Here is a 284,852-nt window from a genome sequence, read left to right as displayed (position 1 = left end):
TTTTATTATAGTTATACAACAGTAATTATAACTGTCGTATGATGTGAATGACTACTCGTTTGTTTTGTTATTTTGGAAGCATGACATGACTACACTCACACGCGTTAGAATGAGATAGTCTTCCACTCCATCAATCTGAAATGCGACTTCTTGTTGAAGTAAGTACCCGTCACTTCTCCTTGAGTTAGGTGACCGAATCACGAGTCAATACAAATTTTAAATAAATAAATTTTATATAATTCTTTTATAAAAAAATGAATTTTATTAATATTTTTTTTTTATATTTTAAAATTAAAATTTATTTTTTTATAATAATTTATATAAAATTTATCTATTTAAAATTTACACAAATTCATTTCGAAGTTACCAGGAAACCAGCCACCTCATTTACCGACGCTCTACTTCTCACGCTCTTTTAAGTCTCACGCGGTCCTCTCGCAATCCTTTTCTTTCTGAAATTGTAACGCAACCGCCAACGCGGCTTTTGAAAACCCCATCTATATAAATGCCGTATCTACCTTTCTACATTAGCCATATTAAGATATTCCACCTTTCTTTAATTTGCTTCTTTTTTTCATCGCAAGCAGCTTTCTTTTTTCTCTCATCCGTTACGCCATGGGATCAAAAACTGGGTGCGGCTGTTGCAGCTGCCTCTGCGGGTGCCTATTCAGTTGCCTTCTCAGCCTTATTTTCCAGATCTTGTTCACGTTGCTCATCATCGTCGCCCTCGCTGGGTTCATCTTCTGGCTCATCTTCCGCCCCAACGAGGTCAAGTTCCACGTGACCGACGCCTCTCTCACCCAGTTCAGTTTCACCACCGGCGACAACAACCTTCACTACAACCTGGCCCTCAACGTCTCCGTCAGGAACCCCAACAAGAGGATCGGTATTTATTACGACCGCATTGAGGCCAACGCCTACTACCAAGGCCAGCGCTTTGACACCGAGACTTTGACGCCGTTTTACCAGGGACACAAGAATACGACCGTTCTCAGCCCAGTGTTTGAAGGCCAGCAATTGCTTACGCTCGGCAGCGGCGAGGTCTCCAAGTTCGATTCGGAAAATACTGATGGGACTTTCGGTATCTCTTTAAGGCTAAATCTTCGGATTAGAGCCAAGCTGGGTTGGATCAAGATTGGGCACTTCAAGCCCAAGATCAAGTGTGGCTTGAAGGTTCCTCTCAAGTCTAATGGGACATTATCAGCGGCTGCTTTTGAGACGACGAAATGCGACTTCGATCTCTGATCGTGTTTGCAGCAGATCTTGTTTCTTTGATCGCGCGAGGCGTCAGTTATTTCATCTTTTCCCCATTCTTTCATTGTTTTGTTTTTTCCAAGCCTTCTTATCTAGCTAGCAGTTGGTTATAATAATAGCTTGTTTCGATGATATTGTAGATTTGATTTTCCATTGTTTTTCTTTTAATTTCGTACATAAATAAGCCATCGAGTTTTTGTGATTGTTAAGATGGGATATTGGATTTGGTGTTTTGTGGATTAATAGGTCATTGATTCAAGCTTTCTTGCTTTCATTTTGTTCTTAATAATTTTATGCCGCGAAGATAGGATTGAAAGGTAGATATACCCAACCAAACTGATTGCCATTGGGCACAGGCGTCATGTCATGTGCATAAGTACCACGATATGAACGTGTGCTACGTTATGCCGAGGAAAGAGGATAGCCTGTGATATTCACCCGAATAAAATAATTGGAATTTCCAAACAGTATTTGTGTGACCATCCCCCAAAGTCCAGAGTTTCATACTCTCTCTCTCTCTTGTTATATTTTCACGTGAATGACTTTATACCAAAAAAGAAGATTTTTTTTTTTAAGTTTCTCAAGTCACTTGTGTATCTGGAAATTACACATTTTATATTGATTAAATTATTAGATTAATTAATCGCTTTACTATTTTATCAGTTTTAACTAAATAATAATTTATTTGTAAGCCGCACCAAACACCAAAAAGAGTGCAACACCAACGGCAACCAGTATAAAAAAGTATTTGTTCTTTTCAAAAAAAGAAAAAAAAAATATTTGTTATTATTAATATTTTTTTTATAGTTATAAGGAGTGATTTAACAACCGACTTTTGAGCAACAGCTTGTATTGTTTACTTTTAAAAAAAGTCCTTGTCGATTGTACGGCGCCAGGTGGGCCTCGGCCCAAGAAACTCGGCCCCAAGGGATTCCCTGTCCAAGCAAGAAATAGAACGTCAGCGAGGGAGTGATACTGTACAATCGCCAAGAGAGATTAATCTGACATATTGCGACCGCTTTAGAGAATGGAATATGCACAGAACGCACGAAAAATATGGAAGATTCTTGATTTATTGATATTAGGTCATTTATGACTCATATAAGTTAGAGCAGGGGTTACGGAACCCCTCCGCATTAATAATGCTGCTAATTTACACGTCACATTTATGAAATTAGTGCAGAGCCACACTGCATTAAAGAAAGTTTGACAACAAGCACAAAAAGAGAAGTATGAACTTTATGAAAAAAGACTATATATATCCTCCGAGATGCGGTATAAATAATAAATATTTGATATCTAGACTTTCTTACTTATTAACTACACTCTAAAAATATTTACTAATTTTGGCATTGAAGGTTCTCCAACCCCAAGGCCGTCTTCTCAAAGTCGCAGTATTTTCTACGTTATGCAAGACCCATTTTCAAAAATTTGAGTTGTCAAAACTTAGTCAAAGTGTGCAAAACACGACGTTAACACTCATATTTGATGATTATGCAAGAAGTTTAATTATATAACAAACTAGGATAAAGGTTGAAATACAATGTATACGTGCTGATATTGATGGAATGACTTGTTTGTCCAATAAAGTTGTGTCAATTTTAAATGTTCAAAGTTCAAATCTTAATACAATCTCAATATTAGAAATGGTGTGCATGGCCTTTCGTTTTGGCCGTTAATCACAGGCATGCATTTGCTTTGTGTACAGACATGGAGCTAGCACCACAAATCAACACTCCTTATTTTGTATTTATAATAATTATGGGATATTTGACACAAATTTAATGGATAACTGAAGCTGGATCCAAGCTAGTTCTTCGTGAACTAATAAGAATATCCCATAATTATTAATTTAAAAGAATTGGGTCCAGTTTCAGTTATCCATTAATTTTAATGTATTATACAAAATAATAATATATTTGAGAATCTCATTAGTCTATTAAAAAAGTCCTGTCATTCTCACATTAATTCAAAATAAAGTAATTTGTGCATGTGCTAGATAAATGTTTTGGAAAAAAAATCGAGATCTATTAAAGAAAAACTTTTTTTTTATAGGTCTTATTTATTTCAAACAGTTTTTAAACTCATACTTATATATAGCATGAGTAATGATAGTGTGAGTGATAATTTGTATAAATTCCAAATAGAAAAAACTCACACAATTTCTTTATAAGAAGTAGATCTTACCATGAAAAAGTCAAAAAAAAAAAAAAAAATCTACTATTTTTAATAAAATCCAGTTTTTTTTTTTATAAAATGTCTGTACAGACTTTCTATATTTTAAACTTGTACAAGACTAACATGTAAAGTATCTGAATTGTGTACACGACATACTCGATGCGTGGCGTATGAAACCATGCGTAGTTCAAAGGCTTTGGAATTGGAAGCTATTGATTCACACGGAAGACGCGCAAATTCGATGGAGTTTCCTACAAAGCAAACGCGTCGATCTAAGACCTGCTTCACACACCGTGGCTTACTATACATGGCTATATAATTTAAACCCCCGGCCTCCTCATTCTATATCAAATATTTGTGTTTTTGCTCTGTTTCTCACCTCTGATCAGCCATGGCAGAAAGTCAGACTCACCTGAACGGTGCCTATTACGGCCCCTCAATCCCACCTCGACGCAAAGACTACCACCGCCCCGGCCGCGGCAGTGGTGGCTGCGGATGCTGTGGCTGCCTTTTCGGCTGCCTCTGCAACTGCATTTTGAGCCTCATTTTCAAAATCGTCTTCGCTGTCATCGTCATGATTGGCCTCGCCGCCCTCGTCATCTGGCTCATCCTCCGCCCCAACAACCTCAAGTTCCACGTCACCGACGCCGCTCTGACGCAGTTCAATTTGAGCACCACCAACAACATGCTGCAATACAATCTGGCCCTGAACGTCACCGTCAGAAATCCCAACAAGAGGATTGGCATATATTACGACACCATCCAGGCCAATGCTTACTATGAAGATCAGAGATTTGATTCAGAGTCTTTGACTCGATTTTACCAAGGACACAAGAACACGACCGTCTTGAGCCCGGTGTTTGTTGGACAGCAATTGGTGTCGCTGGGGACAAGTGAGTTATCCAAGTTCAACTCAGAGAAGAGTAATGGGATCTATAGTATTGATTTGAAGCTGAGACTTAGAATTAGGGTCAAGGTGGGTTGGATCAAGTTTGGGCACTTCAAGCCCAAGATCAACTGCGACTTGAAGGTTCCTTTGAGTTCTAATGGATCGTCAGCAAGTAGCTTTGAGACTACCAAGTGCAGTTATGACCTCTGATTGATGGTCTTGTACATCTTTGATCGGGGCTTTGATTTCAGTTTCGTATGACATTACCATACTTAATGTTTTTCTTTGGTTTTGGTCATTTGTAGATGACCCTCTAGCTAGGATATTTCTTAATTGATTTCTTTTTCCGGTATAGATGATTTTGTTGAAATTGCACTTTATGTTGTTTTTGTCATTGAGTTTTACTTATGATCACAGATCACATTCATTAGTAAATTAATAAAATATTGATTATGGTGACTTTTTCTTGTTTCTGAAAACGTTTATGTGTTGGTGATTGGTGTTTCTGTTAGTTTCCATGAACTTCTTCCTTGAAATTCGAAAACAAAAACGCAAACTAAACCAATAGTAGTCGATGCCCATTTCGTTTTCTTTGAATATTGAGCGTACGCTTTAATAATTCCGGTAGTAGGTGGGAGTGGGAATATGCATGCAGGTGAACAAATCAACTCATGACCATCGACGTGTTCAGAATTTTGTTCTAATCTTTTGCCCAATCAAACTTCTTGTGAACATGACAACATTCAGCCGCACTCTGTTAAATACGGAATAAACTTAAATGCACCATTTGTCTCTTAACTTCGTTTGTTGTCTCGAGGATGAGTCCGAGGATGGATCCGTTTTTTTTTTTTAGTGATTATAAAAATATTTTTTAATGGTATTGCAATTTTTTTTTTTAAATATTTAATAGTATAAAAAAATAAACATATAAAAAACAAAATAGCTTTATCCGAACCCATCTCATAGACTTGAGTGTAACATAACTCTTTTAAATAATATTTTTTTGATCTCAACCATGAGTACGCTTCCAAGACGGTGAAATATGAATTAATGTTTTAAATTCTGTTTGGGAGATTATTCTATTTAAATATTAGAATGAAATATTTTAATACTTATATGTTATGGTGTATTGTTTTGAAATTAGCTATATACATAAACTGATAATTAATAAAAGAAATATACACATATATATAAAATTGAAGATTTCTAAAATGAACATGGATAAAAACATTACAAAAAGTAGAGATATTAGTGTCAAAATATAATTTAAAAAAATCAAGTTGAGACACAAAAAAAGATTTGAGAAATTATTAAAAATAATGAGATTTAAAAAAAGAATGATGGGTATTGAAGCACTCGATTCAACTGCTGCTATAAGTCCAACAGAAAGTATCCATGCGCACAAGGACTCAATGGACTGCCTAACAAACTCTAGCATAGCTGTCAAGAATAAACCAACTATGCCATCTGTCTCACTCTAGAATATTCTCTTGTAACTGACTATATGATTGTACACCGTCTGATCATTCTATGATTAAATCATTTGTCCTGTTATGAGTGTATAAATATGGACTATGGCTGGAATAAATTTGTAAGAAAGATCTTCAGAACAGTAAGTCTTCTAAGGCATTTTCTCGAATAGCTTGTGTGCTGTTTTCCTATCATCTTCTTTGATTTTACATGGTATCTAGAGCCATCCATGGACTAACGTCCTCTTAGTTTACAACCATGACCACTTCAGAAAACATCTCTGCAACTCCTACCTCCTCCCCGCCACCTTCCATTGGTCCTACAATCATTCATTCGTCCACTCATTTTATCACCATAAAACTTACACATGAGAACTACTTACTCTGGAAGGCACAGATGGTGCCGTTCCTCAAAGGCCATCATCTATTTGGCTTCGTTGATGGTTCTCATTCTCCACCTCCCTCAGTGGTCAACAATCTATCCAATCCGGATCACCATACCTGGATCTTGCAAGATCAATTGATCATCTCCACTATCAATGCTTCTCTCTCAGATAACATTCTTGCATAGGTCTTAAACTGCAGTACTTCTCGCGAGGTTTGGCACACACTTGAAACTATGTTCTCGGCACAATCTTCTGCACACATTATGCAGACCAAATTTCAATTAGCTACACTTAAGAAGGGGTCTGATTCCATTACAACCTATTTTAACAAAGCTACGGCTCTTGCATCCACCTTAGGTGCTGCTGGTCATCCCCTTTCGAGCTCTGACTTTGTTACTTACCTACTAGCTGGCATTTGCAGTGATTTCGAATCCTTAGTCACTTCCCTCACCACACGTCCAGAGCCTTTATCTACTCCTCAAGTGTTTAGCTATCTATTGAATCACGAATCTCGCATCACACATCAGACTAATTCTCTTCTTTCAGGCACTTCCATTGCAGCAAATGCCACTATTCGCAACACAAATTCTGGTTCATCTGGTGGTCGTGGCAGGAGTAATTTTTTCCGAGGCAGGGGACGCGGACGTAATTTTCGTGGTGGACGTCCTCCTCAATTTGTGAATAGAGCCTCTAATGGTCCTGTGTGCCAAGTTTGTCAAAAGCCTGGACACTCTGCGCTGAACTGCTACCATCGATTTAATCACTCCTTCCAGGCCTCTCCTCCTCAATCCATTGCTGCCAATTTTAGTTCTGCACCGTCCACGGCCTCATCCTCTGATACCTGGTTCCTTGACACTGCAGCGACGAATCATTTTACATCAGACTTTGCTAACCTCAACTTGGATGCTGCATCATACAGTGGTTCCGACCAAGTCAGCCTCGGCGATGGCAGTTCTCTTCCTATCCAGAACACTGGTTCCGCTCATCTTACTTCCTCTTCTGGCACTTTCTTACTTCATAAACTGCTGCATGTCCCTTTGATCACAAAAAATCTACTGTCAGTTCGTCAATTCTGTCTTGATAACTCAGTATTTTTTGAATTTCACTCTGAATTTTTTCTTGTGAAGGATTTGCGCACCCAGGCTCCACTTCTCCAGGGACATGTTAGGAATGGTTTGTATGAACTGCCAACTGGTGTGTCCACTTCATCCCTCTCCGTTTCTCCACAGACTATGCTCGGAGAGAGAACTTCCTCATTCAACTGGCATGATCGTTTGGGTCATCCAACCTCACGCATCACCAATTTTACTATTAAGCATTTTAATCTTCCAGTCAGTAGTTCTAGTTCGTCAGCCTTATGTTCGGCCTGTCCCTTAGCTAAATCTCATTCACTTCCTCATCCGCCCACCTCTACTCGATCATCTAGGCCATTTTATCTTCTATTTTTAGATATCTGGGGACCTGCCCCTGCATTGTCAACTAATGGCTCTCGGTTCTATCTCTCTATAGTTGATGATTATTCAAAATATATTTGGATATTTCCTTTACAATCCAAGTCTACTGTTTCTCAAATATTTGTTGCATTTCTTCAATTTGTACGCAATTTCTTTTCTTCCAATATTGCTTCTGTACAAACTGATTGGGGTGGTGAGTTTAGACCATTACAAAAAATTTGTCAAACAAATGGAATTTTGCACGTGTGACATGTCCGTATTCTCATGCTCAAAATGGCACTGTAGAACGTCGACATCGTCACATTGTGGAAACCGGGCTTGCTCTTATGGCTCATGCGTCAGTCCCACAAAAATATTGGGCCAATGCCTTTTCCACAGCTGTGTTCTTGATCAACCGTTTGCCTACTCCTGTTCTTCAGAATAAATCTCCGTATCAACTTCTCTTTCTTCGAGATCCTGATTATAAATTTTTATGTGTCTTTGGGTGTCAATGTTGGCCTAACTTGCGTCCTTTCACTCGCCACAAAATGGATTTCAGATCCAAACCGTGTGTTTTTATGGGCTACAGTTCAGACCACAAAGGATATTTGTGTCTTCATCCACCTACGGGCCGTGTCTATGTTTCTCGGGATGTACAGTTTCATGAGACTTTATTTCCGTTTGCTCAAAATACATCTTTGAACCAGTCGGCTCCTGCTTCTTCTTCAGGCCCAAAGTATATAAGCTCCTTGGCCCTTCCTTTCTCTCATCCTATACCCACAGATACACCTCGGCCCACTGTCACTCTCTCTCCCGATCCTTCTTCTCACTCAGATTGTGTTTCTCACATTAACTCTTCGGCCCATTTACTTAGTCCGACTTCCTCAAGCCCATCCCCTTCCTCTCTCATTAGGGCATCTTCTTCTATCCCCTTATCTCCTTCCAGTTCTCCCTCAGCGCCGTCTCCCAAGTCATCCTCTATACAACCTTGTCATCCGATGGTTACCCGGTCTCAGAATCAAATCTATCGACCACTTCTTCGCACAGATGGTACTCTATCTTGGCCCATGCCCAAATCGACTTCCAATCCCTCCCTACAGCTCACTGTCTCCACTCTGTCCCCTATTCCAGAAGAACCTTCGTGTTTCATTGAAGCCTCCAAATACCCAGAGTGGAGTGCGGCCATGGCATCTGAGTTTGATGCACTCATTTCCACCCAAACATGGGACTTAGTTCCTCCATCCCCCTCTCTCAATGTCCTCGGGTGCAAGTGGGTTCTGAAAACTAAACGACATGCTGATGGAACTCTTGAACGTCGCAAAGCACGTCTAGTTGCGAAGGGTTTTCATCAGCAAGTTGGGATAGATTTTTCGGAAACCTACAGCCCGGTGATTAAACCTGTCACGGTTCGGCTTCTCTTATCCCTTGCTGTGTCCTCATCTTGGCCATTACACCAGTTGGACGTTCAGAATGCCTTTCTCCATGGTGATCTGGAGGAGGATGTCTACATGCATCAGCCGCCGGGGTTCGCGAATCCAGATCATCCATCGCATGTCTGCAAGCTTCGTAAGTCCATCTATGGCCTTAAACAAGCCCCTCGGGCTTGGTTCTCTAAGTTGAGTTCCAAATTGCTTTCTATTGGTTTTGTTGCTTCCATCTCTGACTCTTCCCTGTTTATTTTTCGTAATTCCATTGATACCATTTACATGTTAATTTACGTTGATGACATTATTATCACTGGTTCCAGTCAAACTCTCATTTCTAAGATAATTGCTTCTCTGCGTGTTGCCTTTCCAGTCAAAGAATTAGGGCCTTTGCACTATTTCTTAGGAATTGAAGTTTCTAGATCAGCTGATAGTCTTTTTTTGTCTCAAACGAAATACATCACTGATCTCCTCAAACGTACAAATATGCTTCACGCTAAGCCTATTTCCACACCCATGTGCACCTCTGCAAAGCTCACGGCTTTAGAAGGATCTTCATTTGAGGATCCTCAACTCTACCGTAGCATTGTAGGGAGTTTGCAGTACCTCTCCTTCACTGGTCCAGATCTTTCCTTTTCTGTCAATAAGGTCTGTCAGTACATGCATTGCCCTAGGATTCCACACTGGCAAGCAGTCAAACGGATTCTCCGTTACTTACGTCTCACATCTCATTTTGGTTTACATTTTTCTACTTCTTCTGCATTGACTCTTACTGCTTTCTCTGATGCTGATTGGGCCGGGTGCCCTGATGATCGCAAATCCACTGGTGGCTTCTGTGTCTACTTTGGTTCTCACTTGATATCTTGGGGTTCTAAGAAACAACCAACGATTGCCAGATCGTCTACTGAAGCTGAGTACAAGTCGGTTGCAAATACTACCTGTGAACTTCTATGGCTGCAATCTCTCCTTGGTGAACTTGGCATTTTTTTGTCTGATCCACCAACACTTTGGTGTGACAATCTTGGTGCCACCTACATTTCCATGAATCCAGTTCTTCATTCTCGAACCAAACATGTCGAACTTGACTACCACTTTGTCCGAGAAAGAGTTGCTGCAAAAACACTCAAGGTTTCCTTTGTTTCCAGCAAAGACCAAATTGCTGACATCTTCACAAAGCCTCTCTCTACTGTCCGATTTAATTTGCTACGATCAAGCCTCACCATCTCTCTGGTGTCGCTTGAATCGCGGGGGGCTATTGAAGCACTCGATTCAACTGCTGCTATAAGTCCAACAGAAAGTATCCATGCGCACAAGGACTCAATGGACTGCCTAACAAACTCTAGCATAGCTGTCAAGAATAAACCAACTATGCCATCTGTCTCACTCTAGAATATTCTCTTGTAACTGACTATATGATTGTACACCGTCTGATCATTCTATGATTAAATCATTTGTCCTGTTATGAGTGTATAAATATGGACTATGGCTGGAATAAATTTGTAAGAAAGATCTTCAGAACATTAAGCCTTCTAAGGCATTTTCTCGAATAGCTTGTGTGCTGTTTTCCTATCATCTTCTTTGATTTTACAATGGGACATATTTAAAGATACAAAAAAAAACTTAAATTATACATGTGTTTTAGATTTTGAAATTATATAAATACCATCTAGATTTAAAACTCATAAAATGCCATTTAAACTAAAAAAAAATTAAAAAATCACCATTAAAACAGCTCGAATGTAGTAATTTAGAATGGACCGAAATTTTAAATGAAATGGAATATGAATATATAGTGTACCGATTAATATATATACTGGAATGAAAAATTTTGATCGGAGCAGAACAAAACGGAATTAACTCTGAAGTGGACGAGACCCGCACAAAACGTTGAATCGTTGGTGGTTATTACCAAAAAGAATTGGTACCATAAGCATTAATTTCTAGTTTTTGGCTTTGGCGGGGAAATTGTGAAGGATCGATGGCAACATTAATGCATTTAGGTTTTTCATTGATAATCGAGAAAGGCTGTCAACAAGGCCTCTTGGATATAGACTCAGCAAAAACAGGCCGTAAATGAGATTTTGTTGGATAGATAGATAGATAGATAGATAGATAGGAGTAAAAAATGATCATGAATTGGAGTAAATTATTTATAAGTTTGTTTATTGACACATTAAATACATCAATAATTTAATAGTTTACGATGTTAGTCCGCATAAGAAAAATATTTGTGTGTTGATCCTTAGTATATAAATATATAATAGCTCTACTTGAATATGATATACTTGTTAGTAGGAGTTTTTTAAGCTGATGAAAGCTGCCCGGTACGTAGGACATGGAGCTGCATGGAAGCTCATCATGGAGAATATGAGTTGTTTTAATTATCTTAGTTGTCGATGTAATTATTTAAAAACACCAATGACTTCACGATTTGTACGTATTAGATTGATATTTTTGTGTTTGAGATGATCTTTATTTCGAGTCATGTGATGGGATTGGTTGAATGGGCAACTGACCAATTGGGCGCATATATGAAGTCATGATCAGAGGCCGCCACCATCGACCAATTGGCCGGCCTTTGAACTCATAAAGTCGTGCACACTGTCGGTCCCCTACCAACGCCAATTGGAAATTATTTTCTTAATTTGAAAAAGAAGTTTGTTTATTGATTGATAGCATCTTGATGGTTGATTTTATTTGTTCTTAACTTGGAAGCAATGACTCATCATGTGATAATATTGGAATTATGCACATGATCCAATTAACGTCAGTGCCGTGCATGATGATCAACAAATAATTATACTATTCATTTAATTTCTAATTAAATAAATATATGAATTCCGTTGTCGGTGCGATATACATAATAAGTAAGTAATTAACAGGTTGGATTTTAAGGGTTAATTAACGAATTTCAGATAAAAATAAAATAACAACTCCTCTTCCTCACGTACAAGAAAGAAAAAAAACGAGGACATAATTTCGATTTTAACATGTTTGTGGCGACGGAGTAGTTTTTATCAACAGTTTTTTATCCACAGTAAGGAGGTTTTCCTATAAACTTCTTTTCAATTAAACACATAACAACAAGAATTGAACATGATGTATAGTTTGCCAACTCATACAAACGAACAAATTAGATCCCTTGGATTATGTGTGAAAACGACTGCAAGAAAAGGAATAGTCAAAGTTGACCTGGTCCCATATATAGTATCAGACTACGCGTACAACGCATCAAAATGAGTTTCCAAACATGTACAAAGTTTCACACAAAGAAGCTACGTGGGAAGCGAACAAGAAACCTCGTCATCGATCTGTGCTCGATCTTCAAAAGCAAGCGCGTTGGTTTCGAACCAAACGCCAGCCTCTCATGCAGCCGTGCCGCAATTACACAAAAAAACAACGTTCCGCGGCTTTGGCAAATGCCACCCGGCTTTCTGGCCAACTCCATTCTCCACGCTATATATACACCCACATTATAGTTACATCTTATACACCCTCACCTTCATATCTTTCACTTGCAAAATCTTCTTGTAGCATTCCTCATTTATAGAACCGTCTCACTTAATCGCTTTGTTGCGCTTAAACCATGTCTTCAGAGAAACAAGCCCAATTGAATGGGGCATACTACGGCCCCTCAGTCCCACCACCACGCCAATCCCACCACCCTGGCCGCCGTGGCCGCGGCTGCGGCTGCTGTGGCTGCCTGTTTAGATTCCTTTTGGGTGTCATAGTCTCTGTAGTTGTCACCCTTGGCCTTGCTATCCTCATCCTTTGGCTCATCTTTCGACCCAATAACATCAAGTTCCATGTCACGGACGCCTCGCTTACCCAGTTCAATTTAACCGCCACCAACAATCTCCAATACAACCTTGCGCTCAACATCACCGCCAGAAACCCCAATAAGAAGATTGGAGTCTACTACGAACTCATCTCGGCCAGGGCATACTACGAGGACCAGCGTTTAGGTTCAAGTGATTTGGAGCCGTTTTACCAAGGGCACAAGAATACGAGTGTTTTGAGCCCGGTGTTTGTAGGCCAGCATTTGTTGGTGCTTGGGGCCGATGAGCTTTCGGAGTTCAATGTAGAAAAGAATGCTGGGGTTTACAACATTGACGTGAAGCTCTATCTCCGGATTAAGTTCAAGGTAGGAAAGGTCAAGACATGGCGTTTCAAGCCCAAGGTCAAATGCGAATTGAAACTTCCTTTGAGTGCCAAAGGGACTTCAGCAGGTGGTTTTAAGATTACCAAGTGCGACATCGATTACTGATCGACCCGGCCACCTTTTCTTCTTGTTTGATCGATCAGTCTTTTATTTATTCATTTAAGTTTAGGTGATATCAGACCTCACGACTAGTATATGTTTGTTTATGAGAGACTATATGATGTAGTAGATTATATTGTGTTGTTATATTTGACTGTTGGATTTATCATATTTTAGTAATTTGTTGCTTTCGTTGTGCATGTAAATAAATAAATCGTTAATATAGTCGCCATTCTTGAGTTTGTTTATGCGTTCATATATTTGACTTTGGCTAGTTTACGTCTTCAATATAATTAAGCTAAAAATAATGACGGGTAATACATTGTTTCTTTGGGAAAATGTATTGGTTTCTACAAGGCACTGTGTGCAAAGTGAAAACATGCATATTCGATTTTCGAATCACCAATTTTCCAACTCGATCAGTCTAATGAAATTTCGCTCGCACCACCAATTTTTTCTAATATTATTCGTTATCTTTTCATCCTTTCTCGATGTTATATATAGCATATAAGTGGAAAAATAACAAATATAATTATTTGATATCACATCAAAGTTTAGTGAAAAGGAATAATGGTTATTAGGATGACAAATAGAATTTTTTTTAAACTACTTGCAAATAAATAGGTGCATCAACAAGTAAATGAGAAAAAAATTTACGTGAAAATATAAAATCATATTATTTAAAGAGAAAGTTTTGGTTGATAAAAAAATAGAGAAATGCTAAGTGAACCAATGGTTTGACCGATTGTGTTTTTTTTTGTTTAATTTATTAATAATTAAGTAAGTGATTATTAATGAATTTGTGTTTTTTTCTTTTTTTTTTAAAAAAATATTTTTAAATATTTAAAAAATAGATAAAACAAAAACAAAAATGTACTTATCGGTCCTGCTGTTGGTATCGATTATCGATACTAGTTGTTATGCAAAACACACACACCAACAATGACAAACAAAGTAAACAAGTATGATCAAACACACGACACACAATATACGTGGTTTGACAACTTGCCTACGTCCACAGAGCTGCATAAATCTTATTAATTCAGAAGAGATTACAATCACTTACTCACTATCTCTAGCGCTTTTTTCTCTTTCATACAATATGCACTCATTTGACAATTTTTCTCACTCAAAATATACTGAAAATCGTACAAAACAAGTAAAATATGGCATATCTATAGTAAACGGTATTGGAAGCTCTAATCAAGCAAAAAATATGTTCTTAACTCGAGTGGCATGTCGAGCGCGCTTCGAGTGAACAACTAATGCTCGAGCGGAATGTCGAGCGTAGCTCGAGTGAATACTAGGGCTTGTGTCTCGCTCGAGCTCACTTTTCGCTCGAGACTTGAGCGAACTCACAGATTGAGTTTCACTCGAGTCCACTATCAAGCACAACTCGAGCGAACTCACGGATTGAGTTTTGTCGAGCGACATCGAGTGAATTCTTTATTTCTCGATTTTCTGCTCACAAATCAGTCTCTACATGCAATTCAATACTAGTAGTAGGACTCATATTTTTTTTATAAAAATAAACTTATAAACTGATGTATCTTAATATAATATATTAAATTATAAATACTTTTTATTATAAAATAAATTGAATGATCACATGAGTTTGGTTATAAGATTGTTTTTTTTTTTTTTTTTTTTGTAATCTATCAGTTCTTGAAAGTTACCATGCAAGTACGTACCAACTAACAAAGGAAAGAGAAATTGCATTTTTTATTTTCCCATATCGGGCCCAATACGTTTTCCATAGAATTGGATAACTATTTATAGGCAGATGTCGCCATGCCGGTATAAGTTATAGCACGTCCTGGCAAGCCCACTCTAACACGTTCCCTTGAAAAAGGAAACACGAAGCAATGTGTGGGGTACGTACTCTGTACTCTGTACTCTGTACTCTGTACCATATTAATTTATTAAACGTTTAAAATTTCCATTTACTGTTAATTTGTTCACACGGCTAAATTCTAATTATATATGCAATTTTTCGTACTTGATTAATTATTGTAAAGGACATTGCTTATAGCAAGCCATTTTAATTTCCGAGTAGATACCATCTTTAAGTTTCGTCACAGTCCCTAGTGTAATAGATTGGCCTAACTACTTATTTATTTTTGTAGATGATATGAGTTGAGATAAAAGTTGAAAGTTGAATAAAATATTATTAAAATATATATTTTTAATATTATTTTTATTTTAAAATTTAAAAAAGTTGAATTATTTATTTTATTTTATATAAAAATTTAAAAAAATTATGATGATCAGATGATTATATATATCCCCATAAACTCATCGAGGCGTAAATAATTTAAGTCTCCTATATACGTACGTACATATATGCAGGACGAAGCTAGCGCTCATGTCTTTCTCAACTGGTCATCGATGCAATTATGTTGTTAAAGGCTCTTGTATTGCTGAAAATACTTGGATAAGCATACAAATTTATTTTAAACTCCGGACATCTTCGTCAAATCGAAGCTGAGGAAGCTACCAGGAACCACCCCCCCCCCATTCCCATAACCCAAGCATAACCGCTTTTACACGCAAGATCCATGTTTAGAACTTAGAACGCGTACCGCCGCTTACTCACCAACTTCTCACACAATCCTATATATACAAGCACCCGCCCCTCTTCTACGTCATGGTAATTCTCTCCAATTCCCCCCCTTTAACCTTTCCTTGACAAAGTCTCTTAATTTGTATATTTTTCCATTTTTTCCGTTGAGATGGCAGAGAAACCATCCAACTTGAATGGAGCATACTACGGCCCCTCAGTTCCACCACCCAAGCGATACTATCGCCACAAAGGTAGCGACGACGAAGGGTGCGGCTGCCTTTTGAGTTTCCTTTTTAACCTCATTCTAGTTTCAGCCCTTGCCGTCCTCGTCTTCTGGCTCATATTTCACCCCAACAAGGTCAAGTTTCATGTCACCGATGCCTCTCTTACTCAGTTCAACTTAAACACCAACAACAGTACTACGCTACTCTACTATAATCTTTCCGTCAACATTACCATCAGAAACCCCAACGAAAAGATTGGCATATACTACGATAGCATTGAAGCTAAGGCTTACTTCGAGGACCAGAGGTTTGGTTCGGCGACGCTTACCCCTTTTTACCAAGGCCATAAGAATACAACTGTTTTGAGTCCGGTGTTCAAAGGGCAGCAAGTGGTTGTGTTGGGAGCCGATGAGCTTTCAAAGCTGAATTCGGAGAAGAGTGCTGCAGGGGTTTTTGACATTGAAGTTAAGCTCTATCTTGGAATTAGGTTTAAGGTGGGTACGGTCAACACTTGGCGGGTTAAGCCGAAGATCAGGTGCGAGTTAAAAGTTCCTTTGAGTTCGAATGGAACATCACCAGTTGGCTTTGACACAACCGAGTGCCACATCGATTTTGACTTTTGAGTCTTGTTCATGTTTGAGATTGACAGTCGTAATTTGTTTTTGTTTTTATTTTGCTATTACGATATTGTATTTCTTAATTTTAAGCAGACATACCCGATGGACGATGGTTTGTTTCTAATTTCCTGGAAAGCGAGGTGATCATACGCTCTCATTTCATAGTCTATCATACATATATATATGTATATACATATATATCTTACTTTTTCTTTTTAATCTGTTTCTCACTTTTGTCTAAATAAATAAAGAATTAAATGATTGTTCCTTCCTACATATATATATCATACGCTCTCTTCCTATTGGACGTTTTAATAGCTTATAACAAGTAACACGGCCTTGAGTGTAACGTCTAATATATATGTAACATCATTAAAGTCACATGCATGTATTGATGACGCATAAGTCACGCTGTTGTTTCTTATATGGTCCATAATAGATCAATTATCGATGCTCAAAACATTTATAGATGATGTTGTTTCTTGCGGGGTCAATAATATTAGAGCAGTACTGTCAAGATATGAGTACCATCATGATGCTTCAAATCATAAGTACTATTTTTGTACGTTTCGATGATGTTTTCGAAACATAATTGTACGTTTTTTCCCTCAATAATTTCAATCTAATTTATTTTCTTGGTTAAATGGTTTTGAAATTCAATTTTTTTTCTTAACAAATTGGTAATATTGTTGCAACTAGGTAAACAACACGTTTAAGAGTTTGCTCGAGAGTTTCTTCTATTTTTCCCATTATTTGACAATTTTCGTAATCAACAATAAATGGACGTGTCACTTTTAATGTCTTGTAGCAATTAGTAAATCAAGTGGTTCAAGAAAACTTTATTGATGTTATTAGTGTGTGGGAGTCGGTCTGTTTATTTAATTTGTCACGTACTATATATCTTATTTGAAAGAATATAGTTATCCGTGTCTTTATTGTCGACACACTTTATATATACATATACATCACTACTGTCGAAGTATTATACATTATTAATCAGGCCAAGAGTCTGATAGCTTGTTGGCATATGATTTGCTTTTTCAAATAAAAAATTTGGATTCAAAACCTCCGCCCTTTTATATAAGAAAAATGTTTGAGTATTACACATAATCTTTAATATAAAAATTATTGGTGTTTTCTATATCCTAAAATGACTATAATGGAAGTTATTAACTTGCACATAGACTTGTAGTATAACTTATCTTAATTCTCTCAATATTAAAGGAAAAGGAAAATGATTATATAATTCTAGAATATGTAAATTCTTTATAATCTATTTGAAAAAGGTAAAAAAATCTGCAAAATTTGTACACTATAAAACTATATCTAGTATATATTACTCTAAAAGAAAAATCATATTTCCTTTCGGTCTTTCTTTTTTGATCGAAATAAATCAAGGCTGTCAATTTTTTTTTTTTTTTTTTTTTTTACATAGAAAGAGTAAAATGCCAGGTCTATATGAAAGCTAGAAGCCCAGCCCATGGTTGTAGTCATGCCTATTTCGGTCATGCTTTCTACATCATTCATTGGGCTCGACGATTTCATTGCACAACAAAAGCAAGTCCAATCCTACAACTGTTGAACTTATAAACTGGCCATTTCATGGGCTTAGAAAAATGGACCAAAAATATGGCAGCAATAAGTGTAAACGCTCATTATCTCTACACTATATATTTATTTATTTTTTTTATCATTTTTTTTAATAAGTGTATGATATAAGTATGATAAATAGAAGAACTCTTATATAAACATAATTATGTTGATGATTGAAATCTTAATATGAAGTTGACAATCATGCAAGAGGAGTAGATTAAAATGAAGAAAGAAATTGAGTTTTTTTTTGTTGTCATTGGTGCCACCTCATTAATTTTTAGATAATACTTTATCCACCGACAAAAGTCATTGATGGTGGCTACCGATTGATTTTTTTTTATTTAATGATTAATAATATCTTTTTAATGATGTTGTGAATTTTTTTTTTTTTTTAAAATAATATTTAAGAGTATAAAAAAATTTAAAAAAAAAAGGTCATTTGGCTAATTTTTTAACAAACTCAAAACTAGCTTGGAAACATATAACGTTAGTAATTGTTTTGTACATTAATTGCATGTGTTTTTCAGCACGCACAAACACAAATAAGGTTTAAAGGTCAGGTTGTAGTGAAATAAATACAAGTACTCAAAATCCAAGACTCCATCCAATGCCCTTGAGAGTTGGCGCTCTGATCTCTTTCTGAAATCTGCTCACTAAAATATATGCTTTAGGAAAACGACCCAACAATCATCAAAAGCTCGAAAATGCAATGATCATTCGGACACTCATTCTCTGGCTTATTCGCGTGAGCGTTCCTTCTCTTTTGACCAAAACAAAATCCTTTATACCAAAGACCACAGCCCCACACGACCATACACAAAAACCAAAACGAACATCGTGGCCATCAATGCTACCTCCCTCTCTTCCCAATAACTGAAACAGCAGCGGCACATGAAAGTACTCTCTTCCTCCTTGGATCCCTCAATCTCATCACTTTCAAATGATAAATTCATAAAAAAGCATAGGAGAGATATAGAGAGGGATGAAACTAGCTATCACTGGGGAATATCTATCCATAGATATATTGTAAGACTTTTTGATCTGAGATTTCCCTTACTTTTATGCAAAAGAAGGAAAAAAAAAAAACAAAACGAAATAATAAAAAACAAGTCACTTATAAGAGAAAGCAGAGATGAAGGAATAGACAGTGACCTTGTGCAAAAGAGCCATTTGTTAGCTCCCCTTTTCTTAAAGTCTGCAAAAGTCTCAAGGAGTGTGGAAACTTTGTCTTACTCGTTGTCTTTTTCTAGATGCTAACAATTAATCCTCCTTTGCTGGTGGGTCTCAATTGACAGTTTCTGTGATGGGTTTCGGAAGCTTGTCTTTGTTTGTTTAAAATCAAAACTTGGTATTCGGTGCAAGCAAAGGGGTGTAGTCGGAATCTGTCTGCTCAAAGCACCAATACCGGTAGATTGATCTGGCCGGGGTTCTTTCATAAATTTTATTTTGTATATATATGTATGCATGTATTTTAAGGAGAAACACTCTTTTGGTTGTTTGGTCTTAGTTTGTTTGTGTAATGTTATGGTTTTAATACCTGGGTTGGAATTTTATGATTATTTGTAACTCTCAAGTATTTTTGGTTGTAATCGTAGTATTTCTTCGTCATAAATAATGGCTATTAATAAAATTGAAGTGATATTTTATATATATATATAAAAATATGGATGGGGTTAGTAGGATTATGAGATATTCTATAATTTAGCCAAAGAAAAGGAAAAAGATCTTACCTGGATTTGCTCAATGCCTTTGGCTGGCTCGAGTTAGAAAAAGCTTGAGTTCCGCCCAAGCTTTTATTTGCAAATCCTATTTGAATAATCAAAGGCAACTTGTGAAAGCAATATGCTTCATGTGTATGTGTGTGTGTGTTTTTTTTAATATTATTATAGTAACTTTAGGAAGAAAGGAAGGGCTAAGATATATCTGATAAAGAGCCACCCATTATTTAAACCACGAAAAGAAGATGAAACCCATTATATCTTGAGAAAGATTATATGATTATATTTCCAAAAAGTTAATTAGGTATTCATTTTGTGGTGATTTGGAAAGGTCATGATGTCCAAAGCAAGGGAAACACATATAATTTGGCTCTTAAAAGATTATGGGAAAGGAATAATAATATAAAAAGGATGTGTGTGTGTGTGTGACAATAAGCTCATTGGCTGCAACAAAAGCATACAAGTTTAATGCCCTAATGAGTATGTCCCCCGCCCTATTCCTTACAGCTTAAGAGTGAATTCTGGCCATGTGTAGGCCCGCTTGTGATGTATCTACTCCTTTCTTTATCACCCCCCCTCCCCTCATTCAGACATTAATGTTTGGGGAGTTGTCCTTGTGCTGCAAGGCTCCACCAAGCACTACTATACCTTCATTTTTATGGGCCACTATCATACTTTAGTTGTTCTAACTCATGTCAGGTGATGGAAAAGTAAATTCCCTTTGAAATTGTTTCCCAGTTCTTTTTTGGAATTCAATATATATATTTAAAAAAAAAAAAAAAACTGCATCACAAATTTACTTTTTTTATTCTTTCTATTTATTTTGAGGTTACCCTTTTCGTTTACAGAATTATGTTCGGCGGAGATTATAAATAAAATTATGGAGAATAAGTTTGGGCTCAGTCCTGACTACCTCAACCCAACCCAACAAAGCTTTAATTATGCTTTTGGGCCATTCTACTAACCTTTTCTATTTTCCATGTGTTGACAACTGGGCCAACGTTAATTTTGTCTACAAAACGGGTGTCATGGACCAGCCCATCTATCTGACACCTCCTCCTAGATAGGTGAGTCGCACTCCCATGATGTAAAATTACTCGAGCAAACAGGGATTCTTGAAATAACAATTGTCTAAAAAACCATGGTTTGTTTCACATTCATGAAATTTATTTTGAGCACTCTACGTGTTTGATTTTATTGTCCGAAAAAAGGTGTAGTGAGTCAGTCAGTCAACACATGACGCACAAATTGGCCTACTTTTTGGCGTGAGGGACGACTAGACACTATGGGTTAAATAATAATAAAGCTCAATATGCGTTCCATGTGTCTTTCGGTGGCATGATGCATCGATCAAATCGGTCGATTTTGGAACCCTTATCACCCTTTTTTCCACCACCCATATATTTTTGTACATTAAGCTACCAGAACACTTTTATTTATTTATTTTTGTTTTTACAACTAAACCTTCTAAAAACAAAAAAGTGAACCATCTGAATGTATAAAAAGAAGCATGTTTCAGTGTTAAATCCCCTGTAAGAAGGGGTTAAATATCAACCATAAAGAGTGAAAAAGAGATAAACTTTTACACTGAAAGAGCCACCCACTTTCTAGGATTAATTAGGATTTATGCCTTTATTTTTTTCTTTTTCTGATGAAGGCATTACTTTTCTCTCTATTCTTGCTTTTGAGGAAAAATTAGATTCTTATGCTATTCAAATCTAATTAAAGTAATTAGTGTTTCCTGACAGGGATATCGAACAGATAATCACAAAAATATTTCACATTAACAAACTTAAGTAAAAAACGAAAATAAAAAAGATTTGAACAACGCACCTAGGGAATCTATATAGTTGGAGGTGATTTATCGTTGGTTGCCTTGCCCCTCTTTTCAAATCTCTCCTTCTTTTCCCCAATAGTGACTGCTAGAAAGGGAAAAAATAGAGCTGAATAAGCAGTGAGAGCTGCGTTTAAAACTTCAAATTCAAATTGGAGTGAGCAAATTAAACTATATGTCTTGGTGGCTTAGGACCCACTTTAATTGGTTTTACAAAGAGGGAAGATCTACAAGAAAAGAACCACCCAGCGCGCTTTAAGTGATAACAAATAGGGTATACGTGATATTTCTAATTGGCTCAGTTCCTTCCTTGTCTATGAGTGTAATCGCACATAAATAATTAATTAAGTCTAAAAGTTTGAATGAGTGGTTTCAATTATGGCTGCTTCTGACTCAGAACATTACGTATTCCCCAACTTATTCGATCCTCTTTTGATGTCCTTGCTAGCTATTAGTGAACCATTAGGAGAACATTAGTTTTTCAATTAATAGAGAACAGAATATTTGTGCAAGTACAATGTAAGACTACTCGATACTTTAAACTCAAGAGGAATAATGGTTGGTAATTAATATTCATAAGCCATATATATTGAATGTGATGCATGGAGTACTTCACAATAACATATAAATATATATATATATATATTTATATTTGCTTCCATTTGGTATAAATATACACCGTTTGGAAAAAGTTGGAAACTTAGAAGAATCCCACCAAAACTTCTGAAAGCTAGCCAATAGTATGATACCAACTCAGCAAGCGAAGATCAGGAAGAAGTTTTAAAAGAAAGAAAAGAGAAATATTTCCCAGTAAATAAATGAAAAAGATAGAAAAAAAAGGGGGAAAATCTTGTAAAATGAAAGAAAAAGCGGTCTAAGATAGAGGCTGGCTAGCTAGCTTCTTCATAGATGGGAGAAAAGTTATAAAAGAGATAAGTGATCAAAAGTAGAAGAGAATATAACACTATAGATTAGGGATTTAGTTTGTGCTTGAGAGAGAGAGAGAGAGAGTGATCAAAACCCACCTTTGTCCTCCACATAATGCGTTAATACCACAAACTCATAATCTTTTGAAAAGCCACAAGCGACAAATTCCCTACTTATGCTTTAAGGGTTTTAATTTAAAGTAGAGAAGATAATGATCTTTTGGTGATTCTAAAGTAGCAACATCTTTAAGGTTTAAAGAAGAGATGCTCATCTATGCTTTTCTTAATCCTGCTGTTTGTTTTTTTTTTTTTTTTTTCCTTTTTAACTTTAACTTATTTATTTTGTACCCTCATACCACAACTTTACAATGCTTTCCAAAGAAGAGAATGTTGGGGCTACGAAAATCAAAGAAGGAAAAGTTATTCTTTTACAAAACGCTTCACAAAGCATGAAAAGTAGTGCTCTTTTGATATTTCTTAGGGAAGATTTTGCTTTTTCCTTCTAAAGCAAAAGGTTGCTTCTCCTTTGCACAACCCTTACGTTATGGATCATGCCTTAATGTTATTTTGCATTCCCAACATGTATTCCTTTTCAAATATTATAAGGAGCATTTATATGCAACTATTTATTTTTTAGATTTTTTTTTTTTTTTTAATTTATGGTCCAACCTATAAAGCTTTAAGTATTTTATTACCAGAGGCATAGTCCAATACAGAGACATAAGTACACAACTATATATGATACACGTGTATATATAAATATATATACAGAAAACATATGCACTAGCACAACTGTATCTGTACTCTTTTATGTTAACAAGCTTGAGCAACATTAATAGGTGTATTAAGTTATATTCTCTTTCTTTCAAAATAGATGACATGTTGAAAGGAAAAGAAAAAACGCGAGATGCTTTCTTTTTGAACTATCCCATAGATTTTGGGAGTTTCTAAAAATTAAAGGAAAGCACATCATGATCAGTTCCCTCTTGGGCTATTTTACAAAATTATTATATTTACTTATTTTTGCTGAATTTACAAAATTATTATATATACCTATGAGTATTAAAAGACCCGCCATAATTTCAAGTCAACTCTTATTGTTTTAAGAGGAGGGAATAGATCATTTTTCTAAACGGCCTTAAGCTTGATCCCACACTGTTCTGACGTTATAGGAAGTATCCAGCCATTCAAAGTATATAGTCTTCTTGACAGTTCCGAGCCAAACTTGCTTCATCTTGAAGTAAACATGCATAAAGGTCACTAATATTTGTAATCATCTATGGAAGAATTCCATCAATGAGAGTTAAAAAGAAACAACGATCCTAATTACCATATATCCTAAACAATAAAAACTTAAAAACGGATGCAACAGCTGGAAAATTGATACCGGCCGCATACATGTAGTGAGTTTAAGTTTTGCTTTGTTGCGAGAAAGGAACAAGTGGAATAAAGTTGAAAGTATGCATGTTGGATCAGCGCTTTATAATTCACGTTACTCATGTTTCAGAAAGATCGAGCTGCAGGTACGTACGTAGATGCGATCCATGATCCATATAAGATGATAATGGCTAATTCCATCATGAAGATCATGTTATCTTCATAGATGGATCAGTTATCCGCATGCATGAATATTGTGTAAACTAGACGCTTTATTGTGTTCTCTCGAAGTTGATCCATACTGCATGGAATCCGCTTTTAAGTTTTAAGTAACGTCGTTAACAAAACTTATGCTAGTCACAAATTCAACCAGTCCAACCGCGTAGATATTGCATATGTATATATATATATATATGCTATTTTATAAAAATCGGTAAACATGAACTTTAGTATATATATAGTACTTGAACGAAGCAATTGGCCATCTGCATGCCCAAGAACGTACGGCATTTTCACCGCTGTCTAAATCAAATTAAGTCATCACGGTTGTGCTTCCATCTTTGGTTGGCTTTCCTTGTCAAATCCACCCAGTTTTTTTTTTTTTTCTTCTAAATCCTAGTTGGTATAATTCATTGATCAATTAGATATATAAGCCGATCAACTTCGGCTAGCAATATGTTCATGCCCGTTCTATGGCAAAAAGCTGATGGGAATTAGGTATTGGGAAACTTAACTTAGGGTTAAAACGGGGCCAAAAGTTCTAGATTACGTGGTAGTACTATGTAATCGACATCATGATCAGTGGCCTGCTGGATGAGAGATATCACAGTACTCGTGGACGGGATCATCATGAGGATAATTATAAATTAATAAGAATATATATAGATTGAGAGGAGCAGGTACAAGAACTGAGGAGTAATATACATTAATTCAATTTATATATTCGATTTGGAGATTTTGTGTATATGATCATAATTCTCGTTTTGTATGTTGCGGGAGTGAGAGCTATAAGTTTTCACATTGTCCGAGTCCTCCAATTTTCACATGGAAGAAATTAATGATTTCTATATATATGATATTCCTTAGTTGTCAAGAATTTCAAACAACTAGCTAGGAAGTTTTAATTTGTGCTACTCCTTTTTATTTTATTTTTTTAAGATGAGTATTATATTTCAATTTTGTTAATATACTTCAAAAAAAAAAAGTTTTCAAAAATTCTAAATCAAAACGAGAATTAAAAGATTTCCCGTACAATTTATAGATAGAAACAACATCGACATAGGGCCACATCCATATAAAGGGGGTCCATCCCATAAAAGCCGAAGAAGATCCAAATAGAAAAGTTGTGATACCTGATTATCTACAAACGTACGTGCAAATAACATGTCTCATGATGCAAGTAGAAGCCACCAGTAGTACGTACTCATGATAATTATAAACTTTTAATAAATAGATATATAATGAGTACTTCCGGGATAATCTGCCAGCCATCATTATTAGTAATTAAGCTTCCCCTTAGTACCCTTATTGCCATAGAGATTGAGTTCCCCCCACCCCTTCTCTCATTGCAAGAATTTAAAAAGTCATTAAGTGATCTCCACCTGCTGATCATCATGTGATGATCAGGGTGAATCTCGATCGGCCGTCAGCTTGTTACATCCTCGGGTTTCAATTTTCTTAATTTTATCGTGCTCAACTTGGCAATTGAACATCTTTAGCCTAGCCATTGAGATATGTGGGATTTATTAAAAAAAAAAAAATTATTTGCAATCAAAGTAATCATTAATATTTTATATTGTCTGGAAAATTTCAAAAAAAATGGACACCGACATGAGTGCATGAAACAGCTTGATCGCAGGCTCTTTTTATTGGTTTGGCCGCTCAATATTATAATGTAAGCAAGTAAAAGATCAAAAGCTAGCATAGCGAGAGTACGTAAAGAGACCGCTGCTTGGTGAAAGATACAGTACTACTAGTACACTAGTACTGATTAAATTGTGCGGTAATTCATTTGGGGGTAGAGATCACTAGAGAGACATCATGATTCCATGCACGAACTGAGTATATTATCCCATGAATTAATCCACGTAAGTAGCTTGGTGCAGCATGAATGAACTATCTATGAGTACTAGTGTTGGACTTGACTCCACGCATAAATGAAATGGAAGAAAGCTTGATCACGATCTAATTATATCTACATTAAAAGAATCGATCAAAAAGGATAAAGAAATTCAACCGCTATATATATAGATAAAAACTAGGAAAATTGGCCAGTATAAACTATAAACTGCTAGCTCTGCTAGCTAGAGATCCTCGACTTATGAGAAATATTGATATAGTGTTTTACAACCTGAGCAACACCACAAATTGAGTCGATCTATCCTTGCAAAAATAGGAACTGAGGGCTCAAGGTGGTTGGGGATACCACTGATGCCTAATTCAGTTTGGGTTCTGAGTTTGTGATCTGTGGGAGCTTCTAATTAAAGTTTGTGTAGGGTATTTTTTTGCCCCCGAGGGGGGGATATATATACCTGGTAGGGGTGATCCCTTAACAAGTTGATCATGTCGCTCCATACCCAGGTTGTGTCCTCTGCCAACTCCTTACTATGCGACAGGTAGCCCATGCCTAATCGTGGTGACCGCTGATAGTCCTGGGTCTACATTCCAGGCCTGTCCAACCATCAGTGCCTAAGGGCCAGGGTTGTCCTTGACCCTGTACGTGCAGATTGTCGACCAATAGAAGTGTCAGCCCTTCTGACTCAGTCTCATGCTCCGTGCGTGCTACCTTGCTGCTTCTTTATGGGCTTCCTGGGCTGACTTTGCCCTTCTTGACCTGACGATTTTGCTTACCTAGCCATCCTTAGACCCATCGATGCCTCGTGGGCTGGGCTCGTGTGATCTAGCCCAACCCTGGAAACAGCCCCCCTCACAAGAAGGATCAAGATTATATGAAAAGAAAAAATACAACTCATGATGATCATGTTCTTTTATCATTCACTACAAGAAAACAGCTTATTTCTTGTTAAAAAGATTATTTTCTGTTAAAATGAGTCTATTTCTGTCCCAAATAGTCATTCTCGTCACAAATAATTTGTCTCAAATGCCCTATTTTTTTGTAGTGATTTCTTGATGTAATGACAAATGCTTAAGAAATTATTTGCTATTTTTTCTTTATCAGATCATAATGACAAAAGGATGATCGAAATAATAATGAATAACTTCATTGAAAAGGCGTATAAAACATGGAGAAAGCAATTAACTGAAATGTTATTGAATCTCCGAAGTGAAAATAAAAACCTCAAATTAAATGAAGTGAGAAAACTGACGGAAATTAATACGCCAACCATTAATAGAAGTAAATGCACGGATTAATATACATGGAGTTTTACATAATTTTCGACAGTCGGAAATAATCACTGAGAATGATCTAATAAAACACGTTAAACTGAGATATAACCCAAAAAACAAAAAGAATGAAAATAGCTAGAAGAAGAAACTGGCCACCTAACATAAATGTTCTTCCAGAGGTTTTCCTTTTCCTTCTTTTCTTCTTTTCACAATTCCTGAATCTTGAAAATAATTAGTTTATCAACAGTATCAAGGAGCCCAATGTCATCGATCGACTGATCAACAGCGTTATCGTCATCAAAGGAAATGTTCAAATCCAGAGAGAAACAAGGGCTTGTCTCCTCCAGTACTATTGCAGCAGTACCCTTCTCTTCACACCCTTCTGATTTTTGCCTAGTAGGGGGGGAGCAGGCTCTGGATCTTGAGCTGAAGCTTTCACAACTCAAAATGATGATAGCATCACTAAGGCCAACTTCTTCACAATCAGAAGTGGTAATTCTTCCTCTTTCGATAGCTCTCTTAAAACCCATTTGAGAGCGATAGTCGGCTTGCTCCACGTCTTCGACTAGAAAAACCCTATGGGGATTAGTGGACACTGCCTCGGCGAACCTTTCAATATAACTGCAACTTTGTTCTTCTCTGGATCTTTTATTTTTGCAATCCTCGGTCGAATCTGCTCTTGTGGATGAAAATGTGCTCAGGGAAATTGAAATGAGGCTGCTCTGAGAGCCAAAAACAAGCTTAGCCAATTCCCTAGCAATCTTTTCTTTTGCTTCCACATCTACACCTTGAAAGAACAACCACGTTTCCTCTTTGGCCTCATTGTTTCTCACCTCCCCTTTTCTTCTTACCAAGCCGGACCTGCACTGTAAAATTGTGTTTGCAATTTCGGGGATGATATCTTTCTGCCATGGAACCTTTTTCTCCAATGCGCTGCATAGGATGTTTAGGTTTTCTACATTAAGTACCTTGAACCTGTTGGTGTACTCCGTCTCCATGAGATCACTGGAAGAAGGCGAATTAGGGGCTGAATTCTGATTTGATGGTTCCTGAGTATCCTTTTTCTCAGGGATGTACATTCTCAATCTTGGTTGATCAACGCTCATGTTATAATTTTCAGAAACCCAGTAATGATGATGCCTCCAAGACTGCTTGGGTTCAGCCACCGGCCACTCATGGTGGATCTGGTTCAAGTAATTAGGGTACGTCTGGTCATGTGAAAAACCTGAAGTGGATGAAGAAGGAGATAGGGAGGAGAATGTGAGGGTCTTCGCAGAAGAATAGGTTTGATTGTGGATTGAACTGCAAATTGAGTTCCACTTTTTGCAAAGGTCTCTGACTGGGACACAGTTCTGGTAGAAAGAGACACGATAATTGCAAAAGCAAAAGTTAGTTTTCAACTTTTATAAATGCATTAATGGTGAACCATATGGGTATCAACGAAGTTTAGGAGGTTGAGAAGTGATTAAAACCTGATCATTAGAGCCAAGTCCATTTTTCTCATTTTTATACTGTTGGAGCCATGCAGGAAGGCTTGAAGTAGTGGAGACGCTGTTACAAGTGCTGCTTTGCAAGCTTCGAGCTTCCATGTCAAACTTTGCTGAGCAATCTGTGCAGCAGGCAAGCTGCTGCTGCTCCTCGTCCCCTTCAAGCAGTAGCCAGCTATTTTCTTTTTCAGCTTTTTTGCTCGTGGACTGACTTTGTAGGTCACTGTAGACAAATTAGTGGATTTAATTTGAGAAAAAAATAATATTCAGTGACTTGGGGATCAATAGATAGATTTCACTACTAATTAATAATTATAAGTCCGCGAATTTGCATCAATTATAATTTGAAGGAAAAAATATAAAAAATGAATCTTGAAATGATTATATATAACTTCTTTTTTTTTTTTTTTTGCATATATATAATATTGCAATGTCACAGATACATGTATCAACTCATAAACAAAGGGAATTAAAAGGGAACTTTTTTTTAAATCTTTTACAATTTCCTTTCAATTCAACATGAACATTTTTTTTTTCTCTAAAGAAAATGACTATCCAGTCTATCCTTCATTAAGGCGATTCACGAGGAAACCTAATTATTTTAGAAAGCGAATATGGAGCTTGAAATAAAGTTTACAATTATGTCCAACATTTCCAACTGTTTTACCTGTCAGTGATGAGACTCAAGCGCAAGCTGCCTGCAGGGATTGTAAGAGGATGAAGATCCCAAACAGTCTCCAGTGATGGATGACCTGATGATTTACATCTCATGTAAGTTTGGAAAGTGGCAATTCCCATGAGCCAGAACCTCCCAGTCTCTCCAATATTCCCACAAACCAATTTTCCAAGCTCCATGATCATGTGCTCCACCGGACAGTAATAACCCCTCCCTTGCTCTCTCGAAGTTGCCCTATAATCAGTAGCCCAATTAAGGTCTCCCACAAACAAAACAACTCCTTTGCTCAAACAGCTCTTCACAAGATTCTTAAGCTCTCCAAGTTTCTGTTCCACATCTAATCTAGAAAGATCCCCAAAAGAGGATAGAGTAACGGGTATAAATTTTACCTCTCTCAAGACTTCAGGAACGTCTCCCTTGTCAACCTTGTCCATCACTCCTCTAACTGTGTTCTCAAGATTTGCAAGACACTCTCCTACAATCACTGTACTTCTCCTTCTTTTGTTCATCATATTGTCTATGACACTTCTAACGTCGTCATTCCTAATTGGATCAGATGCCACTGGTTTGTCTACTTTTGTTCCACTTTGACCAATAGGTTGAGACTGGCGGAGGTCTAATTGATTGCTATTCTTAGACTTGCTACTTAGGGAAGGAGTCTGAGAACATATTTCTAGCGACACAGCTTGTTCTACATTGCTTTTCACCTGGGTACTAGAGAAACCAGCCTCTCTCATGACTCTACTAACACTAGGATCATCTAAGATGGATATTATGAGTTGCTCTAATTCTATTTTTACTGCTAAGAGGGGTTGCTGCTGGCTTTCAATGGACCCACGTCGCTGGTGAGCCTGAGCTCGTTTAAAGGCGGCAACCAAGGCGTTAGAGATGGAAGGATGTTGGGAGTGAGCGCCCAGCATGGGGCTAGCATTGGAGGCTGGGAGGCGGTTAAGCGCAACGTTGAAGCAGAGCTCTAGGGCTTTGCACTGGAGGGGGTGAGAGTGGGATTGAAGGCAAGCCGTTCTAAATAGGCCAGTGGAAGCTGCAAGCAAGGTGTTTGCCACATGGAGGGGAGTCACTTGGGCATGGCCGCGACGCCTAGCAAGGGTTACGGCTTGGTTAACCACTCTCGCGGCGTCTGCGGTTAGAGTTTGTTGAAGGGTGTATCCTCCTGTTCTCATCTTTCAACTCCCTCTAACACTCGGAACTACAACAGCAGTGACAAGAGACTTAAAAATGTATAAAGGAAGAATTTGTGCAGATTATAGCTTTCATGGGTTTATCTGGATTTGAAGATACGGAAACGATGCGTGTTTATGGCTGGGAAAGCAAGGAAAAGATCACATAGGCTTAGGGAACTTTAGGGTGAGAGGGCCGGGAGCGGAGGTTGTGTTATTGAAATCGGTTGTTGGTAGGTTTCAATCCGCCTAAAGCTTGTCTATATTCTACAGAGAAGTTCCATGAAGCTTGTTTGTTATGTAGCTTGTCTAGATTTGGTTTTGATTACCATTTGGCTGGAGAGAGAGAGAGAGATAGAGATGATCAGAATAAGGTTTGAAATTTATGGGAGGTGGGCTGTGCTTTTCTTGTAGGTGAGGTAAAATTTGGGGTCCAATGTCGATTTTGTAGTGGAAAGTGGAATGCATGTGCTGACAAGCAGGACGAATGCACCAGTATCAAAGGCAACTTAGCTTTGCACTTTCTCTGATCTACATCAAATTAATTTCATAAAATTAATTAAGATATTGTATTTGTAAGTGGGTCTCTCTCTTTTATGCAAAGTTTAGGATACATTAATACTAGACTGATCAAAAACAGTACACCCCCAATCTTATCAAAGAATACATCAAATCTTGGTATAATTTAATAATCCTGAACTTTTATCTTATTGAAACCCATCCAGTCCTGAGATTGTCAAGAACCGCAATAAGGCACATATATAGGAGAAATAATAGCACTGATCTACCTAGCCACCTAGGTGCTTCAATGATCGATGAGATCAAGCATATCAAATTTGAACAGACAATCTCACCCTTCTTTACAACGTCTTGATCCATTTCAATAAAGGGCAATCTTGAACTTTCATTAGCCAAAACATTGAGGTATCTCACGTAGAGAGAGAGAGAAGGGGTGAAATCTTTTTCAGCGTCCGCAAAAACCGAGGACCTGAAAAGAGAATGGGGACTATATGTCTGAAGGAATCGGGAACAGTGTACGATTTTCTTCCGGACTCGAAGACAAAGGAATAAAGCGTTCGCATTCATTCAACCTTTATGGATAACAAAGTTACAAAACTAACTCGACGCTTTGAATGCACATATTGCATGGGGACTAAGACCAGCATACAAACATTCCCTCCTACCTAGTTAGCTCGTATGACATGATCTCTCTCATTATTTCATAAAGTACTTGGAGCTTTTGCACCCTCGTTAAATTCATCCAAAATAATAATGAGTAAGCAAATCACAAAGTGAAAAAAACAAAATTATCACAAACTCGTAAGGATGTACATGACTTTGAGATGGGCCCGATCTTTTTGATCCGTTGGTACTGTACCTCTTCAGCTAGAACAATATGGCCTCCAATTGCACCGATGCCGGCCGCGTCAAAGCATGAAGGATCTGCCTTCATTGTAATTTCATCATGATTGATCTTATTATATATTATTTGTATGATATATATTAATGATGATCAACAATAAGAAATATGGGGTAACAAAGCATGATCATAATAACAGCAGCTATATATATAGTGCCTTTTCTTTTTCGATGAGATAAAGGCCGCTGGCCTTCCTCCATTAGTACTCCTTGCTTTATTAATGTGCATATAATATATATATATATATATATGTATATATATGTTGAAGCGAGACCGATCAACTATATATTGTCGCATAAATTGATCGAGAAATTGGCCGGCAAAAAGAGGGGCAGATTAACATTTTGCTTAATTCAAGGCCGGATCATAACAATAGATTGAATATTAATTAATAAGGCTCCTTTTTTTTTTTTTTAATCGGGTTATAGTTTACGTTATAGTTAGGGGTTTATTTACTGTTTCTGAATTAATACTGCATACAATATAAGAATTATTGGGTCCCATGCATAATATTGTACGTAGGTGCTATCTCGTACGTACGTATAGATAGTCAATTAATTCATGATATTGTGTGCGGAACTTTCTGATCAACTTTTCTTGTATAGAGTTTTTTTTTTTTGAAACAGCACAACTTTCATTCACAAGAGTTACTCAATACAATGTTTTTCAGCTAGTAACTTACTAGTAATCATAGCAGGCCCTTCCTCAATCCATTAACATTGCATTTCCTCTAGAGACTAAGCCAATTTTGCTAAAATATGTGCTACCTCGTTTCCAGTTCTTCTTACAAAATTGATCTTCCAATATATACAAATCTTTCAAACTCTCTTTAAATGACATCTTGAATAATCTACTCATATGTTGTCTAACATGTATCTGAATTAACCGCAGCCTCTAAGATAGATAACTTTTGCATCTCCTTTTATAATCACCTTTCTAAATCCCATGTTTAAGCATAACTCAATTGTTTTTCTCATAGCTGCTGCTTCTGCTATTAATGGTTGAGACAACAAGCATTATGATTCACTGCAAGCTGCCATTCATTCTCCATTATGATCCTTGATTATAATCCCAACACCTACTTTCTGATTTTTTGAATTTGTAGCAGCATCAAAATTAACTTTAAGCCAACCTTCATCAGGTTTTCTCCATATAGCCCTCTCTAGTGATGGATGTTTCGCAGTGTTTCCCATTACCTTCTTCTGTTGAGCATCTTTGAACTCTTTTAATGACAATAGTACAAATTGAACAATCTGTTTTGGGCCATCAAAGAGATTCTCAAAAACTAATCTATTTCTCCTATGCCATATACCTCTTAACATAACTGCTACTTCTTATTTCTCTTGAGACAACCTTAGATGCATCTTACCCCATAGCTCCATAAAATCTCCAGCCATAACAGTCAACTTCTGTAAAGCACTTCCCTTTTCTACCCATATATCACTCACAGCAAGACATTGCCATAGAGCATGTAAAAACAATCTCCCTTTCATATTTCCAAAGTTTGCATAATTCATCTTTAACCACCTTTTTCTGCATAAGTGCAACCTTGGTAGGAAGAACATTCGAGCCAGCCCTCCACAAAAAGTGTTTAGTTGTAACAGGTATCTGTAGTTTCCACATTGATTTCCACAACCTCTCTACATGCCCCCCTTTTGATGATTCCCCTTCCCTTCTTAGGCTTAACTGCTTTGCTACATAATAGCCACTTTTGAATAAACTGTTTTAGTCATATATATATATATATATCTATATATAAAATCCAGGCACCGAATGATCTTGATTTTCATAAATGACTACTTGGGAAACTCAGAAAATATAACCCAAATTAAGAATGTAAAATCATATCTCCAAGGTCGACTAATCAGGATGGTTAACGATATATAGAACATAATACGATTATTAATTATCTTGTCTGAATAAGGTACATGACAAATATATATAGAGCAATGCTAAGTACAATCCCTAAATGGGGACTGCAATACAAGCCTAGACAATTTTATCTTTAAACTTTTTTAAAATTACAAAATTATTTCTCTTAAAATGATATTTTTTCTCATTTAATAAAATACATGTACATACAGTTCCTAAGTGGGGACTACAAATAGAATTTCTCATATATATATATATATATATATATATATACTACAAGAAAACTATTTATTTGTGACCAACTATTTCCTACGAAAATGATTATTTCCTGCTAAAATGAATCTGTTTTCGTCGTAAATAGTCATTATCCTCACAAATAATCTGTTAGAAATGCTCATTTTTCTCGTACTAGCTAGTGATATATATAGCTTGCCTTTGGGACATGGATCGATTCCTTCCACAAGTAGAGGTTCTAAGACTTGACCATTTAAGATTGGAGAATATTTGTGGAGTTAGGGATTGTTTTACTTTCTTAATCTTTTTAGTTAGTTTGATTAAAGAACAGTAAACTTAATTTGACCAATTTAATTATTTGTAATAGAATTGGACCACTACCCTAAATTCCATATCACCCTTAGATCATTGGAATGATAATCATGCCATTACGTAGTGTTTGGAGAAGATATTGTTTAGATGGGGCCACAATGATTCCTTATTATTCTATTCCTTCCGACAAGATTATAAGCCTATCCGCCGGATAATCTAAAGGTATGAAGCAACTAACAATATTTAGGTACGAGGAATTAATTATTGAAGATAATACGCCTTAGCTTAAAGTCGAGGATCCCCTGGAAAATTACAGAAATCAACTAGAAAGGTTCTGAGGGCCATAATAAGCATGGGTCTTAATTAATAATAAGCATCCGGCCTCCTCGGATGAATATCTGGGTGATCATGTTTTAATTAAGAAAAACTTTAAATATAAACTCTACATCATGCATACTGCTTAAAAATATATGATTTTTTTATCAATATATTTTATATTGAATTGTAATATATTTTATATCGAATTGAAATATAAAATAAAAAAATAAAAAAATAAAATTATATATTTTTAAGTAGTGCATAAAAACGTTAAACTAGCCCAAGTCTTTAATTAATTTTGCGGTTTATTTTAGGTTGCAGGTCCTATTCCTCAACGACGATCCTCAGCGTGCCTTTGCATAGAAAGGAGAGCTAGCTCGAGACCACGACCCAGTACTACTACTTACCCCGCGCGCATCTGGGTCTTCGAATGAATGAAAATACCACGTACGAAAATATTACATAAACAAATGCGAAGCTATTTTCCAAACACAACAAACGAGAGATCTCATTTCATTCATCAAATCATCTTCAACTTTAAGTTGTTCGTACAAACACCTAAAGGTCTGCGACAAATCAATGTTTACTGATTATACTTTCAGTCTCACTTGTTTACTTCAAAGTGAAGTAGTTCCCAGAAAAAAGGAAAAAATAGATGAGAAGAAAGAGAAAACAGAATGATCATCTAGCAATCATGCATAGACGAAAGCTAGCTAGTGATGAAACAAAGCTGGTTCATGAATCATGGCGCCATCCATGGAGAACAAGTACGTACAGTACTCGAAGCCGCTCAAACCATAATGTTTTCTTCATAAGAGCATTGGCAATGGCCTAGCTATTGTCAAGTCTAAATTTTAGCTAAAAGTACAAGTTTTGACTATAACTTTAACTTTTGGCTAGGTATGTTCACATTGGACTAGCCATCTTAAAGTCAAATTAATAATATTATATTATATTATTTAATAATATTTTATATATTTTTTTTATATTTTACAAATACACTTCATATATTAATTAATAATTTACATTTTACTTAATTAACATTTCATACTAATATTAACCGAATAATTTACATTTTACTTAATTAACATTTAATTAATAATTCGTTTCCTCAACCTAATATTAATTAACATTTCATACTAATATTAACCGAATTTTTTTAACCACATCCATTATAATATCACTTCCAATAAAATTGCAAGTGTAATCAAATCTCACAATGAATCATGCGGACATCAAAATTGTGTGAGAGAGAGATAGAGACCTGATGAACAAAAGCATTCAAAATTTAGCAACACAGTCCCATAAATAGTCCACCAACACAGTCTCATATCCATATCCATAAATTAGAACCAAAACTGTCCACAAATTACCAACAAAGATAATATCCACAGTCCACGAATTTAGTTGCTACCTAGCCACATATTTATCCAGCCCACATGTGGCTGGGCAGCCACTAATTCTCAAAAAAATTAGTTCTATAAATATTACAAGTTAGATATCTACATAGTAAGGTGTCGAAGGAGAGTTAGATCTACCTCCGGAATGAGACTTCGAATTCTCAAAAATTGCAACTTGAATATTATGAAAATATTCTTGTTTCATGGCATTCATGCCACGTAGATCTAGCATCATCATCTTGCTTTCAAATTTCTTCTTCTCTAGTTCAAACTTCTTCTTCTTTAGTTCAAATATTTTCTCACTTTTTTCGTCTGCCTTGAGTTGAGCATTTCTCCGCTCTTTCATGGTCGTGGCTCTATCCTCGGTCATTTTAGCTAAGGAAATGCTGATCTCAGACTCTTTGCCTTCCATCGACTTCTGCTTCCTCTCCATTTCTTTCTCAGTTTTTTTGCCTAGAGGTCTCTCAGCAAAGACCTCTATGTTCTCATCCACCGTGTCAAGAGCAGCTTCACCTTGTGGCCTTCTCCTCGTCCCAAGGGTGGAGATGTGTTGTTGCCATTTCTGTTGGTGTCTCAGAAGACACCAACAGTGCTCCATTGTGAAGTTACTCTTCTCTATCTCTTTATACATAATTTTTGCCTTCTCAATCTACAAATACATAGGAATATTGTTAGTTCATAAATCAGTCCTACATGTTTGTGAAAATTAAAGGAAAATGTTACATACCTTATCTTGCTCCGTTGCACCACTCGGATGCAATGACTCTACTTGTGCTAAAAATACACAAAACTTATTTGTGCATTTCTGAATCGAGGACCACCGATTCATCAAAGAAACTACAGAACGGTTCACATTGTTCTGTTTTTTATATTCATGATAAAATTCTGAAATTCTTTCCCACATTTGAGTGGACTTTTGATCAGTACCCTTTATTGCATCGATACTAATGTTGAGCCAAGCTGAGACGAGGAGGTTATCCTCCTCTGCAGTGAAAGATGCACCCCTTTGAACTTTTTTTGGAGGTTGCCTCTTTTCACCGTCATTGAATGTTGCTTGGAGCACAATATTAGAAGGTTGCGTTGGGGTGCTATTACAACCCTCTCCTCCACTTTGTAATAGAGTGGTGAAGAAGGGATCATCATCAATTTGTGTGCCCATCCTTAAAAAATATTACATTTTCAAGGAGTTAGAAATATGTAGAAAAATATTACATCATCAATTTGTTTGGATAAGCTGGTTTGGAAAGAAATATGTAGAGAAATCAACTTCTTGTTCTGTTTTGCAAAGAAAAACAGTAACTTTGCAAAACAGAACAATGCAAAACAGCAACAAAAATTGAGTCTCTTGTTCTATTTTGCAAAGAAAAACAGCAACTTTGCATTAAAAAAAAAACTCTGTTTTTGGTTGTGGAGTCAGAAAAAACACTTAATTTTGATAATCAATAATATATGTGGTGTTTTTCGAGATCAAATGGCATTGAAAGAAACCATCAATCGGGATAGCCACACACGTTATATGTAGCGTCCAAGCCATTACCCACAAACATATCCTACTACATAGACACATAAATACACATAGACACAGCAAAGCGATAGAAAACAATAACAGAAAAATAAATTAATTCATGTAAGCATTGGGATCATTTGAAAACAGTTCTCCTACTGATTCATGACCACACTAATCGTGTGCCACAGCAAGCCATGTAACTCCATGACCACACTAATCGTGTGCCACAGCAAGCCATGTAACTCCAGGTCTAAAATTCTGATACAATGTGCATGCTCTTTGCAAATGTTTTGTTTCCCTTTTAAGATTACAATTAGTGTTGTTAAAAGGGAGAGATGTGTGCTGAGATTTTGAGGCGTAATACAGAGGTTTTCTCTTCTCTTAATTTTGGCCAAGGGGCTGATTTATTATCCAATAGCAAGCCATGTTACGGATGCCATGACTTTGTCCTTTGATGTACTAAGTATATTTCAATCTAGGCCTCAGTTTTTTGGTTGTTTTTTACTTGAAAAATGGATGATGGGACTCAAGAGCAGATTTTCACTTTCTTTTCCAATGTAAATCTCATTAGTTCTATGTAAGATACATTATGTAAAGTAGGAGCTGCTGGCCACTGATTCTGTGGGAGGCATTTCCCATGAAGTGTCTATCATGAGTACTTGTTGAATCTAGAATCCCTCAGGAAGGTTGGTTTTTGTATGTGATAGTTGGACATCTGGATTCATATTGGTACTGTTATGTAAAATTTATCACAGTTAGAAATTTGCACCAATTGCAAAGCTGATTTTCCCGAATGAAGTCTGGACTGTGTTGACTCAAATGCACCCTCATAAGTTCCCTAGGACCACATGGTATGTTTCCTTTTTTCTTTCAACAATATTCCTTTGTGTTGACTCAAATGCACCCTCATCTAGTGGGTGGAGTTATTGCTGATGTTTTACATAGTTTGAATTATGGACAATTACCTAATGATTTAAATCATACATTTATTATTTTGGTTCCTAAATTGAAGAATCCAAAGAAGGTTGGAGATTATAGGCTTATAAGTTTGTGTAACATGATACCCATTTCAGCAAAAGAAGGCAAAAATGATGCTTGTTTATGGGGGGATCCAGTTGTGTAGGGGTTTCCCACTTCTCAATAATCTTTTCTTTGTTGATGATTGTATTTTATTTTGTCGAGCTACACGTTAAGATAATATTCAGATTCAAAATTTATTGCAGCAGTATGAGGAGGCCTCTGGACAGCAAGTTAATAAGGAAAAAACTTCAATTTGTTTTAGCCAAAAGCCTCTGGACAGAGTGCTTGTAATGATGCATGTATCCATATATGTTCTTGTTTTGGTAGGTCTTCACTAGTGAAAAAAAATTATCAAGTATGACACGACTTCCAAATTTAGCTGGCAAGGAGACAATAACAGCCCAATTGAACACCCCTATTGAGATAATCCTTTTTATGTTAATATTATTGCCTCCCTATCACTCTGTCACAACAAGGTCATCAACATCTAGTGCAACAACAGACAGAAATTTAGAATGATTAATTCCATATAGGTACTTTATCTTGCCGAAGAGGTTTGATTAAAGAGCACATACTTCAGGATTTTGTAGTAAGCGAAAGTTCAGTGACATCGAGCAAAGCAAGGTAGTTGCTTCAAGCAGCTAAAAGTTGTATATAAAGAACTGTGGACAATAATGCCAGGTAGTCTGACCAAAAAGAAATTTACAGAGTTCCTCTTCAACTCCTCTCTTCACAATTCGGTCATATGTCAATGATAAAAATACTGGAGTCATCACATAAAACTTCAATTTGGCTTATGATGCAAACGTGAGTGAATTAATTAATTAATATGAAAGTACTTCAATGGGATAAAGTAAAACTATCCAAGAATTTCTTGATGAGGGTGAGAGTATTGTTTGGAAATGAGTTCAGGAGGTATGGTTACAGAGGCACTCTTTGTTGACTTCCATTCCTATCCAGATGTTGGTGTTTTTATTTGCAATTTGCTGATGAATGTAGTAGCAAGTCTAGATTTTCGAATGAAAATCTCACTTCATGTGTCTTAATTAACAAGTTGCAAATTTAGCTAACAGAAAACCCTTAATTAACACAAAAACAATAACAGCAAAAAATACAAAACCAAGTTGCAAATTTAGCTAACAGAGAAAAAAAATAACCGAAAAAAAAATACAAGCTCATGGGGTATTGGTTGGCTGGACGCGATACCCATTTCAGCAACACAAATTTCAGAAAAATCAACAACACTAATTGCACAAACTTCAGAAAAATCAGCAATTGTGTATAACCAGCTTACCCAAACAAATCCATACCCATTTCAGAAATTCACAAATTCATACTCAAATCAATACAAAGCTTACCCAAATAAAGTTTCAGTAGTTTTACCAACCCAAACCGAGAGAGAGTGCTGCTACGTTGTTGAGCCAAGCCGATAGAGAGAGATGAAATTGCACAACCGTGAAGATCGACCCAGGAACGAAGATAAAATCGATTGAGAAGAGGGAGAGACGAGCGACGGAGCGAGCGAGAGAAGAGGAAGAAGGGTTTCAGAAAAAAAAAAAAAAAAACCGTGGACTGAGAGAAGAGGGAGAGACGAGCGACGGAGCGAGGGAGAGAAGATGAAGAAAGGTTTCAGAAAAAAAAATGGTGGACTGAGAGAAGAGGGAGAGATGAGCTACGGAGCGAGGGAGAGAAGAGGGGCGACGCAGAAAAAAAATTGCGAGAGAAAGAGGGAAAGACGAGAGATGAGGGACGAGGAAAACACGAGGGAAATGGAAAACGAGGAAAAAAGAAAGGGGCAGTTGGGCGGAAAACATTAAAATACTCTTTTGATCTTGCTACAGAAGCTCGCCAACATTGGCGAGAGACTTAAAATTATTGTAGCATAAATTAAAAAATAATGCCTTTGCCGAGTCCAATGCTAGGGATTTTATCTCAAAATCTGACATCCTGACAAGATGATTGGATCGTCAAGTTGGGAATGTTACAAATTAATTTTCCATTGCCTTTATTTGTAGTACGCGTGCAGCTACGTACAAGCTATATTTTTAGTGTCTTATGAGATCAAACGTCGTCGTCTCCTGCATGCAAGCAACCAGCTTGCTTGCTCGCTCGCTCGCTCAATTCTGGTTAATTTGCAGTAGTGATAACTACCATTTCTAACGAGCCTCGATCTAATATTTCATTCACGTTATTTATGTAGTGCGGGTGCATAGTGGGTGCGTGCATGGTTGTAGCGCGTATTGGGTACGCGACTTAAGCAAATTATAGTACTAGGTCATGACGAACAGTCCTTGTATAATTAATATCCGAATTAACCGTTTATTCTTGAGTTCTGAGTCCGCAGTCAAAAAGCTTCTTCTATCTTTGTTGGCCTAAAAAGACATACATTAAAGGGCACCATATAATTTGAACACAAAAGCACTCAGCATTGCTAGAAAAAGGAGTGCTGTCTGAATGAAAGTGAGGAAGATATTGCACATTACACTTACTAAGGATATTACACCCCCAATCCATCCTTCCCCATCTCTCTCTCTCTCTCTCTCTCTCTCTTTCTCTCTCCCATGAGATAGCTATAGAAAAAAACCATCTCTCACTGTTAATTAGTTGCTAAATCTGGGTTTTAACTTTTCACAACATGAGATTCATGTCAAAGTGAGTAATTTTATCTTTTGATCTCTAGTCTGGCTATCAGGCCCTTATATAATTTCTAAAAAATTCACATATGTGATGACTAGATTAATTGACATTAACGTACAGTATATATATTAAACTGATGGTATAGACGAAACTAATGTCCATATTATATATAGAAAAATGCAAGTAACATTATACTACTATATCTCTATATATCCGCCCTTTTGCTCAAAGTAAAGCACTCTCTCATAAAGCAACATTAAAAGTAAAATATGGCGTTATCTACTCAAAAGGGCTGCTCATTTCATGCTTTTATTCTTCAACTAAGCATCTTCGGCCTATACGTGGTGGCCATGTGGGTGAAGGCAATTATAAATATTCAAGAGAGCCTAGCTAGCTAGGGAACAAATCTCAGAGAGAGAGGGAGAGAGGGAGAGAGCTTAGTTATAAATAGCATTGTGCTGGCCGGTCAGGCTTTGAACTTTAAAGGCTAGAATGGAGGAAAAAGTAGGTCTAATTTTGACAGGGCAGCCTTGTTAACGTAAAGGCTATGGAATTACGTACCGGTACCACACTCCTTTTCCTAAAAGTTTTCATTATTTTATGCTAATTAATTAATAATACCTACTATACATGTATCAAACCAAATTAAATTAAGTTTAATTCAAACACGTACAATAGCCGGCATCATGAGAATACGATGGTCATGTTTCGATCTATTTAATTTGTATCACCTATTATTCTGATCAACACTAAATTAATAATACTGTTATAATTATTTTATAATCAGATGTTGAAAAGAGTTGCGTAAAAGATCATATGTGGTGAAACTTATGATACTCGCCCCTCCCCCGTCATTTCCACACACGAAAAAAAAAACATCGGCGACGCACCGATTGCAAGACGTTGCTACATGTTGTGGGCTCGGAGCGAGTAAGTTGGGCCGTGGGAAGTTGACCGGAATCAACCCAATCGCACTCATATTGTAGGGATCGATGAGCTTTGTAGGAGTTTACGACAGGGCCCAGCTTGTACACTACAGGCCTCGATATCTGAAACTTTATCTGATTGGGCTCTCTGATGATGAGACTTAATAGTTCCTTCGTTGAAATGCTAGGCCCGAAAGTTTAAACAAACGCCCATTTCTATTAATTGAAAATGGTTGCTTTTTTTCCAAAGGAAAATGGTTTTAAATTAGGATGTAAATAAAAACAAAGGTTGAGTTGGCAAGTGAATTCTAGCCTTTCCACCCAACACCTTAAGGCCTTTCAAGCTACAGTTGCTTAGGCTTTTTGGATATCAACTGCTTCATGCATCTTCAAAACATGCTTTGGCCTCCAACTACACACTAAACCGGGTTAATACACAGATGACACTTTAGCTACTATATTTCTCTGTCCAAATAGATAATAAAATCTAATGTGCAAAAATAATATTTCTCTTTGGTTAATCTAAGAAATTGTTTTGAGTTTCTTGCATGCTGATTGCATGAGCAGAGTTATAAAACTAATTTGCAAAGGGAAATGTATACACTATACATGAGCCGAGTTGAGCATATATATATATATATATATATATATGGTGAGGTCAGCTTGACGATTGCCTGCCAAAGATAGTTGAACAAGCTTGAGACGAAAGAAAGGGGAAAGATAGAAAAGCACATATTCTGGTTGTGTCGGGTGATTTTTGTGTGTGTGAGAGGGGAGAGCATCATTTCCATGGAAATTGGAGAATCCATAAGGCAATAAGTGGCGACGTGTACCACCGACAATATTCATGCATACATTTTCAAAAGATAAATCATATATACAATTACAAAAAAAAAAAAAAAAATTATATAAAAAAAAATTTATAAATTAGTTTAATTTGATATGATACGTTAGATTGTAAATTTATTTTTATTATAAAGTAGATCTAACGACGTCTACTATCTAATCATATCAATTTTTAAATTTATTTTTATTTGTGATTAAGATATTTTATTTTTTCAAATAAATATGATAATAAAAGAGTTTGCATTGCTGAGTTGGATCCAGTACCGTGCTCAAACTCCATCGGGCTATAGCTAGAGAAAGCAATTCGAGCTTCACGTACGTTTCGTTGAGTTCAAGTAAAAATATTTGGTCCAAAACGTCGCGCGCATATCTCAAAATTTAGGAAAAGTTGCTTTTTAATCATAATTAATTAGAATATGCAATCACATCATCGTTTTTTTATTCATCTAAGCGTCACAATTTGATGAATAAAAAATTATAAACTTGCTTTTTAAATTTTGGTGTAAATTTTCAAATTTCATACCTAATTAAATCTGACCAAATTACAAAAAACAGTGAGGGTTTAAGAAATTAATTTAACATATTTGTTGTGTGAACGCAATTTTGGGATATATATCCTCAATTAACATTTGCACATCAACTATCTCTCTTAATTCCAAATTGTAAGAGCACGATTAGCGAGGTTAGTTAAATTGAGATGATTTAGGATTTGAACTTAAAAAAGATTGCTTAATTTCTAGATCATGTACTTAAATCTTTACGTTATAGAGAAGTGGTCAAATATAGAAGTCGCACTGACATGATCTTCAGTACATACATGTCAGCGTGCATGGAGATCTGAATTACTTCACACGTTAGTGATCACCGGGATATAATTGGATCATTGTTCTGACAAGCTCTAATTATTTGGTAATTCCATACCTCAATCATTTGCAATTTAACAAACGCAATGAGCACTATACAAAAAGTAACACAGACAAATGCCACCCCACGACCCAGCTACTACATGCATTCAAAAGCAAAGGCACCACTTAGCACCCATGCCACCCACGACCTTTTTTAGTCTTTATGCCGAGCGATGAGTGGACATTATAAAACCGATTCAAAACCTTCCCATTTTTACTTTTAGTTCTACAACCATGTACAGTGACTGATCATTTCTTCATTCATTTTTTTTCTTTTAATTGACATTGGATGTTCGAAAACATCGTCCCACTAATCTCAAGATATACAAGTTCTTGGCAAAGAGTTTTCTACAGAAAATTCAAGAAAAAAAAATTTCTATTCTAATGATCTTTTAAAGATTATTTGCATTTAATAAATTTCAAATTTTAGATTTTAGATAAGAGTAGTAATATTAGAAAGAAGTCACTATAGCAATGTACACTTTACACTTATTGCGTGACTGCTTCTAATTAATTATTCTCAACACTTATTTGAAGAGATATGTGGTCTAGATGATACTATATCATGTATATAAAATAGATACTCCTAATAATAATTTATATCTATATTTGTTCTTTAGATATAGCGTACCATCAAAACAACTTTACACCGACGCCTTTTTATTTTCTTCTAATAAATGAAACCCTCTCTTTTAAGTTACCTATTTTACTTTCCTTACTTGCTTTCGAGTGCAAAAGTTGTTGAAAAGTCACAAAATCCCACGTTAACACGATTTCTTTCTTCTCATGCAACTGACGCATCGGTTAAAAGCTCACATCAGGTTTTAGAATGATTTTAAAAAGTAATTATAAAAAAGCAAATTTAAAAGAATTGGAGGTGACCGCACTGACCAGTTACTTGTACTGGGAATATCACTCCTTCGGGGTGTGTGTTCATCCTCACGGCCACACGAATAACTTTTATTAGCCTCACATGAATCATATAATTGGCTTCAGCCTCTGAGCGAATACCCTGGCCTCAATCGATCGTCCACTTTTTAATTTGTTGTGTTTTAGCAAAGTTTTTATTTACTTTTTTTTTCAATTTTTTTTTATAAGAAAAGTAGAAGATCATTTCAAACTCATATTTTTCAATTGAAGAATCAGACTATATGTCATCTTGCCATCAGATTTTAATTGGCTATTTTTTTTCAAAATTGACACTATAACATTAATGTTATGTTATTAGTTAATATAGTAGACGCGGTAAGTTTTATAAAAACCTTGACAATAAATTAATGTTGTAATATGTCCAACATTACTTGTTTTTTTCTTTGTCCACTTTTCTGTAAAATTGCTTGACAAATGGTGGTTTTGTCTAGAGAAGTGGTCCTATTTTGCTTTTAATTTTTAAAAAGTTTGGAGTGGAGTGGCCCCGGGGGATTTTGTTCGTTCCTAGCTAGGTCGTCTTAAACAAAGGCGATGGGATAAGGTTTTGCCCACTCCTCGACGCCTTCTCATGCCTCATCTAGTGGTATATAGGATAAGGGAAATGCTTCTCCTCCCGATAATGGGTCCGATGATGGGTACTCTCAATTTCACTTTTTTTCTTTTTTACTTAATGATTAAATAAGTGTTTTTAAATGATGTTATAAAATTTCTAAAAAATTATTTAACAAGATTAACAAAAATATATGAAGATAAAAGTAAAAAAAGATATAAAATAACTTTATTTGTGGGTAGTGTCAGGACCCACTATCGGTGACCTCTTATACATAATAATGTTTCATTGTCTCAGAATAAGCATATATATATATATATATATTGCTGATTTTGTGAGTAGACAGGCATAGCGATCCAAGGAAAAAAAAAAAAAAAAAAGAAGGATCGATTAAAAAGCTTACCTATGAAGACAAAGAAAAAGTGATATACTGTAGCAAAAAACTTATGCTTGGAAGTTAGAAAGCAAACAGGACATGATCCACGGAAAGGAAAGGCATAAAGTGGAACGGTAGCCCCAAAATCAGCGTCAATTAACACAACAGGTATTAGAGTCAGAACATAACGGCTAGTGTGATGATCTGATCTACACCACATTGTTTAATCTTATATCTAAATTTCACAACAGCTTTAAAATATGCCATAATTTTGAAAACACAACTATTATTTCAATTATCGCGATGATAGCCTTCTACTTTAAAAATTATTCTAGTACTATTTAGACGATAAATTAAGAAGATGAAATCGGTGAAGTCTTTATTTCACTGCGCACCATCCACCATCAATCCCGAGTACTCCGGCTACGAGCTTTTACGCTTCACCGTAAGGTCGCCGCCGCCACCCACCATGCATCTTCACTTCACCTCATCGTGTATGTACGCACTGAACGTGTCCCATCCAACAATTAATGCAAGTCCTCTTGATACTGTTATTAACTTATTATTGTCCTACCGTCTACGCCAGCTCATTTCTTGCAATTTTGTTGCCGGAAGCCAAGCCTCTCGTTTTCCAAGTCGTATTCCACGTAGAAATTCTGCTGCTGGAAATTACCAAATATTATGGCCGGCCCACCCGTCGAGCCCAAACCGGAAGAATTGTCGGTGACAATGGTCAGGCACACGACACTTAAATTACCGGCTAACGCAAAATAATTCACAGCGGGCAAGATCAACTTTGCACCACCTTTAAATTGGAAGGTTAATTCCGGAAGGTTGACCGTTTTCTGATTGAAAATATTGAAACACGGCTCTAGGCCGGACCTGGCTTCAATGTCAACAGCTCTAGAATAGTTGGCCATCTGAATCTCAAACTCTTTCGCCACGGCTTCGAAGACCGGCCTTTCCATGAAGGTGAAGGTCGTCCCAGAGTCCACTATGGTCCCACCGTGACCGTCAGTCCCGGGCACCAAATATTTATACGGGATCTTTGCGGTCTTATCTCCCACCATGACTTTACGAAGGGTTACGTAATAGAATTCGCGGTATGCAGTGTTATTGGTAACGGGATTTTTTCGGAACGGCGTGTAGCTAAGGCCCGCGGTCTTGGCGGAACTGGACCCACTGTACAAAACAAGGTCACTGCTCTCCGTGGTATCGTCGAAACGACGGGACAGTAGACAGTAGGAGAATTTGCTGACACCCAATTGTGAGGGCAAAGATTCGGGACCGCGACCAAACCCGGCAATGCCGGCAGGTTGATGGGTCGAGAAAATGGAGCACCCGACAAGAAAATCGGGGAAAGTTTTCTTGGAGAAATCCAGGGTCTCGGAGAGTAATAATCCGACGGTTGACCCTGAACCGTATTGAATTATGTACGGAGGGCAACTCTGCGAGCAATTCTGTGAAGCTGGGTTGCAGTCTTGGCACCTAGACTGGACATCCGAGCCAGCAATCCACGTACATTTGGGGTTTTTGCAACCCAGAATCTTCGAAGAAGATGATAATTTTGGAATGAATTTTGGGATTTTTTCTGGGTATTCGTTAGGGAAGTTGCAATTGGAGCAGAGATAGCGGGAGGTGCAGGGGAACCAGACGAGGCTACTGCCAGTGTCCAAAACAAAAGTAATGGTTTGCGGGGGTGTGCCAAAGCTGAGGGAGATGGAGTAGCCTCCGTAGCTGTGAGGTAAGACGTGGGTTTTGGCAAGAGGAGTATCGGGTTTCGGGCGCTTGAGATGGCGAGCTCTGCTTAGAGAAGCAGAGGCGAGGGAATTGAGGGTCTTGATCGGATCTGAGGATGGATTTTTGGAGGAAAAGGGTGAGAGAGGAATGGTGAGGGTGGTGGTTTCGGGACTGGGAGCTACAGAGGATGAAGATGAAGCTGAGAAGGAAAGAGAGAAGACAAAGATGAGAGAGAGAAGAGACGAAGCCGCCATGGGCGAGTTTGGTGGTTTCTCCCTTGTGGGCAGCGAGTGTGAGGGTGGAGTTCTGTGAATGCGTGGGGCAGACTTGAGGATGGACTTGGAGCTGTTCGGTGTCGTTTATAGACTTTTTGGAGAAGGGAGGGGGTGGACATCAACGGTCGGCAGTAGAATCAAGTTCGATTTAGGCGATATAACTACCATTGAAGTGAGCGGAATTAACCAAACATGCCAATGCGAATAAGGATAGATTTGGGATGTGAGATGTGAATTTTGTGTTTTATTTTAAAGTTTAAAATATTAAGTTTTAATATTATTATTGTTTTGAAATTTAAAAAATGTGTATTAGGATTTGAAAAAGTTGAATTGTTTATTATATTTTGTACAAATATTTAAAAAATGTATAATGATAAGATGAGATGAAATGAGAATTTTGTATTTTATTTTATGCTCCAAACCTACCCTAAGTCAACTTTCTTTTGTTCTTTTTCACTCTAGAGAAAAAAAAAAAAAAAACAAACAAACAAAAATACACCAACATTTTCATCTTATCTTTTTCTTTGTAAAATTAGTGATTAGTGTAATAGAAAGTTAGAAACTACGGTTCCATACAATTCAATAATTCTTGAGCTCGTAAAATTCCAATTATGTTGACATGAAGTTATTCATCATCAATTCTTAAATTTATTAAATTAAAAATAAGTTTTGATGCATACTTATACTCACTTCTCTAAGAAAACATAGTGAAAAATACTTCCAACACAGCTTTTTAAATTGTTTCACAAGTTTATCCAATCTAACAAATTCCAAGCGTCTCCTTTTGATTGCGAAATGTATTACGTAGTATAAACTAGAGTAGTATTCAACAAATCTACAATCTAAATATTATTTTAAGAGAGAACAAAAAGAAAGATAACTTTATATTTTAAATGATATAAAAAACCAACTGAAGGGACTATATATAATCCATCCTACACAGCTAGACCAACCTTCAATCTACCATTTCAATGGCAATAACACATGACTTTATAAACAATTTTAAACGCGTTACAATGCAAGAGAAGATTAGAGGAGGGGGTCAACCTCACGTGGACGATGCTCCATCTAACAACTTCATTATAGAAAACGAGAATATAATGTAACTGAATTTAAAAATTATTTTGTTCTATTATTATTTTTCTAAATAAAATTATTTTTGCTCCAATATTTTATGGCAATAATGGCGTGACAGCTACAGAAAACAAACCAAAGACAATCAGGCCTGCCCTGATCAATACTTGAAAGCAGACATGCTTTTCCATGCGACCATGCTTCATACTGTCATACTCAACGGATTGTTTATCATAACGGAAATCGCGCACTCCAGTCCTGACTGGGGAATACTTTTGTGTTGCTGATTCCATTAGTATTGATATTCGGCTCATCAGTTCAATCTTCAAAATTTTATAAATTTATATTTTAAATTATTATATTAGATTCACCAAATATTAAAATTTAAAATTTTGAATTACAATGCATTTTAATTTATTTTTAAATTTAAAGATTTACTATTCATATTCTATAACTATTATTTTATTTACTTAAATTATTATTTCTCAATTTTGAGCCACAATATATTTAAATTAGAAAATAATAATTTAAGTATCAAATTAAATTATTAATTAACATATAATTATTGTAATTGTAAAATATGAAAAAAATAATATTATATTATTATTTTGATGAATCTAATAGTTAATCTAATGTGAGATTATAGATAGTGAGGTTTTGAATTTATATAAAACATGTATTTTTCATCAAATTTTAAAGATGAAAATGATGAATCAAATACTAATACTCTAAGGGCTCTAACTCGTGGTGAAGCATGGATCACAGCCTAGATCGATCAAGATATATGGGCTTAATCCTTCTTTAATTAATCAGATATTAGTCATCGGCATCAATGGAAAGTGGACCAACTTAGGCTACGCTAGGCAACCCACCTTGTGTAGCCTTTAGAAAAATATCATAACAATTCTTCTATATATAGTTGTTGTGTGCAGTTGTTGACGCCACGTCAAATTTAAAATAAAAAAAAAAAACATATGGGATGCCTTTCAAATGCTTTGTGAACTTTCTGTAGCAACCCAAAATATTTCTTCAAGGCATAAAAGCTTTCTCCTCTCTGCTAAATACTCAACAAAAAGACTAAGCAACTCATTAAGAAATGCCATCACCCGCTTCGCCACTATATCACTATTCGGGTCCAAATGAGAATAATCCTCGTAAGGTGAAATATAAGAAAGAAATTCTTTCAACAACCTTCAATCTTCCTCCTCAACCTCAAACCCTTTGAAGGGAAAAGTGGAAACTCGATTGCTTCCATTGGCTCCCCAAAATAAACCCCTCTCTTAGAGCACTCTCATTGGAATAGCTAAATTAAAGTACATTTTTTATGAATGTAAGATGAATTTAACTTTTAGCTATTCCATTTATATAAATCTCTACATTGGAATAGCCATTTTTTCATTATATGACAATAAAATAATATAAGATGAATTTAATTTTGACTATTCACATCAAATCTCCAAATTGAATTATCTATTTATTCATTATATAGTAATGAGTAATTAATAATTTTGAAAATTTTTTAATTTTTTTAATTATGAATTTATTTTATTTTTTCATATTTTACTATTTATAATATTATATATTAATTTGTAATTGTATTCTAATTATATTTTTTCAATTGTCATTTAAAATGGAGAGAGAAATAATTAATATTAAAAGGAAAGAGAAAGAAATAATATAAAAATGATTTGATGAATGAATAGTGTCTTCCAAATTTAGAAATTAATTTGAATATTACTGTAGCTATATTTATTTGGAATATAGCTAATTCAATGTGAGCAATTTATCCACCTAATAGCTAAATTCTCATTGGATTTAGCTTTTAGCTAATCCAATGAGAATGCTCTTAATAGCATTACTCTGGACCACAAACTATACATTTTCCTCGCTCTCAACCGTCAAACACTTCAACCCGTCTTCCATCTCCACAAACCTAAAAAACCCATAAAGATTCATTTACAAGCACCTTAAAAAATCCTCATGCAAGCCTAAATACCACTGCGTTCCCTGGATAATCTTTAAAGGCAAAAGTTTCCCGTTACTCATCGGAATCAACCTCTTCAACCTATCCTTAAAATCATCCATGCATTCCTCAGATACCATTTTCTTCTTTTTATCAATCTTGATAGCTTCTAGGTCAGCCGGAACCAAGGTAAGTTATATTGGGGACCCGTATACTCCTAAAAAAATGTTGGGTATTGTCTCAAGAAGCTTGCAACCTTCATGGGAACACCTAACTGTAGTCACCTCTTGGAGACTTGAGAGATTGGGATGCACCCATTAGGGTCTTCGGCTATGTAGTTCCTCAAGGAAACGATGGGCTTGATTTGTATGGACTAATGGATGTGCTCAATTGAGTCATTGTACGAGTCTTTCTTCCACTTCATGTACACATCTACATAGTAGGATTTCTGGGTACGAGTATAAGGAGGGTTTAGGGGCTGGTGTAGGAAAAAAAAGTTATGTTTTTTTTACAGGAGGAGGGCAGCTTTTTAAGGATGAAGGGAGATGAAGGGAAATTGGCTGGGTTAGGATTATTTTTCTTCCATTTCATCTTCGAGGAAGAGAAACACAGAGATGGAGGGAAATGGAGAGAGGTCTCGACAGAATGGAAGGGTTTCGTCTTCAAGGGAGAGAAACACCGAGGGGGAAGGAAAGGAAAGGAAATCAATTTTTTGAGGGAGAGAAACACAAAGGGGAGGGAAATGAAAAAAGAGAGAGTTATATATGGGAATATGCAGAGATAAAGGAAACGGTGTCGTTTTAATTTCTCCACGTCAGACTTGCTCCTCACTTGCACCAGGCGACTGCCTATGGCTTTTTTCATATCCTAAATCATATCTCAATCCACAAAATCAACTCACACTGTTTAATCATGTTCCTATCCAACAGTCCAACTCGCAATGCGTTGGGGAACATTGGAACTAGCTAGCCACCAACCCTAGGCGGCAAAGAGAAAACAGATCGAGCCTGCATCAATGTTAATTAGGAATTCAAGAGGACGTGCGTAGGTGCATATAATAGAGAAGTTCTATATACATAAAGAGTGGAGATAAAAATAAATCCACAAATTGATGTAGTTTAGTGTAATCCATTAGATTTACTTTATAATCAAAATAACTTTACAATCTGATATACTGCATCAAACACATCGATTTATTTTTATATAATTTATTTATGACTAAAGTATTTATATATATATATATATATATATATATAACTCCATTTGAAAAAGCCTTGGCCCATGTTGTGCCTTGAACCTCATTATTGGCATGACGCTCTAACCAGCTGAGCTAAGAGCATTCCCAAGTCTAAATTTTGACTATAATTTGAGATTTTGGTTATAGTTAAAATTTTTGAACAAGTTAATGTATATTGGGTTAGCCATCTTAAAATTAAAATAGTAATATAATATTATATATTGTAATAATATTTAAAAAAGTTCATATTTTTTAAATACACTTGTATTAATATTAAATTTTAATATTCGTAAATACATTTGTATTTAATATTTAATATTTTGTATTAATATTAAAAGAGATAGGTAGTTGGATAAGAAAATTATAAAATATTAATTTGGTCATTCTACAATGACTTTCTAAATATGATGACTAGGAATTCTAAATTACAATAACTCAAAATTACATAAATATCTCTTTAGTTAGTTTAATGCAAGAGTTTTAATTAAAAAAAAAATTAAAATCTGGACTTGGACTTGGACATGGCAATGCGCCATTGCCAATGCTTTAGGCCCATTTCGAACGTGTCATCTACACCATGCATTGCATAATGTGGCAAAAGATGATTGTTATTTATAAGGTTTTAAGAAATGCCTAGATGTAAAATAAATTATCAAAACTTATTTATCATAGACTATTTTGAGGTTTTGACACAGTATCTAAGTGAATATCAAAATATTAATGATTAAAATGCTTAGAAAAATAACATTTTTAAATTTTATCTAGATACAAGATGAGTATAAAAGTATCGAACTTATCGTTTCCAGTTCTTAGTATAGTAATTATTATTTTAATATTCGTTTGTATCAAAAAATTCAAATGAAGAACATTTTAAAATATGTAGTTTCAATTGGATGATAAATTGGGAAGATATACATTTCGTGTGGGAAAAGAAAATAATAGACATATATATTATAATTTTTTACCTAATTAGATTTTAAAAGAAAATTAATTTTATAAAATAATTAATAAAAGTAACATCAACTCCAATCGCTCCAAATCATTGTGGTATAATAAGCTTCATCTTTATATGTTACATAAAGTGTTTAAAATATTTTAATATAAGAAAAATGTTATTCTTCATTTTTACTGTTCTATTTTAGTTTTATGATTTTTATTTTTTATTTAATAATTAAAAAATATTTTAATAATATTATAATATTTTTATTTTTTCAAACAATATTAAAAATATATAAAATAAATAAAAATAAATTTCCTTAACGATAGCCCCCACGAAAACTGAGAGCTGTGGATGTAGCACGTCCGTATAATACTTCTATGTCAACAACAAAATTAAGTGTAGTCTAGAGACAATTGAAAATATCGAGGCATTGCCTGAGAACTTCGACAGTGACATACGAATGATAACTTGAGGCAGAAGGTGAATGATCTCCTTTTCTTCATTGAAATCCGGCCATGCCCGTGGCGAACAAAAACATCAAATCCAACTCTCTGTCGTTCTGCCGTTGGTCACAGCCTAACCGTCGGTTCTTCGCCGCCGGCTTGTCTCACGTGCCTCCACCTTCTGCAACTCCCGCAATGCCAGAGGAGGAACGCCCAACGGTGAGATTTGGATCCACGTGGGCCAGAATGAATTTCTAAGCAATTTTCAATTCCTTTTGGGCATTAGCTTCATAATAGAATTGGCAATGATTTAACTATTATTAAGTTTAAAATTTAGTTAGAATGTTCTCTTTTGATTATAATATGAATTATTAGACTAGTCATTATAAAGTCTAAATAATAATAAAATATTATATTTTTTAATATTTTGTAAGCACACATTTAATCTCCACAAAAAGTTTACCACAAATCAACTTCAGCAACATTTCCACTAACATTTAATCCAAAACTCTTTAAAACTGTGAGGAACTGCCAAGAGATGGTCCAGATGAGTCATTACACGGCCAGATGACTCACTACCATTCTCAATCTACTTTTAAGTAGCTATTACTGAAAGCACTAGCCTCAATATAACCTCTTTGAATAGAAATCTCAATCCAAATCCAATTCTCGTAGAAAATCAATGTCAACCTCTTGCCTAATTTCCTAAATCTTGCATATAAAAAACATATAATTGTGCCTAGTTTCGCAAAATGTCATTGTAATTCCTTACAACGAACCAAATGCATAGTATGAGAATAATTGCAAATCAAGAAATAAATGCATAGCAAAAAAAGAGTTCCAACAGAGTTCCAAGCAAGAAACAAATGCATAGCAAACAAATCCATAGCAAAATACATAGCAAAAAACAGAAATACCCAAAATGCTTCCCGATAACACATTACGCATGACCACAGAGAAATACCCAAATCACAAATCAAAATACCGAAATCACAAATCAATTACACGGAAATATCCAAATCGCGATTTTCAAATTTAGTTTGTGGAGGACGACGATTCACCGGCAAGGCAACCTTGTGACAAAGTGGTCCTTGCAAACCCTAACACAGAAAAATCACTTGATGAAATGGGAGAAAATAGAAAGAGAAGAGGGAGAGGAAATCTAAGCAGAGAAGAGGGAGAGAGGAGCGAGCAAGAGAAATTACCTTTTGGGTTGGAAGATGACGGCTACGTGGACTCACGACGGAGAGAAGACATCTTGAGGTTGAAGAAGACGCAGGAACAATGGGTGCTTGTGGTTGAAGAAGATGAAGGACTTAAAACAGGGTGTTCGCACGTTGCGGATGAAGAAAGGAAAAGGCCGAAGAAGAGAATAAGAGAATAGAGTTTCTGGAGAGAAAGAAAAGAGCGAACTTTCGGAAGAAAGAAAGATAACGGCGAATAAGAAAATAAGAGAAGGAGTTTCGGGAGAAAGAAATAAAAAGAAAGAAGAAATAGAGGGTTTTGACATTAAAACAGAGGAAAACCAAGGGAAAGACTGAGCGGGAGCCACAAAATAATAAAATAAAATTTGGTCTGTATACAGTAGCTCGCCAGACTTGGCGAGTAGCTAAGAATTACTGTAGAATAAATGTTAAACTTTGGATGTTTAGCTAGGCCAATGTAGATATTTTTTTTCACATTTACTTTCAATTTGGACTTGCATTGGCAAATGGCTAGTCCATTGCCAATGCTCGTCATCCCTAAAATTTAACTACAAATACATGTTTTTCATAAATTCAAAATCATTAAAGTTAAAATATTAAATTAATTAATCAAAAAAATAATATATTATTATCTTTTTATTAATAATATTTATAATTTTTTTTATATTTTGCAACTACACTAACCATATGCTAATTAATAATTTATTTTTTTTTTAAATTATTATGTCTCAACTAATTTTTTTCCTCAACCTATTTTACAAAACCAACTTATTCTTGAAGACTGATATGTGAACTTGATATGTGGCTGGTTTGGTTACACAAAATCAAACAATCTCATCTCATCTTATATAATCATTAAAATTTTTTAAAATTTTCACACAAAATATAATAAACAATTCAAATTTCTCAAACCTTAAAACAAAAATTATATTAAAAAATTACATTATAACAATATTTTATTCAACTTTCAACAAAACATCTCATCTCATCTCATTTCATCAGAACTACGTAACCAAACGAGGTCTCAATACCAAGTATAATAAGGAAGCAAATCTTGATATATTGAAGCAGTAATGAGCAGTTGGGTCTGATATTTTAAAATAAAATATCACTTTTGAAGATGAACAGTATATCTTCAAATATGAAGAAAGCCTTAGAAATACTGTAACTCATATTTAAAGCCACTAGTATTTGACTACTCCAATACAGATGATTTCATCTCTATTTCTTCAAATTTTAAAGATGAATTAACATTTGGCTAAACCAATATCAATGCTCTTAAGCAAAAAATATTATTAGTTTATACAAATTAAGGTCGCGTTTAAATACGTAGTTGATCTCATTTAATATCATTTTAATATTTTAATATTATTTAAATACAAACATTTTTTAATTTTCTTTTCATACATTTTTATCTAATTATTATTAATTATTATAACTTTTTCAAACTTTCATATAAAACAAAAAAAAAATTTAAAATTTTTCAAATTCTAAAATAAAAAGAATATTTTATGATAATATTTTAATTTTATAATATTTTATTCAACTTTTTTTTTATCATTTTTCAAAATTTAATAAAAATTTTAATTCAAATTATTTAATTTTAATTTATATATTTTTCATCTCACCTAACTATCCAAATTCCAACGTGTGATTTCGATTTTACTTCATACCTAAAATGCAAAAATAGAGTACTGCAACTCCTGTAATTTTAACGTAATCAGTATCAAAAAAATATTTTTTTCATCATTGTTGAACTTATACCGTTGACCACGTGTTTCAATTAAAGTATAAATGTATTTTTTTAAAATAGTTATTTTAAATTTATGTAATAATAATTACGGTATCATTTTTTTTACCGAAAATATATCTTCAAATTGCACAATCACGCATTTGCTTTCAAAATGTTTATTATGAGTTAACTTTTTTTATTCAATTAATCGTTTTGACCGGTCAAAAAAGATGTCGGTCAAAATATTATTCTTATTTTGTAATTAAAAAAATTAAATTATTTATTTTACTTCGTATAAAAATTTAATAAAATTAAAATAATTAAATAAGATCAAATAAATAACCCGAGGCATGTTTAGAGCTTTAGATGAAATATAAAATTCTCATTTCATCTCATCTTATCTTATTTCTAAACATAATTTAAATACAAAATTTTCAAACTAATCATTATAATTTTTTCAAACTTTCAAATAAAAAATAAAAATAATTTTAATTTTTTCAAATTTTCAAACAAAAATAATATTGTAAAACTATATTATCATAATATTTTAAATTTATAATATTTTTTATTCAATTTTTTTTTCTTATTTTCAAAATTTTTAAAAATATTCAATTGAAACTATCTCACTATTATTTATAAATTATCTTATTACTATTTACAAAATTATTTTCTCATCTCACTCGCGAATCAAGCTCTTAATATCAAGAGCGGTGCTACTCTGCCATTCAGAATAATCCACTGCAACTTATCGCTAAACTAAAATTATCTTTTTATTTTTTTCATATTTTTTCATTATTTTAAAACATTTTTTAAAAAATATAAAAATATATTAATACATTAATAATTATTTTTTTACTATTAAGTGAATAAAAAAATTAAAATATATTATGTTAAAATAAGTGACAAATTGAGTAGATAAAATAGTATTATTTTAATATCAAATCATTTTTTGGGCATGTGTGACTTGAATGTTATTTCTAAAACAATTCTAAATACAAATTAATACAGATGTGATGTGAGAGGAAGATGCATTCACTCATAACTGACGCACAACAGTCTATGCTAATTGCTACCCACGTTCGGAGTTGTAGCCACTAGCCCTAGCAAATTCAGTCGGCCCACCGATCGAAAATCTCTTCCAGTGAGCTGTAGGTAGGTTTGAGGTGGGAAGACACAAAATTTTTTATCATATCATATTATTTTAATTTTTATATAAAATATAATAAATAATTTAATTTTTTTAAATATTAATTTATATTTTTTAAATTTCAAACAATAATAATATTAAAATATAATATTTTAAATTCTCGAACAAAATATAAAATTTTTATCTCACCTCCTAAACTTACTATAATTAGCTATCTGTCACAGTCTAAAAAAGTGTACAAGGACCAATAACATTGTTAGAACTGATATGTTTGTTGGGCCATAAACAATCTTATACTTAGATAGTTATTTTCATTATTTGTTAGGCTCTCAACGTTATTTTAAATGAATTTTAGTGGTAGTAGGTTAATGGGCTTAGATCTTTTAGGGTAGATCTAATTTCAATGGTTATTTTAGTATACTTTTAGTTTAGGCCCATATGTGGGTCAATCTTGTTGAAGTCTTCATACTATATGTAAAGAGCTAGGGACTCTACGAAGATTATTCTGGAATGATATAGAAACTTCTTATTTTTCTTTCATTTTCTCTCTCATTTTCTTGAGGAGCTTCCCTCAAAGAGAGCAAATCAGTGTTGTGTTATTTTAATCCTTGATGTGTGTTACAAATTAGTATAAGAGAGATACCGATCTCTGTGTTATCAATCATGGAATTAATTTTTCAATTATAACGAAGTTGTGAAATGTATCAACAGCAGCTAGAAAGATTTGGAGATAAGATTGCTACCATGAAAGAGATTTCTATAGCAATCGAAAATATTATTCAAGAATCAACTAAGGTTGAAATGAGTTTTACGCCATCTACCGCGGTTACAGTTGCAAGCGAAAATGAGACAAAGGAACCTGTGGGATTCTCTTCAATATCTATGTTTGCGGATTCTAATCACAATCAAGAAACTTCAGAAGGATTTTTTTATAGCTATAGATCTGGCTTGTTCGACTTCATCGGAATCTCTGTTTGCTTCCAACCTTGCTATACCTTCCATAGTCACAACTGAAACGGATGAACTAGGGCACTAGTATGGAACCTTCGATTCAGGTGGTGGGTCAAGAAAGCGAATGGGGGTTTTGGAAGAAAATAAGGACCACGACCACTAACTTGAGTGCGTCAATGTCTACTATAACAGGTCCTGTTATGACCACCTTGATGAGGTCAACCAGATCCTAAGCCTAATCATCGAGACCTTTTATAGCAACAAGGAGATTTTCCTTCGCGAGTGTGTACGCAATTCCTTTAATGCTTTGGATAAGATCCAGTTCGAGGGTCTCACAGATAAGAAGGAGCTAGTTGTTCAACCATAGCTCTTCATTAGGGTCATCTTTAACAAGGTCAACAATACCTCTCTATCATTCACAGAGGCATCGGCATGACCAAAGCATATTTGGGGACCAAAGATTTCATGGAGGTGGAGGGGATGTGAGCATGATTGGTTGATTCGGTGGAGGTATTCACATGATTGAATACCTCACGGTTCCCCTATGCATTGTGTGTTCCCCGCCAGTTACCTTATCAACCATTGATCCACATGATCTAGATGACTACGTCATATCATAAACATATTCTTTTAAGGCAGTTCACTTATTTCGCCTTCACCATATTGCACCCATTAGCTTTAGGTGTAACATTGCTCTAATATCCCTTCATAAGAACCATTCGAGACCCATCGATTGTACTTCGTCGACCCAGGGGTCTCTACTCGACTTTAAACACTCCAAAATGGATAAGGAGTTCTATTAGGGCATTTCTTAGTCCTAGCATTTGAGGTCGTGATAAAACATACGTTGACTATTTCTTTTGAAAATATAGACACAAATACATGAGACATGGACGTATGATGAAGCACTTATCATATTCATGAACCTTGGAAAAGCCGAACCATGTAATCCAAACAACAACATGCATCGTGCATCATAGTTTAAAAATATTAGAATACGCGATCAATGGCAAATACATGTAAACGTATTCAATTCACACTTGGTAACATCAAAACTAATTTTTAAAACCCTAATATGGTCTTGGGCGATTCATCCAAACCTTCCAAAGCATGAATTTTCGTCATCACAACTCATAAATTCATGATTCGACACAATTTTATGTCAAAACAAACATGCTTAACACATATACAATGTAAAACCAAAACCCTTGCATGGCATATTCGAAATTTTCTTTAATCAAAGAATCACAAAACATGGCATTTCATTACTTTAACCAAAATCGAATACATTTGCATCAAGATAATAAGATTCAAGTAATAAAATACATACAAGAGTTCACACAATATATATGAATCGAGTATATGCATACAATAAGATGACAAATTCAAGCAATGAAATACAGGAAAGAGTTTAAACAATATATACAAGTGTTATCAAGAGAGGAAGTTGGAATTTTACTTACAAAAGTCCAATAAATAAACTAGCAAGAATCTGAAAAGTATAGTGTGGCATATTAGAAAACATCAAACAAAATCCTAATCTCAAAATATGAGTGGGTGTGAGTGTCTAAGAATTTCAAAATATTTTTTTCATGCCAAAAACCCTAGAGCCGAAACCTTTGGAGGTTCAAACCCTAGTTTTCATTTTAAGCCAAAATTGAACCTTACACTACCCTAGATCACGTGTTCATGTGTTCAAAACATCAAGAACATCTTGGGTTCCATCTTCCATGAAATGAAAACCCTAAAATCGAAAATGACTATATGAGTTATTCACTTGGCCGTGTGTGTGCATCAAGAAAAAAAGTGAAATGATTCTTACCTTCGGTGTTAAGCTCCTACTCGAAATATGGAAGGTAAAAATCTTGATAATATTCGAGAATGAAGGCGTTTGGCTAGAGAGAAAGTGTGAGAAAGTGAAAACTTGAGAGAGAAAAGGTGGTGGCGAAAACTTCAAGGAAAAGCAAGAGAACTTTTTTAGCAAAAAGCCCTCCCAATTTCGGCTACGCATTTATATAGTGCTCCTATTTACTTTTCACCAACTAATGCATGAAGGACATTTGGCAAAACTTTATTTCCTTTTCCCCCAAGATGGGACTTGCATGGGGACGACCAAATGTTGAATACTGTCGAGTGCCCTTCTTCCGCTCATCCAAAAACATCTTTGTTCCATTTCCCAACATGTCCTTCCACTCATGTCTAGGTTTAATGCACCAAAAGGTCAAAAGGTAATTTATTCAAAATCCTAATCTTCTAAAACACTCTTCTAGTGTGCATGGTTGACATGTGGCGTGAGGGTGTCTGGGTTCTCGAGCTTGCTGAAATCACCATGTCACTTGAGGTGACTTTTCTATCATTCCTTAGGTTACTTTTTGGATCTCTTTTCCTCCCCTTGTTTCCGTCGGTCATAGGCTTCATGTCCCTTACGAAAAGTCTTCTAGAACATATTTTTTGTCTTCCCAAGTATGATACATCTTGGGACTCTAAAAGTCACTTTTTATCTTAAACTTGACATATTTCCATTTAGAGACTTATGCCTTGTAAAAGTGGTGCCTAGCCCTTCAAAAAACTGAAACTCTATGTCTTTTTGCTTCTTCTACTTTTTATTCTAGAAATCATGCTTGACAAGTGTCATCCTTGCCTTTTCCCAAAGTTTCAAATGAGAATTTTTTTCCTAAAATGACCAAAAACTCCTTCTGAAGCCAAGTGGCGCCTCCTCTTTATCCAATGGCTTAACTTAGGCTTTTTAAGGCCAAAATTCTTACTGGGCTGAATTCCTATGGGCCTATTTATTCTATTTTCCTCTTGTGGGCATTTCTAACTTAAAACTCCAATATTCATTCTAAAAAGATAAATAATATCCACAAGAATTACAAATGGAATCTTTGCAAAAAATTCGAGGTGTCACATGTTGTGGCCGACCTTCAGCCTATGGATGTGGTGGTCTCTCATGTTAATCAAATATTCTTACTGGAAACCAACTATGTTCCCATTACACGAGGCAACAGAGTGGTGCTCATGATCAATGGATTAGGAGCCACCCTTATAATGGGATTAATGATTGCATAAGAAAGAACGGTGCTAAAATTACAGATTAAACATGGCAGGCTGGAAGTTGGCAATAATAACAAATGCAATAAAATGGTGCATTCATTGCAGTTGGCTATTGTGAGGCTGCTCTTTGATGAAATGTCTGAGAGTGCTTTGGTCTCTTGAAATGTTAGGAGAACAAAATATGTGAAGCAATGGGAGATGGAGGGCATTAGGAAATTCTTTAACGAGATTCCGTAAAAAGCTGTGGTGACTTGGAATGCAATGGAAAGTACGGTGAATGCTAGTTATGGGGTAATTGGGTAAAACATTGCGTTGATGAGTAATGAGTGGCAAAGACTCTACATGGTCTCATTGAGGCCAAATTGTCTTCACCCGATTAATTCTTATCTACCTTGCTCATTTGACTGCATTTTAAAATTTTTCTCCCCCTTTCGTCGCAGAGTCGTACAATTTTTTTTTTTTTTTTTTTTTTGTGTTCATCAAGATTTTAAGCAATATATGGCTTAATGACATTGCAAAGTTTAGTTCTGTTGCAATAGGGAGATTTGGACCTTCAAGAAAGGAACCTATAAGCCTAAGTGAGACGTCAAGCCCACAAGATGCAGTTCGTACAGAAAGATTAGCAAGCTTGGGAGGGGTTATGCTTGGAATAGGACAACAAATTGTTAAAATTTGTGAGTTGCATTATCATGCCTCACAGCACTCGACTCTAGTGCAATCAAGAGAGATTGAACATAGCAAGAGATAAATTCAAAAAGATCTTAAAGAACTTGTTGCAAGGAACCTCAAAAGCAATAATTCAATCTACTCCAAAGACTATCAATTCAATTCAAGGATGAGTGCTTCTGTTAAAGTGTATGAGAATTTCATGCAAAACGAGCCTACATTTCAGACCCTACCTATTGCTGCAGTAGCGTTCAACAATCTTGTTTTTGGGGAGGCTGTTGTACAAGATTACATATTCTATAGCGACCATTACCCATCAGAGTTCTACGATTTAGCAAGAATAAGGGGTGAAGTGCAAGACTTACGCCTACTTTTCCAGTTGAATGTAATGCACACTCTAAACTTTCATGAGATTCCCCCAGTGTTGCTTGCTGAAAAGGCAACGACAATCGTATCAATTCATTTCATATTTCAATTCACCTGCATATTGTGGGTAAGGTGCTTTGAAGTGGGATTTGTCATAGTCCAAGAAAGTGTGCAAGGACCCAATAACATAGTTAGAGCTGATATCGTTTTAAGTGGATTTTAGTGGTAGTGGATTAATGGGCTTGGGGCCTTTTAGAGTACGTCTCATTTCAATGGTTATTTTAGTATGCTTTTAGTCTAGGCCCATATGTGGGTTAACCTTGTTGAAGTCTGCATACTATATGTAAGGAGCTAGGGGATCTATGAAGAATATTCTGAAATGTTATAGAAACTTCTTATTTTTTTTTTTATTTTCTCTCAGTTTTTTAGAAGAGCTTCTCTCGAAAAGAGCAAATATGTGTTATCTTATTGTAATTCTTGAGGTGTGTTACACTATCTCCTTTCTTCAATTTATTTTATGTACTATCTTTTCTGAGAAAAAAAAAAAAAGACCCAGAAAAATCGTTGCCTAATCACAAGGATGGGCAACTTTCACATGAGCCGTGATATATGGACGAAAAGGGACATATTTAGTCAAAAAGAAGAAGAAGAAAAAGAAATTGACGTTTGACTCAGTTTCCCTACAAAAATATTATATTATACTCGTTAGTTTCGATCAAATTAGAAAATACTTTTATGAGTAGCATATGATCCTCTTGTGTATATCTGTTCTTTTTTGTAGACTATTAGATGCTAGCAATTAAGTAGGAATAATTTTCATCTAAAAATATAATAACTTATTCTACCTCTAACTAATTCTTAGCGTTCTCATAAATATTATTCGTTCATTTTTTCTGAAATCTTTTATTATGATGTTCTTATTTACGTAGAAAATATAAGAATTTCACGGAAAAAATAAGGTAGAATATATAAGAAGTCCACAATATTAATTAATTGATGACTTTATATTTTTATGGACGATATTTAATACTATGAAATTTACATACATATATATATATATCAGTCTCTCTGTATTTAAAACAAAAAAATATATAATTTTATTTTTATTCTATCTTAAAATTAACGGCCAGTTTCATGTTCAAGCTTTCGAGTGGCCGGCATTCTCTCTCTCTTTATTATTATTATTATTTTATTTTTCTGGGGGTTTACACGTGATCCTGCATTTGGGGGGTGGGGAGGTTGTGTTTACACGTGATTCTGCATGTCCAACAAAGAAGACAAAATGGTTATTGAAAAGACAAGAGAAAAACTATGTTATTAGTTTGTTTTTTAACGACATAGCTATTAGGTGGTGTATATGAATTGGATAATTTAGACGTGACAATGGGAAAAAGGTTACCTCCTACGTACGTACTGATCTAGAAACAGTGGGAAAAAGGTTACGATGAGGACCTACTACTACTTACCGATCTAGTACTTATTCTAAAGCTAGCTATTGATCGATCCTGCTACGTACCTACCCCCACTGAAATAAACTTGATCATGAGCGATACGTTCCAAATCACGGAGGCAGGATTAAACCCGAAACCTTCTTTGTAGCAATTGGAATCTTATCAAAACCTAATTAATTTTGATAGCTATATAGCTAGACTACTTAGCTATTATATAAATCAAAATCTCCAACAATTTATTTCTCTGTTTTGTGCCTAGCTTGTTTCTGGAATGTACCATGATCGATCGGCGTATAAGTGTTTTAAAGATGGCCGTATTATATTAATTATACGGTACAGCTTCTTGTTGCTACGTACTATATAATCAATTTAACGAAAATTAATGATAGATCCCGTTATAAATTCCAAAATGGATAGATCTTTGAACCTAGCTAGTCAATAAATAATAGTGAAAAAGAGCATTTCAGATCATTTCTGAATAATAATAAATAATTTATAAATAATAATATTAAAATAATTTATAAATATCTAAAAATAATTATGTTCGCAGCAGCAAAGCTTTAAATGTAAGTAAAACTTAATATTTTTTTAAAGACTTTTGTGGTTTTTTCTCATAAATGTAATATATAAATGAATGTAAGGATTTTAAAAATGTCAAGTTAAAAGACAGGCTGTAGTGTGAGGCCATGCAGAGTAGTTAATTAAGCAATCTCTTCGTTTGCATTAAAAATCACTTTTACCTTTTCTCTTTTTATTATTATAATTTTTTTAAATTTTTATATAAAATATAATAAATAATTTAATTTTTTTAAATTTAAAATAATAATAATATTAATTAATAATATTTTATTCAATTCATCTAAAACTATCTCATTTTATTTTATCTCATCTCATTATTCAAACGAATCTAAGAGCCTTAGACTTTATATTAATATCACGGCTGGATAGTATTTCGATCCCAGAATTTTCGTTTTTTTCTTTTTTCCTTTTCACTCATGTATGATCATGTACCGTTGGTCGTCGGCCAGTGAAAAGGTAAAACGGCAACCGAACTAGAAGTCTGGATCGGAAGAGTATATCCAAGGTAAATGATCATGATATTCCCATCTCTACTGCATGCTAACTATCATGCGAAGCAGGGTATCTCTACCCTATCACATAATTAAATGTCAAGCAGGTTGGGAACAAACTTTTCTAATTTTATTGAAACGACCTTCCATCGCATACCTCTTGTTATAATATCATCATGTCTTATTTATAGCTTCCATAATCTAAATAAATAAATACACGCCAAGTGTATTATATTATGTTTCTTGGCCAAGGAGTTAACTAGTACTGATTGTGGGTTTGCAAGGATTTTTATATTTAAGCAGATATTCACTCCCTTCTCATTCTCACCTCTTCTCCCTCGACAGATTATTATTCCCACACAGAGAGAGAGAGAGAGAGAGAGATGGAAGAGGCAAAGTCGAGATTCAAAAGGATTTGTGTGTTCTGTGGGAGCAGTTCAGGGAAGAAAGCCAGTTATCAAGAAGCTGCTGTTGAACTTGGGAAGGAACTGGTACTGTCACAGTTCCCCTACCCCCTTCCTCTTTTGCCCTTCTCATAAACTTTTCATTCTCTCTAAACCATACTAGGCGTTTTCCGGGAAGAATATTTCATGGAATTAAGTTTATGACTATTTGCATGTTCAACACATTCTCAATTTCTATCCTTTTCAGCTGGTCCTTTTTTTTTTTTTTTTTTCCTTTTTTGTCGTCTTGGAACTTTTCCAACATCGATTCGGAATGCCACTCCGGGTTTCTGTCTATGTCTTGATCTTTCCAATTGTTTTCATAAACTACGATGAGATGTCACCCTTAATGGTGCAATCTCTTATGGAAATAAAATAGTCTTCTTTCTTACTCGAAAGATGGCCAATTATATTTCACGAGAAGTATCATCAGATTATTATTATTTTTTGAATGCATTTCTTTCTCCACTGGTTTAGTGTTTTCCGCATTCTTTCTTTCTTTCGATCAAGTGGGTGTGGTGGTGTGTTACAAAATACAAGCTTCAAACGTGGGCTTATGATTGTTGAGGAATTAGGGGAAGGTTTAGGGTTTATGTTTGGCATGAGAAAGAGAGAGCGCGCTAGCTGTAACCTGCCTGTCAGTTTTGCAGCCTTCTTGCATGATCTTTCTCTGTTTTGGTTTTTTAAACCCTGTTAAATAATAATCTCCTGCTTTTTCCGGGGGAACAAACGTGCTTCCTTGGTATCATGACTCTTTTAAGCATGTTCCAACAATGGGCACCTTCACAAGCTTCCATGACCAAACCTCCTTGATTTTTGTTATTGGGGTTCCTTGAAATATATTTATTTCGATCAGCAGGCCGTATAGGGGCTTTTATTCTCCCCAGGATTAGTTTTATTATTATTATCGTCGTCATCATCGTCTCATGGTTAGTGAATTATTTTTTTGTTTTTGTTTTTTGTGACACGCATTAATGGGTATAGTTATTCGATGTGTTTTGCAGGTAGAGAGAAGGATTGATTTGGTCTATGGAGGTGGGAGCGTGGGATTGATGGGTATTGTTTCTCAGGCGGTTCATGATGGTGGGCGCCATGTTCTAGGGTTTGCTTCTCTCTATCTCTCTCTCTCTCTCTCTCATATGTCGTTCTTGATGTTCCAATGTCAAGTAGAAAGATTAGCGAGGGGTTCAAAAGACAGGCATCATTGTATTTGTCTCCCCATAATTACTTTTCTTGGTCTTCTTTGAAAATGGTTTGAACTTTGCTCTCTTTCTTCACTTCTTAAATCAGGCATGTTTTCCCAATTTTCTATGAAATGGGTTCTCAAACCACTGAAAGGCAGGCATAATGGGATCAAATGCCGAGCCAGATGAAAGGGATTTCAATATGCATTTTTCCATTTTTTCCTTTAAGCATAAATGTCATCATGTTTTGGCGGATTGCGAACATGGTTCTAATAATGTACAAATTGCTAGCTAATTATCTTGTCTAAATCAGTAGAAAGTAAAAGAGTGTTTTAGTAATATTTATGGGGCTTTCAAGCTTGCTTGGGAAAAAAGTGGCTTTTTGAGCTTTCTTTTATCCCCTTTCTTTGGCGAGCCTTTTTGAGCTCCGGGATTAAGGACTCGTTTGTTTTGGAAAAACATCTCATTTCATCTCATCTCATCATTACAATTTTTTCAACTTCTAATACAAAATAAAATAAATAATTTAACTTTTTTAAATTCTAAAATAAAAATAATATTAAAAAATATACTTTAATAATATTTTATTCAACCTTTTAACTTTAAGATTTTCAGTAAGAAGGAGATGAAAAAGCATGGTAGAAAGTTTGAAACCTTTTGGAATTTGATATAGCTGCTTTTTCTTTGTTTTCAATTCTTTAATGAAAGAAGGAACAAGTTGTCTTTCAACGGACCGTACGTGCTGCCCATGTCAGGATTATTGGCCTGTTGTTCACAGCGCTGGCCGATTAGCCTAGTTGCTCTAATTTCTTTGTAGTTGTTTTTCCACAATCCAAAAGAACTTTGGGTAACCTTTTTTAATTAGACAAATAACTATGTGAAATACGATGTAGCCTGCAGAAACGTTAACTGCGTAAGAAATCATAATTATACAGGAATGGTACTTATCCATCTTGTTCGCTTTTTGTTTCGCAGAGTCATTCCAAGGAGTCTAATGCCGAGAGAGGTAGTTTCATAAACTCCAGAGCAATTACACGTTTTTACTTGTTAATTACTTTGGTGGCTACTGCAGGTTTTTGCATTTACTGCACGCAAGTGATATTTACAATCTTAAAAATGGCTAGTCGATTACATATATAATTTATTGGCAGGCTATTTCATTGTGGAATGTATTCAAATTGGTGTCTTTGTTTAGAATTCAGATACATTTATTGGTGTTCAGCATTTTAAGTCCGAAATGAATAACAACTATGCCAGAATTCATTTACAACTAAGTATTAAATAATTATTTTTTTCTTGTACTTTAAACTGTTGCTAGGACAATAATTAATTTTGAATTAAAGTGAAAAGAAATAATCTTTTAGTTCTGTTTGGATACAGTGATGAATTGAGATAATTTTAAATGAATTGAATAAAATTTTATTAGAATATTATTCTTAATATTATTATTAATTTAAAATTTAAAAAAATTAAATTATTTATTATATTTTACGTGAGAATTTAAAAAAATTATAATAATGAGATAGAATGAATTAAGTTCAAGAGTTTTGAATCAGTGATTAATGTAAAGTTGTAGAATAGTTGATGTACGTTGTATTAATATATATTGTCTTTTTAAGTTTAAATTAGATATGATATATTCATGCATGACGTATGTGTTGCATGCAGATAACTGGGGAAACAGTCGGAGAAGTGAGAGTTGTATCTGATATGCACCAGCGGAAAGCTGAAATGGCTCGTCAAGCCGATGCCTTTATTGCCCTCCCTGGTACGAATTATGATCCGGTCCCGAAATCAGATCAGTTTCAGCCAATTTGGATTTTATTTTCTTTAGCTTGATGCATCGATCTTCTCTGATCTTGGAAAATTTGGAATTATATTGTGTAATATCAGGCGGATACGGCACTATGGAAGAACTGCTAGAAGTCATTACGTGGGCTCAACTTGGAATTCACCGCAAACCCGTAAGAATTTATTCTCTTTTCTTCTTTTTCTTGATATTGGAAAATAATATTGTTCCAAAAAACAATGACAACAAATTCTCTAGATTAATTATAAATATTAGTAATAACAATTGTGTTTTAGCAAGTCGTCTGGAGCAGGATTGTAGTTGGGCTAAAATCGAAAGAAAATTATGACTACTTTTATGTTAAAATATTTCCTCTTGCTTGCTTTGAAAAATTCTGACAATCTCTTCTCTTGCCTTTACATGATAACATGCATGCATGCTTTATGTGGAAGAACTTGAATTAATATTTTCTAATTCACATCCATATATAATACTTTTCACTTGTCTCCACGTTTTATGGTCCCACGCTATGCGGAATGATTTGTCATATTTCTTCGAGTACACGGCTGTTTTTTGTGGAGGGATGGATATACAGATTAGCTAGCTAGCATACAGATTATATATATAGTCAGGTAGAATCAATGCATGTGGTGCTTAATTTGGATTCACATGGAAAGATAGCATGCATGAGATTTTCCCTTTTAAACAGGGTCATGCTACATGATTTTGGGGGGTTTGATTGGGAGAGGATCTCCGTTTGAATGGGAAAAAAGGTTCTCATACATGACAGACAATAAGAAGGACAAAACATTAAATAAAAAATTAGAGTTGTTGGTCAAAAGAAAATTGTTTCCATTGTATATGTTTTTGGTCAAATAAAGATTATGTTAGATGTCCGGGTTGTGTTCGGATATCATAATCTATCAATAAATCAAGTGATTAACTTTCGCAGGTGGGGCTCTTGAATGTTGATGGGTTCTATAATTCCCTATTGTCTTTCATTGATAAGGCCGTTGATGAAGGCTTTATCTCACCAATCGCCCGTCGCATTATCATGTCTGCACCAACTGCCAAACAGTTGTTCAGACATCTTGAGGTAAGTACTTATATACTATAATATATAATTCTAAAGGTTGAACAAGTTGGCTGCATGGCCTCATCATGTGTGTGAATTGAATGCCTTGAAGATTTGTTCGATCTTATGTACGTACCTTGTGATTGTCAATGATCAAAAGTACCCAAGTTCTGATCTACCTAGCTAATCTTGATCTGGAAAAAAAAGTTTATCGCGAGTAATTTTTCAGATTTTGTTTTTTGTTTTCTTGGATATCTCAATATATATATATATTCTCTTTAAATTTGTACCAGGAATATGTTCCGGAGTACGACGAGATAACATCCAAGCTGGTTTGGGAAGAGGTGGAAAGACTGAATTATACACCGGCCTGAATCGGGGGTTGCTACGTGATCATGAGTACTGTTGACGTTGCATGAATCATACAATTAAACGTACGTACAAGACCCTTTGAGTATGCAAGCTGCTTAGTATATAGTGATATGGTTTTCGACCGTACAATATCGATCTAACGCATAGAAGTTTTTGGGTTTTCTTTAATTCTCTTCTTATTTTCGGAACTGGGGCAGCATGAGTGCTGCATTGCAGCGTCAGTTTCTCATATATATATATATATATATATAAATATATATATATATACACACACACACACGTCTGAAGGCAAAAAGAAAATAGTATTGTAACTCTCTTTAATTTGTGAGATTTTATATGAAAGAATCAAATCAAGGCTTTTTTGCTTCCCATCTCGATCGTACGTGTACTATATATTTTCCTTTCGGTATCGATTAATTGTAGATTGTTGGCAGTATTTATTTTTCCCATCTCGCGGTACTCGTCGCTAAAAATTTGCAAACGGATGGTTTGTATTTTCTTTTTAGAATAATAGATCAAACATAAAATGAGTATTTTTTAAAATTACATTAATATAAGATGCATCTTTAAGTATTTTTTTAATATCTAAGAAATTAATAGCATTTCTCATAACAAAGTTTTTCATCTACGTACCATATATTAATATTGAATATTATTTGTCTTTGATCATGATCAAAGACAAATTAAGGAAATAGTATACTTGTATTTTTATTCATGTCGATCGAATAGTGTCAATTCAAGTTATCCACCCCAAAAAAGCAAATTTTCCTACTTTTAAAAAAAAAAAAAAAAATCAAACTGTTCACACTCATGTAAATCAGCTTGCTAATATCTCATTAACATTTGTTAGCATTCTTATTTTTTAATTTTTGTGTGGGTCACGTTAATTGTTAAAATAATATGTATAGTCAAAGATCATGATGAATAGCCTAAATCAAGATGAATTGTTTTCCCTTTACTTTTGGAACAAGTCTCTCTCTAAAATTCAGAGAAGTTTAAAAATATTAATATTATCATTAAAAAACAACTGTTGATGAATCATGGCTTACGTTGATATAGGAAGCTTCTCAGCTCTCAAAGTGGGTTTCACGAGATGCTACAGAATTGAAGTCCAGCCAGCTGCATCGAAAATTAATATTAATCGTGATGTCGATCGTCGACAACCCACGAGATCCATGCCATTCGGTGCGAGCCTGTTTTAACTCCCAATTACAATTTCAAATGTATTTGTACGATTTAGTTTTTTTTTTTTTTAATTTTTAATAATTCCGATCCAAAAACATAATGGTACATGATGATTTGTCCATATATTAGAGGCATGTGTCACGTGTGAGTGACCAATGACCATAAATATCCGGTCTTTGCGGTGTCATCATTTCAAACAGTACCGTCTCATGTTGCCATCATCTTTATATATATCGGATGGCAATTGACAGGCCAGAGGAGTGTCACGTGGCATATATTACGTTACCTTGTCGATTGTTTGATGCATGGCACCTTTGTCCTTCACCATGCAGTAGTCCAGTCTTCGAGTGTGTATATGGGACGATCTGTACCCTTGAACTCGATTTCTTTTTACATTAACTGTATGCGATTCATGCTTCAACAATATTAATATTACAGTATTTACAAATCAATGTACCCTCAAATTGTTTTCCAAACTTGAATGTCTCAAGTAGGAAATATATCAATATGAGTTGTTTGGGACAGTAGTCTTATCGCATCTTAAAATTTCTCAAAATTTTTTTTCTAAATATCATTTAAACATAAATATTTTTTAATTGTAAATCTTTAACTTTTTTATCTAATCATTACATCTTTCTCAAATTCTTAAACGAAATACAAAAAATAATATTAATTTTCTAAATTTTAAAACAAAAATTATATTCTAACAATGTTTTAACTTTTATTCAATTTTTTCTCTATCATTTCTCAAAATCCTATAAATCATTTTATTACTATTCACAAATTTATCATCTCATCTCATTCTCCAAACATTCCCGAACTATATACATATCAAATCGGCTCATTTCAGGTCTCTTTTCTACTTGAAATCATTTGCAATGAACAAGAATTTAAAGATTTTTTTTTTAAGATTTTAGCTGTCAGATGTGCACGGTGTACTATTGGTGTAATATTGTTAAGATTTTGATTAGTTCGTATATGAACTCCAAACCCTAGAGTTAGAGAGATACATAAAATTCTATAATATTTATTAATTACATTTAATACTATACAAAATATTTACTGTTAATATTTTTATATCATTCACAAAGTCTTAAGAGTTAAAGTAGGAATCTTTTAACTAAATTATATTTCCCAGCAAGTCTTCCAATTTATGAAATTTATTGGAAATGCTGAGTTTGGGGCCTTTCATCTGTAAAATTTAAGAAAAAGTGGTGCGCAATCTTTTTGATATATGAAGGCCTAGGACTGATCCAAATATATATGATTCCACCAATATCTTTCAAGACAATCTTTTGAATATATTTAAATCAGTTTTTTACCGATAAAAAAAGAAAAGAAAATCGATAGCATGCAACTTATCAAGAATCTTCTCCACAATAGCATATCAACAACAAGACATATTAAAGTATTGCTCTGAGATCTCGCATATCAACAACCACAAATATTACAAGGGTTGTTCTGAGATCTTAAAACATCATATCTCTATTTAGTCAACACGCAAGCAGCCTGAAGATTCCAACCACTGCAGCATGACAGGCCACCATGAAACCTCATTGAAACTCATTGACCCAGAAGCCTAAGAGAGGGAGAGAGTTTTTGTTGAGAGTACATGAACCAAAACTCTCATCAATATGTATATATTTGTTTATAAAAAGATGACGGCATTATGAACCCTCACTTATATTGGAGTCTCAGAAGAATACCAATGTATTCAACATACAAACACATAAATTGCATGTGCCATCTAACAAGAGCCTGTATTTTGTAATAAACCTCACATTACAAGCTGCCTCTAGCTCTCTCTCTCTCTCTCTCTCTCTCCAAGGAAATAAAATGCATGACAGAGGAAGGGGGATTGGAGTGGATCAAGGCAGCTGAAGATCGGGGTCAAACGATGGAAGAAGGGAAATGGGTAGGGTGTGCATCCGGTAGACAAATTGCTGGCTACTACCTATCAAGGCTCATATTCACCAATTCAGGCAAAGAGAGGAAAGAACCAATGCTACAACATAAGAATCTCCAAATAATTGCTGTAAGAAATTTAAGGTATCCACATGATTACAAAATTATTGTGGAATACTTGTACAGAAAATGATTTACACAACATTTTTTACAACACTTTATACAACTATGTTTTAAATAAGAGGTATTTTTGTAAAACATCTTATAAAAGTGACATCATTTTACAAAAATACCCTCATTTTATAACATTGTTATGCAATATGTAGTGTGTATATCATTACTCAAAATACCAAAGAACGTTATGTATCTACATGATTGCAAAATTATAAAATTATTGTGGAATGGTTCTAAACTTTTCCCAGTTGATAAAATAGGAGTATAATAAATGTAAGTAGACGACAGAGTTAGTTCTGGACCTTAGAACAACATGCATGTTATTCTTGTTTTAATTATAACATGATAATCATAATTGTTATTAAAATATGTATTTAATATCCAATCTTTGAGGAGATAATCGCTTCGGGCTGAGAGTCAATGACATATTGGTGGGAAAACCATCCACCATGTGAGGCACATGATATTTTGATAGGTTCTTAACGTCCAATGGCATATGATCACATAGATATCTTGCAATTCATATAAGATACCCAGTCAGTCAACTAAAATGTCGATAAATATATTAGGCTCTTGGCTTTATTGGGGAAAAACACAAAAACAGGGGACATTCCAACAACTGACTGGTTTAGGCATGCTGCTCATGTAAGCTACTAGATGGATCGTTTATTTAAATATGGGGTTTGGTGGTAAGCATAAGACCTTCTAACAAAAACCAGAGCGTATAAGAAATCAAAGAACTTCCTTCAATTCCTAACCCTCGCCCACCTAACCTTTATATATATAGGCTCATCAAGTGATGAAAAAGGGTGATGTGGGTGAGATCAGGTTACGTAAAAAGACCTTATTTGTGGTGTCGGTGATGGTGATGGTGGTGATGGGATATACTTGTTAGTTGTTAACATCCAACAGAAATAAGAAATGAAAGAGCCATCTTCAACTCTTAACACTCAACCCACCTAACTTCTTCTAATCATTGGTTTACGTGCATGGCAAAAAGGGATGCTGAAAGCGTATTATGCTAAAATAAAAATCAAGGTCAGTGAAAGCCTCTTCACTCTGAAACTCCGACCTATGTTCAACACTGCAACTACTATGTCTACAAATATGTTCGAGAACCCCTAATAACTTATTTTGGAAAATAATGTTATACCTCAAAACATAATGACCACCATTAGGGCAAATTAAAGAACAAATAACTGAACTCAATCACGGTCTGTTAATTATCGAGTAACATGGACAATTTTGGGTGCAGAAGCTGTTCCTTATCTGTTGCGGAGTTTGCAAAACAAGAATTTGGCTAAGTCTTCATTCCAGAGTCCAGACAGCGCATGGTTTACATTGCCTTATTCATGGCAATGAGGATGTCCACAGCACTGAAAATCCTAGGGCAATGACAAGTAATAAATTGCTTACAGCAACGAGTATATGATAATTTGGATGCTGGAAATTGTGATGCAAATTGAAAAAGAATCAAGAGGATATCTGCGTCATGAAGTTTGCAATACTATAAGAACAAAATATCAACAAGTTGTCACTAATAGGTTCGACAAACCACCTTCGCAAGATACAATACCTAAATTCAGCATCAGAGGCTCAAGTTAGGGTTGCAATTTAAGAGAGTTTCTTTACGGCTTTACCACTAAACTCAGCATTTTCTTTCCTTTGGGTAACTTCCCCTCTGGTAACACTAAATCGATGTCCATAAGACAGCCAAATACACAAACAACATGATGTAAACTTCCGAGGTTGCCAAACCATACCTCTGGCTGATGAATTGTGCGGCAATTTCACGGATCACAAACAGTCATCGAGACTTTATTTCCCCAAAAATGTTTCTAAGTTTACTGTATGCTTTTACTTCCCATTGATTACTGTTGCAACCCCCTTTCTACAACGATGCTGTAGGGAGCGCAGCCCTGCTGCTTACCATACTGCCACATTACATTTAGTTATCTAAACTATTGCATTAAAGCAATCCATTTCCATTTGTCTTTCATCTTGATAAATTAGAAAGTCTCAAATACCACTCCCAATGGAGTCATATAGAAACAAGCAATCCTTCAACGCAAGAGTTCTGGGAGCTTTTGTTTTTGGTATAAAAAATCTCTACCCATTTAAGCTATTCGCATGTAGCAGCTCTTCCATTCGGGGATTGTGCATGAAAATGCTACAACAATTCTTCTAAAGGCTGGACAATTAGAAAAGAAAAACAATAGTGAAGCCGCACGTGTACCTCAAAAGTTTTCTGGACTGTCGTCCAACTGTTTCTCATCTTCTATATCCACCTCCAAGATTTCCTGAGAGAGAGCGAAAACCAAATACTATCACGAAAAAAAGAGCAGGACATTTCATTCAGCTTTTACCAAAATCAACAAACAGAAATATGACTCACAGGGATTCTCTGCTTCAGATAATTACCGACTCTGGCGAGAACAGTGCTACGTTTGTGCCAAAACCGACCTTTGAGTCTAATCTTCACGAAAGGTCCATCTAACTCGGCCAGTTCAACTTCTCCTACAACCACATAATCTTTCACCTTTTCAACACCAAATGTTACAACTGAAAGACCCACATGTGTAACCATAGGAGGAGTCACCTGTCATGCCAACGGAAGTGTCGAAGATCTGCCCCAGCTCGGCACGAGCTTCGACTAGAACCCGTATGATGTTGTCTTCCGTCAGATCAAGGGGTGGTGGGGATGAAAGAGCCGCAGCTGAAGCCGGTAGTCTCGTACGAGTTATGGTCATTGATGTCGGAGGCGATGCTACCATTATTAGCATTCTCTTCCTCAACGATGGCGGTGGCCTTTCTATGGGGTTTCGGATATTTGAGATAGGAAAAGAATTACGGGAGCAGAAGACTGATGGTACAACCATGCGATGAGGATGGTAACGGTGGAGACACGCCTCCGGCGACATTCCTTTTCTCTTCCAAAACTTTTTCTTCTCTACTTCAACGAGCAAGAGATAACATACAAGAATTAGATAGAGTAATGGGGCCCCCCTTTATTTGGATATATGGACAAGACCATCTCTGTATCAGAAAATCTGAGAATTGTTGGCAACGAACTGGAAGCTTTAAACTTTAAAGAGACTAGCCTGTTCATCAAAGGCTGAAGTTCTCGCATCAATTTCCATTCTCTTATAACATCCAAGTAGCATAATCACGTAGATTCTTCGAACCAAGAGCCACAAATATTGGGCAAAATCAAGTTTGCTACTCTCAATAGTAAACCAGGGTTGTGTCTAATGCCTAGTACTGGTACTCATGTTTGTTGGAGCACTACCGTGAAACGATCCGATTGGATCATGATTCAATTACATGATAATAGTGGCTGCAATGCATCAACTGTACTTAGCGACATCAGTATTTTCCAGAAACAGGTTAAGTCCTGCATTTATTCCCACACTCTGCTGCTCAAAATTCACGAGAACTAATAAGACGTTACACGAATACAAAACTCCTTTACAACTCCCGAATTGAAATAAACATGCAATTTGGGTCATAAAAAGGTAGCCCAACTCTATATTGCTGCGAAGTACTCTTTGCTGAGCTTAGGGTCTGGCTTCATGGACTTCTCTCCGGGCTTCCATCCAGCAGGGCAAACTTCGTCTGGGTTCTCCTGCACATACTGCAAAGCCTGCATGGCACAAAGCGACGATGACTGAGTTTGAAGTTAACTAATCAAAATTTGGGTAGTAACTCTGCTTATTCTGTCCTTCAATACATAATTACCTGGAGTGTTCTTTTCGTTTCATCAACACTCCGGCCTATGGCAAGATTGTTAATGGTGGAGTGTTGTATAACTCCTTCCTTGTCAATGATGAAAAGTCCCCTCAATGCGATCCCCTAAAAGATTGAACGAACTTCAAAGCTGGAAATTATATGCAAATTATAATGCAAACAAATAAAAAAAACATAGATCACTATAAAAAAAACATAATGCAAACAAAGCTGTAGCAAATGGATAAAAACTATAACCAAAGTACCAAAAGCATCTATCCCAACATTTTACAAGCATTACATATATTCCATCCATTTTATATTGTGAAGTTCCAAAAATTAGCAAAATATTAACAAAAATCCCAACTTTATCTTCACTTTATTTGAAAAGTCAATACCCTGTTTTTCAATTGCTGTACTTCAGTTTAATTTAAAGATGGTAATTTGAAAAACTGACAACTTTATTTTTAAAACAATATAGAAAACAGTAAAAGCACCAAGGAAACAGAAAAAGACAGAAAACAGCTAAATTCAGACCCGCAGTTTAGACCTGACTCCTTATCATCCAACTTTGTAATTATCAATTAAAGACCAAAGACATAGAATATAAAAGATTAAATGCAAAAGTTTTTCAAGCAGAATATGCATTATATAACTTGATGGTAAGAAACTTCTATTCTGAGATGTGCGTGTATACATATGTGATTATTAGAAGGAATTTCGTAGAAACAAGTTCATAATCTTAGCCTTGTACCATGTTTCCTAATAAAGGTCCAAATGTCAATTTTTAACAAGCTTAGATAACCCCAATTTACTGCAAGGAGTTGGCCAAGACTACCACAAAATTCAATATTTTTAACTAGATCATGTCGGTTCATAATGTTAGAAAACAATTTTTGAAACTCCATTAATAACGAGTTATCTGATACCTGGTCTGGGATTAGCACACCAAACGATTTTGAGATTGATTTGGTCACATCAGAAATCAGGGGATACTTAAGATCACCAAGCCCACCTGACTTTCTATCTGTTTGGACCCATGCAAGGTGTGAGAACTACACAAAGGATAACATAAGAGCATCAGGAAAATCGGCAATTCCAACTTAGAGCATGGTAGTAATCTACTTCTATTGAGGAAACACATGTACACACTTCATCCATACACGAAAGCCAACAAAATAGAACACATCAGTTGTCTCAAAAGTTTAGAACGAACAGCTGATATATGAATTTGGAATTACAGTCGGCACTTCATATTAGAAAACCAAAATTTAGTGTGCCGATCTAGAAGACAACTCTATGTGATGTTTGTAGTAAATGATACACCAATTTATTGAATCCGAACAAATTTATTAAAGCAAAAAAATAAATGGGGTGCCATTGGCTTTAGAAGCCTTCAAATTAAATGGAGAAAGCAACTTTACCACACTGTCAGTTGAAACGCCCAATATTTCTGTGTTTAGCTGCTCAAACTCGGCGTGGCGATCACTGAAAGCGGTGATCTCTGTGAATGAGGGGGAAGAGAAATGATAATAAGGGAAAGCTTTAGCATCCACTAGTACATAAACGTTCGATTTAGATTAGTTGAGTGTCAAACAAACCAGTGGGACAAACAAACGTGAAATCCAACGGGTAGAAAAAGAGAATCACATATTTCTTCCCAATATATTCGGAGAGTTTAACCTGAAATGAAAATGCTTCAGTTATATGGAAACGAAAATAAATTAACAACTTAGCAGGAGCGTAAGAATTGGGTTTGTCTCCGTGGATCAGTCCCTAAATTCATTAATCTACCTAGCTGACTCTCTCAAACAAAAAATCATTTTCAAATAGTTTAGACGAATTTATAAGCATCGACTGAAACTTCACCAATTTCATAACTTAACGACCCAGTCTAATTGGATATTGCAAAAACAATCATGCGTGCCACTGAGTTTCTGGAAATTTGTTCTTTATAAGCTACCTTGATGAACTCCTGATCGAAAACAGCCTCGGCCTCAAAGTCCGGTGCTTTATTTCCAACCAATGGAAGCTCAGTCTGTGGATAGAGCAATAGCGCAAGACATATATCATAATTCGAAACATAGAAAGAAAAACAAATTGATCTCCTCTAGAATATTGGCATTGGAGTTAACAGTACTGCAAGTAGTTAAAAAAAGCAATATTGAGTTGCTGAAAGTGGAGAAAAAAGAAACAGAGAACGGAATCTACAAGAAGCGGGGAGATGAAAGAGAAGAAAATAACTCACAGAAGCCCTGACTGAGAAGGCCCGTCGAGAATGGGAGCCGCGAGTGAGGGAAATGGAGCGAGGGACATGGGATTGGAGGGGTTTATGGAGGCCGTTGAAGGACTTGGGGATGGTTAGGGTTTGAGAGAAGGGATTGGAGATCGAAGCGGCGGGTGTGGTAGAGAAAGCCCTAGGGTTTGAAGCGAAGAGAGTGGTGAAGGCAGCTGAGCAGGCCATTTAGGGGAAAGTAGAGAAGCTGGCTCGCTCTCACTGCTCTCTGTGGCTTTGGGAAGTGTTTGGCGGAGAAATGGTGGTTAAGTAAAGTAGATAACTGATAAAGAAGACAGGCAGGTGTAGGTTTGGTGGGATGATTGGGATTTAGGGCAGGTTTGGAGGCTAAAACAAAACATAAAATTCTCATCTCATCTCATCATTACACATTTTTTAAATTTTCATATAAAATATAATAAATAATTCAACTTTTTCAAATCACAATACACCTTTTTCAAATCCCTTAGGGTAGGTTTGGGGTTGAGATGAGAATGTTGTGTTTTGTTTTTAAGTTTAAAATATTAAGTTTTAATATTATTATTGTTTTGGGATTTGAAAAATGTGTATTTAGATTTTAAAAAGTTGAATTGTTTATTATATTTTGTATGGAGATTTGAAAAATATGTAATGATGAGATGAGATGAGATGAGAATTTTGTGTTTTGTTTAAAGTCCCAAATCTGCCCTTAGACGTGTCTCATAATCTAAGGACTGTGCTGCGCATTAGCCGAAAGCCGCAGCACACTCTTCATAAATTATTTTATTTTATTTTATTTTTTTCACCCCAGCACATCTAATGTGCTGGGGTAGATGTGCTGGGGCTTCTTCACAAAGTAGTGTGTGAAGAAGATTTATTCCCTAATTTTAGTACTTGGAGAGATAGACGTATAACAGGTTTTACTTTACTAGATTATACGCCATTTTTTTTATATAAATATATATCGGGAAACCGGCTCCATACATTCGGTCTTAGCCCATTGGGCTTTTCCTGGTCGCATAAATCTCCACAAGGCCGGCCTCCTTTTCCTCCACTTTCCTCAGCCAAAACAAATCGGTGATAAAATATTTAATGGCCCAACTACAACTAGAAGTAAAGTCCGAACATTGTCAGGCTTCGTGATCTTTTGGGCCTCTCGTCCTAATTTCCTCGTCTCTCTCATTTTCCCTCCCCCCCAACTTTCTGTCTGTAGCTTAGATTTTCAGATAGCATTCTCTCGTAATCTTCAAATCATTCAGCTTACATCCTTATCCTCTCCAGTCTCTACCCGCATCTCCTCTAAAACACTCCCCCACTAGAGAATACAACAGCCAACTCACCATCAGCCATGTAGCGCCCATACAATGCACCAAGAAACTATCCATTTCCTCTCCTCCTCCACTAAGCCTTCTTTCTCTCCCACTTCCTTCCTTCCAAAATCCAGTTTCTTCCCTCCCCACCATGATTCTCCCTCACTTTCTCGCTCAAAAAACCAACTGTTCCATGTATTCTCCCCCAAAGCCGCTATCTCTCTTCCACTTAAATCCCATACTACTCCAGAACTTTCCTCCATGTCGCCCCCGAGTCGCCCAGTACTCCAGCAGCCCAATCCTCGTCGTTCCCAATTCCAGGAGAAAATGCTCTACCTCGATTCCATCGGCCTCGACTTCTTCTCCCTCATCAACCAGTACCCTCCGATCGTCTCCGCATCCCTCTCTGACGTCAAATCCACCGTCGATTACATGACCTCCCTGGGTTTCACTGCCATCGAGTTCCGCCGAATCGCCGGTATGTGCCCCGAAATCCTCACCTCTCGAGTCTCCGACATAGTCCCCGTATTCACCTTCCTGCTCCGCGAGGTCTGCGTCAACGGCTCCGATCTCAAGCGCGTCATCAACCGACGGCCGAGGTTGCTCGTCTGCAGCGTCAAGCAACGACTCCGCCCCACCCTATACTTTCTCCAGAGTATCGGCATCTACGAGTTAAACAAGCACACGTCTTTGCTCTCCACTAGTGTCGAAGAAAAGCTCATACCCAGAATCGAGTACTTCGAAAAAATTGGGTTTTCGCACCGAGACGCGGTATCCATGTTTCGGAGATTTCCGCAGCTATTTAATTACAGCGTCAAACATAATTTCGAGCCGAAATTCGATTACTTTGTGGTGGAAATGAGAAGGGATTTGAGGGAGCTGAAAGAGTTTCCGCAGTACTTCTCGTTTAGCTTAGAGAATAGGATCAAGCCTAGGCACCAGTGTTGTGTAGAGAAGGGTGTGTGCTTTCCTCTCCCCGTATTGTTAAAGACGAGGGAGGCGCAATTCCAAGAGAGATTGGAGGTATGGTGTAATTCTTCTATACCATTGAGAACTTCCCCTTTGTGGTATACAAATTGTCATATTCATTCAAATGTATAGAGTAAATTTAGATTTAATTTGTCTTTTACTATTTGCCAAGTTTCAATTGGTTGACGCTTGCGCAATGTGCATTCTGCAATATAACACGAAAAGCACCTTTGATGATATAACATGTTGGAACACCACTCCAATGTAAAAGTTTTGAGAAAATTATTTTAGATCAACTATTTAAGTAAATAGCTTGATGTTGTTTCTTGGGCTATCCCTGTTTCTCTCATCAATAAAGTTCTCATTTACCGATAAAAAAATAAAAAAATAAAAATTATGCTTGATGTTGTTCATTTCATCCCATGTGAAGCTTCAACAATTTAGGGCCCTTGGATCAGATTGGTACAATTTTTTTTGTTGGAAACACTGTTCTTTCTTCCGGAAATTCATACGTATTACGGTGGAAACTTGAGCTTTGTGTGGCATTTGACTTGTGTCAAAATTTAATTGACCTCATGGAGTGAATTTTTGGGTGCTTGTAATTGTACATAGCTTTTATGTTGTCGAAAACCTCAGGGTTTCAAATCTAATTAAGAAAAAGACTGGTATCCATGATGTTAATGGTTCACATTCTGACATGATGTTAATGGTTCAGTTTTAACCGGGTAGAAAAAGACTGCTATCCCTGTGATACAACAATATGGGCAATGCTTGTCATCCATGTAGTTCATCTGTTCTTGTATTTTTATCTAGGTGATTTAGGAAAATATGACATTATCTAAGTTGCTGTCGAGTATCAAATCCTAAAATCTGTATTTGCTATTCTCCTGCGCACTTGAACTGCAGTGCCACCACTATTCTGCAATCAAACTAAGATTTATAGCATAGCCCTAAGTTTTAGGTTAGGGAGATTAACCCATTGATTAAGGTTTTTCAGTTCGACGACGTCCCATAGAATTGGAACGATGCATAGTGTAAGTCAGTTCTGTCGTGTAACGGCTTCGTTTGGTTTATAAACTCACCTCAATTCACTTTAACTCATTATTACAATTTTTTCAAATTCTAATACAACATATAATAAATAATTCAGCTTTTTCAAATCTCAAAATAATATAATAATATTAAAAAATAATATTTTAACAATATTTTATCATCTCCACTCAACTCAACTCAGTTCAACATCCAAATGCATTTATCTGAATTGATGTACCTCCTATGGTACTGGCAATAAAGTCTGAAAGTTAGGAATCAGTTGATTTTTTCTAGTGTGGTTTGGATAGTGAGATGAGATGAGATGGTTTTAAATGAAAGTTAAATAAAATATTATTTTTTAATATTATTATTGTTTTATAATTTGAAAAAAGTTGAATTGTTTATTATATTTTGTGTGAAAATTTGAAAAGGTTATAATGATGAAATGAGATAAGATGAAACACTCTCACTAATCCGACAGTAATTATCCCACTTAAGTTACTTCTATGCGTTATAGGTTTATTTACTTTCTCCAACCAAAACATCATAAAAACAGAAACACACAAAAAAACTCCGAACATCGCAAAGCTGGAAGACCCAGCTTATCAACCTTCAATATCCCTTTGAGCAGATGAGAAACATCACTGCATTTCGCTTTACTTTCTCCATTTCACTTTTGTTATTTGTAGGTTCTTCTATCCCTAGTTTTTTTCGTCTGAATTCCAGATTCAATCCTTGAAGAACAATCATTGGTACTGTTTTGGGGAAGTGCTTATCAGTGTTGTGATCACTGGATCCTGGTATTGTTAGTCATAGTTGTAGGTCGATGCCAAGGGCCTTAGTTTTCATGCAAAACTATGATGTTACTTCACTTGTTATCGCATGTATCTGAGTATATGTCCACCTACCAACTTGAGGAGGATGCTCTTTCTAGCGAGCTGAACGGAGGTTTTTATAAATTTACATGATGAGTTAAATATTAAAAATGGTCTTTTGTTATTGGGTGGTCTCTAAGTTCTGAAGGTGAACAATTTTCGCTCCATATATTTTCACAATTGATAAAATCAAATGCTCCATCCATCTCCTATCAGTAAATCATTAGATATCGTCAACACCAATAACTATTTTGACACATCATTTTGATAAGCATCCGGATGCTTGATCAGTTCTTTATCTAAAAATGAAGGTTTGATCCGGCCAAGTACGACAGGCTTCACTAGTAATGAAGAGAAATGGCTTCCATAAAAAAAAAAAAATGGCTTGCAGTTGCTGAAGATAAAGAGGGAGAGAAGATTACGCGGGTGTACATGTGTGTATGTGAGGTACTATTTTCAACATAAAATGCATTTGGTGATTAAAAAAAAAACATTATAATCTAATATGATGACTTGGTACGGTCAAACCCACTGATAAAAATAAAAACTCCGAATAAAATAAACGGCGGGGAGTACACGTCATAAATTAACAACATTTGTACCATTATTAAGGGAAATAAATGAAAAAAAAAAAAAACAACAACAACAACATTTGCATTTTGCACGGGTTGGAATTTCATGGTACGGAGAAAGATAGAGGTGAAAACATGACTACATAGTACATAACATAGGAGAGCCGTTTGAGGTGAAGACAACTAAAGGCGCGTATCGCTTCGCCTATTTGTTTAGATTTTGTTCTTTTCGTCGGTTGTTATCTTTTTTTTTTTTTTTAGTAATGCCCCATATTTTTGGGTAAATTCAAATCACGCGCTGCCGTTCCCTTTTTCTTGTACTAATGCCCTAAATCCATACTATATAGTCTATAGAGTATGGAGCATCGAATGGTGTTTTTTCCATTTTATTTATATTAATTAGAATGAGATTTATTAAAGTTTGATTTCTTCTGTTATCTGTTGTCATAGTAATGGAACAAAGATGAAAAAACTCTCCTGAGTCTCTTCTCCATACGTTTTATTCTTAGGAGAGGGCAATAAACAAGACATGGCATGTTCACCAATGGGTTTGTCAGCACAAATCCCCGTATGGAAAGCCACCGGATCAAGCTGTGTGGACAACAATATTAGAACTAGTAGTTAAAAAGTCAAAACATAAATGATTACTTTTTGAGGTGGGCAACCTTAATAGTACATCTTTTTCTTTATAGGCAAAATCTGCACAACAAATCAATTAAACGAATGGGCGGAATGGCAAAATAATTTTTTCTTGAGAGTAATTTCTTTTCGATTTCTTAAGTAAATTAATATTTATGATTTTAGGTATCGATTGATTATATATATGAGATGAGATTAAATACAAAATTTATAAATAATAATAAAATAGTTTGAGTTAAAAATTTTATAAGATTTTAAAAAATGAAAGAAAAAAATTAAATTAAAATATTATAAATTAAAATAAGTTTAGAATATAATTTTTATTTTGAAATTTAAGAATGTTGAATTATTTTTTATATTTTATTTAAAAATTTGAAAAAAATATAATAATTAGATTAAAAAATTAAAAATTAAAAAATATTTATATTTTAATAATATTTAAATATTGAGATGAGATCATTTGAGAGGTGTGTGAAATCAAACTGGATATTATTGTGTTCAGTTTTTTTTTTTTTTTCCCTTGGGCTTGGAGAGTAGGTAGTTTCTAATTAGTAATATCTATAAAAGCAGCCAAAGAGGACTAAAAAAACAAGTACACAAATTAGATAAGGTCAGAACATAATAACACAAAACATAAAGGGCAAAAGTAGAAAAAGATAGATTTCTATTTTCTGCTGTGCTTCCCTCCACATCTATCCGAAACTAAAAATTCCCTCCTTCCCTCGTTTTCTGCTCACTTTCTCCCAAACCCTTCTCTTTCTAACCCTCAGATCCCATTCCTCCCTCCCAAAACCCTACACCCCTTCACTTTGGCTCACATCCTCTCCGGTTTCCCCAAAACGCTCAGATTGTGCTTCGAATTACCAAAACCTCTCACAGATCCTCCACGCGAGGAAACTCAGGGCTCGATCACTCGGCCATCCATGTCCGGCGGCGCTCGAGCTCCTAACCGTCCGGCACCTCCGCATACCGGGATGGTCCAGATCCCACCGCCGCTGCCGAAGCGTAACCTCACGGCGCTCGCGTCGACGAAGCCGCCGTTTGTCCCTCCCGATGACTACCACCGCTTCTCTTCTGCCGCCGATTCTCGCAGAGCATCCGCCGCCGCCGATCATGAAGCCGAAGCTATTGTCGTTAGATCGCCCGTGAGTTTATTGTCATATTTCCTTTTTGTTATTTGATTTTAGGTTCAATCCGCTTCACTTGGCCTGTAGGATAATTAATTGGCGAATTTTGGATAATCATAACGAGATTGATGGTGAAATTTTTTTAATTGTTTTTTTCTCTCTGATGGAATGCTAAGAATTGGAAAGAAATTCACGTTTGTTTCGTGAGTTTCTGTCAAATTATAAAGTTACGCTCAGACTTTATGGTCGTATTGAGGATATATGCGCGCGCCTGCAAATCTGTGCTAAATCTGTTCAGTTATTTTGACTATGTTTTGCTTTACCTGGACGACACCGGATTTGAGCGGATTACTGTGAGTGAGTTTAATTCGGCTGCTTGAAGACGCTGCTTGAAAATTTATTCCAGCATTCATCACTCAGCTTTTCTTGTTTGCTAGTAATTGCTTCATTTTGCGATGCAGAGCTCAGAAAGATGATTTTGGTGAATGCATATGTTATGAATCGTGTTGTTTTTCGCTACAACAATTACAATAACCTTAAGATTTTTCATGCATGAACGTGAAGAGAAGTTTGGGCATCTTAGGAAGTTTATTGGATTGTTTGTGTTGTTTCGCTCCTTTTTGAGTCATCATTAGAAATTATATCAAAACGAGATCACCACTTGGATGTACACTGTTTGGCAGTGATATGGAGGATTGACCTTAATTTCATTCTTCTGCAGCCAGCATAGGATTCAGTATCAGTGCTCGATTAGCTTATACTTGTACCTGATTTCTGATGTCGTGGTTCATTATATATGCTAACATTTCTTCTCTTAACATTTTCCAGATTAATATTTCATTGCTCATGATTTTAAATGTTTCTGCACTTCCAGTATTTAGTAGATTCGCATACTTCAATATTCTTGTGGTTGTAACGGCTTGCAGTTTCTTCATTGTGGTTGAATTTTCCAGTCTTATTAGAATTTAAGTGCAATATGTATCTCACTCAAGTTATTTAATAATGAAATTGATTCACCATAATTGTATATATTGGTTGACTAGTTTTCTTACCCATCATTAATGTAAGTTCATAAACCTCTGGCTATTCTCAGCAATTAAAGCGGAAGAGTGGAATAGACAAGAATGAAGTTCAGTCTATTGAGTGGAATGCCAGTCCTGGATTCACTAGTGTAGTTAACAGTCCCCTGAGCACACCGGTGTCTCTAAAAGGTGGAAGGATATACAACAGATCAAAGGCTTCAAAGGGCAGCAGATCTGGGCCTCAAACACCTGTGTCAAATGCAGGTGAGGCACTTTTTCCACTATACCCCAGTTGATTTAGACCATCTGATATCAGCTTTGATGAAAACTTATTCTCGGAAACAACCAATGTTGGTTTGTTTACTCTTTAATCTGATATGACCTTTAAAAATGGGTTTTGACATTATTCTTTAATCTGCCAGCATTGTTAGCAAAATATGATCTAACAAGATAGTTTATATTTCCGTGCAGGTTCCCCTTCTCCTCTTACTCCTGGCAGCTGTCGTTATGACAGTTCCCTAGGTAAATCTTAAATGTTGGCATCTTTTCTTTTCTTTTTCAATTGAGTCTTTCGGATACCCGTGGGAACCTGATGAAGTGCCATAACTTTACAGGATTGTTGACAAAAAAATTCATCAATTTGCTCAAGCAAGCAGAGGATGGTATACTTGACCTAAACAAAGCAGCTGGAACTTTGGAGGTTATCATTTTGCTAACTGATTATGCATTTTGTCATACTAAATACTAATACGGGGGTTTCTAATGATACAGGTGCAGAAGAGGCGGATATATGACATCACAAATGTCTTAGAAGGCATTGGTCTCATTGAAAAGAAGCTCAAGAACAGAATACATTGGAAGTAATGTTTAATATCTGATGTTTCTTTGCTTTTGACTGGCTTTGGTTTGAGGTTCTACTTAGCATTTGAAGAACACGATAACTTATGTTAGAATTGGTTGAATGACTGATTAGGGGACTTGATGCTTTAAGGCCAGGGGAGGTGGAAGACGATGCCTCTATGTTACAGGTTTGTAGCTGTGGCTGTTGATTCCTGTGATGCAAACTTTTTTTTTTTTTTTGGGGGGGGGGGGGATTAAGTTGTTTTTTTTTTTTTTTCCCAATTAGTCACAGTTTGGAATGCTTACATGTTCTTTTGTTATGGTATGTACTTGTCCATATTGAAAATTTTCTGGACCACAACTCCGATGTCCCATCAGTGACAGTTGTAAATATTGAATGATAATCGGGACAACAAACAAAGAATGAAAAGGAGCAAAAGAAAGAAAGTAATTTATTTGTTTTCACCAAAGATGAAAATTCTCATGGTTTTTCCTGCAGGCAGAAGTTGAAAACCTTACCCTGCAAGAGCAAAATTTAGATGATCAGATAAGGTTGTATGATTGATTTACTTTTCACACAATAAATGTTGCCATCTTGAAATTGTTAAGTCAAGCTGATGCTTTCAAACTTTTTGCAGGGAAATGCAGGAAAGATTGAGAGATTTGAGTCAAGATGAAGATAACAAAAGGTAAACTTTTTTCCCATGTACTTATTCTTAAAGGACAAAGAAACACAAATGGTTTATAAGCTTTGCACCCTGGTGACTGTTACATTCATCATATTAGGTGGCTTTTTGTAACCAAAGAAGATATCAAGAGCATACCCTGCTTACTGGTTAGTCCATTCTGTGTTATACTGATTTGGTATAGTTGTAAATGTTTCTCACCTTCGCCTTCTACATATCTTCAATATTGTTTTGGCTTTTCAGTTAACTTGTTAGGCTTCTTTCTTTGGCAGAATGAAACCCTGTTAGCAATTAAGGCTCCACATGGAACCACGCTGGAAGTCCCAGATCCAGATGAAGTAAGTCCAGATCATACAAGTTGAAAGAAGTTACGCTTTATGTTTAGCATTTATTCAATGTATGACACTTTTTCTATTCACACCAGGCTGTTGACTATCCACAGAGGAGATATAGAATTATTCTTAGGAGCACAATGGGTCCCATTGACGTCTACCTCGTCAGGTATTTATGTCTTATTTTTTAGGCTGAAAACCTTGTAGGGTAATGACCTATTTCCCCTGTCTGAAATAACACTTTGAGATCCTTTCTATGTTCTGGTGCTACTTGTTTTATTTCCTCATGTTATCGTTTTTTTTCCCTATCTCTCCCTCCTTGTTTCCCCCCTTGAACTCTGTTTGATTATTTTGCAGTCAATTTGAGGAGAAGTTTGAGGAAATGAATGGTGTTGAGCCACCCATGAGCTTCCCAGTGGCCTCAAACTCAGGTTCTAATGAGAACCCACCCACAGAAGTGGTCGAAATTAAGAGCACCAGCAAGGAAATTGCACCTCAGGCCCAACCCAGTCATCAAATATGCTCCGATGTTAATGCTTCGCAGGATTTTACTGGAGGCATGATGAAGATTGTTCCCTCAGATGTTGATGTATGTGTAGTTATTCCGAGTCATTTGTTCCTACAGCTAATTATTACCAAAATAGCATTAGATTTGTGAAGAATGAGAGTCAACTATTGTAAGCCATATGCATGATTTGACTGAGTTTTATCTATTTTTTTATTGCAGAATGATGCGGATTACTGGCTTCTGTCAGATGCTGAAGTTAGCATAACAGATATGTGGAAAACAGATGGTATCAAACTTAGAAGTTTTTTTTTTTTTTTTTCTTTATCCCCTTTTATATCTAATGTGAATGCTCAATTTCTCAACTCCAACTATGGGCAGGCGTTGAGTGGAATGGAATGGATATTCTTCATGCTGACTTCGGGATAGCTGATGTCAGTACTCCCATTCCACAAACTCCAATATCTGGGATCACTGAAGTGCCCTCTACAGCTGTTAACTCCACTCAGAGATGAATGTGATTTGCCTGTGGCACTTAATCAAGAAACTCATGTCTTTATCCCGGTAATGACCTTTGTGTTAAAATTATTGTTTAAAGATGCCAAAGGCTTGCCTGGCAATGAATGCTGGCGAAGCTTTTGGAAGAAGCAATGGATGTCGGCTAGGGCTAATTCATATACTGTACAGTTGAGGGCCCCGTGGTATGAATAAATCGGTTCTCTTGCAATTAAGATGGTGAACGTTTACTACGGAAGGTATAATGCTTACTTTATTATGGGTGCATTGGATAAAGTTAGGGCACACGCTAGAAAGGAACAAGGAATATACATGCATGGTCTCATTATATATGCGGACCCATTCTTTGTCTGCAGCACCTTGGTGTCTATTTGGAAAATTGAGGAATGTTGCAAATGTTAACATGCTGTAAGGTTTGTGTAATGGATATTATGGGGTTGCATCCAGCTATATTACCTGCCCCCATACTGATCTAATTGTATGTTTCTAGTCTCTGTGATTGTAAGCATTTGATATTCCATTATGGTGATATAAACCTTTCCTTTTTCATATTCTTTAACAATTATTGCACGTCCTTTTGTTTTGTTTTGTTTTTTTTTTTGGTTCCCCATGTCACTTCGGTTCTTACTGCAATTTCGATTTGTTTCCCATGTTTCCATCTTGTGTTTCTCTTCATTTTTAGTTGGTTTCGCTTCTTTATATTCTATTTTCCTGTGTCTGCTTCCTTTTGTACGCATTCAACCGTAATAGACAAGGAGCTGAGTAGGATTATTTCCTTGGATCAAAGTTTGGGGTAGTGAAGAGTCTTTCAAAACACCCAGCTGCAATTCCTATATGAATTCTTGAATTATCAGACATCGAATGTATCAATTTATTTGAAAATAGCCATGGTATGGTTTAGATGTTCACCCATATTGAGTGTGTATCGATGTGTGGTTAGTGGAGCTCGGCTGCCTAGAGCCCTCGTCTCAATCATAGGGGTGGGCAAAGGGAGGACTGCGCGTGGTCCAGAACCACAAACTAAATCATGGTAGGCAGCAAACTAAATAACTCTCAAGTTGAGTAGTGCCTTTTTCGGCCATTGGTTGACGATATTTTGGACATGTTAATTTCTCACTTGTCAATCGAGTCATTTTCACGAAATATGGAGTACAGTAGCTAGCGGGATAAATCCACGCAAGTGGTAGAAGAAAGGTGTTTGGTTTTTGGACCATTTGATTGAGATCCAAATACCTAGTCGTGTTGCCTTTCAAATAGCTACTCTATATTTATTATTTTCGCAATTTCCAGAGCTGTAGGGTGCTTCCTTTTTCAACTCGCAATCGATACCCACGAGCCGAGATCAACAGATGCCTTTGAACGCTGAGTAACGAGCCACATTTATTTCCTTTTAAATCCTTTTTCTTCCATTAACTGATAAGTAGATGTCTGTGCCTAAAATTTATCTGCTTGGCAACATCGGGTAATTGCTGATCTTCACCTTCTCTTGTCATAGATAACGCATGTATTCCCTACCTACTTTTCATTTTTGTCTCTTAACGTAATGATATAATATGAATGGTGTCCAATTGTTCCAAGAAAACATCCAGCCAATGAATACAAGAGCTTCTTGGTAGACTCGAATATGCAGCTAATGTCTTCTTCATTATTTCCTTCAAGCCCCACTGTTCAAGCACTAGAAGACAAGAAAACCAAAGAATAACATAAACCTCCCAAGGTGGGGGGTTTCAATTAAAGCTTCATAGTTCGACTCAAATTCTGGAGAGAACTGTTTGAATTGCAGCTCACCAAATCTAAGTGCTGACTGGTAATCGTATAAGCAGGATTGCAGGCGGCCCTCAATCTCTACTATTATGGTTGCAACGACCCAAGGACACTGACTAGCAGTTGATAGTTGAGCTAATGAAGTTTGGGAACTGCTTTCAAATTAATTAAGCCAATAATTTTTTGTGCCGCTCTCGTCCCAGTAATTATTAAATATTTTTGGTGTACAGACATGTGGTATTCCCATCTGAACATAACATGTAGTGATAGGATAAAAGTTGCCGAATGAAAAACTTCAACCATGTGCTCAAGATAAGGCACTAACACAGAGCAGCTATAAATCCTGCTGCAAGTGGACCATTATCTGCAGAACCGGATAATTAGAGAGTTTCTCCATACTCATAGCTAGGGCTGCAAACGGTCCGGTCCGGTCCAGTCCGGAAAAATAATGGACCGAAAATTTTCGGTCCATTATTTTTCCGGACTGGACCGGACCGGACAGAACATCCAAAGGGGTCCGGTCTAGTCGGTCAGCCCTCTTTTTTTCTTTTTTTTTTTAAATAATTAATAAAAAAATTTATTTAAAATACTAAATTAAATTAAGTGACTTATTAACGTGGATTATGTAACAAACTTAATAAAAAAATATTTTATATAGTCAATAATAATAAATTAGATAAAAATTATATTATTAATTTATATAATTACTATATAATTATCTAATTGATATTATATATTTATTAATTCATAGAATATTAACAAGTGTTAATAGTATATTTAAAATTTTATATTGTTAATAGTGATAGGTTAAATGAAGATATATATAAAATATTGTTAATTTATAGAATATTAACAAGTATTAATAATATATTTAAAAATTTATATTGTTAATTGTACAATTATTATATATAAAATATATATATAAATTTTTTTTTAATTTTTCATTCGGTCCGGTCCGGTCCGAAAAAACCGTGGACCATGGACCGGACCGAACCGGTCTAAGTCTCGGTCCGGTCCGGTCTGGACCGAAACGGTCGGTCCGGTCGGACCCGACCGGACCGTTAATCACCCCTACTCATAGCTTATAATATATCGCACATATTCCCGTCACCAACATCTTTGTCTGTATATATATATACATATATAAGAGGTATTGCGACGAAATATTGTAGGATTTTCTGTTTTATAGTATAATCATCGTAACAAATTGCGAGTATCTATATAGAAAAATTCTAAACATAAGCCCCACACCCTGCACACCCACTTAAAAATATGTGATTTTACTTTTTTATCCTTATATTTCATATTAAATTTAATATGAAATATAAGGATAAAAAAGTAAAATCACATATTTTTAAGTGGGTGTGCAGGGTGTGGGGCTTATGTGTAGCACAACTCATCTATATATCAAAGTGATAGATACTATTGGTTGGTGAAGTTGTTAATTTTAGGTTTAATAAGAAAAAAACAATAGTGATGCGGGTCGCCTATTCTATAAAGAAATAAACGCGAAACAGCACCTTCTGTCAACTGCAAGACTGAACAAATTTTCTCGTCTTTTGATTAGTTGCATGATACAAAATTTCTTGGACATTATAAATGCTTTTCATACATACTGTAGAGTTAAAAGTCTTGACATGTCTAGTAGTTTTATTAAAATATTTCTGTTTGGCTGGGGAGCCCCATCATTTATATTATTCATGGCTGCTGTAATGAAAATATATATGTACGTCAAATCATATCATATCATATTATTAAAATAAAAAAAATTTATACAAAATATAAGCTCTAATTCCTAATAATAATTAAATATTTTTACCCGCATATAATTTGATTAACAGGGGGAAATAGTATCGAGCGTCATTCATGAAGTAAAATTTAAAATTTTGGGATAACAAGAAGAATAATATCGGAAATGTTATAGGCAGAAAGGGAATTTCAGAAACCACAGACAACACAACACAACACATGATCCACATTCACGCACCCAACTGTCCGATAAAAAGATGGAGACAACAGCCGTACAGGCTACAGAGGTAGCCGCCGCTGCCAAACTATTGTCTTTTTACTGAGAGCTGAATCCCTCCGTCTTTCTCTACACCCCTTCTGGAATTCTATATGGACCACTCCGCCGAGCTTAATCCAGAGCAGCCGCCGCCGAGGCGATCCTCGGCTCTACGACGCAGGAACTCGATCGCCACTCCGGTGGAGGTCCCCGCAAAGTTCTCTCTTCCAAACACCACCTCCAAGCCGCTTCACGGTTCCCACAGCTTCCCCTTCCAAAACGGCACCGCACCTTCTCTAGACTTCGAGCTCGTCTCCTCCCTCAAGTCCTCTCAGGCCTACACCTCCTTGAAAGACCTGCTTCCCTCCTCCTCCGACGCCGCCGTCGCGTCCCCCACCGCCGCTAACTCCGGGTACCAGATATCAATCCGCAACCGCCTCGTGAAGCAGGCCGCATGGGCCTACCTCCAGCCCATGTCCTCCTCCCCAAGCTCCTCCGGCCCACACTTCCTCCGCGGCCTCTGCCTCAGACTCTCCACAAGCCTCACCGCCTGCCGCGCCTTTATCCAAAGCCATCTCGTTCCTGCCATGACCGAGCTTCTCGATCGGATTCTCCACGCCTTTCGAATCCGGACGAGCAGATAGCGTCGGTCACATTGACGGCAATCGCCCGCCTTCACGGCGACCTTCCGATGCCATGACTTGTATGTGTGTGAAAGTGATTTGACATAATAGCTTCTGTTTTTTTTTTTTTTTTTTTTTTCCTGTGTGAATTTGGTTTTGTTTTGTTTTTTTTTTTACACCATTTTCAATGGAAAACCCCAGGGAGAATGTCTGAAGCTTATAACAGGAAAGTATATATTACAAGAAGAAAATAATGAAATAAGATTTCCAAATTTTCCGAAAAGAATCAACGTATTTGTACAATTCTCAATAGTGTGGTTTAGAGCGCCTAAACTTTAGGTGAGAGTTTTTGCTCGAATGGTTTTCCGGGGAATCGTCTGGGCCGCGCTCCTGGTTGTACTCGTCGTCAGGGTGCAAGTATTCTACTTGGTTGTTGAGGTGAACTTGTGCGACATCGGATTTAGCTGGCTGGGCAAATACGCGGTTGAACATGCTGCCAAGCAGTGGCGGGGCACTCGGACTCGGAGGCCACTTGTTTTTGCCCGACCGGCTGGCTTGGTTGTTGGTTGCACCATTTGGGGGCGGTTGGGGCGTGCTCGAACTATGATTCTGGGCCCTCTGCAAAGATTGTTTAAGCGTCAGTTCATCATGAGACATTTCAAGGTCTGGAAATAGGGTTAAAGCTTCAAAATCACGAGTACTAGCCCGGAAATGATAGTTTAGTTCTTAAAGGAGCCCATTGGGTGGTAGTTTTACGTTTTCGTAATGAATGAAAAGCAATCCTAAATTGTTCTCGATGTGACTGATTAAGACAAACCATGCTGTGATGAGTTGGCCCCTGCTTTCATCAAATTTTTCGAGATTATTGAGCGTTTAAAACGGAGGCTTTCACAGAAATAGTAACTATGCTATACTAATCCATGTGCTCTGGTTTGGTTATGTGGGTGAAACTCCTGGAAGGCAAGGCAGAACAAGTGAAACGAGACAAATCCTACCTCATTGTTAGTGTGATTGGACCTTCCAGCAGCGAAGTACTGCAAGACTTGGAAGAATGCCGACTGTCCTAATTCCGAGCAGTTTTGCCAATAGAAAATGGCCAAATCCCACATTCTTGCCCTCCACTCCGACAACTTATGGTCGATGTCTGTTTCATGCTTAGCTACGTACGGCCGCAACAGGGTATCGTATACATAACCGGTTCCCTTCATTGTACACATTTTCAATTTAAATATGTCAGTCACAACCATGGTGAATACTGAATATGGTAGCAAATCTATGCAAAATCCCCACCCCGCCCCTCGAGAAAACAAAAACAAAAGTTCCATGGAAACTCCCTTCCTAATGATGTTTACCTTGGTCTTTGGATACCATAGGTAGATAATAAGTGCCAGCTTCATCTCACCGTATAAAGGAAACCTTCGCACAAGTATGGCATAAGTTTATTACAGAGTTAAATAGAGACCGAGTAAATACAGTGTATCAAAGACCTAGGCATACCATGTCATGAATACGTCCACCACCCTCTCAAGAGCTGTAAGTATAGCCACAATGATCCTGCAATTAATTAAAAGGGTGAGATTTAGTTCGTGTGCTATTTAAGGCATCTAATTTAGTATGGTGAATTTGTATTGATGAGCTATAACCTTACACAACGTCATAAGATTGTCATGACGGAGGAATTCACATATCATTCTTCAATGGCCTAAATGGGAGCTATAGATTGAAATTGGCAAATTGCTCATGTGATCCTCATGATCTCCAACTGAGATACTCAATTCTCGTAAATTCTTTTCATGTCTAATTATCTAGCCCATTTACAAGAACCCATTATAGTGGGTCAAACATGATTTCGTATTGCTAATAGTCGCATGATATTATTGACTAATTCTATATCAATTCCTTGGCTTACATGGTAACCTTATGAACTTAAGAGATCAAATTGAACTGGCCTTAAGCCCTTCAAGACCTTTCGATCTGAAAATCCTTTTGAGTTCTTCAGCCTCAAGGTCCCCAAAGAACCCACGAAGGCCATCAATTAGGGCCCTCTTAACAGTTAGCGAAAACAAAATTAGACAACAGTAATTGAACAAGATGCAAAATAACGAGAGGCGTATGGTTGTTACCAATATTGACACCAAAATCGGAGTTCTTCGATCCCGACCCTGTTCTTCTCCACGGTTTTGTAACACTCGAGTGCGGGATAGGCATAACCAAGAAGCAGCCTGGGACCCAGAAATTTAATAAACAAAATCAAAAAAAATGAAAAACCCGTTCCAGTTATAAAAATCAACAGAGTAATCAATCAGAAAAAGTCAGCAACGAGCTAAAGCGAATTAGAAGATCTAAGATAAACATCACGGAGAATAGATATCGGTGCAACATACAGAAGACATCTGGTTATGAAATCCCCCAACATATTTATTCCCCTTCACGTCAAGCACCGGCTTAAACACTCCTGCAACACCTGGAATCCAAGCTCCTTTATTTAGCAGCGTTATTCTGAAAAGCCAAGTTTTCATTGAAACGAAAAATCCATAGAGAACAAAAGGCAAGACAAAGAAGCATCAACGTTTTTGAACAGAACCAAAATTTGCTCAGTTCTCGCTGTTGTCTATACCAACGAAAACCCCACAACTGGACCTCCTATCCATGGCTGATGACCATTTGACGGGTTTCAAAACACAGAGTTACAATGGAAAACTTATAAGAAAATAATTTCAAACATCGAAACAAAACCCGTATATCTATAAGGTGTCAAGAATTCAGAGAATCTGTAGAAGAAATGGAGGTTTCTACCTTTGGAAGAAGGATCTGTGATTCTTTGGAAGGAATGTGTCTTGTTGGCAGAGAGAAATTGAGACAGAGTAAAAACTCGCTTTGAAAGCTTTAGACGGAAAAGAAAGATCCGAATGATATATATACAGAAATGCGTGATTGGATTAAAAGCCAAGAGATAAACAAATGGAGGATGATTTCTTGGCTCGGACGCTTCTTCGTTATTTTACACGCAACTGTGTTTGGGAGGGATTTCTCGGTATTCTTCAAAAGGGATTTTTCTCGACCTTTTGGCGGTTAACCAGTGGAGGGCTTTCATGACATTATGGTCTTCAAGGGATTGAGTGTGGGCGTCCTCAGCTACTCGCAGTGTCAGATTTGCCTTGGTTCTTCCACCTAGATAATTCCCATCCGTACGTACACGTGTTAGTTTTCAGTTGGTTTAGGAACTTATTGCTGCTGGACTCAGAACCGGAACCCCACACTTGATCTACGCTGCAATTTGATTCGATACAATTCCTCATTCGTCCTTACATCACTTCTGTTGACCTTAACTTTTTAATATTAAATTAAAAATAAATTGTAGTTTTTTTTTTTAATTATGATTTATGTGTTTATAGAGAAATTTATTATCCAAAAACATATCAAGGAATTAAGAATTCTTAGATTTTATATTAGGCTTATTTGAATAGTGATATGAGATGAGATAGTTTTAAATGAATTAAATAAAATATTATTTTTTAATATTATTATTTTGAGATTTAAAAAAATTAAATTATTTATTATATTTTATATAAAAATTTATAAAATTATAATAATGAAATGAAATGAGTTAAGAGTTTTTTTTATATTAAAACGGAATCTTATTCAATCATAAATAAATCTTAAGAGTTAAAAATAAAATAAAAAAAATCTTGCTCCATATTGAAAGGCATATGTTCATTTTGGTCATGTGCTGGTCTCATTGAGTATGTAAGCTACAACAGTTTCCTCGAACTGTTGCCGAGACTTGAATGATGTTAACGATTGTAGTAGTATTTGGAATAAATGTAATGTCTTGTAACATCATGACCTGGTCGCATGAGAACCTTCCGATGAAGGGGTCAAAATGGAGAGCATTTGACAATGAACGAGTTGTTTTTTTCTTTTTCTTTATGCTTTTCTGTGGGGACCTCAAACTAAATTTTATGGTCATAAATGTTCATGTGTAAAAGGGTATCATCGTCAATTACTTCGTCGTTGACTGCAACTTTAGCCAACCAAATCCCCCCGCTGCTCGATTGCCCGTGATTTATACTATATACTATTATTATTATTATTATTTTATATTAGTATTTCGATTGTTTTCACACAGCTTGCTTCTAATGTATACTATCGTTTCTTATGTGTATCAATCTATATAATGGGTATCGTGCGGAATAGGTCTATTGGCAATGGTGGGACCAACAACTTTTTTTTAGGAGGTCAACTTTTTTTTTTTTTCCCATCGTGTAACATATTTATATAAAATTAAAATTAAAAAATTTCAAAATTCAAAAAAATATAATCATATATGAAATTAGATCTCGATAATTTACTACATAAATATAAAAATTAAATTTTAAAAATATAACTTAATAAATTTATTATTTATCTTAAATTTAGTTTAAATTCATTTTAATCAGGTCACATTTTTAAAAATAGATAATATATAAAAATTATAAAAAATTTTGAAACTAAAAGAAAAAAATTGGAGAGAGGCATTTAGGCATATTAAAATTTTAAGGAGCATATGATGATTATAAAATTTTTTTTGGGAGCATTCTCTATATCTATAGAATTATAAATAAATTTTAAGGGCATTTTAAAATTTCAAAAAATTGTGGAGGGTCCGCCGCTGTCTATATATTGGTTTTAGCTAGCTTCTTCTTTGTATTACGTGCCGAATGGGTTTTTGAGTATGATGTTAGGTCGACCATTAATCAACTAATACGTACACATGATACCAATATCTATCTCTCCCTCTCTCTCTCTCTCTCTCGCACATAATATATTCCTTGGTAATGTGACGTTTATATAACCTGGTGTGAACACGTTGCCACTTAATTAGGTGCATGCTTTTGTTTATTGGCATCTCCGAGGACAAACACAAAGCAATTAGACCGATGACATAAGAGTCGCAGATTCCAATTTGCTGCATAATATCAAGTTTTGGTACCTTTAGTTGGGGGTTAGTTTAACCCTATGGCTTGGATTTGTCCACTAAAATCTCGATTATTTTCACATATGAAATAAGATAAATTGAGATAAAAATTAAAAATTTAATAAAATATTATTAGAATATTATTTTTTAATATTATTTTTATTTTAAGATTTAAAAAAATTAAATTATTTATTTTATTTTATATAAAAATTTGATAAAATTATAATGATTATATGATATAAAATGAATTAAAAAATTTTATAAAAATAAACGAAACTTTAATCCCATTATATGATCTGTGCACGATATAGACGATATTACTTCAATTATACGTATTTATATATAATTTATACCCTCAACAATGTAATAGTCAAACCACTGACTATGTCGAGAAATTTCAACGAACGTTCGGTGGACAATTTTTAACATTTTGTAAGAAACTTGAACCCACCATATTGACTAGTGTAGCTGTTGTTTGAGTTTACTTTGCATTTGTTCTCAATTAACTCATTCCTATTAAAATTTCTGGAAACTAATCTCGATAAATGCTTGTCAAAAATACTTGATCACGAATCAGCATGATAATCGAAGCTAAGAAATTTCTCTCTCTAGAAATTGAGTTGGTCAAAGACTGGAACACGTTCCATGCACCCACCCTCATCTTCCTATTAGGACAACCTTTGACCAATCGATTCCGAACTAATATTACGCACATAAACGATAATGTTTGTTTGGAATCAAGTGCATGCTTGCCGGTTGATTAGTACATGCTTGCCGGCAATATAAATGACGTGCAGAGCTGAGGACCCAACCAAAAAAATGTGCGGCCTTTGATTCTACCTAGCCAAAGGACAGTGCTAGCCGCCAGCGGTTCTGGGGCGTACCGCTAGTTTTTTTCTTTAACAATTTTGTAATATCTTTAATCATTAAAAAATTACATAATTTTATTAATTGTCACTTCTTTTATCATTAAATAAAAAATAAAAATTTTTAGAGAGTTATTACGTCTAAAACAAATTTGTTTAGAATTGACAAAAAAAAATTTATAATAAAAGAAAGTCATACCTAATTTGGCAAGTCTTAGCTCAACAAAAAATTAATTAAAAAATTAAACGCAAAAGTAAAATGACTAATACATCACAATGTATAGTCATTTTTGTAGAATTATTGTATCGACGAGGTAATTCTCTTAATTTTATTAATATATTTTTGTTAATTCACAATAAATTTTTGCCATGGAGTGTATTTTTTCAAGTTGTTAGTGTCAAGTATGAAGAGTATTGATATTAATTTATTTTTTTATAATGTGACGAACTTAATAAAATAACGAAAAAATGGAGAAAAAATAATGGAAACATTGGAAAGGAAAAAATGTTGGACCAAAAGGTCCCGGTCGCTTGCAAATTTGCAATAAAGCAAGCCCGTTCGTTGAAGTGGCCCTTAGTTTGCCTGTTTATTAACTAATTTCAGAGGTTTCCGGGGATGCCATTTAATAATGATATGCTATTGCTCCATGTCATTAAAAAAAAATAGTTATTCTATATACCACGAGCATGAGTAACCGTTGGAAAATCGACTGATGTGGCATTATATCACGTTAGCTGATATATTATTAAAAATACAAAACAAAAAATAAGACAAAAACAATACGAAGGGAAAATACAAAACACAATAAGAAGAAAATCGAAAATCAATTTGAGAGTGTCAAATCTGCCATCATCGTGGTCGTGAGTCTGTGCTGGTGGTTGTTTTCATGGGTAGTCTGCATTGCACCGGTGGTGGTTGTGGATAGCGGGTTGTAACCATAATTTTTGTCAAACAAAACACCATTCCATAACACAGAGGCCACCAACCAAAACAGACATACAGAGAGAGAAAGGAAGGGTGGGAGGGATGGAGGCTCTCATCTCATGGACTCCGCTTCTCAGATCTCCAACAAACCCTACCCTTGCCATACCCATTAAACCATGAACAATATGCTACATCCATTTTCATTTCCTGTAATTTTTTTTTCCAGATTCAAATTTCGTTTTTTGCTTCTTCCATGGATTGATGGAGGTTTGATTTCTCATTTATTGAATACTACGATATATCGAATATTACGATTTTCACGCACCATTTTATTTTTTGTCCATGTGGGATGCGTTTACCTCGTAGTTCTCCCACGATTGTAACCATAATTTTTGTTAAAAAAACAAACAAACAAACGTAATACTCTTCTTTTATTTTCTTTTTTAATCGCTCCATTGTGAGACCATCTTCTCGAATCAATTATTCGTTTCTTATTTCTTAATAGGAAGGAATATAGTCTATAAAATAAGGGTCATCAACGGTAGACTATATATTTCTTTCACACAATATAATAGAAATGGAATTTAAGAATCATGATTTTAGAAATAAAATATTAATCGAAACTTCTTACAACATTATTATTTGATATTAAACTGAATAGTACATTTTGAGAGTTTATACAATGGATTTGATAATCGGTTGTAGCCAATAAATCATTTTGAAGATGCTTGCTATCATTATAACAACTTAATACCAATGATAATAAGGAAGAAAAATGATTTATAAGTTTTATTTTTTAAATATTACATGACAGTGATGTGATGTGACGTGACATTGTCATGTCAACCGTTCAATTTGAACAGTAAATTTAAATGGTCGGATAACAATGTCCATATATATATATATAAGGTAATGTTAGGGATCCCCTGATCCCGTTGGAGCATCCCACTCCAATGTTTTTTTTTTATTTCTTAGTTTTTTTTACTTAGTGATTAAGAAAATGTTGTTTAATAAATTGTGAATTTTATTATTTTTTTTAAAATATTTAAAAGTATTAAAAAATGATGTGAAAAAAATATTTAAAAGTGTTTTTTTTTGTTTTTTTCACATCATTTTTAACACTTTTTAATATTTTTTAAAAAATAAGAAAATCCACAATACTATTAAATAATATTTTCTTAATCATTAAGTAAAAAAAACTAAGAAAAAAAAAAGGGAGTGGGATGCTCCAATGAGATCTCCTAGTGGGATCCCTATCATTTTTCATATATTATAATAATAATAATAATAATAATAATAATAATAATTTATGGGTAAAAAAGTGAACTCCATTGTAAAAGAATTTAAAAAATTACTTTTTATAATGTAGTCCACTTTTTTCTAAAAGATTTGGATGAAATTTGTATAATTTGTACATCTAATACTTATATTTATCATTAATCATGTATTTTGTTTTGTTTATTTTTGTTTTAAATTTGTGATTAAGAAAATATTTTTTAATGATATTTTAATTTTTTAAAAATATATTTTAAAATATTAAAAAAATACATGTAATTTTTTATTTTATTTTTTAATTCTTATTTTTATTTAATGATTAAAAAAATATTTTTTAATAATATAGTATTTTTTATTTTTTTAAAAAATATTTAAAAGTATAAAAAAAATACATATAAAAAAGAGACAACAGAAAGAAGAAGAATACGGTAGCTCTAGTTGAGAGCGGTGGATGTAGCATTACCTTTTCAGAAGAAATAAAAAAAAAATCAAAAAAGAAAAAACCGGAAGAGTTGAGAAATGCTTCTTCAACCCACAGCACGACCCCTCTGTAGCTCTTCACTCTACCTCCAACCCACGTAGCTACCATTTCAATATTTTTCGTTAGATTGAAACTTTTCCATGTATGCAAAATTATAAGCCGGTCCTTTCTGTTGGAAATTCCAACTTGGAATAGGTTGCAATATATATTTAATTATTGAACGAAGAGAATTTGTGAAAAGATTTTTAAAAAAATCTGTGTGACTCTCAAGTTAATCGAAATAAAATCGGAAAGCACTTGGGGGGCTGGTGGGATTCGAACCTGTGCATTGGTTGTGGAGAGACACGTCTCAACCACTGGGCTAGAGCGTCACTTATATTAGTACGTGAACCGTTATACTATTTAAATATAACTTTAAACAAGAGGTGCGACTTTGAAGCTATAAAATAGATCTGTACGAACGCGATAAGGACAGGTTTGGGACTAAAACAAAATACAAAATTTTCATCTCATCTCATCTCATCTCATCATTACACTTTTTTTAAATCTCTATATAAAATATAATAAATAATTCAACTTTTTTAAATCCTAATACACATTTTTCAAATCTCAAAACAATAATAATATTAAAATTTAATATTTTAAACTTCAAAACAAAATACAAAATTCTCATCTCAAACCCCCAAACCTACCCATTACACCTTCATCCCCGTTTCAGCCTTCGCAATAGAAAAGGAACTCTCCAAAATTACTATTTGTAGTGTTATAGTCTTTCTTATATCCTGGAGACGATTTGCTAGTAACTAATTAGCAAACTCTAATCGAGTGTGGGCAAATATTGTCTTCATGACAGTATTTTTATACGCCTCAAAGCCTACAAATTTCTCAGATTCTCTTTTCAATTCCTTATTTCCCAACACTTTCAAGATTCTCCCCTCAATGCAGTAGGTTGGCTGGCCGACCTATGCCTCTTTGACTTTGTCTGGCTCAATGCGACCGGACTTATACATAATTTGCATCGCACTATATTCTGCTGCAGGAGGAGCTATAGATCAAGGTGCACGAGAAAAGATATGGCTCGAGATGGGTTGGATTTTTCGGAAGCTAAAAGGCCTGCTGCTTTTCGATTGTGCAAAGTGTCCGGGTATATTGGGTTCCATATGTTGTTGCCTATGAATTTTTGTTATAATTAGCCGTTTCAAGTTTCAACGATGTATTACCTTCTTCTTTTTTTTTTTTCCTTTTGATTGTCATTTTCTCGGTTAGTTACATGACTGAGTTGCTGGAGATTCGCGCCGATGATCCTAAACTGCACGTTTTATTCATTCCGGGAAATCCAGGCGAGTTTTTTTTTTTTAAATTGTGTGCGCCTTTCTGGTTGTTGTTGATTTAATTTATAGGATCAGTGGTGTCTTTTCGATGTAGGTATTGTTGCATTTTATAAGGACTTTGTGGAATCATTGTACGAGTTTCTCGGAGGACATGCATCTGTAACAGGCAAGATAGTGTAGCTACTTGTTCATGGTAGACCATTGAGCTGTAATCTCTGAACTAATTGATTGCAAATCTATATGTTAATCCTCAGCAATCGGGCATGTTTCACACACCAAAAAGGTACTTGGACTTGTTATTTTTCGCATTATTCTTGTTTCTTTCGTAGCCTAGAAAAAGGAGGCTTATGCCGTGAAATCATATATAACGAACGTTTTATTTGGAGAGTGAAGGTTCACTAAGGCCCGAATATTCTGTAAGAGGTCTCCCCTAAGCCAGCTAGCAATGTGCGCTTTTGCTTTGTGTTTATTTGCAACGTGTCTCTGTAAAAGGATATTTGCCACCTGGTTTGTTTATATAATTTTTTTCTTCACTAATCTCTAGAATGAGCAGGATAATGATTTTGATTTTTTTTTTTTATTCTAGAACTGGGAGCGTGGAAGGTTATTCTCATTAGAAGAACAAATTTTACACAAGGTAACTTTTAGTCAATTTGTTTGAGCAAATTGTTGCCTGGTAAGAGTGGTCAGTTTTCTGTTAGGATGTTGGAATTTATAATCCAAGTAAATTTGTTACCACATGTCGAATCAGATTAATGTCATTGCTTTATGAAATCCTAGGATTCTCATTCGAAAAATTAATTTGGTAACAGAATTTGGATGAGTTCCATTTTATGGAATTTCTGCCGGAAACCGACTTTAAAGGCCTCGTTTGGTTACACATATGAGATGAGAAGAGAAGTCTATGAATAATAGTGAGATATTTTGTGAATAGTAATGAAATGATTTGAATTACGATGTTTTATGGAGTGTTGGTAAAGGAGAGAGATAAAAAGTTGAATAAAAATATTATAAAGTTAAAATATTGTTAGAATATAAATTTTTAATACAATTTTTGTTTTGAGATTTGAAAAAGTTTGAATTTTTTTTTGTGTTTGGTTTGGAAGTTTGGAAAAGTTGTAATGATTGGATGATTAGATGAAAAATTTGAAGATTTGAAATTGAAAAATGTTTGTGTTTGAATGGTGTTTGGATGTTGAGATGAGATGAGATGGGCTGAGACCATCTGTGAAACCAAACGGGGACTTGATCAAGTCGAATAGGACTGTTTTACCACCCATGTTAGTTACCTTATAGGACTCCAACTTGTTTCCAGATCCAACCTTTATTTCCATTAATTGTCGGGTAAGAACTTAGCTATTACAATTCCCTATAATTTGTTAACAGTCCCATGTTTTTGTAGGTGGATTTCATCAATCAGGAGCTAGAAAATCTTGAAGTTCCTATATTACTGGTAATTTCATATTTTAGTTATAATTTTTTTTTCCTGTATTTGAAGTATCATGCTGGCCTTTCGGAAGTGCCTGGTTGTGAAAGGGAATAAAAGTGAAATTGTCATTCGATGGCACATTTGAACCGTAAATCAAATTATGGATTTTTTCAACATACGAGTTATAGTTTTGAATGCCTATCACCAGTTCTGTATGACTAAACACTTCTTGGTCCCTTCAAACTAGAGAAAATTGTTACTTTAGTCCATCAGTTGTAAAATTTCTGCTCATGTGTCATTTTAGCCCTTAGGGTACAAGAGAAGAAAACAAATTTGGTAAGCACCACTTGGATGCTTATCTCTGAAGATGTTTCAGGAACCTGGAAGCTCGTTGAAAATTGTTTAGGCCCTAGACACTTTCTATCTGCATCCCTGTCATTTATGAACAGATAAGCATCTTGAGAATTGGTATTCTGCGAATCTGAAATTTGAAAGGCAATGGAGTTTAAGGTGGCTTCAAGAATATATTCCTCCTCACCCCTGATTTTATATTTTAATTTGCGGAAGCTATCTGTATTTTTTTAAAAAAAAAAAAAAAAGGGTTATCAACATCTAGTGTAGCTCAGTCCAAGCAGTGATCTCTTTTGTTGCTGTAACCAGTCAATTAGCTCCTTTGGCTGAGAGAAAAATGATTAGATCATTGGAATATTTACTGTGATCCCAACATGGCATCTAATATAGTGGACGCTTTTCTCTGGTTTCTGCCTTGAAATTCTTAGTTGCTTACGTCTAATTTCTCTGTGAAGGTTGGGCACTCTATTGGCTCATATATGGCTATTGATGTGTTTAGGAGGTCCTCAGAAAAGGTGATGATAAATTAAATTTGGTTCATTTTCAGTATCATCATGTTACTTCACGTTCTTAATTTAAAGAGTATTTATTGACATTTTCGCTGGGTTTATAGGTGACCTATTGCATTGGACTATATCCTTTTTTGGCAGTAAACCCGCAATCGAGGTGGCAGTCTATTGTTGGGAAGATTGTAGAGTAACATTCTCTCTTTGTTATGAGTAACATCATTCCCTTACTTTCACTTTATATTCTACGCACAAATATGCTAGGGGTTTCAACTCCAGTGGACTGGGTTTCCTGCTGGGTCTGCCCAGTGCAGCCAGAAGGTAATTGAATAAGGGACAATGGTATATGGAAGATGCATATCAATTGGGTCTTGGAACACCTGGGGTTTTGAGCTTTTTGTAATATAATGAGTTTGAATTTTGGCCTTCTAACTTGGTTATAAATGTACATAAATAATTTCTATTATACCTTTGACAATCTATCATTGTCAAAAAAAGAAATCTATCATTAAGCACTTGTTGGGACTAATGGTACTTTTTTTGGTTTCAGGTCACAAGTTTTAAGTGTTGCACTTAGTTGCATTGCGGCATCATTGGGATCCTTACCAAGCAGTGCTTATAGGTTGATTTTGACAAACTCTGTTGGGAGTTCGTGGTCAGCTGCTGCAGTTGAGGCTGCTTGCTCACACTTGGTGCAGGTGAAGTTTTATGTATGATTAATCTGTGAAGTAGCCTTCATAGTTTGCTAATGAAATTTCCAATAAGTATCAAAAAACATTTTGAGTGTTTATTCTCAATTAGCTGAGATTACAGCTCAGGTGAATTCAGTTTATTTATGCGAGTGTATGCGATTAGATTCTCTGACTTCCCCTTTATTCTCATATTTACAGTACCAAGTTGTACGGAACATACTCTTTTTGACTATGACAGAGTTCAGAAAGGTAAGAGATTTGCTTTTTTCAAGAAAATATTTGTTGTGAGAGTTTGTCTCCATTTATACTAAGAGGTCACAATTACAGCAATCAGTCATTCTTGTAGAAGGAATACATGTATGCTAATACTTAGTACCTTTTATGCTATTCTTCCCAAACCTGGCTGAGTGTTTTGAGCCACAATGAACTGTTCTTTGAATATAGTCATTATTTTTATTGTATTATATAAAGTCATACCAGCCGCTTAGTTGATTTATTAATGAGCAATAGGCTGCAGTTTTAAGTGCACAGGGTGTATGCAATAGCTTCCTACTGTGAAAGTTGTTAGTCATCCATTTTTCCCAAAAACTAGTAATACCTCAACATATTTTGTTTGCAGCAATCTTGACTTATATTTCAGGTTTATGCACTTTGATTTTTGATTTATTGGCACTGGGTGTCTGGGAACAACATCCCGACTAATCCTGGGTTGCACAGGCCCTCAGCAAGGAGTTTCCCACAAGTGCAACTCGGGTAATTCAAGGGGGAAATCCCCCAGTCTGATGGCCCCTAGAGATTGTTTGCAGCCTAGGGGATTTGAACCTTAAACCCGGGGGGAGCATAACCCCCTATCCCAAGGCCTTTACCACTTGAGCCAACCCCTAGGGGTTCACTTTGAAATTTGGCTCTGCCTGCCAAACCAGTATATGCATTGACATTTCTGCTTCTACATGTAGCATCAAGTAGTTAACTACCTCCTCTACTTGGTTTTGAATTACATATTAATTTTACTTGCCATGCATTCCTCTAGACCTTTGAATAGGAAATAGTGGCCTACTTTTTTTTGTTTTGGGGTGGGGGGCGGGTAGAGTTACCAGATGTCTCAGAGCACATGTACTGTAAGACTCAAAATGATTTCCTTGTTACTTTAATTGGTCACATCTGCATTGTTAAACACAAGTAATTAATGAAAATCGATAGATTGCCTCTTACTTCTAAATATCAGATTCCATTTCCCACGTGAGTACTAAATTATATTCACAATTTTGTGCTGACTAAATGTATTTTATGGTAGCTTGCAGAAACGCCAGATTGGAAGTTTATGAGAGAAAAGCGGGAGAAAATAGCATTTTTGTTTGGTGTTGACGATCACTGGGGTCCACTTCAAATGCATAAAGAGGTGTGTGATGAATTCAATATGTTATGTCTAAAAATGTTTGTTTATAGAAACCCAAACATGTGTTCTCCCATGCACAGTGTGCACTCTCTTAAACAAAATATCCCTCTGTAGCTTTTCAGAAACCCCGGCCCTTTTAAATGTTGCTTCCTCTTCCTTTCTTCCTCCTACCCATCCAGATTAATTCGGCAAATCCACGGACATTCTTCCATTAGTTTGAATTCATTTATTGATAATTGTTTTCGAGGCAATACTGACTCCTTGATTTTCGTAAGTGGCTTAGTCATCCCATGGTTTATTTATTCAGTACTCTTCATGACCCTAGAATAAAGAAAGAGAGGGTTTATGAGTGCCAGAGAAGGCATGTGGTTTAATTGAGGTTGCCTCAAGTTAGCACTCAATATTATGAGAATCCTGCTGTACTATTTACTTTTTAAACTTAAGGATAAAGCATTTACACTTCATAACACGTATTCATGAGCAGTTATTGACAATGATTTTCATCTGAGAATAGCACTGGTTATGTGTATCGGGTAAATGAGTGTGAGAGAAGGCATGTGGTTTAAATGAGGTTGCTCTCAAGTTAGCACTCAATATTATGAGAATCCTTAATAAAATAGGATGATTGATCAACGAGTAATAATCTATATGGTGGATATTTAACACGTGGAATGATGTCGATGAAAAATTCCACAACAATACTTATTGTGATGGTTTTAACTACTACAATGAGAAGTATGATCATTTTGAATCTACTTCATGATGTGTAGCTGCCCAGAGACATATTTGACATATTTTGTCTATTTTTTCCCTACATTTTGGCATTCTTCAATTTGACCGTCTGCATCTTACACATGTTTTGCACTCACAGATTTCCAAGCAGGTCCCAGGCATTTCTCTATCAATTGAAAGGGCCCATCCTCATACTTTCTCTTGCACTGAAGATGGTTCGTCATGTGTTGCAAAGCATGTTGCAAGATTGATCCAGAATCAAGTACTGCATTCAGGGCAGTAAGGTATCTTTGTTGCTGCCATTTTGTGATATAGTAGTCATGTTCAGTATATGGTTAGGATTGGTCAACGGATATTATTGATCATCCCATTATGTTTAAATAATAATTACATCTTGAAAAAATAAAAAATAAACTGATATAGTAGTTAGCAACTGCCTTATACTGAACATAGATAAGTCCCTTCAAATGCTGGTTATCTAAATGCTCCAGAAGCATGCTTTTCATAAAAGTAGCCATACCCCATGTGTTTTGTATAAGCAGGCAACATTCAGGGACAATCAATTTTCTTCCTTCCCCCTCTTTTTCTTTTAACGGTAACGGTGATGCCATAAAATGAGACTTGGACCTTTTCAACCCTCCCCAGCCCATCAGTATCTTTGCTAAGACACGGTAGAATTATTGATGGCAAAGTGAGGTTTACGATTCCATCTAAACTTTAGGTTGGTTTTCTAAGGCATGTGGTTTCATTCCAGTTCCAATTTTACGAGTTCTATGAATGTTGTATCAATTATGGAGATCGGTACTATTAAGTGTCAAATGTCAAATACTTCAAAAGTAGTAAAAATTTAATGAATGGAAATGTCTAGATGCTAGAACCTGGGGTGTTCTTTTTAGCCTATAAAAGCACAACATTTTGATTTGATGTTGCAGATCGAGACAGTGGCAAACACATGAGAAAGGCGGGGGAAACAAAATGCAAACTGAAAAATGAGACAGGTCATTCATCCACAATATAACAATGAGAGCAAGAAACCCCATGGCTTCAGTAGAACCACCTTATAATTAAAAGATGCTTACTTTTTTTGTGACATTAATTAGCTACTTTAATGGAAGGCTGGATTCCAACACAGTATCCTTGCAACCTTTGGACCCAGCAAAGCTTTCAGTTCAAGCTCATATGGGGGGGTCCTTTGGTCCAATTCCATGGATACAAGTACGGGGGACGGGGCTGGATGTTCTAATTAATTGAACAGTTAGATGAAAGCAAAGCATTACCTATTTTATTTTGACTGGAATCAATTTACGGTTTCGAATCATTCTCGCGTCCTCGCGACGAGCATTTGAGAAACTTGTTACACGTTTTCTTTCTTAAAAGGCTACGCAACAGTGACTTTTTGTCCATCCTTAAATTCCCTTTTTAGGCTAGATGAGATGGGATGGGATGGGATATGGTATCTGGCATTAGCGCGCAGCATCCAAGCCCATGCTAAACTACAAACTGGTCTCCGTTTCTTATTAGGCCCATTAATTTGCACCAACAATCGGCTTTGTAGAGTTTTGTAACGTGGACATGAAATCATTATTCTCCGACGGTCCGACCATGAGAGAGAGAGAGAGAGAGAGAGAGAGGGAGGGAGGGACAAAGATGTAATGTTGTATAGAGGGATCAGGAACTTAGCTTTGCTTCAATCAAAAAGGAAATTTATTGTAATCTGTCTTCATAACATATTGCATGTTTTATGACTTGTGATACAAATCGGCCCTCTAAGATCTAACTGTCCCCCTACATACAATTTCTGCCCCCGGCCTCTTCCCCTTTCATCCTTCCTAATGGGTATAGCTAGGTTCTTCTGGGCGTATTTTCAATAATTATATATGCTTTCTGCTTCTGGGAATCGACATTTGACTTCCTCTTATAAGTCAAATTTGTTAACAAGCTACGGGCATGATAGCAACAATAGAGATGGAAACATCCAAGATAACAAGTAAAGACTACTCCAACCCCACCCTCCCTAGCTAGCTTCCAGCTCCCATTTAGCCAAATAGGAAGAAAAATTTAAGGTTGTCCGGTCTTATATATATAATAAATTAATCATATGATCTAAGTCGGCATGAGTCTCAATTAATTAATGAATAAATATATGTACGTACGTACATGATTTGTGGAGGAAAAACAAGTATTATATGCATGCATCAGTAAAAAAAAAAAGCAAGCAGGCAATTAAGGGAGGACTGAGGAGTGCATGCATGCCCCATTTAATTAGTCCCAAAAACAAAGAGGGAATCATGGATTAGTTCCTCTTCGGAATAGATAGGCTGGTCTTAGGGGATAAACAACCTCCAATCACAGCAAGATATGTAGGCTATTTCATAAAAAGTAAAATACACATTTTTTCCATCTGATTACACTCCTTGCCTTCCACTTTCCCTCTAATTTCACTTTTCACTCGTCGTGCACCTTTGTCTCTAAGACCCGTGCAGTGAACTTCTCCTCCAACGCCGTTCGTTCCAGAGTTGTCGCTGCCAAGTGCTGCTAAGCTTAAAATTCATCACCCAAGTACTGCCATAATCAAAACAAGCTCAAAATAATTTTGGAACTGATCGGGTTGAAGTTAATGGCAAAAAAATCCCAAAAATCATAGATCTGATGAGAAAATCATACCTACAAAATATGGGGGTCACGAAATCAGTTCGTCGATGGGGCTCCTTAAATCAATCCATCGCGGCTCGGCCTTCACTGGGTAAGCTCAGGGTGGAAGACGAAGGGGGACAGAACGAAGGGTGGAAGACTAAAGAAACCAAAGGAATGCGAGTGGGTCTGTTGTGAAGGAAATCGCTACGTAGATGAGACTGAGGGGTGGAAGACGAATGGTTCTGCTGTGAAGGAAATGGCTCTGGTCAATTTCGAAGAAGAAGAGGATTTTGCTTTTTGAGCTTTTGATATTATGTTGGGTGGGTGTAGGATAGGCAAATTGGATGCCTTACGTGTAGGGTTTTATTGGGGGTTGTTATGTAGGGGTGAACAGACCGACCGGTTCAAAGGTATTCCCATCATGGATGGGCGTATTTGTCTATATATATATATATAGATCTATCTCCATTATATAAGTACCTATCTAACTACTACAATATTTTTTCTTGTTCTCCCATTAAAATTTCTTGTTTCCGTTAACTTTTGCCCTGCCTTGCACATCTTCCGACCTCTTCTTCATCGCCAAATACTTATGGGAAAACCAACTATAAATCAGTTGGTGTAGAGTCGTATTCGGCATAACCGAAACCTCCCAAGCTTTTTCACCTTCACGCCTGGACTGCCTGTTGTAATTGAAGCCACAATATACCTCCATCTATCCAGCTCTTTGATTGTTCAGAGAACCACACATATGGTATATATACCCAAAACCCAGTTGACCCAACAAAAGGGACTTTAGGGCTATTAAGAACCAATGGTTGTTTTAGACGACCTTCATTGGTCTCAAAATCATTATTTTAAATATCGTACCGTACTGGTCGATATTTTGGCATGTACTGGCCTATATTTCAGCCCGTACCGACCGATATTTTGGCCTTTAATTTTTTTTTTTTAACTACAACCTCATTTTTTTTTACCCCCAATTAAGACTAAGTTATTTATAATTTATATTTATGTATTTATATATAATTTATTCATATATAGATTATTATTTTGGAATATAATTTATTCATATATTGACTATCCTGAAACGGTATACAAAACGGTACCGATACTGAAATATTTCGTTCCAGTGCCTTGACCGATACGTCGTTTGGTATGATATTCAAAACTTTGCTCAAAATAAAAAACAAACTGGTGAAGATCCTTCAAATCCAACGTAGTGTCACTTCTCTAAAAAATCCTAAAATTCGAAGTCTCAAGCTTATGGACTTCATAAATAACAAACAGAGCACATCTCATCCACTCATTATTGTTCGAAGAAATTGGATATTGCATCGAAGTTGTTACAGAGGAACTGATGCTCTGCTTGTCGAACCACTTTGGGATTTCAGCCGCCCACGAAGGGCCACATGTTACATAGGAATAACATGTGGTGGGTTTTGCGGGGGAACCAGAGAGAGAGAGAGAGAGACCTGTCGAGAGATGGAAGAGGACGAGGTGGGGTGGAGGTGCCGAGGCAAGGTGCAGCGATAACGGCGCAAGGTGGTAGGGCGTGCAGGGTTCTCTACAGCAGGAAGAAGAAAGGGGAGAGAGAGGTTGGGGGGTGCGGCGCAGGAGGTGGGAGATGAAATAAGATAGGGTTTTCATCATTTGGCTAAAACGACAGTGTTTAAGAGGGGCTGGGCTCACTTGCGATGGGCCGGGCTTGTTCTCCACCCCTCTTTTGCCCAAAATAGATCACAACACAAAAAAACCTATCCTAACCCACTATACAAAAGGCCCAAATCTAAAAAGCGATTAATAAAAATAAAATAAAATAAACAATAAAAATATTAATAAATAAATTAAAACACACTAATTTTTGAGTCTCACATTTTGCATCGTTCGGCAAATTGTCTCCAAATTTAATTTACCTCTTGAGTCCAATAAATATCATTTGTGTGTGATTCATGTGAACAAGTAAAAAGTGATTGTTCTTTTATTTTATTCCTTTCTACTTGCTATATTTATTCTGCCGCTCTATTGGTGTTAGCTGGCTCCTTCTGTGTATTACGTGCCAAATGGGTTTTTTAGTATGATGTTAGGTCGACCATTAACCAACTAAGACGTACCCATGATACCAAAATCTCTCTCTCTCTCTCTTTCTCGCACATGATATATTCCTTGGTAATGTGACGTTGATATAACCTGGTGTGAACACGTTGCCACTTAATTAGGTGCATGCTTCTGTTTATTGGCATCTTCGAGGACAAACACAAAGCAATTAGACCGATGACATAAGAGTCGGAGATTCCAATTTGCTGCATAATATCAAGTTTTGGTACCTTTAGTTGGGGGTTGGTTTAACACTATAGCTTGGGTTTATCCACTAAAATCTTAGTTGTTTTCACATATGAAATAAAATAAATTGAGATAAAAGTTAAAAAATTTAATAAAATATTATTAAAATATAATTTTATAAAAATAAATGAAACCTTAATCCCATTGTATGATTTGCGCGCGATGCAGACGATATTACTTGGGTTATATCATATATGTATGTATATATAATTTATACGCTCAATAATGTTATAGTCAAACCTCTACTTCGAGAAATTTCATCGAACGTTCGGTGGAGAATTTTTAACATTTTGTAAGAAACTTGAACCCACCATATTGACTAGTGTAGCTGTTGTTTGAGTTCTCAATTAACTCATTCCTAGGAAAATCTCTGGAAGCTAATCTCGATAAATGCCTGTCAAAAATACTTGGATCACGAATCAGCATGATAATCGAAGCTGAGAAATTTCTCTCTCTAGAAATTGAGTTGTCAAAGACCGGAACACGTTCCATGCACCCACCCTCATCTACCTATTAGGACAACCTTTGACCAATCGATGCCGAACTAATATTACGCACATAAACGATAATGTTTGTTTGGAATCAAGTACATGCTCGCCGGCAATATACATATTAGTCATTAAATGGAAAACTCCTATTACGCAATAAATTTTGGTCCCCTAGCTAGTTATTATATGGCACACTTCAATTCATTTTAGAGAGTTATTAAGTCTAAAACAATTTTTTTTTTTTTAATAAAAAAGCAAGTCTTAGTTCAACAAAAAATTAATTAAAAAATTAAACTCAAAAGTAAAATGACTAATACATCACAGTTTTTGTCATTTTTGTAGAATTATTGTATAGACGAAGTAATTCTCTTAATTTTATTAATTTATTTTTGTTAATTCACAATAAATTTTTGCCATGGAGTGTATTTTTCCAAGTTATTAGTGTGAAGTATGAAGAGTATTGATATTTATTTATTTATTTTTATAATGGTAGTGAATCTCATAGTTTGTCTCGAGCTTAATAAAATAACGAAAAAATGGGGAAAAAAATATGGAGACATTGGAAAGGAAAAAATGTTTGACCTAATGGTCCCAGTCACTTGCAATAAAGCAAGCCCGTTCGTTGAAGTGGCCCTTAGTTTGCCCGTTTACTGACTAATTTTAGAGGTATCAAATCGTGTTAACGGATTATGTTTGTATCGTGTCAATACATGTATATTATATTATATGGGTCAGTCTTAACCTGATTCGTTAAATTTATCATGTTAAAATCTCAGATTCTAACACGACCCATTAACATAACGGATCGTGTTGTGTCAATCTGTTTTGACCTATTTATGTAAATGGGTTGAATAGACCTGAAATTAACCCGTTTGACCTAGTTAAGTTTAACATAATTTTATATAAATATTAAAATCACAATATCTATAAAAAAATATAAAACTAACTACAAGTTCAAAATTACAATCTAAACAATAAAAATATCGAAATTAAAATCATAATAATTTTATTTTTAGGTATAAGGGTATAATTGTAATTTTAACTTTCTTAATGAGTCATAACGGGTTATAACGTGTCAAAACGGGTTGACCCATTAAGGCGTTAAGGCTAAATCCTAACTCGCTTTTATCATGTCGTATTCGTATTGGATTAACAGGTCGTGTCACATATTTCCACCCCTAACTAATTTCAGAGGCTTTTGGAGATGCCATTTGCCAATGATATGCTATTGCTCAATGTCATTAAAAAAAGTTATTCTATATACCACCGGCACGAGTAATCGTTAGGAACCGACTGACGTGGCATTATGTCAAGTCAGCTGATATATTATTAAAAAGAAACAAAACAAAAAAAGAGACAAAAACAACACGGAGAGAAAATACAAAACACAATAGGAAGGAAATCGAAAATCAATTTGAGAGAGTGCCAAATCTGTCATGGTCGTCGTCGTGGGTCTACGCTGGTGGTCTTCATAGGGTACTTGAATTTGTGTCGTGTTCGTCGTCATGGGTAGCCGAATCTGCTGAAGGTGGTCGCCATGGGTAGCCTGCATTGCATCGGTGGTCGTTGTCGTGGGTAGTCGGTTGTAACCATAATTTTTTGCCAAACAAAAATGCCACCCATAACACAAAGGCCACCCACCGAAACACAGAGAGAGAGAGAAAGAGAGAGAGAGGCTATCATCTCATGGACTTTGCTTCTCAGATCTCCAACAAACCCTACCCTCACCACACCCATAAACCATGAACAATATACTATGTCCATATTCATTTACTATAATTTTTTTTCTAGAATCGAATTTCATTTTTTGCTTCTTCCTTGGACTGATAGAGGTTTGATTTCTTGTTTATCGAATATTGCGATTTATCAGATACTATGATTTCCACGCACCATTTTTATTTTTTGTCCACATGGGATGCGGTTAAGCCGCAGTTGTAACCAGAATTTTTGTTAAAAAAAAAAACAAACAAACAAACATAATACCCTTCTTTTATTTTCTTTTTTAATCGCTCCATTGTGAGACCATCTTCTCGGATCACTTATTCATTTCTTATTTCTTAATAGGAAGGAATATAGTCTATAAAATAAGTGTCATCAACAGTAGACTATAATATTTCTTTCGCACAATATAATAGAAATTTGTACGATTTCTATAATATTGTGTGAACAATTTGTATAATTTATATAATATTGTAGACTATAATATTTCTTTTACCATAATTTGTGGGTAAAAAAGTGAACTCCATTGTAAAAGAATTTAAAATTTTATTTTTTATGGTGTGGTCGACATTTTTATAAAAGATTTACACAAAATTTGTACAATTTGTACATCTAATACTTATATTTATCATTAATCATAAATAAAAATAATATATATATTTTTATATATAAAACACATGCGTGTATGTATGCGAGAAAACTACACTATAAGAGTTTGCAGAACGTGCAATGAATTATCGGTTTCTTTGGGCTTTCCGGTTGGCGAAGGACAATGAAAAGATGCACAATAATTTTTATTTTTTGTTTTCTCACATTTGATTTGCCTAATTCTTTGGGAGGATCGCCGTTCGAGTCTTTCCGGCCACCACTTCTCTACACGCGCCCCACAGGTATGACGCCCAGCCGCCGATCTTCAAGACCTCCAAACTCGGCGTCCATCGGAGTGGCGCGTAGCCCGCACGCGCATGATGAAATTCCAGACAGCGTTGGCGCGTGGCCTTCAAGCGCCACCGAGGAACCCTCTCCCGACACCACGCTCGGTTGCTGTGGAACCTCTGACTCTGGGTCTTCCAAGTCTGACCGTCGGCTTTCCTCCCAGCGTGAACAGTTCTGCACGAAACAATGCCGACCATTTTGTACTGTTCATCCGTTTTATATTTTTTGTACTGTTTTTTTTTTTTTTGTCTCATTTTTTTTTTGTTGTTGCCCATTTTAGTGTTTTTGTAGTTGTCTTGTTTCTGATGTTGGTGTTGCTTTTGTTGACTCGAGTGAGGTTTTAGTCTTTAGATCGGACGTAATCCGGGGCAACGCTTTCGAGAGTGTTGGACAATGCTACGGCCGGGCTGTTGTGATCTGTATGTACGCTAGGTGCTCGTTCCACCAGAGCTCGAAATGACGTTGCTTACAGTGGGCGTGACGTCTGGGGTCTCACCAGAGCTTGTGGTCTTGTAGTTGTTAAATGTGGTTATTTGTAGTTGTTTGTTAGTTTAGTTCTAATAAAATAGGAATAGGCTTTGGATTTGATGTCTATAGCAGTGTCCCGTACTTTTTTTTCCTGGAAGGATAGAGAGGACCTTTAAGCTCTATTTTTACAGAGCGCTTTCTCTGTTACGAGAGAGTTTGATTAGATGTTAAGACAATGTCCGCCGCAAATGTATTTGTGTGTGAGGAAGCCCCAGAGCTGTTGCGTTAGTTGGCTTATAACTGGATTTTCTATGTATTGAAACTTCTTGTATTGATAAGTCACATTTGTAACTTCGGTTTATTAATAAAATGAGTATGCTTCATTCAAAAAAAAAAAGTCTTTTTTTAAAATATAAAATTTATAATTTAAAAAAGAATTTTTACATGGAAATTCTAAATTCAAAGAGAGTACATTAACCTTGCGTACCTTATAATTAAGACTGGAATATCATTTGTTTTGAAAAATAGGTGGTTCTTTCTTATTTCAAGGGAAATAAAGAAAAAAATCAGAAAAGAAAAAGAAATTATAAAACGAAGAACTGGAAGAGTTGAGAAAATGCTTCTTCGGCCCACAGCGCGACCCCTCTGTCGCTCCTCACTCTACCTCCAACCCAGGTAGCTGGTCCTTTCAAGATTCTCCCCTCAATGCGGTAGGTTGGCTGGCCGACCTATGCCTCTTTGACTTTGTCTGGCTCAATGCGACCGGACTTATATATAATTTGCATCGCACTATATTCTGCTGCAGGAGGAGCTATAGATCAAGGTGCACGATAAAAGATATGGCTCGAGATGGATTGGATTTTTCGGAAGCTAAAAGGCCTGCTGCTTTTCGATTGTGCAAAGTGTCCGGGTATATTGGTTCCATATGTTGTTGCCTATGAATATTTGTTATAATTAGCCGTTTCAAGTTTCAACGATGTATTACGTTTTTTTCCTTCTTTTGATCGTCATTTTCTCTGTTAGTTACATGACTGAGTTGCTGGAGATTCGCGCCGATGATCCTAAACTGCACGTTCTATTCATTCCGGGAAATCCAGGCGAGTTTTTTTTTTTTTTTTAATTGTGTGCGTCTTTCTGGTTGTTGTTGATTTAATTTATAGGATCAGTGGTGTCTTTTCGATGTAGGTATTGTTGCATTTTATAAGGACTTTGTGGAATCATTGTACGAGTTTCTCGGAGGACATGCATCTGTAACAGGCAAGATAGTTTTGCTACTTGTTCATGGTAGACCATTGAGCTGTAATCTCTGAACTAATTGATTGCAAATCTTTATGTTAATCCTCAGCAATCGGGCATGTTTCACACACCAAAAAGGTACTTGGACTTGTTATTTTTCGCATTATTCTTGTTTCTTTCGTAGCCTAGAAAAAGGAGGCTTATGCCGTGAAATCATATATAACGAACGTTTTATTTGGAGAGTGAAGGTTCACTAATGCCCGAATATTCTGTAAAAGGTCTCCCCTAAGCCAGCTGGCAATGTGCGCTTTTGCTTTGTGTTTATTTGCAACGTGTCTCTGTAAAAGGATATTTGCAACCTGGTTTGTTTATATAATTTTTTTTTCACTAATTTCTACAATGAGGATGATAATGATTTTCATTTTTCATTTATAATTCTAGAACTGCGAGCGTGGAAGGTTATTCTCATTAGAAGAACAAATTTTACACAAGGTAACTTTTGGTCAATTTGTTTGTGCAAATTGTTGCCTGGTAAGAGTGGCCAGTTTTCTGTTAGGATGTTGAAAACCAAGTAAATTTTGTACCACATGTCGAATCAGATTGATGTCATTGCTTTATGAAATCCTAGGATTCTCATTCGAAAAATTAATTTGGTAACAGAATTGGACGAGTTCCATTTTATGGAATTTCTGCTGGAAATTGACTTTAAAGGCCTTGTTTGGTTATACAGATGATGAGATGAGATGAAAAATCTATGAATAATAGTGAGATAGTTTGTGAATAGTAGTGAAATGGTTTGAATTACAATATTTTATAGGGTGTTGGGAAATGAGAGAGAAAAAGTTGAATAAAAATATTATAAAGTTAAATTATTGTTAGAATATAAATTTTTAATATAATTTTTGTTTTGAGATTTGAAAATGTTGAATTGTTTTTTGTGTTTTGTTTAGAAGTTTGGGAAAGTTATAATGATTAGGTAATGATTAGATGAAAAAGTTAAAAATTTGAAATTGAAAAGTATTTGTGTTTGAATGATATTTGGATGTTGAGATGAGATGAGATGAGATGGTCTCAACCATCTGGGAAACCAAATGGGGCCTTGATCGAGTCGAATAGGACTGTTTTACACCGAGGTTCTTTACCTTATAGGACTCCAACTTGTTTCTAGATCCAACCTTTATTTCCATTAATTGTCTGGTAAGAACTTAGCTATTACAATTCCCTATAATTTGTTAACAGTCCCATGTTTTTGCAGGTGGATTTCATCATTCAGGAGCTAGAAAATCTTGAAGTTCCTATATTACTGGTAATTTCATATTATAGTTATAATTTTTTTTTCCTGTACTTGGACTATCATGCTGGCCTTTCGGAAGTGCCTTGTTGTGAAAGGGAATAAAAGTGAAATTGTCATTCGATGGCGCATTTGAACCATAAATCAAAGTATGGTTTTTTTCAACATACGAGTTATAGTTTTGAATGCCTATCACCAGTTCTGTATGACTAAACACTTCTTGGTGCCTTCAAACTAGAGAAAATTGTTACTTTAGTCCATCAGTTATAAAATTTCCACTCACGTGTCATTTTTAGGAAGCTGTAAAGCCCTTAGGGTAAAAGAGAAGAAAAAGAAATTGGTAAGCACCACTTGGATGCGTATCTCTGAAGATGTTTTAGGAACCTGTAAGCTCGTTGAAAATTGTCTAGGCCCTAGACACTTTCTATCTACATGCCTGTCATTTACGAACAGATAAGCATCTTGAGAATTGGTATTCTCCTAATCTGAAATTTGAAGGGCAATGGAGTTTAAGGTGGTTTCAAGAATATATTCCTCCTAACCCCTGATTTTATATTTTAATTTGCGGAAGCTATCAGTGTTTTTTTTTTTTAAAAAAGGGTTATCAACATCTAGTGTAGCTCAGTTCAAGCAGTGATCTCTTTTGTTGCTGTAACCAGTCAATTAGCTCCTTTGGCTGAGAGAAAAAAGATTAGATCATTGGGATATTTACTGTGATCCCAACATGGCATCTAATATAGTGGATGCTGCTCTCCGATTTCTGCCTTGAAATTCTTAGTTGCTTACGTCTAATTTCTCTGTGAAGGTTGGACACTCGATTGGCTCATATATGGCTAATGATGTGTTTAGGAGGTCCTCAGAAAAGGTGATGATAAATTAAATTTGGTTCATTTTCAGTATCATCATGTTACTTCACGTTCTTAATTTAAAGAGTATTTGTTGACATTTTTGCTGGGTTTATAGGTGACCTATTGCATTGGACTATATCCATTTTTGGCAGTAAACTCGCAATCGTGGTGGCAGTCTATTATTGGGAAGATTGTAGAGTAACATTCTTTCTTCGTTAAGAGTAACATCATTCCCTTCCTTTCACTTTATCTTCTACGCACAAATATGCTAGGGGTTTCAACTCCATTGGACTGGGTTGCCTGCTGGGCCAGCCCAGTGCAACCAGAAAGTAATTGAATAAGGGACAATGGGATATGGGAGATGCATATCAATTGGGTCTTGGAACACTGGGGTATTGAGCTTTTTGTAATATAATGAGTTTGAATCTTGACCTTCTAACTTGGTTATAAATGTACATAAATAGTTTCTATTAAACCTTTGACAATCTATCATTGTCAAAAAAAGAAATCTATCATTAAGCACTTGTTGGGACTAATGGTACTTTTTTTGGTTTCAGGTCACAAGTTTTAAGTGTTGCACTTAGTTGCATTGCGGCATCATTGGGATCCTTACCAAGCAGTGCTTATAGGTTGATTTTGACAAACTCTGTTGGGAGTTCGTGGTCAGCTGCTGCAGTTGAGGCTACTTGCTCACACTTGGTGCAGGTGAAGTTTTATCTATGATTAATTCGCCTTCATAGTTTGCTAATGAAATTTCCAATAAGTATCAAAAAACAATTTGTGTTTATTCCCAATTAGCTGAGATTAAGCTCAGATGAATTCAGTTTATTTATGCGAGTGTATGCGATTAGATTCTCTGACTTTCCCTTTATTCTCATATTTCCAGTACCAAGTTGTCCGGAACATACTCTTTTTGGCTATGACAGAGTTCAGAAAGGTAAAAGATTTGCTTTTTTCAAGAAAATATATGTTGTGAGAGTTTGTCACCATTTATACTAAGAGGTCACAATTACAGCAATCAGTCATTCTTGTACAAGGAATACATGTCTGCTAATACTTAGTACCTTCTATGCTATTCTTCCCAAGCCTGGCTGAGTGTTTTGAGCCACAATGAACTGTTCTTTGAAAATAGTCATTGTTTTTATTGTATTATATAAAGTCATACCAGCCGCTTAGTTGATTTATTAATGAGCAATATGCTGCAGTTTTAAGTGCACATGGTGTATGCAAGAGCTTCCTACTGTGAAAGTTGTTCTTCCATTTGTTGAATCATCCATTTTTCCCAAAACTAGTAATACCTCCACATATTTTGTTTGCAGCAATCTTGACTTATATTTCAGGTTTATGCACTTTGATTTTTGATTTATTGGCACCGGGTGTTTGGGAACAGCGTCCCGACTAATCCTGGGGTGCACAGGCCCTTAGCAAGAAGTTTCCCGCAAGTGCAACTTGGGTAATTCAAGGGGGAAATCCCCTAGTCTGATGGCCCATAGAGATTGTTTGCAGCCTAGGGGATTTGAACCTTAGACCTAGGGGGAGCATACCCCCTATCCCAAGGCCTTGACCACTTGAGCCAACTCCTAGGGGTTCACTTTGAAATTTGGCTCTGCCTGCCAAACCAGTATACGCATTGAGATTTCTACTTCTACATGTAGCATCAAGTAGTTAACTACCTCATGTACTTGGTTTTGAATTACATATACATTTTACTGGCCATGCATTCCTCTAGACCTTTGAATAAAAAATAGGGGCCTACCTTTTTTGTTTTGGGGTGGGGGGCAGGTAGAGTTACCAGATGTCTCTGAGCACATGTACTGTAAGACTCAAAATGATTTCATTGTTACTTTAGTTGGTCGAATCTGCATTGTTAAACATAAGTAATGAATGAAGATGCATAGATTGCCTCTTACTTCTAAATATCAGATTGCATTTCCCACGTGAGTACTAAATTATATTCACAATTTTGTGCTGACTAAATGTATTTTATGATAGCTTGCTGAAACACCAGATTGGAAGTTTATGAGAGAAAAGCGGGAGAAAATAGCATTTTTGTTTGGTGTTGACGATCACTGGGGTCCACTTCAAATGCATAAAGAGGTGTGTGATGAATTCTATATGTTATGTCTAAAAATGTGTGTTTATAGAAACCCAAACATGCGTTCTCCCATGCACAGTGTGCACTCTCTTAAACAAAATATCCATCTGTAGCTTTTCAGAAACCCCGGCCCTTTTAAATGTTGCTTCCTCTTCCTTTCTTCCTCCTACCCATCCAGACTAATTCGGCAAATCCACGGACACTGTTCCATTAGTTTGAATTCATTTCTTGATAATTGTTTTCGAGGCAATACTGACTCCCTGATTTTCGTAAGTGGCTTAGTCATCCCATGGTCTATTTATTCAGTACTCTTCAAGACCCTAGAATAAAGAAAGAGAGGGTTTATGAGTGCCAGAGAAGGCATGTGGTTTAAGGTTGCCTCAAGTTAGCACTCAATATTATGAGAATCCTGCTGTACTATTTACTTTTTAAACTTAAGGATAAAGCATTTACAGTTCATAATACGTATTCATGAGGAGTAATTGACAATGATTTTCATCTGAGAATAGCACTGGTTATGTGTGTCGGATAAATGAGTGTGAGAGAAGGCATGTGGTTTAAATGAGGTTGCTTTCAAGTTAGCTCTCAATATTATGAGAATCCTTAATAAAATAGGATGATTGATCAACGATTAATAATCAATGTGGTGGATATTTAACATGTGGAATGATGTTGATGAAAAATTCCACAACAATACTTATTGTGATGGTTTTAACTAGTACAATGAGAAGTATGATCATTTTGAATATGCTTCATGATGTGTAGCTGCCGAGAGACATATTTTGTCTATTTTTTCTCTACATTTTGGCATTCTTCAATTTGACCGTCTGCATCTTACACATATCTTTTGCACTCACAGATTTCCAAGCAGGTCCCAGGCATTTCTCTATCAATTGAAAAGGCCCATCCTCATACTTTCTGTTTCACTGAAGATGGTTCATCATGTGTTGCAAAGCATGTTGCAAGATTGATCCAGAATCAAGTACTGCATTCAGGGCAGTAAGGTGTCTCTGTTGCTGCCATTTTGGGATATAGTAGTCTTGTTCAGTATATGGTTAGGATTGGTCAACGGATATTATTGATCATCCCATTATGTTTAAATAATAATTACATCTTGAAAAAATAAAAAAATAAACTGATATAGTAATTAGCAATGCAATTATATTGATGTTTGTTCTTATCAACTTAACTAGTTAAGTTGTTATGCATCTGCCTTATACTGAACACAGATAAGTGCCTTCAAATGCTGGTTATCTAAATGCTCCAAAAGCATGCTTTTCATAAAAGTAGCCATACCCCATGTGTTTTGTATAAGCAGGCAACATTCAAGGAGAATCAATTTTCTTCCTTCCCCCTCTTTTTCTTTTAATGGTAACGGTGATGCCATAAAATGAGACTTGGACCTTTTCAACCCTCTTTTTCTTTTAACGATGGCAAAATGAGGTTTTCGATTCCATCTAAACTTTAGGGTGGTTTTCTAATTGCGGTTGCGAATAAGTTTAACTAAGGGTGCCCTTCATGCACAAACATGTACAAAGTTGGGTTCCTTTTCATGCTAGATCTCATAGAATTTCAACTGGCTTATATTTTGGATAGAAATAAACACAGAAAGTAAGCGGTACAATATTTTATTTAATGTTTAATGGAACCGAAAGACTCCTATTATCAATAATTAATGTTGTAAAATCTATGTCGATGTATAATGTCTATTTCTTTTTAAGATATATATCCTTACTATTCGTGTTTAAGAAATGCTTTAGTCACAAATAGATTCTACAAAAATAAATCTCTCAAACCGAGTGACTTGATGTAGTTGTAAATGTATTTTTATAAGTAGATCTAAAGAATTATATGAAGTAATATCAGTTTGTAAATTTACTTTTGTAATATTTTTTTTATAACTGTAGCACTTTTTTATGGCAGTCATTCAATTTGTGTAAATTTGGATATCCTCAATGGATTAGCTAAAAGTTAAATTCATTGAGTATTTAGCTATTAAATAGCAAAATATGCTCACAATAGATTAGTTAAATTTCAATTATAGCTACAGTGACTTTCAAAAGTTTTTACAAATTTGAAGGTTATTGTATATACATCAAATACATATTTTATCAATTATTTTTTTCTCTATTTCTTTCTATCACATATTTTATCACAATGGATATATTAATTTGAGTTAGTGATATATTAATTTAATTATAATATGATTATTAATTAATATATAATAGGTAGAATAGTAAAATATGATAAAATTAATAAATTAATAATTAAAAAAATTAAATATTTTTAAAATTATTAGTTACTCATTACTATATAATGAATAAATAAATAATCTAATGTAGAGATTTGATGCGAATAACTAAAATCAAATTCATCTTATATTATTTTATTATTATATAATGAAAAATAACTATTTCAATATAAAGATTTATGTAAATTGAAAAGTTAAAAGTTAAATTTATCTTATATTTATAAAAAAATCCTTTAATTTGAATTAATCCATTAAAAATGCTCTCAGGGATTATTAGTTCAAATGGATCAAATCAGCTAAGATATGGCGGTGCAAGTCCGCTAGTAGCCTAGTGGCACTAAAGTTCTAAACACTTGAAACGGGAAAAATCCAAAACTGGTAGCAGAAGTATAGGATCAATCTGCATGATTTTCGCTTCCTTTGTTTGCATCGACCCGTGACTCTTTAGTTATAGACCAGCAACCTAGTTTAACAGTTCCATTTTTAATTATAGTTTATATTAGTATGCGTAAGTATCCCGCAAACAAGACCAACATCACGGACCACATAATTATGTGTAGATGGAACATTGTAGACATGAACATATTAATATGATCTGTTTACTGATTGGAATGAGGTTGCTACATTTCGCAATATATATATATATATATATATATATATATACACGCACTGATATATATTAATTATGAAATTAATGATATGTTGAATGGACTAATTTTTATTGATGGTTGTCAACCATAGTTTTAAAACAAAGAGTAGTGTTACGTGTATTTACAATTTTATTTAAAAAAAAACATATAATACTCATTTATCAGTTTCTTTTTTAAATTCAAATTTTAAATTTTAAATTTCATAATTTTTAACATATCAATAACTAACTCGTTGATAATTAGATTTTTTTTATAATTTTTTCTTAAATACAATTAACATTTCTCTAAAATAAATTGGTTTGGCAAGTGAGAGTACTTGAGATACTCTCACTATTATTCTTTATTTTATTATTACTTTTTACTTACTTTTTTACTACTCATTACTTTTTACTTACTTTTTATTACTATTCAATATTTTATTATTATTTTATTATTATTTTTTTATTATTATTCACAAACATTCTCAACACTTCTCATTACCCAAACGTATCCTTTCTACAGCCTAATGATGACCTTAAGAGTGGTGGAGGTACAGGGTATTCAAAAAGAAAAATTCTACTAACTTTACACCACACACTTGTTAAGAAAAAAAAAAAAAATAAAGGCCGGTATAGCACGTGTTTGGTGTAAGGGTTTTGAGTAAAAGAACTCATCCAAAAATAAATAGATATGCCCCTGACAATGCATTTAAACCAAGATCAGGCATGCAATGTCCCAAAAATAACCTCCCAATCAAATTGGGTTTAAACCAATGTATTTGACAAAGAGTTATTTTTTTAATAAAGATAAAAAATAAAACCTAACACAGCGATTTCTGAAGAGGTATACCAAACTTGTCTCTGTATAATATTCAATATTGTTTGTAAATGTACATAGATTTTGCTATATGTATGTAAATGTTTGGTCCATTGAAAAAGAGATCATCTGAACCATCGACAAGTGGCTTAATATTTTAATTTTTTTTTTTCATTTTTTTCGATCCCTAAATCTTTCTGACTGCCATGCCAGTTCCCTAATTCCTGTTTTTCTTGATCGCCTACGAGAGATACTTTTCATGTTTATCTTATAAAGAAATACTTAAACCTTTTTTTAATCAGGAAAGAGATACTGATACTAGTATATGGCTGCCAAATCTAAAATGCAAGAAAAATATTTTTTCTCATCAAGATGTGCGGTCATGATCGTGTTGTCATTTAACTAAAACTAACAGACCAGACATTGTATCATATATATAGGCACCCTCCCGTTCTCACATGCAGGATTTATAGAGCACCTTCAATTTCCTTCCCCCGTAATAATCAGTCAAACGCCTCATCCCCACTCTCGCTCATCACTTCCTAAAGACACCCTTTTGCAGAATCTCTCTCTCTCTCTCTCTCACACAACACACTCACTTCAATGCCCACCACCGGAAGAAAGCTTCTCCTTAACACTGTTTCTGTCAACATAGGCTGCAGCTGCAGAAAACCTAAACTGTTCCACATTTTCCATCCAAAACCAAGACCCAAAACGCCTACACACCAAAGACACAACAAACACCATTCCTCAGGCTCATGGCACAAAGACAACAGTACCGCCGCCAACACATTCTCTCCATCCGTTGCATATTCTCAATATTCAGAAGCCGAGAACGAGATGAAGGGCTCGAGGACTGTCAGAGGCTTTGGTAGGATAGACGGTGAGAGTGTTGCAGTGGAGAAAGATTCCGACGACCCGTATTTGGATTTTCGGCAATCGATGCTCCAGATGATTTTGGAAAATGAGATATACTCCAAGGACGATCTCCGGGAGCTTCTCAACTGTTTTCTGCAGCTGAATTCTCCTCACCACCATGGACTCATTGTTAAAGCTTTCTCTGAGATATGGAACGGGGTGTTTTCTGTGAGGTCTAGCTCTCCCAAGCTGCAATATTTTGGGTACAAGTCACGTGAGTTCTAGGTTATACACGTGCGGCCTGTGGCTCTGTCAACTTAGTCCTATGAATGATGCAAGGTAGCTTATAATGTCGACGCCTCATGTACCCTGTATTTGCAGAATGTGCAAAAAACAGGATGCTTGGGAATAAGTCGAATCGAATAAATGCAGAAAGAAATTGGAGAACCTCTTCTTTGTTAACCGCTACAGTTGTTGTTGGTGTTTATGTATGATCTTCTTAAATAGGTTCTGTTTGTTGATGTTCTGTTCTCAATGATACGATGCAATTTTTTTGGTCCTTAGACCACATTGACAATGGAGAGCATGAACTGTATGGAAAGGCTAATTCAATCGGGTCCCCAGAGTAGTTCAAAAGTACAAATGGAATTCCTCTAAAAATAGCCGATTTTAATCTTCATCTGAAATTTTGTCATTTCTATTAAACATTTTAATTGATTTGATATATAAACTGCCTAAAAATGTAATATACTACAAAATAAATGACGAAAAATTTCGTTGGTCAGAATCTTCAGTGAGTTTTCAAGAGGTGAATCGTTAGTGGGAAAAGATAAGCCATTGGGATTTGAAGTATAATAATTAGACAGGTGTACGCGTAGTGGGACAGTTGTTTTTTTTTTTTTTTATGAGGATAGAAAATTCGTGTCTGACCTGTACATTTTCCAAGACTTGTCATTAACCCGTGGGTGCTTCTTATGTTATTCTGCTTGCAAGTTGCTGCTACATACCAATCAGTACGTGGATTTTGAGATATCTCTCTGTGATCAGGAGAAATTATTTATTGGAATTGGAATAAGTTTTGATGGTTATGTTATTTCTTGATAGCCATGGTCACGTGTTTGAGTAACTCGTATTTCAAGATGGTTGGGTACCGCCTGGTGCAATTCTGTGTGGACTGCTTCAAAATCAAATGGTTAAGGCGCTTTTGAGATGGTCTTTTCTCTGTGCTTCTTGCACTCTGTTTCTACAAATTTCAAATTTGTGAATGGGCAGAAAAGACTTGAAATAGAGTGAGCGCTTTCTAATCATCAAATGTAGAGTACAGGATATCGTTTTGAATTTTCATTCCGACTATCAATTTGGTTACTTCCAATGTCCTTTTGAGATTTGAAAAAATTGAATTATTTATTATATTTTATATAATAATTTAAAAAAAATGTAATGATAAGATGAGATGAGATGGATTGAGAGTATTTTTATATCCAAGTGATGAAACTAAACAGTGAGTGATCAATTGTGAGGGAGGCTGTGTGGGAATTGACAAAATCAATTCAATCTAATACTACTGCTCTGAACTGACTATTTTAATGCATTAAATATCTCTCTTTCTACCCCACATTTACTGTTTCATAAATGTAGTTGTCTGATTTACTTAAAGAATTCTGAATGTGGTCTCCAAGGTTAGTGATCTCTAGAGCGGGAAATCTTGATGTTAGTGGAAACAAACTAACAAAGGGGGGCCCTTCATTTAAAACAAGCTGCAAGAACAGCTCTCTTGTGATAAAGGTTGTGATCAAATGCAACCGAGGCATACAGGTTGAAGAATTTTGGGAAGAAATTCTTGAGATTCTTGATACTTTGAACTATTCTCTCTCTCATGTGTATAGACAAAGAAATGCTCATGCAGATTTTTTGGTTCGGATGGGTTCTGTCAGTAAGAGAATGATAAGGGAGGATTTCTCTTTACTTCCTCACTTACTAAAACGAATGTTGAAGATGGATAAAATGGGACTTTCTCAGGTTAGATTTGCTTAATTTTTGTTTGATGTTGGTTTTATATGTCATGGTTTTGGTTTTATAACCAAGTGCTTGTTATAATCAAGATTTTTCTTCGTCATAAATAAAGATTTTATGAATAAAATTAAAGAAGGATCACTATTAGACATATGGACCCAACTCTTTATAAAAAAAAAAAATCGAGGCATGCAGGCTAGAAAGATGTCCAACTTGACCTCCTCAGAATCCTTGCTCTGAAATTCAAATTTGTCCTTCATTGCTTTCAAGGGGGACTGTGTTTCACTCGTTTCTTTTACCAACAAAGTAATGCCCCCTAACGTTGCAGGCTTGCAGGTGCAAAGATGTCCTTGATGATTTTTATTTTCAAAAATTTTTTACAATTTCTTAACACTCCTTATTCTATATTATTTTTAATTTTTAATTTTTTTTTAAATATTAAAAATTTAAAAAATTTAAAAAAATATAAAATATAAAGTGTGATGGAAGTTACGCAATAAAGCGCTTTCACAAGTAAAACACGGTCATGACCATCTTTATCTAATCCCTTTGTTGCCTTTTCTCTAGTAGTGGGGGACACCTTTCATGTTTTGTAGGCCAGCAAAAAAGATAACTAGCATGATCTTTTTGCCCCAAGTACTGAAAGCTATGTTGGTAATCAGACTTATCGGGAAAGAAATATTGGGTGCATAGTAGTAAATTGTTTCAAAAAAAAAAATATATATATATATATATGAAAAATTCTTCTTTAAAGCGAGTTCATATATCTAACTGCAGATTGATGTTGAATGTAAGACATTTATTTAATGAGACGGTATGAATTGAAGATAAAAATAATTTTTGTGAGACAGATAACCTTCTTCTCTGAAAATTTTTCTTTAGATTTTTTTTTTTCAATAAAGAAAGTCATATCAGTGTCAATATACGGTTTGGTGTACCAAACCGCTTGTACTTAACAAGGCTCTATATATATATTTTTTTTCTTTTTTTTTTTTGTTTTAAACAAAAGAATAGACAAAGTCAAATTGAAGTAAACTCGAAGAGTAGCATGTGACCAATTGGGACCAAACCTCATGAAGTGGATGTCACCGATATAGCTGAGGAAACAAAACAAAAAAAAAAAAAAAAAAAGGATGGCACTGATTTGAATGCTGCCTTTAGGGACAAACTCATTACTCCAGAAAAAATAGAGGGAAAAAAAAAATCAGAGGAGTAAAAAATCAGTAAGGTTGTATCAACAGTAGCATCGTGTCTGTTAAATTGTTGGTGAAGGCACCAAGGCTTACAGTTCCAGTTTTACGAGTTCTATGAATGTTGTATCAATTATGGAGATCAATACTATCAAGTTTGAAAATTAAAGAACAGACAATGATAGTGGCAAATGTCAAATACTTCAAAAGTAGTAAAAATTTAATGAATGGAAATGTCTAGATGCTAGAACCTGGGGTGTTCTTTTTAGCCTATAAAAGCACAACATTTTGATTTGATGTTGCAGATCGAGACAGTGGCAAACACATGAGAAAGGCGGGGGAAACAAAATGCAAACTGAAAAATGAGACAGGTCATTCATCCACAATATAACAATGAGAGCAAGAAACCCCATGGCTTCAGTAGAACCACCTTATAATTAAAAGATGCTTACTTTTTTTGTGACATTAATTAGCTACTTTAATGGAAGGCTGGATTCCAACACAGTATCCTTGCAACCTTTGGACCCAGCAAAGCTTTCAGTTCAAGCTCATATGGGGGGGTCCTTTGGTCCAATTCCATGGATACAAGTACGGGGGCCGGGGCTGGATGTTCTAATTAATTGAACAGTTAGATGAAAGCAAAGCATTACCTATTTTATTTTGACTGGAATCAATTTACGGTTTCGAATCATTCTCGCGTCCTCTCGACGAGCATTTGAGAAACTTGTTACACGTTTTCTTTCTAAAAAGGCTACGCAACAGTGACTTTTTGTCCATCCTTAAATTCCCTTTTTAGGCTAGATGAGATGGGATGGGATGGGATATAGTATCTGGCATTAGCGCGCAGCATCCAAGCCCATGCTAAACTACAAACTGGTCTCCGTTTCTTATTAGGCCCATTAATTTGCACCAACAATCAGCTTTGTAGAGTTTTGTAACGTGGACATGAAATCATTATTCTCCGACGGTCCGACCATGAGAGAGAGAGGGACAAAGATGTATTGTTGTATAGAAGGACCAGGAACTTAGCTTTGCTTCAATCAAAAAGGAAATTTATTGTAATCTGTCTTCATAAAATATTGCATGTTTTATGACTTGTGATACAATTCGGCCCTCTGAGATCTAACTGTCCCCCTACACCGGCCCCTTCCCCTTTTCATCCTTCCTAATGGGTATAGCTAGGTTCTTCTGGGTCTATTTTCAATAATTATATATGCTTTCTGCTTCAGGGAATTGACATTTGACTTTCTCTGATAAGTCAAATTTGTTAGACAACCTACGGGCATGATGGCAACAATAGAGATGGAAACAATATCCAATATAAGAGCATCCTCATCCGGATGCTTAAAATACTGTTTTCTCTAAATTATAGGAAAAATTATAGGGAAAAGCTCAAAAACCCCCTCTCATCCCATTCCCTATTTTAGAATTTTGATTTAGGAAATGAACAGTGGTTCCCTAAATATAGGGAACCACTATTCATCCCCTAAATTATTTTTTATTAATATTTTATTTAAATAAATAAAATAAATTCTTTTTTCAATCAACTACATTTTCTCTTATACTCATATTTATTATACTTTTAAATAATATTTTTAAAAATAATTTAAATAATTACTAAAATATAAAAATAATAATTTTAAAAATATTATTAAACCCTTAAAAAAAATTTAAATTTTTATTTAAAATATTCACTATAATAATAGTTCAAAACATAAGAAAAAATATTAAGTAGTGAAGTTTGAAAATGGAAGTGAGAGAAAAAAGTAATAAAGAAATAATAGAAAAATATTATTTTAATAGAATAGAGAAAGGATAGGGAATGGGATGTAGAAGGTTTTTTAAAAATGAGTAAAATTTAGGATAAAATTATAGGGAGTGTCCTTTTTAGCTAAAATTTAGAAAAAAATTTAGAAAATCGGATGGGAATACTCTAAGTAAAGACTACTCCAACCCCAGTACCCTCCCTAGCTAGCTAGCTTCCAGCTCCCATTTAGCCAAAGAGGAAGAAAAATTTAAGGTCGTCCGGTCGTATATATATAATAAATTAATCATATGATCTAAGTCGGCATGAGTCTCAATTAATTAATGAATAAATATATGTACGTACGTACATGATTTGTGGAGGAAAAACAAGTATTATATGCATGCATCAGTAAAAAAAAAAAAAAGCAAGCAGGCAATTAAGGAAGGACTGAGGAGTGCATGCATGCCCCATTTAATTACTCCCAAAAACAAAGAGGGAATCATGGATGGGCGTACTTGTCTATATATATATATATATATATGCAAGTGTATGCGGCATTTAGTGTATAGCCCGAGATCAAGCCAAAAACTTTGAATTAATGGGACTGACAGTACTGACTTCTATACTGTTTGGTCATTTTCATTTTGTTTAAATTAAGTTTCTCCGAAAATGTGGGTCTCAGGTCGACTCTCAATGTTGGGTCCTGATCTCACTAATTACAATGGTCCATACTTCAGATCTTCAAAATTCCGACACGAAATCTTCATCATCTTAATTTGAATCTCACGACAAATATCAAACAAATATGTTCTACGCTATAATAATGTTACTATATCTCTTCAATTTTTCTTTATTTTAACCGTTTATGCATTTAAATTTTTTTTTAATAGTTAATGAAGTGATTATAAATATATTTATATTTATTTTTTATTTTTTTAAAATGTTTAAATATGTTTAAAAAATATTTAAAAAAAATACAATTTGCATTAAGCAACTTTAATTTTGACAAATAAAAGCCTGCAGAGTGTTTAATTGTTTATTAGTCGGCCGGAAAGTAAAATTGATTGACCGTAGCTCGGTTGAGTTTGAGGGAAGATGTTGAGAAATAATCTCACATTGACTGTAGATAAGGTCTTGAACATATTTATAAGCAATGAGTAATATTCTCTTATACAACCGATTTTATGAGATGAGTTAGGTCTATAAATTTCTTCTTGGTATCAGAATCTGCCACAGGACAAATGGAGACACACACTACTTACTCAGTGACAAGGACCAAAAAAAATACTAGCCTGCATGTGAGGGATGGTGTTGAGAAATAATCTCACATTGACTGTAGACAAGGTCTTGGGCATGTTTATAAGTAATGAATAATCCTCTCTTATATAACCAATTCTATGAGATGAATTAGGTCCATAAATTTTTTCAGAGATTACAATGGTTACAGCTAGCTCTCTGCAAATTAATATCATGAATCATGCGTCCATTTTGTTGAGGAAATTGGACACTGAATCTTATGAGATGATATTATCGTTTCTATTTTCGTTAATCGATGTACGGGGGAAGCTAGCTAGCTAGCTGTTAAATTACGTACCAATAATGATTTAGTTGATCACAGAAATATGCGAAAAAACAAATTTAAATTTAAATTATTTCTATAGCGAGTATATTAATATAAATTCTTGTAAATGACGATCCCCATGCACAATCAATGGCTCGAGCACATGATTTCCTTCCTTGGCTGCCAAAGTTATTCCTTAGGATTTAAAATTCCAAGAGCTGTTTGTAATTTTAGTGGGATTCTGAAATAATTCAGTGGGACTGTGGGAGTACTCGGATAAACCACTTACCGGCCGTATATATGCATGCATGCATGGAGTGATCAAATGCGCATTTCAACGCGCATTACTTATATATTTTCGGAGGGAAAAATACTGTTTGAAATTCATATAATTAAACAATCATTAAGCACTACTGATCATCGATCTGCACTGCTGAAATAAAATAAAATCAATGGCACGAGGTTTAGAAGCTTCGCCGTCGACAACAATCCGGGCTCAGAGATTGAAGAGGCATCGAACATGGAACACTGACAATTAATTACTTTCTTCCTATATCACATGCTTTAATTAATTAATTTTCCTTAGGTTATCCATGGTAATAATTTATAAGCGCATATATATATATATATATATATATAATTAACCTAGTTTATTTTTCTTGCTATGGGCACCTATGACCTAAAAACTATTATCTGCCTGGCAAGCCTGGTTTATAAAATAAGTCATTATGTTTCGTAAAAGAAATGATGTGACTGATTTTTTAGCTAAACATGGAGTTGAAGGTATTAACATAGACTGAATTGAAGATAAAGATCATTTATAAAATAAGTTGAGGGGTCTTTTTCGTATAGATATAATTGAAATTCCTTATTTGTGAATTTCATAATGAGGTATTTGTTATATTATACTTGTTTTTTTTTTGTTATTATTCTTATTAGTGTGAGCTGGCGTTTATTTACAGGATTATCTTTCTTTTTAGGTTTTTAAGGTTTGCTTTAGTGTTGATTGACCTGTAAGACTTAGATATTTGTCTATTGTTCCTTTATTTTAGGTTTTTTAGATGTCTGAATTTTTATCTTTTATGATTATTTATAAATCCAAGAGGTGAGCATGTAACCAGAGTTTTCTTCTATTACAAGTGATGGCTATCAATAAACTTGAGGTATCGTACTTTTTTTTTATTTTTTATTTTAAATTATCTATGTGGACTTCTTAAAATTGGTCCATACTACATATAAGTAACTTTAAGCGAACACGTACAAGGGTTCGAGCCTTCGAGGTGGTCCATGCAGTAGTGGTACTCACGAGCTCCGGCCATCCTTGCGCGTGATATAAATATTATATCATTATATCTGCAACTAATAAAAATGAAAATATGATAATATACGTACGGCCTCCAAGCCCCTTCCATTATGATAATATATATATATATATATATATATATATATATTATGTTTCGTTTCATTAAACAGGTAGCTGATTCGACTTGGATAATATGGTCATCAAAGATATGCAGACCGGCCTGATCGGCCATTGCGCTCTAAGAACTTAACATTAACATAACAATTTGGGTAAGATATATATTTTATCTTTTGGCAGTCATCCGCTAAGGATAAAATCAGATTGGCACTATTCACTACATATCTGGTTGTGACATTCTCCACATCACCCATGCACTAAGAATATTATGTCCGTCCTCCTTTGGTTTTTTTCCAAAAGAATTAGATCTTTAATTATGCAGCGATCGAGGTGAATGGCGATAAATTGCCTTACCTAGAAAAGAAAAAGGTAATTAAAGCCTTTAAATTGTTTTCTGTGAAAATCTTGGAGCTAGCGGCCATTAGAAATTATATAAATAGCTTTTCCAGCTAAAACAAACTTGTAGTTATTTGACAGTCAAGACAATGGATTTACATACGCTCAAGAGGATATAGTCTGCTCTGCACATAGAGACAGTGTTCTTCAACGCAGAGATAAATATTTTCTTTACTTCTGTCGCAACGACGATAAATGCTGCAGCCTGCTGCAGGTGCGAGGATATGAGTGTCGGACTACGCCAAAATTCTGCGCTGGTATTGTACCTATCATTTGAAAATGACTATCTAGTTTGAAATGAACGGCCCTGATTGTTGCCATAATGTCAGAATCCATGTACAAGGACTACTGCCTTGTGGAAGATATCCAATGGTGGATATTACTGGAACGCAAAATCTCCACATGTACTTGTCCCTGAAATATTGGTCTGCATTGCATGGGATCTTTTTTTTTTTGCCTATAATTCAATTACCTAAGCAATTTATAAATTGTCGACATAAACCCATGAAGTCATTTTATTTAACAGAAAGAATGCCGTTTAAGAAAGCTCCCATTAATTAATGTAACGTAACTAATTAATTTAACCTCGTTTTCAGAAGTATTTTAGTCTCTTTTAGTTTCATGATGCATGATATCATGCATGCATCACCATATATATATATATTTAATTTCTGTATTAAGAAATACTTCTAATTTGTCTTCTGCAATAAAATAAGAGGTTTCGTTTTTTCTTACTATTTCTTCCAAAGCCAGCTAGGTTAAAAAATGATAATTTCCATTTCTCAGTAGCGCTTTCCTTATGCGTAATAGAAGGTCGACGACTCATGTTAACCTCATACACCTGCACTGTATACTTTGAATGCAGAGAGAGAGAGACAGAGAGACAGAGAGAGAGAGCATAATTCCTCGATCTATATCAAAAACGTTTTCACTATTAGTTTTCAAAGCTACTGGTATATACATAATTTTCAATTAGAATAGACATTTAAAGATGAACTATCACCTTCTTTTTTTTCCCGATCCCCTCCTGACCTTCTAATAATAAAGATAAACAAGGACAAATATCGCTATCTTCCTGATCAGCTTCCATTGAGGATATGCAACGAGTGGAAGATGAAGAAGATGAAGAAGAATTATAAAAAGATAGAGGAGAAGAAGGAGAATGAGAACAACAACAAGAAGAAGACGATGTAAATGCAAGGCCAACCAACAAATCAACAAAAGCTCCAACAATATACCCGTGGCTGCTCTTTCCATTTAACCTCAAATACCAACACAAGAGGTCTTCAAAACCTTCCCATTCTTTCACCCCATGAGCCTCCACCATCTCTTCCATGGACTTGCGAAAATCCACGAAAGGGTCTTGGGACTCCATTGACAATATCAAGCTGTCCTTATAGGGAAACAACCCTTCCTTTGCCTCTTCCAATATCGAACTCGTCTCTCCCAGCTTGAAAAACAGCCTCTCCGATTGCAGCCCTCGAATAATTGTCTCTATCGGATCCACTACTCCGGTGCTTTCCGAGGTCGTTGAGAAGCTCGGGGACTTGGATATTGACTTGGTGAAAGATGATTCAGTTGTCTCTACTACATCAATGGGCGTATCTAAGTAGACTGAGTTCACGGTCTTGTAAATGTCACTGCTGGTTCGGAAAGAAAGGGTTCTGGGTTGGTTACAAGAAGGCCAAGGCCAAGTAGACCTTGCCTCCATATTTTTGAAAAGAAAGGGGAGTTTCATTTTCTTGCCCATCTCTGGTTTCTTCTCAAAGGCTTGGAGAGAAATGTATGTGGATTCAAATGCGTTTTTTTGGGAGGCAAGTTATTTTTGTGGCATTAATGGCTATTCAGAGGTTTGTGAGAGAGATTTGAAGGGAGTGATAAAACGAGTACTGGGGGAAGGTGTTGCAAGTTGCAACTGGGAAGTAGAAGGCTGGTGGGGTGGGGTCTTTTCTATATGTGTATTAAATTTTTGGCCATAGAAGTAAATGACCTTCAGCTGAGCTAGCTAGGCCATTAAATAATAGACTAGTAGTACTCGCTATATATGAGTAGTTTTTTTGTTTTTCTTCAAGTTTAAACAAGAAAATTATATGATTTCAAAAAATAACATTTTAATTATGTTCTCTGAAAACTTACGGACGTTTCACATTAAGAATTTAAGATGGATTTTATATGGGAATTGGTTTATACCGTTTTAGAGTGTACGTGCAAATTTAGTGTGTTCTATTTGAAAAAATAAGCAAAATTTAGAATTCACGAAAAAAATTCAACTTTTTCATGATAAAATCAAATTTTTTTTCAAATAAAATGGTGGAACTTACACTGGCCGGCTGTATCCAAAATTATGTATATTTCCATATATACACATGTCAAAAAGTAATTACTAGTTACAAGAAAATGCCAATTAATTACTAGCCTGCCAGTATGATCGGTACCCATTTCTATCGATTTAGAGACAATAATGCAGACATATATAATCGATTGGGCCCGTCGATTTTACTTATATAATTGTTTTTGAATGAACAGTGAACCGGTTTAAAATTGTTTTGCGGCCATTAATTAAGCCTGATTTTATGGTTGAAAACTTGACGGTCAGCTAGCTATATATATAGCTAGCTAACAGTAATGTCTGTTTATAAGACCAAATTAATAGTTATATTATATTGATATATAAGAGATCGATCATTTTCGTTTATTTTTCTTTAGTTAAGATAGTTTCCAAGTTCCAACGGATCTTTTTTCGGCTTCTTTAAACACCTGGTCCCTACAACATTAATGCTTATACATGAGAAACCAGAGCCTTCATGCAACAGCTTATAATAATAATCAGATGAGAGTTAGAGACTAGAGTCAATATCATGGCCTCATTTCCGGGTTACCCATGCTTGCCAGTAGTACTTCCAAATGGGATCGATGGCCGCTAGCTCTCTATAATTCAGACTGAGACTCTGACCATATTCCATTAATTTTTGCAACTTAAAAAAAAAAACAGAATTCATTTGAAGAGGAGTTTGGAGGAGAAAGAGATCGTGAAAACATCGAAAAGACAAAAAATCATATGGGCCTGCATATGTGGATGAATATCACGTGGACTTAATTTCTTAGATGTAACTCTCTTTCACCTGCCTCCTCATGCATGCCAGACTGAAGATTAATGAGACCGGCCCTTGAAGGCCAGCCATCTATTTATCCTCCCTAAATATTCATGGACGTACGGGTGCATGCAGGGCGGGGGGATATTGTGCGGCGAAAGGAAGAGATCAGAACTCATGAGCTACAAGAGGTTGGCCATGCTCGGGTTTTCGTAATCCTTACATTTAATATATATACAGCATCATGTTCCTAAGTTCCAAAACCTCCAAAATAGGTCACATGATCCATCGGGTTCAAGATAATCAGCTTCAAGAACGCAACTTAATTTCATTTAATCCTAGGGTTGTAATGATCATCGAATGATCTGCATGACCGTGGGATATATACAAATTAGAGAGACATGATTATATGCATATAATAGGATATCGTTTTGTTCCAATTCTACAGCAGTAGTACCATGCGCGGACACTATATATATATATATATATATATATATATATGCAATATTTAGGGGACCATGCATGCATATTGTTCCCTATTTATATCTTGTGGTCCTAGTTATGTACTGCATGTATATCCACCCAATTTTTAACGATAGAGAATATTTCAGCCTAATTATTATATAATGAACTTTAAGAACTTCCAAGGAATAAGATTCAGAGGTTGGCCATTTGCAACCAGAGGCAACACGTGCAACACAGTAGTCGATCGGTAGGTGCCAAACGTACATTATTTATAAATTTGTGGCTAATATTGGCACTCATGTTTCGTCTACCGATATCTGGTAATTAAATTATATATTAGATATATACGATGATCATCATGATGAGTGTAAAACTAAGGACAAAGATTAATAAGCGAATTATTAAGTTTTTGTTTTTATTTTTTTTATTTTCCCATGTCCCTTTATAAGTTTTGTTATTCCACGTAATGGCCGGCGTATATGCCGGGTAGGGTATTGTTTATGGGGTGCTATTAATGCTATACTGTTTTATAAATTATCTTTGGAGCTAGCTAGCTGGGATGGTGGAGCTCGATCGGGTCTACCTTATCCATTTTTCAGGATTTCTAGGGGACCAATCCTTATCATGTTGATCTTTTCCTTGGCCAGGGACGTTCTATATATGTCCTAGGAGGATATTTTCCATTTCAAAAACATAATATACTTGCAGACAATGCATATATGCAAATCAAATGTGGCCACAATATCACTGTTTGTGAAAGGGAGATTTTGTGCATGCCAGCCTGGACAAGCCCGCCCACTTCATCAAAACATAATGCATGTGACTTGATGGCCCAGGAAACGAGGAGGGGAAACCCAAGCCAGCCCAGGATATGAGGAGCACGCGACACTCTCTCGGACGTGCCTCATTAGAGAGGAAAAGGCTAGTCGAAATGCGATGTCGAATGGCCGGTACCAAAAGTCGAGTCCCTATTGGTGATAGAAGCGGTCGCATTAAATGTGACGTCATGCTGTCCAGAATGGGGGTGTATCATTATACAATGACAGGAAGATCAGAGATCCATTAGAGGAACAGAGGTATAATAAATAAGCTGAGGAAGCAAGTAAAAGAGAAGGTTAATCACTCTATATGTACCCTAAACTGTTCTCTCTTTTTTCTTTCTCTAGTTCTCCTACGGAAACCGACAACTGACTTGGACATCGGGAGTGTCCTGATCCTGGACACACTCGACCACCCCCTTGATTTCTTTTGCAGGTTCAGGACATAGTTTGAATTTGGTGATTACGAAATACATCTTTAATAGTTTGCCAATCAAATGAATGGTGCCAAATTGAGTGCGCCAATCAAATGAATGTTTCAATCCATTTGTCAGCAAGTGAAAATGAATCCATCTCTGGAATGATCTCCTGACTCAATTATTTGGTCCTTGCCCTAGAAACAACCAACAAGAAAATCCTGACATTGCAATCTCTAAACCAATTATATACATATATCAGTAATGCAATAGAAATAGTGACTTCAATAGTTGGACCAAGGTTCACTCTTGTTTCATATGCTTTGGTATAGGATAATTCAGTAGTTCTGATACATATAACTTTTCAATTATTTGGAATATATTGGGTATTGTCCGCAAGAATTATTCGACACTCTAGGATTAGTACTAACAAAAAGCATCTTTCGTACACCATTATTAATGCAGTATCTCCTTTGGCATGCACATGGTACAATGTCCTCTTGTTAATTGGATTCGTATATATGCCATTGCCCTCTTCCTGGTCTTTGAGTTCAGAGTGGTCTGCTTTTTACTGTATAAACTGAAGGTGACTCTATTTACTTGATGTAAAGTTAGTAATATTCGTTCAGTCGTCTTTTCTTAGAATATAGTAATAAAGATAACTCAAAAACTGGGCAGAACTTCGGAGTACTGATCAAAAACCTTGTCTTGAATTTTACCACGTTTCAACTGGCCATCAAACATGGTAAGAAAGGACCAAGCATGGCTGAAACTGCAGTACTGCTTGGATGTAAAGTTGCGCAGAAATTGAGGCTGAGATCAGCTCAGCCGACAAAATTATTAACATCAAATATGAGTTGAGATGGGACCGAAAGAGTTTGTCCCAGTAATCGCCATCAAATCGACTAGCTGGAGCCTGGAATTGAAAAGCAACAGATTAGTCCTCTAAAGAATTTGTTGTCGGGAACTGTTATGGATACGAATTCGAGATCTAAAATTTATCTCAAAGATTTTTTGAATTAATTGACAATACCTTAATTTTTTATTAGAAGACTAATGCTCGAATTCTTCTCTCCATGTATAAAAAAAAAAAAAAAAAATCATTAATATTGATCACGACATTGGATCAATTAAAAGTCATTGATTTGCATCCATGCAGAATCATGCTATGCAGAGTACTTGTACTTAACTTACTATCTACATGATATTCTTATGAAACAATGTTTTCAAGACACAACGTAGCGGCGCGAGACTTGATCATGACAGCTTGTTGCTGGAAAGCAACAGACTACCTTTCACACTCTCCTGAAAGGATAATACTTCATCCACTGACAAAAGCCACCGATGATGGCTACCGATATATATATATATATATATATATATATTTTATTAAGTTTTTTTTTTTAATAATGTTGTGATTTTTAAAATATATATATTTAAGAGTATTAAGAAATATATGGAAAAAAAAGGTTATTTGGCCTTATCGGTGATATCTCTAGTGCTACAACTCTTCGAGGAATCTTTTTAGAGCATTCTTATTAGATTAATCAAAATTAAAGGACAATTTTGATAAATGTAAAAGAAATTTAACTTTTGACTATTTCATCTACATAAATCTCCACATTGGAATAGTTATTTTTTCATTATATAATAATAAAATAATATGCGATGAATTTGGTTTTGGTTATTCACATCAAATCTCCACATTAGATTATACATTTATTCACTATATGATAATGAATATCTAATAATTTCAAAAATATTTAATTTTTTTAATTATTAATTTATTTAATTTTATCATATTTTACTATTCTATTTATTATATATTAATTAATAATCATGTTCTTATTAAATTAATATATCACTAAGTCAAATTAATATATTAATTGTGATAAAATATGTGATAGAAAAAAATGGAGAGATAAATAATTAATAAAATATATATTTGATGTATGTACAGTAACCTTCAAATTTGAAAAAACTTTTAAAAATCACTGTAACTAAATTTCAAATATTTAAAATTTGACTAATTCAATGTAAATATATTTTACTCTTTAATAATTAAATACTCCTTAAATTTAATTTTTAACTAATCTAATAAAAATACTCTTACACAGGTATAAGATCCATGCATCTCCCCAGAAATCCTCCTTTATTCAAATATCAGAGCCGACATAGAGGTCACGCTGAAAAGGTCAAATACAAATGCAGAGCAGAACACAACTTTCAGATGTCCATCGTGTCAAAATTACATTTTTAATGAAAAATAAAATTGTCATCTCCAGAAGATCCACAAGTACAACAACGAAAGCTCCAAATTTCATGTTAAACCAGATGATATGATCTAGCTCTGAACAAAGAGCAGTGAAGAACACGAGAGACTGTTGGCCCATTTATCATATAGAAATTTAACAGTGACTACAGACAGGGTCAGAGTCCAGGCCCTTATTTGACCAAGCATCCAGAGACGCGGCATCGTTTTATTTTATAGTTTTATCTACTTATTATAATTTTTTAAAATTTTTATACAAAATATAATAAACAATTCAACTTTTTCAAATATCAATTCAAAAATAATATTAAAAATATATATTTTAATAATATTTTATTTAACTTTCATCTCAACTTACCTCATCTCATATCCAAAAACAACCGAGGTCATTTCTATAATTACAGAAAACAAACCGAATATACCAGTGCCAATCACCACCAATTTTGCTTCACAATATTTTGGTTGGTTCAGGACATCCATTAAATATTCAATATAAACGTTACCAACGGAGAATATAAGCCAAAGCTTGTCCAGTTATGCACTCATGTTAATTAATGAAACAGAGTCTTACATATTTGCCTTAGCAATCCAACCTAAGCAAAATACTGAAAACAAGCTTATGGTCGAGTCCCATTTTTCTTCTCGAGTGCTACATACTATCAGGGTGCCTAACATATCACGATTTCATAAAAGTCATACATACTCGGTATATATAAAATGTAAATCCTGGCTAGACAGTCCAATCAAAAAATTACATATATGGGATTTTTTTTTTCTTATTTGAAAACAATCAAGTATTAGAACAACACGGTTATTTCTCTAAGGGCTTATTGCAGTTTTTTTTCCTTATTTTCTGATGCTTAATGAAGGTAAAAGCAGAACCATCATCCACAAAGATTTTCATTTCACAAGTTTTGCAACATAATAGGATCAATCAGTCTAAATCCCTAAAGACCTTGAGATAAGATTCTCTCATGCGTTAACTACGATTGTGCAATATGACGTTTCAAGAAAATTAGTAATCATCCATACCGATGAAAAAAAAAAAAGAAAATTAGTAATCATCCAGTGATATAATTCGTTTATTTTGTGATAGCACTGGATCTGCTTGGTTACATTTTAACTTTTACAGATGTCTTCATGAATGCGTTAATAAGGAAAAGTATGATGTGGACTGATAATAGACAACACTGCCAAAATTTTCTCAACTGCTAACACAAAACTAATTAATTCCTATGTCTTCCTGAAAATTTACAAGAACGCTGAAAAAAATATGAGAATCTGAGCCATGATAAGATCAAATACTATAGACAAAACTAAAAGACAGTTAACTAATTAATACTTCAACAATAACAAGTTGGAACTTGATTTTTAAAGATTCTTGATTCAATGATGTTACAAAGGATTTCGAGGTGAACATGACAGCTAAATTGCCCCTACAATAAACATTAACATGTCAGAAACCATATGATGAACCAATGGACCTGGCTTCTGCACAAGCAATGCAAAACTACTGTTATTGGAAATGAAGCAAGAAATTTTGCGTAAGAAAAACAATTATTTGAACACCTCCAAGTAAAACTAATGGTCTTAGGATAATTATGGCTATGAGAATAACAGCCTAGTAAGTGAATATTTCCTTTCTTCTGCAATGTGTCAAAGACTAGTGATCCATACGCAAAATATAACTTCTCTGCCAGACAAAAGCTATAAGGAAAAAAAAAGAAGTTTAAGCTTGTCATACCTTCACCATAAATCATATTTCCTGGTTCACAGAAGAACTATAAACAAATCCCGGTTACTTACCTATATAAAGCGACCCGCGACCAGAGTAAGACTGTCTTACATGTCATTACTGGTGTAACTAACTAATGGAATCACTAGCCACATCTGCATTTATACTGCAAACAGATTGGCCAATATATATAATTGCAACTCGTTGAAAATATCATAAAGCCTCATTCCACATTTTCACCTAGCAAAGAACCAATGGAACTTGACACTCAATGCACCTCTATCATAATTCACCAATCCAATGTGGGACTTGACATGTCGTTACCATGAAGGCACAGCCATCACATCAAAGAGAAAGAAAGGACCATTTTAATAAATAGCTGTGAGATCATTCACCATGCAGTCTGCATTTGCTAGATTAGATCATGGTGAATAGTTTGCACCTATCAAACAATAAGAATGGGCCCCATCTGACCCCGTTGAAGCACAAGAAGAATGCAGCAACGGCCTGATAGTATATCCCACAAACAGAAGAACCACATAAGCAACCTGTGGTGAAGCAGTTATAAGGACCACCTTTTAGAATAATCGCCAAACTTCCATTCAGTTATTGCAACCAAATCCCTACAAAGTCATTAACCATGGAAATCAAATCAAATTAACTCTATTCTCTGCTAATGGCAAAAGATGTCATTAGAAACCAAGTAAGGCACATGATCATATTTGTTTCAACGCCCCGTAGGTAAGATCACCGCCCATCAAAATACAGTTCACAGCCAATGCCAGATGGAAAACATCTGTTTTTGTATGGACAAGAGGAACTTTGACGAAATTTATTAGGAAAAGATCCTCCTCCAGCAGGAATGGCAGACTAAAGAGGAACGGGGATAAAAATCAAGCCCTAATTAGCTTCTTTTGGGGTTTATTTCCTGCTAATAAGAAGACTGATTCATACCAAGAATTCTTATAAAAGAATACAGCTAATGGACTTCCAACCATGAGAGCCAGTGGTTCCCTAGTGGTTTTCTATCAGATAAAATAAATTCTTTTATCAGCCAAATTTTCACACTAGCTACAAACAAAACCCTATGGGATTGATCAGAATAACAAGTTTTCCTATATAACAAATGCCAAACAGTATGCCAAACACTCCGTGGTTAAAAACTTGCATCACCCAAATCTTCTGATTGCAAACCAAGCTCAATCCTTAAAGCTTCAACCATATAAATGAAAAGGAAAAGCCAATCAAAAGAACTCATACACCCTTAAAATCATCTTACAGCCTCCAAATTATTATCCACAGCAGCTTATAATCTTAAAATCATGCATCTTACACCCTTATAAGTACACCCTTAAAACACTACAAAAGTTCTTCGCAAAACTGCCACTCTTCCCCCAGAGAAACCACATACACAAAAGCCAAACCATTAAAGTCTATTCATTCCACATCCTCAACACCAGCAGAAATCTTCAATTTTCTCAACAAATTTCCTCTAAATTTCTAAAGAACTTGACAGTGTACCACCAGCCAAGGCCCTAAAATCCCACTCCATATAAAATACTACTTTGAAGCTTTGGACTTCTAAACTTCGCAATTAATTCTCTCGCCCAAAATTTATTTGGCAAAAAGCAATCAATCACCCGCAAAACCAGGTATTCTTTCTCATAGAATATAAATAAGGATCAAACCAATGGATGAGGGGAGAATGGGAAAAGATTAAGGTAGCCAAATATAGATTAAATAATATATTATAGATTAAGCCAAATGTATACCGGTTTTACCTTTTCCTTTTAATAAAATGAAATCTACAAGGAATATATTTCATCAAAGATCAGAAACATCTAATCCATACAACACGCCAGCGTACTTTTCTATCAGATTATCTTTGCTGAAATACTCTTTCTTGATCTTCTCGAATGCGTGCAGAGTCAGCAAGCTATCTGACCCGGCTTGGTGGCTCTTCCCAATAATCCGAATCACGTTTAAGGCCTGGGATACCCGGTCCAATCCACCATAGAGACTCGCGCAGAACCGCATCAAATGCTTCACGTCGAAAACCATAGGCCCGAAGAACACCCTGACAAGGGCAAGAAATTCGTGCAAATCTTCCGGCAAGACCCTCTGAGTCAGCATCTTTACCAAGTATCCGAAATCGTATGCGCTGTGGAAAGTGACCCAGGTCATCGAGTCGTTGCAGACTAGCCCCGACGACATCATCAGCTCAGCAAACCGGACGGAATCGATCCCAAACTCCCGGTTCCTTGCAAAGTCGATCCCTTGGCGCCTCAGCAACTCGACCGAGTCATGGGCGTGGGCGTCACGCGCCACGTCAAAGTCCCTGAAGTTAAATTCCCATATGTAAAGGTTGTCCGTGCCCAGATCCGGGAGATTTCCCTCTTCATCTGAGAGGGTGAGACCGATCTGGATCAGATTCAAGCGGTCAACGTTGGCCTTGAGAACCATGTAATGACGGGCGGGCTGCCGACCCTGGAAGTCCCGGTCGTCCGACTCAGGTCGAACCACGACGCCCGGAAACTCTGTGTCCATCGCGACGAGGGGGTAAGAATCTATAACTGATCGGATCAAACCGAACTCGGAATCAAGATTTTGGGACCATACCGATCGTATGAGGACGGATCGAGAAGGCGAAGGCGGAGGCGGTAAGTCCGACGTGTGCATGGCTTAGGGTTTGGTCTCTGATCTTGATCAGAAGTCACGAGGAAGATGAAGGGATTATTTGAAGTAAATTGTAGGCGTCTTTTAGGGTAAATTATTCCGTGGAGAAACATAATACGGAACAGTTATATTTTAACTGGCGAAGAGAGTTGTGCGAGATTGGAGTTTATAATATAGGAGAGTTTAAAGTCGGTTTGGTTTTGTTTTTCGAACTGACGATGGATATTGGATTGGATGCTAACTCTTTTTTTTTTTTTTTTTAACTATCATCTTTTTATTCTTATTGATTTTTTCATAATCTGTTCGGTTTTGTTTTTGTTTTTCATGGGGTGATATTTATTATTATTATTTTAAATTTTGATTTTTTAGTTCTTAAAAAAGTTTATAATCTTTTATTATTATTATTATCAATTTATACTTATAATATTAAGTCCATTAAAATGATTTATTATTTAACATCACGTTAAAGATTATTTTAAAAAATAACAACTCAAAAGATAACAAATAATATTTTCAATTCGAAAGTTAAATTATTCAATCAAAAAATATCATGTTTATATTTTTTGATATTTTTAATCCTAAAGAAATTAATCAATAATACCAACAAGGAAACATGTCTCGTTTGTTTTTCGCAAATAAGATGAGATGAGTTTTAAAATTAAAATTAAAAATTAAATAATATATTATTAAAATATATATTTTTAATAATATTTTTATTTTAAGATTAGAAAAAATTGAATTATTTCTTTTATTTTATATGAAATTATGAAAAAGTTATAATGAGAAAAAGTTGAATTATTTATTTTATTTTATATGAATATTTGAAAAAATTATAATGATTAGATAATATGAATTGAGTTGAGAGTAGTTATGAAAATAAACAAGACCTTAGGAAACGAAAATGAAAAATAACGATGAGTTTTTAAAAGAGTTTTGATACAAATCAGTCATTATTTACATTACATACTCCACACATGACATGATTTTTTTTTTTTTCATAGAGTGTGGGGTTTTTTATAAGGTGTTTTTATATGATATATTAATGTTTTTTATAAGATATAAAGTGTAGAGTGGTAAATAATAGTTAATTTGAATAATTTTTCTTTTTAAAATTATAAATTAAATCTTGATTAGCAAATCTTAACATTAGTCATTAGACGATGACGGAGAACGGGGAAGACTTGACCTTGACCTTTTTAGCATTTACAAAGGAAGTTAGAAGAAAGAAGGGAACATGAGTCAGCAAGACAGGCAGACAGTGCGAGGAAGATGAAGTGCACACGGCCTTTCACGTGAAAAAGGTGCGAGTGTGAATTTAGAGGGACGTTCAATGAACGTGATGAGACGATATCATAATTCAAAGTTTGTTGGCCACAGGCCCACACAACCTTTTTCTCTTGAACCGTGTCAATGACACTACAATTCATCCCCTCTATCGTATCGTCAGATGGATCATGCAGCATAAATTTTCATCCAAATTCTTCTCGCTCTACCCAAACAAATACGAAATATTAAGCCCGGTTTGGATGCCCAGATGGATCTGAGCGTACGGCATGTTTCATCTATCTATCCACAGCATAATATAAAATTTTATTTCATTTTAATTTTTTAACTATTGCAATTATTGTCTAACATTTAACAATAAAAAGACATTCAACAGTAAAAAACACTGCTTTTTTAGGGCAGGTTTGGGGGGTGAGATGAGAATTTTATGTTTTGTTTTGAAGTTTAAAATATTATGTTTTAATATTATTATTGTTTTGGAATTTGAAAAAAGTGTATTGGGATTTGAAAAAGTTGAATTGTTTATTATATTTTATATAGAGATTTGAAAAATGTGTAATTATGATATGAGATGAGATGAGAATTTTGTATTTTGTTTTGATTACCAAACCTGCCCTTAGTGCTTCCTGCATTTTTTTTTTTTTTTTGAGAATTGTCTTCCTCCCATTCTCCTCAGCCGAAACCCACCATTTCACCGGTAACAGTTGAAACCAACGCCATCCCCACCGCAATAAATCACCCCCGTGCTTTCATACTGACTATGCTGTACTCGCTCTGCACCATTATCGGCACGCAGGTGAACACCGAGACGACATTGTGTAAGGGAGCTACGGTGTAAAGAACCATGGAAGTAAATGAGGAAGCTTTAGGGTTCGAAAGAGGGGCGGATTGATAGCAGATTGTGAAATGGAGATACGGGAGTGCGAATTGGGAATTAAGGCTTACGGGTGTTAGCCAAACGACGTAGCTTCAGCAAAGTGAATGCTGGAATGACATCACTTTAAGTAATAAAGAAATGGTGTAGTTTAAATGTGTAAGGGGGGTTACGGGTAAAGTGCTCCGTTTAGTATAAAACGGTGCGTGTAGTAATTCTCCTGGAACAGGTCATTGTAGGGGCATTTGAGTAAAGTCTTGTTAAGTCAGTTAAGTCCCACGCCGAATGGATCTGTGATTCATTCTGGAGCATTTTCATCTTTACTTGTATTTCGTTTATGGAGGAATTTGGAGACCTCAAATACCCCAATACGTATGAATCTATGAGATAAGTTTTCATCAGCATCAATCTCATCCTTATTGTTCTAGTCCTGTTAATTACACACATCCAGACTTAAGAGAGTTCTTACAAGTGGTATCAAGTCACCGATCCTACTCATTTCATCCAAACAGATCCATTAAATCACCATTCCATACCCAGCCAAACACTACATTCCACAGAACCAATCCAGCTAACATCGGATTGCATTACCCAGACATTACATTTTCACTTCCCATTTTACAAGCCAAACACTCACCCAAACAGCACCACACAATTTCATTTACCATGGCCGAAAATACCAGATCTAAGCACCAGCAACAGGAGCAACTTCAGCTTCAAGTTAAGCACCAACAACAAGAAATCCTGGAATTAAAATCAGATGTCAGTAATGTGCAAACTGATGTGAGTACGGTGAAAGTAGATGTAAAGGAAATCAAAGACATGTTACGTACACTTTTTGCCCAGCAACAGATCCAACCACCACCACCCCCTCCACCCTTCAACCATGAAATTCCTCCCGAAAATGAACATGCAGACCCGAGAAGATTCAATCCTAGGGGGGTCAGACTTGACTTCCCTCATTTTCAAGGTGTTAACTTGGCAGCATGGCTTTTCAAGGTCAATCATTACTTTGAATTCCATCAAACACCCCTACCACAGTGGTTGTTGATGGCATCGTACCACATGGAAGGTGATGCTCTCGTGTGGTTCCAAAATGCAGCAGATGGGGGCTTATGCAGGGATTGTGATACTTTTTCTAGATCATTACTACTTCGTTTTGGTGCAACAGCTTATGACGACCCGATGGAAGCGTTGACACGACTCAAGCAAACCAGCTCTGTTGCTAGTTATATGGCGCAGTTCGAAACATTATCTAATCGCTTTAGAGGCCTCTCGGACCTCCATAAGCTGAGTTGTTTCCTCAGCGGCCTGAAAGATGAACTCCGCATACCAGTAAGGATGCTGAATCCAGTGAATTTAAGCGCAGCGTATGGCTTGGCAAAAATGCAAGAAGAGTATCACAGTAGTTCTCGAAAGTACAGCAAATCGACGGAGGAAAGGACCATGCCAATGGCAGGGGGTAATTCTGGCCAGCGTGCTTATTCCAATGATAATTACAATAAATGGAAGAAACCAATGAGTTTTACTAAGCCAGTGACATCCATTCATATGGATGAGAAAAGAAAAAAAGGCCTATGTTTCCATTGCGATGAGAAATGGAATCCCACACATACTTGCAAAAATCCTCGAATTTATTTCTTACAAGTGGATGAAGAAGGAGGAGAGATGGAGGAAGAGGAACCTTATGAAAAAAAGGAAGAGCATAACCCTTTAGAGTTAGCAACCAGCGACAACGCTGAACTTGAGATCTCTTTGGCTGCTATAGCTGGTACTCCTACCGTGAGAACTATGAGGTTGATTGGAAGTATCAATGGGGAGCAAGTGGTGATCTTGCTAGACTCGGGCAGCTCACACAATTTTATTGATTCAACAGTGGCCTCCAAGTCGAAGCTGCCAGTGGATTACCTAGTCAACTTGAAGGTGCGAGTAGCTAACGGGGAAGGCCTAAACAGTGAAGGGCTGTGTAGATCAGTCAAGCTAAAGGTGCAAGGTAATTTGTTTCAGCTTCCTTTTCATTTATTAGACCTAGCTAGTTGTGATATTGTTTTAGAAGTCCAGTGGGTAGAAACCTTGGGCCCTATTACTTGGGATTTTTCTAAGCTATTGATGAACTTCTGGTTGGATGGAAAGGCAATTGAGTTGAAAGGGCTGAAATTAAACCCTTCAGTGGTAGAGGAGAGTGAAAAAGTTTGCAAAGCCACTATGGTAAAAGGGAAGGGAATTTTCTTACAAATTATGTGTGTTGGGGAAGTGAACCAAGAACATGGGAAGCTGGCTGAACCATTTCTAGCATTGTTAGAAGACCTTAAGGAGGTGTTTGAGGAACCTCAAGGACTACCCCCACCCCGTTCCCATGACCATCACATAGTGCTCAAGGAGGGCACTCAACCCATCACAAATTGGCCATATCGCTACCCGTATTACCGGAAAACAGAAATTGAAAAAATGGTGGCTGAGTTGTTGAGTTCGGGAGTGATTAGACCTAGTTCTAGTCCCTTTTCTGCCCCTGTTTTGCTGGTTCGTAAGGCCGATGGCAATTGGCGGCTTTGCGTGGATTATAGGGCACTTAATAAGGAAACGGTAAAGGCAAAGTTTCCAATTCCAGTGATAGATGAGTTGCTGGATGAACTCTTTGGAGCGGTGATCTTTTCTAAACTCGACCTACGGTCGGGCTATCACCAAGTAAGGGTGGTGCCTAGTGACATTCCCAAGACGGCGTTCTGAACACATGAAGGGCATTACGAGTTTTTAGTGATGCCTTTTGGCCTCACCAACGCTCCAGCCACATTTCAAGGGTTAATGAATGATGTATTCAAACCTTTTTTGAGGAAATTTGTCCTTTTTTTTTTTATGACATCTTGGTCTATAGTAAGTCTTGGGAGGAGCATGAAATTCACTTGAGAGAGGTTTTGAAGGTGCTGAAATAGCACTGTTTGTATGCAAAAAAATGAAAGTGTCGTTTTGCGATGGAGGAAGTCGATTACTTGGGCCACATTATTTCTGGCCAAGGTGTTAAAGCAGACCCTTCAAAAATTCAAACCATATTGGATTGGCCATTTCCCAAGACATCTAAGGCCTTGAGAGGTTTTTTGGGTTTGACGGGGTATTATAGAAAATTTATAAGGCATTATGGGCTGTTAGCAGCCCCTCTTACCCAGTTGTTGACAAAAAATGGGTTTGTTTGGACCCAAGAGGCAGAGCTGGCCTTCAAAAAGTTAAAGGAAGCAGTGACTAGGCCACCCGTACTTGCCTTACCAGATATTTCAAAACCGTTCACAGTGGAGTGCGATGCTAGTGGGAAAGGAATAGAGGCTGTCCTTATGCAGTCGGGGTAACCTATTGCTTTTTTGAATAAGATGTTAAAGGGAAGAGCTCTACTACTATCAACGTATGAGAAGGAATTTCTGGCCATTGTGACAGCAGTGCAAAAATGGCGACCCTACCTTTTGGGGCAATCATTTATTATTAAAACGGACCAACAAGCACTGAAATTTCTGCTTAAGCAGAAAATTGGGACAGAAGTTCAACACAAATGGGTGAGCAAGTTGATGGGCTACGATCTTAAGATTGAGTACAAGAGCGGAAGAGAGAATGTCGTGGCGGATGCACTGTCGAGAAGAGGGGAGGTTGAGAATGAGGAGTGGGGTTTGCTTGCCCAGATTTCTTTCCCCACTTCAGATTGGGTGGAAGAGCTGAAACTCAGCTATAAAAACAGTACAGAAACCTCAGATCTGTTGGAAAGGTTGTTGAAGCATCTAGAGGTTCCTAAGGGGACAACATTACAGCAAGGAATAATTTTGAGGAAGGGCAGAATTTTTATAGTTCCAGACTCACCGTTCAAACTGAAAGTACTTCAGTTTATTCATACCGATCCTATGGCGGGACATTCGGGGTACTTAAAAACCTATCAAAGGGCAAAAAGGGACTTCTATTGGCTAGGGATGAAAAAGGATATAAAAAAATGGGTGAGGGAGTGTGAAATTTGTCAGGCTTCTAAGTATGAAACGCTACCCCCAGCAGGGCTTCTACAACCACTGCCCATACCTCAACAAGCGTGGGTAGATATTTCGATGGACTTTGTGGAAGGGCTGCCAAAGTCTAAGGGGTGTTCTGTAATTTTTGTCGTAGTGGATCGTTTCACTAAGTACGGGCATTTCATGACCCTATCCCATCCCTATACAACTCAAGAAGTGGCCAAGGTGTTTTTCGGATCTGTTTTCAAATTGCATGGTCTTCCAAAAACCATAGTATCCGACAGGGATCCGATATTCCTGAGTTCCTTCTGGAAGGAGCTATTCACTCTACAAGGCACTTCCCTAGACTATAGCTCAGCGTACCATCCGCAGAGCGATGGCCAGACGGAAGCTGTGAACAAAGTCGTAGAAGGTTATCTGAGGTGCTACGCAGGATCTAAACCCACGGGGTGGAGCCAGTGGCTACCGTTAGCCGAGGGGTGGTACAACAGCACCTACCACAGCTCAACCAAGTTAATACCTTTTGAGGCTCTCTACGGTTACCCTCCCCCAAGGTTAATCTACTACATTCCAGGCACATCGAACAACCCAACAGTTGACCAATTATTGCAAAACAGAGAACAAAATTTACAACTCTTAAAGAATAATCTTAAGGCAGCTCAAGACAGGATGAAATATTATGCTGATAAAAAGAGAACTGAAAGACAGTTTAGTGTTGGGGACTGGGTATACCTCCGCCTGCAGCTGTACCGCCAGAAGACAGTGGCACTTCGCAAAAATATGAAGCTTGCACCTCGCTTCTATGGGCCTTTCAAAGTGCTCCAAAGGCTCGGATCCGTGGCCTACAGACTCGAGCTACCTCCCTCATCTCAAATCCATCCAGTCTTCCACGTGTCTTGCTTGAAGAAGAAGCTAGGAGATCGGACTCAACCACTTGCGACGCTGCCACCTACCAACAGCGAAGGGGAAGTGATCCCCGAGCCTGAAGCTGTGCGTGATCGACGCATGAGACAACAAGGAGGACGGGCTACTACAGAGGTATTGATCAAATGGGTCGGACTCTCAGAGGGGGAAAATTCTTGGGAAAATCTCTGGAAACTTAGGGCTTTGTATCCGCACCTTATGGACAAGGTCTTATAAGGGTGGGGGAATGTAAGGGAGCTACGGTGTAAAGAACCATGGAAGTAAAGGAGGAAGCTTTAGGGTTCAAAAGAGGGGCGGATTGATAGCAGATTGTGAAATGGAGATACGAGAGTGCGAATTGGGAATTAAGGCTTACGGGTGTTAGCCAAACGACGTAGCTTCAGCAAAGTGAACGTTGGAACGACATCACTTTAAGTAATAAAGAAACGGTGTAGTTTAAATGTGTAAGGGGGGGTTACGGGTAAAGTGCTCCGTTTAGTATAAAACGGTGCGTGTAGTAATTCTCCTGGAACATGTCATTGTAGGGGCATTTGAGTAAAGTCTTGTTGAGTCAGTTAAGTCCCACGCCGAATGGATCTGTGATTCATTCTGGAGCATTTTCATCTTTACTTGTATTTCGTTTATGGAGGAATTTGGGGACCTCAAATACCCCAATACGTATGAATCTACGAGGTAAGTTTTCATCAGCATCAATCTCATCCTTATTGTTCTAGTCCTGTTAATTACACACATCCAGACTTAAGAGAGTTCTTACACATTGGTGGTTTATAGGTAACCATTTTCGGCCCGCAGGTGAACACCATAAGGTAACCATAGTCATACCCCTCTTTTCCAGCCAAACTGACCATTTTTGTTTTCTTCCATTCTGCAAATCTGTTTTCCCCATTTGCACCATTTTTCGAAATATCTACCACGGTTTTAATATATATAATTATCTATTACAATAATCAAAATTATTCTAATTTATAATTTGAATAAAAAATTTCGAATTTCCTGTATATATAGGAAAATAAATAGGTTAAAATTAGAATAATATCTTTTAACAAAAAAATTTTAATTTTTGAGAATATAGAGTAATTTTGGCCAATAAAAAAATCTAATTTGAGATTTAAATTCATTTATAGATTTTTTAATTGATAATAAATATTATTTTTAATTAATACATTCATAACTATTACCTAATAATTATTTAAATAATTTTCAATTATTAGTGGGATTCATCCCTTTATCAAATCTCAAAAAGCACTATACAAACACATTTTTTACAAACCCTCTAATTTTATTTTAACTCAAAAATTTTACTACTATTCAACATATCTCATATCATTTTATCTGAATTGCGTAACCAAACGAGACCTTCTAATACTATCATATATTCTAATCTGGATTAACGAAGAGAACCTTGAATGCTTTCTATCTAAGGTTAAAAGTATCGCATGTCCGTTTGAGCCTAAATAGTCTAATGTAATCATCAGTTTTATGCACGCATGTTAGACTTTAGAAACAACACGTTAGAGTACTAGTATTGGCCAAGCTAAACTTTGGCTAAGTAGCTCAAAAGGCATTAGAGTAGTCAAAATTCCAAAACTTCACTTTTGAACTACATTAAATCCATCACTTTCTTCAAATTTGACTAGCAACAATTCATCTCCAAAACAATATTCTCAATTGCTACTATTGAATAATTAGGTTGAGAAAAAAAATTATTAGAAAACAATAATTTTAAGTAAAAATTAAATTATTAATTAATATATAAAATCTATTTACAAAAAATATAAAAAAAAATATTATTAAAATATCTAATATTATATTATTATTTTTAACTTTTAGATGAATAGTCCAATATAGATAAACCTCTCTATGGATTCTATTTTAGTTGTAGTTGACAGATTTTCCAAGATGACCCATTTTGTAACTTGCAGGAAAATAATGGATGCTGCTCGGATCACTCGTCTTTACTTCGATGAGATTGTTTTTTTACATAGCGTTCCCTGATCAATCACTTTAGATTGTGATCCCATGTTCATAAGCCATTTCTGAAAGAGCTTATGGGAGAAACTATGGACAAAGTTGAATTTCAATAGCGCCTACCACCCCCAAATAAATGATCAGTCTGAGGTGGTGAACTGGATTTTGGGCAATCTTTTGAGAAGTTTGGCTGGAACTAAGCCAAAGCAATGAGATCTGGCTCTTCCCCAAGCAAAATTTGCCTATAACAGATTCAAGAACAAAACCACATAGTTGAGTCCATTTGAGATTGTCTATGATCAGAACTCGTCCGGTGTTCTAGACTTAGCCCTCATCCCACGTGTAGGTCGTTTGAATCACAAGGCATATGAGATGGCAGAACATCATAAGGGCATCCATGATAAGTGAAACTGGCCATTCACAAGAGCAATGCCAAGTACAAGGTTCAAGCAGATAATCATCGTTGTCACTACTTTTTTATGTTGATGATTTTGTTTGGGCAGTATTAACTCGTGATCGTTTTCCTGTTGGTGATTATAAAAAGCTTAAAGAGCAAAAGATTGGACCATGTGAGATCCTACAGAACATCAATGATAATGCCTACATGTTACGCCTCCCCAGCTATTTGAAGAATTTTGATGTATTTAATGTGAAACACTTGAGCCCTTGTTTTGTGGACCCCAATGAAGTTATTGTGAACTCGAGGGCGAGTTCTTTTCAACTTGAGGTGACTGATGCAGGAGGATTCGAGTCAAATGATGTTGAATTGTCATATTGCACGTTGACTGCGCTGAAATACCTTGAGGTGACAGATCAACACAAAGATGGCATGAAACCATGATCTTTCCTTGATTGGGGTACTTATGGACACGTTTCGGTATTTTAGTTATAACTTTGGCTACGGGTATCAAAATCACGTATATGACCCCAATTCGGAAAACTATAGCTATGCTTGGTGTGCATCATTTTTATGCCAAATTCTACTGTTCTCCCATATGAATTCATAGTTTTAGTTATTTTTTGTTTTTTATCGTAATATTTTATTTACTATTTTGGAAGTGATTCTAACTCGATTTAGACCAGAATTTTGGTAAATTACTTCTTTTATTACTTATTTAATTTTGGTATGATTATTGAAATTTTGCTATTTTTAGTAAAATTATGATACGGTCGATTTTTAACTATTATAACCTGGCTTGTGGGTTGACAAACCATAATTGAATTTTGATAATTTTGAATTGAACATTAGGGGCGTTTCTCTGTATTTTTGGGCGATTCTTCTGTCTTCTTTTATGTGAATTATCTATTGAAACTAGCCTACAGAATAATCACTATTTTATCTGGCATCAATTAGACTAGTTAAATGCTAGTAAAATCTAAAATGTAGCTAAGTTATACTTAAATGGGCTGCATTGGATTAGTTAAAGTCCTTTAGGTGAAACTATGAGCTAAAGTAAATGGAAAGGAAAATCCAAACTTGGCTAGTAATTGTTCACATATCAAACCTATATTTAACTTCCAAACTTTTGATTGTTTGTATTTTAATGTTAACACTAATCATATATTAATTAATAATTTAATAATTTTTAAATTATTAATTAATATATATTTAGTGTAATTATAAAATATGAAAAAAAATGTTAAAAAAAATTCTTATTAAAAAATAATATTATATTATTATTTTAAATTATTTCTACCTATTCCAATGAGTAATACTTAAATGGCTTTTGGCTTTTTAGTTTAACCAAGGCCGATGCTTTAGTACGGGAAAGAAGAAAACAAAATAAAAGAACCGTGACCAGATAAAAGAAGCTAGGGGTTCTTGACAAGTTGGAATCGAAAAGGTTCCAAAGAAAAGAGGCCTACTCGGGCGAGGGGACATTTTAATATTCGACACTCAATATATATATATATATATATACCCATTAATCAAACAGCATCTTTCAACAGAGTTAAAGAACATAAGATAACGAAACAACAATGAAGCCCTAGAGACTATAGGAGAAGCTTTCTAGGGCATTCCCCTGTATGTTCTTCACTTCAACAGGATCGACAAAGCATTACAAATTATATATTGCAGATATATGCAATATGATCCTTGATATCTATACGGTGGTCTCGAAAGCTAGAAGTGGGTGCCTTCTGGAGGCTGGACCAGCTTCCTGTTGTGTGGTGCGGCCATCTCCTTTTTCAGCTGGGTCAATATATCCTCCATGGTGTACTCTCGTTGCCAACTCGAGAGAAGTCCAAACTTCTTTGGTTCCACCTGTCCCATTTCAACTATCTTGCTGTAAAAAACTGCATGTAGGCTATTTTTTTTTTTCATAGAATAGACCGGATGATATGTCCCGTGACCAAGGACCGATGTGGTACACGGGAAAAAAGAGTACATATGGACATATTCACACACCGAGACAAGTTGTCTCCCACCACTAGAGCTGGTTTGAATTTAGAGATGAGATGATTTTATATGAAAAATAAAAATTAAAAAAAATACTGTTAAAATATTATTTTGTAATATTATTATTTTTTTGAGATTTAAAAAAGTTGAATTAAGATTTGAAAAAATTGAATTGTTTATTATATTTTGTATGAAAATTTAAAAAATTTGTAATGATGAGATGAGATGAAATGTGATTTCTGAATCCAAACGAAACCTTATTGTATGATAGATCTCTCTCCACAGGTCCACCAATAAAAAGTGGAAATATAAAAGGCTAAAACTAAATATTTGCAGTGATATATCTTTTAGACCAAACGACATTTTCTATCGTCATAAATATGAAAATTATAACTTTTTCAAATTCTCGCACAAAATATAATAAACAATTAAATTTTTTAAAATTCCAATTGAACTTTTTCAAATCCCAAAACAATAATAATATTAAAAAATAATATTTTAAACTTTTATCTAAAACAAAAAATTCTCATCTCATTATCCAAATTGTTCAACCATCCCCCAAGAGAAGAAGAAACTACTAATTGCAGCATATATAAAATCCATCACAACATTGGAAGATCAGTTTAAAGTATATAATGGAATTATAACTTACCACCCCCGTTTCATGGTTCACACAAGTCATATTAATCCGTGAATGAAAACGAACACTTGGGGGCTTCTCTGGGTAATCCTTATCACAAAATAGCTTCAACTGATAAATTCGACCTTCATGCACCGTCTGGCAAATAGAGAAGAGGTTATTGCACTAGCAAGTAGCCCATACTTGGGCAAAGAAGAAGACAAAACACTAACAAATAAACACAAAATATAAGCACTAAGAGCAGAGAAATCCACTATGTCTGAATTATCAAAACTGACCAGAGGTCCAATTTGCATTAGCATGTAAACCTAGCAGACTACTCCTACATCACTATTCGAGTTATCACCAAAAAATGTTTGATGAGCAGCTTCCATTAGGAATAAGCATGACTATTTATGATATCCAAGTATCTAGACATGACGCAGCATATGTGTGCACAGCCACATGTGCACATCCACCCAAGTGTTTGTTCGTGAACACCTACAAACATAACCCTATGGCTAGGCTCAGAAACAGCACCTAAGCAAGCCAAGGAACTTAAAAACTAAAGTAGATCCCACCAAGATCAGGCAGTAGGAGACTGCCAAGGCAATTGCTTCAGAGAGCATTCCATGTTGCAATGAAAGGGGTAAGATCTGATTAGTTGAGGTCTCCTATACTTTGTTTGTTTTTTTTTTTGTTTTGTTTTGTTTTTTTTTTTTAAATTTTTATTATTATTATTATTATTATTTTACAAGGTCTACAATCCTTTGTAAGTTGTAACACGGGGCCACATGATTCAGGCCTGCAATGCTGCAAGTCATTAAGCAAAATAACAACCAGCCTTTACCTTACAGGTCAAAACCGATGACTAATTTCTAGGCAGGACAGAAGTGTAAGTAACCTGATCAATTCATAAAAAGTTTTATCTGTGCATGTGCAAACAAAAGCAATTTTTATCTGCCGGAAAACTTTACAGATACTGCCACACATATGTAAAGGGAGAGAGGAAACAAAAGGCACTTACATTGTGAGGACCGATAATGGTTCCAGTCCAAGAGCGCATGTAGATGTCATCTCCATCATCCATTCCATAGCTGACAGAGCCATCGCCAATACCTTTTTCACCACGTTCAAGCTCCTCCAACAATCTGAAGTTCCTAGGGACTGCATGGAACCTCACTCAGTCAACATTAGTAAAACAGAGAGACCAGAATTAGACTTAAATATTCAAATGCCTACAAACTCAATGTAGGAGTTATGGTTCAAATACAGATTTCATGGTAATGAACTCTTTCAATGGTTTTGCATATGACAGAAAATTAATCAGAAACTCAAGACTTAAATCTCAAGGCAATTACAGATTCTTTAAACATTATTTATTTATAGTCTTAACTTATTAGATCCCTTAGTGGTTTTGTATTTGGTTCTTAAACGCTGCAGTCTGGAAAAAAACCATGACTATTCTCAAAGCAATACTTTCAGGTGTTACTTATGAAACTGCTTCCCAGGCTTCTGTAGATTTGAATGATACGTATGGGATTCTATTTTGTAAATGTATATGGAAGAGATACAAACTTCATATCAGGGCCAACAAACTTCATATTGTTTGCAATAAAAATAAAAGTACCATAGGATGTACTACAATCATAAAGCAAGGTCGAGATGATGAAGACACAAATTTCGCTTGCATACAACTTCGACCATATGCATTTAGTCATCCTTTGAACTACCTAGGTAACATATGAAGGAGAAAAAATCTGCAAAAATATCCCAGGAAAGCAAGGCTGGTAATATACACTTAAAACATTATTATTTAGTATCCGACAAAACAAAGGAGAAAACACAAACAATCATAGTATGAAGCCCAAAACTTTTGGCTCAAGCAAAGCACATAAAAACAATCACCATGTCTACATAAAATGCATTCTACATCAAAGCAGTCCAAACAAACCCTTGACCATATCTATACCAAACCCCAGAATCACAGAGTATAGTTCCAATTATACAACAACTCATAACTGGATCGAACTACACGAGCATGCCATACGAAATCTGGACTAAATTTTAGCATAAATAAGCCGACCCAAAAGTAGTTTTATGCAAAAATCATTAATTGGCCCAAACAAAACGAAAAGTCGCGAGAATTAGGAATTTCTCAAAATTTTTCATCATGCAAGGGAGACAAAGTACACGCATATATAAACAAAGTAAAGCAACCTAAAGAGCCACGTGACTCATATGCGCAAATCCATCACGAATTTCCCACCAGAAAATGCATAAACACAAAATTCATCAACCCATGAGCGGATTTCTCAATATATCAAACCAAAGAACTGGATCACCGAAAATTATGGAAGAAAACGGTGATGGGTTAGAGGCTCACCCACGACACTGGATCCTCCTGAGCCTAGCGTCATGGATGACTTGCTGATAGTTAATCTCGGTTTGGTATATTGGGATCTGATCGAAGTGGGGGTTTTAAATAGCTGGAGGGGGAGGGGGAGGGGGAGGGGGAGGGCAGTCAGATGGACAGAGGTAGAGAATCTGGAGAAAGAGAAGGCGACCAAGGCAAAGGTGGAATAAAGAGGCAAACAAACAAACAATGATCTTTAATGGGGATACATCTTAAAGATAAGTTGCCCGATGGGTGGGATTTCTAGAATAAAGTGGACTATGTTTTATTATTATTATTATTATTATTATTATCATTTGTGACTGTGCTTTATTTATTATATAATTAATGTAAAAAATCACCTTACCATTCGATGACTACTTAACTCAATGGAGTGATGATAGTTGTTAAAATTTCAAAACTCTAAGATTTTATATTTTTTTATTTATGATAATTGCATTAATAGTAAAACAGTTTGTAGCAAAAGAAGAAAGATAGGGAAGTTCTCGTTCAAATGCATAACATAAGTTTTGCAATAGGATGATAAGCGGGCGAAGGTGTTAACGATACACAAGATAGGTACGGTTCACATGTCTACATTATAAGTTTGATTAAAAGAATTAGCTATACATACACACATATATATATATATATATATATATATATATATACACACACACACAAACTCCTAAGAGTTGGATCAAGTGATGAGGATCTTGACTTTGACTCTTGGGAAATGCTTCTCCCACTGAAATGGTGGCCACCAAATACATTTTTATTTTTTATTTTTTTACTTAATTGTTAATTAATTATTTTAAAACGAATTTTTATTTTTAATTTTTTAAAAAATATTTAATAAATTTAAAAAAATGTTTAAAAAAAAAAAAAACAAAAGAGTTTTTGCCTATCTAGTGGTTGGTTTCGATAGACTCTCGCTGTAGGAGTAGCACCGTCCTTGAATCATATCAAGTGCAAATAATTTATAGAATTCATCGGATGCACTTGCAGAAAATTATTTTCAAAAAATTGTGGGTTAGATTATATTATTATCTACCAAACGGTAATTAAAAAAAAGGAATATATAACTATAGTTTAAAAAGTTAAATGCTATATATTTTCAACGAGATTCTACCTTCGATTGAGAAAAAGTAAGTTGTTAGAAACCTGGAAAAGCTATCTCCAAATTTCAATAAAAAAGAAAAAAAGAAAAAAAGAAATGTAAATAGTTCCTGAATAATGCCTGGAAGAATCAATAAAAAAGGACTTTTGAAAGGGTACTTTTTAGAAAGTTACATATAATATGCCTCTTTCAACTTCTCAATAAGGAACCTCCATTTTCTAGACAAAATTTCACGATTTCGTTTTCAACAAAATTCATTCCAACACTATATATATATATAAATATATATATATATATATAAAAAGTCATATAAAAAAAGTTTTATAGCCTTATCCAAAATTCCTGATGTGATCCATAATATCTTCGCATTCTCGAATCTCATGTATTTCTCAACGTGTATAGATAGAGACAATCTTTTTATAATTATTTCAATATTGTGTTTATTCATTTTCCTATATCTCAACATTTCAAATTGATAAAAATATATCCAACTTATTTTAAAAAAATAATCAGAATTTTAAAAGAAAAGTCTAACGAAAATTAAAATTGATAAATTCAGCCAAAATGTTATGAATTGTTATATGCTCAGTGTCATGATCCCTTGTACCATCTAGTTATTTTAAGTGGGCAAAGGTTCAAAATGTTCATTTCTTTCGTATTCTAATGAGAAAGTGTTTAGGGCTCTATAAACAATTTTTTATAAAAAAGTGTCTAGGGCTGATCAAATATTTGTCAATTTTTTAATGAATAATTCTATTTATCATCTTAATATTCATCATTTTATAATATGACATTAGATGATTAAAGAATATATTATCAATTACATTCAAAACTTATCTCAACTCATATCATCTCATCGTTATAATTTTTTAAAATTTCTATACAACATATAATAAACAATTTAACCTTTTTAAATTTTAAAATAAATTTTTTAAATTCTCATACAAAATATAATAAATAATTCAACTTTTACCAACTTTCAAGCCACTCCTTATTATTCGTACAGTGAAAATGCTCGTCGCGAATGTTAGCTAAAGTTGACATGATGTCACTAGCAAATGGCAAAGCAAGATTGACTTTCTGTGAAATCTTCCATATGAGACATTGCTTTTCTATCGGAGTAAGGTTAGAAATTAAAGTATTATTAGTTATTTGAAATTTTGACTGGCTCGATAATAATGTTCAGTAATCTTTAAATTTTTTATTTTTTGAGGGAAAAAAAAAATGATTCCTTGCCTATTTGTTGAAGATTTTTTTTTTCTTTTAATTTCCGTGGCCTGGAAATCACAGAATCCTCTATGCACTACTCTTCAGGTGCGACGTGCCGGGGCTTCCAGGATTTCGTTGATGCGGTTCGAGTCAACAAAGCGGACCGGCGGGTTTACAGATAGGAAGAAAAGGAACGCACCAGATTGAGAACTCAAACACCCAAAACCCGGTACTATTGCAATTCTTTTAATTTTTTTCGTTGGTCGGTATTATTGCATTTATTAAGAACCCTAATGTAAATTCATAAGTTTTATTTTGCATAAGGGTTTTTTATTGGAACAATCGAAGTTAAACCCGTATGCGGTTTTTGTTAAGAAGGTGATTATTGTGATTATCACTTTATGCACAACAGATGTTCAATGGAATTCCTATGTATGGTACATTATGATATCGTTTGGTTGCTTCAAGTTAAAACCCGAAGAGAAGATAAATATAGACAATGTATTTTAATACTTTTGTTCAGTGTTTGTCGCTTAGTCACAGCTAGAACTAGGATGTGCTGGTAGTATATGCTAGTATATACGTTCCATTGTTTTCGTTTATTTTTCTTTACCACTCTCTGCCCAAGAACTTAATTACTTTGATTTGATTTTGATTGGGAATCAAGTTTTATTTATGTTTTTATTTTTATTTTTATAATAAGACATATTATACTTTTATACTTATAAAAACAAAAAGACATGTTATACTTTTATAAATGAGCAAAGGACATTACAATATGTTTGATACTATCTGGAGCATGAACCAGATTAACAATATCATTAGACAGATGAATAGCCTCTTTAGCTAGAAAATGAGCCTCTTGGTTGACATCCCTTGGTACATTACTGAAATCCCAAGCTGAGAAAGCAGGCACCAAAGCAAGAAATATCTTGAAACAGATGACCACAGGAGGAGTGTAAACCAGAACCTTCTTTAATGAATTTCACCACATTTTTAGCATCACCCTCAAATATTATCTTGTCCAATCCCAACTCCATGCAAAAAACTACAGTAGAGTAAGCTCCAAAAGTTTCTGCAACTTGAGGTGTTGGATTCCCATACTTACTAATCTGCTTCGAGGCAAGAACAACCCCCTTTTCAAACCATTAGTTTGAGAAGAGGTAGAGCACACTGAACTTGAGTTTAATTCAAGTTGCAGATAATATGCACTTCGAACTGTATATCTACCATCATTAGTACACCTCCAGATCAGTCTATCATCCCTTGACAGAGGGCTAGCACATGTTAAGAATCATATCAGCTTCTTCTGCAGTAAAAATAGCTTGCACTAAAGACTTATTCCATTCATTAGTACCAAGAAGAATCAGTTTTGAAACCAGATCTTCTGCACCTAAAATAGATATTGGAGATATGACCTTATAAGCAGAAGGTGTTGGCAGCCATTTATCCTTCCATATTTGAATACTGTCACCATTTCCAACTCTCCAGCACAAACCAGCATTCAATAAATCCCTAGTGGAAAATATACTTTTCCATGCATATGAAGCATTTTTAGGCAACCCAGCCTCACTAATGGATGAAGTGGGAAAGTACTTAGCTTTAAGAATCTCAGTAGCTAAAGTAGAAGGTTGTTGCAGAATCCTCCATAATTGCTTTGCTAACATAGCTGTGTTAAAAGCCTCCAAATCCCTAAACCCCAAACCACCAGATTTCTTTGAGATACACATCTTATTCCAACTTAACCAGTGGATCTTATGAGAACTATCCTGATGACCCCAAAAAATTTCTGCATCATATTAGTAATCTGATGGCACAAAGTCTTAGGTAGTCGAAATAGGCCCATGCAATAAGTTGGGAGGGCTTGGATGACTGCCTTTAGCAATATTTCCTTTCCAGTCTGGGACAGAAATTTGGATTTCCAGCTATTAAGCTTACCCCAAATTCTATCAGCAATCCCTTTGAAAGCACTATTCTTATGCCTGCCAACCAATGAAGGTAGTCCAAGATACTTTTCAAAACAGCCAGTAGATTTAAGCCCTGAGATCTCTTTGATAATGTGCCTCATTTCAACTGCAGTGTTTCTGCTAAAAAATGAAAATGTCTTCTCTCTATTCAACTTTTGGCCAGAGATTCTTTCATAGCACAGCATAATGTCTTGTAATCGACTCCATTCTACTGAGGATGCTTTGATAAATAGTAAGCAGTCATCAGCAAAGAAAAGATGTGAGACACGAACCAAACCTCTTGCAATTGGCACACCAGTAAGAGAACCATTCAAATGAGCATGAGAAATAAGCCCACTAAACACCTTGGCACATAAAATAAACAAATATGGAGATAAAGGATCCCCTTGCCTAAGATCACTTGAAGGTTGGAATTGTTGTTGTTGTGCACACTGAGTAAGAAACTGATGAAACACATTCCATAATCAGACTTATCCATCGCTGCCCAAATCCCAATTTCTCCATAACCAGCTGTAGAAAGCCTCATTCGACTCTATCGTAGGCCTTACTCATGTAAAGTTTCATTGCCATAAACCCCTCTCTACCTTTCAAAGCAGAATTCATAGTGTGGATTGTTTCATAGGCTGCCAGTACATTATTAGTAATCAAACGAGCAAGTATGAAAGCATTTTGATGGGTAGAAATAATCTGAGGTAGTATAAATTTGAGTCTATTGGCTAAAACTTTTGATATTATCTTGTGGACAACATTACATAAACTGATAGGGCGAAAATCAGTTAATTTGGTTGGTTTTTCAATCTTAGGAATAAGGGTAATAAAAGTCTGATTAATAGAAGATAGTGGACTGATTATCATTCATGTCTTGGATTTTCTGAACTGTGGTTTACACATGAATGATAATACTTTGTATTTCTATCCCCAAATCTGAGCCAGTGAACCTTGGCCCTCTGCTTCCATTGAGTATCATCCTTCTCCAATAATAAATTCCTCTCTGATTGCAGCCCCCTCAATTCATCCCAAGCTTCCTTTGACCCAACATTCTGAATGGCCTCCATCCTTTCTTCTATCTGCTGTAACTCTTTTCTTTCATTAGTCCTTTTATCTTTGCTTCATCCTTTCAAAGCTACACGACAGTGATTTAGTAAATTTTGTAAGTCTATCACCTTATCTTTTTTTTTATAAGTAAAAATATTATAAAAATATTATATATATCAGTAGGAGTAACCAAGTACACTGGACATATATAAGAAAACACCTAGCCTATACTAGAGAACTCCAATGACCCAAAAAGCCCGTGAAAATTAGAAATCTATCCGAAATACTCCAAGCCCGAATTGGAATAGAACACACCTCCCCATCCCCAACCCCTTGTTTCCCTTAAGACTAATACTCCTCCCGAAACTCCCTCTACGAGGACGTCTTCATAAAGCCCTCCTTTTAGTCTTCCCTCTACTTGAGCTATCTCCCTTAGCGTCGTAATTGATTGCCTAAGAAAGACGCTTTAATTCCATGCTTTTCTTAAAACTTGATTTAGTTTCAAGCGAGTGGCCCGCCTCAATCGCAGTGAGTAGTACTCTAAATTGGTCTTCACATCCTCCATATGAAAGCCTCACTATATGCTGAATCTCGTTAACCTTATGCAGAACCCAATCCGATGGTAAACTCGCTATATTGTTTATCGGAGAGAGAGAAATTAGGGGAACAACATTATCCCCATACATAGTTCCCAATTGCACTCCCGACCCTAGACATTCCTCCTACAAGACACCAACGACAAACCCATAATTTCCTCCCCGCCATATCCTGCATTCAAATCCCGAACCTCCTCAACAACTATATTGTTGCGTCCAATGTTGATGTCACCACTAAAGGTTCCTTCACCTCCGACATAGGTGTCGTCGTTCCATCGACGAGGACATTGCTTGTAGGTGCCCCACCCCCAAACGATCATTTCTGTGCCACTTTGTCAGATCCTATTGCTCCCTCAGGAGGCATAGAACAAGTAGGGGAAGCACTACCTTCTGTTACCCTCATATCATGCATTCAAATCCCAAACCTCCTTAACAGCTATATTGTTGCTGTCCAATGTTGATGTCACCATTAAATGTTCCTTCACCTCCGGCATAGGTGTCGTCGTTCCATCGACGAGGACATTGCTTGTAGGTGCCCCACCCCCCGACGATCCTTTCTGTGCCACTTCGTCAGACCCTATTGCTCCCTCAGGAGGCATAGAACAAGTATGAGAAACACTACCTTTTGTTACCCCCATTTTCATCTTCTAAAAGCTCGTCTGCTTTTTCCAAAGTATTCAAAATCCTAGAAGGACCCCCATCTTCAACTAAAAGTGAACCCTGACAAAAGGTATCAACTCCATTTGCAATTGTTGACTGAGGGTAGTTAGACGGCGCACTTGAGGCCTTCAAACCCGTAAGATCTACCCCTCACCCCAAGGGTCCGTTTTCGACCCACCACTCAAACCCGTGACCAAGTCCAACCCCTTATCCACTTTAATCATAAGATCTCTCACATACTCTATAACTCCTGTCAATTGAGCTCTTACAGCCCACAAGACCCCCTCCACTTCTCCCCCTCTCAAACACCCAACAGAGGCAGCCATTCCACTTCTCCAAATATCACCTGACAGCCTTTGTCTCCTCCAAGTGCCTTACCCTTACCCTTTCCTTTCGCCGCGGAGCTATTCTCTACCGGACTACCCGTCGGTGACCTAAACACCGAGATGTATGAGGCACCTTTGACCGAGGGAGGCCTTCCCACTGTCTTTCCATCAACAAACTCCCCTTTGTTTGCATGCTTCAGAGCAGTGGCTTTGGACTCAGTGATGCTTCGAATGGAATGAAGAAAACCTTTCCATCCGATTCCATTTGCGCCTTCCGAGATCACCAATAAACCTTTCCTCCTTCCATTCCGAAAATTTGAGAGTTGCAAAAAATTGTCCCTTGCGTTAATATAATGTTGAATGATAATTACTCCATTACCCATTCTTAGCTCCCTGAAAAATCCCCCATGACAGATGAGTTCTAAACAATCCTTTATCCCCTTGGCCTCCCATAAAGTTGTTGTCCTACATAGACACATGAACTTAGCCATTCTTTTACTACGATCAGAGATGCGAAAACTATTTCCTCTCTCTTTTGTAAAAACGAAAGTTTTTTATTCCACCTTCAACCACCTCTCACCATTCATGAGACGAATCCGCGTCGTACGTTGTCATCCTCTAATCCCAAATCATAGGATCATTCATCTGCTTTCTATACTGGAATAGAAAGCTGATCACCCTCCATCAAAACAGCTCTAGAAAATACCAGAACAACATGCAACATTTACATGTACAAGCCTTCTGTGCATCTCTGAGGAAACTGAGAGGAATATGGCTAAAGAAGAAGGATCTGCGAAAATGAAATCCTCTCCACAGAAAATTCTCAGATTTGAAGCCGGAGTGTGTCGCCGAAGCTCAGCCTTGTTTGCGACGGACCAGATCTGCGTCAATGAAGCCCAAAGGAAGGCTTTCTGTGAGGATCGCGATCGCTGGAGGGAGGGCTGTCGCTAGGGTGTCCTTCGAAGGGTCGCCGGAGCCCATCGGTTTTGTTTGTGGTGGCCACAAGTTCAACGGCGCCTGGCAGATCTCGTCTCTCTCGTCTTGTCTCTATAGTGTGTGGGGACTACACGTTCAGACTTCCGATGGTCCAACGACGACAATGACGGTACAGAGGGGTTCGATAGCACAACAAGATCGAGTGGGTACCTTGGGTACGACTGCACAGCAGGATCGAGTGGGTTCAGTGGGTTCTGGTTCAATGGGTTTGACAGCGATGGCACAACAGTATCCCAACTATGTCTGATAACCTCGTTACAATTAGAATCCAAGTTCCAACTTGCCTCATATCTCCATATTTTCCTTTGAAAAGGAAGAACCTTATCTTGATCTGGAAAGGAACAAAAAATAGGAGAATGATCTGAACAAGAAGTGAGCAAAGTCTGTGCAGGAGTACTACCAAATAAATTAAACCATTCCTTATTTGCCAGGCTTCTGTACAACCTTTCTAAAGTAAAATTATCATCCATTCTATTATTACACTAAGTAAATTTAGGTCCTCGATAACCCATATCACACAAACCACTATCCATTATACACTGTTGGAAATCCATCATCTGCTTCATTGGTCTTCTGGCTCCCCCTTTTTTCTCAGAAAAAGACACAATTTCATTAAAATCACCCATGACAATCTAAGGGGAAGAGATATCTTTACTTAGAAATCTCAGTAAATCCCATCCCTCCTTTCTGTCATGAACCACAGGATGACCATTGAATCCAGTGAAACACCAACGTTGTCTATTTCTGCACTGCATTACTTTTTTTTTTTATAAGTAAGAATCTTTATTGATCAAATGAAACTAGGCATAGCCCAAGTACACAGGAAGTATACAAAATGAGACACCTAATTACATTCTAGGAAGCTGAAAAGAAAATAAAAACTTATGAAGATTCCCTCCCTTGAGTACAATAGCAGAAAACCACTGAAAAAGAGATGACACAGAAATTCCAGATTTCCTCCACTGCTCGATCCTTGTTGATAAAGTACCTGTCATTCCTTTCCGTCCATAAACACCACATCAAGCACAAAGGAGTCATCCTCCACGCCGCTTCCAGTTGAGAGCTATTATGATGCCTATTCCAACATGCTAGTAGATCCACCACAATCTTAGGCATAACCCAACTCAGCCCAGCTCTACTAAGAATGCCAACCCATAACTCCCTAGCCACCTCACAATGTAATAGTAAATGATCAATCGATTCCCTATTCTTCTTACACATGAAGCACCACTCCATAACAATCATACCACGTTTCCTTAGATTATCAACCGTCAAAATCTTCCGAAGTGTAGTTGTCCATGTAAAACAGACAACTTTAGACAACACAAAAACCCTCCAAATTCTCTTCCACTGAAAAGAGATATGCTGTTGGACTGTTAACGCCTTGTAAAAAGATTTAACAGAAAATTTATTACTCCCCATATGTTTCCACAACATTCGATCTCTTCCATTTCCTCCTATCTTCACAGAATACAAAAAGCTGAAAAAAGCTGCAATCTCATCAAAGTTCCCAATCCTGAGCATTTTTAGTGAAATTAACATTCCAATGCACAGTCCCATTAGCACGAAAAGATACCTCTGAAACAGCAGCCTGCTGATTTCCAACCATGCTGAAGACAACCGGAAAAACAGTATTAAGAGCTCTCTCACCACACCATTCATCAAACCAAAAACGGATTCTTGCACCATCTCCATTACGAACATGAATATGTCTGTGAGAGTAATTAATCAAATCCACCTCCAATATATCATCCCAGAACAAAGCTAATCACCCAGAGTTACCAACACCATCAACAGTTAATACATTATTATAGCCCAACTTCAGTTACAATGACTGTATACTACTGCCCAACATTTTAGTTTCCATTAAAAACACCATATTTGGCTTATATACCTTTGTCATATGACAAAGGCTACGAACTGTGCGAGGGTTGCCAAGCCTTCGACAGTTCCAACTTAGAAGATTCATTGCTCTTGGCGGGGCTGGGCCACTTACGCCAATACCATAGAATATTGTTGGTTTACTCACACATACAAATAAGTGCCAAAGTAATTTGCTTTTGGGTTCCTAGCAAACTAAGTTTTATCTGAGGTAATGGGTTCATGTTTCTTGGGAGAAAATAAAATCAACTAATAAGCTGTACCAGTGTTTGGTCTAGGGTATCCCACATTTTATATTTTTTTATTGGTGAATGTCTAACTTTTTATGTACTTGAAACTGGTGTCTAAGAATAGAAGAAGGTCCACCTTCTCCATTTGGAGAAAGTGTAGTCTGTTAGCAATTAACCATCAAGTTTCCTGTGCCATGATCATGTTCAGTCTTTTTCTTTTAAATATATCAATGGAGGTGCATGATTGATTTTCCTTCCTGTCCAAAAGTAACTTTTTGCGCTATTATTATTTTGCCAGATGTCGTTGTATATCGGTAATCTATCAGCTCGAACTCAGAGAGGTGAACTCGAACACATTTTCCGGAGGTTCGGGAGTTGTAATGTGCAGCTTAAGAAAGATGGATATGGGTTTGTAGTATTTGACGTCCGTCCAGATGCAGAGAAAGCTTTGAAGGCTCTGCAGGGTAGGAAGATCTGTGGTGAGCCTTTGACTCTTACATGGTCTAATAAACAGCCTCGACCTTTTCGAAAATATGAAAGAGGTGCTCGATCATATGAGTCACAACATGGAATGAATGCTGGAAGAGGAGGAGATTATGCCAGTAGAAAAATGGGTTCAAATAGTTGGAGAGATTACAAAATGGGTTTTAAACACCCAGAAAGTGATGGAGGAAGGCTCCATTCTGCTGACATGCTTGATAATGAGACAGCCTACAATGAAGACAACATAAAACATAATACCGAGGAAAAATTTCAAACTTTGCATGATGAAGGTGGAAATGTCATAGCCAACCTTGCGGACAATGATAGATGGGGTGGGAAAGCTTTTGACCCCTCAAACGATAATGGGGTAGAAAATGGAATAGGATTTGACCGATATGAACCTTACCAGGGTTATGACGGCAAAGGTGGAAGTGAGAACCAAAGGATAGGATATACAGGCGGTTCTCCTGCAACAAGAAGTTCTCAAGAGAAATTAGGCAAAGAACAGATTGATGCTGCAGCTTTAAACTCCCCCAATGATTCTAAACCTCGGAAAGCTCGCTACATTTGTGGGGGTTCTGGTCACAAAGTGCGTAATTGTCCCAAAGAACATTCTTCGTGGAGAAAGCCAACCAAGTTCGATCTTAGGGAGGATGATGATGCCAATAGAAGTGGTAGAGGCAAAGGAGAGCTGGATAGATGTGGATCCAGATCATGGGGAAAACTGCAGTTGAGTAGGGATGATATGTCAGTAAGGAGACAGAAGGATAATAGGATAGCAACTGGTTCACGAAACCATCGGAGGTTGATAAAAGGTGGAAGCTCCCCCATAACAAAGGAAGCTGATAGGGAGCACGAAGAGGACTATGGAGGTAAGAAGAGAAGGAGGAGGGAAAACGGAAGTCTTAGACAAAGTGTTGCCAAGAAAGCTCGGAGGCCAATTTCGTCTTCTCACCATTTCAAGTATAGCACATCTAGATCACATACGACTTCCCAATCGTCAAAGTCTCCACCAAATTCAAATAGATCGAGATCTGCATCTTCCAGAGCCGATTCCTCGTCTTCTAATTCAAGGTCAACTTCTAAATCACAGTATACTGCATTCAGAAGTTATAAGACTAGGTCAAGCCCAATCTCGCCAACATCCTTGTCTCTGTCACCATCCTCTTTAAATAAGGTGCCATTATATCTGAAAGGCTTTCTGCATAATGCTACTACTCCTGAATCCAAGGCCATTCTAGCTGAACAAGGACAACTAATAGACCGTAATGCTGACTCTGAGAATGTTAAGATTGAAAAGCCAATGATGGTGGGGAATGAAACTGTACCATCATCCTCTAAAGTAGAAGATTTGGAAAAGGACCATCATATGGAGAGGAATGAGATTGACAACCATATTATGTCTGGGTCATTATTTGAACTTACAAATCCAAGCAAGATGCTGTTGGATAAAGGTACTCTTACTGCTCGGAGTTTATCTCCCGAGAGACTGGGAGAGATAACTGAATTTCAAAATTCTGGGGTATTGGAGATGGAGCAAATGCCACCACCAATCAAGAAGCCAGATTCAGAAATGATTGCCATTAACCAGACTAGCTGTTCAACGAGCATATCATTAGAGGAGATGTACGTGGCTCTGAAGCATTATGGCCTGGAACTCCCCAAAGAAAATGAAAGGCATCTATCCATCGAGGCATACTTTGGTTCTGCTAGCTTATGGCCTTGGGAGATCATTTACTTCAGGAGGCTGAAAAAGGGCCCTATGTCAATTGAGAACTATGCCAGGCGGGTTGCTCAGAATAAAGAGTTTTGCATTGTGGATAAGTATATCAGAAGCAGTAGTGGATGGGGAGAAATGGGTGAAGACAACTCTTGAAAGGTTTTATTGCTGATATGCTGAGTTAATTTTTGTACTTGTAGAACATGAGATCTATCTTCATGTTGATTCTACCATTTTGGGTTTCACATGCAAAATTTCTTGCGGATCCTTCAAATAGAAGTTTTATGACATGCAAAGCTCCCAAGGCCAATCATATGACTTGGGACCTTATCAACATGATCATAAAGTCAGGTAAATTTGCAGAATGTGTTCTACATGATTGTAGTCCTAGTGTCATGTACAACACGTTGGAACTCATATGACTTTGATGAACTGTTCTTCTTCAAATGATCCATATAATGTTAATTGTATGCTAGATTTTGAGTAGTAATACAAAGCTTTGGAGTGACAAAAAATTTGGAATTTTTTGTTTTGTTTTCTGAGAGTACCTTTAGAGTGATGCTCTTGTCACATATATTCTCTGAGCATGCATTTCTACTATCTTGCATCCTCCAACGCTGGAATTCTATGTGCAACCTTTAGGAGTGATGCTCTGGTCGCATGCATATTTCGCCAACAAGCATAATATATCTATTAACCGAAGGTGATTTATCCTTGGTGGATGCATGTAGTGCCCTCAAGTGTTTGACATGCCAAATTGCCAATATTTTAATTGGAGAAGTGTTCTACGAATGATGGTTGTGATGGGAATCTATTTCTTGGGTGTTATTTGTGTACACTGCAAGAAACGCATTGACCTGTTCCTCTGTTGTTTGATGTACTCATCTACTGTCCGGTGTATGGTTCAAATCATCGATAGAGTCAAAGATCGTTTAATGGCCTTACCTTAAACTCAGGAGTTAGTAGTTAGTGGGTTTTCAACAGCAAATGAAGTAGTTGGTTTCTTTCTATATGCTTGCATGAAATGCTTGTTGATTGACTGATTTTAGAAGCTGACGTACTCATCCAAGCTTAGAAGAATGTGTCCGACGCCTTATATAGAGGAATTATCTTCATCTTCATATTTGCAATGACTTGTTCATCTTTATCTTCATCTTCATATTTGCATAATATGTATTTAAATTCATCTATATTGGCTCATGTATCTCTAAATTTTTACATAGCTATGAATAATGCTTCTTTAAGTTTGAAGAGGCACTATTCACTCTCCAAACATTATTTTTAATGTTTTTTTTCTCTCCTACCCATTAAAATCAACTTTGTGGAATTTGTATTAAGATGATTTTGATATATGAAATTTGTATTAAGTTGATGATACAAAGTGTTTTTTAGTACATATTAATATTTATTGATAAAATTGGTCATTTTGATATTTGAAATTGGTAATATTTAGATGTATGGAATTTGTATTTTTGATTACATGGTTCTAATTGTAAAATATATAAAAAATAATAATTTTAAGAAAAAAAAATTAAAAATAATAATATTTTTTTTATTATTTGGTTCAAAGATGCATAATTCAATATGAGAGTTTTTCTTGATATGCAAAATTAATTTTCAAAAGATGTGATTTTGAAGATGCATATAAAAAAATCAATGTTAGTGCTTTATGGCATGCAAAGCAGTGACTGAATTTTCTAAGCAGAAAAAAACTACTTGTTTGTGTTACTCCTGAGAATGAATTGTTAATTTCTCAAACTGGGAGTGAAAGGATATTGGTTTAAAATTTGTTACTAGAGGATAACAACTGATGCTCGGTTTCGTTCTCTGCTTACCTGTTCATTTAATTACATGGAGGAGAATATGGTTGGATTTCTTCAGTTGCAGGTAGGCAAGGATGGGTTTTCATTAGTTTTTCTTATTATTATTATTATCTTTATCGAAATTTATTGGAAATAACCACCTAAATAGGCGAAGGAGGCTTTATTTCTAACCACTCAAAATTTTGGTCGATCCTTTGTATTGAGATGATATGCTTCTGTTGGTCAATTAAGCATTCAATTTGAATTTCAGTTCAGGAGTTCATAAAGGTATGTTTTTTGTTCATTGCTCTCTCTCTCTCTCTCTCTCTCTCTCATGTTTGGAAATGGGCCAAATTCTTTCCTTTATATCTTGTTAAGCATAATTCAGCATCAAGCAAGAGCATCTACGAAACAATCTCAAGTTAAATGCTGCCAGTGTGCAGTGTGGATTGATCTCATCAGCATTTAGATTCCCCAAGTTACTACACTAACTATCTGAGAGACTGTGCAGGCGTTTGACTGTTTGAGTAAGGGAAAGCGTTAAGATGAAATGAATATGGACTATGGAGAACATGCAAAAGAGTAAGAAGTTACCAAAAATAGTGGATGGCCAAAGGAAAGATAGCATTTAGTGTCTAGTGAGAAGGAAGGCACCGAAGGAAGAGATGATCAAAGAGTGGGGGGCGAAGGGTGGGATTAAATTTGTATTTATCAACTGACGCAATATCCTCATTATTCTCAACTGTCTCAATTACTCTTTGCATTTATGTGGTTTTAATGGTCTTTCAATCCAATACAGCCTTCCACCCCTCCTTTTTTTCAATGTTCGAACCACACTCCTACCCAACTCTCATTTCTTGATTTACTTGAATACCCTCATTTCCTTTCTCACCTCTCTGTAAAAACTCACTTTTTTCGACCCCACATAATGAGGATGTAAATAGGGTCACCATATTATATAAAGAGGTTGATTAGTTGGCTGGACTTTTAGATCGCTTTTTAACTCAAGGGAAATGCTATGCATCAGCCCCACACCAGCACATACTTCACATCACTTTTTTTTTTTTTTTTTACACTCAATAGGTTGAGTGTGTGCTGGTGTGGGGCTGATGCAAATATTTTTCCTTAACTCAAAACTCTTTATCACCTAAATTGGGCAAATTTTGCCTACTCGATATCTGTGCCACCGACTGATGTACGAGAGACATGTTCTTCTCTCTTTTCTTGCGATTTAGCTACGAAACCGAACATCCTCAAAATAAGAGTGGGGTTTTAAGCAGCTGTTCATCCTTGAGAGGAGGATGATAACAAGTACATAACAAAACATCTCCAATTACCATATTATACCGAATTGTGGCTGTACAGAAACAGAGATAACTACCACCGGACTTGATGCTGATATTGTCTAAAGATTGTAACATGCAATAATGGCCAAATGACTTGTGCTGAGCCAAACTCGTTTGGTCATGGTTATTGGTTAGTTTAATGTTTGCCTAATAACCATGTGATCGTTTTCAAAAAAAAAAAAAAATAGTCATGTGATCGTCTCTTGGGTCATTTGATTGGGGCCCTACAAGTGACCCCATGGGGCCAGTGCTCTAGATATTTGCAAGCAGCAACACAAGGTCATCTGAATCGGCAACAATCATGGCAGTGGGCCCAAAGATATACCGTTCTACTTTGTCTACCTGCTCACAACTTTTTAGAGTACCACCAGTGTACCAGAAAATCTACTGCACATCACAGAGTTTAGCCCATCTTTTCTTCAGGCAAATGACGCAGATCTTTCACTTTCACCTCCGAAAAACATTTATGCAGCATTTTTTTACTGTGTATCGCACGAGAAAAATGAAAAAAGAAAATAGTGGGGGCTGTAAGGCAAAAGCAAATATTACCTAAAATTTTGATAAAGAAGATTCTGGACCCTCATAGTTAAACCCGTTTACATCGTCCTCTGCTAAAGAGGGAAGAAAGCTGAACCCAGAAAGAAACAGAGACAGTCCTAACACAGACCCTAGCCCACCTCTCCCCTCCCAACCAGATGCTCCCCCCCAACCCCAAAAAAGATTGCCCATTTCCTATTTTCTATGATTTGCAAAGTAAAAAGATAAATAAAGGTAGTGCTATTCGCGCTCCACCTTTCCGCAGGGGCTCTGGATCCCATCCACCAGGAATAACCTTCCTCAAAACTATGGGATGGAGCTAAAAATGGAGCGCAAATAGCGCTGCCTCTTCGAGAGACATATTAAAAAAGAACAGAGACCAAAAGAGAGATATAAAAGCAGAAACGCTTAAATAAGTCCTAGCTCCGATAGGGAAAATAAGAGAGGGGGGCCTACTCTTAACTCTTTCTTGTCTTTATGTTGGGGCTGGTGGTGTCCTGAAGAAAGTCCAGCAAAACGGTGCTCTTGCATTTGGGGCATTTGGGGTCGTCCTCGGAGAGCATCACGTACATGAGGCAGCGTGGACACCCCACCAGCACCATAGACGTGGCCTCAGGGCTGTTGGAGTACCGGAGAGAGTCATCCTGGTTGAGCTCCATTGACACACACGAGCTTGGTGGTGACGTCGGTGACACTGTGGCCGAGCGGCTCGGCGACTCCACTCGTGGGTTGGGTCTAGGTGGTGAGAGGTTCAGCTTCAATTCTAGTTTTGGACTGCTTCCACTTCGCCGACTCATTTTCGTGTACTTCGTGCAAATATATGTCACCCTGCCTACAGAATCAACCAAAACGAAACAAGCTGATTCAACAACGAAAAAAAAATTATATCTTGAAAATCAATTTAATCGAACTTTCACCACACAAGTTTCTGATTACGCAGAGCATGCAACTGAATTCCAATTAACACGTGAGGGCTACAAAGCCTTGGTATACCTCGAGGTCGAAACGACTATTGTGCCAACGTCAATTTCCGCAGAGGGTGAGTATAGACTGATATGGAGAGGATTATAAGAGAGAGGAGAAGGGATGGACGGAGACCGGCTAGTTATGAACCGATCAAGACTAGCTCCGGCACCATCAACCTGGCCTTTGTGAAGTGGGTATGGACCTCCAAGCGCCATTATATATATAAGGGAAATGAAGGGAGAGCGATGGGTGATCTTTAAAGCTTAATTTAATTGTGGAGGGTACAGGTAGAGAGAGAGAGAGAGAGAGAGAGAGAGTAATGGAAATGAATTGAACTATTGGGGTAGAAGAAGGGTGTAAATTGAGGCCAGAGAAATGTATTAATTGTTGGGCAAAAACAATTCTCCGGAATCATGCGGGAAGAGGGAAAATTGCAGTAAATATTGTAATTACTAAAACTGCAGAAAGACTTCCCTTCATTCATTTCTTTAGCAAGGTCGTCGGTGTTTTTACTTCAAGAATTTGTGAGACAGCTAAGTGCAACACAGTTAAAACCCTCAACGGCTTTTTAAGTTTTAAAGCCAAACCCATATTTAAAAAATAATAATAATAATAAAACCCAACGCCACCTATAAAATTTATTGGAAGCAAGATAAAGAAAAGACCGACAATTTAAGTGAACCATTGAAAATGAAGTGTAACAGCTCAGCTAAACATGATAATGCTGTACCCAAGATTACATTTATATTATTGAAGTTCCTAAATTTTTAATAACTATATATAATTACATTAAAAAATCAATTACTTTTTTTGGCATATATAAATATATATATATATATATATATATTTTTACTTAAGGTCGCAACGATCTCATAAGAATTCGGACCATATCAGAATTTTTATTTTAAAAATAACGGTCAATATTATAATTGAATTTTTTTAGTAATTCATTCATCCCAATTATATACTTAATCTAAAACATTACATGAGTATTATTAGCATTACTCATATTTAAAGATTTTCTCTTTGAATACGGTGAATTTATGAAACATCCTTGTACGTTTATTTTTTCGGAAAAAAAAAATAATTTCTCTCATAATTCATTGCCTCTCATGAAGATAAAAAGTTACCTTTTATTTAAGAAAAATGGTTTGTATAAGTTTTAAATAGACAATTTTCATACAGATCATTGTAAAAAAATAGATCTCACCTAAAAAAAAATATAAAAAAAATTATTTTTTTATTAATAAGAAATACTTTTTTTTACAAATAATTTACTATTTGAAACTTATACCTAATATTACTTTTTATTTAATATTAAATTATTCAGCAAATTATTCAGAATCGTGTGCAGTGAAAGATCTCAAATAAAATTATTAAATTATAAGATTTTATTTATTTAAAATTACATTAATTTATTTCACATCCGTATCACCATTAATAATATTTCCATTGCGACTTCTTAGTAAATCTTTTTATACATACAACTGAAAGACGGACAAATGAATTCTCCATTTTCTTTAAAGAAAAACTAACGCTTTATTTTTTATTTTTTGAAAAGTATTTCATTAAATCTAATTCTTTTTACATGTCAAATTAACTGATGTATAACATGCGGCCACGTATTCAGTAAAAGTAAAAGAATAAAATAAAAGAAACTCAAAAAAGGGGAAAAGTTTTCTTAGAACTTGAATGTTTGACCGCAAAAAATTCTAAAATACTAATTTTTAAAATTCACTAGAAATTAAAATATTAAATCCATCGATCCCTCAATAGCAAGCCGGGTGGAGGAATCTCCGACAACCATCAAGGTAGTAGAGAGGGCGGCCGGATAGTATTTTATTTTTGTTTTTAGATATATATATATATATATATGTGAGAAAATACACTACAAAAAAAATAAATATGTGTAATGAATTATTTAGGATAAGAATGACTATTTATAAAAAAAATAGACTAATTTTAACAAAAAAATAATTATTTTTATAGAAAATAACTAACCACAAATAAATAATTTTCTTATAATAATATTTGTTCTAAAGGTCCATTTTATTTGGACATTAATATTTCTTCTAACCGGTCTTTGATTGAAAAATTATAATGCAGGAAATTATATTGGACCTCAAATAATCTTGCTGGCCTAAATCGGAAGGACCTACCTCCGGCTCCAATCAATTGACTTGTCCTCTGAACGTGGGACATGGCTTTAGAAAAGTGAATGGAGACATGTAAATGACGCATTAATCTATCTAAAAGCCTGAAAACACATCAAAATAAATAAATAAAAGGGGAAGAGTAAATTAGGTTGCAACCCAATCAAATTGAATATCACGGACCACCACGCTATCACGTAGCGACTTCTCTCTTATTATTATTATTATTAAAAAATAAAAATCGCTTATCGATTTTGTTGTATAAAATATATATTGACAAAGAGATCAAACATTTTTTATTTATTAACATACTAATATAAAATTTCATTACATCAATTAGCATTAAGACTAGAATATTTATATTTTGAAGTTTTTATATTCAGCGATAATAAATAATATGTGTGTTTGTAGCTTCGTATAGAAGAACTCTATTGCAATCAACTTTCGAAGGCATCACGCTTTCTATTTGCAGCTTTCTGATAATTTTGATAATTAATCCTTTTCTGCTTCTAAAAAAAAAAAAAAAATCGCATACAATTGGTTGGATCTGAGGTTGTGCATCTTATTTAAAATTAAAAATAAATTATATTTGTTGAGGAATAATTTCATATTATCTGTAAATAAGGATTTAGGCATGTTTATAAGAATTGTATAATCCTCTTTTATAGAACCGGTTTTATGAGATGAGTTAGACCCATAAATTTTTTCATAATATCAGAGCTTACCACAGGACGAATAGAGGTTCACACTACTTATCCCGTGATAAGAATTAGAAAAAAAAATGTTAGCCTACACACAAGGGGGCACGTTGAAGAATAATCTCACATTACTTGTAGACAAGGTCATAGGCATGTTTATAAAGAATGTACAATTTTTTCTTATAAAACAGATTTTATAAGATGAATTAGATTTATAAATTTTCTCATTTATAAAATTCTGGCCATGCACCTTAAAAAAATAAATAATAGCGATATAAATGGTAATTGCATCCTTGTAAAGTCTGCCCCCGGTGAAATCCCATTTTTCAAGTAGCAAAAATTAAGATGAGTGAGAAAGTAACACACATATTGATATATATATATATATATATATATATATATATATATACACACGACAAATTCATATCTGCACGTACATTTTCAGCTGCAGAGCCTGTAAAGATTCATCTAACATTTCATGGATGATCACTCGTTCTAATTTAGTGATGGATTACAGCTTTTAATATTACGTACGCAGGCGGCAGTTCATGAGTTTCTCGACAAATCAATCATCATCCTATTATCTTTGTTTTTTTTTTTTATCATTCTTTTAATTATTATATTTTTATAATATGGGAAAAAATACACAACCAAAATTTTATCAGTTGTAAAAAATAATAATTAATTTAATAATTAAAAGGTAATAAATATCACATTATAGACCGATATAAAAAAATTACACAAAGAAAATGAGAAAAGGACGATATATTTATCATAGCCTTCCACTTGGGTTGGATTGATGATGTTAGGTATATATCCTACAGTACTCCTTTGATTAAAAGGTAATGTTTTGTACGTAGAAGATGGAGAAAATTAACCTACAAAGACCAGGAAGCATTACTCCCTGCTTCGTATTAAATAAGCTGGATGGATTTGAATTAATGAACTACTGGTTATTTGGTTATTCGAATTAATAAATAGTAAGCTGCAGCTTTTCAGTTAATGAGCGTTAAATTAACATGGGGCGAGCTTTTAAGAGCGCCACCAAAGGCGAGGCCAGGAGAACTAGCTAGCTAGGTACGTAGATCATCAGCTCCCTCATTAATATTCTACATGGTCTTATTTTAACTCGATCAATCTTGTATAAGTACGTATTTATGTTAATTAGCCATCTATACTATACGAATATTATGCCACTTCCATTTAAACATGTAACGTTTTAATAAAAAATCTAAATCACATAATCTATATTTTAAAAAGACTAATCAATAATATAATTGGAATTCTATTGAAACCTTATAAAGAGTAAGAACGTTTCTCATTTACAAGTAATGTGGAATCCCATATACGACATATTTTTATCCTTATCATATGGAGTATCACTATCTATCACCCTTAAATTCTCAACGTCCTCGTCGGGCTAGTCTGTCCTAAGTGGCATGACTCAAGTCTCATATTTCTGATTGTGATAGGTTTTGATACCATTTATAACACCCCAATAGAAGGCCCAATTTACATAGCATATACTTCAAAAGGACTAGTCAATAATATAATTAGAGCTCCATTGAAAAACTTTATAAAGAGCCAGAACTTCTTATTTCTAAATAATGTGAAATTTCATACACCACGTACTTTTATCCTTATCTTATGGGGCATCACAAAACTAATGAACCAAGACGAAATTAAGCAATAAAATAAAAGATAGAGTCTCATTAATGAGTGCTTAATTCCTCTGTTAATTAGTATAAAAATATATCAAAAACTTTATAAAAGTTATTTTTGCTATTTATTTGTTTTCTTTATATGAATATATATGATACAATTTGTTAAAGATCATTAGCGAGAACATCAATACAGAAAAATGCATGATCTCGGGAGATTTTTCCAACTCGGATGGACAAATAAAATGTTGAAAATTAATAATCATTTGGACCTCTTTAATTTACTGGCTGTACGTTATTGTTTTGGTATCTTTAAACCGATAGTAGTGTTGACCCTACTTTTCAGCATCTTCCAGGCCAGGAGAGCAACAATTCTAAAAAAATATCTTGACTCAATGTAAGTTGAATCAATGCATGCCCAGAAGTGATGAATATACATTTACCCTCGACCGGATTAATTTTAGAGCTAATTTATAAGGAGAGTTGGGGGTGGGATGGACAGCTATCTCTCGAGTAGTACTGGTTTATAAGGTTCGGATTTGAAACTTTGTGGATTAATGTTTGTTGCACATCGTGTCCACATGCTACCATATATAGGTAGGGATCACACTATGTTTTAATTATTTTCTTGCTTATAAAAAATAAAAGAAAATCATATCTTGACGCTCATGTAGCCTCATGTAGAATGGGCCAAAGTTATATATATAGTCTAGGTTTCTGATCGATCGTTGCATGCGTTAATTTGAGCATTTGAAAGAAATTAATTGCATGCTTTTCTCAGGGATTTTGTGTGTTTCATGGAGTACTAGGTACAGTGCATGCCACCCCTCTTATACACGGCACCAAAAGACTACCTCCATGAACCAGGCTTTAAGTTCGAGCTCTCATCAGCCTAACCCCTATATATAATATACCGAATAATTAACCACGTACTAGTGAATTTCTTTACTTTAAATGGGAGTGAGAAAAAGAAAATTAAAATTGTATTTGGATGTTGAGTTGAACTCAGTTTTTTATAAATAATAATGAGTTGAGTAGTGGAATGAGTTATGTGGAGCCATCTAAACTGAATTTAAAGTGTATTTGGATGTTAAGATGAGTTTAATACTTTTTATAGAAAGTTAAAAAAGGTTATGGGTTCTACTTATAAAGATGTGTTAAGTTGAAAAAAGTTATGGGTCCCACGTGTAAGGAGTTTTTGAGTTGAGATGAGTTTAATAATTTGAGAGTTGAATGTTTGGATGTTAGACTCAGCTTAAAATTAGACTGAGTTCAACTGAGTTTTACAACTAAACGCAGCCTAAGGAATGGTTTGGATTTAGAGATAAGTTGAGATGAGTTGAGATAGTTTGTGAATAGTAGAATAAAAATTAAATTATTTATTATATTTTGTATAAAAATTTTAAAAAATTGTAATGATGAGATCATGAGTTGAGGTGGATTTTGAATTCAAACGAAGTATGAGATCGTACTAAAAACAATAAATAAACATTTACTCTGTTCTCGTGGCAGATAATTAATTGTTTCAAAATTAGCATAAATTAAAGAGAAAAGATGGGTTACAATCTTCCAAATTTCAACACTACTAAACATGATGTTCTTACCCTAATATTTTAAGGTTATTTTGAAATGGTCGTGGGAAGTTGCTCTTCTAATGTTCAGCCTGCTGAGAGGAAAACTGCCTAATAATAATTTATAGAAAGCCAGTATTGAACATGGAAAACTAATTTAAAACTTCTCGTCCTCCTGCATTACCATTATTCCGATCGAGCAACTGTTAGGTTTTTTTTAGTTTAATGGGCTAATTAATTCTGCATTTAAGGCACAAGCTGGCGTATAGATGAACGTAGATCGATGGCATGCATGCCAGAACCCAGAAGAGGTAGGTGGTGTTTGAATGGCACAATAAAAACTCTTTTTGAATCCGCAAATGGTAAACATAAAAAAGCTAGAAAAGTGATTTCTGTTGTTGAATCGTATATAAAAAAAGAAGTTAACGAGGGCAATACACACTTTTTCATTAGAATGGCAGGGTTATACGTACGTACGAAGCTTTATTAAAAAATTAACGACTCCAGATTATGCATATATGGGACCTTCTGGCTCTGCTAGGACATATATAAATGCGTGCCTGGTCTATGCATGAAGCTGGTGACAATAAATTCCCTCAAGCTGGCATATATAAAAAATAAAAAAAATATTTGTGACGGATTATTTGTAATAAAAATAATTATTTTTGATAAAAATAGATTCATTTTGATAAAAAATAATCATTTTTATAGAAAATAACTGATTATAAATAATCAATTTTCTTATAAAAATAACTTTACAATCTGAAGAATTACATAAAATTATATCAGTTTATAAGATTACTTTTATGTAATTTATTTGTAGCCAAAGTATTTCTTTATATATAATATCTTTGATGCCAAATCTCTTATATATAATGATCGAAGTTATTCGTATATATACTTCGTAGCTTAGTCGAGGGATAAAATCCATTGCTTTTTTATTTATTTTTTATGAGCCGAAAATTATTTACATATTTTATTTTCATTTACTTAGAGTACTATATGATCAATAATAATATTATTTGACGTAACTCTCAATTCTCTTTAGCTCATCACCTCCACGGTCCACCCCCTCCCCGTCCGTGACATTACACAGGTCTGACGTGTCAAAAGTATACATTTGTAACTAACTTACCTTGCATGAGTACTATTTGTGACTTATAAATTATATTTGTAATAATAGGTCGCGTAATTTTTTGAAAAAAATAAATAAATTATATAGAATTTAGATGAAAAAATTAATTCTGGGTCAGAGGCTTTTACGTGGAGAAACATGTTCACTATGGTCTTTGCCTGCAAAATAGGAAACGTCGGTAGGTAGGTGGCAGCAATAATTTATGCATTAACATTCTATATATATATATATATACACTGATGAAACGTCTTTGGACGTTTGCCCACTGGAGACAAAATATATATAGTAATTATATATATATATATATATGAAATACATATAGATAGAAATAAAAATAACACAATTGTATTATAAAAAAATTATATTTTCTTATAAATTTATAAATCATATAACAATAAAAAGTTATAACAAAAAAAAAAAAATCAAATGTGAAAGAAAACAAATAATATATACAAAAATCATAGTAATATATATGCAAAAGAAGCTTAATATAAGTTTACAAAATGTAGTTTGATTTAATTCCTAAACAATAACTAAAGTTCATGCTACAACCATAGTAACTAACATATTTCTTTCTCTTTTGCATAATTAATTGATAAAATATTAAAATTTTTATGCCGTTGTTAGCTTATCTGCTCTATATCTAGACGGAGTTCAATCATTCATTCTTTTTCTGAGATTTCTTGGCCATACTTTCTAAGAATGGTAAATACTCATGCCAAAAAATACATAATTTATTATAAAAATTATGTTTTGATTTATAATTATATTATTTGAATTGAAAAAGTTTTAAAAATGTAGTATTATGTTACATTGCCAGTATGATTTACGAAATGAATTATTGAATAATCCAATGTTTTTTCTACAAGTTCACTAAATACTACTGCAACTTACTGTTTTGTACCATCATCAACTTCAAGATACGCTCGACAACTATTATCAACAAAGATATAATTATCTGTTATAATGTATAGAAAATATATGTTAAAATTTTCAAGCAAGAGATGCGAATTGAAGGTTTAGAAAAAAAGTACATATCGTAGTTGTACAATGCTCATATGCTTACAATAGTAACATGAAAATTTTTCATTGTAATCATAGTATGTTCCTTTATTACATCTAATGCAAGACATATAAAAGAAGATTTGCTGGAGATCAAGCACATTTATCTTGCCTTTCACCCAAAATTTTGGTTTCTATATGATATTTATAACAAGTATTAAAATGCTTTCGTTGTAATAATTGATAATTAAAAAAATATTGTTAAGAATATAATTTACTATTCCAAGTTGTGAAGCCTTGAGAAGTTTTGTAATATCAGAACTGTTTGTTAATTTTCGGAAGTATGAGTAGTGACAAATGTGTGTTGGATCCAAAGATTTTATAATCACATCTTTAAGCAAGAAATCATTAATTGTTGGCCTACAAAAATTTAAGAGAGATTAAAAAAAATAATAACTTTTGAAAATAAAACACTTATATGTTGAAAACAAAAGTTATCTTTTATTTCTTTGTAAGAATATATCATAGTAATCATAACATATAAATAAAAAAAACACACTACACACCATACAACTTCAAATTCATATACTTTTTTTTGTAAATTTGAAATTTGATTGATTTCTTTAAACGTTGGGCCATAAGAGAACAAAGTAATATCATAAAATAAAAAATTCAATAAATCTATATATAATACAGGTCAAGATATACAAACTTTAAATTGCTAATACCTAAAAAACTACTGCAGCGTAAGAGAGGGAAAAATAAAGCAACTACAAATAACACAACAAAAAAAACCTTTTACAAGAAAGACAACAAAAAATCACATAATAATAAAAAAAAACCAACATTAAAACAAAAAATATACAAATGAAAAAAAAAAAAAAAAAAAAAAAAAAAACGACATCAACCAATATAATAATAATGAACAATGAAATGCATAAAAAATTCTCGTGTCTAAGACATGACGCTATCATCAGAGCTGACTGTAACAAGTGAAGTGTATCAAAACACTTACTTAAACCGATCTTAAAAAAAATGATTTACAGGATCAAAACATCTACTTAAACTTATTAAAAAACACCCATTAAAGCAAAACCTATAGCTCATCTAAAAAGACCAAACTATTCCTATATAAATGGAAAAATACAACACTGCATTGTACCTAAAAATTAACTTCACACAACTCAAACTCTACAAAATAAATTTAAAAAAATTTGATCTATACCAACAAAATATACAAAAAATACATCTGAAAAAATCATAGAATAAAAAAAATGTTTACAAGAAGAAAGACATAAAAAAATCACAGAATAAAAAAAATGCAACAAAAAATATACAGACGAAAAAAAAACACATCATGTAACTAATATAATAATAATGAGCAATAAAATACAAAAAAAGTTTCATTATCTCAGACATGACAGTGTCATCAGAGCTGACTGCAACAAGTGAGGCGTATAAAAACATTCACTATAACTGGCCTTTGATTTTAATTCATAGTATAACTTGATTGATTTAACCAACTACAGATACCAGATTATTTTAATTATTTATATTCTTCAATTGGAATTACAGTAATATGATCTATTATTTTTCATTTTCACTTTGCTTGGCCTAAACACTCCTGAGTGAACTACCATTATTTACGTTCTATTTTAAAACTATCCACGATTGAGTATATCCGCATGATAAATGGAATTTTTTTCTTGAATTATTCTAAATATATTTGCCAACAATTTTTTTAAATGCAATAAAAGAAAGAAACATCCATAAAAAGACATTTTCTTGTTAATGGCTGCCAACCAAGAAAATAGTAAAAATGAAAAACAAAAAAACAATACTTGCGTCGGTCAAGTCCAAAGCCACTTTTAATATCATTTCAATTTTCAAACAGGACACGATGTGAAAAAAAGAAATCAGCTTTAAAGTTTGAAACAAAACCAAGTGAAATAATCTTTCACGACATAGCAAAGGAAAACAATTTATATATTTCTCCCACATGCAAACTTCCTCCAAAAAATTCAGTTCTCAAACATGGCACAGCCGAAGAAAAGTTCATATACTTCTTTTCGCAAAAACAAAGCCCATCATTGACCACAGGAAAAGAACAAAAAAAAAATAAAAAATGAAGGGCTTAAAACAACATAAAAAATCCCACCCCAAAAAACCACCACTCCAAAATGAATCAAAGTTAAAAAGAAATTCTTCCAAAGAATTAAATCAATCAAGTGTATAAATTCAAAGAGAAACAAAAACCAATGTGATAACATAAAAAAAGACAACAATTTACAAATTCTATCTTCTATACTAAAACAACAATTTAAGTCAATAGAATTAAAATTTATAAAAGTATTTTTATTAACAAATATAAATATAGAATATGTTTTTCTCGTCCATAGTTAACAATTATATTTTCTATAGTTACCTTAGAAAAATATATTTATACTATATGTTAACATCTAACAAAAAACTTATATCTTTTAAAAAAACGAAATTGAAAAAAAAAACCGAGTTCATGAAACGAAAAAATTTGAAAAAAAAATCCAAAGACAAAACTCATAACATGCAAACCCACACAGAAATACCCCATTGAACATAAGAAAAAAATATAAACAAAAGCAAAGAATATAAAATAGACAACTCAAGACATGCAAATCTGAAGGAAAAAAAAATCAAACAACCAAAAAAATTGTATCTTTTAAAAAATTTGTAAATAACAAAATGAGAAAAAAAAAACCGTCAATGAAACAAAAAACACGAAAAAATAAACAACCAACAACATAAAAAAAAAACATAACAAACCCACGAAAAAATATATTTCTTCACAAAGAATAAAAAACCCACAACATGCAAATCTGAAGAAAAAAGTTAATTTTTTCGCAAAAAATATAAAAATACAAAAAACCCACAACATGCAAATGTGAAGAGAAAAAATTATTTCTTCACAAACGAATGGCACCCCAACATGCAAACCCATGTAAAATCCTCAAACGAACGGCACAAAAAAAAATCCTAACAAACCTATGTAAAATCCCAAACCAATAGCATTGAAAAAAAAAAAAAAACAAATCGCAAAAAACAAACCAAAGAGAGAAGCCAGAAAGAGAAGCCGTGAGAAGATGACGTAAAGACGCACAGAGAGAGGACACAAAGATGCAGAGAGAAGAGAGAGTGTCGCTTTCAGAAATAAAAGCTAGAGAGAGAAAGCATTTCGGGAAGGGAAAAGAGGCAGAAAGAGTTAAAACAGAAGGATAAATCTCGGGAAGGGAAAAAGCAAAAGAGAAAAATACTCTTAAAGATCAAAATACCCTCAGTTAAACGAACACAAAATGTTAAAACAGAAAGACAAAACATACAAAAAATGGATTGAAACACAGAAGATGACAAAAAGTACTGTTCACGACTATCCACACTTATTATATATAGTATATATATATATATATATTTCACTCACTGATGATGATCTCTTTAATCATCAAATTCGTGAAAAGGGGTTGGTTATTTGACAAAGAATAATTATAAGATTACTATCTTATTACTATCTATCTATTATTTTTTTTGTATTTGATTTTTTTTTAATTTTTAATTTTATTTAATGATTAAGGAAGTGAGTATTAGTAAATTATATATATATTTTTATTTTTTCTTAGTGAATAAATATGTTAAAAAAACTTAAAAAAAATGATAAAAAAAAAACTTTGAAATGTATTTAGATAATAGATGGATAGTGATAGGGAAGAGATACTTCCCTTTAAAAAATTATTAGACTAACATGGCTGCAGCTTTTGCAGGGCAATGCCGACTTACCAAGGGCCGGCCAGATCAGACAAATACACGTTTTTATTTGAATGAGTCGATGAAAGCTCGCTCCAGAGACGGCATTAATTTAGAGAATAAATATAGATAGAAGGTATTATTGAGAGTATCTATTTTATATATATGATGTGGTATTATATAGATCATATATCCTCTCAAATGAATATTGTGAATAATTAACTAGAAGCAACCATACAGTGAGTACAAAATGTATATTATTATAATGACTTCTCTCTAATATTATTCTAATTTAGATATTAGTGAAACATCTCAGGATCAATAAGCCACGCTTGTTAGCGGCAAACACTGTGTCTAAAGGCAAGATTGTAAAGACTTTGTATCATTAAATAATATAAAAATATATTCATCATCTTTTCATCAACTCATGATGTGATATTAAATGATAGATTTACAAGTAAAATATAATAAATAATTTTCAATCACTTAATGCCACATCATATGATGATAGAATGATGATAAAAATTACTCTTAAATAATTTACGGAAAGAATCTCACCTATTTTTGCATTAAATTGATCACTATAAATATATGTGCAGTATCAAATACTTGGTAGAGAAGGTAGTTCTATGATTTAAGGCATTAGGCAAAACTTTGCAGACAGAATAAGGTGTCCCGCCGCAAGGAAGTTGGTATATTACTAGGCAAACAGCTACCAAACACAGCCGTGCGGTGCAGTCGCAACATTAATCATAAATGGGATCTTAGCTAGCTAGCTAGCTAGCTAGCCTGTTACCCAACATTAATCATAACTTCTCTCTCAAGTTAATTTATTTTACTTTGAGAGAGAGAAGAAAAACGAAGTTAAAAGGAGCAATTTATAGTTCACACGATCCTAAGTTCTAGCATTTATATAAACTTTAAACGCAGCTAGCGGTTGTATGCTATAAATTTTAATACTCTTATCCATAAAACTCGAATTCAATTCTCAACCTCTCCCATGTTGAAATGGATGTCAAGCATTTAGTCTCTGAATACGGAGAGAGAGGGTACGGCGGGGGGGTTGAAAGTTCTGTTCCTTTTAATTTGATTGCATTCACAGAGCAGATCAAGAAGCATTCAGACTTCATTAACAGGCACATTTTATGTGCCAACCATTCCCACCAGTAACCTCTCAGGAAATTGAAATGCTTGCTAATTTAAAGTTTGCTCTGTTTTATTATTATTATTATTATTATATATATATATATACACGCGCGATTTGTTATTTATCATTTTCATACATTTATATTATTTTTATTTTTATTTTTTTTAAATTAATTGAATTCTTCTACTCGTCATTTATATATCACATATTTTATAAAAAAAATAAAAAATAAAAAATAAAAAATTATGTATAATATGTGATATAAAGATGATGACTATAATTTCATTTTTGTAAGTAAGCAACAAATATCTATGCTTCAGGAATCTGATGATGGGCCCATATCTACTGTATCACGCAGCACTTGTGCCTGCATATTTTCCACATGTCGCATACACGGGCAATTTCTTTTGACAAATTCATGGTTTAGATAGAATCCAGAGTATTAATGTTGGCACGATTGCAATGAGAATTAAAGCCAGAATTGAAAGGGACTGAGCTCATCAAAGGGTCTCTATTAGAAGATAAATACAGATAGAAGAAGGAAAGACCAATGAGGAAACAAGAAAAAAAAAGTGTGAAGGAAGGAGATGCGGCCACCGAAAGGAAAATGAGAAAATAGAAAAAAGAGAAGTAGTAAGACACGCAAGAGAAAAAAAAATGTCATGCCTCACCACACCAAGACAAGGGATAAAAAAGAATCAGACTAGACGAGAAAGAGGAGCCTTCTTCAACTTCACGATGAGAATTTTAACGAGAATACCTCATCCAATAAATAGATCTTCGGCTTCTATTATATAGAGAGAAATGAGAGACTATGAGACTGTAAAATACTCATGTTATATTGAATTCTCCCTCTCCAAACATCTGTGAACGTAGGCATGATGCTGAACTAAGTAAATTTGTATGTCTTAATCTCTTTATTTTCCTTGCATTTATTTATTATCCACTATCATGGATGTACATACAGATGTCGCACAGCCGTACCAGACCATTGTCGGGGGCTTTAAACCATCAAGACCCGAATTGTCATAGCGGGCCAGAATTGACTCTTTCTCCCATTCTGGCCTATTGTGCAATTTTTCAGCATTAACAGTTGATATTGTCTATAAGATCTGAGTTACTTTCTACACCAAAAGCGGGAGAAGAATGATTTTTCGGCGCGCTAAATAATCTCCGAAAAGTATATAAAAGTTTTCCAAATAAGTATTTTTGGCCTTGCAACCTTTATTTTTATAAACAACATTGTTGCAAAAAACGGTTGAGTGAACCTTTTCTAGCCCAAATGAGAAGCCAAGTTACTTGCCACGTAAGCTGCAAATGCTCAGTGCACTTTGAGTGCAAAAAGAGGGAGAATAAATGGGTTACTACTGTGCAATTTAGCGCACAATGCGTAACACACACCCACCGTGTCACGACAGGGGCGCTGACAGCCACCATGTGGACTGTTGGCATCTACTACCCCCGTCATAGTGTCCGCGTGTGTTGAGAGCACGGCGGGCAACGGATGCGCGCACAGATAACATGTGTGCACAACACTGTGGGCATCCCGGCCAACTGCGGGCATCTTGGCCACCTACTGCCTAGCCGTGCCTTGCTCGGCCACAAAGCATCACGCATAGGTGCATCTCGGTCATGCATACAGGCCACAAGTATCACAGATGAATGGATCTCGGCCTGAGGTTGGAGTTGCTCAGCCACCACTCAGCTCAGCCATAGTGAGTCCCTCAACCACACAGGTTGCCTGCCACAAAGCAGGGACCTTCCTCGACCGTCACGTGGTAGGCATACCCTTCACGACCATAAAACATCTTAACCACACATGATTGCTTGCTTTCTTGAACAAAGCTCCTCGGCCATGAACCAAGTTCCTAGCTAAGCATGGCGAGCAACACCCTGCCGGGCCAGAAGTTGATAGGCCCCAGAGCAGCTCGACCAGTGCCTTTCCCAACGTCCCACTCCTCGGTCACGGCCCAAACTCCTTGGCCTCCGTTAGCTACTTGCCCAAGTTGCTCGGCTACCACATGCACGACCCCACTTGCTCGGACACAGTTACATGGCCTAGGCTTGCCCGAAAAAGCCTCCTTAGTCACAACAGTTCTACGTTCATGCACGAGGATCACTTGCTCAGTTTGAACCACCTGCTTTTCTCTAGGTTAATCGGCCACTGTTAGCAAATAGACAATCCCTGCCGCAAGAGGTCACATTGCTTGAGAAAAATGTCCAACCAATGAGACTCGTTGGGCCACACATTGCATGGGACTTGCATGTCCCATGAAACGGCCAGTCCACCCACGTGGTCAAGACTTGTCTCCAGAACGAGTTATATGGTGCCACATAGGTTCCTTAGAGAGAGAGAGAGAGAAGAAGAAGAATAAGAAGAAGAAGAAGAGAAACAACAATAGGCAACGGACAATTTTAGTCAAGCAAAATTAGCTGCAGTAGCTAAAACACCCTGGTTTGTGTCTCTCAAAATTTGTGTGAATTTCATTTTTTACTAATATAATTGGTTCATGTGGCATGAAACATCAACTACATAGCCCCACTCAGGCATCACTTAAGCGTTTTAATATGTCTCCATCCAAATAAGTTGCTTGGCATCTCGGGCACCCGGATCTTCACCATCATCGAAACATGGCCGCCCACAAGCCTCACCGGCACGCCTCCAACTTTTGCCACACTCTAACAAAGCGATTCTGGTTTGCAAATCTCACATTTGTGTTTTGGGTTCTTTACGCTAACCAAGTTGGCCTTTTTAGTATGAACAAACATATGTTCTCCAAAAAAGCTGAGTTCCTTGACTCGCTGCGATGCAAAAGTCGGGTACAAGTCTCTTGATTTATCGACCCTCGCGCCATTAAATCTGAGTCCCTTGACTCGCAGCGATGTACGAGTCGGACAAAAGTCCCTAGACTTTCCAACTAGTTGGACACAAATAATTTAACTTGCCGACCCTCGTGCCAACAAAGGTGAGTCCCTTGACTCGTTGTGATATACGAGTCGGGTACAAATCCCTTGACTTTCCGACCAGTCGGACACAAGTCTCTTAACTTGCCGACCCTCGCACCAACAAAGCCAAGTCCTTTGACTCACTCCGATGTATGAGTCGAACACAAGTCCCTGAACTTCTTGACTAGTCAGGCACAAGTCTCTTGACTTGCCAACCTTTGCACTAACAAAGCCAAGTTCCTTAACTCTCTGAGATGCAAAAGTTGGACACGAGTCCTTTGACTTTTCAACCCTCATGCAAGCAAAGCTGAGTTATTGGACTCTCTCCTGGACAACAATACCAACATAACATCTTCTCTAGCAAACACCAAGTGTTACACTCGTGCCACAACTGTTGCCATCGGGTTACCTCGAGGAAGGAGCCTCCTAGCTCCACAACCACCTCAGAAGGTCGATGAGCTACCTTCAGGAACAAGTCGATGGGCTTAGCAACTACCAAAGATGAACGCAGAGGGTCAACGAGCTCCCTAATCACTTAGAGTAGGTTACCACCAACAAACATCAACAACAAAACAAGAACACCAACGACGATTCACATCAATGGGAAAAAACCCTCTAACACCATTAAAAACAAAAACAACCTCATGCAACTTATCAGGCAAACGTCTATACAAATGAATTCACTGGTGGGAAAGGTCAAGGTCTGCTCGACCTTACCCGTTCCTCGTCGAGAGTCAACAGGCAAGTCAAGTCACTCAACTACTTGACCTCCCTCACAATGAACTCATGGGTGGGAAAGGTCAAAGATCGTCCGACCTCCTAGGTGACTAACGGTCGGGCAAGTCATGACTGTCCGACCCAAGCACTTAAAGCCGAGCTTCACTCTCGCACCTTACTCGGTCGAGCTCATCTCTAGCAAAATCCGCACTGGCACTTGATACAGTCGAGTACATCTCCTGCCAAAAGTTGAACTTTGTGTTCACACCTTAGGCGGTCGAGTGCACCTCCAGAATTTATTTCTTTAACGGATTTCAACATACTATCTTTGTCGCATATTTTATTTTAAAGATTCTCAAGACCTTCTTTTGGAGCAAATCGACCTTAAGAATCGCTAGCAACTGAAGGAGGATAAAATATCCCAGGCCTAACCTATCAAAGGGCCCCACTAGAAGACAAATGAAGAGAGAGGAAGAAGGGATAAAGATGGTAACAGGGAAAAGAAAGTGTCAAAAGGAAGGGAAGGTGACCACAGAAAGGAAAATGTGAAAGTGGAGAAAAGAGAAATGGTTAGACACGCAAGAGAAAATGCTGCCATTCCTCCCATGCCCAAAGCAAGGGATAAGACCAGGCGAGAAAGAGGGGAGTTCTTCAGCTTCTTCAACCTGGCGATGAGAGCTCCAATGAGAATACCTCATCTAACAAATAGATCTCTGACTTCCATTGTACGGTAATAAATTAGAGACTGTATTTACCCTCCCCAAACGCCTGTAGACGTAGGCATTATGTCGAGCCACATAAATTTGTGTGTCTCAATCCCTTTATTTTCCTTGCATTTACTTTTTGTCTTGTATGTATGAATGTTGTATGTCGCATCGAACCACTGCTGGAGGCTCCAAACCACATCGATCGAGACGCTAATCGTCATAGCGGGATATGAATGACTATTTCTCTCATTCTGACCTATTGTGTGATTTTCAACATTAACAAGAATCATATTTAGTTTACTAGATATTTTGAAAAACAAATTCATTTTGGTTGTGTTAGATCTCAAATACATGCAACGCAATGAACAAATATGCCAAATGCAAAGCAAGTAATGGGGCCACAATTTCTCCAAGGCTTCATGTTTAGGCATAATGACTGAATGTTATTGTTCCACGAGTTATTTCACGTTCGGACTTTTTTCCCAACATCATGGTGTACACAAGCAACAACCATAAGGCGATATATAACCACTCTATTTGATGTTCTTTGGCATCAATGACCATGATCCTAGGTGTAACACACTACCATAAATGCCAAGTGTTATTGCTTGGTCACAATAACCAGAGGTACTTCCCATTAGGGGTGAACAGGAACGATCGAAATTGACTGTCGCCGATTGGAACCGAATGCCGAATTCCAGAATAGGTCAAAATCAATGGAGAATCTGTCGGCCGACAATCTAAATTAATAAAAAAAGACATCGATTGGTTCAGTTCCGTTTTGAACAATTTTCAAATTGGTGAACTAATCGACGTAATATATATTTCTATTTTGTTCTTATATAAACCAACATCGTTTAACTTAAGCGAGTTAAAAGATATCATTTTGGGTTAGCGTTGAAGCTTTAACTCGAGCCCCCTCCCCTCTTCCTCATTTCTCCTCTACTCACCACGTCGTTTCTCTCTCTCATCTCTCATACCTCTCTTGGCTATCCCTCTGGCTGTCCACCTCCGAGCATCGTTATTCACCTCGCCCCATTGCCCATTTGCCCTCTCTCTCTCTCTCTCTCTCTCTCTCTCTCTCTCTCTCTCTCTCTCTCTCCTCTGGAAAACCGTCGAACCAACTGGAATCGGTCTTGCTAGTTTTATCCCTTTTTGGCGGTTGGTTCGACTGGTTTTATACAAATAAAAAACTTGTCGGTTCGATTTTGGTTTTCAGCGTTACTTCCCACTATAAGCATGATAGAGCACCCCGCGGTAAAAAAAAAATTGAGCATGATTTATTTATTTATTGAAATTAATTATTACTTATGAGAATAATTTGATATTATTAACAAAATGCTAAAAGTGAATATTTCTCGGTATGATATTGCTCGAGAAATAACATGTAAACAAGGAAAAAAAACAGAAGAGAAGGAGAAAATGTACGTCTTTCTAAAGATTTGAGACCTCACCAAAAAGTGAGTTGGACTGGTCGATAAATTCCGTTTTAATTTTTCTTTCAGGATCGGTGCTGCTTGTGCCTCTTAATATGGTATGTGGTTGCAAGTGATCAGTTTCGTAGGGTTGAAGTGAAATGGTATTACTCATTAATAATATTTAATTTACGAGTACACGAGAATGAAAAGTTAGAACCACCATTAATGACACCCCCCCCAAAATTAGTGTGATAAAGATCGATAGCAACAGATTAGCGGCCATATTAATCTTTCTTGAAGCATCAAGGGAAGTTGGGTGACGAGGGTGGCCAACTTTCTTGAGAAAATATATCCAGTTTTGATTGCACATGATCCTGTTTTTTCTGATCTGAACTCTGCTAACCACCGATATAAATAATTGTCATCCGAAACCGATAAGTAAGTCTGTTTGGGGGCTCTAGAGATTGGGTGGGTGGGATTACAATTTAAAGTTGATGTAAACTAGACATTAAGTAGGAAAGGTGGTCCGCTTTGGAATGCAAGTTCAAGCAAGGGGAGATATATTAATGGGTCTTTATCCACTAAAATGATGTTTGCCCGAAACGCCTTTTCACATTTGGGAAATACTCTAGCCAAAAATGGAAAGTAATTTCACAATCTGATGTGACATGATATAGTTCGTCAGATTGTAAAGTTATTTTTATTATAAAATAGATCTAACAAATTATATAAAATCACATCAATTTACAAAATTGTTTTTGTATAATCTCTTTGTAACGGTAGCTTTTCATTTGACACATGCTAAAACTGAATTATTGGTATATTGAGATATAGATGCCGATGGATGATACTGCTTGTGAAAGACCATTTTATTTTTTATTTTGGGGTTATTTTCTGTAGTAGTATGGTTTGGGCAGTAAAATCCTTTTCTAGAAATATTGGAACGAAAGGTTGGGAAAAGCTTTCTTCTTCAACAAAAATCTTGGAAGGCATTGATCATCTTCTAAAAAGGCGGCTAGATTATAATTTATGGGTTGTCTGCCTGTAGACAGCTTCAGCTGAAAAATAATTTCGGAAATATGAAGTCTAATCTAATTATTGGAGTACTTCAGTTGTCTAACCCATTAATGATGCGAATATCAGACTTTCCTAGAAGACGCGATCTCTATAGTCGGGACTCAGCAAGGGTTGCCGCTATGCACTAAATTCTCGAGACAACCGATCGAGTTTTATGATTTATAAATTCCTCTACTTTCATTTCACTTCCATTTTCGTATACATATCTATATATATATATATATAATTGATGTCATATTATCCATTAACAGTTGAATTTGGTATGTCGTTGGGGTCTGTATATTCATGTAATCCAACGTCATGATTTTGGCTGCCCATAATGATAATATAAGGATTTAACTCTCTCACACATAATTAAGAATAAGAGAAAAAGGGCTGACTGTTTATGGAATCAGTTGTGTTTTGTATATTATGATAGAATCATCATGATCTTATGCCTTCCTCAACAATCCGCACAATATCATGCCTGCTTTGTAAATTGTAAGTCTTGAATTCGAAGCGAGTAAACAACGTTGTACATTACTGTCTGGGTTCTTGGGCTTGCAGGGTTACAGGTAAAGGGGCTGTTCCCTGGTTAAATATATGTATAGATACCAACTGCGTTGCTCACTCTATCACGCAAGTCCGAGCCATCTATCCTTACACAGGCCAAGCTCTCCCCACTTCATAAGATATGACCAGAAATCCATGTTGCAGTCCCGTTCAGCTTAAAAATGGGCTACAGAAAACAGATGCATAAACATTTAGACATATTTGTTAAGTTGGGAATCGACGGCAGAAATACTAGAAATGGTCAATTCAATGTATCCTAGAGATCAATGGCTCATAAATTGCCGAAAAAAGCAGGGCCCTTTCTGAATGATTATTCCCAAACGGTCTGAGATCCCAACAGGCAACAACAGTACAAGGTTCATATCCCAAGTTATCCAGTGTAGAAGTCCCCAATCCAAAGGAATTCATCCACACCAACTGCATGTGGGGAGTTGGGTCCCTTAGGTAGCACGGCTGCTTATGAAGATTAAAGGCCGACATTAAATCGACTCACCAAATACAAAATAGTTGGATGGGTCTCTTAAGTTGTACAGCATCTCAAATGGGCGTGCGCGCATTTGTGCAGGAAACATTAACAATATGAACAGAATATATATAACAAACAATGGCTGCCGGCAGGAGCCAAGATCGCAATTAGGTATGACAGCAAGTCTTTTCTTTGAATAAAAGGAAAATAATAGGTAGGCGAGACAGGCAAGAGAATGCCATGAACCATGAAATTTCCAGATCGAAATGGGAACTATTGCAACTAAATGCCTCCCCCGCCTGGAGTATTAATAGACTGAGAGCTAGAAGGTAGTATGTTGGTAGGTAAGGATACCCTTACTTATTCCTATGACAACAAACTAATATAAATTTATACTTGAGATCTATGAATATAGTAGTTTTTATCCTATTCATAATCAATCTCAAAAGGCATTTTGATAAGGTTTCTTCCCATTTTGGTGAAGATTTTGTTTAGAAAAGAAATGCCCCAATTTTTATTTATAATCCTCACTTTTGGCAAAAAAATACCATATTATAAACTAACTTAGGGTTACAAAAGTCTTTAACCAAGGTTTCAAAAAATTCTTATACTAAGCTTTACGCCATGTGAACAGTGAAAATAATAACTATTTACAAACATAAAGAATTTAGAGTATTGGTATTGGTTTTATCAAATTTATCTCTAAAATTTAATGAAAAATACATATTTTTCACAAATTGGATTAACCGTTGGATTAATCAAAATAATAATATAATATTTTTTTAAAAAAAAATAATATTTTCATATTTTACAATTACACTAACTATATGTTAATTAATAATTTAATTTAATACTTAAATTATTGTTTCTCAACTTAAATATATTGTGGATTAAAATTGAAAAAAAAAATAATTTAAGTAAATAAAATAATAGTTATAGTGTGAATAATTAGTCTTCAAATTTTGAGATGAACTTAAATGTATTGTAGCTCAAAGTTAAAAATTTTAGTGTATCCTGAATCCAATATAGTGATTTTAGACACAATTTCATCAAATTTTGAAGATGACACTCATTTGATGAGTCTAATATCAATGCTAAGTGAAGACTTTAAAGAACAAGTAATAATTGTTCAAAAATGAGAATTGAGATTAAAGCATCTTATAATAATAGTGAAATGGTTTGTGAATAGTAGTGAAATGATTTGTAAATAGTAATAAAATAGTTTGATTTAATATGTTTATTGGGTTTTGGAAAATTTTAGAAAAAAAAGTTGAAAAAAAATTATAAATTTAAAATATTATTTGAATATAATTTTTTAATATAATTTTTGTTTTGAAATTTAAAAAATTTGTATTCTTTTGTGTTTTATTTGAAAGTTTAAAGAAATTTATAATGATTAGATGAAAAAGTTAAAAATTTGAAATTGAAAAATATTGTATTTGAATAATGTTTGAGAATAAAAAATTTGAGAATATCCGAAAATATTTATTAATACTCTTGTACACAAATGAGACTCGTTTGTTTTTACAGATGAAATGAGATGAGTCGAGATTAAAGTTAAAAAGTTGAATAAAATATTATTAGAATATATTTTTTTAATATTATTTTTATTTTAAAATTTGAAAAAATTAAATTATTTATTTTATTTTATATAAAAATTTAATAAAATTATAATAATTAAATAAAATGAATTAAAATGAACCGTAAAAACAAACGAAGCTGCAACTGAATGTATAACACCAAAGAATTCACGCTACTCCATCCATACAAAATGCTGAAAGACATAAGACAGGTAATCGCCGTAAACGATGATGTCATCATCTGAAAATATAAATCCTCGGCTGAAACTTGAAGAAGACCATGATTAAATTTTTTTTTGTAGTTTGTAAAGTTCATATCGAAATTTTGCTAAAAGCTGAAAGCATTCTGAGAACTGATTTTCCAGAATAATAATTTCAGTTTCCCAGGCTTGTCAATGTCGCTACCGTCACAGCCCAAGGAGCAGGCCATGGGCCAACGTTTATTTTCGTGTTATGTTATTTATTGTAATAGATATTGGACTCAGCTCGTAACATTAGGATCCTTTGCATTTAATTTTCCTGTTGTTTAACTAGACCAAGTTCTGGCATCGCTATGTAAGAGCATTTCCATGCTCTAAGAGGAGGTATCGAAATTGCACTAAAATTTTCTTTTCATTCTCTATCACTCTCTTCTTTGCTAGAGATGCTCCATTCGGATTGAGCGATCCTCAGTGTGTTTTCATCAAATACCTGGGGAGTGTTACAGCTACCTATCAAACTGGCCCATTGATCTTTAATGGCTCAAATCGGCCCAAGAATCGTCATGTTGAAAAAGGTTTTGATCACCATTTATTCAGTATTTTAAAGCAAAATAGTAGACCCATTTTGCCAGAAGGGCTAAATACAAATTGAGGTTACAGTTTCATACCGAATTCCAACATTACTTCGAGAGGACATCTGAGAAATTAGGGTTCTCCAATCCAAGGCCTTCAGGTACTCTCACTCCTCTGGGTTACCAGATACTGAAGAATCCACTGACGCATGACTTTCCATCAAGTACCTACAGAACCAAGACACAGAATAGATTCGTCTAACTGAAAGCCCCTACCCCAATGAGATCCAGTAGCATCTGCAAGCCATGGCGAAAGAAAGAAAACTAGGTTCTAGAACCTTTCCGGGGTCTCAGTGATTGGAGATCACAATTTTAAAAATATGGTCATTCCTATCGTTTCACAAGAGTTATAGACCATACCTTCATCTCATTCTTGTCACATTGCGTTGATATAATAGTACCCATCAATCACTAAATCAATTTTTTTTTCCTAAAAATTCATCGAAAATGATGCATCAACGTATTAGAATAGAAATAAAATAGAGATGACGTCGGGGTTTCATCTTTTTTCAAAAGGGGAAAAAATATCTGCATGACAATATCTTGCAGCTGCAGGGAGGCGCAAGCGGCCATACCTATCATGACAATCAAGATTCTTATAAATAGATCCAGCAACTGTTGGCCAGGACAACCAAGAAACAACGAGAAAAATGTTGTTGTGTCCATTCAATTTATCTCATCGTTTTGATTCTTAATGTATTTTATTTATTTTTTCTTTATTTAATAGTTAAGAAAATAACTATTAATATATTGATATTTTTTTTTTATATTTTTTAAAAATGTTTTAAAATAATAAAAAAATATAAATAAATAAATAAAATAAATAAAATAAAAAATCCAATTTAGCCTATCGTTCACTTGAGCAGTGCCGGCCACTTGAGCGGTGCTGCTCACGCAGCAGAGTAGCACCGCTTAGAGCATTGGCAATGGACTAGCCAAATGCCAATGCAAGTCTATAATTTAGCTAAATATAAAAAAAAACATCTACATTGGACTAGCTAAAAATATAAAGTTAAAGACTTGAACTACAGTAAAATTAAGTTCCTCTCCAAATATAGCGAGTTACTGTTCATGGTTTATACTAGTATTTTATTATTTCATCTACTTTCCACGTTATTTTCTCTTTCCTCATCTATTTCCCTCGTTTTCATCTCTGCTTCCCGAAACAGAGATCTCCGTAGCCCGAGGCCTTCTTCACCCGCGAGCATCGAAGAGACCTTCGTCTTCTTCAAGCGCGAGACGCCTTCTCTCCGTCGTCCTGCCGGCGTCTTCCAGCCCAAAAGGTAATTTCTCTTCCTCGCTCCTCCCTCCCTCTTCTCTGCGACGATTTCCTCTCCCTCTTCTCGCGCTATTTTCTCACATTTCATCAAATGATTGACACTGTGTTTAGGGTTTGCGCGGAACTCTGTCACAAGGTTGCATTGCCCGTGAATCCTCGTCCAAAGATTGCACATTTCCTCTACAAACTGAACTTCAAAATCGCGATTGGGGTATTTTCGTGTAACTGATTTGAGATTTCGGTATTTTGGTTTGTGATTTGGGTATTTTTGTGCTGGAATCTGATTTCTATAGTGTTGATTTCTATAGTGGTTTGTGATTTGTGATTTGGGTATTTTTGTGCTGGAATCTGATTTCTGTGGTGATGCGTGGTGTTTATTTTTGTGCCAATGCAAGTCTGATTTCTGATTTGAGATTTAGGTATTGTGGTTTCTAAATTGGGTATTTTTTACAGTAACCAAAAGATTTTTAACAACTCTAATGTATATTGGCACCATATATACATAAATTTGCCGTGAAGTTTGCTCCCACGAATCTGAAACAACATAAAGAACAAAGTGAGAAAAAAAAATGAATGCTGATAGAAAAAAACTGTGACTTAAGTTGATATTGATAAAAGCATAAAATAATTTTAAAGAACATAGAATCATGGCATCCAAATTTTAAAGAACATAGAATCATGGCATCCAAATTTTTTTTGTATGCAAGCTACCTGTCAACATCAACTCATTCACAACAATAACAGATCCTGAATTCATGAATCCAAAACCAATGTGACTTAAGCTGATATTGATAAAAGCATAAAATTATTTTTATTCATAAGTAAAAGCGTAAAATAAAATTAAAAATTTGAAAAAAGTACAAGGCATATATCAATGAAAATAAAGGTGGAGTATTTGTGCTTGATGTGCAGTATTTGGAAGGAGCATAATGCACGAAACTACTGCACTAGCCTTCCTTAAATTAGTTGTACACTTTTGTAGATATAGAAATAAAGATTTTTCTAGATTTTTCTAGTGCTTGGCTTCTCTAGCCTTCCTTAAATTAGGTGTACACTTTTGTATACCCCCACTGCACTTGGGTTGCATATTTACTTATTATAAATCATAATAACTATAAAGGTGGCAAATCAGGTAGGTGGAACCCAATGCAAAAAATAAGCTATCAATCCAAAATTATACCTATAAAAAAAATCAATCCAGATTTGAAATCCATTCATCTTTACTTTCCAGTAAATAGAGGCATTAATCAAATAGAGTTAGCTTCAAATAAAACTGAATAATTGATAACACCATCCACAAACTAGAGCTCAAACTCTAACCATGCCATTCTTAATGCTCCTGAAAGAAATTATGGTATATTTGTCTTTGTTTAAGAAATAGGAGTGTTATAGACTGTTTTGTAATTATTGGACTGTTTTTATGGGTAGAAGAAATGTGGCTCATGTTTGTATGCTACTTGATGGTATATTTGTATTTGACAAAGAAATAGGAGTGTTATATTTACCTGTTTATGAGTTTATTTGATGCTTATCACAATATAGTTTTACAATGAAGTTAGGATTTAACCTTTAGATATATATATATATATATAATATATGTTGCATTTGTGGAGTTCTATAGTGTTGATATTGGCTGTTTCAGTCACTGTTCCAGACCCAGTCAGTGTATAACTGCACCCAATCTGCCATAAGTCAGTGAATGTTGTGAATATGCTGGAATCTTGTGAATTTGGACTTATATTAGGTCAATTTTCTGACTCCTTGAAAATTTCATCTTTTTCAAGGATGGACACACATTTTGAGGATGACCTCTTCTTCACCACTCTTTTACAAAATGGGGGAGGAGGTTGTAATAGCACCATAACGCAACATTCTAATGTTGTGATCCAAGCAACCACAACTGACGGTGAAAAGAGGCATCATTCAAAAAAAGTTCAAAGAGGTGCATCTTTCACTGTAGAGGATGATAATCTCCTCGTATCAGCTTGGCTCAACATTAGTATCGATGCGATTAGGGGTACTGATCAAAAGTCAACTCAAATGTGGGAAAGAATTATCACATTTTACCATGAATATAAAAAACCAAACATTGTTGACCGTTCTGAGGGCTCATTGATGAATCGATGGTCCACGATTCAAAAATTGACAAATAAGTTCTGTGCATATATAGCACAGGTAGAGTCATTGCACCCGAGTGGTGCAACCGAGCAAGACAAGATATGTAATTATTGGATTTTTAATCATGAATTTATGTTGGACTTATTTATGAACTAAAACATATTCCTTCACCTTTATAGATTGAGAAGGTCAAGATGTTGTACAAAGAGATGGTAGGCTCTAATTTTACAATGGAACATTGTTGGTGTCTTTTGAGACACCAACCAAAATGGCAGCAACACATATCTACCTTTGGTAAGAAGAGAAAGCCACAAGAAAAATATGTTGGTGAAGTTGATGTTGATTTAGCCGAGGAGGACCTGGAGATTCTTACTGAGAGACCTCCAAGAAAAAAAGTAGAGAAAGAAAGGGAGAGAAAACGGAAGTCGATGGAAGGCAAAGAGGTAGAGATCAAAAAAGCGTTAGGTAAAATGACCAAGGATAGAGCGACGACCATGGAAGAGCGGAGAAATGCTATGTTGAAAGCAGGCGAAAAAAGTGAGAAAGTATTTGAACTAAAGAAGAAGAAGTTTGAACTAGAGGAGAAGAAATTTGAACTAGAGTAGAAGAATTTTGAACTAAAGATAATGATGCTAGATGTACGTGGCATGAATGCCATGCAACAAGAATATTTCAGTAATATTCAATTAGCAATTTTTAAGGATTCGAAGTTCCATTCCGGATGTACATCTACATCTCCTTCGACACCTTATGGAGGTGTCTAACTTCTAGTGTTGGTAGTACATTATTTTTTGAGAATTTAGTGGCTGCCCAGTCACATGTGGGATGTAATTAGTGGATTGTTTTGTAATTATTGGACTGTTTTGATGATTAGTGGACTGTTTTTGTAATGGCAATGAACTGTTTTGTAATTATTGGACTGCTTTGATGGATTAGTGGACTGTTTTGTAATTTTAGTGGACTGTTTTTATGGATTAGTGGACTGTTTTGTAATTTTAGTGGACTGTTTTGTAATTAGTGGACTATTTTGATGGATTAGTGGACTATTTTTGTAATGGCTGTGGATTGTTTTATAATTTTAGTAGACTGTTTTTATGGGTAGAAGAAATGTTGGTATGTTTGTATATATGATTGTTGGGTGAATGGTTTACAAAATATATTTATTGAATAATTAGGTTGAGGGAAAAAATAATTGAAAAATAATAATTTTATTTTTTAATAAAGTTATTAATTAAATTTGTAAAATATTAAAAAAAAAAAATTTATTATTAAAATATTTAATATTTTATTATTATTTAGACTTTAAGATAGCTAGTCCAATGTGGACTAATTTAGCTATAAATCCATGTTATAGTTAAAATACAACATTCTAGCTAAAATTTAGACTTGGCAATGGCTAGGCCATTGCAATGCTCTTAAAGAACAATGTTAGCTTCAGTCCGAGCTTCCCAGGCAGGAATGACAAATTTGGGGATGGTAAACACCTTACTTGGTAGTCCAGAATCCAGATTAAAAAATATTTGTCCATTGAAAAAAAGGGGCAAGCATAACTGACCGGATTATGTTAGAATCCGGTAGCTGAACCGCATTTTCCATGTCATGGTTCAATGATAAACCATCGCTGTCTAGGATTATAGTTTAGATACTGTCGTCTATAACAAGGAACCAGAAGTTTGAATTCTATAGAATTGAATTTCAAATCATATCCAATTCAACTGCACCAAATGTTGCTCTAAATCGGCAAAACCAGGGCACTGCATGAGAAGAGATACCAAGAAACCGAGCCTTTTGAACTAAATCCAACTGCAACCAGGTATTTTCCTAACTCCTTTTTCCTTCATTTTTTCCCTCACAAGAGAAACATCCAACCATCGGTCAGCTGCTGCATAGATGTTGGACAACAACACATAATTAGCGGGATTATGCGGCTCAAGCTCAAGAAGGCGAGCAGCAATCACCTCCCCTAATTCCACGTCGCACTGTAGCTTACAGGCCCCAAGAAGTGCACCCCAGGCACCAGCATGTGGCTCCACCGGCATTGATTTTATAAGTTCATAACCTTCTTTCAGTCTTCCTGACCTGCTAAGAAGATCGACCATGCAAGCGTAATGATCAGGAGAGGGAACTATGGAGTAGTCATATTTCATGGATTCAAAGTAGTGCCAACCCTCCTCAACAAGCCCAGCGTGACTACACACTGTCAGGATGACCGTGAAGGCTACCTCATCCGGAGCCAGCCCTTCGTTTAGCATCCTATTGAATAGGCCAACAGCCTGTTTCCCATGCCCACGATACGACAGCCCTTGTATCATGGAACAATATGAGATTAGGTCCTTCTTGGGCATCTCCTCAAACAACTTCGTCGCCAACTCCATGTTTCCACACTTCGCATTCATGTCGACACGAGCTGCAGCAACATGAGGTTGACAAGTATCTATTTTGCTCCGGCTCACATAGGAGTCAACCCAAATAGCCAATTCCAAACCACCCACTTGGGAACAAGCTGACATCAAGCTTACCATAATATACTCATCCGGCTTTACACAACTTGAATCCATTTCAAGAAAAACTTTCAACGCGTCGTTTGGCTGACCATTCTGTGCATACCCCGATATCAAGGCCGACCACACAAAAACATCCCTATCAGGGACCTGCTCAAACAAAAACCTTGCGGACGCCATGTCACCCGCCTTTGCATACCCATCAATCATTGTAGTATAAGACACCACATCCTTTTCGGGCATTTCATCAAATATCCTTCTAGCACCCCTCAATTCTCCCAGTTTTACTAGCCCGCCAATAATTGCATTCCACGACACTATATTTTTCTGCGGCATCTCATCGAACAGCCTCTTTGCCTCCGCTAAATCCCCAACGGTGGCATACCCGACAACCATAGCCGTCCACGAAACAACACTTCTCTCAGACATATCATCGAAGATCTTACGAGCACTCGCAATCTCTCTACATTTCCCATACAAGTCAATCAAACTCGTCCTGACGTAGGCATCCCCTTCAACTCCACACCTCAACGCGGACCCATGAATTGATTTCCCTAACCTAACCTCGCACTCGCTGGAACAGGATTTAATGAGCGACGGGTATGTGTACTTATCGGGCATGCGCTCCTCCCTCTTCATGCGAATAAAGATCGAAACGGCGTCGATGAAATGAGACTTCTGGCAGTAACCAATGATGAGAGAGTTCCAGAGAAAGGTATTAGGCCTGAGAACACGGTTGAAGACGCTGGTAGAGTAGGAGAGGGTGGAGAGGGAGTTGGAGAGGGAGACGAAAAGGGTGACAACGAAGTGGTCTTGCTCGAGGCCTTTGCGGATGATGTGGGCGTGGAGTTGGTGGAGGTGGAGGGAGGTCTTGCAGGCTCTCAGGAGGGTTGGGACAGAAGGGATAGAGAAGCTGGTGCCGGTGCCGGTGCCGGTGGTCGAGTTAAGTTTGGGGAGGCAATTGGAGGAGAGGAAGGTAGAGTAACAGCGAGGGAAAGGCATGGGAGTAACGATGTGTTGTCGACATGGCTGTTTAAGTAGAGAAGTCTTTAGGTGTTCCTGTCGTGTATTAAGGCTTTTTGTTTCAGCCCTTTTCGATTTCGGGCATGGAAAACACAGAAGGGAAAATTGGGCTAGCATAATGTCTATAGAAGTTGCTAACCCACTTAAAAAAAGATAGTTTCGGCCCAACATTGAATCAACTCCTTCATGAACCACCACCCAACTCATGTGACGACCAGAAAAATGTATAACAATGATTTTTTTATGACATGTTCTTGTAATACGGTATGCCTCCTTGGATTAAAGTATAGAAAGGCAATGGACTGGCCCAGTTAAAAAAAAAAAAAAAAAATCAAAATCAAGGTGTTTGGATCAAAGCCCAACCCCCTTTTATCCTTTATTGACCTTGTCTACATGGGCTTTAGATGGATGCAATGGTATTGTTTTGTAATCTTTTACATGTGTTTTGGTGTATTATGCACCGTCCGAATAATATGCATGGTTAGGTGACTTCAGCCATGCACCATCTATATATAGGGACCAATCTATTAATTAAAGCTAGCTATATATATAAGTAGGTGATCGAGGGCCGGGGAGGGGAGAACATCCATCTATATTTCTTCTTAATTCCTACTCATGACTGAATTAATTGTAAAATAACAACTTGGGAAAGCTGGTTCACTTGAGAGACCTGCGCGCCTAACAAGCCAACGACTCAATCTAACATAACCATCTAGTGATCGATCTTGACTTTGAAAATCCAAAGTTATTAGTTGGCAACATCAGAGTATTTTACCTTGAGATTTCCGAAATCCTCTTATTTTTCATCTATCTTGGTCCAAACTCCAAAGAGGCATATATATATATATGATTTCGTGCTGAAAATACATTTCCGCCCTCTAATAAAATATTAGATGTTTTGCGTTTTACGTCTTAAACTATTGGAATTGATATATTATATTCAACTATATATATATATATATATATATATTAAAAAAAACTTACAATTAACATGAGTACATTGATTAATTCGATTTTAATAATTAAATATGGATGAAAAATAGATGGATGATAATGATAAAGTTAGACAGATTTTGAAGACTAGCAGTATGCATGTATTATGTCAGTTTCGATAATTAAAAGATAAAGTCTATGTCTCATAAACAAGGGAGACCAGATGATTATGCAGTATGCGGTCTTCTTCAGTTAGCCTTCAAAGTTAGGCCACGATTAAGCTGACAGGTCAGTGCTTCCTGGCCTTAGGGGTTTCTTATTAATTTGTCGCTTTTAGTCATTTTGAAAGGGCAACGTACCTGTGGAAAATTGAGGGTCGTCCCAAAAGACAAAAATCACCCCCTGCCAAAACAAACATGAAACACTGCTGGATCCATCCATCAAACCAATTAGTCCACATCCTACTTTATACGTAATGTCTCCATTAGCATTAATCATGGCCGGCATCCAGGAATCCCATTTAAACATCATGTATGTGCTTAATTTGTGCAGGACTTCTTCTCACATTTACGTGTCTTTAGGTTCTTGCTAATTAGTTAAAAACTGTATTCACACATGAATAAATTAACAATAATGTATATTTCAACCTATTGTTTAGAAGAAATAATGTGATTTTTTACTTGATCAGTATTAATCATGTGCATGGCTCGTATCAAGAGATGATTAAAATTAGACTTGCAAATAGCAATTGCATATGTAGTGCCCCTTTACCGTACCGTAAGTAAGGCTAGCTTGGTGGTCGTGTTCTCGATGGCATGCATGCTCAACGTCACATAGTCGGTAAGGGAAGAAAGTCCAGCATGCATGCATGGATTTTGATTTGTTCCAAGTTCTAGAACGCACGCTTTAGAAACCCCACATATAGAAATGTCCTATACACAACGCATGCTTCATTACCATGCATTCCTGTGAATTATGGGCAAGTCAACGGAGCTCCTTTCACAACTAAGGGCCAGCTTTGTCCCACTCTTGGCAAATGGAGGGGTCATCCCCCTCCCTCCAAACAACAAAGGGACCATACTAGCCATTAGCCTTTAATTTGTACAACCCTACATATATATATATATATATATTGGTCCAACACCTAATATCTATATATATATATATATATCAGTTATCACCAGCCCCTCCCTAAACTACGTACATTCCTACACCACCACCATTAAGCCCCAATCAATGACCGAATTGCATTACTCATGATTTATATAAATCAGTGTGTGCGAATTTTTTGAAAAAAAAAATCGATCACATCATAAAATATATATATATATATATAAAATTAATTTCTTTCTTAGAGACTCTCTTTCTTTTTCAAATCTCAAACTCAAACATACATATAATTCATTAGAGTACTCTTTGGGGAAACCGTGAACCTACAACAGTAAAGATGGGAAAAAAAACATGGTTCGAATCACTACTGATCTGGTGGGCCCAGTTCTAAAGAAAAATATAATGATGTTGTGGGCCCAAGTGGAAGAGCCTCCGCATGCATTCTGATGGAGTTGAATTGATTTCATGAGCCATTTAGGGCCAGGCCAGAGAGCCAGAAAAAGAGGAGACGTGGCCTCTTCTATGTATATTCGTATTCGGCTCCGACAATTTTTTTTTTTTTTTCTAGTTATGGTCTAACTACAGTCCATGAATGTTACCTCTGGGAAATTGTTACCCTGTTTGGTTTTTTATTCGAATATATATAATATATATTATATGTTATAAGTCTATTGCTAGCTGCATTTAGGGTGTTGTATCCAGTGCCAGATATCTGCGTGCTTGATTGCCGAACCATAGAGTAGGCCACATATATATAGCTAGGATGGTGAATATATGGTGTCACGATTCCTGAAATATTAAATAATTGGGATTGCGCGCAGTACTTTCAGACCAATTTAATAATTTGTTGGGCAAACGGTTGTCTCAATTCATCTTAATTTATTATTATAATTTTTTAAAATTTTAATATAAAATATAATAAATAATTTAATTTTTTCAAATCATAAAATAATAATAATATTAAAAAATAATATTTTAATAATATTTTATTATCTCAACTTAATTCAATTTAATTCAATTCAATATCCAAACACAACTTTCATTGTTTGATCGATATGCCTGATATTTTATTAATATTATATATATATATATAGGGTTCTGGAATACGCTGAAATTTTAAAGATAAGTCTTAATTATTTCAACAATATAACAAAATAATCGTCATGGAAAAGGGATATGAATGCATGAAAGAGGGACTGATCGAGGGAGGACGACGTAGGAGGTGGCTAGAAAGCAACAATTTTGACTGTTGAATATCACACCATCTTAATTAATTTCCAAGCACAAGTTGGTAGAAAATTTATATGCAACTTAATTTCCATGTACTTGCAGTACTAGTCTTTAACCTCATAACTAGGTATTTTCCGATTAACGGGAAATTGATGACCTACGAAGTCCATGCATGCAGTATGCATACATGATGTGTCAGTTCAATTAATTATGAGAATTTATTATTTTTCAGATGTATTCTTAATTTTCGGGTCAATAATAAATGTGTCGTATTATTATTATTATTATTATTATTATTATTATTATTATTATTATTATTATTATTATTATTATTATTGTAACGAAAATAGATCGATGGCACTAGCAACGCAACTAGCTAGAGATCGAGAGGTTTTTCTTGTTTCACGTAAATATTTATATATACTCTAAATGTCACCAACCAATCGCAGCCAAAAGTACTGTACGTAACATATCATGTCTATCTGATGCCATTTCGCGTTACAAAATATTCAAATAGATCATGATATATATAATATTATACGATCAGGGACCACAATTAATATTGAAATTATGCATAGGATTCTTTTTCCTTCTTTTTATATTTGTAGTTTCCCATCTTTCTCGGATTTCTTAATAGAATTTCTCTAATAGAATATTTTATCAAACTAATTTAGAATTTAGAGTGAGAAATAAATAAATAATCCACAACATTTATACCTATTTGATAAAATAAATTCCTCGTACAACATCATTAAGTCCTACTTTACAAGTGTCATGGGGTTACATTTATGTATCTCACTCTGTCATATGTAGAATTTGGTAGAAAAAGTAAGTAGTTTCTATCTACAAACTGGTTTTGGCTGCTTTTAAATCAAGCCCAGCTATATAGCTTTCATGGCTAGCTGTTAGCAAACCCCCAAGTCCTAGCACCAAGCAATATTTAGATCCATGGTATAGTACAACATATTCGTATTGCGTCTACATGCCTAACTTATATAAGAGTAATAATATCTGATACGATTCGTGAATTTAATACGAACACGAATTTAGTAGATTTGTGTTTAATATTAACAGATTCGAGTTAAAATGAGTTGACCCGTTAAGACACGATTTATAAACGGGTCAACCTGTTTAATACAAAATCAATCCATTTTGATCCATTTAGAATTTATTTTAAAATTAAAATTTTATTATCGTTAAGTTGTAATATTGATATTTTTCAGTATGCTTATATTTTTATTGTTTTTATTGTTGAGATTATAATTTTAGACCTATGTTCATATTTGTTATTGTATGGTTTGTAATATTGATTTTATTATATGTTAAAATTTGAAAAATATTTATATATTTTTTAAGATATTGTAGTTATTAATAAATATAGATTTTAATTTTTATATGAAATTATGTTAATCAGGTCAAATGAATTATGTGTTTTAGTTCAACACATTTACATGAAACAAACAGATTTAAATGAATCGTATCGTGTTAACATATTTCTAATTAATTACTAAACGGGTTAAAACGGGTGACACGACACGACTCGTTATCTAAATAGGTTGGGTTAGGATTTAAAAATTTGACACGTTTAACTTAACGAGTTAGGTTCGGGTTGACGTATATAGTCGAATATTTATGACTTGACACTACACGAATATGACCCAAAAACACAATTTGTTACCCCTACCTCTATATATATATATATATATATATGTAGCACGTAGAAGTAGTACTCCAATCCATCTCCACAATTTTTCTTTCGGGGGGAAGAGGAGATTATAATATTAAAACTCAAATAACATATATATTTGCCACGAAATTTTTTATATGTAATCAATTATTTGTTATGAAAGTAATTATTTTTTATTAAAATGAATCCATTCTTATCGCAAATAGTAATTATCTTGGTCATAAATGTTAGTTTTTCTCGTAGGGTAACCGACGTGTATTTTAGATTATTGTTTTGTCCATGACTCCCTCCTTACCTATTATATATATATATCCGTGTACACGTATATCTAATTAAGTCAAGATCTCCTGATATCAATTAATTGTGCAGTTAGGACTTGGTAATAGTCATTGAACTTCGAAGGAAATATTGAAAAGGTGCTGCCTGCAAATTATAGTGAGCCCCACCAATCAAGTAAAAGTCCAAGAAAGCGGCTCCATATATGAAATCTCTATGCTTCTTGATCTTTATGATCAGAGTTATGGTCCAGTACTGATCCTTAATAATAAATTCCTGGGCTATATATCTTATATAAGGACGTCTAAGCTCCTCACTTTATAGCGCGTTGAAAACACGGGCATCTAGCTATACGACAGTTTGATTAACCTTAATGTAGTATTCTTAACTCAAAGGTACACGGTGCATTTTTAATTTCGTTACTCACGGTCCTCCTCATGCATGCGCGCAATATTATATATATATATATATATATATATGTTTCATGTACTGACATGCAAGCTAGACCATGCGTATCAAACTTTATATTATGATACATTGTTCTTGGCCTTTCAGTACATGTTTGGACAGTATTACTGCTACAATGTACTGATACAGTCGGAAGCAACCTCTAAGATTTAAGCCAAACAATCATGCATGCATTTCTCATATGATCAGTTACAGCTTGAATAACTCCATGTTTTCAGCGCATTATAATTTTTTTTTTTTTTTTTTCTCCCGAAGCTGGGAACTATGGATATAAAAATTGTAACGTACAACTGGCTTGCTAGAGAGATCAGCCTCACGGATTCATCTTACAAGCCAGGTAGCTAGGCAGATCAGTTTTACTGGGGAATTGAGGAATTGCAAAAATGGAAATAATAAATGCTTTTTTTTACTGTTTTAAATTTTGACCAGTACCGTCAAAATTTTCCGTACTGTCTACTGGGCCGGTATAGGTATTTCATTCGTTTCGTACCGGCTTAAATACTGATCGTACTAGCTGGTACCGGTCGTACTGGCCTCAATTTCGACATGTATCGACTTATATTTTGACTTTTTTTTTTTTTAAAATTACAAGCTTATTTTTTTACCTTCAATTCAGATTACGTTATTTATAATTTATGTATATGTATTTATATATAATTTATTTATATATAAATTATTATTTTAGAATATAATTTATATATATTTATATATATAATTTATTTATATACCAATTATTTTAAAATGATATATAAAATGATATCGATATCGAAATATTTCGTTTCAATATCTTGACCGGTACGACTCAGTATTCAAAACATTATAGTTTTTCTACGTCAATAATCAATATCGTCCCTTCATATCCGTCACTGCTTTCCTTAAATATCTCATGGGCCTGTCTTGCTCCCCAGTCTCTGAATAAACTGCAAGATTTTCCTGATTATATTACATGAGAAACGCGCGTATAAGCTTCACGAATTACATGACAGATTCCTCACCCTGCCAAGTTGTGGATTTCTTAATGGTCAAGGATTGATCACGCACTTGGCCAAACAACATCTTTGGAGAAAGTTGAAGAAAAAACTCAGGTTTCGGCACTTTGATAAGAAAAATAGCTAGCTTTGTTTTTATGAGGTACAGGTGAGAAACTATTTTATTCACTACATTATGTCTACAAACGATAACCTTTGGTAGGCTATTTGGACTGATCGATCCATTGAAGAGCGTGACATGTCGTTACTCATTACTGAGACGAATTGCATGATGTATATTGTATTTAATAGCATGACCAAGATCATGACACAACATGATGTTTTTATTAGATAATGAAATAGGAATACTGCGGCCTCAACAACCTCAATTATATATGTGACTACTCCAACATGTACTTAAATTACAACAGCCAGTCCAACCTTTTGTAGAGATGAAAAGGGTGTCTGGATCTACCTGGAAATTGAGGTGGGTTTTGTCTGAAACTCACACAAAAGACATATATATAATCTAACTAAAAAGAAATGTTCGATAGAATAGAAAACAGTAGCATGAGAGAGAGAGAGAGAGAGAGAGAGAGAGAGAGAGAGAGAGAGAGAGACGCCCAAAGAGTCAGACGCAAGTGAGTGTTGGAGATTAATATATGAAAGAGAGACAGAGAGAGAGATTGGAGTGTGAGGAGAGGATTTAAACACGACTGCATGCCCCAAAAGGGAGTTAGCTCTTCTCAATTTGACAAATATATATATATTATCCCATGCATGATCTCTCTGCTAATTATTGGAAAGGTAAGGGATCTGTAGATCGATTTATTTCAGGTCCCGGCCAATCGTTTCCTTTCCTCGCTCAAATTTTCAAAACTAAATGAATGGCCAAACACCAATAATGCTGTCATGCACGTGACAAATATACAGATCTCAAACACGGGTGACAAAAAGACACTCGTTTATCCTACAACAAGGACCACTACTCCTGAATAATGATCCTAACTAGCTAATATCCAAGTTTTTCTTTACCAAATTAACCTATTCTCCATGCCTATAGTTGATGAACAACCCAAGTTTACCATGAGAAAGATTATATAGTAATAGCATGCATGGGTACTAATTAATGCTGTCATGTTATATATCTTTTTATTTTCCTTAGTAAATGATCAGTCATATATAATAGTAGACTATAGAGTAGGAAAATAAAATATAACTCTTTGGATATAATAATAAAATATAACGAACTAGAACAAATTTGTATCATTTGTATATTATAATATTCCTCGCTATATATAATGATCGATCCCCATGGACAAGGCTCTGCAAATTTATAAAGCATATATGCAAAGTGCTAGATCAGGAACCGTTGGATCATGGCATGGAAGCAGATGACTGTTACGTCAGGGTGGCCCCGCGTCCTTTTTATTTGTTTGCCAATCTAGTAACGTGGGGTGTTCCTAGCTAGCTAGTTATTCACTTGTAGCATTTTTCTTTTCTTTCTCCACATTCGTGAAGAAACATGTTCTGCCGAATCCTTTAATTTTTACTGTCATATATCCTCATTGATCCTCAGTTCACTGATTAAATTGTCACATGAATTACAAACTTATTATTCATACTTTTCAATTCAAATTCCTGAGGTGAAAAAAGAACACACATGGTAATGGGGGGAGAGAGAGAGAGAGCATATCAAATTACACTGAAAACCTTAAGTACTCTCGTACATACATTTCCCCCTACTCTCCTTTTTCCCTCTCGTTGTCATATCTGTGTTGCTACATCAAATGGTTCCCACAGTTTCAAACGTCAAACCCATAATTATCAGAACTCTCCAATAAAAACCTCCTCCTCTCTCTCTCTCTCTCTCTCTCTCTCAAATGTCCATAAACGACTTGTCTTCGGACCTTCCAGAAACACTCTGGTGGACTCAACTTCGGCAGCAGCAACCCGGCATGGAGCCAATCCCAAATCAACCTTCATCTTCTTCAAACACCGACCCTTCGTGGACCCCCCAACTCTACCAGCAACACCGGGCCTGGCTTAAGTCGACGACAACCTCAACCACCCCCATCGGCTTCCACCTGAAACGCGACGACAACGACGAAGAACTCGACGACCAAATCCCGGAAAACCCCTCACACCAAGAAGTAATCCTAGAACAAGAAGAAGATCAACAACAACCAGCTCATAAAACCGAGAAAGAACCCATGTTTGAAAAGTCATTGACCCCTAGCGACGTCGGCAAGCTCAACCGGCTCGTCATCCCGAAACAACACGCCGAGAAGTACTTCCCTCTCAGCGGCGAATCGGGCTTGTTGCTGAGCTTCGAGGACGAGTCCGGCAAGTGCTGGCGCTTCCGGTACTCGTATTGGAATAGTAGCCAGAGTTATGTGCTAACCAAAGGGTGGAGCCGCTACGTGAAGGAGAAACTCCTCGACGCCGGAGACGTCGTTTTGTTCGAGCGCCAGAGGACTGACGGCGAGCGTTTGTTTATAGGGTGGAGGCGGCGTGGGGCAGAGGCGCAAGTTAGCAGTGGAGGGCATGGGATATTGGCGGCACAGCACAGTAATAGCAGCAGAAGTGGGCCGGGGTGGACAAGATCAGTGCTCTATTCTGCGCACCCTTATCCTACGCATCATCATCATAATCCCCTCCCATATCAACCTGACTGTCTTCATGCAGGTGTCATGTCTTTCACATTCTCTTCTAACCCTATCTCTTTCTAACTTCAACAAACAACCCAGAAAGATGGGCAAAAAACAAACCTTGATTATTTTTGAAAAAAAATAATTAGTCTTCTATATTTTGTTGGGCATTATACGAGCACATAAAAGTGCGTGAAGGACACCTTCCAATTACTTTTGGAAGAATGTGTTCGTGTAACTAGTACAATTGGATCGAGTATATTACTAATTAATTCCTATGTATGAAGCGGTACCGTGTTAGATTATACAGCATTCCCAGATGCATCTTGTCAAAATTTTCTCGTGAAAATATACATAATGCGCGAGTCTGTTAAAGAAGCTACAGAATTAATTAATGATGAGTTACTGATCATCAAGAAACCGAGTCCTTACTACATGCACGTGTGGTTAATATTTACAGGGTCGACGCCTAATCAGAGGCGCCAAACGACAGTACCCGCGGTGGGAAGCTCGAGGATACTGAGGCTGTTCGGGGTGAACTTGGAGTGCCAGCCTGAAGAATCCGAGCCATCCACACCTGACGGCTCTCCTTTGTCGAACCAGGGTCCAGCCTTCCAACATTCTTATAATTACGGCCTGCATCAACCTGCTTATTCTAGTTCCGATCCTCGTCACAGTCCCACGGTACGCCGATCGATATATATATATATTTAGTTATGGTTTCATCAATTTAATTAATTATTTTCTTAAGTAAATCTTTATGGAGCTATAATCGACTATAATATTTTTCTACTAGGATTTTGTTGTTTCCACTAATCAGACAGGTTAATGGAATGTGCGAATATTAATGAGACCGAGGTCTCATGTTAGTGTATTAACTAATAAAAAAATGATAATCTTGGTCCAAATTAAATTCGTCTAGTAGTGTTTAATACGTCTGTTGTTTCGCACATGTGAATTTCGAATGATCATGCATGATATGTCTGACTCTGCATGAAATTAATTATTTCGTTCAATTATTGTAACTTTTTGAGAAGCATTAGTAGCTAGCTAAGCGCGCGGCGGGGTTATATAAAAGTAAAAGGCCGTCTGCTCTTTTCTTGCCAACAATGTTGTTTTTAAGCTTATTATAAAATTTATTTTGGTATTTATAACGGGGATATACATATATATATATGTATATACATGTATATAGATGCATGTGATATGAATTAAGGAGCATGAAAATGCAAGTTGGTATGATTGGTTACTGGGGCTAGCTAATGCTGAATAATGTGGAATAAAAAATTAACCAATGCGGGTTTGATTTGTTGTGGGCCAAAACCATAATATATTACAAACATATTCGAGTTATAATATTTATTAACTACTTCATAATTACATATATAGGGACTTGCATGCCTTAAATATATATTCTTACCAAATCGAACTTGAATAGTAGAGTCCAGTTCGGTTAATTTGGTAGTTTTTGCTCTCGGCTGGTTCCAATTTGGAAAGTTAGAGGGCTGCTATTTCAAGTTTCAACAGTCCAAACAAACATATATAGCAATGATAATTAGTAAGCCACAGCTAGCTGACCTAATAATTGATGGCCAACTAGAACTAGCTAGATGGGTCATGATCATATATTTATATATATAACTTGTCATGCAAAACTAAGGAAAATGATAGGATTACTACCCTCTTACTACTCATTTATTATTTTTTTTATATTTGATTTTTTTTATAATTTTTTATTTTACTTAATAGTTAAGGAAGTGATAATTAGTAAATTTATATATTTTTTTAATTTTTTCTTAATGATTAAGGATGTTAAAAAAATACTTAAAATAAAATGATAAAAAAATAAAAACACTACAAGTAGTAGATGGGTAGTAGATAGGTAGTAAGCCTATCACTACCCCAAAACTAATACTTGCTGAATGATGGAAGATTTTGCATATTTTCTTTGTCATGAATGAAGTGTAATAATTATTAGCTTGTGTGTGGGATTGTAACAGGATATCACTTTCTCCCGAGATGCCAACCAGATCATGAGAAATCACCGAGGATAAAGATCTGTGGATGTGACGCTCTGAAGTTGGTCTGATTTATTTTCATCTACTTGAAGCGTCCCAAATATATATAGGGATAAAAATATATCTATAAAAATTGGAAAAAAAAAATCCCAGATTTTCAGGCCAATTACTACTCTTAGTACAATTCGAGGCAAAGGGTAAGGGGGGAAACCAAAGGAAGGTGGGAGTCGTGGGAAAAAGAGACTGCAGAATGCCAGATAGCTAGGGAAGAAGGGATGGGGGGTAATTGGGACCCACGGAAAAAAGCTGGGTTTTGGTGACGTCGCCCATTGCCAAATAGGAAATTTGGGTCGTTGAAAATCAGGAAATGAGGAATCTATTTTCCACTGTTGAGATTCTGCCTGAAGATTTTTCAGAAGGGCTCATCATAATAATGGAAGCAGGGTATGGTGCTGGTAATGGTGGTGTGGTGGGGTGGGTGGATGGACGGACTTGAATAGATTGGTGACAGCCCAGTCGTACTAGACCACTCTTCTGTCTCTGTATCTGTCTTTAATTATGTCTATCTCCAAATGTAGCTAAGCTGTCTTTGGTGCTCTCCTGGAATCTGCATAGTAGTGAGAAGCTGAGAAGGAGAGCATATTTTTTTCGTTCACGAAAATTTTTGTTGCAACTTGCAAAGTCAGAGGGCTAAATTTTTCCAAAACACCATGTGGGGCATGATGTTGATTGGGGGTTGGTATTCTTCATTGCCTTCTGCGTTCAAATATGTGGATGGAAAGGGCTGAGATCGAAATGAAAAAGGAAACGGTTTGTAATGCACGTGGCCAAGGGGAAAAAAAAAAAAGATCATCTAAGGGAAAGTAACTAACAGACAACAACGAGGTAAATGAGAGTGAGAGGTATCGTAGTAATTTAAGTGCTGGCCCTAATGGTACTGTCTTCTTGTTAACAGGGGCAAACAGAATGTTCCGCCAATCATGGCTTTAAATCACCAGCAGCCAAAGCTGGCTTTTGTTTTCAATAACTCAATGAAACAAACCTCTGTGCTTTGTGCTTCTATCCCTTAGAGGACTGTGGTGAGAAACTGTGTCAAAATGGAGATATGAAACAACCCTGCAAAGAACACTGATGTAATTGGATTTTATATTACTGGTATGAAGTAAGTTTACATTCCAGACGTGCAAATGAAGAGGCCTAATAGTTAGAAAAATGGGTCTCCATCAACTTTGTTACTTGGTCATAAAGGACGCAAGAATCTCTACTTATAAGTACTAATACATCTGCCGAGGAAAAAAGAATACTCATATCTCTATCTGATATCCGTCAAGAAATTTGTTCATACATATCAATATACTGCTTGTGCTTATTGGCGTTGTGGGTGGATGTCCAATCCAAAATTGAACACATCTTATATTGATCAATGAAATAGTCAGCTGATTACACAGGTTTTTCACCAGTTAAAAGTACCAATAAACAACTTGGCTGCTATTTATGTGCTGAATATTAGCCTTAGTTTCAGTGCATGCATTCTGATTCATCTTCAAGCATGTTTGGCACATAAATTGAGCAACAAAGTGCAAAATACCTGTTCAGATAACAACTGTCTGTGTCGTGATTATGGGGGCCCATAAGATTTTGGTCTAGGGAGATACCAATTGACCTCTGCCGCGATGGTGTCCAATGTTCAGTGGCTCTATTGCTCTGCAAGTGGGAGGGTCCCCAGGTGTGTGTTGTGATAATTGAGCCAGATGCAGAATCGAACAAAGGAATGAAGGGAATTTTTTTTTCTTTTTTTTTTATATAGTAATGAAGGGGCTATTCCTGTATAATGGGGCTGTCCTGCCAGACTAAATTGAATCTTACATGACTCAGTACAGTACGAATATGGAAACACCAAGTGAGTATTTCTTCATTCCACTTAACTTTTCCTCTTCTCGTGCTTTATTGCTTTTGGGCTCTTGGTTCAATCTCGCATTCACCTCCCTTAGAATTGAATACCCTGAGGAATAAAAAGGGCATCCTTTTTAGAATTGAATATCCTGAGGAATAAAAGCAAGCAATGATGTTGATATCAGCATAGACACCATCAATGATCGCAAGAAAGCATAAAACCATGCAAAAGAATCTCGCATTTCTTTGGCCCAACTTTTTATTTTTATGTTGCCGAGCAATCTTTTAGATATCTGCCTCTTTGTGGGACAATGATCGAATACTTCTAACAGGAGGGAAATATTTTGTAAACAAAATGAATCTTGATAACTGCTGCCCACGGCCCCATTACTGATTTGCAAAAGGTATATAGTTTATTGGTCATGATTATGAATTTCGATATCACGTTCCAGAGAAGACTTAAAGCAAGAGGCATGTGCATGAAAAGACTTGAAGCAAAACCCAGTCATGCGGCAGGAAGGAACTAAGATGTGGCAACACCACCAACCACATCACTTAACAGAGAAGCCCACAAAACAGTCCGTCAGTGATGTAACTCTTCCCTGACACAGAAAGAGCAATTGCTACCTCAAAATAATCTCTCAGGATAAATGATGGGTTAAGAAAGTGCCACCATGCCGCACAGAGCAAGCGAGCTTATTAGCCGAAACAGAAGGGAATTTCTCATTGTGGGGGCCTTGATTTTCGTTCAATGATTCCATTTCATGTGAAGTCATTTTCAATACTCTTATCTCCACGATGTTGTGTACTTAAAATGTATTACCCTCGCATCTCATGACCCGATTTGTTTGTCACGTGTATTCTTTCTGAAGTCAAAAATGGTGTCCCACTGCATCTTCTTCGATCTTAAACAGATCTTCACTGAGAATTCGGTCCATCAATTGTGAAGGATCCATTGCAAGGCTGAAAAGAATCTCCACATGGGAGGAGCAGCAGCAATAGAAAAAAGAACGTTAATAAACTATCCATGCTGAAGCAAGATATCTCACTCATGACTACCCCCACCTTGCCACCTTAAACTTGAGCTTGTGGCATTATCAGACGCTTGCACTTCATAGAATCATTAACCGATGAAGTTCCATCTTAAATCTCTGTTCCGTTCATCATGGTTGTACAAGCAAGATTATGCCAACTATTCCATTGCCTGGAAAAACAAACAGACAATATCCTTACGAGTATGAGGCATAAACAGACAACAAAACCAATTTCCTTCGGAATCAGCACTACCGAGGGATGAGTGTTTCTAAAGAAATTGGCTATACAGAATAATTTCCAATGTATTTATAATTCTCAAATTTTGCTTTACACAAAGACAAAACCTTTCGAGTATAATGGATTATGCTGGTAGTTTCCTACAATCTGAGCCGTAGAAAACCATCTCATCTCCCTCATCAATTCTTCTTTATCTTTTGTTGTTTCTCAGTTCCAAACTCCCAACTTCCAACAGCAAAAGCACAAAGCTCAAATTTTTTTTATTCGTAAATGCATTCATAAATGCACAGCGCTCAGTTTGGATACCAAAACCATCTCAACCCGTTTCATTTTATCTTATCTCATCATTACAATTTTTACAAATGTCTACATAAAATATAATAAACAATTCAATTTTTTCAAATGATAAAATAATAATAATATTAAAAAAAATATTCTAACAATATTTTATTTAACTTTTATCTAAAACTATCTCATCTCATCTCAATGCAAATTCTATCTAAATCTAACCAGATTTCAAGCTCCTCAAAAGATCTTTTCCATAATAAATATAGTCATGGAAATTGAAGTGTTTATTTTTAGTTACAAATGGTCAATATATATAATTATTATTCCTCATTACTGTAAAAACTTCGTTTTCTTGCATGGTCCCAATATATAGTCCCAGCAGGAATAACACATTAATAAGGATCAGCAATCTTTGTTACAACAAATTACTTTAATGTATATTATTTATTGATTTTTTTCAATAGTAACTGGATATATAAGAATCATGTGTTATAGTAGTACATACGTTAGTTTTTTTATTTTTTGTTTCAATTCTATATATGTTGTATAGAATAACTTTTGTACTTGTACAAGTATAGTTAGTTTACAATTTTCTTAAAGTTTGGTTTCGGGATTTTCGTAACCATCAACGTCCTTTCTTCTTGTAAAAGGTATTTCTCTACCAAAAACAAAGATGATCAATAAAATTTGGGTATTAATGAAATATAGTAAAAAAATTAAATAAATAAAGAAATCGCAGAAACTTATAGCACGAAAATGTTTATAAATGACTAATATTCTCTGAATAAAATAATATCGTTGGGTTCTACTATGACGAAAAAACTCGTGGACTTTTTGTGTTCATTGTAGCTTAGCTTGTTTTCTTTTATGGCGGAACCTTGTTTTTATCAATGGCAATATTATTCTATCGGCCTCTAAAATATCGTTGGGTTCTACCATGACGAGAAAACTTCATGTGGACTTGTTGTGTTCATTTCATGAGCAGAACCTTGATTTTATCTATAGCATTATTCTATATATTAAACTGCCCCAACAGAAAAATCCTAGATCCGCCACTAAACGATTTATCATCGACAACTCCGACATCCTCCGGGGTATTTCCATCAATTCGACACAATGTACGGCAACTGCTAGCTGAGCTGCAGCCGTTGTCAAGGCCTTGGAGTAGAACCGGGCTCCACCACCCTGGAAATGCCATAGAGTAGGTCAACCAACCCATCCTTCGCCGAAGAGAAGTGCATACACAGCCTTATTGTCGCTACAAACTTAAAGTTACCAATTTGAGTACATATACTTAAAAATATAAACAGGAAAGAAAGCCTAATAAGAATGAGCCAACCCCAGCATCATTAAGAGTCAATCAATCAAAAAACCACATCGAACAAACCCACTAAGAATCAAACAAAAACCCAACAAAACAACCGGCCAAAAATATACAAGAAGGCACCAAATTCAAGCCACATCCCATAACGCAAAAAGGTGAGCGAAGTTACCGGCCGGGGCGGGCACCCCCGTCTCGCCGTCCAATCTGTGTACATTTTCCGCCCTCTTCCTTCATAAATTAGCGCTTTGGGCCAGACCCATTGATTCGCATGCTGAGAGTGAGAGGTCCTTGACTATACGTTATAAACGTCATCAGTCATTCGCGTGAGTCGTTTTGTCTAATAACATCAGAATGTAACAGCTAAATGGGCCGCTATTAAATAGCCGCAAATTGCCGTGACACTGAGAAATTAAACAGTCATTGAAGATTGAACACCGCCTCGAAAATTATCCGATCTTCCACTTAATTATCTTATCGCCTTGAAGTCAATTTCAAATTTTATTATGGTGTTAATAATTAGATTTAAAAGATAAGAATCGAATAGACAATTTCAAAATTTATTATGGTGATAAAGGATCAATAAACCATAATGACTGAATATCCATTAATATACTTATTTTGAAATATCGATGATATTGCCCTGAATATGGGGGCGAGAGAGATTTCAAACGATCATTTTTTAAAGAATGTTGTTATATTTGACCAATCGGCTTATGATCTCAACTACTGTTTTATAATCGAATGCTTTTGATGTTGTCCAACCTAATTACTATTAGAATATTCTTTTTCTTTAAAGAATTTGTCAGGTATGATTGGCACGTACTCGAGAACAAATTAAACATGCAGTCCACCTTTTAGCGGCATCATCTGTGCGTATTTCACGTACACAACGACAACAAAAGTTAATTAGAGTCTCTTTTTAATAAAAGGCGGCACTTTCTTTGTTTTTTAGATGAGGTGAAGTAAAATGAGATGAAATGAAATGTATTAAATTAAAATTTAAAAATTAAATAAAATATTATTAAAATATATATTTTTAATATTATTTTTTATTTTAAAATTTTAAAAAATTAAATTATTTATTATATTTTATATAAAAATTTAAAAAAATTATAAAGAAAAAATTAAATGTGATGAAAAATTTCATGAAAATGAACTAGGTATAGTTTCCAAGAAAAACCCATCATGCACGTCCTGATGATCAGTGATCACGAGCCTCTCTTAATTTCACTTCATTATTGGCCTCATGCATACAACTGCCTAATCTCTCTCTCTCGGTCTCTCTAATGACCTCTTCAACTCCTTCCTTTTCTTATGGATCTTCAACCCGCCTCTCGGGAATTAACCATAGCACAAAAGCTCCAGCTTCTCCTCTTCCCCATCCTAACCAAAAGAGAACTTAAATGTGCACTTCCTTTTCTCTTTCTTCTAATTTCTTCCGTTGTTATTTTTAGTTTTGTAATTCCTCTTAATTCTCAGTCCATTCTTCGTATTGGTTTCTTATCGCAAATCCTACCAAACAAAAAGCCATCGCTAGAAGCTTGCGATTATTCTAATGGCAGATGGGTTCGGGATGAGAGCTACCGGCTTCGATCATACACTGAGAACTGCCCGTTTCTTGATCCCGGCTTCCGGTGCAGTCAAAATGGCCGGAAAGACGAAGATTACCTCAATTGGAGGTGGCAACCAGAGGGCTGTGATCTTCCAAGGTAATGGTTTGACAATGGAGTTTCTCTATGTCTGTTCATGCATGCCATGCATGGAATTAAATTGATAATCATTGATTTGATATTATCTCGGTCGGACCTCAATCTTTGTTAGCTGAATCCCCAAAAACGTGGGAACGATAACTTCAGAAACATATTAGTGGGGTTTTACCGTTTCCATTCAGAAAATAATTAAGATCATTTTGTTTTGTGTATGGTGTCATGTTAACTGCTTTATAACCTCGTCACATCGTGTAGTTGATCTTTTTAAAACTAGGTATAACTGTAAATTGCTGGGAAAAAAAAAAATCCATCTTTTGTAGTTCTCCCCTTCAATTGCAAAAGCATGCACACACATCCGATAATACACCGTCCACGAATCCATGCACCTAAATTGGCAAGAAAATATCCTTCCTTCCTTATCCTCTGTAATTGCAAAAGACACGATATTATTGTTTGGTTGAGTTCTTTAAAAAATAGTTTTTTTTTTTTTTTAGGGATGCTACTCATCATCATCCCACACACATCTTATATATTTTATTTTATTTTATTTTTTAAATTTCTTATTTATTTTATATTTACTAAATTACTACTTGAGTTGTTCTACTCACCGTCTATACACCACTGAGAAAAATAAAAAAAAATAATTAAAAAATATGTGGGACGTGAAATGCTAAGTATAATAATTCTTGTTCTTTTAGCTTTTTCAAAGGACAAAAACAAAAATACAAAAAAAAATATATATTTAATTTAATTTATTTTGGAATATATGATGTTTCCATTAAGTTTGCTTGATCTTCTTCGGAACAGCTAAGGAAATTTTCAATTAGTTTGCTTTTTCTTCTGAAAATTTAAGGAAATTTTCAATTAGTTTGCTTTTTCTTCTGAAAATTTAAGGAAATTTTCAATTAGTAATTTCTAAAACATTAAAGAACATGTTTTGTTTTCCCCAAATCATAGATTTAATGCAAGCGAGCTCTTGGAACGAAGCAGAAATGGGCGTATAGTGTTTGCCGGAGATTCTATTGGAAGAAACCAGTGGGAGTCTTTGCTGTGCATGCTTGGAGAAGCAGTCTCCAACAAATCCAGAATATATGAAGTAAATGGAAACCCCGTAACAAAACACAAGGGCTTCCTCTCCATGCGGTTCCATGATTACAACCTCACAGTTGAATACTACAGGGCACCTTTTCTTGTTGTCATAGGCCGCCCACCTCGGAACTCATCGGACCAAGTCCGGACCACCGTCCGGGTTGACGAGTTGCACTGGTACTCCAAACAGTGGTCAGGAGCAGATGTTCTAGTTTTTAATGCTGGACATTGGTGGAACGAAGACAAAACTGTAAAGATGTATGTACGTAAGAGCCTCCATATAATCTAATACATATACACTGACATTCAAAACCTAATTTCTCTTCAGTTTTTGTCATCCTTTGTTATGTGGTAACTAAATGCCGTACGGAGTAAATCAGAGACTAGTGATCATGAAGCTGATAAATCATGTTTCTGGCCTACACTTACTATTGTGATTTCAGGGGCTGCTATTTTCAGGAAGGAGGCAAAGTTAACATGACAATGGAGGTGATGGAAGCATTCTGGAGGTCTCTACTAACATGGAAATCTTGGGCATTACAAAATTTAGATCCTGAAAGGAGTCATACATTCTTTCGCAGCTATTCCCCAGTGCATTTCAGGCAAGTCCCGTAAAAGTAACAAAGAATAGCTTTATTTGTGCATGGTTTAAATAACAATATTCACCAGTACTACTACTTTCACACAGCCCCAAGACTGCCCTTGATTACACAGTACTTGACTACTTGAACCTGTCTCGCGTGTATAATTTTTGCAGGAATGGCACATGGGATGGCGGGGGTTTATGCGATAACAATACCGAACCAGAAACAAACCGCACATTGCTGGAAGCTGAACCATTGAATAATGTATTTATTTCCAAAGTAATCAAACAGATGAAGAATGGAAAGAGCAAGATGATCCAGTACTTAAACATCACCTATCTAACAGAATTTAGGAAAGATGGTCACCCCTCAAAGAATCGTGAGCCAGGGACTCCAGCTTTAGCTCCACAAGACTGCAGCCATTGGTGCCTACCTGGAGTGCCAGACATATGGAATGAACTCCTCTATGCTCATCTCTTGTCAAAAGGATTCAGAACCAACTGATCATCATCAGGTTAACTTTTCAAATAAATGAAAAATTCATGTGACCACTCACAATTGATAACATCGGCTGGCTGCATGTACCGAATTTGTACCAAACCAAAACGCATATCAATGATATTCAGTCGACTAGGAAAAATACGGGTTCTGGCATCTATAGAAGATTTTTCTTGATTTACGGAAGGTTGAGTAGTTCCTCCTATATCCCACTGAACGGTAGTTAATAAGACAATGGTTATTCTTCCTTTCCAAAACTATCGAAGTACATGAACTTTGAGCCGCGCTATGACAAATTACCCTTGGTGTGCTTCTTCAAAAGCCACAACAAAATTAAATCAAGAAATGCTTGGGGTCCCCATTTTGATTTTGGGTCCCGAGCATTTCTACCAATACTTTTTTTTTAAAATTAAATATTTTTTAATGATGTTGTGAGTTTTAAAAAAAAAATGTTTAAAGAGTTTAAAAAAATACATGAAAAAAAAAAAAAAAATAGCCTTCTCGTTGGACAATGTCGAGAGCTACTCTCAGTGGCTCTAGCACTGCCCAATTAAATCTGGCTCATTTCACGAAATTGATGAAAGAGAAATAATATTTACAGTCTTGTATGTATAAGCCTACCATATTCTTTTGAAAAAAGATAATATATCTATGACTCACATAAAAAAATTATTTTTTAATAGCACTAGATCTCACTTTTTCAAAAAGAGTACATGGGCACGATTTGTACACTCTAAAGATACTGTATCTAGCATCACTCTTGATGAAAAAACTTGAACCAGCATTTGGTTAATTAACAAAGAACAACAAGGTAGCCTTTTGCTTTTTCAAAAGCTTAAGCACTCTCAAGAAGTTGTGGAAAGGCCCATGAAACCGTACTGAATAATTGAAAATACTAGGCAGGACATAAGGTGTTTGAGGAAAAGTCTAACACAATGTAGACTCAAAGATGCTTTTGGATTCCATGTTTTATATATTGAAAAATGTATTACATCATACTATGTATAGAAAATGTTCATAACAACCTTAATTCCTTCTCCTATCATATTTTGACAGATGTCACTCTAGCTATTACATTCTGTTATAGTCTAGATTCTGCAACATTCCAGATTATTCTCTTTGTGGTGTATTGAGTGTGATGTGCATTGCTGGTGCGGTGCGTTGTACTGCTGCTGTCAAGTGAAGGGCAGAGCCTTGTGCTACTGCAGTTGAGTGAGGTGTCTTATTATCCTCTCGCGATTCAAGTTGCACAGAGGAAAGTGTGAGGCTTGATCGTAACTGAAGAAATCGAGTTGTGGAGAGGGGATTGGTTAAGATTGTTTGATATAAAGGAGACTTGCAGTGTCTTGGTAGCAACTCGTTCACGAATAAAGTGGTAGTCTAACTCCACATGTTTGGTACGAGCATGAAGAATAGAGTTAACATCCAAATAAGTAGCTCCTAAATTATCATACAACAAAGTAGGTTAAGTCAGTAAAAAAAATGCCTAATTCTTTTAACAAAGATTGAAGCCAAAGGACCTCACAAGCCGTGTTGGACACTGACTTATATTCTACTTCAATAGATGAGCGAGCTATGGTTTCTTGTTTCTTAGATCTCCATGAAATTAGATGAGAGTCAAAAAAGATACATAAGCCTCTTGTGGACTTGCGGTCATTAGGGCATCTTGCCCAGTCAACATCGGAGAAAGCAGATAGTTTAAAGGTTGGAAAAAAAAAACCCAAATGCTGTGTGTTTTGAAGGTATCTGACAATTCTCTTAACAACTTACTAGTGGGATTGGCGAGGACAATGCATGTACTGACACACATTGTTTACGACAAAAGATATATTAGGACAGGTGAATACAAGTATTGAAAACTCTCTACTATACTTTGGTATAGTTGGGGGTTTTTAAACGTATGTCCATCAAGAGTAGAAAGTTGAACAGAGGTGGCCATAGGAGTTGAAACAGATTTGGCCTTATGCATGTTAGTAGGTAATAGAAGATCAGCGATGTATTTTGACTGAGACAGAAAAATACCAGAGGACATACGATTAACTTCGACCCCTAGGAAGTAATGCAACAGACACAAGTCTTTGACTGGAAAATACAAACTTAAAGAAGCTATAAAATCAGAGATAAGAGCAAAGCTTGAACCAGTGACAACTATGTCATCAACATATATCAATAGATAAATCCAATCAGATTGAATATTCAGAATAAACAAAGAACTATCAGAGCGAGAACCATGAAACCCTAAATCAAGCAATTTCTCTGTAAGCTTTGCAAACCAGGCCCAAGGGGCCTGTTTTAATCCATAAATGGATTTTCTTAACTCACACACATGGTTCAGATGATCAGGATGGAGGAATCCAGGTGGTTGTTTCATGAAAACAACTTCCTCAATATCTCTATGGAGGAACGCGTTCTACACGTCTAGTTGGTGAAGTTGTCACTGTTTGGAGACTGCAAGAAATAAGGGGCGAATAGTTACAGGTTTGATAACCGGACTGAAGGTTTCAAAAAAATCTACCCCAGGCTACTGATGGAAGCTCTTGGCCACAAGTCGTGCTTTACGACATTTCAAGGTCCCATCAGCTCGCCTTTTGGTCTTCAAGACCCATTTGGAACCTAATACATTAAGATCAGAGGAATGGGGGACAAGTTCCCAAGTCTGATTTTGAATCGAGGCTTGAAACTCAATCCGCATAACAGACCTCCACTCGTGATTTGAAGCTTCAGAGAATGAGGTGGGTTCTTCAGGGATGACACTCGAAGAGGAAACAGAGGGAGTTATGAAAGAGGTGGAGGGTCGCGGTGGAGGCCAAGGTATTGTACCATTGGTGTGTTTTTTTGGACAGTGCATGTGAACCCTTGACTGAGGAACCATGGGATGAAGGGGGGGCTGAGCAGAAGGTAGAGAAGATGAAGATAGTTCTGGCAGTGAGGAAGGATGCATGAGAGTAAGGCTAGGGTTTGGGAGGTCTGGAAGAAACGGCGCTAGACGAAAAGGAAGTATGGTTCTGAGGTGAGGACATGGTAGTTAAAGGCCTAGGTGAATTGTGAGCCGATGATGAATTGAGAGGTGTGCATTTCCTCGTACGTTTCATGTACAAGCCAGAAGGTGATTCATTCTTCTCAAATGTTAATTATCGAGGCATATATCAAAGTTGCAAATGGAATGTCCCTTGACACCATACTAAAATCATATCAATGTGGGAGGGGAAGCATTACCTATAACGGCCATGAGTAATTAAATATCTTCTACTTCTTTTCCCCCGCGTCAGTGGCATTAGACCCATAGCTAGAATGGCCTCGTGCAAGTTATTGAATCTAAAAGCATACCGGTACCCATAGCACCCCCCAAAACCAAAGCCCACTATTTGCTAGCTCTAAGATCGATCCGTATTCACACACAAAAATATATAAGAAAATTGTATTGTATGGCCCTATATATATATAGATATATGTTTGTCTGTGAATACAATGCAAAATTGTACGGCCCTATAAATAAAATGTGATGTCAATCTTCTACAGAACTACAACTAACTTCAATTAATATTAATTTAATTGGAAGAAAGAAAAAAGAACATACAACTTGTTTGTGAATATATTTTTCAGCCTAAGTATCCATGCCAGCATGCATTAATATATAAATTTTATGTTTTTGTGAATAAAAAACTGCAGATTATCGAGTACCTATGTAGAATCAGCTTCCCCCATATAAATGGCCGGCGACAAAAACAAGGAATCCGACTTCAATGTATATGATAATTTCATTAATTGCACGTTTTTTCGACTTTAAATAAATATGTAAAATAAGAACTAATCTACCATGCCAGTATGTGTATATATATATATATATATATATATATATATATATAAAAAGTGCTACAGAGCATCCACTGTAGTGGTGCACACAATGCACACACTACGTGGATGACTCTCATCCACTTATTTTTTTTTCTTCCTTCCTTTAGACGCAGCGACTCCTCTCTCTCATCTCTCTCTCTCATCTTCGCTCTCTCTCATCTCCGCTCTTTCTCTCGTCTCGGCTCTCACTCTCTCTCTCATCTCTGCTCTCTCTCTCTCATCTCGGCTCTCTCTCTCTCGTTTCTCCTCTCTCTCATCATCTCTCCCATCCATCTCTAATTTTAAATTTAACAAACATGTGGTATAAATTTTGATGCATCATGTGTGCAAAACTGGCTGCTATAAACAGTGGCTTCTATATATAATATTTATATATATATATATAATATTAGTTTATAATGCAAGCGTTATATATACATGATCGATGCTTTTTGTTTTTTCGTGGTACATGCACGAACGTTAAATAACATGTATTATATATTAGCTAGGATTTCCCATATGATCTCGACAAGGATCTAATACTCTGGCTAATGAAAGATAGAGGGGATCAGCTTGACCTAATTCCATTAATCAACGAGTGAGCAATATTATTATATTATGTACATGACCGGGCTAAAAGCACTAATATTCATTTGCCCATAATATATAATATGCACTCCACGATTCACTTTTTTTTTTTAAATCAACAATATTTTCTATTTTTAATTACCGACAATATATATAATACCATTTAATTTAGTATTTAGCAACCATTAAAAGAAATTATTAGGCAACTTATTATAAAAAATACTCTTTTAATTTGTAGCCAATATTTAAACACATCGTTTATGCAATACCTGAAATTTGGATCAGATTCTACTCTCCCTAGAATTATTGCTTTCTAAAAATTATTAAAATTATTAAATACCCTAGAATAATGTTCTCATCCAATGCGAAAAAAAAAAAAAAAAGACAGATCCTGGCCGTCTGCGCGCAAACACCAGTAGTACTGATCAGACTTTCCTTCAAGCTGCAAAGATAATGGTTATCTCTAATTTCTTAATTAGGTCAGTTCAACCCTCATCCTAATCCTTTTCTTAAGAAAGTGGAAAATCACGTCTGCGTCACCGAACAATATATATATATATATAATGGGTCATCGTCGCTATCCAATGAATCCGCCACAATTATCTTATAGTCCACCACTCTCAAGTGGATCGATCATTCAGATAGTTGAATAAATATATTAATTAAACTCAAGTACTGGACTTAGCGCATACATAGATATATCTCCTTTATCTTAAAAGTGGCTATAAATTACTGTTCAAGTACTACAATAATGAACAGTACAAAACCGTGAATGCCTCATTTCTTGTTTTGACCCGGTTTGATGATATGCGGAAAGATCCTTACTGTTTAAGTGCTACAGTAATGAACAGTTCGAGAGAGAAAGTGAAGAAAGAAAAAAAATTAATAAAATCACTATAATATTTATTATTATTATTATATATAAAATTGAATAAAATCATTAAAATATTTATCATTATTATGTAAAAAATATATTCTTTAATATAGATTTCAAATATACCAAATTTTTTTAAAGATATTATACGTAACTTGCACACTTTAAAATTATAAAAATAATTTTTTTTGTTAAAATTTAGAGATGCAATTATAAGACTGTAAAAATATATTTTGTTAAAATTAACTTATGAACAAAGCTTAAACTTGTCTGTATAACATAAATTATAACATATTTTGGTTCCAAGTAAACTGTAAGACAATAACTCTTTAAGTTTTTTCTAAGATATTTTAATTGTAATATTGATTAGTTATTTTAGAATATAATTTTAAAGGTGGCTTGACTTGAGTTGTTAAAATCATATATCGTTAAATGTAATGGATCAATGTAAAAACAATAATTTTTTATCTTTTTATTTTACTCATATTTTCCTATTTCTTACACCACACACTATACATGATTTTTTATAAATAAAAAATAAAATCACTATAATATTTATCACTATTATATATAAAAATAAAATAAAATCATTAAAATATTTATCACAATTATGTAAAAAGTAGATTCTTTAAAGTGGATCTCAAATATACCAAATTTTGTTAAAGATATTGTGCATATTTTACACACTTTAAAATTATATAAATAATTTCTCTTGTAAAATTTAGAGATATAATTATAAGACTGTAATATTTATCACTATAATAAATAATTTCTCTTATTAAAATTTATATCTAAATAATTTCTCTTATTAAAACACTTATTTAAACTAATTTAAAATTTAAATAAGTAAAATATAAATAACATATCATACGTAAACTTTGGGTTTTAAATCACAACCCTTCATCCTAAATCTTTATATTTAATTTAACGGTAGAAGTTTAAATATTGATTTAAACTAACATAAAATAGATAATTAAAATATAAATATTATATCATACACTTAAAATTAAATTTAATTTATAAAATACTAATTTTTCATCATTAAATAAAAGATAAAATTTTACTGAACATTTTTAATAGAATAATATTATATCATACACTTAAAATCAACTTTAATTTATAAAATACTAATTTTTCATAATTAAATAAATGATGAAGTTTTACTGAACATTTTTAAGACAAAAAAACTATCTAATTAATTTAAATTTTTAATATAATTTAAATTTCATAATAAATAATGAACATAAAATACTAAGTTTTCATCATTAAATAAAAGATAAAGTTTTACTGAACATTTTTAATAGAATAATATTATATCACACACTTAAAATTAACTTTAATTTATAAAATATTAATTTTTCATAATTAAATAAATGATGAAGTTTTACTGAACATTTTTAAGAGAAAAAAATTATCTAATTAATTTGAATTTTTAATATAATTTAAATTTCATATAATCACACTTTATTTTTTTCTTCAATTTGGCAGATGTGGCAAATGTGCTTTTTTTTATCAATTAGAAAATCTTACGCCAAACAGGATTTTACACAAGTACCACTAATTTCAAAGTAACCAACTATTTATAAAATACTAATATTTCATCATTAAATAAATGATGAAATTTTGTTAAATATTTTTAAAAAAGTATAACTATATAAATAATTAAAGTTTTAACATAATTTAAATATGATAATATTCTTAATTAACTAAAGAGAACTACTACAACTAATAAAAAAGTAGCCCGAAAATATGTCCTGAATGTGTATTTCATTTTTTTTATTTTTCTTTTCTTTTTTTCATGTATTTTTTTAATCATCATAAATATTTTTAAAAAAATAAAAAATTTACAACATCATTAAAAAAATACTTTCTCAATCTCTAGATAAAAAAAAATAAAAAAAATATTAGGCAAACGTCCCTTGGACGTTACCTACTGCTAGTATATATATATGTATCTAAGTTTTTAAATTAATCAACTGTTGCTATTTTTTATCCCCTTTTTTGGATGTGAATTCATCTGGTCAATTAAATTTCTCTTTCATTTGTAGAAACTTGAAGGCTTCGATGAAAATGTACGTTACATGCAACCATGTTGACGCAGACTCTACTTTTTGAAGATTGGGGTATGCATGCATGCATGCAGCCTTATAATCTCGCTTCAAAGCCCAAATTCATTAAGTTCTTATAAGAAATACTTAGTTTGGGCTTTGACCACAAAAAAATTAATATTTATAAGTACTTGATGAATCGGTCTGTCCACAATTCGCTTAGTTTATAAGAAATAATTTCCACTTTGACCAAAAAAAAAAAAAAGTACGTTAAATTTTAAAATATATTTAATATATTATATAAAATTATATTAATTTATAGATTTAATTTTGTAAAATCTCTTCATAGCAATTTTCTTATTTATAATATAAAATTACGACTTTTTATTGCAAACACATAATATGCACTATATATATATATGATATGTTGCTATATAATTTGTTATATATATATTTATTTATCACCTAGCTAGTCTCGTTTTTGGATCAAGTACTAATTCATAATTCGACTCTGACCGATCGGTCGATCAAGTACTCGATCGATTGTTTAATTGCTAAATAATTGTAGTCGACCCCTGTTATAGATCAAAGAAAATGACGGACTTAAATAAACAATATTAAAACAGCTAGAGAAAATAACACCCAGATAAATACGTTTTAGAAGACAATGACATCTGCCTTGCCTATATATATATATATATATATATATATATATATATACATACCTGTCTTGATTTATCATGATCTTATATAATAATATATGAAGTAAATTAATTAGCTTGAACCTAGAATTGGCTCTTTCTCCTAAAGAGATATATATATATATATATAATTATATATATATATATAATAGATTAATATATATTAGCGCGTACTTGTTTCATCAAATTAAGATTATTTATTTACAATCCCAATCGGAAAGGAATATAATAGAAAGCCTCAACTCAAGTCTACATGATATTCCAATGAAGATATGAAATCATGCATATATAACACATTATATTATAAGATTGTAGTATTTAACCAATGATCTTAATCTTCATGTTAAATAAATAGTATACATTATTGCAGAAAATTATTATATATATGAAGTCTAAAACATTATAAATATATATTTATATATATTAAGTTATTAACGAACTAGAAGAAAAGCCAGATGCAATAAAACTGGATTTAAAAAAAATTAAAAAATTAAAACCGTGTTCACAATGACTAGCTGCAGTCAACTAACTTAATTGGGACAAGTAGTGAATGGTAGCCACGTGATTATTGCAAAATTGAGGGGGCATTCACGTCTAAATAAAATAAACCAAACCAAAATAGCAGTACTCTCGCACCAACGACGTTCCTTCCTATTATCCTATATAAAGCCTTGGCCCTTGAGGCATGGTAAACCTCTCCCTCACCAAACTGTGTAAAGCAAAGCGAAGCAAAGCTACGTGAATACATACAATATGGCTCCCTCTTCCACTACTACTCTAACGCCACCCATCCTCTCCTCAACCACCGTCACCGAAGATGAAGGCAGCGCCACCACAATCTCCTCCATCCATCCTGATATTATTCAAACTCATATATTGACCCGCCTGGACGGGCCCACCTTAGCCTCCGCCGCCTGTACATCATCCCAGCTCTACACCCTTTGCACTCAGGATATACTCTGGACAAACATTTGCCACTCCACGTGGCCCTCAACCAACACGCCACGTCTCCTCCACCTCATCTCCACGTTCCCCAACGGGTCCCGCTCCTTCTTCTCCGACTCCTTCCCGCTTCTCACCAATTCCGATCCCACCCCCACAGCCGACTCCCCGCTTAACCCCGACACTAGTCCGCCCGAGCTGATCTCTGCCGTCGATCTTTACTACAAAGGAAAGCTCGTTTTCTGCAAGGTCATCGAGACCGAGACCGTGTCCGGTTGGTTCCGGTGCTCCCCGTTTCGGCTTGACCTTCTGGACCCAAAAGACGTGATCTCAACGCCAATACGGTTACCGGACTGCGAGGACGCCTGCCTAGAGCTCGAGAAGGACCTTGCGCTGAGCTGGATTATGATTGAACCGATTGGACGGCGGGCGGTTAACCTCTCGAGCCACAAGGCAGTGTCGGTTCAGCGGCACTGGCTGAGCGGAGAGATACAAGTACGTTTCGTGACGATCATGACCGGTGAAAGAGGATCCTCGTCGGAGTTCGTACAGTGCGGGATTGTGCTAACGTGCGGCGGGTCGGAGGGAGGGGAGCTGCAGTTGAGGGAGGTAAGCTTGCATATAGAAAACATGGATGGGAAGCATTTGAACGGGAAGGACAGTTTGGCCATACTTGGGAGGGTGTTGGAGGGCAAAAAGAGAGGGAAAAGAAGGAGAGAAGAGGAGGAGGAGGATGGAAGGAAAAAGTACCAAGATTATTTGGAGAGAACGAAGGAGAGAAAAGCGAGAAAGTTGAGAACGGAAGGGACATTAGACACGTTGTGTATGGCATTTGGGGTGTTGGTATTTTCCAGTTTTTGGATGTTCGTCTTGTGCAGATAAAATCATGTCTTTATTTATTATTTTTTTTTAAATTTCTTTTACTCTGATTTCATTTCTTTGAGCAATCACATGAATTATACAAACAAGGAATTATCTAATAAGTCTGTGAATTAGATAAAAGTAGCACACTTTGGCAAAATAGTTTTTAAATTGGTAACGGTTTTAATTGGGCTCAAGTCAAGTCAAGCGAACAAACAAAAAAATCAAATTACTTTCTTCATACGTATCTATGCAGGAGTTTGGGAACGAACCATGTAGTTAATTAGGGATAAAATAAGGACGTGGTGCCAAACAAAGAGTAGTAAATATGCTATTTTGTCAACAACCATTAGGTGTACTTAAGGTTCTTTCGACCTATATATAAAAATAATATTCTAATATAGTTTAGGAGGTTTTAGAGTTGTAGGGTGGTTGGGTTGTCGTAAAAGCGAGGCAAGGTGTGAGGCCACTAGTTTTTGTCCCTCCAGGGAAATTAAATTCACAAAAACAGTTTAGGCGATGATTTTAATAAGCATGGGTTACAGACAGAATGATCTTTTATGTGAATATTCAGGCTAGACATGATATGTTGGAAATAGAAAATCATGTGACATGCTGCACTACTAGTACCTAATATCGTTCCTATCCGACGATGATATGATATTATTAGTTCTCCATTGAATTTATTGTTTTAAAAAATAAAAATTGATCTAATATATAATTGCCACATCAGGAATAAAAGTGCAATTAGAATATTAGTCTATACAGCATAACTTGTAAAAATTATATAACATGAATGAAAGAAGACCATCCAATGTCATTTCTTCGTTAACCATTGAAAGTAACAGCAGTTGAGCATCACTCTAAATTATCTTGTGTTCCCAACACTAACACACATTTCTATAAAACCTACGGAGAAAAAAACTGTATTCAAAGATTGTTCGGAGATGCGTATGATTTATAGGTATGAGGTAACCAATATTTCCTGATAGTGGTCCTTGCACAAATAACATCTTCATGTAAGTAATCAATTGTCAGCCACAATCGGTTCTGGAGGCCCTCTGGCTATTGGCATTCCACCCCCAAAATCGGATTTGGGCTTTGCATAGTCCACAAAGACGACACGTCCATTCAAGGTCTGCTAGCAATCATCTGTTACAGTTAGTTTGGAATCTATAAGCTTAAAAGAGTAGTGGGGAAATCAAAACAGAGGCTGACCTTTCCATTCATCTCTGTAATGGCATTATCGGCTTCGTCTTCTGATGCAAAGGTCACAAATCCAAATCCTTTTGATCTGTCTGAGACTCTGTCCATCACAATTTTAGCTGGCCGAAAAAGAAAAAGAAAAAGAAAAAGAAAGTGTTAAGCTCTAATTGACTGAATATTGCTACTGGCTTGACGAGAGTACAAAATGAGTCAATGGCATAGCACATAAAAAGCCCACGGTCACCTTCAATAACTTGACCATGTTGAGAAAATGCTTCTGATAATCCTTGCTCTGTGGTGTAGAACGACAATCCTGCACCATTAAAAGTTGCAGTTTTAGAGATTCTAAGCGAAATAGGAGCTCTCTCTCTCCCCCTCTCTGGTTTCCGTGCTCTCCTTATTAAATTACAATGCAGTGGAAGAGCTTCCGGACTAAGATAAGACTCAAATGGTTCATTTGTTGAAACCATTCATTGGTCTAAACTAGTATCCCCAATTCCGAATGTAGTACCAGCAGTATACTACATGTACAACACGTTAAAATCTGGCTAGGAAAATAAAAATAAAAGGCTGTTTAGTTAAATGACGTGAACAAATTATAAAAACATATACTACTCATCAGAGTAGAAGGAAGTTGGAAAACTGGTATACAATTTGAGTGTACTCTAGCCTGCCAGGGCCCCAATAGCGCAGTCAATTCATATCGGTTATGGAAGGATTAAATCAGCATTTCTATAAAAATGTCAGAAATTTATGCATTATCTGACTAAAATGAAACAATAGTCAAGAAAGAACGAAAGGCCCAAGGAAGACTCGCAGAAACATTACGTCGAACAGGTTATGGTTTGATTTCAAATAACTAAACCGGACGGAACAGTACGTAGACAGTGAAACCCATCGCTGTCCTCCTTGTTTTGAGTCAGACAAGTAGTGAATCAATATCAACGAAAGGCAAAGAAAAAAAACTATATCAACGAAAGAAATAATGAGATAGACAAGCAAGTACCTCCGACGAAAAGCTTGGAAGCTATTCCTCTGCAACAAATTAGAAGAGCTGGAGGAAGAAGGGAAGCGTATGAAAAATTAGGATTATGAGCAACGAGTCTTCTCAGCGCCGCCATTAATGTTGAGAGCGAAGAGGGGAAAGGGTACGTTCTGCAGCGAGGTATATGGTGTAAACTCCGTACGTATGAAATAAGGTTATTATATATAGACAGAAGGAATTTTTTTATTTTTTGAACAAAGAGAGAACTTAGAGAAGAAGCCAGAAGGAATAAGGCAAAGATAGAGAGAGTGAGTAATTATATTTTACTTGATCAGAAAAAGGAAAAAAAAGAGTAATTATTTTTTTGTAGAATGCCTTTCGTTCATTTTTAAAAAAATATATATATTAAATTTATATTAAAAAATTAATTTTTTTAATAATAAATCTCATTCTTTTTTAAAAAAAATTTATGGATCTTATATTACTCTAAAAGAAAACAGTAGGACGAGTCGCGACTCCAGTGGCAATAAGACAGACCTCCACCGTCCATTCTTTTCTTTTTTTGGTTATAACTTTGTGTATTTAAGAAATAATTGACATTCCATAATCATTCTGCTATAGAAGGAATTTCACAAAATATTAAGAGAACCCCAGACATTAAAAAACAAAAAAAAAAAAAAAAATGTTTTTTGTGCATGCTAATGGCTAAGCTTCCAATAAACTTCTTTTAACAGAGTAATGAAAATCAGTACAACCCAGTGCAATCTAAAGAAATGACATCAAACAAATAAAGCTTTACAACCCCTAAATGGAAAGAAGAAGAAGAAGAAAAAGAAAGAAACAACTGAAATTTGAAATGAAAATAAATCTCTATTTCAACTGTTACAAGCATTATATTTAAGGAAAGATAATAACATAACGGAACCAACCAAGCGAGCTCCACCCTTCCAATCTCCAAGAAAACAACTTCTCAAAGTGGACAAGCTTCCCAAGGACCAAGAGGTTGAAGTTCTAGTGTCATGTTAGACCAGAAAGATATTTAACTGCCTTTGTTTCTGAAACCCGAGTAAACAAGCTTATATACAGAACTGATCCTACAATAGATTTGTCTCAGCAACATCCAGAAGGAGCTCACTACTTCTCTACGGGTACTCTACAGATGTACATCTTAAAAATCTTCAGAAGGAAAGCACACTGGTTCCCGAAGGTACTCATGGATGGTGCACCTTCAACAATGCCTTGTAAAACATGTCAATAAATTGATCGTCCTGTTAAAAGAACCGTTCCACGAGTCAACCAGAAATTTATAAATTTTAGTCTAAAAGGCTGGGCATGATGGAATTAAAAAACGACATTCAAGAACAAGGAAGTATGCAACTAACTGCCAGATAAGTTGCAGTTGCAGTTAATACACTAGACAATGCAGCAGAAATCAATAAGCCTAAGAATATGAGCACATTAATGCCTTACCATAAACCTCTATACCGTGGCTCATTTTAATTCTGGTATACTTAGTGGACATATGAGCAAAATTATTCAGTAAACATCCAGAACAGATTAGATAATCTGGGGAAAAAGGAAGAAAAAAGAAAAATGGAAATACCTGAACAAGCATAATAAGTGCATCACGAACTCTGTCTCTGCTAATAAATGGTGCATCATTTTGAGGAGCAGAGCTAGGAGTAAGAGATGGTGGTGGAGTCGGTGGTGGAAATGGTTGAAGCATTGGGGTGCCATATGGGCGTTGCAAATTCAGGGGAGGGTGAAGAGCAGGAGCGGTTGGCACAGATGAAGAGATAGGCAGCATCATCAATGCAGACGAGGAAGATGGGGGTGAAAAAAATAAAGAGGGCTTTAGAAGATTAGCTACCTGATTGCTGTTGCTGATTGGATCAAAAGTCTCATGGAGGGGTGTCGGATTAGAGGAAGCCAAAAGAGAGAGTGATGAAACTTGTGGAGTTGGTGCAGGAGAGGAAATAACACTGGGTGAATGAGAAGATAGAGGGAGAGCTGAAGAAGAATGATAGGAGGGCTGTGACGACTGTCTTGAGTTTGCTAGGTTTAAACCACTGCTTCCAATATTTGTAGCTGCCTGGAATAGTAAACGTGAAAATAACTTGTCAGGAAAGGGATAGAAGTATTCATCCAGGGGCCAAAAGGCAAGGATGGGGAACTTAAGAGTATCTCATGTTAGCAAGCAAGCATACACTATCATATAAATCACTTTCAGACTATAGAGGGCCAGGGGAACATCCAAGCCAAGCCTACAATTTTTATGTAAAACAAGGACAATGGTGAAGAAACCTCACATCTTTAGATCAATAAACTTCTCAACACTGCACCTGTGCATTCACTATGTAGCAATTTGTATATGCTATGGTACTCAAATAATGAAAAACAGTAATACCTATGCTGAATACATAACCTACAAAATTTCGCATGCATTCCAAGAAATAAGCAAACAAGGGTGCGGTCCAAAAGGCCTTGCCTTGGAGAGGTTCCCCGACATCAAAAAAAAAAAAAAGCAAAGACATCTATATTGCTTAAAGGGGTTGTTTGGAAGAGGTTTCATCTTCCAAACAACGAACTAACGATAATCCAGAGAAACTAATCCTTGACAATAATTATGTCTTAACAGAAAAAACAGTGATTATAGATCATTAAACATTTTTTAGAACAAGCTTAACATTAAGACATGGAATTAAGATCCTAAAGAATAATAATATCAGTGCTCCGCTAAATGTCAAAATCAATGCTAAACTAGACCACGTACACTAAAAATATTTCGGAAAGAAGAATCTTCAGGAGCATCAGTGGCAGATGATGATGGCTCAAGAGGACCTTCCATCACCGACATGGTTGGGACTGCTTCAAGTTCCTCAAACTCGCTGAATGCAGGAAATTTTTTTTTTTTTTTTTTTTGGGGGGGTGGGGGGATAAGAAAGAAAGTTAGTCAAAATATTATGGCTTGTTAGCAATCAACATGATCAAATTATGGATACTTTTGCGAAATGTTACTAAAATATTTTTGCGAAAACACATTGTGAATAACCAGGAACCAACCTGGAAATCAGAAACATTTTAGAAGTTGCATAATTTTGAAAAGAAATAACTATAATACTATTCTTATTCTTTTATATGGTTACCTTTTGCTTGAAGCTACTTTTGACTTTGAAGGAACTTTTGAAAATGCATTGAGTATCCTGCAGAAAGAAAACATAACAATAAGACATATAAGGCATTTACTAATTATACATCTTGATCTCAGTGGCAGAATTACAATGTACTTCCTTTATACAACATAAGCGAGTATAGCATCCAAGATTGGTTTGATAAATACAAACGCACATTAACATATACGAGAATCGGTATAGGGAGTATGCACAACCCAACTCCACACATATAAGCTTCCTTAGGCACTCTAGTATTTCTCAAAACCACCCTCTACCCCTCTATGGTTATCTACATAGTTCCTTCCACAATATGCAATACCCACTGGGATGTTTAAACAAGAAGTTAAAAACCAAAAGCTAAAGTAACTGGGCTAGGCAAAGAAAATACTGTACCTACTAAATAGATTTGCAACATCCTCACACTCCCGTGGATTGTAAAACCAAATACCATTAACCTCTTGGGATGCATTCCGGTACAACAGATATGGAACTTGAACTTCATACTCAAAATCTCCCAATAGATTCTCTACCAGGTTATCTGTTAACAAAAAGGTTAAAGTGAAATAGAGGTAAGAGAAATAACATGTCAAGGCTCATGTGACATCTTTGTTGGCAGTCCCAAAAAGTAAAAGTAGGAAAATGAAACGATCATAGCTTTATTTCCAGCAGGCAACCAACCGCTGGTGGATTTGAAATCCTTTTTTGGAGGATAAAACACTCGATTATCACGTGATTACATACTTTTTCCCAGCAAATTTCTTGTTCATTCAACACGATATGACCCTAAGGACCTAAGTGAGGTAGTGAAGGTAAGGGAGGAAAGAGTCTTCTTCTACATATGGAAATACGCAGGTTGCCCTAATCAGCATATAGGAGAGAATCAAATAATCCACCATTCTCACCTTCATATCAAATGGGCCCTGATTTTTCTATTCTATACAAAAAACTACCAAGATTCACCACAAAGTTTTAAACAGCACAAACACTATCATATTTAACCTAATAAAGCAGTAAATCCGAACCTGTGTTACGCCGATTCATTACAATGAACTGGAACCGTGGTTGAGTATTCCTAACAACAGCATTAGCAAGACAACCAAAATCATTTATATGACCACAACCTGACCACATGGACTCTAACACAACAAACTTAACTATGAAGTTTTAAGGACAGAAAAAAAAAAAAAAAAAAAAAACACCGAAACTATATAAACAGCATAAGTCATCACAAACCATAAATAAAAGAAGAACAATTGTTACCTCTTAACGACAAAAAGAGATCCTTCAACGTCTTTGCGACTCTGAAAAATAGTACTTTGCATTCAATTGTTTTACTAAAAGTTAAGAAGTGGAATTGAGTAGGCAGTTTAATGGTATTAGGCACAGCTGAATCGAGGTTTCTTGGATTACCAAATGCGAAAAATCTAAGATTCCAAACTTGTAATTTTGTTTTACTTTCAATAATTTTCTCAGCATCTAAACAGAGGGCGAAAAATAAAATTGAGAAACGAACCCATTGGTTGCTCTCAATATTGAACGCGTAGAACGTAACATGCGCCGCTGTGATCAGAATCTCTTCGATGAAGGGATCCATTCTCTGGAGCACGGTTAGGTTGAGCATTTTGGTGGTCTGCTGATCGAGATTTGGCATCAACTTTCCGGTCTGAGACATGTTCTCGCTGGACGGAGAAAAAAACCCTAAACTAATATTTTCCTTCTGGATTTTCTTTCCTATTTACTTTCCCGGGAAAGTCATTGAGAGAGAAACAGAGAGAGGGGAAGAGAGGGGGCATGAGTGCCACTTTGTAGTTCCACTAAAATTACCAAACTAGCCTTTCTCTGCTTATTGTTTTAATTAACTTTTCAAAACAATTAGTTTAAATTTTTACAAAAATTCTTAGGCATCAATAACTATTTTATTTTTTTTTAATTGTATAATTTAAAATACAGATTATCAATATGTTCTAATAAACAACATATAAAGCATGACGTGATTACATTAAGACCACCATGTGATAATAATCATGCAAACAAAGTTATAGATCAAATGCTTAAAATAATTATTGTCAAGAATATTTAAGACAATAATTATAGTTGGAATTGATATTATGTAATTAGGAATTTAAGGCTTGATTAATTTTTATTGTTTAATAATGATGATAATGATGGTAATAATAACAACAACAACAATAATAAATAATAATAATTGTTTAGTTTGAAATTTTGAATCCATGAGGACTGAATTTATGATATTAAATATTAAATAAATTGTTATAACATATGATATTAGAATTATGCATTATAAGACAAAAGAAATATATAATATCATCCTTTATAATTTGGTGAAAATCTGTTACTATATTAGTAGTAAAACAAATATAAATTTGGTAGAAACTACCGTTCTCTATTTTGTTTGTTAGTAAAATATGCATGCAACAATGTCTTGGATTTATCTAATAATAATAAATCCGGATTCGGAAAATATTTCACCTCATTTCATCTCATCATTATAATTTTTTTAAATTTTTACACAAAATATAATTAACAATTAAACTTTTTTAAATCTTAATTAAATTTTTTTAAATTTTAAAATAATAATAATATTAAATAATAATATTTTAACAATATTTTTTTATTTTTTATTTAAAATTATCTCATCTTATTTTTAAATTCAAACACGCCCTAAAATGTACTAAAATGTAGCTTAGGCTCATGCATATTTCCAACTGAAGATCCACACCACTGGTGAAAATGTAGCTTTGGATAAAAACAGCATGTCGTTCGAGACATGTCATCCCTGGCCCGGCCCATAACGCAGTAGGAATAAAACGTAAGATCAGACGTGAAAGTACTACAAAACAAAGCAAGCTTGAAAGCGAATTGGACCCAAAATTTTCAACAATTTTTTCATTACATCAACTGCCATGCGTACAATGAAACAAATTACATTTGCCAAATTTCACACGACACGACAAAGAGTTGAAAGAAACACCGAACTAAACACCATATATAATTCATATATATATATATATATATATAAAACAACAATACAAAGACTTAGAAAAAGTTTATTAAAGCATGAGTAGCTAGCCGGTCCATCTTCATCTCAAAGCTTTCGGATGGCCAAAGCAGATAACAAAATAAGGAACACGAACACAACCACTGAAACGAACGACGCCACCACGGCCCCACTCACTTTCTGACAGAAATCACCAAATTGTTGACATATAGCCAGCCAATTCGTGTTGCTATTGCCGTTGTGAGCCAAGTAAACTATGGCAGCAGCTGCAGCGGCAGCAGAAGTATTTAGAGTAAGCGCCACCTGAAATTGATCAAAAAATGGATTTTCACATGCAAGCGTTCAAACGAAAAGAAAAATTTGATGGGGAATGAATATTAGTTGCAAGGAGGATGCATGCTGAGTCAAAAGGATTACTGTGTCTAAAATGAGGAGCAGTAGTCTTGGTCCGATGGCATGGGGCCGAACGATGGATACAATGGAAAAGGGGAGCGACAGGACTAGGTACCCACCAACTATTCCCATTGCAATGACGAAAAACCTGCATGTTTTAAAATATCTTAGAAAATTTGAGAAATTTCATACATTCGATCTACAGTTAGGCTTTTTGGTCAGAAAATTAAGTTCATTCGTATTTAGTACTAGCTAGTATGCATAGATCATAAAGGTCAATAAGGTACAGCATAGAGCTGATAGAGAGGCCAGGGAAGAGACGAAAAATCACATACTGAAAAGTGGGCAAATCATCGTAGCTAGCTTGGAACTGGAAGAACTGGGTGAAGAATGGGAGAGTCTCGTCGCTAGTACCCATCATGGATGCGGCGGCTAAAGCAGCTACAATAGCTCCTAGTCTGAGAATGAAGTCGAATATGGCAACTCCTCTTTTCCATCCACCCTTCTGCTTTGCGACTGTCACCAGAGTTGCTTTCCCTTTAGGGACAGCGCTCGATTGTGGAACATCAACTGTGGTTGAATCACCGGTCCTCATTTTTTTTTTTCTTTTTTTGCCAAAAAAGAGAGATTAAGACCTAGAAAATCAAAATGAGAATGGTTGATGAGAAAAGAATGTGCTTAAAAGCTGGGAATGATGAGAAGGAATGAATGAATGAACGAACATTATATAGAGAAGCATGAATGAATTGGTTGAAAAAGTATGCATTTAAAAAATGAAGTCATGACCACTTGACTTTATTTTTGTTATCAGGAATTAAGCAAAGTAGAGAGGCATGACAGGCAGATCATCATGATCATGGAGTAAGTAGAAATAATATTAGGTTTATATTTTTCACAGGTTGGAGGTCAGCATGCAGTAGTGAGTGGGAAGTCCATAGGAGGAGGCTCTCATGCATATAATAATTTAAATTAAAATGCCTACCTGATATAACTAACAAAGTTTCTTATTCTCCTAATCCGTCAACTAAACCATGTAGCTAGCTAGCTAGCCTCGCTAATCCGACAAAGGAGTGTACGAATCTTTCCCACCCTACGTACTTCAAAGTTTATATATCCTTCACCCTCATTATTTTTATTTCAAAAGCTGAACCCACATTCTAATTAAAAAAACAGGAAAACAAAATGCATCCTTTTATGGGCATGACTCAAAGCCATTTATCGATTATTTATTATTTTAAAATTTTAGTTCGAAGAGATCAGAGCTCAATACGTTTAATCTCCCCAGAAATTGCTTCCAAAATGCACTACTCCTAAATGGAGGGGATGGTTGACAGAAGAGCCGCCCTTAAATCATGCTCAAGCGATAGAAAATGAAAGGGAGATCAAAATGGTTATTAGGTTTAAAATACTGCACACGAAGAATGCATCAACCCTCATTTTAACATATATACTGGAGGCTTTGGAATCGAACCCCCATATGCATAAATAAGCAAAGAGCAGAAAAAATCTCAACTAAACGAAACTAGTTGAATCACGTATCGGAAATTTAAATGACAGATTGCTTTCCATTGTAATTGTCAAACATTTCAAAATCCTTGTGGTATGGAACAAAATCGATGGAAAGAACTAAAACAGGCGGGTATAAGCCAAATTGGCCTATCTGATCAAAGTACTGTTTTAAAATTGGCACATCTACCCTCTGGAATTTCCAGGTAAAAGAATGCTCCTGATTGGAGGCAAATTATATCCAACTGCTGGTAGACTACTGGTTAGGTACTGATCATGCAATATAAGGAAAACCAATTAAGTGTGTATACTCCATCCACGCTTGGCAAGAGACGCATTCACACAACTAGCAGCCTCTATGTTGTCATTAAGTGGAGGATAGCTCCAATTATCTGATATCTACAAATCAAACCACACAGAGTGAATGAATATGTTGGTTATGTTTAATGTGACCAGTTTGGACAAATATAGTCCAAGGCACATAGACATTTACTTCTGCAGAAGAAAATTGTTCTATCACGTAAGAACTGAACACATTGATATTTGTAACTAGTGCACTTGTAGATGCTAGTTGCATTTACCTACTTATTTTTAAGGAATATTATAAAATTAAGTTCACAGTTGTGTAAAATTAACTAGTTTAGAGCGATATTGAATCATTAAGAGGAATCAATAAGCTAAAATTAGGTTCACAACAGGGGCCATGAGATAATTCTCCTCACAGGACCAACTTTTAGAAGAAATAATACTAAGGTAAAGCACAATATTTCAGCAGAAGAGAACAAAAAAGAAGACAACTGGCAACTTACATCCTCTTTACCAGTGAATGGTCGAACAGCTCCTCGATCTTGAAGAGACTTCTGAAAGTCAGAAAACTTCCATGTACAACGCTCAGCTCCAACTACATAAACAGGCTTCCTATAGCCGGAAGAAAGTCTTATTAAAACATATATATATATATATATATATTATCAAAACATATGAACTTCAGTTCAAAAGAATGACTCAACCCAAAATTCTCAGAGGTTAATCATCAGCATCATACTTTAAACATACCCAGTACTGCAAGCCTCACTCAACATGCTTACTGAATCAGCTGTGATGACAAAAGCATCAGCCCAAGCTAGATGTCCCATATGTGGATTTGAACCTAAGCAGTATTACATACATGCATATTAATTAATCTTCCTTCTTATAAAATATTCTTCGTAATATAATTAAATACTCTATCTACATTTGTAGCAGCTTAGTACCTTTACCATCCCAAATGAAAACCTTAGGATTGCCTGTAAATTCTCTTACTAGAATGTCGGATACCTGTTGATAACAGCATCATGAATGACTGTGTACCCATCAATAATACCTTCAAAAGAAATTGTGAAAAACAAGTGTACCTTCTCAGGAGTTCTTCTTGAGAAAGATATCCTGACAGTGCCACAGCTCCAAAGAACATTCTGCAGCCTGGCAGCTAAATGATTGGCAAGATCCGCACCATATAGACAGTTTTCTAGGAAAATATTATGAAAATACAATATGACAACCTTTCACAAGGGGGAACATCAGGAAAAGGGGAAAAAGAAGAGGGGTTCAGGATGAAATTTTATTCAAACAAGTATTATTTCACAGTATAGACATAACCACAGTTGCTGATCTAGAAAAACCAGACTAAACCATGAAATATCACAGTTCTCCATGCATGGAAATCAGATTGCTCTGACTTCAATTGAATTGTGGTTTGAAATTAGCAAAAGTTTGAAAGATCATAGGTGCAAAGGAAATTACTTGTAGGGCCTCCAACATTGACCACAAGCAAGGGCTTTGGAACCGGTGCCAACTCATCATGCCAGGTAGAAGCGGCACTCCTAAGTGCAGCAGAATCAGCCTGGTGAAGAGCTCCCACTGTGAGAACCTGAAATTCAAATTCCAACATGTGTGAATGTGAGCTTCATACATCACTGCGGCGACTAAGATCATATTCTACAGCCAAGTACCTACCACATTTTTTCCAGGAGATTCACATGGAGTTATCCACCGGCGGAGAAACCAAGGAATTTGCTCCTGTGCATGAGGAGTCAATGGGTAATAATCATGGCGCGGAGTAATTACCAAGTCAAACCTATTCAGATGTGACCTTGGATGTTGTATCTGAAATATATTGTCAAAGAAAAAACTATCTAGAATCAGACATTGTAGTGTTTGCATCCATGAATTCATTAAGACTGCATAGTGACTACTGGGAAGGTGGTGGAACAAAAAAAAACTGAATGAGAAGAATTACTACCGCCAAAATGAAGAAAAAATACTAAATGAATGGTTCAACAACACCCTCACTTTATCACTCTATTAAAAGGAAAACTACCCAACAATTCAAATTACTGTTTTCCCAAAAGCACCTGTGCTGCCAGCATTATGGAAAGTTAAATCATCGCAAAATGGAAGTTTAAACAAATTTGTAAGGTATAACTCAAGTACATTGGAAGTATAAAAGATAGACACCAATTTAGGAGGAGAAAAAGATTACAAAAAAACAAAATCACATTTTCATATCATATCATTTAAAGATACTAAACTGTTTTATAATAATGTTTGACCTGAACAACAAAGACATTTTCTGGGGCTAAACGTTTTATGGAGCTCGCAACAGAAATAGTATCTCGGCCGGATGCAACCACCAACAATGGGCCCTCTCTGGATAAAAACAAAAATCACAAAACTATATTAAAATAACAAAAAAGAGGCACCAAAATGAGCAAACAGTCTGTTTTGCAAATATTTGTCTTTCTAATTATTAGTCAAATTATCATGTAAACTAGAGCATGCAAAAGCGGACAAATTAATGCATCAACGATGAATTATATTCCATTAAGTAAGGTTCCATGGAATATGGATGATGAATCACAATCATTAATATGACTCCATTTAACCTAAAGTAATCCAGATATACTCCAGAAAAGAAAGGTTGGGGATGCATACTTCTCAAACGTTTCACGAGCCATTTTTGAAATGTGCTTTGCATCAGCTTCTAGAATATTAGATAAGCCTGTGAAACCATCATTTTCAGCAGAAATGACTAATCAGTTTTGTCTTCCAGAATGCTTTCTGAATTTCAATTCTAATCAATTTAAGAACAAATTCACCCTGTCCATCATAAGCAACCGCTATCTTTACTATACACCCATCTCATACATATTTTAAGGGTGAACTGTGCTGTGTACGCTACCGCTAGTTTCAGAAGAGAGAGCCATCGCTTTTTGCTTTTTAAATGTTGCTTGAAGCCCCAACTCGCCTCGGATTCGCTGCATGAAAAAGTATAATTTTTTGTGTAGAGAAACTGGAAGCCAGTGAAGCCACTCATTGATTCCTCCTCTTGGCCGTGTAACACGCTGCAATATATATCATTACCAAGAACAATACATGAAATGCTCAAAGGCAATTAGAGCATTAGTAGTGAACTAGGCATAGTCAAAATTTAGCCAAGATTTAGCTAGTTTGCTTAAAATACATCCACATCAAACTCATCATATCTATAGTAAATTTAACTATCTAGTTTTTGACTGGCCAAATGTAGCCAGCCAAAATTGCTGGCCAAATCATATTTTCAGAATATTTTATTATTCTTCCCGCTTGAGACTAATGCTCGAATTCGCGCGCTCCTCAGTTTCTCTCCACAAAACAGCTTCTCTCAACACAGAGAACACCTTCGCAACCGTGGGTCCGTGAACTCTTCATCTGCCACCGTTGACCTCCACAAACACCATTGCCGCCTTCTGGTAAGCCCAAGCCGTCGCCGAACTCTCCTTTTTTTCTTTTTTGGTTCTGTTTTTCCTTCGATTTTGGTTGTTGATTTGGGTTGGAGGATTTGGGTTGTTGATCTAGAACCTCAAAAAGTTTGATGCAAATATATTTTCATTTGTTGATCTGGAACCTCACAAAGTTTGATGCAAATATATTTTCATTTGTTGATCTGGAAACTCACGAAGTTTGATTTTGGGTCCATTTTTCCCTCTTCCTTCTTGTACGACATTTTCACATTTGCAGGTATACAAGTGTGTTTTCATTTGAATGTTACTTTCCTTAATTCCTGTGTATGTAAACTCTCTCCCCTTTCAGACCATGTAAAATATGATTCCTGGTAGGATTTCTGAAGAAGAGCTGAAGCTTGAAGAGCTTAAGCAAGTTTAATGATTTGAAATAGAATTTCCATATAGGATATGAACCATTAATTATGGCATAGTGGGTCGTGTTCCCAATTGGAGTGGGTACTATCCACATAAACTTTGATTTTGTTTTATTTTCTACTTTTCTATTTCTGAGGGTTAAGAAGATTGTTTATGTTGCTCACCAATGCCCTTTTCCATGCTCCATTGCAAATTACAAAGGTTTTTATAGGAGCAAATTTCAGGTGGGATATTTGCTTCAGTGAGAAACTTGTTGTAGCAGTGGCAAGGGTGGTTGGAGTTTATATGTTTGTCAATTGAAAAGAAAGCTTCATATGTTTATTGGAGTTTCTGGTTTGTCGATTGGAGTAAAATATGTTTATATGTTTATTGTTATTTGCCAGCCAAGTGTTTGTGTAAATGACTAAGAAAGGCTGCAATATGATTTATTTTGGATTTTGATTCTTTAGATCAATACTTTATAGTCTCCATCAAATCTCAGATCAATACTTTCTTCATTCCAAAGAGCTATTTTTTCCAGTACAATTAGCAGCATGAAGTTTGGAAATGAGGTAGATCAATACTTTCTAGCAGTCACTTTGTTAGTGTGTTCAAAGTGATAGTGCTGCTCAAGAAATGAAGTAGTTCATTAAGATTTTTGTATAGATTTTAGTATAGAATTTTGAATTGGCTGAGTATAGATTTTTGTATATTCTCAGCTTGCCTTTCCAGACATCTGTAATGGTAATGGATTCAAGAACTCATCAAGATGTCTACTTGACAAATCTTCTAAATAACAATAATTTTTTTATGGAATCCAAAAATAAGATAAATGAACGGCAACTATCTCCATAGAGAAACTTGACCATTGGGAGAAAATGAAAAAAAAAAAAATTCACAGAGAAACTTGAGTTGAAGTGAATAAAAATTGTTAAGGAAGTGTTATGTTTTATAGTGTAAGAATATAACTGTTGGAGAAATATAGCCATTAAAAAAATATATCTGTTAAAAAAATATATTTGTTGAAAAAATATATCTGTTGAAAAAATATATCCGTTAGAAGAATATGACTGTTGTAAAAAAAAAGACCGTTAAAAAAGTATAATTGTTGGAATAATATGAACATTAAAAAATTAATGTGCACTTTTTTATTTTAATAACGAATAAATATTCTAATTACCATTAGAATTAAAATAAATGAAATTGCCAAAATTAATATTTTAATAGAATAGTGATAGATTTAGAGAGTTTGTTATTTGGTTTTGTTGAAAAGTGACTAGCTAAATTAGAAAAAGTAAATTTCCTAATAAAATTTTGGCTAAAGAATAGCTAGGCTACTACTAATGTTCTTACCGCATAAAGATCCGAATGATACCAATGCCATTAAGAAATCCAAAGATGCATTCATATATACATCATACACCTTTATATGTATTGCTCAAGGCTATGTAGGGGTGAAAACCGACGTCGTCGGCATGGTTTTTGGGCAAAACCAACACAGACCGACGTCTGAAAAAATGGGGGAGGCATTGACCGTAACCGGTTGATAGGGAGGAGGAAACCGATCGAGGCGGTTCTCGGTCGGCGTCGGTTCTCTGGCAGTTCTACTAAGAGAATAATGAGAGAGAGGAGTTGCATAGGAGAGAGAGAGAGAGAGAGAGAGAGAGAGAGAGAGAGAGAGAGTTGCAGAGATCGGATTCGGGAGAAGAAGGGGCTGGGAAAGAATAAAACTCATCTCGAAATGACGCCATTCCACTTAAGTTTAAGTAGAACGGCGTCGTTTCAAACTTTTTTTTTTTTTCTTACATCCTTAATAAAACGACATCATTTGGTTTAATGTCAAACGGCATTGTTTCCATTATCTGTTGTAATACTTATTAATATAAACGACGCCGTTCTACTTAAACTTAAGTGGAACAGCGTCGTTTCAATAAGGGTATATTTAAAAAAAAAAAAAAAAAGATTTTATTATATTGGCCGGTTCGGCGGTTCGGTTCAGCTTCAAACCAAGAACGAACCGCTGAACGTCAGTTTCTTCAAATTTCCACCGCACACCGACCGGTTCCGGCCTGTTCCTGACGCGGCCGGTCAGTTCGCATCAGTGGCGGCTGGTGGCGTTGGTTTCTATACAGCCCTAAGGCTATGGACAAAGAAGAAATCATGCAAACAATTTCAAAATAGAAAGATTCGTCCCGAGAAATCTCAACTTACATTTATATTATATATTTTTTATTTAGTAACTTAAAGTTATATTATATACTTATCCAGTGAAAATTAACTTTTTGAATTAGTTTTGCTCAATTCCGTGTTAATTAAGCCATGATTATATACACAAAGAACTAATGAATTCTCTTCATTTTCTCAGCAACCAAACTGAAACAATGAGAAAAAATGATAGAATTGCAAAATAAAATGGATGAAAAGAAAAAGAAATCGGTTCATTGGTAAATGCTTACGTATAAGGCTAGGCGACCAAAGAGACCGATAGCACGAACCAAACCGATGCTCTGATTCTCTGAGCCCGCGAAACCGTTTCCAATCACGACCGCCCGTCTGATTGCGGAGGAGACCCCACCTTGAAAGAAGTCGGGCAAGCCCGAAAACCCGCTGGGCGGTTGGGGAAGCTTGATCGGTCTCATAAGATGGTCGCACAGCCTACGGAACCCCACCGGCGATTGGGAGAATGTGACTCATAATTGAGCTCCGTCATTCATTCTGGGCGTTTTCCGTTTCAATATTCGGATTCGGATTCTCTGACGGAATGAAATTTGTTTCCGACCTGTCGTAGTCAGTGCGCAGTACACTGTACAGCACACTACACACTTCCAGGCGCTTTCAGTTTCTTCCCTATTGCTTTGAGAGCGAGGTGGGCCTCATTGGCCACATGCACGCGCATTTTATTAGTTAGGCCAGGCCCAAACGGCCCATTTATTAGCTCCAATAGCCCAAGTTCGTGTTTCACAGTTTTTTCAGTGTGAATTCGAGCTCTGACTTCTGAGCTCTAAACAAATCAGTTCAGACATCCCTCCGTCTCCGACTCCGTCTCTGTCTCTCTCTCTAAGATGTGGGCCAGCGCAGAAGGAGGGCCTCCGGAGGTCACGCTCGAGACGTCAATGGGTCCTTTTACCGTTGAGGTGCTTTCTTGTGCTTAATTACCTTCAGTCATACTATACCGAAGAAGTTTAGGTTTCGAACTTCAATTTATTTTCTTTTTTCATGCTTCTTCTTGTAAATCACAGCTATACTACAAGCACGCACCGAGAACTTGCAGGAACTTCCTTGAACTTTCTCGCAGAAACTACTACGACAACGTTAAATTCCACAGAATCATCAAGGTCTCTCTTTTCTTTCTGTCTATCAATGTATAGACACAAACATATGCACGCGCATATATGGTTGTCTTTCCATTGTGCCTTTTTCTTTTGAGAAATTTTTTGTTCACATGCATATTGTTCGATTTTCCGAGTAGGATTTTATGGTGCAAGGTGGGGATCCTACAGGGACTGGAAGGGGTGGAGAATCCATATACGGGTATGCTTTGATTTTTATTTTATCATTTATAACATCTATATGTGGAAGCTTATTCTTTAAGTAGCTTTTGAAATCAATGGCATAGCCTTAACATATCACATTTTTCAATCCCTTTCAACTCTCGTTTTATCCAATCTGTTCCCAGATTGTTTAGACCGCAGTATTATTGCATTGAACCACTGAAAACTGTGAATGAATATTGTAATATTGATATTTAATTTGAGAGGAACTTCTTACATGACTCTTTTTATGATGCATTGCAGCCCAAAATTCGATGATGAGATTAAACCAGAGTTGAAGCATACTGGGGCTGGGATTTTGTCCATGGCAAATGCTGGTCCGAATACAAATGGAAGTCAATTCTTCATCACCCTGGCACCATGTCCATCTCTGGACGGTAATGAGATGATCCTGCCCATCATTTAAGATTTGTTCAAACGTATGGAATGTAAAATGTGGTAGTGCATTACTTTTATCATTCAGTTGCAGAAAATAACAACACTCAACGTTAGAGGTGGTTTTTCTACTTAATGTATAGGGTGTTTAGGGCCAATTTGAGTTTTGATTGTACCTATCAAAAAAAAAAAAATTTGAGTTTGGGTTGTATGATTAAACTTTATCTTTCTTATTGTATTTATATCGTGAATGATACATTGGGTCTCAACTGCTGAAGTCACTTAAAAATCCATTGACAGTCTTAAAACTTACAAACTTGCGTAATGAAACTGCCAATCAGAAATTGTAGGATCCTATCATCCTTACAAACATAGGGTGAGTACATGCTGCATTTTTGGTCAGGCAGAAGTATGGTTAGGTGATAGGAAATGTTTCTTCATCTCTTTGTCTTGCACAAAAACATAGCTACCTATTTTTTCCTTGTTACAAACAGTAGTGGCTGTAATATTTTTATTCCTTTTATCTTAGGATTTTTCTTCTGTCTTTGCTGGGAGGAGGTGTGGTTGGAGCTTCCTGAATCCAATGAGTGTAAAGGAATAAGTGGTTCTCCTGTTCCAAGAATTCACGTATCATAGAGTCGAAAGAGTTAATGTGCTTTCCCTTCACCTAGTTCATTGTATTATTTTAAAAATTCTAAGAAATTTTTTTTTCCAAGGTCGTCGAATTCTCATTTGATGACAGCTCACAAATGTGTGGATTTGGGGGTTGGAGCATCTTTCCCCAACAAATTTTAAGTAAATTCCTTTGTAAATTGATTTTGAAGCTGCTGAGATGTCTGTAGTGAGAAAGGGAGAATCTCCAAAACTTATCCATGAATGGACTACTAGAAGTTGTTATTCCTATGTTTAGGGCCTCTTAATGATCGAATGTCATTTGAGCAACAAATATTTCTGACTTATTATCTTTCTTATACACTACTTGTTCTGGATTGTCTCGAAAAATTATATTTTTATTATTGGGTATTCCATTTGGAAAATGGTAATTATGGTTGTCCTTTTCTTGGGCAGATTTCTATATCTGAAGGTTTTTTGTTTGCTAATGGTGCTGAGCCGATGTTTCTGTGCAGGAAAACATACAATATTTGGTAGGGTTTGTAGGGGAATGGAGATAATCAAAAGACTTGGCAGTGTCCAAACTGATAATAATGATAGGTATGTCTACCTTGGATCTGTCAAGTACCTTTAAGGGCCTTGATTTGGGACACCTCGAGTTAACTGTGGCATTCTTATCTGGATATAATTTGTATTTTTTTTGGGTGCTAAAGAACTGTTTGATAGAGAGCAAAACATGGATATTAACAATCACCCAAGGGTACCAATGTTCTAAAACTCAATAAGTTACTGGCAAAATGTGGCCAGTTCACTTGGATTAATCCAAAGAACTCATCACTGCTTGATTAGCCTTGGTTTTGAAAACTGAAAACTGAGAGAATAATTATGGTCTCAAAAAAGGTGGATATGATATGAGTGTTATTGAGATGGCTCAGCATGGTTGCTGATCTATTTCATTGCTAGGCGCTGAGTGAAGTGAACTTCAAAAATAATGACAGGGTAGATGATTGTCCCATTTAGTGAGTAAAAAATGTAAGGTAGATTAAGTCGCATGTTGAAAAAAATCCCATTTAGTTCTTAAAACGGGGCCTGGTGAAACATCATACATGTAGCTAATCATTACTTTTGCAAATATGCTGAGTCTGCAGAAGTGACTATCCCCATCTGCCTTGCAAGTTGACAACATTTTTTTATCTTAATATAGTTAGGAGATAGGAGATAGGAGATAGGTTCCCTCCATGTATGTTAGATTTGTAAAATAATGCAATCACAGCTCGTAGGTTTCACTCAGATATTCTTCGTTGTAACTCATGTTTCTGGTGATTACCGTCTTGATCTGCACGGTTTTAAAGGCTTCATTTTTTGTGTTTCATATGTGCGTGATGTTTTTTATTTTGACAGACCCATCCATGACGTGAAAATACTACGGACATCGGTCAAGGACTAAAATGGTCAAGACTCATACGGTGACGCCGTATTTGGAAAGGCTTGTAGGACGCGGGCAGAAAGTTTTGAAAACAAAATGCAAGAGAAAATATGGGAATAATCTGTCTGGATTTGGAGTTCTTTTTTGGTTTGAGGATTTTACTAAGCTACTCTAGTGATGATGACTGCTGTTCTTTTTCAATGGCTTGTTCTCCTTTACATTAAGACTCGTTTGTATTCGTAACCCATCTCAACTCATCTTAACTCATCTCATCATTACAATTTTATCAAATTTTCACATAAAATATAATAAACAATTCAATTTTTTCAAATCTCAAAAATTTCTACACAAAATATAATAAACAATTTAATTTTTATTTTACTATTCACAAACCATCTTAATTTGAATCCAAACCACTCCTAAAAAGTGTATTTATCTTTTAACTAAACTGTTTCAAGTCCCATGCCGTTCTGTCAGTCTTTAGATAAGTAAATGATAACCAACCACCGTGGATTATCTTCGACCCAAGGAAGAACCCTCAGTACTGAGTTTTTAACCAGCCGAATATTTTTGACTCACCCATTTCTGGGTCACCTAACGAGCTTCAAAGAAGAAAAAGTACTTGACAGAACCATGGATGCATATTGATCTATACATGTACAATTGCGCTCACCATGACCGAACAGAATCTATGGTAAAGTTGACAAAGATTGGTAGAAAGTCTGGCTCATAGTAAGTCAACATGTTTTCAATAATTAAACTATCCAAATCTCAGAACAAGCAGCTCTCTATTTAATCATGTTCATAAAAGTAGAACTCAGAGTTTGACATCGAAACGTTCCTCCAATGACTGCTCGCCCTTCAGTCATCTGATTATTCATGCCAATTCGTAATCAGATAAACAAGCCATGAAGCGAAAAAAACAAAAACTTTCGTTATAATATACAAGCCACCACAACTAATTCCTATCGTTCAGGTTAAAAAAAAATGCAATACAGCTATATATAAAAAGCGGCAGCTAATAGAATCACCACCTCTTTCCTTTCCTCTATATCTATTTCTTGCACAGAAAAAGAAAAAAAAAATGACGAGCTATTGCCAGCATTCTTTCCCCAAAAAATGTCATCCTATGCAAGATTGCCCTAGGTTTTGCCGCAACAGTAATCACCAGCCTCAGTTTCAGCAGCAGCAGCAGCCAACTACAAATATACACACGAGTTTAACCCCAACAAAGTAATGCAGCTTCAAACCAAAAATGCCACGGACATGCAACCGTCAGATAAATTGAAGTTCACCCCAGGTTGCCTGATTTTATATTTTGACTCAACCGATCACCATTTCCTTATCAAGTGGACGAGTTTGGCATAGTTGGTGGTAGTGGACTATATCCATTGATCTTGATATCTCCAGGAGGGCTTTCTCTTGACTTAATATTCCTTGTAGGTTCTGAAATTTTAATAGCCGATTCTTCAGAAACCACCAACTTCTGTTCTAGCATTTCCATGCGCCTTGAAGATGGCATGTCGCCTTTGCAGTACCTGTGCCACATGTTTCGGTATGCTGACTCGAGACCAAGGGTAAAGTTTATTCCATCACAGACGGGGGACTTGGACATGAGGTCACGAAGAGACATCCTCAAATTTGAGAGTGCTGTTGTGTCAGAGGCCAACTGCAGTGCCAATTGGACATATTCATCTTCACTTTTGGCAACTAGATGTCCCAAGCCTACAGCACATAATGGACTTAATTAGAATATATGCTTGACTGCTGATGTCTAAAGCTTGGAAGATATATGCTTTCTTCTAAGCCATCAACAAGTTACAAACTAGGCATACCACAACAAAGCAAAATACAAGACACCAGATGTATATTAATCAAGAAGTGTGAAGGGATGCTTCCTCACCAACTTTGCTGAGAAGACTCACGCCAACATTGTGAGCATGCACTGAACCAGCCATAGTGACACAAGGGACACCCATGTACAAAGATTCACATGTCGTGGTGGTTCCAGCATACGGAAAAGTATCCAAACTACATGAAGAGAACATATATAAGAATCTCTAAATAGGATGCATAGGAAAAGCCACAAGAATTTACAGCTAACTGATATGCCATCCTCCTTAAAACAGATGAACGCTAGAAGTGTAGGAAAGGTTGTTTGATATCAAGTTCATAGATACATGGACTTAAGAGTCCAATTGGCGTTTCATACTATCATCGCCAAAATGATAGAATCTTAAGAGGTTATCCACCTACATCAGCACCCATCCCATATACATGACAAGCATTGAGAAATGCTGAAAACATAAAAAAAGGAAAGGAACTTCGAATCATTAGTTTAGAGCATATTTTTATGGGCTCTACTGTCACTGGTCTTTGACAATATCGTTCGATCCAGAGAAAATAGGTTAAATCCAATCACAACACATCACACACAAGGTATAAAATGGAATAAAAAAATTTCCCATGTACGTTATTTGTCACATCAACTTGGATAAGCATGTCAGCAACTGGTATGCGAGCATGGAAAAAGAAGACAGCATAAAATTAGGTTTGCATGCCAGGCATAGTACAGGTAATTTTGAAGTGTCCATTTCTTCCTAAAAGTAATTTGACTGCTCATTTCAAAGTACCTGGTGAGTCCTGAACATATTTTACCCACCACCACGTTCTTATATGGAAAATGGAGATGCCATTTGAGTAGGAGTTGAATTTTTTATGCAAAGATCTCCCAGGAGAACATATTTCCCTCACAGCGAAAAAGCTCACTAGGTATGCAACACAGCACAGATGTTTCTAACAGATTCCATCTTATGCCTCCTTGTCCAACACAGGTACTAGATGATTTCAAGTGTCCATGTAAGAAGAGTATGAGCTTATGTCACAATTCAAAGTATGAATTCGCATTAGGGAAATCTATTATATTGGTCAGCTTACAAACATACCATACTATAGTTTCCTTGTATATGCCAAGCGTTACATTTACGTTCATAAAAAACTGAGTGTATGTTCAGGCACAAGTTTTGACTTCAGTGAAATGAGAACACATTCATTACAAACTCACAAGTGTCGAATTTATTAACGCCGAATGGTGGTTCCTTGAGCACATAAAATCAAATTCTAGGACAGTTATTACAATCAAATTCATTCCTTCTGCTCTTACTTAAACTCCTACTTGCTCAAAACATTTCCCACCTAAGATGTCCTAGAGAGGCCGTCTTGTAAGATCTTAGCAGCTATTGGAAGGAATGTCACTGAGATAAAACTAATTAAAGCCAAATGTATGACAAAACAAGGGATAGAGGATGAGGCCATGTGTTAAATCCTACACGGGTGCAGTAGAAATAATAGTTAGTGATCAAAGATAAAAACTATGCACACCAGCCCATGGTATAGAACAATATCCAGAAACCTACAGATCAAAAAATATGGAAGAAAAAAAAACAATTGGCATTTCGCCAGACTTACTAGCTCAAGGACTACAAATTGAACTTTACCTAATGTCCATAAGAGAATATGCTTGCATATGATCGTGGTTAAGAAGAATCAGTGGCAGAAGATCAACACGTAGAGGTTCCAATCCCAGTTGCTCCAGTGTTGAAAGAAATCTTTCCCTTACACTATCACAACAAAAAGGCTTACATTTTACCACAAGGCGAGAATTTGGAACTGCACAGAGAATCCTTGCCCAAACTTGCAACACCTTGGGTGTAATCTAATGAAGGACAAACAAATAGAAAGGAAGACAAAGCATTAAATCAAAAAGGAATCAGTATGACTTTAATAGATACACATCTACAAGTAATTTGATTATCTCATTACAATTTAAGCAATACCTTCGCTAGATTATTAAAGCTACCAAAAGTAATAAAGCCATTGGAAAGAGCAGGAGCTGGGGAGACCGGCCCAGCCTCAGGAGAAGGAGTATAACAAAGAAAGCATTCTGGTAATCGAACCAACTCCTCCACATGCCTGCCATTTAATAATACTTCCGTAAAAAGAGAAGAGTGTGAATGCAATACGCCACTAAGACCAACTTTAGCACAGTACTTAAGCATGGAGATAAGAAAAAAGGAGACCTACTCTTGCTTTGTATGAGGAGAGTCTGCCAATGAATCAGTGATTCGATAATCAATTGCAGGCAAACCAGTTGTATTTGGGTAGCCAATCCAAGTCACCTACAAGTTCAACAACAGCAGAACATATCAAGAACGCCATACCACCGATGCAACCATTGTCAGATATGCATAATGAGCACATTTCAATCCATAAAGATGGAAAAACTCTGAACAAGGACACAACATCATGGACCATCAATGCTCGCCATTCTTTTAAGTAAAGATGCATGAATATTTAGATAGCAAACAGTATGAAACAATAATCTCATACAATATGAACAAAATAAGGTGATTATTCTCTAAGGAAGCAAGTTCCTAAGCTTCGTCTCGCATAATATTAAGTGTTAGAAGATAATGTAAATCAAGAACTGTCTTTTCATAAGACATATAATACTCACATAAATTTTGCGGAGAAACTCTCGAAATAATTCAATCATTTGAGCTTCTTAAATATAATAAAAAGCATAAGAAAATTATTTTACAGAGCAAATTTAAATTACACACACTATATGATAGAAGATCTTTTGCAGAAAATTATGGAGAAATTTTAAAAATGAAAAAGATAATGGCCCCTGGCATACCTGGACAGGTGCAGGTCGACAAGCCATCATTCCCAACTTATTGTTAGCAGTATGACCAGTAAGTTCTACCAAAATGTCAATTTTATCTTCTCTAACCATGATTGCCACCTTCTTTTCGTCAATCCCATATATATCTCTCCATATCCCACCCTTTTTTATGACTTTCTCCTTAAACCTGATGGTTTTTGCGTCTGCCTGTAACATCATTTAAAAATAAAATTCAGACTGGGTTAGGAAAATACAAGAATGAAAAGCGTATATAGACAAATATTTGCTTATACAGTAAAGCTATCTTTAGCATAAACATAATTACAAACAATTCTTAAGCCACTCTTAAACTAAAACATTACGAGAAAAGAAAGGGCATTTCTTCTGAGCACGTAATGCTATAATTAATCTATGCAATATATGGAACTGAATACCCAATCTGAAGTCTCCTTGGGCTTCCAAGTGGAAACAGGAATTGAAAGCAAAAGGTAGCTTAATTTTAATTAAGCTCGCAAACAAATATGGCAAATATAAAGGTACCTATCACAACAGCAAGCATAGAGCTACAAATAACACAAACATCTGGACTTCCAAGGCAACATGAGCAAGTTGTAAAAAATATTTGTGGTATTAAGTCTAAAGATAATACCTTCACAACTGCTGAATAAACAACCACCTTGTAATTTGCATAGTCATGATGGACAAGGGGGGCTTCTATAAAATAGGATACAGAATGAGTAAAAAAATCAGGAGATACATATCCAACCACAAGCGGCCTTTCCAGATCCTTCGCATTCTCCCACAATGTGTACTGTGGATATAACCGCATAAAGCGCTTACCCCAGTCCCTGCATGTATAGATTTCAATTAGATCAAATGTGTCCCATGCTACATAACATACTAATGCTCAAGCAACCTTAAATTGTCAAACAGACATAGATGTAGGACTATATATGAAATGCCCAAAATCTGGTATTGAACACATGCAATTGAACAAGAGACCATCTCTTGTGTGAGTATCAATTTAAGTAAGGTGTTTTATCCTAAATCATGGTCTGAGCCCTTTTATAGCAATGGATTGGTGTTGTATGTGCAAAAAAAGTGGAGAAACAGTGGATCCCTTGCTACTTCACTGCGAGATTGCAAGTGCCTTGCAGAATGATTTCTTCAAGAGAGTTGGGTTAGCATGGGTAATGTCCAAAAGGCTGGTTAATCTTCTTGCATACTGGAGAGGATTATATGGCAATCCCCAAGTCGCAGCAGTATGGAAGATAGCCCCCATCTGCTTACCATGGTGTATTTGGAGAGAAAGAAATTATCGGAATTCCAAATACCGAGAACGCTCATTGGATGAACGTTGAAGTCTCTTTATCAATACCTTGTTTTTATGGCAATAGTTACAGATTTCAATGGGCTAAGGGCTTATTTCAGAACACAACTGTTCTCAGATATTCTCATACTACATCACTATTATTTACAAATTATTTACAAACTATTTCACTGTTATTCACAAATCATCTAAGATACTCTTAGTATCCAAACAAAGCCTAAGTCTCCGTGATTTCCCTATATCAGTATCCATTTCTAATCCTTAGCTACGTGCTTTCTCTTGTATACGTTCCGTGTACTAGGGCTAGGCCCACTTATCATTTATCAATAAAGTTTTGTTACCTAAAAAAACGCCTACACAACCCCCATACAGAATTTTCATTTAGGTGGAATGATCCATCTTGCACAGTAAATGTAATCAATCTTAGTCCAAACAGATGCATTCAAAATAATATTGCTTAAAGCCTCTTGCTTTTAAAAATGGGAAAAAAGTGCTTGTTTAAAGTTTCTTGCTTTTCCTAATTCTTTTAAAGAAACTAAAACTAGAAAATAAATAAGGAAAGGTCAACATTAGAGTTGTGAAGTTTGATAGTGCGTAAATTGTCACCACTTCTCTCAGAAAAATTATACTTATCATCCCCTACACCACGCACCAACATGTGATTTGTCATTTTTGTCCTTCTATGTAAACACACATATTGATGTGTAAACATGTGTGTTTAAAGAGAAGGGCAAAAATGACAAATCACATGGTGTGTGGTGTGGGGATGATGAGTAGCATTTCTCCCTTTTTCTCAACTAAGAACACTTAGCTTTTGTGGATCAATAAGATACTAAAATACTCATTGCACGACTCATACAGCACAAATGAAAAAGAATATAAGCCGATCCCATATTCCTATGCACATAACAATATATAAAGACTTTCTCAAAATACAAAATTTTTTCAATTCTAAACAAGTATGGCAAGATGGATCTCCCGATTTGGAGAAGGAAAGAAGGCCTCACTAATTCAGCCAGCAGACAGCTGCATAGCCTACCAAACAGAGCCATCATACCAACCATGTAATTATGCATCTGCCTAATAGCAAAAGAGAGGAGCAATAAGTTCTATAAATCTGAGGTGCAATATGCATCAGGTAACCCAGAAAACTACATAGTTATCCTCTTCTAGAACAAGCGGGTCACAAATCCAGCCAACCCTATTGAGTGCCCCCCAGTCCCCGGAAAAAACAAGAAAAAAGCCAAAAAACTGAGAAGTTCATCAAGTTTTGTAACAAAGGATGAAGATATATAAATTCGTACAAGAAGGTTTCTGGCAATGCAGGAATACTACTATGCTCCTGGGAATATATCATTAATAGCATACATTTTGTAGTACATAAATATAAGTTCACATTAGTTATCATACAATGAAGAACAAGTGCATAATAGTTAATTAGAGATAGTTGAAACCTGTGAGCCTCAAAAAGTTTATCATCATGTCCTTCATTTATGTAATTCATTGCAAGCAATCGATTCTGCAAAAATAAAAAGGGGTCCATCATACACAAATAAGAACACGTCGTTCAATAAATGGGGTCCAACAATTATTAGGGAAAAAAGGACAAATCTAGCAAAGAATTTATGAACAGGCATTAATTTGAAAATCTCCCAGCCACCCCCTCCCCTCCCTAAAAACAAAGGCCAAGCCACCAAATACAAGAAGAAAATAGAAACTCAAGACTCTTAGTCAAGGCACTGCATTGTTGCGATATGGAAGATGATTCCTTCATGTTTGATGTGGTGCTTATGGTTGGAAAGCAATGGGCGGTGCTTTGGAGATAGAGAACGCTCGATGGGAGAACTTAGAGAGTTTTTCTTTAGTACTTTGTGTATTTGGGCTAAGGTTCTTGTATTGAATGGAGATAATCTTCATGATTTGCTTTTAGCCTACTCTAGTTCCTAGCTTGTTTTCTCTTGTATACCTATGTACTTGGGCTATACCTATTTACTAGTCAATATTTCTTATTACTTATCAAAAAAATAAAAAATTCTGTGCACCCTGAAAAACCACTAGAGGCCCTCACCAGCTTCCTAACCTCAAAGGTTTTCTGCAAGTACTACAAACAATTAACCGCAATCGTGGTTCCACATACGACCCATCTTACATTTTCCCACAATAAACTCATCAACATTGCAAGCATTGTGGATCAAATAGATGGTAAATTTCTATGTTGCAAGAATTCTCTATCCAATATTTATGTGAAAATTTCTTCTGCACTTGAAATTGCAGTTGCTCATCCTTGCTCCAGTTGCTGCTGGCTGCCCTCTTAGCCCAATGCCTTGCTTCACTCAATGGCTAGCGGAGACAGCTAACACAATGAGGACAGGAGAACAACTTGGCTCGAATTAACACACTCTTGGGGCATCAGATATCAATGGTAATCATCTATCTCATTATCCAAATCAAGCCCCATTCAGTAGCGATCCATTTCATAACCATGCATCAATCCCCGGTCAATATATCACGATATTAACAAAAACATATTCAGAATCAAACCACTACCAAAAACACTCTTCATGCGCTGAAAAACTTTAAAGTCACACGATCACAATAACTGACAACACTTAACAAGCACCTCGCATACCCGGGAGTTTGCAAGAGTGAACATACCTGGCCTGCATTTCGAGAGTCAGGATCTATCTTGAGGCATTGCTCATACGCATCAATAGCAAGAGATATATTGCCAGCATCTCTATAAAGAACCCCTACACAGAACAATACAGAGGAATGAATCTACAACAGAATTACTTTAAAATGAATTTATAACAGCAGCTTTCAAGTGATCGTAGTAAAAGGATATAACCAAAGAAAATCCCCTGAAAGAATGCAAAGGAAGTGGAAAACAGGAAGTAACAAGGTGCCCTGACGGCTGAACCACAATAACGAATATCCTAGAAACTCCAAAACACCAGGTCACCACAACAAACTTTGGCATCCAATCGTGAATTCACTATGCATAGCATCTTCCTGGCCAAACTTTATCCTTACCATCCTTAGAATCAGGGGAGAGGATTCTGCAAATTCACAAGGAACCTCTAAGCAGCTCTTAGGTCCATCCTCCAATAACGGAGTTATTGCCCCTCAGATTCTCCAGATTTCTGTAAGCACCCACCTTTTCATATTTACTTTCACAATCTATACATGTATAGATTGAGATTTATTGCACTAATTCTACTCAATAGAAGGCTAATTCCCAGGGTTGGTCGCGCCAAAATAATAATATCATTATGAATTCATCATGGGTTCAGATAACCAAAGCAGCATAGACTTCCTTATTTCCTAGTTGAAGATGATCTTTCTAATGCAATCAACTACGCTTAAAAAAGGCTTCCAAATGCTCACAGATAGATTTTCAAAACAACGCACCATTCAGATCAGACCTAAATTCTTCCAGCATACAGAAGCCTAAAAGTGACAACACTTCCCACATGAATTAACAGACAATTTTTTTTTTTTTTTTGATAAGTAAAACAAGAATTTATTAATATACCAAATGTCGAATACAGAGAAAATGCCCTAATTATGTAGGCACATTAGAAACTAGGAAAACATGAAGGTCCATGCCATTAAAGTCTATTGCAATGGCCCAAGTACAAAGAGTCCTAAAGAAAGACAGTTTAAGCTCCTCTAAAGATCTCTCTTTGTCCTCAAATGTCCTCTCATTACGCTCTTGCCATAGACACCACATAATACAGATAGGGATCATCTTCCAAACTGCTTTAATCTGTCTCACCCCACGAATCGAAGCCCAGCAAGCCAATACCTCCAAAACTGTTTGAGGCATAACCCACATTAACTCCATTTTTTTAAACACCTCATCCCAAAGAGTCCTGGCTATCTCACAGTATAAAAGTAAATGATTTACCGACTCACCCCCGCTTTTACACATACAACACCAGTCTGCAATAATAATCCTCCTCTTTCTTAGATTATCCGTAGTGAAAATCTTACCCAGCGATGCTGCCCACACAAAGAAAGAGGCTTTGGGAGGAGCCTTATGACGCCAAAGCCTTTTCCAGGGAAACTGTATCTCTGGAACTTGTGTGAGAACCTTATAAAAAGAGCGAACAAAAAACACCTCATTCCTTGCAGGACACCACCACAACCCATCTTCCTGCTGGATGTTTGGACGAATAGAATAAAGGAGGCTATAAAAATCAACAAAACTCTCCATCTCCCAATCCTGTGCCGCTCGGTTGAAATTGATATTCCAATGGATGTTTCCACCTGAGACTTCCATAACCTCCGCCACTGTGGCATCTTTGGTACTTGCAATCAAGAAAAGAGACGGAAACAGATCTTGTAGAACACTGTTATTACACCAAGCATCCTTCCAAAATCTGATCTTAGAACCTGTCCCTAATTGCAATCTAGTGTGACGATGGAAGACTACCCATCCTCTTCTAATATGTTTCCATAGCCCCATTCCAGGAGCTCCTCCAACTTCTCTAGTACACCACCCCTTCCCTAAAACACCATATTTGCTCTCGATCACAGTCTTCCATAAGGCTTCTGGTTCCTTAGTATATCGCCACAACCATTTGCCAAGTAATGCCCGGTTAAACAACCTCAAATTTCTGACACCCAAACCTCCATTGGAGATAGGACAACATACCAACTCCCATTAACAGACAATTACTTTCACATCATAGAATATCAATTTTACAAAATCATGCACTGTCCAGTGAGTGATGTGTATAAGAGGGATTCAGAAACAAAAGACAGAAGATTGAGAGAGAAAGAAAGACCTAAATTATTATATGCCTCTGCATATGTGGGATTTGCAATGATGGCTTTCTCGATCAAGCTTGCAGCAATATCCATTTTACCCTGTCAATGATAAAGAAGGTTGTGACTGTCTTAGACTATGTGCATTTCACACGAGTCGTCAGAAAACATTCAAATCAAACCTGGACGGTGTAAACAACACCAAGATTGTTCAAAGATTGTGAGAAGTTTGGTTTGATCGACAAAGCCAACTGCAAATGATCATAAATAATGAGGATAATGTAGAGGATGTTGACAATGGTAAAGTTAACTCTATACGCAGAGAAGGGAAGGGAGTAAGGGGGAGAAAGAGAAAAAAAGTATCTTCCACAAGCATTGAAAATTGCCTGATAACACTCTACAGCTTTATCGAGGTTGTCTCTATCTTTGTATATTACTCCAAGATTGTTACATGCCTCCGCACATTGGGGATTGAAGTGGAAAGCAAGTTCATAGAATACAATAGCCTACACATATATAAATTGATTATTTGATTATGGGATTTAAGTCTTCAATGGCTGCAATCAATATAACAAAATAGAATGGACAAACAGGCTGTGTGTAGAAATTGAGATAATGTAGTTTCCCCCAGGAGTCACTTACCATATCAAATTTAAGCATTTCACCATAAGCAACCCCTAGATTATACATAGCATCAGCATAGTGCCAATTATAATACAAAGCCTTCTTGTAATATCCCACGCCTTGATTGATGTCTCCCTCCAATTTAACCTAAAAAGGCATCCCAAATCAAGTATCAGGCATAGATCAACTGAAAAGTTGCTAATAAAAGAAAACCAAAATCAGAGCACATAACCCATTAGGGTGTCTGATAACACATTCATATAAACAATCTATGAACAAATCTCAGTGGAATGATACTATGTTAGGATATCCAACTAACACATAAGGGGGAAAAGAAAAAGAGACATGGAGACGGCAACCATAGCAAGTGCTTACCATCATGTTTACCATTATGGTCTAGATTAAGCAAAACCACCATTTTTCAACCGGAAAAAGACAAAGGCTAGTGATAGAAGTGCAAAAATGCAGCGTGGAAGTTAAGAAATTTGAAATGGCCTAGTGATTGAAGGGGTTTCAGAGTTTTGCAAGATGTCAATCTATTGGCAATGCACTTTGTGAGCTTTTAAAAATAGTTCTTACTAGCACATACATAATGAAAACTTGAATATGGCTACAAGAAGACAAGTCAATGAATAATAAATGGATGAGAAACCACCTTTGTTCCTAAATCTGTCAGGGCTATTGCCATATTGTTCTTTGCAATCTCAAAATTTGGTGAAACGGCTAGACACCTGAAACGGGAAGGCAAGCAAGCACACATAGCATCAGCACAGGATTCCGTAGAAAGAAAAAAAAAACAAATCGCCTGCAAGGTACAGCTCGAATCTGGAAAGATTAAAAAAATACAGGCCCGGCAAACAGCAAGCAGCAAGCTTACTCACATATTACCTCTCATAACAAGCAATAGCTGACTCTAATTCTCCACGATTCTTGTAAATGACACCCATGTTGCAATATGCTTCAGCATACATAGGCCTCTCTAATGCAGCCTTCTCGTAGCAATTAAGGGCCAAATCGAATTGCAACATCTCAGAATAGACAACACCAAGATTATAATATGCAGGCTGCATGTATCAAAGTTTAAAGGATATATACTTGTGTTAAGTACCAAAAAGAAAGGCAGACAGCAGCAGAAAGTGTGAGTAAACAACAATATTAAGTTACAGCATAGTGCGGATCTATTTTGAGTGCTTCATGGTATTTCTGAATCCCCTCTTGAACACTTCCGGCAAGCTTTAAGCTGGTCCCAAGATCTGTTAAGACAATGGCCAGGCATTCCGCAGCTGGTTTGTATGATGGGTCTGCTCTAAGAGCCTTCTGATATGACTGCACCAAATCAAATTGATCAAGGCTAGAAACAAAAACTCAGTAAAAGATTTTCAATCAATTACTCAAAACACAATGTAGATCTAGTTCAACATAAAGCACTTTGGTTTCTTCCATTGATAGGTAAAATAAGTCATGCACCCATACGGAATTGAACCCGTAGCCTCACCCTCCACCCTTTACTTACGACTTACAGGGCCATTGTGTGACCAATAAAGCTTGGTACTGTTATGCACGGTAAATAAAAATTACAAGAACAGCTTATATATGGGTAAAGCCAGGTCAAGCTGAGGATGGCTTTAGCTTAGCTAGAATCATTACACTCAAAACAAAACTCAGCCGTAGCCCCGTTCAGCGCACAATGGTCATCTACCTCAACCATATGCTTTTTTTACAAGTAAATACACCAAAATTTTTATTAAAAGGGGTGTGTAAACCAAGTAAACAGGCATCTACCTCGACTATATACAAAGACGGCAGTGCCTATCAATGGGCTCTTGACATTGATCTTGACTATAAATGATACCACAGCAGATGTGGAAAGAAAGATGCAGTCAAGAGAAGCCCTGGGTCCATATAAGTGGTGTAGAAGAACAAGATATTACTAATAGAGCGCTAGGCGCACACCCAAGTACACAGTAAGTATGCAAAGGAGAACACCTAGCTAAGGTGAGGGAGAAGAACAAGAATTTAGAACGCCTAGTTAAACGGTCTTACCCAGCTAATGAAAGTAATAACATGATCAGCATCAACAACTTACAAATAATCACTATAATGGCACTTATACAAAACATAATCGGCTCTTTATGGTAAAATACAGCAGGGAGAAGAGAATAATACAGATCCTTGTGTATCTGTTGCGAGTAATATGTTGCATGTCACACCTATAAATGAAACTTTGTTGCACACATCCTGCAACTAGCCTCCGTTATATACTCCCCCTCCCCCCACAAAATAAAAAAGGAAAACACTAACAGACTATTGCTTTACCATGAAAGAAGTGACTTAACTGTCATGAGCATACCTCAGCAGCCTCGGCTAGGCAGCCCTCGTCTTTGTACACTATACCACAATAAGTTAGTGCACAAGCATTCTGTGGGTCCAATCTGATTGCCTCGGCAAAACTGTTAATTGCAAGCTTTGGGATATTCTGCATCTGCAGGCATATTCCTTTGCCAATGTGAGCTTCCACATTACCACTCTCTCTCTCCAAGACACTCTCATAGAGATCAAGAGCCTCGGCAAATTTGTTCCTCGAACGAAGAATGTTAGCATAAGAAATAGCATCTTTTCCTTCAAACCTCTTCTGCACCGGGGAGACACTCACAGGTGAGCCACTATTACTGGGAGACGGCTGTGATCCGTTTAAGAAACCATTATCTCGAACCGGGTCCCTCTCTATCCCATTACCAACAACTTTTTCCGACCAGGCCATCGGAGCACATCAACAACCTTACTTTCCTGAACCTGAACCATTATACACAGACGTTCATTCTTCACGATTCAACTTCAACTAGAAATACAACATCCCCAGCCAGTACATTTGAAAATTGTCATCTTTTATAAAACGAACATAGCAAAAAACCAAGGTTTGAGGCCTTGGAAGTGATAAGTTAATAAAAAAAATTCAGTTTAACCCAACTACTACATGACCATCGGTAAGAATAATAGAACACGCAAAACGGGTAAATTTGAAACGCTAAGCTACAGCAGGATCGCAGTAGTCACTCTATTTAGCTAAGCTATAATCTCTAACATGAACTGATCATAAGAAATAAAAAAATTAAAAAACAAATAACAAGATATAATAAAACAAAACAAAAAACTGGCGAACCGCGTGGATAAATTATAGTAACAAATTGGCATTAAAAACATGATAGCACAGTAGTACAGCGGGTTAAATATTAGGGATTTATAAGAAATGGGATTCAATTAGAGCAAAAGGAGGGTGAGAAATTGCGCGAACGATTAAGATTCGGCACTTACACTCAAGGTCGTGAGCTTCTTCGAATACTACACGCACAAGGTAAGGTTTTCTTTCTCGGCTCAGACAGTGAGAGAGAGAGAGAGAGAGAGAGACGGTCTCACCCTCTCTCCGACATAGTGCTTCGATGTCTCCCAAAAACCCCAGAGACTCCCTGATGTTCCGTCCGTAATTTACAACGTCTGGCATATAGAAAAGTTAAAACCTTTGTCTTTTGAACCTTGTTTTCCGTCGGTATTTGCTTTTATACCACTGCTGCTGAGGCCGCTTTAAAGCCTTGAAATAACCCCGGCGTTCAATTTCAGGGGTGTCATTGTCTCGCAGATGGTGAAAATGATGACGTGGCTAACGTGCTCCGTCTCGACGGTATTATGATATTATCCGGAGGGATCCTTCTTCTCTCTGCCGAGTAAGCATGGGTTTAGAAAATTAAACGAATAATATCTACAAATATTACCCCATCGTTGAACAGAAGTGTTTGGAAGGTGACACTACTCCTATTACTTATAAATAATTTTTTTTTATTATTATTATTATTCAATAATTTTCTACTCATATTTATGAATTATTTAAAATCACTTCAACATTTAAACGTAACTTAGACTTAAGACTAGTTTGGATAGTAGAATATTAATCCTCTATTATTATTTATTATTTTATTATTATTTTTTACTATTATTTATTACTATTTAATATTCTATTATTATTTTTTAATTATTATTCATATAATATCTAAAATTACCTCACTATCCAAACCAAACATTTCACCTTAAAATTTAGGATACGGAACAATTTTGAGACCCAAAACTTCTGCAGATTGGCTTCTCAATTGGAGAGACCTCAAATAAAGCATCGTGATTATCGTACCCCCATTTCGATTGAACAGTTAATAGATAATTAATAAATGGGTCATCACTCATCTCCCTCCTCAATTGTTTTTGTCATGATATGTTTCCATGTTGTCTTCACCAATATTTGATTATAAATGTTTAAACATCATCATCCCGAGTTTCCAACTCTCTCTCTCTGGCCGATACCAATTGTAGAGATTCCATCTCTCGACTTTTGAATGCTGCCGCTACTGAAAGATATAAAGAAAATCTAATTGAGATATTAGGTTTTTCGGACCTAAATTTGTTAATTTTACTTCATTAGTTGACTTTTGGTGCCCCAAATATGACCCTAACTCTTAATAAAGTCTCATTTGGTTATACAAATAGGAATAGAACTAAGATTTGGTGCTTGGAGTGGCAATTAGCAAAATGTGTCATATAAGGGTGAATAGTAATTGACATTTAGGATAATAAAGTGTATCACCGACATTTAATATTAATCACATAAGGTAGCTATCTCGTGACAAACTAAATTATTAAAGTCATCAATCTAAACCTCTCACTCAAGCTCCAACGGACTCAAGTGAATGATAAAAATTATGATAAAAATAGTTATGTGATATTTATTGAAGCAAACGATAAAAATTAATTAATCAAACGATGAAAAATAGTTATATAGTCTTTGCTTTCACTCCTAATTAAGGGTTTAAATCGATCGGTCTAGTCCGGTTCGGAGGGGTGATGGATCGAAATTTTTGGTCCATCATTTTCTTGAACTAGAGCAAATATTCATAGGGACCGAACCGGACCAGTATCTATTAATTCAGTCAGTTCAGCCCAAATATTTTGTTCTTTTTTTCTTTTTTTTTTCAAATAAATCAATAAACAAATTTATTTAATTTAATAAATTAAAATTAAGGAAATTATTAATATGGATTATGTAACTAACTCATTAAAAAAATAATTAATTATAATTATATTGAAGATGTTAATTGCTAATTTGTTACTAAGAGTATGTCAATGTATTATGATAGTTAATGCATAATGTGCTATATTAAACTTTTTACATTTTGATTATGAAGCATAAATAATTGAGTTATCCATATGTTCCCGTCCATACATGCTTTATATTTATTTTCAACTTAGGTATTTTACAAAAACTTTATCTAATAACTTTAATTAGATCATAAATGTAGATGTTAGTAATTAGTTAATAGTGAATTAGTGATAGGTTAATTCATAATATATATTAGTTAATTAATAGAATATTAATTTGTAATTACATATTTAAAATTTTATATTATTAATGGTGATAGGTTAGATGAAAATTACATAATTAATTATACAATTATTATAAAAACTAATATATATAATATATGTAAAAATATATATTTTCCTATTCTGTATGTCTGGTCTGAAAAAACCTCACCCTAAGATTGGACTGAAAATCGAAAAAATAGAATTTTTTGGACCGACATCGACCAGTCCCAACTTTGGGTCGATCCGTTCCGTTTCTCCAGTCCGAACTAACCAACTTATTGCACTACTCCTAATTATTAATTAGATGGTAGTTTATATGTACTTACTAACAAAACTAATCCATATTAATAAGCTAGCTAGTGGAAAACTTGAAATAAAAAGTGTAAATAAATAGGAAAAATGAGGTTGTAAGTTTATCAAATAGCTTATAAAACGAGACTAAGATATTCTATTACCTCTTTTGAGATATGAAAAAAAAAATGAGAATATGAGATTTTATTAATGACAAAAAATAAGTGTAAGTATGAACAAATTGATGAAAAATTAAAAGAAATCGGAACAACTAAGTACTAAGTAATATTTTTTATTTATTTATATATATTTTTTTTAGGGTGGAGTTATCTTTATAATATGACGTCTTTAAAAAAAAACCATATACTAAAGCATGTTTTAAAAAAAAAAAAAATTTGGGGAGCCAACCATCAATGTACGTCTGCCCATGTACACAGATGAGATAAAAGTTAAAAATTAAATAAAATATTATTATAATATAAATTTTCACATTATTTTTATTTTAAAATTTGAAAAAGTTAAATTCTTTTTATTTGAAAGTTTAAGAAAATTATAATGATTTGTAAAACAAACAATTCCTTAACAGTATAACAAAGTAAACAGCACTTAGAGCATTCACATACCATTCCCCATAAAATTCCCCAAATTTTAACTTAAATACATCATTTCCTAAATTTTATCCCAAGTTTTACCTATCTTCAAAAACATCCTACATCCTATTTCCTATATTTTTCTCATTCTATTAAAATAACTTTTTCCTATTCATTCTTTATTATTTTTTTCTCACTTCTACTTTCATTATTTAATTACTGATTTTTTTGTCTTTTTCCTATTATTTCTAAAAATCACATTTTTTTGTCTTCTCTCTAATAGTAATTTTTTTTGTCTTCTCTCTAACGATAACATTTTTTCGTCTTATTGTAACAGCAACTTCTTTATATATATATATATATATATATATATATATAAATAGGCATTTTGGTTACAATCACATTCTCCTGAACCTAACTCCTATTTCATCTTACAAATTGCTAATTTCTGACATTATCTCCTACTCACTTCATCAAATGTCTTGTTCTTTCTTCTGCAAGTTGTTGCTTAACTTATCATTTAAATATGAGTTGGAAGTTGTTCTTAATAATGATGCTTGCATATGGAGTAACTGTTGAATTTTATGGATGAATATATAGGAATTGGAGAAATCATCGCAATGGAGAGCCTAAAAAAATTCGTGAAGATAATCATTGATTTTTTTCTAATGAATATTTGCGATCTCCAAATGATAATGATATTGCTCACGGTTGGTGAACAACGATGATTCATCGGGATGCTCGGAAGCATTGATTGCATCCATTGAAAGTGGAAAAACTGTCCTGTTGCGTGGAAATGTATGTACTCTGGCCACTATCGTGTACCAACAATTATTTTAGAAGCAGTTGCTTCGTATGATTTTTGGATATGGCATGCATTTATTTTTTGCTTACTTCGCATAACGATATCAACATGATAGAGATATATTTTATTTTCACGAAACTGACACAAGACCGTGCTCCTCCAGTAAATTACTCAGTCAATGGCAATGAGTAAACAATGAGGTATTACCTTATCAATGACATTTATCCAAAGTGATCAACTTTTGTGAAGACAATTTCATATCTACAAAGGAATACAAAGAAACATTTTACAACAGCACAAGAATTAGCATGAAAGGATGTAGAACGTGCATTTGGGATTCTTCAACAATGATTTGCTATCATTCGTGGACCTTCACGAATGTTCAAGATCAAATATCTTACAAATATAATAAAATCATGCGTTATTCTACATAACATGATCATCAAAGACGAGCATGATGATAATCTGATTTTGAACATTGAGTATGATCAACTTGATGATGAAGTATCGAAACAGTTGCGCAATTGTATAACCAAGCTTATGGACTTAATCTAGAGTCATCATCAAATTAGAGACAACTCGGCATATTATTAGCTCCAAGCAAATCTTATTGAACATAAATGACAATTATATTCCCAACAGTAGACTAGCAGCATAATATTTGTATTTTCTTCACCTATGTGCTTTGTTGCTGATAAAGTGAACCAAAACCCACAAAAGAATGATTTGGCTACATTGGTGCAAATCAATTGTATTGGATTCACTTCAGTAAACATGGAGGTCCGTACGAAGAACAGAGAAATCGACAGAGATTAAAAAGAGAGAAAATAAATAAATAAATAAATAATTCGTGTATCGGATTGTAAATTCGGATTTCGGGTTTACAACTCGGATTAATCTAGATTCCGGCCCAGATCTGACTTGGGCTAACGTGGTCCATAACCCGGACCGATTTGAAACCCTGGTTCCGGCCTGGATATACCCGGTGTAAGAATGCACAGCGAAAAAGTACCTTAAGCTCAGCTTATAAAATTGTTCCACAAGTTTCTCCAGATTGATAAATTCCAAGCATTTCCTCTTAGTGGCGAAGTGTACTACGTAGTATAAAAACTAGAGTCACACTTAACAAATTCACAGCCTAAATATTTTATTAAGAGAATAAAAAAGAGAGAGAATTTTTTTGTATATCAGATGGTGCCAAAACACAATTGAAAATGACTATATATAGTCCTCCTATACATGGCTGGCCTTAAAGGCCAGCCTTTAATTCTGATATTTAAAAGGCAGTAATGCATGGCTTAAAGCCTTGCGTTACAAGCAACTGCAGGAGGGGGTCAGCCCCACATGGGCGCCCCTCCATCTAACATCTCCCACTCGCACACAGTGGACATGACCCCAGGTCAGCATCTCTCTAATGTTCTCAATCTTGTTCATACAAATAAATAGGCCGTGCGACCACCAAGCACATATGTAGAAAGAAGGGAGTACATACACCAAATCTCTCACAGAGAAGACCAACATAATAACATCCATAAAGTGTCTGGTCATGTCCTAGACTCATTCGATCGCATCAAGATCAAGCATTTTTTAACCCTCTTGAGTTTTAAAAAAAAAAACTCAAAACAATGCTCGACTACCTCCAAATATTTCAATGTGTTCACAACCTTTAGCCGCTACCAAGATATAGCGCCATTTGTTTGACGTCAGCAAACACTATTGAAGATACGATTTAAATAGTCTTCCATTTACACTCATATCACTCAATTTTGGTCGAACCGTTTTCCCAACAATGCCTCTTTAGACTGTATCAATCATGGCCATAGACAGCATGCCAAAGTAGCAGACATCACAACCTCCATCTCGTGACATAGTCAAAAGTAAAGGACATTTAAAAATGAGACTCACACAGTGAGAAAGAGGGAAACATTTTACTCACCTTCTCATATGGTCGTATAAGCACATATAGCATGAAACACATGCTACGGTGGATTTCTCTTTCTTAAAGAGCATATGTCAGTATCAACACAGTACATATCTCAGGCTAGCCGCTCCTTAAGCGTATAACTCGAATTCCTCTATTTGCACGCCTCTAAGGCGTCAAAGAGGAACTCGCATCTGGCTTATTACATGCTACATGAATGGTGGGGTAACCCATGCATAGTCCGATCAATGGACCTCATCTTAGCTCTCACTAAGGCGACATAACTTTGTGTCAACCAACTTATCCCTTTGGACAAGTACCTAAGGACACAATGTCTCATCTCTACTCGCTACTTAAGCGCTAGAGGCGATCGCTCGTGTGAGTGTGCCGATCTAAGCCTGTTATATCTTCCAAAGGAAATGTTATATCTTTGTGTCATTTGAAACACAAATTACATTTATAGTCTATGCAATCCTAGATTCCTAACATGAGCCTCCAAGACATCTCTTGCTATAGGCTTCGTTAAGGGATCAGCAACCATGCGACTCGTAGAAAGATGTTTCAGAACCACTTCCTTTTGTGCTATCATGTCTCTGATGCAGTGATATCTAATATCTATGTGTTTGGTTCTTCCATGATACTTTGAGTCCTTAGCATATGCGAGAACTGTCATGCTATCGCAGAATATCGTCACAGGATCTGATGTATCCGTGCTAATGTCTAAATGATTGAGGAACCTCCGTAACCAAACAGCTTCTTGAATTGTTGCAGAACAAACTATGTATTATGCCTCCACGGTGGATAAAGCTATACAGGGTTGTTTCTTGCTGCTCCATGTAATGACGCATTGGTTGAGCAGAAAGACATACACAGTGGTTGATTTGCGCTCATCTAGGCCGCTGCCCCAATCGGCATCATTGTAACCTCTTAGCTGCAAATCTGAACCCTGATAGCACAACACATAGTCCGCAGTTCCTTTGAAATATCGCATAATCCTTTTGACCGCTTTCCAGTGAGCTAGTTCGGGGTTAGATTGGAATCTACTCACTAAGCCAACTGCATAGCATATGTCAGGCCGAGTACATATCATTGCGTACATCAGACTACTCACAACATTAGCATAAGGGACACGGGCCATCTTTTCTTTTTATTTTTGAGTCTTAGGACACATCACTTTAGATAAGTTATCGCTTCTTGCAATATGGGTGTCAATGGGTTTACATACATTCATTAGGAAGCGCTCGAGAATTTTCTTTATGTAAATCTGTTGAGACAAACACAAAAGTCTCTTTGAGCGATCTCTATAGATTTTAACTCTCAGAATGTATTCTGCCTCACCCACATCCTTCATCTCAAAATTGAAGGATAACCACTCTTTTGTGGCGACTATCAACCATTTATTATTCTCAGCTAGTAGTATGTCGTCAACATATAATGATAACATAATGAAACTCTTCTTAGACCTTTTGACATAGACACAATGATCATCTGTGATCATCGTAAACACATTCGAGAGAATGGCTCGATGGAATCTGATGTACCATTGTCTAGATGATTGCTTTAGGTCATATATAGATCGTTTGAGCTTGCACACTTTGCGCTCTTGACTTTTGACCACAAAACTCGTTGGTTGATCCATATAGATCTCCTCATCTAGTTCTCCATTGAAAAATGCTGTCTTAACGTCCATCTCGTAGAGTTCTAAATCCTTGTTTGCTACTATAGCTAGAATCAGGCGAATTGAGGCAAACCTCACCACTGGTGCAAAAGTCTCCTCATAGTCTATACCTTCCTGTTGGCTATATCCTTTCGCCACTAAGCGAGCTTTGTACTTATCTATTGATCCATCCGACTTGCGTTTGACCTTAAGAACCCATTTGTTCCCAATAGTCTTACGCCCTATTGGTAGATCAACAAGATCTCAGACCTAGTTTGTCTTCATAGACTCAATCTATCATTAAGAGCTTTCATCCACTCATCTTTAGTGGAAGATGAGAGAGCCTCATAAATTGTCATAGGCTCGTCATCATCATGCGGAGCTACCATAAAAGCTTCCCCTTCAAACTCAAAATGACGACGGGGAATACTTTCATGTGTGCTTCTACGCGGCTGAAGTTGTTGTGATTGATTGACAAGTGATGTGCTCTCACTCGGATTCAAATAATTTGTAGGAGCTTGAAGAATTTCTTCCTCATTCTCAACTAAATTTCTTGGAGCACTTTTCTCTTGTTCCACAATCTCATGAAATTCTAAACTCCTATCAACCTCACATCTGCTTGAAACTCATATTCAATGAAATCCACATCTCATGACTCAATCTCAGTCACACTTCCATCAGATTGTTCACCTATTAATGCATACCCTTTAGAGTGTTCTGAGTACCTTATAAAGATACACTTATTCCCTCTAGGGCCTAACTTCACATACTTATGAGAAAGATCGTGAACAAAACTCGTTGAACCCCATGGGCGCAAGTTACTCAAATAGGGTTTCTCGCCGGTCTATAGTTCATATGGGGTGGAAGTTTCTGATTTAGAGGGCACTCGGTTAAAAATGTAGGCAGCAGTCAAAAGTGCATTCCCCCAAAAAGAATTTGGTAGGTTTGCTTGCGCTATCATTGATCTAACCATCTCAAGCAGTGTTCGATTTCTCATTTCCGCCAAACCATTTTATTGCGGAGTACTCGGCATCGTCAACTGTCTTTTGATTCCTTTTTCATCACAGAGCCTTTTAAATTGCTCAAAGAGATATTCTCGTCCTCGGTCAGTTCTTATAGTTTTTAAACTCTTGTCTAACTGATTCTCAACCATTCTTAGATATAGCCTAAAGCATTCTAATGCTTCAGACTTATGAGAGATTAAGTAGACATGACCGTAATGTGAAAAATCATCTATAAATGTAATGAAGTAGACACCTCCGTGTCTTGCCCTCACACTCATTAGACCACAGATGTCTGAGTGGACTAATTGCAGTGGAAAAGATGCCCTTGTGACTTTTCCAAACGGTTTTCTCTTAACTTTTCTTATTAGACAATGTTCACATGTGGATAAGATGACCTTAGCGAGATTGTCTATTTGGCCTTCTCTAGCTAACCTAGCCATTCTATCTTGCCATATATGGCCAAGCCTAACATGCGATTTCTATGAATCCAAATTATCAGATGTAAAAAGAAAAACAATAATAAACTTATTTATATTTGAATATTCTAAATTCAAAATCATAAAACCGTCTTGAAGAAAAGTATTGCCATAAAACACATGACTCAAATAAAAGGAAACTCGGAAACCAAGTCTTAATAGAGTGACTACAGAAAGTAAGTTTCGTCAGATCTCGAGAGCGTATAACACATTGTGGAGGAAAAGAGTGTGGCCACCCCGCAAGTCCAGCTTGTATGTACCAAGTCCCAGTACCTCTACGCTAGCTCTATTCCTCACCTTGATATCACGGCTCCCAGCTGGAATCCGGCGATACTCCACAAATCCGACTCTGTCTAGCGCTATGTGTTCGGTCATTCCTGAATCAACAGTCCACACAGGATAAGAGTGAGTAACCATCACATGGCTACTTACAAAAACAATGCGAGAAAATTAGTCAGAGTGTACATTCTTCGGCTCAGTACAGTTACGAGCGAAGTGGCCATTCTTTCCATAGTTGAAGCACTCTAATTTTGACTTGTTCTTCCCGCGCTTGCCCCTTTTGCTGCGTTGAGAAGTTCCTGACACCTTCTTAATTTGTCCAACAGCTACCCCATTCTTGGACTTCTTGCGCTTAGGCTTTGATGCCTTACGCAAACCAGAATCAGCCACATATGCCGTGTGATTGGGCTTGGCAGCCTCTAGGCGCTCAGCCCCCAATTCCAAGTAACGTGAGACATCATCAAAGTCTTTGATATTGTCGTTATGCGTCAGGTTCTGGCTCATATGCTTCCAAGAATTCGGCAGTATCACTGCCTGGACTTGCTGTTCATCAGTCAGGTTGTTTCCTGCCGACTTAAGTTCGCGGATCATGGTTGACATAGCCCTAAGATGCTGCTTCATCGTGTGGTCAGAGCGCATCTTATAGGAGTTAAACCTCATGGTTAACCCACGCAACCTAGTAGCTAAAGTTTCACCAAACTTCAACTTCAAAACCTCCCACATGCTTTGGGCAGTGTTATAGATCTCAAACTCACACATTAGATCATTGTGCATGCTGCTTAACATTATTATGTGCACACACCGACTTTTCTTAGCCCATTCAGTATAGGCTAGTTGATCTATCTTGTGTTGTTCCAAGATTCCTTCCCCTGGCTCAGTAAGGGAGTGAGATAAGGCCTCCAATACCTCTTGCTCATCTAAGACATATTGGATCTTGCGATATCAAATGTCGTAGTTCTCCCCATCCAATTTCTCCCATTTGTTTAAATTGGTAACTATACTCTTGGATGTCATTTCACTACAATACGCAAATAATGGATATTACACACACACCTAAGAAATCTATGGCGTCCATCCAAACTAGAAAAAAAATAATTTAGACATGTCGCAAGATCGAAAAATCGCTAGGCTTTAGAATCATCTCTTGCGCCACAATATCTAATTATTAAATTTCTAACCTAATTCCTGCACAAATTCAAAAAAATATGAGAGAATTAATCATAAATCTCAACCATATTCCCACTATCTTAAGTAGTCATCTAGTCCTAGTCACATGTAATGACATAACCTACTAAAATCACAGTAACATTTTGGGCCAGTCTACAAAGATAGCTACTCCAACAACAGTAACCTGTTGGGCCAGTTTACAAAGATGGTTCATATAAGACCATTACAGTCCATTTTTCTTGT

General features: G+C 35.6%; 32 protein-coding genes, 2 long non-coding RNA genes and 2 pseudogenes across 50 annotated transcripts; 18 read left to right on the top strand and 18 right to left on the bottom strand.

The window, feature by feature from the left end:
- Positions 1-458: 458 nt before the first annotated feature.
- On the top strand, positions 459-1,516 carry LOC109020955 (NDR1/HIN1-like protein 10). The gene has a single exon (XM_019003489.2). The coding sequence runs from the start codon at positions 616-618 to the stop codon at positions 1,243-1,245; it is 630 nt and encodes a 209-aa protein (XP_018859034.1). The 5' UTR covers positions 459-615; the 3' UTR covers positions 1,246-1,516.
- A 2,054-nt stretch (positions 1,517-3,570) lies between these two features.
- Positions 3,571-4,795, top strand: LOC109020957 (NDR1/HIN1-like protein 3). Its single transcript, XM_019003491.2, has one exon. The coding sequence runs from the start codon at positions 3,824-3,826 to the stop codon at positions 4,529-4,531; it is 708 nt and encodes a 235-aa protein (XP_018859036.1). The 5' UTR covers positions 3,571-3,823; the 3' UTR covers positions 4,532-4,795.
- Positions 4,796-12,484: 7,689 nt separating this feature from the next.
- LOC109020954 (NDR1/HIN1-like protein 3) lies at positions 12,485-13,536 on the top strand. Its single transcript, XM_019003488.2, has one exon. It carries the CDS (start codon positions 12,620-12,622, stop codon positions 13,298-13,300), a length of 681 nt encoding a protein of 226 aa, XP_018859033.1. The 5' UTR covers positions 12,485-12,619; the 3' UTR covers positions 13,301-13,536.
- Positions 13,537-15,930: 2,394 nt separating this feature from the next.
- On the top strand, positions 15,931-16,855 carry LOC109020956 (NDR1/HIN1-like protein 3). Its single transcript, XM_019003490.2, has one exon. The coding sequence runs from the start codon at positions 16,027-16,029 to the stop codon at positions 16,702-16,704; it is 678 nt and encodes a 225-aa protein (XP_018859035.2). The 5' UTR covers positions 15,931-16,026; the 3' UTR covers positions 16,705-16,855.
- Positions 16,856-26,725: 9,870 nt separating this feature from the next.
- On the bottom strand, positions 26,726-40,346 carry LOC118347942. Its single transcript, XR_004801135.1, has 3 exons — positions 40,277-40,346; positions 26,932-26,935; positions 26,726-26,736 (listed from the first exon to the last, which is right to left on the bottom strand). It is a non-coding gene; the product is annotated as an uncharacterized LOC118347942 (long non-coding RNA).
- LOC109020959 (protein SMAX1-LIKE 3-like) lies at positions 27,497-31,246 on the bottom strand. Its single transcript, XM_019003493.2, has 3 exons — positions 29,649-31,246; positions 28,967-29,204; positions 27,497-28,846 (listed from the first exon to the last, which is right to left on the bottom strand). The coding sequence occupies exons 1-3, from the start codon at positions 30,836-30,838 to the stop codon at positions 27,701-27,703; spliced, it is 2,574 nt and encodes an 857-aa protein (XP_018859038.2). The 5' UTR covers positions 30,839-31,246; the 3' UTR covers positions 27,497-27,700.
- LOC118348121 lies at positions 37,835-37,953 on the bottom strand (annotated as a pseudogene).
- A 5,789-nt stretch (positions 40,347-46,135) lies between the features above and the next one.
- Positions 46,136-48,237, bottom strand: LOC108985300 (probable aspartyl protease At4g16563). Its single transcript, XM_035688860.1, has one exon. It carries the CDS (start codon positions 48,080-48,082, stop codon positions 46,676-46,678), a length of 1,407 nt encoding a protein of 468 aa, XP_035544753.1. The 5' UTR covers positions 48,083-48,237; the 3' UTR covers positions 46,136-46,675.
- Positions 48,238-49,275: 1,038 nt separating this feature from the next.
- Positions 49,276-52,004, bottom strand: LOC108985295 (annotated as a pseudogene).
- A 13,748-nt stretch (positions 52,005-65,752) lies between these two features.
- Positions 65,753-71,385, top strand: LOC108985297 (cytokinin riboside 5'-monophosphate phosphoribohydrolase LOG7). Of its 2 annotated transcripts, XR_001995162.2 has the most exons (8): positions 65,753-65,893; positions 66,850-66,947; positions 68,005-68,035; positions 68,698-68,797; positions 68,923-68,993; positions 69,771-69,914; positions 70,187-70,327; positions 71,325-71,385. XR_001995162.2 is itself a non-coding variant. In XM_018957544.2 (7 exons), the coding sequence occupies exons 1-7, from the start codon at positions 65,786-65,788 to the stop codon at positions 70,265-70,267; spliced, it is 633 nt and encodes a 210-aa protein (XP_018813089.1). In that variant the 5' UTR covers positions 65,753-65,785; the 3' UTR covers positions 70,268-70,472. The 2 variants fall into 2 exon arrangements, 1 of the variants encoding a protein (XP_018813089.1); XM_018957544.2 differs by lacking the exon at positions 71,325-71,385 and having other exon boundaries at positions 70,187-70,472.
- A 1,425-nt stretch (positions 71,386-72,810) lies between these two features.
- On the bottom strand, positions 72,811-76,575 carry LOC108985298. 3 transcript variants are annotated; one of them, XM_018957547.2, is made up of 4 exons: positions 76,129-76,575; positions 75,925-76,046; positions 75,766-75,829; positions 72,811-73,029 (listed from the first exon to the last, which is right to left on the bottom strand). In XM_018957547.2, the coding sequence occupies exons 1-3, from the start codon at positions 76,448-76,450 to the stop codon at positions 75,767-75,769; spliced, it is 507 nt and encodes a 168-aa protein (XP_018813092.1). In that variant the 5' UTR covers positions 76,451-76,575; the 3' UTR covers positions 72,811-73,029; position 75,766. The 3 variants fall into 3 exon arrangements, with proteins under 3 accessions (XP_018813092.1, XP_018813091.1, XP_018813090.1); XM_018957546.2 differs by lacking the exon at positions 72,811-73,029 and adding an exon at positions 74,583-74,914; XM_018957545.2 differs by lacking the exon at positions 72,811-73,029 and having other exon boundaries at positions 74,992-75,829.
- A 93-nt stretch (positions 76,576-76,668) lies between these two features.
- On the bottom strand, positions 76,669-79,826 carry LOC108985296 (2-Cys peroxiredoxin BAS1, chloroplastic-like). The gene is made up of 7 exons (XM_018957543.2): positions 79,504-79,826; positions 79,219-79,293; positions 78,857-78,938; positions 78,680-78,759; positions 78,185-78,310; positions 77,268-77,381; positions 76,669-77,172 (listed from the first exon to the last, which is right to left on the bottom strand). The coding sequence occupies exons 1-7, from the start codon at positions 79,717-79,719 to the stop codon at positions 77,056-77,058; spliced, it is 810 nt and encodes a 269-aa protein (XP_018813088.1). The 5' UTR covers positions 79,720-79,826; the 3' UTR covers positions 76,669-77,055.
- A 904-nt stretch (positions 79,827-80,730) lies between these two features.
- On the top strand, positions 80,731-81,937 carry LOC108985294 (transcription termination factor MTEF1, chloroplastic-like). The gene has a single exon (XM_018957542.2). It carries the CDS (start codon positions 80,874-80,876, stop codon positions 81,918-81,920), a length of 1,047 nt encoding a protein of 348 aa, XP_018813087.1. The 5' UTR covers positions 80,731-80,873; the 3' UTR covers positions 81,921-81,937.
- A 3,669-nt stretch (positions 81,938-85,606) lies between these two features.
- LOC108985303 (transcription factor E2FA-like) lies at positions 85,607-90,488 on the top strand. Its single transcript, XM_018957556.2, has 14 exons — positions 85,607-86,051; positions 87,127-87,319; positions 87,527-87,577; positions 87,670-87,755; positions 87,827-87,915; positions 88,029-88,083; positions 88,395-88,447; positions 88,534-88,584; positions 88,682-88,730; positions 88,854-88,919; positions 89,006-89,082; positions 89,271-89,502; positions 89,641-89,707; positions 89,800-90,488. Exons 1-14 carry the CDS (start codon positions 85,830-85,832, stop codon positions 89,931-89,933), a joined length of 1,425 nt encoding a protein of 474 aa, XP_018813101.1. The 5' UTR covers positions 85,607-85,829; the 3' UTR covers positions 89,934-90,488.
- A 3,020-nt stretch (positions 90,489-93,508) lies between these two features.
- LOC108985302 lies at positions 93,509-94,368 on the top strand. The gene has a single exon (XM_018957555.2). It carries the CDS (start codon positions 93,817-93,819, stop codon positions 94,345-94,347), a length of 531 nt encoding a protein of 176 aa, XP_018813100.1. The 5' UTR covers positions 93,509-93,816; the 3' UTR covers positions 94,348-94,368.
- Positions 94,369-94,443: 75 nt separating this feature from the next.
- LOC108985301 (putative HVA22-like protein g) lies at positions 94,444-97,334 on the bottom strand. 3 transcript variants are annotated; one of them, XM_035688941.1, is made up of 8 exons: positions 97,123-97,334; positions 96,896-96,979; positions 96,711-96,790; positions 96,450-96,548; positions 95,824-95,880; positions 95,679-95,742; positions 95,322-95,528; positions 94,444-94,944 (listed from the first exon to the last, which is right to left on the bottom strand). In XM_035688941.1, the coding sequence occupies exons 3-8, from the start codon at positions 96,740-96,742 to the stop codon at positions 94,633-94,635; spliced, it is 771 nt and encodes a 256-aa protein (XP_035544834.1). In that variant the 5' UTR covers positions 96,743-96,790; positions 96,896-96,979; positions 97,123-97,334; the 3' UTR covers positions 94,444-94,632. The 3 variants fall into 3 exon arrangements, with proteins under 3 accessions (XP_035544834.1, XP_035544832.1, XP_035544833.1); XM_035688939.1 differs by lacking the exon at positions 96,896-96,979 and having other exon boundaries at positions 96,711-96,825; positions 97,123-97,333; XM_035688940.1 differs by lacking the exon at positions 96,896-96,979 and having other exon boundaries at positions 97,123-97,333.
- A 6,328-nt stretch (positions 97,335-103,662) lies between these two features.
- LOC108985304 (lipid droplet-associated hydrolase-like) lies at positions 103,663-110,612 on the top strand. Of its 2 annotated transcripts, XM_035688446.1 has the most exons (14): positions 103,663-103,774; positions 103,870-103,974; positions 104,097-104,170; positions 104,256-104,327; positions 104,416-104,444; positions 104,748-104,798; positions 105,564-105,614; positions 106,397-106,456; positions 106,555-106,637; positions 106,998-107,145; positions 107,338-107,388; positions 108,434-108,538; positions 109,407-109,551; positions 110,200-110,612. In XM_035688446.1, the coding sequence occupies exons 1-13, from the start codon at positions 103,677-103,679 to the stop codon at positions 109,548-109,550; spliced, it is 1,071 nt and encodes a 356-aa protein (XP_035544339.1). In that variant the 5' UTR covers positions 103,663-103,676; the 3' UTR covers position 109,551; positions 110,200-110,612. The 2 variants fall into 2 exon arrangements, with proteins under 2 accessions (XP_035544339.1, XP_035544340.1); XM_035688447.1 differs by lacking the exon at positions 110,200-110,612 and having other exon boundaries at positions 103,743-103,778; positions 109,407-110,085.
- LOC109018906 (lipid droplet-associated hydrolase-like) lies at positions 103,712-131,894 on the top strand. Of its 7 annotated transcripts, none has more exons than XM_035688451.1 (14): positions 103,712-103,778; positions 118,570-118,765; positions 118,879-118,952; positions 119,041-119,112; positions 119,201-119,229; positions 119,533-119,583; positions 120,347-120,397; positions 121,188-121,247; positions 121,346-121,428; positions 121,788-121,935; positions 122,117-122,167; positions 123,223-123,327; positions 124,185-124,329; positions 131,388-131,894. In XM_035688451.1, exons 2-13 carry the CDS (start codon positions 118,695-118,697, stop codon positions 124,326-124,328), a joined length of 939 nt encoding a protein of 312 aa, XP_035544344.1. In that variant the 5' UTR covers positions 103,712-103,778; positions 118,570-118,694; the 3' UTR covers position 124,329; positions 131,388-131,894. The 7 variants fall into 7 exon arrangements, with proteins under 7 accessions (XP_035544344.1, XP_035544343.1, XP_018856643.2 ...); XM_035688450.1 differs by lacking the exon at positions 103,712-103,778 and adding an exon at positions 118,464-118,565 and having other exon boundaries at positions 118,661-118,765; XM_035688452.1 differs by lacking the exon at positions 103,712-103,778 and adding an exon at positions 118,485-118,569 and having other exon boundaries at positions 118,661-118,765.
- LOC108983225 (transcription repressor OFP6-like) lies at positions 127,490-128,476 on the top strand. Its single transcript, XM_018954793.2, has one exon. It carries the CDS (start codon positions 127,625-127,627, stop codon positions 128,162-128,164), a length of 540 nt encoding a protein of 179 aa, XP_018810338.2. The 5' UTR covers positions 127,490-127,624; the 3' UTR covers positions 128,165-128,476.
- A 5,224-nt stretch (positions 131,895-137,118) lies between the features above and the next one.
- On the bottom strand, positions 137,119-138,171 carry LOC108983224 (transcription repressor OFP13-like). Its single transcript, XM_018954792.2, has one exon. It carries the CDS (start codon positions 137,954-137,956, stop codon positions 137,192-137,194), a length of 765 nt encoding a protein of 254 aa, XP_018810337.1. The 5' UTR covers positions 137,957-138,171; the 3' UTR covers positions 137,119-137,191.
- An 8,565-nt stretch (positions 138,172-146,736) lies between these two features.
- Positions 146,737-147,848, bottom strand: LOC108983226 (probable CCR4-associated factor 1 homolog 11). The gene has a single exon (XM_018954794.2). The coding sequence runs from the start codon at positions 147,681-147,683 to the stop codon at positions 146,829-146,831; it is 855 nt and encodes a 284-aa protein (XP_018810339.2). The 5' UTR covers positions 147,684-147,848; the 3' UTR covers positions 146,737-146,828.
- Positions 147,849-150,504: 2,656 nt separating this feature from the next.
- Positions 150,505-152,565, top strand: LOC118347925. Its single transcript, XM_035688256.1, has one exon. The coding sequence runs from the start codon at positions 150,505-150,507 to the stop codon at positions 152,563-152,565; it is 2,061 nt and encodes a 686-aa protein (XP_035544149.1).
- Positions 152,566-152,807: 242 nt separating this feature from the next.
- Positions 152,808-153,176, top strand: LOC108983223 (uncharacterized mitochondrial protein AtMg00860-like). Its single transcript, XM_035688255.1, has one exon. It carries the CDS (start codon positions 152,808-152,810, stop codon positions 153,174-153,176), a length of 369 nt encoding a protein of 122 aa, XP_035544148.1.
- A 5,407-nt stretch (positions 153,177-158,583) lies between these two features.
- LOC108983228 (ubiquitin-conjugating enzyme E2 variant 1D-like) lies at positions 158,584-162,320 on the bottom strand. Its single transcript, XM_035688279.1, has 4 exons — positions 162,114-162,320; positions 160,755-160,894; positions 159,761-159,886; positions 158,584-158,973 (listed from the first exon to the last, which is right to left on the bottom strand). Exons 1-4 carry the CDS (start codon positions 162,145-162,147, stop codon positions 158,833-158,835), a joined length of 441 nt encoding a protein of 146 aa, XP_035544172.1. The 5' UTR covers positions 162,148-162,320; the 3' UTR covers positions 158,584-158,832.
- A 1,942-nt stretch (positions 162,321-164,262) lies between these two features.
- Positions 164,263-174,851, top strand: LOC108983229 (serine/arginine-rich splicing factor 4-like). 3 transcript variants are annotated; one of them, XM_018954796.2, is made up of 3 exons: positions 164,263-164,367; positions 164,557-164,680; positions 172,441-174,851. In XM_018954796.2, exon 3 carries the CDS (start codon positions 172,441-172,443, stop codon positions 174,499-174,501), a length of 2,061 nt encoding a protein of 686 aa, XP_018810341.2. In that variant the 5' UTR covers positions 164,263-164,367; positions 164,557-164,680; the 3' UTR covers positions 174,502-174,851. The 3 variants fall into 3 exon arrangements, with proteins under 3 accessions (XP_018810341.2, XP_018810342.2, XP_035544171.1); XM_018954797.2 differs by having other exon boundaries at positions 164,317-164,367; positions 164,533-164,680; XM_035688278.1 differs by lacking the exon at positions 164,263-164,367 and having other exon boundaries at positions 164,510-164,680.
- Positions 174,852-178,020: 3,169 nt separating this feature from the next.
- Positions 178,021-179,456, bottom strand: LOC108983222. Its single transcript, XR_001994830.2, has 2 exons — positions 179,024-179,456; positions 178,021-178,862 (listed from the first exon to the last, which is right to left on the bottom strand). It is a non-coding gene; the product is annotated as an uncharacterized LOC108983222 (long non-coding RNA).
- Positions 179,457-207,318: 27,862 nt separating this feature from the next.
- LOC109002138 (putative pentatricopeptide repeat-containing protein At5g37570) lies at positions 207,319-209,464 on the bottom strand. Its single transcript, XM_018979762.2, has one exon. The coding sequence runs from the start codon at positions 209,330-209,332 to the stop codon at positions 207,623-207,625; it is 1,710 nt and encodes a 569-aa protein (XP_018835307.2). The 5' UTR covers positions 209,333-209,464; the 3' UTR covers positions 207,319-207,622.
- Positions 209,465-217,857: 8,393 nt separating this feature from the next.
- Positions 217,858-221,922, top strand: LOC109002139 (B3 domain-containing protein At2g36080-like). Its single transcript, XM_018979764.2, has 3 exons — positions 217,858-218,713; positions 219,137-219,360; positions 220,677-221,922. Exons 1-3 carry the CDS (start codon positions 217,909-217,911, stop codon positions 220,728-220,730), a joined length of 1,083 nt encoding a protein of 360 aa, XP_018835309.1. The 5' UTR covers positions 217,858-217,908; the 3' UTR covers positions 220,731-221,922.
- A 4,783-nt stretch (positions 221,923-226,705) lies between these two features.
- On the top strand, positions 226,706-229,607 carry LOC109002133 (protein trichome birefringence-like 9). The gene is made up of 4 exons (XM_018979754.2): positions 226,706-227,180; positions 228,138-228,527; positions 228,713-228,871; positions 229,027-229,607. The coding sequence occupies exons 1-4, from the start codon at positions 226,786-226,788 to the stop codon at positions 229,355-229,357; spliced, it is 1,275 nt and encodes a 424-aa protein (XP_018835299.1). The 5' UTR covers positions 226,706-226,785; the 3' UTR covers positions 229,358-229,607.
- An 8,431-nt stretch (positions 229,608-238,038) lies between these two features.
- Positions 238,039-239,314, top strand: LOC109002135 (probable F-box protein At2g36090). The gene has a single exon (XM_018979757.2). It carries the CDS (start codon positions 238,150-238,152, stop codon positions 239,218-239,220), a length of 1,071 nt encoding a protein of 356 aa, XP_018835302.1. The 5' UTR covers positions 238,039-238,149; the 3' UTR covers positions 239,221-239,314.
- Positions 239,315-239,920: 606 nt separating this feature from the next.
- On the bottom strand, positions 239,921-241,643 carry LOC109002136 (small RNA-binding protein 11, chloroplastic-like). Its single transcript, XM_018979758.2, has 4 exons — positions 241,412-241,643; positions 240,650-240,718; positions 240,418-240,524; positions 239,921-240,337 (listed from the first exon to the last, which is right to left on the bottom strand). Exons 1-4 carry the CDS (start codon positions 241,524-241,526, stop codon positions 240,227-240,229), a joined length of 402 nt encoding a protein of 133 aa, XP_018835303.1. The 5' UTR covers positions 241,527-241,643; the 3' UTR covers positions 239,921-240,226.
- Positions 241,644-242,075: 432 nt separating this feature from the next.
- Positions 242,076-246,343, bottom strand: LOC109002140 (mRNA-decapping enzyme-like protein). Its single transcript, XM_018979765.2, has 8 exons — positions 246,077-246,343; positions 245,824-245,864; positions 245,586-245,635; positions 244,957-245,101; positions 244,537-244,593; positions 244,164-244,278; positions 242,994-243,482; positions 242,076-242,658 (listed from the first exon to the last, which is right to left on the bottom strand). Exons 1-8 carry the CDS (start codon positions 246,233-246,235, stop codon positions 242,602-242,604), a joined length of 1,113 nt encoding a protein of 370 aa, XP_018835310.1. The 5' UTR covers positions 246,236-246,343; the 3' UTR covers positions 242,076-242,601.
- Positions 246,344-247,521: 1,178 nt separating this feature from the next.
- LOC109002137 (casparian strip membrane protein 1-like) lies at positions 247,522-250,368 on the bottom strand. The gene is made up of 4 exons (XM_018979761.2): positions 250,291-250,368; positions 248,311-248,610; positions 248,000-248,123; positions 247,522-247,885 (listed from the first exon to the last, which is right to left on the bottom strand). The coding sequence occupies exons 2-4, from the start codon at positions 248,568-248,570 to the stop codon at positions 247,670-247,672; spliced, it is 600 nt and encodes a 199-aa protein (XP_018835306.1). The 5' UTR covers positions 248,571-248,610; positions 250,291-250,368; the 3' UTR covers positions 247,522-247,669.
- Positions 249,514-256,506, bottom strand: LOC109002141 (mitochondrial fission protein ELM1-like). 2 transcript variants are annotated; one of them, XM_018979766.2, is made up of 11 exons: positions 256,095-256,506; positions 252,702-252,864; positions 252,455-252,521; positions 252,073-252,169; positions 251,477-251,626; positions 251,264-251,390; positions 250,876-250,988; positions 250,735-250,798; positions 250,538-250,631; positions 250,291-250,399; positions 249,514-249,880 (listed from the first exon to the last, which is right to left on the bottom strand). In XM_018979766.2, exons 1-11 carry the CDS (start codon positions 256,275-256,277, stop codon positions 249,779-249,781), a joined length of 1,269 nt encoding a protein of 422 aa, XP_018835311.1. In that variant the 5' UTR covers positions 256,278-256,506; the 3' UTR covers positions 249,514-249,778. The 2 variants fall into 2 exon arrangements, with proteins under 2 accessions (XP_018835311.1, XP_018835312.1); XM_018979767.2 differs by having other exon boundaries at positions 249,514-249,873; positions 256,095-256,479.
- A 97-nt stretch (positions 256,507-256,603) lies between these two features.
- Positions 256,604-259,849, top strand: LOC109002144 (peptidyl-prolyl cis-trans isomerase CYP18-2). The gene is made up of 6 exons (XM_018979771.2): positions 256,604-256,772; positions 256,878-256,973; positions 257,108-257,169; positions 257,433-257,566; positions 258,692-258,776; positions 259,578-259,849. The coding sequence occupies exons 1-6, from the start codon at positions 256,701-256,703 to the stop codon at positions 259,621-259,623; spliced, it is 495 nt and encodes a 164-aa protein (XP_018835316.1). The 5' UTR covers positions 256,604-256,700; the 3' UTR covers positions 259,624-259,849.
- A 522-nt stretch (positions 259,850-260,371) lies between these two features.
- Positions 260,372-274,546, bottom strand: LOC109002143 (probable UDP-N-acetylglucosamine--peptide N-acetylglucosaminyltransferase SPINDLY). 2 transcript variants are annotated; one of them, XM_018979769.2, is made up of 18 exons: positions 274,329-274,546; positions 273,367-273,809; positions 272,181-272,342; positions 271,905-272,080; positions 271,672-271,747; positions 271,035-271,163; positions 270,779-270,898; positions 270,575-270,643; positions 270,413-270,494; positions 268,275-268,369; positions 267,074-267,138; positions 264,939-265,137; positions 264,302-264,496; positions 263,686-263,780; positions 263,439-263,574; positions 263,100-263,317; positions 261,506-261,633; positions 260,372-261,327 (listed from the first exon to the last, which is right to left on the bottom strand). In XM_018979769.2, the coding sequence occupies exons 2-18, from the start codon at positions 273,775-273,777 to the stop codon at positions 260,948-260,950; spliced, it is 2,736 nt and encodes a 911-aa protein (XP_018835314.1). In that variant the 5' UTR covers positions 273,778-273,809; positions 274,329-274,546; the 3' UTR covers positions 260,372-260,947. The 2 variants fall into 2 exon arrangements, with proteins under 2 accessions (XP_018835314.1, XP_018835315.1); XM_018979770.2 differs by lacking the exon at positions 274,329-274,546 and having other exon boundaries at positions 273,353-273,442.
- Between the last annotated feature and the right edge of the window lie 10,306 nt (positions 274,547-284,852).

This window comes from Juglans regia, chromosome 3 (assembly GCF_001411555.2).
Source record: "Juglans regia cultivar Chandler chromosome 3, Walnut 2.0, whole genome shotgun sequence".
In the NCBI taxonomy this organism is placed as follows: Eukaryota; Viridiplantae; Streptophyta; class Magnoliopsida; order Fagales; family Juglandaceae; genus Juglans; species Juglans regia.
The sequence above is the reverse complement of the archived record's forward strand: the minus strand, read 5'-3'. Positions and strand labels throughout refer to the sequence as shown.

Bases quoted from the DNA above. Each gene is read 5' to 3' on its own strand.
- LOC109020955 (XM_019003489.2), top strand. From the start codon at position 616: ATGGGATCAAAAACTGGGTGCGGCTGTTGCAGCTGCCTCTGCGGGTGC.
- LOC109020957 (XM_019003491.2), top strand. From the start codon at position 3,824: ATGGCAGAAAGTCAGACTCACCTGAACGGTGCCTATTACGGCCCCTCA.
- LOC109020954 (XM_019003488.2), top strand. From the start codon at position 12,620: ATGTCTTCAGAGAAACAAGCCCAATTGAATGGGGCATACTACGGCCCC.
- LOC109020956 (XM_019003490.2), top strand. From the start codon at position 16,027: ATGGCAGAGAAACCATCCAACTTGAATGGAGCATACTACGGCCCCTCA.
- LOC109020959 (XM_019003493.2), bottom strand. From the start codon at position 30,838: ATGAGAACAGGAGGATACACCCTTCAACAAACTCTAACCGCAGACGCC. The intron at 29,205-29,648 runs GTAAAACAGTTG...ATTTGTCTACAG, and splicing joins TTGAGTCTCATCACTGACAG to TGACCTACAAAGTCAGTCCA. The intron at 28,847-28,966 runs GTTTTAATCACT...TCTTTCTACCAG, and splicing joins GACTTGGCTCTAATGATCAG to AACTGTGTCCCAGTCAGAGA.
- LOC108985300 (XM_035688860.1), bottom strand. From the start codon at position 48,082: ATGGCGGCTTCGTCTCTTCTCTCTCTCATCTTTGTCTTCTCTCTTTCC.
- LOC108985297 (XM_018957544.2), top strand. From the start codon at position 65,786: ATGGAAGAGGCAAAGTCGAGATTCAAAAGGATTTGTGTGTTCTGTGGG. The intron at 65,894-66,849 runs GTACTGTCACAG...TGTGTTTTGCAG, and splicing joins TTGAACTTGGGAAGGAACTG to GTAGAGAGAAGGATTGATTT. The intron at 68,994-69,770 runs GTAAGAATTTAT...TAACTTTCGCAG, and splicing joins TTGGAATTCACCGCAAACCC to GTGGGGCTCTTGAATGTTGA.
- LOC108985298 (XM_018957547.2), bottom strand. From the start codon at position 76,450: ATGTCGCCGGAGGCGTGTCTCCACCGTTACCATCCTCATCGCATGGTT. The intron at 76,047-76,128 runs GTGACTCCTCCT...ATGTGGTTGTAG, and splicing joins CACTTCCGTTGGCATGACAG to GAGAAGTTGAACTGGCCGAG. The intron at 75,830-75,924 runs GTGAGTCATATT...GCTCTCTCTCAG, and splicing joins ATCTGAAGCAGAGAATCCCT to GAAATCTTGGAGGTGGATAT.
- LOC108985296 (XM_018957543.2), bottom strand. From the start codon at position 79,719: ATGGCCTGCTCAGCTGCCTTCACCACTCTCTTCGCTTCAAACCCTAGG. The intron at 78,311-78,679 runs GTAAAGTTGCTT...TCCTTTGTGTAG, and splicing joins GCGTTTCAACTGACAGTGTG to TTCTCACACCTTGCATGGGT. The intron at 77,173-77,267 runs GTAATTATGTAT...TGTGCCATGCAG, and splicing joins AAACGAAAAGAACACTCCAG to GCTTTGCAGTATGTGCAGGA.
- LOC108985294 (XM_018957542.2), top strand. From the start codon at position 80,874: ATGCACCAAGAAACTATCCATTTCCTCTCCTCCTCCACTAAGCCTTCT.
- LOC108985303 (XM_018957556.2), top strand. From the start codon at position 85,830: ATGTCCGGCGGCGCTCGAGCTCCTAACCGTCCGGCACCTCCGCATACC. The intron at 89,503-89,640 runs GTATGTGTAGTT...TTTTTATTGCAG, and splicing joins TTGTTCCCTCAGATGTTGAT to AATGATGCGGATTACTGGCT. The intron at 89,708-89,799 runs GTATCAAACTTA...AACTATGGGCAG, and splicing joins AGATATGTGGAAAACAGATG to GCGTTGAGTGGAATGGAATG.
- LOC108985302 (XM_018957555.2), top strand. From the start codon at position 93,817: ATGGACCACTCCGCCGAGCTTAATCCAGAGCAGCCGCCGCCGAGGCGA.
- LOC108985301 (XM_035688941.1), bottom strand. From the start codon at position 96,742: ATGTTGGGGGATTTCATAACCAGATGTCTTCT. The intron at 95,881-96,449 runs GTAACAACCATA...AATTAATTGCAG, and splicing joins CGATTTTGGTGTCAATATTG to GATCATTGTGGCTATACTTA. The intron at 95,743-95,823 runs GTATGCCTAGGT...ACTTGTGCGAAG, and splicing joins GTGGACGTATTCATGACATG to GTTTCCTTTATACGGTGAGA.
- LOC108985304 (XM_035688446.1), top strand. From the start codon at position 103,677: ATGACAGTATTTTTATACGCCTCAAAGCCTACAAATTTCTCAGATTCT. The intron at 103,775-103,869 runs GTAGGTTGGCTG...ATTCTGCTGCAG, and splicing joins AAGATTCTCCCCTCAATGCA to GAGGAGCTATAGATCAAGGT. The intron at 104,445-104,747 runs GTACTTGGACTT...TTTTTATTCTAG, and splicing joins ATGTTTCACACACCAAAAAG to AACTGGGAGCGTGGAAGGTT.
- LOC109018906 (XM_035688450.1), top strand. The intron at 118,766-118,878 runs GTATATTGGTTC...TTTCTCTGTTAG, and splicing joins CGATTGTGCAAAGTGTCCGG to TTACATGACTGAGTTGCTGG. The intron at 119,113-119,200 runs GCAAGATAGTTT...GTTAATCCTCAG, and splicing joins AGGACATGCATCTGTAACAG to CAATCGGGCATGTTTCACAC.
- LOC108983225 (XM_018954793.2), top strand. From the start codon at position 127,625: ATGCCCACCACCGGAAGAAAGCTTCTCCTTAACACTGTTTCTGTCAAC.
- LOC108983224 (XM_018954792.2), bottom strand. From the start codon at position 137,956: ATGGGCAAGAAAATGAAACTCCCCTTTCTTTTCAAAAATATGGAGGCA.
- LOC108983226 (XM_018954794.2), bottom strand. From the start codon at position 147,683: ATGCACACGTCGGACTTACCGCCTCCGCCTTCGCCTTCTCGATCCGTC.
- LOC118347925 (XM_035688256.1), top strand. From the start codon at position 150,505: ATGGCCGAAAATACCAGATCTAAGCACCAGCAACAGGAGCAACTTCAG.
- LOC108983223 (XM_035688255.1), top strand. From the start codon at position 152,808: ATGGAGGAAGTCGATTACTTGGGCCACATTATTTCTGGCCAAGGTGTT.
- LOC108983228 (XM_035688279.1), bottom strand. From the start codon at position 162,147: ATGACGCTAGGCTCAGGAGGATCCAGTGTCGTGG. The intron at 160,895-162,113 runs GTGAGCCTCTAA...GGTTCCATGCAG, and splicing joins AGGAGGATCCAGTGTCGTGG to TCCCTAGGAACTTCAGATTG. The intron at 159,887-160,754 runs GTAAGTGCCTTT...TCTATTTGCCAG, and splicing joins CCATTATCGGTCCTCACAAT to ACGGTGCATGAAGGTCGAAT.
- LOC108983229 (XM_018954796.2), top strand. From the start codon at position 172,441: ATGTCGTTGTATATCGGTAATCTATCAGCTCGAACTCAGAGAGGTGAA.
- LOC109002138 (XM_018979762.2), bottom strand. From the start codon at position 209,332: ATGCCTTTCCCTCGCTGTTACTCTACCTTCCTCTCCTCCAATTGCCTC.
- LOC109002139 (XM_018979764.2), top strand. From the start codon at position 217,909: ATGTCCATAAACGACTTGTCTTCGGACCTTCCAGAAACACTCTGGTGG. The intron at 218,714-219,136 runs GTGTCATGTCTT...TAATATTTACAG, and splicing joins ACCTGACTGTCTTCATGCAG to GGTCGACGCCTAATCAGAGG. The intron at 219,361-220,676 runs GTACGCCGATCG...GGATTGTAACAG, and splicing joins ATCCTCGTCACAGTCCCACG to GATATCACTTTCTCCCGAGA.
- LOC109002133 (XM_018979754.2), top strand. From the start codon at position 226,786: ATGGATCTTCAACCCGCCTCTCGGGAATTAACCATAGCACAAAAGCTC. The intron at 228,528-228,712 runs GTATGTACGTAA...TTGTGATTTCAG, and splicing joins GAAGACAAAACTGTAAAGAT to GGGCTGCTATTTTCAGGAAG. The intron at 228,872-229,026 runs GCAAGTCCCGTA...TAATTTTTGCAG, and splicing joins TATTCCCCAGTGCATTTCAG to GAATGGCACATGGGATGGCG.
- LOC109002135 (XM_018979757.2), top strand. From the start codon at position 238,150: ATGGCTCCCTCTTCCACTACTACTCTAACGCCACCCATCCTCTCCTCA.
- LOC109002136 (XM_018979758.2), bottom strand. From the start codon at position 241,526: ATGGCGGCGCTGAGAAGACTCGTTGCTCATAATCCTAATTTTTCATAC. The intron at 240,525-240,649 runs GTGACCGTGGGC...TTTTTCGGCCAG, and splicing joins ACATGGTCAAGTTATTGAAG to CTAAAATTGTGATGGACAGA. The intron at 240,338-240,417 runs GTCAGCCTCTGT...GATTGCTAGCAG, and splicing joins TTACAGAGATGAATGGAAAG to ACCTTGAATGGACGTGTCGT.
- LOC109002140 (XM_018979765.2), bottom strand. From the start codon at position 246,235: ATGTCTCAGACCGGAAAGTTGATGCCAAATCTCGATCAGCAGACCACC. The intron at 245,102-245,585 runs GTTCGGATTTAC...TTTTGTTAACAG, and splicing joins AATGAATCGGCGTAACACAG to ATAACCTGGTAGAGAATCTA. The intron at 243,483-244,163 runs GTACGTGGTCTA...TTACTATTCCAG, and splicing joins CTTTCCGAAATATTTTTAGT to GCAGCTACAAATATTGGAAG.
- LOC109002137 (XM_018979761.2), bottom strand. From the start codon at position 248,570: ATGAGGACCGGTGATTCAACCACAGTTGATGTTCCACAATCGAGCGCT. The intron at 248,124-248,310 runs GTATGTGATTTT...TAAAACATGCAG, and splicing joins GATGATTTGCCCACTTTTCA to GTTTTTCGTCATTGCAATGG. The intron at 247,886-247,999 runs GTAATCCTTTTG...GATCAATTTCAG, and splicing joins TGCTCCTCATTTTAGACACA to GTGGCGCTTACTCTAAATAC.
- LOC109002141 (XM_018979766.2), bottom strand. From the start codon at position 256,277: ATGAGACCGATCAAGCTTCCCCAACCGCCCAGCGGGTTTTCGGGCTTG. The intron at 252,865-256,094 runs GTAAGCATTTAC...TATATATTGCAG, and splicing joins TTGGTCGCCTAGCCTTATAC to CGTGTTACACGGCCAAGAGG. The intron at 250,632-250,734 runs GTACTAAGCTGC...AATACTGCTTAG, and splicing joins TTTCATTTGGGATGGTAAAG to GTTCAAATCCACATATGGGA.
- LOC109002144 (XM_018979771.2), top strand. From the start codon at position 256,701: ATGTGGGCCAGCGCAGAAGGAGGGCCTCCGGAGGTCACGCTCGAGACG. The intron at 256,974-257,107 runs GTCTCTCTTTTC...TTTTCCGAGTAG, and splicing joins AATTCCACAGAATCATCAAG to GATTTTATGGTGCAAGGTGG. The intron at 258,777-259,577 runs GTATGTCTACCT...TTATTTTGACAG, and splicing joins CAAACTGATAATAATGATAG to ACCCATCCATGACGTGAAAA.
- LOC109002143 (XM_018979769.2), bottom strand. From the start codon at position 273,777: ATGGCCTGGTCGGAAAAAGTTGTTGGTAATGGGATAGAGAGGGACCCG. The intron at 267,139-268,274 runs GTATGTTCACTC...TTATTTTTGCAG, and splicing joins ACTCTCGAAATGCAGGCCAG to AATCGATTGCTTGCAATGAA. The intron at 263,781-264,301 runs GTATGCCAGGGG...TTGAACTTGTAG, and splicing joins GTCGACCTGCACCTGTCCAG to GTGACTTGGATTGGCTACCC.